The sequence below is a fragment of the Leiobunum rupestre genome, chromosome 1, assembly GCF_980474605.1.
Source record: "Leiobunum rupestre chromosome 1, qqLeiRupe1.1.hap1, whole genome shotgun sequence".
Classification (NCBI taxonomy): domain Eukaryota; kingdom Metazoa; phylum Arthropoda; class Arachnida; order Opiliones; family Sclerosomatidae; genus Leiobunum; species Leiobunum rupestre.
In genome coordinates, this window is record NC_143384.1 from 69,477,139 (window position 1) to 69,749,191 (window position 272,053).

Sequence of the window (272,053 nt, forward strand, 5' to 3'; positions counted from 1 at the left end):
CTAATTAATCAATTAATTAGTTAATTAAATAATTAATACATTAATTATCTATCTAATAAAATAACGGTTTGCCCCTCAGAGTGAAAGCCAGTTTATAGCAATGTGATCCTCGTGGTCAGGGGCCCGTTTGCGCCGAAATAGAGCGGACGAGGCCATTAAATTTAATAGTTTGCCTATCGTAAACCTTCCAATAACGGCCCTTTGATCTCGCCGAATGCGAGATCAATATCTTTGGTATTCATAGCCGTACGTGGAAAGTTCGTTTAACAGGCCTGTTGTACACGGACATCTTTCTCCGTTGTCGATGTAAAAGCGTCTTTGGTAAATCGACACACGTTTTCCGAGGAAGGTATCTTGGCTGACCATTCGAACCGATAATGTAACACGTGCGCGAAATATCGCGTGTCAGTCTGAGAAGTTTGACCACGAAACGTTATGAAACTGCGTTTAAATTGACTCGCAAACGTGAAACTTGAGCTTGGATCGGTTATGGCCGACAAGCTTTTTAATGGTAAAACTATTTTTAAAGATCTCGCTTCCATCATCCCAAATAAAAAGGGGGAGAAAAAGCTAAACCCTCACAAATTTATAGTAATGATTAGTTTATCCATGGACAGTAAATTAAGGGGACAGGTTTTCGACACCCTTCCACAGTGCATTTCATTTCTCCCCGCGTATCAATCAGCTGGAAAGACTCCGAGGGAGTCTTGCAAGGTCGTTTGTATCACGTGATCTCAAAATTTCAAAATGGCAATCTAATGTAGTTGACATTGTTACGTAATTTTTTTGCGCTTTATATTTTAGTAATTTTTAATTTTGGTTTTTTAATTCAATAAAAACTATCAACTGATATTTAATCTATAAAAACGTGAAAAAATACCTTTTGGCGTAAAAATGTACTTCGTGTTTATCATTTTTCTTATTTCGAACAGTATCATCCACTCTTAGCGATATTTGTTTTTTTCAAACAACCTTGGCTGACTCCCTTAGTGTGATTGGTTTACGGGGGCTAAAAACCAGGCTTTTTACCGATAATCTAAAATCTACTATCCCTGGTTTATCTTTTCGGATTAAGTAGTCGCAAGTCAGATTCCTTGCGTGGTACCATAAGTGTATAATATTGTTACATAAGTGTACCGGTAAGATTGAAACCACACCAACAAAGGTCTATCATCATAGTGCCCTAAGCCAGCGTCCACCTAGCCCGGACAGGTGACAAATCCAGCATGGGTAGTAGTACCCTACTACTGATGGTCTCACCTTAGACGTGAGCCACTCAACCCAGCAGAAGGTGCAAAGGTTTCAGGAGACAGACTGCATTACGGGCAGTGGCGGACTGGGTCTATTATTTTGGGCTGCCAGAAGACAAAGGGCCCCAGCTTTAACAACTATAACGCGCTCATGAACAGTCCGTGGGGCCCACCTGTCATCGGGCAGGTTCACTCTATGGCCAGTCCGCCACTGATTACGGGCTTCGTCGCCAGGGCCGTAGCTAGAGAAAATGGCGCCAGGGGCGAGCTGCAATTTTGGCACCCCCTAATATTATAATATGGACCAAATTTGGCGCCCCTATACCCTATCGCGCGCATGGCGCCCGGGGCGGCCGCCCCGGGCGCCCAGCCCTAGCTACGGTCCTGTTCGTCGCCAATTTGCGTCCGCTTGCTAAGGCGTCACACGTATAGCCTTGTCCGCGCCTGGCTAGGGGGAGATTTTCTTCTTGCGATGACGTCATTCCTTTACTAGCTTTCAGTAAAATATTCCCCAAAGTGACAAACATATGGAACAATATTATAGACTGATGGCGGTACTGATGAGCTCCAACTAGGGCGAAACCGGTCTACCGCTGGAAATTATGGCTATTTTAATTATAAAATAATTTGTTTTTGACTCGAAGATCCATTTGGTTCGAGAATTTCGTAATGAAAATTTGTTAGGGTTTACCTTTTATGCCCCTTTTTTATTGTGGACTTTTCTATTTTTTCTCGTAATTTAACTGCATAATAGTCCATAAGCTTCGTGCAGAGTTTAAACATTAGTCAGAAGTATCACCGCCTCCCGACTGAGTTTTAAATTTAAGATGTGAAAGTTATCTACTCATTAAAAATTATCTCGATATAAAAACTGAAAGTTTCATTTAAGGAACATTCATATTCAAAAGTTATCTGCTATTTCTTCACGCATTTAGTTGACAGGTATTAAAGTAGATGGCGCTATCTTTTCTAAGCTTGAAGCCTGTAGGTGGTTTTTACTAGTGTTGTAAGTCGGAAATTTTTCCGTATTTTTACGTAAAAAAAGAAATTAATTCCGTTATTGGTCTTATATATTATTTGCAAATTTAAATAAAGCGGCATTTTCGCCTAAATTTTTCGAATCTAAAAGTAAAACTAAACCTCTAGACTAGTTTAAACTGATTAACAATGTAACACTATTAATGTTTCGTACTATGTTTGCCGATATTAGACATTTTATATCGATAAAAAGTTAAAAACATTGAATTTTGAAAACCTTTAAAAAGTAATTAATGTTTCAATTTCTTATTTTCCAATTTGCGAAAATTTTCTGTTTCCGGAAAATTAAAAACACTAGTTTTTACACACAATCTTGATAGCTGATTATTCTTCTTATTATTATTATTGAAATATTGTTACTCTAAGGTTGCTATAATGCGCTTATAGGTCGGTTTACAGTTTGTTTGACGCCGAGTTTGCTTTACAGGGGTAAGCAAAAACTCGGATTTCTTTTTAGCTTCTTTCAATCGAAAGATGGCGCCAATAGTTCCTAAATTGTAGCGAAAACGTACTAGTGGCGCCACCTCAAGAACTTCTGAAATTAAAAACAAAATCCTAACATCGCCCTGCCCCTGTGACTTACTACCCAGTTATACATCAGTAAACCCACCTATTATGTAAGTGTACAGGGATTTGTAAATTGTTTTTAAATTTAATTTTAATTTGCGAGATGCGCTTATCACGTCAGGAGGATTGTGTGTACTCAAATGTGCGTCCCTCTTGTTATTAACTTTATCCATCGTCCCATCTCGGACTTTATCAAAAGGTGTATTCTGCCGTGGTAAAAAGTAGTTCCCAATTAAGCAAATCTAAACGTATAAGGTTTTACAAAATTTCACTCGACAATGATTTAATTTCTTTAATATAACGGATTTTAATTTAAACCAAATGAATTAGTAAATTTCATATTTTTCATTATAGAGTAGTAGCACTCCGTAGCTTTGGCCATGGCCGCCATTTTGGTCGCAAATTTTTTATCTATAGGAAAGAGCATGGGTGACGTAGTAGAACGTCACAGTGCCATTACTCTATAAAATAGAAATTATATTCTTACCCAAAAGCCTTTATATGAAAGTAATCGGCAGTAATTATTTCAAGTCTTTGAGTCATATGTTCCCTACTGTGAATATGCGGGCAGTCACAGACTTCTCTCCTATTTATTTTTCAAATTAGTTTAGTCAAATATTTTATAAGAGACTATCAACCATTTATTTTTCAAATTAGTTTAGTCAAATATTTTATAAGAGACTATCAACCATTTATTTTTCAAATTAGTTTAGTCAAATATTTTATAAGAGACTATCAACTATTTATTTTTCAAATTTGTTTTTACATTTTTCAGAGCATAAACTGACTTATTTATCCAGATACTGTACATGAGCTTTAGGCCAACTTGTTTATTTCACGCCTCGAAAACAAGACGTTGCGTACGAAAAGTGTTCACTAGTTTCGCTGATAGCCTTCCACTCTATGTCAGTCGGTTACTCTACGATCGTGTCTCTCCATAAAAAAATAAAATTTAATTCCTAAATAAATCTTTGATCCGGTATTAATTTTTTCTTTGCAACTTTCTAAAACGCCTAACATTTACCGAGTTAGAAATGACAAACTATTTTTAAAAACTAGAAGAAATAAAAAAGTTTTTTGTGAAGAGTCTGGAACCCGAAATCATCGCCTTTCTTTTATCTACAATTTAATCCTCTTTTATACAATCTTCTCAGAGTTGATCCGTCCATTTGGAACTTACATTCCCATCCTCGAATACGACCGGCGGGAAATTGACAATAAAAAGTGTCCCACGCTTTTCCTTTACTAGCTATATCGTCGCTTCGCGTTTCTCTCCCGACAGAATCTATTTCTATGCCTCTCCATCGAAACCGTTCTTGAGCTTCCCGTCCCTCGCAGCCTCTTCCAATCCCTCCCGTCGATCCTTCTCTCTCCTCTTCCAATCCCATCATCCCTTCTCCGCCCCGCGAAGGGATATTTCCGCGACGTTCGGGCCAGAAACCATTCATTGGCCTCGTGGCCTTCGTTGCGGGCTGTACGATATTCCGTTTGCTCCACGGACGTCAGACGCTCTTAGTTTAGCTGTAGTGTAGGTTTAGTGCCACAAGGATCACCGAAGAATAAAATTACGCCGTTTGTCCTCGTTCGAATATTAGTGTCACCATTCGAAAAGAACGCTCACGTTTTCAAGAGTAGAAGGGGTTTTTCTAATTCAATTGAACGTTGACATAACCACCACGTGGTCACAAACTGGAAGCGTGTTGATATAGTTACTAAGTTCGTTTCGGGTGAGTTTTCAATTTTTAATCTCAATTTGGAGAAAAATTATCAAATTTTGAATAAAAGACCCTGCTAGTTTGTGAAATTACCGAGAACGTATTTCGAGGGGTCGGACATTTACCAAAATCCCGTACACTTTGTCTAAAATCGCAAAATCTTTAAACTCTCTCTATGGTAAATCAACATTGAAATCCCAAAATCACTTCAAAATAATGGCAAGTGTCCGACCCCTCGACCCGTTTACGGCACCGAGAAGTACCGAAAATAGTTATTCAAATTTAAACTAGCCTTAAAATAATTTTTCTTTTCGACAATAATTTATTTTTTAATTTATATATGATTGAAATAATTAAATCGGTAAATTCAGTTTTTTTTAGAACTAAATTAAATCGATTTTTTTCCATAACGAAATCGACTTCAATTTTTGGGAAATTAAGGTTTTCAATTTAAGAAAAGTTGTTAGTTAATGGATCATGCTAGCCAAGCTGGAAGATACAGTCATACGTGCTTACTAACCTAAAAACGTTCTTGATTTTTCGTAATGTTTATCGACCTTTGAGTTTATTTGTTTAAGTCGAAAGCAAATATTTGGGGCAATGGCCCGTCAGTTAAACCGAGCTCCTAAAATTATTTCCGTTTGTACGAGTCACCTTAATGTTGAACCAGACCGTTTTATTTTTGTTTAATAACGACCTGACAAATGACCAAGTCTGTGAACCAAAATGACTCGCTTTATTTACATAGGAAAATCGTGGTTGTGGAAAAACATTTATTCCCATTTTTTAACATTTCGAATCCCAAAAAAAATCGGTCGAAGTTATAAATTAAATTGATAAAATTAGCGAATAAGTAGATTAGTCCATTAAATTAAAAACTTACAAATAGCTCGTACCGATAGGTCTTCGAGCGAACAAAAAGACGCGAAACTCGGACCAAATAGATCTTCGAGTGCAAAACTAAATTAAATTAAATAGCCAGAAATTCCCACGGTAGACCGGTTTCGTCCTATTTGGGACTCGTCAGTACCGTGCGGGAAATCTGGCTCGCGACTATAACACCAAATAGAGAAACTAAGCCTAAACATTGAAAATTTCAAAACGAGTTGCGTAGCAACGGAAAGCCGAATATGGGGAGAGTGGTGCAGATAAGTATATACCCAATGTTAAGTTAATAGGAACCACCTATTAACTTAACAATGTATAAATTAAATTGTTGTATAAAAGCACGAAATAGCGGCTCATTTTATCATAATAATTATTGACCGTCAAAATCTTATAAAATAAAAATATTTATGATTTAAAGAAAACTTCCAACTTTGAAAATTGAAAACCATTTACGTACCAACTAATAAACTAAATACCATCCAAATTATTTAGAGCAATAGAGGAATATTTTACCTGCACGTAAAAACTAGTTTTTTCGCTTTAATATTAAATAGGTGATGTTCTTCTGGAAAGAACATTTATCGTGTATTCGCTAATTCGCTTGAAAAGGCATAACATGCTACCTCAAAATATCGGCTGCTAAAACGCACTACGACTTGATTTGAACGTAACTAGCGCCAGTTACCCCAGCTTGTGATAAACCTGGTGGTGGAAATTAGGAAGTTTTAGATATCCGTTAAAGGAACTGTCGGCTCAAGCATTTCCACCGGCGTTTTGATAAGACCGTTGTTATTACAGATGGAAATGAATCTATTCGATTCTTCGAAAAACTGACTTTAGTGGAGAGCGTAGTGCCATCTATTAATGGCCAAGGAAGCTAAAATTGAAAATAGCGAAACAATAACGTCGTTAGAAAACCATTGTTTTGTTGAGTTTTATAATTAGACAATTTATACTCTACTTCGTGGACTTTTACCTAAATTATATATCCCTTATAAAATATATTGTTAAAAATTATTATAATTTAAGCTATTGTCCAAATTTCAAACGAGTCAATCAACGTGTGGGTACTTTTAGGCATGGAATTAAACTTTGCTCAGAAAAAGAATATATTTCACCTCAAAAATTTAAAAAAATTCGAATTCATTTAACGAAAAAAATTAAAGAAGCCTTAAATAAATCTATATATCCGCAAAAATATTGTTATTTAAAAAAAAATTATTTTACCAGGTATAGAGTAGTATCGCTCTGTAGCTTTGGGCTATGGCCGCCATTTTGAGGGCAGAAAAAACATGGGTGACGCCGATATTACTCTATATTGTCAATTCTGATCTTAACGAAGCCTGTTTAACTATGTCTCAAGTACCTGTTGCTTTAGGTGAAGCATACATTCTTCATTATGAAATCAAAAAAGAACCGTTCGGTATTTTCATCACAACTAAATATTACTTTCAATCCTATAAACTTTATGCCCCGCTATTCGGGTTAAAATGTAGCTTAAAGGGGAACGGTCAAGCTCATAGATAAAATAACTTCGTATATAGATAGGAAACTTCATGTTGTAGAAGTGACGCCAGAATTTTGGCCGACATCTGGTGCAGTCACTAGATGTCGAAAAGCACACGTCCGCCGCGACACCTGGTGAGAAGTCGGTGAGACAGAAAAACAACGTAAAACCGCGCTGCTGAAGACGCGAAAAAATTTTTTTGCACGCGCGGCGCGTTCCAGTTATAAGAGACTTAAGCCTAAATTGCGCGATTTTAAAAGTTAGGATAGTTCGCAAATCGCTCATACGGGGTTAGGGGCGCTAGCGGCAGCCCCTAAGATGGCGGCGAAAATTCAAACCCAAACACCTGGCGTTACTTTTCGTTTAAACTTTTTGGGCCAAAAGCTATTTTTTCAAGACAAAAAAGGTACGTGTTAGTATATTGAACGTCTTGTTAATCTTTTGACACGGAAATAAGGCTATATTTGGAAAAGCTTAGCCGTTCCCCTTTAAGCTTCTTGTTTGGATTTCGACGCTATCGACATCTGTTGAAAAAAGAGTTATTTAACGTCAAGCCGACACTGGTTTTAAATATCGACACTATCTTAAAAAAATGGTTAATGTTCCTAAAGTGGCTAACGTTTCACAAAGACTTTGCAAATGCTTTTGAAGTTTCAAATCTTATTTGTAAGATTAAAATTGGCTGTTTCGAGCAGATTTAGATAGATGGAGCTAGAGACGAATCCACTCCGATAGATAGATTATTTGTCTATTTAATTAGTAAGCCAAGTTAGCCCTGTATAATATTTTCCTATGCTAACGTAGACTTTCAGTGGACAATTTAATTGAAACTTTGACAGTTTCTAACAAGGACGCGTCTGGCGTTTCCTCGAAGTCAGCGAGGCGAGTGTGTTCCCTTTTAATTAATATTTTGGCCAACGTTTCACGAAAAGCAGGTTGACACAATCAAGATATTCCTCCTTCAACCACGTCTTTAATGAATCTACAGGGTGTTTCCAATTCAAGGTCACTCAAGGTCTTGGTTAAGTGGCCATTTTTCAACCAATTATCAAGCATTTTTTCATAGAGTAACCCACTAACTTAGAGTGGAAGGCTATTAACGAAATTTGGTACGCGACGTCTTGTTTTCGAGGCGTGAAATAAACAAGTTGGCCCAAACGTTTATGTAAAATATCTGGATAAAAAGTCAGTTTAAACTCTAAATATGTAAAAATTACACCATCGCTCTTCGGACCACCATGGACACTGTATCTCTAACCGGACGGGAAAAGCAGCCTAAAAGAGGTACCCCTCACTGTCCGTTTGCGTCCTACTTCTTATTAGCTGAAATAGTCGGCTGTACTCGATTCGCAGGGCCGTCAAGGTCATTGAAAGAATGTAAACCCCCATTTCAAACGGAACGTTTTGTCGACCACGTGACGAATTATATGGCCTTGACAGCCCGAAACTTTCAAAAAAAGACGGTGGTGGCGGCAGGGGATTTTGTATGGTGGATGCTACAGCTTTTCCCGTCCGGTTAAAGATACAGTGTCCATGGGACCACATAAATTCACGCCTCGAAAACAAGTTAGTCCGTTAGGATTAATGTTTCATGAGCTTCCATAGGGCCTTCCACTCTATGCGAGTGGATTCCTTTATGTATTTTTCTTAGGTTTTCCATAATGTTAATAATATTAATAATAATAATAATAATAATAATAAGAATAATAACTATAGGCATGTCATCGAGTTACTTTAAAAAAAGTTTTAATGCCAGCAATTCAGGTGGCCGGGTTACAATGCGTAGGAAGGTGGTGTTAAACCCTTCATGCCACGCGAGCCCTCAGCTCAAACTATTACCGTTAACATCAACATGCTATTATGGTAAGGGGAAACCGAAAAACTCGGGTTGATCCGAGTTACCATAAAGTGCCACCAGCTGGGATCGAACCTCACTCCTCTTGCCTCAGGCGAAAGGGCTAACCACTCCGCCACCCCAGATATTCTAAAAGAGGGCTGCTCAAAAGGTCATTATAGTAATAATGTATATCAGCTAGGGTGATATTAACTCAAGGCACCATAGGAGGGGGGTGATAACAAGCCCTTCATTTTAGTGGAAAGGAAATTTAACGAATAATTCTGGTGAAACTTCCGTTAAACCAATGGAAACAAAAACTTGCATCCTCAACGCGGAGGAAGAAATTTTACACCTACATGTAGTACCACAATCTGCAATCGACTTTTCTTGATGGGATGCGAAAGTGCTAAAAAATCCGTAACCCAAAGTTTTTATAGAAAGTAGTTAGTTCTGTTCAACTTTTTTTATGTATTGCATGAAATGGCGGGGAATTCATAAGCTCTTTGGTAGGAGAGCTGGCGGAAGCATTGTGGAAGCTAGCCCCAAATGGTAAAACAAGAAAGCCATGTTACTTTATTGAAAGGAATAATGGGCCGTCTTTTGTTAATGGCGATCTCGACCTTGAAATTGCGAATCTCGAAAGTATACTAAAATATTCAAAAACAAATAACTGGATAAACAGTGCGATTTCGACCTTCAAAATGGTGACCTTATTATTTTATAAGCTATTAACTAAATTTAAAAAAAATTAAAATTAAAATAATGGCTATAAACAAGTTGATCTCGACCTTGAAAATGGTGATTTCGACCTTCAAAAATGGCAAATTTTTAAATTGGAAATTTTGATATTGAGGCGAAATAGTAAATTTTGTAAACCAAAATATATTTCATATTCACATTGAAGAAATTGTTTGTTAAACAAACAATTTACGGAACACCTCATGCAGAATCAAATCCTATGAATGTTAGGCCCAAGTCATCTTGCGACTTTTAATGCCTTTAAACAGGTGGCCGGGTTACAATGCGTAGGAGGGTGGTGGCAAGCCCTTCATGCCACGCGAGCCAACAGCTCCCTACACTCACTATTACCGTTAACCTCTATAAGTTTTTATAGAAAGGGGAAACCGAAGAACTCGGAGAAAAATCCCTTCAGCCAGTGGGGAGAAAACTTTCAGAATCTTCGCCGAAGGACTGTTTCCGAGTTTTCATCCAGTGCCACAAGGTGGAACCTAACCCGGTTCCTCTTGCTGCGAGGCGAAAGTGCTAACCACTCTACCACCCCACCTACAGCATTGGCTCGATTTTTGGTAAATTTTTTAAAGTCCGTGTCATTATAAATAACGTCATAAGAGAAATTACGTCATAAGAGAAACGCTGTCAAATGCTACGTGAGACACGAGAGAGGGCTAACGGAAAACATCGAAGACCTCTATATTATCTGTGCCGCGAAAAGCTCTCAGTAAAATTTTTACACGCGAAGAATAAGAAGTGTCATACCTATTGAACTCTATTATACATTTATGTAATTATCGAGACACAGGGTTGCCAACGACTCTAAAATTGAATGTTTAATGATAAAGATGATTTAAAAAGATTAAGTAGAAGGAAAGTGAGGGTGTGGCTCCGATCCCGGGGTCGGGGTCAGGTTCGGGATCGGGGTCCGGGATTTAAGGGGTGAAATGAGGGTAAAATCATCGAAAAGTCAATGTATTTAGGGTATTTTTCGCGACGATTTGTTTTTCCGTATATCAACATATTATGTCCAGGCCAACTTGTTCATTTATCTACGCTTATCAAGTTTTATCGTACGGAATAAGTTGAAATGATGTAAAAATTGATAACCTAGGCGACGCGTGCGCAGATTACCCCGGGGGACGCGGTTAATTTGAATTTAATAGTGTTTTGACGTCATGGAATATTCGTTGTTAAAGTAGAATGGAAATATTTTTAAACTTCATTTTAATATCATTGTAGTACTTAAATATGCTTGACACTTGAACCAATCTCACGAGTATTTCTTAAAACGAATATCTCGATCGCGTTTTATCGTACGAAATAAGTGGAAATTATGTAAGTTGTATGATACTTGATAACCTAGGCAGGAAGATAGCGCGCGCGTGCGCGGATTACCTGGGAGGCGCGGATTGCCCGGGCGCGCGGTTAATTTGAATTTAAAACATGGATTCCCTCTCCGAAATAATTCATGTACCCAAAATTGGACCGCAAGTTTTTTTCTTTTAGCGGAATCTCTATGGGAGTTTAACATTACAATAAAGCTAATAGGACCAGTTTGGGGTACTTTTGGTCCGAAATGGGGTACATAGGGCCGAAAATGGTGACTTTGGTCGTTTTAAGGGTACTTTTGGTCTATTTTGGTCCATTTTTGGGTACATCAGAAAAGCAGTTGGAAAAACGAAGAGCCTTATTTTTTTTTCCACTCATCTCCAAACTCCAAAATTTATTGCTATAATTTATTTATCCCTTCCGTAGGTATAAAATAAGATAAAAACCACTTACCTATATTTTAATTACGGTAAATTAAAAATACTTAATTAGTGTACTAAGTTAAGTTTAAAAGAACCTTTTGTAACAATTCCAATATGTAAATATAGGTATAAGGATTGAAAAATACTTAAAGTGGTTTTACTGATAAACTCTAAAGGAATTTAACTTTAAAGGGTATCTTAGATTATTGTTTTTAATTTTATTCAAGTTGAAAACGTATTAAGAGTCCTTCAAAGTACTATAAAAGGATTTTATTTACGAACTTAATTCATATTTTCTTCAAACTTTCAATTCGCTTTTATTACTATTTAAATACGGTAAAATATAATTCTTATACACAAATATACTCAGAAAGATACTATAAAACACTAAAATTAAAATTAAATTAAATTTGTGTGGATAAGATTTGTAAATATCATTTTGAAACTAATAACTTTCACGCTTTATTTAAGTCAAGCCAATAAAAACAATTACCTATATTTTAAATACGGTAAAATATAAATACATTTCCGATATGTAAATAGGTAGAATAACACTATGAAAAGTTCCTTTTTACCTCTCCGAGGGGACAAAGTCCCCTAGGAGGGGTTATACAACGACCGTGTCTGTGGGTGGGTCTGTGGGTTCGTCTGTGGGTGGGTCTGTGGGTTCGTCTGTGGGTGGGTCTGTGTGTGGGTCTGTGGGTGGGTCTGTGGGTGGGTCTGTCTGTCTGTCAGGACTGCGAACGCGTTCGCATTTTCGGTGCAAAGTGTAATCACTGCGTACGCAGTTTCTCAAAGGGTTGGCAAAACCACCGTGTGACGGTGAGCGTTAACGAATGCATTTGCGGTTTGGTTTGGATGGTGTTTTTTCGCTCACCGTCGTGACGGTTTGGTGTATTACGTTTTTGTAATGTTTATGCGTAGGTTGTGAGTGTTGAATTTGTTGTGTTTGTGTTCTGATGGTTGTGCATGTTGAGTCTGTTGTGTTATATGGGCGTTTTCTCTCCAATTTCTTCTTAATGACTTTTGGACGGACCGAGTGCTGAGTGTAATGCTACCTCTCAACGTCCAATGGCAGGGTTTCCACCAGTTGTACACGGTATTCGTCTTAGTATCAATTTGCGATCGCATCGGGCGGGATTTGAACCCGAGACCTCCTGATTGACAGGCGGACGTTCTACCACAGAACCACCGACACTTGTTACGCCTTATTGAAAATTAGACCTTCAGCTTTATCGGAAGCGTATTTAATAGATTACGAAATTTTGGTTTAATTGAAATAGAATTGAAATTGAAATTATTGCATCGAAGAAATTCTAATTTAGCGATTTCTCATTTGATTAAAAACAAATGCGTCACCCAGGTTTCGAACCCGGGCCGTTCAGTTAGGCAGTCGAGCGCTCTACCACAGAACCAACGATAACTTCAAGCTACACTGCAAATAAGACACTCATTGTAAGCATAATAGTTAACAAAGTCTTGAATTTTTTTACGAATGAAATTGTGAAGGCCTAATGTGGTTTTTTTACGAAAAAATTATAAAGACTTAATCTTGTTTAATATAATAAGTTGCTTTATTTCAATTTGGTACTTTTGTTTAGTGTTTTTTTAATGAATGGAGTTTAAGATTGTTTCTTCTATTATTTGACGTTTTATTTTTGCGGTTGTATATTTGTTTTATCTTTTATTCTTTTAAAATTATTTACTTCTTCCGCAAAATGGTTCATTTTTTGGAGGAACCTTTTTACTTATTTTTTGTGTATTAATGTTTTGAGAACCTTTACGTTTGGGAAAGGATAATTTTTGACGGAACCTTCAAAGTGTATACGTCGCATTTTCAAAAAATTTAATGGTCAAATCTTGTTTTAGCGCAGTCAGCAGATAAGATAAAGGGTAGAACCCGTTAGTTTTTTGTAATTTATTTAGTTTTTTTCAGTCGTATATTCTTATCTATTAGGTTTAGCGTATTGGTTTTCAAGCTTAATAATTCATTTATTAACAACATATCGAGTTGCTCTGGTTTTCAACTCGGTCGTAATTTATTTTAAACGTTTTCTCGGCTGATTAAGATGTTTAATGCAGTTCATCAATTGGGTTCGTTTGTGTTTATTTATAAAGAACCCTAACTATTCCCTCTACGGTCATTTATTGATATACGTATAGTCTAGTGGCTTTCTGTGCTTTGTGAATGGTAAGTTTTTCGCTTCTTGTTAATAAGTTTTTTGGTGGTGTGGATATTTGGATATCTACGATTCCTAATGCAGTCATTGATATCCTGGGTGTGCGAGTCATTATATGATATTGGAAATTGGACGGTTTTGGTCTTTTTCATGCGATATGTCACAACGTCAACAGGATGGTTCCGACAGTCTACGAGTCGTCCACTACCAGATATCTACGGTATCCTGATCGGGCGAACGTTGAAATAAAATGAGCGTTAACTATGCGGCAAGTATTTCGTAAGCGACAAAAATACAAATACCCTCTGTAGATATTTCTTTCATTAAAATTGGCTTCGTATTATTTTTAACTGCTAAACTTGTACCGTAAATAGGGTTAAAGTCAATTGTTCATTGTTTTAGTACGTCTAACTCACTGTTGTAACTACTTAATTTATAATATTCTGAATAAATTAATCTCGGTTGTTTCGTCTCAATTATTTTAATTCAAATTAAAATTTTATACCGGGCGGGATTGAACCGGGATTACGTTATTAGTAAATAACTCTGAATTGGGGAGATATAACTTTGAGGGTCAGCTCGAGAAATTATTACCACTAGGGACAATGCTTCCGAGGAGAGGTATATTTTGGCTTGCCAACTTGTTCTTCTTTTAATACGACAACACACAACTCTGATACGCAAATATATATAAAGAAAATATAAAAAAAATTTACTCTACGTTCGATACGTTAAAATACATTTCCGATACACAAATATAGATAAAGAAATACTATAAAATGTAAAAAGGTAGAAAAATACTACACATTAACCATTATGAATTTAAGCTTACAACATCCTTCACGTATAGAGCATAACATATATGTTCAGAGTTACTTGTTTCCTCGTTATCTTTATCGCATGTGTTTTAAATAGCGTATGGAATAAGTTAAGAATGTACTGAAATGGTGCATGTTTAAACCTCGTAGAATAAAGAGTAAAACATATGTTCAGAGTCGGCTTGATTACTAAAGCGAATAACACAGAGACGTTTCCGGTGTAGTCACGTAGGAAGAAAAATACTACAACACTCTCTATACTCTACATTCAACACGTTAAAATATACTTCCGAAATGCCAATATAGGTAGTAAAATACTACAAAATCTCTATACTTTACCTTGTATACGTTAAATTACATTCCAATATGTAAATATAGGAGGAAAAATACTACAAAAGCCTCTTTCCTTGACGTTCAATATGTTAAAATAGATTTCTGAAATGCAAATGTAGGTAGTAAATACTACAAAATCTCTATACTCTACCTTCAATACGTTAAATTACATTCCAATATGTAAATATAGGTAGTAAATACTACAAAAGCCTCTTTTCTTGGCGTTCAATATGTTAAAATAGATTTCTGAAATGCAAATATAGGTAGTAAATACTACAAAAGCCTCTTTTCTTGGCGTTCAATATGTTAAAATAGATTTCTGAAATGCAAATATAGGTAGTAATTACTACAAAACCTCTTACTCTACGTTCAATACGTTAAATTAATGATATGCCTCCGATCGAATCGTTCATTTTTTTCCTATTTAAATATACGCATTTAAATTAGAATTGCTTCTAGTGTTCGGCAGTCGATTAATTTTTATCCACAAATTTTCCGATTTATTTAAAAAACGTTGGTAAAAAGAATATCATTTTAACTTATTTAATTGTGTTTTTTACCCAACCAAGCATTTATTTGAATAAAAGTGGTATTTATTTAAATAACCAATAGTTAAATAAAAATTGTTAAATGTTTAAATAATCGAAAGTGAACAAGCCTATTTTTTAAATAAAACAAACAGACTTTAGAGTTGATAAGATTTGTAAATATCATTTGAAACTAATAATTTTCACGCTTTATTTAAGTCAAGCAATTACATTTTTAAAAATGAAAGAAGTTAAACAATATAAAAATTTGTAAATATTGTAAATATTTTTAGGTAATAAAGAAATTAAGAAATGTTTTAATTAAAATATCTTTCATTTTCTACTACATTTTTAAAAATGAAAGAAGTTTAACAACATAATTATTCTAATATAATTTCAAAATCAGGTATTATTTAAAGTACAAATGCATAATTTAGTGAAGCAATTCTTATTTAAATACTTTTATTTAATTAATTTGTGTATCTGAAATGTATTTATTGAAAAATAAGTGGGTTTTACTATTTATCATGGTTTTTTTTATATATATATTGGAATTGTTACTAAAGGTTCTTTTAAACGTAACTTAGTACATTAATTTATTTTGGAAGTTCAAAACGTATTAAGAGCCCTTCAGAGTACTATAAAAGGATTTCATTTACAAACTAAATTAATATTTTCTTCAAACTTTCAATTCGTTATAATTTGAATTTAAATGAAAACATCATGGATTATAGGTGCGTAATCTACTATTAGACCGAACGGATTAAAAAATATTTAAAGTAAGTGGTTTTACTGATAAACTAAAGGAATTTAACTTTAAAGGGTATCTTAGATTATTGTTTTTAATATTATTCAAGTTCAAAACGTATAAAGAGTCCTTCAAAGTAATTTAAAAGAATTTTATTTACGAACTAAATCCATATTTTAGAAGTTAGTTTGTATGAAATACTTACTAATACCTGAAAAATGGACTTTAGAGTTGATAAGATTTGTAAATATCATTTGAAACTAATAATTTTCACGCTTTATTTAAGTCAAGCCAATAAAAACAATTACCTATATTTTAAATACGGTAAAATATAAATACATTTCCGATATGTAAATAGGTAGAAGTAAATAGGTAGAATAACACTATGAAAAGTTCCTTTTTCTTCTTTTAATACGACAACACACAACTCTGATACGCAAATAAATATCAAGAAAATATAAAAAAAAAATTTACTCTACGTTCGATACGTTAAAATACATTTCTGATACACAAATATAGATAAAGAAATACTATAAAATGTAAAAAGGTAGAAAAATACTACACATTAACCATTATGAATTTAAGCTTACAACATCCTTCACGTATAGAGCATAACATATATGTTCAGAGTTACTTGTTTCCTCGTTATCTTTATCGCGTGTGTTTTAAATAGCGTATGGAATAAGTTAAGAATGTACTGAAATGGTGTATGTTTAAACCTCGTAGAATAAAGAGTAAAACATATGTGCAGAGTCGGCTTGATTACTAAAGCGAATAACACAGAGACGTTTCCGGTGTAGTCACGTAGGAAGAAAAATACTACAACACTCTCTATACTCTACATTCAACACGTTAAAATATACTTCCGAAATGCCAATATAGGTAGTAAAATACTACAAAATCTCTATACTTTACCTTCAATACGTTAAATTACATTCCAATATGTAAATATAGGAGGAAAAATACTACAAAAGCCTCTTTTCTTGGCGTTCAATATGGTGAAATAAATTTCTGAAATGCAAATGTAGGTAGTAAATACTACAAAATCTCTATACTCTACCTTCAATACGTTAAATTACATTCCAATATGTAAATATAGGTAGTAAATACTACAAAAGCCTCTTTTCTTGGCGTTCAATATGTTAAAATAGATTTCTGAAATGCAAATATAGGTAGTAAATACTACAAAAGCCTCTTACTCTACGTTCAATACGTTAAATTAATGATATGCCTCCGATCGAATCGTTCATTTTTTCCTATTTAAATATACGCATTTAAATTAGAATTGCTTCTATTGTTCGGCAGTCGATTAATTTTTATCCACAAATTTTCCGATTTATTTAAAAAACGTTGGTAAAAAGAATATCATTTTAACTTATTTAATTGTGTTTTTTACCCAACCAAGCATTTATTTGAATAAAAGTGGTATTTATTTAAATAACCAATAGTTAAATAAAAATTGTTAAATGTTTAAATAATCGAAAGTGAACAAGCCTATTTTTTAAATAAAACAAACAGACTTTAGAGTTGATAAGATTTGTAAATACCATTTGAAACTAATAATTTTCACGCTTTATTTAAGTCAAGCAATTACATTTTTAAAAATGAAAGAAGTTAAACAATATAAAAATTTGTAAATATTGTAAATATTTTTAGGTAATAAAGAAATTAAGAAATGTTTTAATTAAAATATCTTTCATTTTCTACTACATTTTTAAAAATGAAAGAAGTTTAACAATATAATTATTCTAATATAATTTCAAAATCAGGTATTATTTAAAGTACAAATGCATAATTTAGTGAAGCAATTCTTATTTAAATACTTTTATTTAATTAATTTGTGTATCTGAAATGTATTTATTGAAAAATAAGTGGGTTTTACTATTTATCATGGTTTTTTATATATATATATATATATTGGAATTGTTACTAAAGGTTCTTTTAAACGTAACTTAGTACATTAATTTATTTTGGAAGTTCAAAACGTATTAAGAGCCCTTCAGAGTACTATAAAAGGATTTCATTTACAAACTAAATTAATATTTTCTTCAAACTTTCAATTCGTTATAATTTGAATTTAAATGAAAACATCATGGATTATAGGTGCGTAATCTACTATTAGACCGAACGGATTAAAAATACTTAAAGTAAGTGGTTTTACTGATAAACTAAAGGAATTTAACTTTAAAGGGTATCTTAGATTATTGTTTTTAATATTATTCAAGTTCAAAACGTATAAAGAGTCCTTCAAAGTAATTTAAAAGAATTTTATTTACGAACTAAATCCATATGAAATACTTACTAATACCTGAAAAATGGACTTTAGAGTTGATAAGATTTGTAAATATCATTTGAAACTAATAATTTTCACGCTTTATTTAAGTCAAGCAATTACATTTTTAAAAATGAAAGAAGTTAAACAATATAAAAATTTGTAAATATTGTAAATATTTTTAGGTAATAAAGAAATTAAGAAATGTTTTTATTAATGCTTGGTTGGGTAAAAAACACAATTAAATAAGTTAAAATGATATTTGCGTATCAGAGTTGTGTGTTGTCGTATTAAAAGAAGAAAAAGGAACTTTTCATAGTGTTATTCTACCTATTTACATATCGGAAATGTATTTATATTTTACCGTATTTAAAATATAGGTAATTGTTTTTATTGGCTTGACTTAAATAAAGCGTGAAAGTTATTAGTTTCAAATGATATTTACAAATCTTATCAACTCTAAAGTCTGTTTGTTTTATTTAAAAAATAGGCTTGTTCACTTTCGATTATTTAAACATTTAACAATTTTTATTTAACTATTGGTTATTTAAATAAATACCACTTTTATTCAAATAAATGCTTGGTTGGGTAAAAAACACAATTAAATAAGTTAAAATGATATTCTTTTTACCAACGTTTTTTAAATAAATCGGAAAATTTGTGGATAAAAATTAATCGACTGCCGAACACTAGAAGCAATTCTAATTTAAATGCGTATATTTAAATAGGAAAAAAATGAACGATTCGATCGGAGGCATATCATTAATTTAACGTATTGAACGTAGAGTAAGAGGTTTTGTAGTAATTACTACCTATATTTGCATTTCAGAAATCTATTTTAACATATTGAACGCCAAGAAAAGAGGCTTTTGTAGTATTTACTACCTATATTTGCATTTCAGAAATCTATTTTAACATATTGAACGCCAAGAAAAGAGGCTTTTGTAGTATTTACTACCTATATTTACATATTGGAATGTAATTTAACGTATTGAAGGTAGAGTATAGAGATTTTGTAGTATTTACTACCTACATTTGCATTTCAGAAATCTATTTTAACATATTGAACGCCAAGAAAAGAGGCTTTTGTAGTATTTTTCCTCCTATATTTACATATTGGAATGTAATTTAACGTATTGAAGGTAAAGTATAGAGATTTTGTAGTATTTTACTACCTATATTGGCATTTCGGAAGTATATTTTAACGTGTTGAATGTAGAGTATAGAGAGTGTTGTAGTATTTTTCTTCCTACGTGACTACACCGGAAACGTCTCTGTGTTATTCGCTTTAGTAATCAAGCCGACTCTGAACATATGTTTTACTCTTTATTCTACGAGGTTTAAACATACACCATTTCAGTACATTCTTAACTTATTCCATACGCTATTTAAAACACATGCGATAAAGATAACGAGGAAACAAGTAACTCTGAACATATATGTTATGCTCTATACGTGAAGGATGTTGTAAGCTTAAATTCATAATGGTTAATGTGTAGTATTTTTCTACCTTTTTACATTTTATAGTATTTCTTTATCTATATTTGTGTATCGGAAATGTATTTTAACGTATCGAACGTAGAGTAAATTTTTTTTTTTATATTTTCTTTATATATATTTGCGTATCAGAGTTGTGTGTTGTCGTATTAAAAGAAGAAAAAGGAACTTTTCATAGTGTTATTCTACCTATTTACATATCGGAAATGTATTTATATTTTACCGTATTTAAAATATAGGTAATTGTTTTTATTGGCTTGACTTAAATAAAGCGTGAAAGTTATTAGTTTCAAAATGATATTTACAAATCTTATCCACACAAATTTAATTTAATTTTAATTTTAGTGTTTTATAGTATCTTTCTGTCTATATTTGTGTATAAGAATTATATTTTACCGTATTTAAATAGTAATAAAAGCGAATTGAAAGTTTGAAGAAAATATGAATTAAGTTCGTAAATAAAATCCTTTTATAGTACTTTGAAGGACTCTTAATACGTTTTCAACTTGAATAAAATTAAAAACAATAATCTAAGATACCCTTTAAAGTTAAATTCCTTTAGAGTTTATCAGTAAAACCACTTTAAGTATTTTTCAATCCTTATACCTATATTTACATATTGGAATTGTTACAAAAGGTTCTTTTAAACGTAACTTAGTACACTAATTAAGTATTTTTAATTTACCGTAATTAAAATATAGGTAAGTGGTTTTTATCTTATTTTATACCTACGGAAGGGATAAATAAATTATAGCAATAAATGTTTGGAGTTTGGAGATGGGTGGAAAAAAAAATAAGGCTCTTCGTTTTTCCAACTGCTTTTCTGATGTACCCAAAAATGGACCAAAATAGACCAAAAGTACCCTTAAAACGACCAAAGTCACCATTTTCGGCCCTATGTACACCATTTCGGACCAAAAGTACCCCAAACTGGACCTATTAGCTTTATTGTAATGTTAAACTCCCATAGAGATTCCCCTAAAAGAAAAAAACTTGCGGTCCAATTTTGGGTACATGAATTATTTCGGAGAGGGAATCCATGTTTTAAATTCAAATTAACCGCGCGCCTGGGCAATCCGCGCCTCCCAGGTAATCCGCGCACGCGCGCGCTATTTTCCTACCTAGGTTATCAAGTATCATACAACTTACATAATTTCCACTTATTTCGTACGATAAAACGCGATCGAGATATTCGTTTTAAGAAATACTCGTGAGATTGGTTCAAGTGTCAAGCATATTTAAGTACTACAATGATATTAAAATGAAGTTTAAAAATATTTCCATTCTACTTTAACAACGAATATTCCATGACGTCAAAACACTATTAAATTCAAATTAACCGCGTCCCCCGGGGTAATCTGCACACGCGTCGCCTAGGTTATCAATTTTTACATCATTTCAACTTATTCCGTACGATAAAACTTGATAATATATACGTTCAAGTGTCTTTCGAGATAAGCGAAGATAAATGAACAAGTTGGCCTGGACATAATATGTTGATATACGAAAAAACAAATCGTCGCGAAAAATACCCTAAATACATTGACTTTTCGATGATTTTACCCTCATTTCACCCCTTAAATCCTCGGAGCCACACCCTCACTTTCCTTCTACTAGATTACTTCGTTAAAATTTACTCTTTAATTTTTAAAACACGTTGTACCGATTTGTAAAATAGGCAAATTTAAAAAAATAAATATTTACATTTTTAAGAAATAATTTTTTTAAGTCATCTATATGAATTTTAGTAAACTGACGTTAATTGTGACCCTACTCCAACAAAACAAAAGGAAAATACTCAAATCACTTCCTCATATTGGTCAGATTTAGGAACTAAGAAGTATTTATTCAGCAAAAACATTGACCAGGGTGCAATGGTAAATATTTCCGATAATTTCACAGAAAATCACAATTTATCGGAAATTAATGCAAACCTTTTCATAAACGTACCGGAAGTTGCTTATATTAGGGGTGGGGGAGGATTGGAATACGTTTTAAAAGATCAAAGATCTATCTACGCAATAGATTTATTATTTCAAAACTTAATTTTAATTTAACTTCGAAAATTTCAAAACCAGAACTAAAAAATCGCAATTCTAACTTACGTACATTTACTAAACTAATAAAAGGACATTTCTTGTACATAATTAAGAGATTAAAATAATTAAAAACAACTGTTGTACAATTAAAAGGTTTTATTAAAAAACACAGCTACGGCCGTTCCGACGCCAACAGCAGCGTCGTCGTCAGGCTAATATACATATTAGGCTAGGCGCCCACTGGCTGTCCGTTTCGTATCCGTCCAGCCTTCCACAAGGCATTGTCTCAGTCACGAAGCAAAGGCTTGTGAAAGGTAGGACGGAGACGTTACGAAGAGCAGTGAGCGCCTGGCTTTAGCCTGACGACGACGCTGGTGTTGGCGTCGAAACGGCCGTAGCTGTGTTTTTTAATAAAACATTTTAATTGTACAACATGGATTAAAGGATTGATATACCCCCGTACCGTAAAATACATACCGTGGTTTTTAATTATTTTAATCTCTATGTACATTTATGTCGTCTCAGATGGAATTTAGTAACTAATAATAATCATCTGGCCTAACGCCAAACCTACTAGCGACTTTTAATTACATTGATTCAGGTGGCCGGCTGGCGAACCCTTCTTTCCACGCGAGCCAACAACTCCCTGCACTCATTATACCTCAACAGCTTTATATGGAAAGGAGAAACCAAAGAGTTCGTGGAAAGAGCCCTTTTACCAATAGGCACAGTGAACTTGCAACCTCAACGAGGAAGGACATGTTGCAAGTTTCCACCCAGTGTTACCAGCTGGAATTGTACCCGGTTCCTTTGGCTTGGTAACCCCTCCGTCACCCTAGTATTTGCGCTAAACTAATATTCGTTGACGAAGCGCTATTTAATAGGACGACAGGACGTTTTAAAAATTAATAGTTCATCGACGGATGGCGCCACTATGGCAAATTTCATATTCAAATTCGCGTTAATTGAAACCCCCTGTGCCATTTTCCATAGTTACCAGAAGCTTTGCATAACGAATTCTTATTTCCGTCTAAATGTAATTTCCGCAGTTTTATCTATTTTGTTCCGTTTTCTTGACCCCATAAGTGTCCCGTTTTGCCGAAGTGGGGGTTTCCGGAATTTCGCTGATATTAGCTTCCATTACCGAGCGCCAAGGGGAGTTGAGAACAATTAATCAACTTTTCATCGCGTTCGCCGTGATCCGCCGCCAACTTTTGTTTTCATCTCGGCCAACGAAAGTTCTTCGCCAACCATTTATCTAACGCTAGATGGCGGTCTCGTACGTAGTACTTTGCAAAGTGATTTATGGCGACTTGTCTCGAGTTAATATTTCGCCGCAACCCCACACCCGCTTTATGTAATCTCGATTTAGTGTTTTCGATGCGGCCATGTAGATGGCGCTAATGGCGTAATTAAATGTTTGAAACTTATTAATTTTCTACGATTGTAATATTTTTTAAAGTTGTTAGTTATTAATTTTCACGTACTCTGTTACGTTGAGACGTACACAAAGTAGCGCCAGTGGGACTTGTTTAAAAATTGGTTTTTAATAATTAAGGGTATTTCACACGAGGTTCAGTCAAGAACCGCGTACTGTAGTTTATTGCTTCAAAGATATGCTGTTATACCGAGTCCATCTTGATTTTAGGTCTAGAGCGACATCTCATGAACGGAACATGAAACAATTTTCATAAGTATTATTATTTTAATTACTGAAATTATATTATTTTTTATAAATACATTATATTTGCATATCGCTTAATTTTGGTTATTTAATAATGAAATTTATATTTAATTATGAATAATGAATAATTTTGTAGTTTTTTAGCTATAATGTACTTTTACTCATTATTAATTATTTTTATCAAAATTATTCAGTTTTTAAAATATTATCGTCGCAGCATTTTTCAAAAGTATATTTAGAAATAGCTATAAATTTAGGAAATTTGGGATTGGCGAAAGTTTCCATTATTTATAGTTTCGATGACGGCATCTAACTCTTGAAAACTGTGTCGGTTCTTTCGCGCATAAATTGGTTCTTGGTTGAGTAAATAATACGGTAGCTCAAAGGGTTATCTTAGTGTCGTCATAATTTTCCGTTCTATATTAAAATAGTCTACTCCTTATCTCTGACGTCACTGTTTTGTACGAGCGCGTACTCCTTAGAGTCCCACTAGCAATTTCCGATGTGCTAGCGCTCAGGCGCCGACTCTATCGTGTCTGTCTTGTGACATCTTATGAATATAATATTTTATTCATTTTATTTAAAGAAACATTCGTTCTAAAGTTGAAAACCTTAGAGTAACCCACTCACATAGAGTGGAAGGCTAACAGCGAAACTTGTGAAAACTTTTCGTGCGCAGCATCTTTTTTTCGTGAAATAAACAAGTTGGCCTAAAGGTCAAGTACAATATCTAGATAAAGAAGTAAGTTTATACTAAAAAAATTTAAAAATAACACCATCGCTCTTAAGACTATATTGATTCACGCCTCGAAAATTAGCCCGTTAGGATGAATGTTTCAGGCGCTTCCATAGGACATTACCATTGAATTCTGGAAATTTCGAGTCGGCGCACTCAGCCGTCAATTCTATCATTATACGGTGGCGCCATGTATCACTTTCAGAGTACATTAGTACAATAAAATTGGAAACGAAATTGTATAGGATATAGTTCCCGTTGCTAACAGCGGATGGCGCCACCGAGAAATGATAGTAGTAGCAGATCTTTTATAATTTTTACTAAGTGACAAATGATAGAGTTATCAATTATGAAAAATTTGTTTCGCGGAAGGCAGATTGAATCTGTAGTTCTAGCGGTACAATTCCCAATTCAGAGGTGCCATCCACTCTATGTGAGTGGGTTACTCTATGGTTGAAAACGCACCAACATTTCTTTTATAATTTTTGGTTGCATAGGTAACATACCAAAACTTATTTATGATACTTCCTATTCTCCCAACTATATATTTTTTCAATGATAGTCTGTTTCGCCAATGATCTCGTAAACTGAAATTTGTCCACTAGTCGTTTTATAATTAAAACTGTCGGGCAAGGATGTCTATTTTAAAGCAACTGTGGACTCTATCATTGCCACCTTTGTTATTAGAGATGGTGATGAATCTATCCGATTTTTCGAAAAAAGACTTTAGTGGAGAGCGTGGTGCCATCTATTAATAGCAAAGGAATCTAAAATTAAAAATAGCCAATGATAACGTCGTCATAGAGTCATTGTTGAGTATTATATTTTGACAATTTATACACTAATCTAAATTATATATCCCATATAAAGTGTAGGGGTACTTTGATATCCCGCCTTTTGGGTCAAAATGAGGCTTAAAGCAAGTGTCGGCTCTTTCATTGTCACCTGTATTATGAAAAGGCCCCTGTTATTAGAGATGGCCATGAATCTATCCGAATCTTCGAAAAAAATGACTTTCGTGGAGAGCGTGGAGCCATCTATTAATGGGAACGGAAGCTAAAATTAAAAATAGCGAAACAATAACGTCGTCAGAGAGCCATTATAGAGTATTATATTTAGACAACTTATACTCTACCTAGTGAACTTTAACCTAAATTACTATAATTGAAGTTATTGACAAATTTACAAACGAGCCAATCAACCCGAAGTATACTTTTATGTCCCGCCTTTTGGGTCAAAATGTAGCTTCGGCATCTTGTTTTGATTCCGACGCTAGGGATCTCTGTGGAAAAAAAGAGCTACTTCACGTCGAGACTAAAATAGCTTTAACGGATCAACCAAGGTTTAGAAAAAATTGAAACGCTTTTGAAAGTAAAAATAATTCTTACTTGGCCAAATTTAAATTGACTCTCACACTTGGTTCGCGAAACTAAGTCTATGCCCCATAGAAAGATTTGTGATCAGATACTTTTTATTACTCTTATGATTTAATCGGTCTTTCTAGCCTTGTGTTCGTTTTTGCAGTTGTATTTAGTTGGGCTTATTTAATTGAAAATGATTTATTCTTTTTTATCTAAATCGATCTGTAAAAACACCAACAAAGCGCCAAAACTCTAGGTAAAAATGAGCGATGTTATTTTTGTAATTACTTCTCCGAGTGAGCTTGTTCACGGAGAGGTATTGTCTTCGACGTGTCTGGCTGTGTGTCTGTGTGTCTGTGTGTCTGAACATGGGCCAAATAATGATAAATCCAGGACATGACTCTATGCGAAAAACCCGTCCAACAGCACTAACACCCGATCACTATTGCCCCCTATTGGGAAAAACGCGCGATCGCGGACCTACGTCATTTTGGGGGCAAATTTTTTAGGGACAGTTTTCAAAAATAATACACGTGGTCGTCGTAGTAAATATCCTGGAATATTTATTCGCAGTTATCATATATAGTGTGGTTATTAAAGTAAGTACTTATTTTTATACGTACTAAGTTCATAATTAGTATAATATATATAATTATTTAATATTAAACATATACTTTCCTAGAATCGTTAAAATTTTTCAAAAAATGAGGGGCCAAATATGGCAAGATTTTCGAATTACAACCGCCACTTATTTCCGAATTCCGACTCAGTCATCACTAGATGGCGTTCGGGAAACCGGAAACTTGCTTGATTTTGCCCCCAATTTTTTTTATTTTTCCTCCTTTTCCCCCCTACTAAAATGGCCGCCTGTGTCTTTTAGTGGACGGCCGATTTAGTACGCGTGAAGGTACCGGAGTCATGTCCTGGATTTATCATTATTTGGCCCATGGCCTGAAGGTGTTCGCAGTTGGCAAGCTGGCGTAAAGGGTTATCATTGGGTTCGCTGTTTCCAGAGACGTAAAAATGGCAACTTATATAACTGCTCCAATAGGCCTTTCTTTAAAGTAATATTGGCCTTATTGTTTAGATGTATCAGGCGCGTCACTCGCGACGTACAAGTGACGTTTCACTTTGATAGCCAATATAGACGCTAGCATAAACTCTATTTATGTCTTATTCAACTTGTTAAAAAGTTCCTCGTGCTTCTGGTTATTTTAGCGTAAATGGGCTCGAGCAATTTGGCGCGTGCTTCCTGAAATAAAAAAATACGCGAGCCTTTTACACTAAAATATGAAAGAGCGCGTGGAACATTTTAACAAGTTCAACGAGACACGAATTAAAATTGAACGAGTCGCCCTTTTTATAAAGATCTAACCTTCAAAACTGAACCGAACTCCTACGTATCTCGTGACGAAAGCGACACATTAAAACAAGTTCGGCAAGCGTAATGACTTTATAGAAAGGCTTAATACGTGTTCTGAGATACGAGAATCGGTATTGCAGTTTTTTAAGGTTAAATGCTGATGGTTACGAGAAACGTCTCAACTTCCAAATGGCCAGGCTTTCACCAATGGTTGACGGTATGCGTTTTACTGTCAGGGCTAATAGCTTCCAACCCGGGTCACCTGCGTTACAGGCGCATCTTCAACCGTTGAACCATGGACAGTAAATTAAGAGGACAGGTTTTCGATACCCTTCCACAGTGTATTTTATTTCTCCCCGCGTATCAATCAGCTCGAGAGACTCCGAGGGAGTCTTGCAAGGTCGTTTGTACCACGTGATCTTAAAATTTCAAAATGGCAATCTAACGCGGTTGATATTGTTACGTAATTTTTTGCGCTTTATCTTTTAGTAATTTTCAATTTTGGTTTTTTAATTCAATAAAAACTATCAACTGATATTTAGTATATCATATTTAATCTATAAAAACGTGAAAAAATACCTTTTGGCATTAGTTTTGCCATGGCAACCGAAAATGTTTTTGACAACACAGTATGTATATTTTCTCATTGAAAATAACATGGGAATCTATTGATAGTGAGGCCGGACTAGCGACGCGCGAACGTAGAACGCTCACCGATGAGCCGTGATTCGTGAATCCTTTTAAAAAGTCGCTTGATGACTTAGGCCTAAGGTGGTGCCTTGGGTATTAGCCTAGCTGATTATTATTATTATTATTATTATTATTATTACTACACTAAGTTTCGTCAACTTTTGACCGCTGATACTGGACAAACTATAGGAGCTAGAGAAAATTGGCAATGAACAATTTTGCTCCTTTGATCAAGCCCAACAACATGTTTCAATTTGAAAAAAAAACGGTTGAAAGCCAAATCCCATAGAAGAAGTGCGATGTCCTTTGTTCAAATTTAAATTTAATATTAATATATACACATCGGAAGGATTGTTTTTTTCTTAAATGTCAGTGGCATGCAACGGGATTAGGAGCGCATGTAATAAAATGGGAAAATAAATTAAAATTATCGAGATAAAATCGCCATGGCTAGGCCGAGAATCGAAACCAGCGCCTTCAGTTTGTGTTTTACAACCCAGCCAACGCCATCTCTCACAATACTAAGAAATTTATAGGCAAAAGAACGAATTTAAAGGGGAACGGTCAAGCTTTAACCAGTTAGATAGCCCTATAGTAAAAACTAAAATTTATGGCGAAAACCGCATCAAAAAATATTGGGTGGTTAATTTTTAATAAAATAAAGACATTTTGGGAAATCGAAAAGAGCGCGTCCGCCGCGACACGTGGTGAGAAGTCGGTGAGACAGAAAAACAACGTCAAAGACGCAAAAAGTTTGTTTTGCACGCGCGGCGCGTTCCAGTTATAAGAGACTTAAACCTAAATTGCGCGATTTTAAAAGTTAGGATAGTTCACATATCGCTCATACGGGGTTAGGGGTGCTGGCGGCAGCCCTAAGATGGCGGCGAAAATTCAATTCGTTTCAACTTTTTGGGCCAAAAGCTTTTTTTTCAAGACAAAAAAAGGTACGCGTTAGTATATTGAACGTCTTGTTAATCTTTTGATACGGAAATACGGCCATATTTGGAAAAGCTTGGGCGTTCCCCTTTAATATAAATAAATTTAATCTTGGGTGGAAAAGAATACATTGGTGCCAGACGGGAATTGAACCCGGTTTTCGAAAAAGCTGACATAAAAGCGAATCTAGTAGACGATGCGTGTACTTAAATAGAGCCCGAGATAATTATCCGCTGGATGAACTATTTTGGTTTTCCCACTTGTCTATACCCGTATTGAATTTTCGTTCGCAACGATATTTTTATCAGATATGAGTCTTGACGCGGAATATCGGGTAATTTTTAGGGGCACCCTAAATCTCGTCTGTAAGAACCACATAATTGTTTTTGACTCTTAGCAAAGAAAAGTTAGATTTAATTAATTTAATGGACGAGTAGCGGAAATGTTGGGTTAGTAATTTAATTAACGTCGTATTCTTTTTTAGGAAAATAGATTAGGGAAAATCTTTTTAGATGACTTCGAAACTAATGACCGACAATGTAGGTTGGCGAAATGGCTGCTTGACATTCACGTTTGTAGCAAGTATGAACAATCTTGTACGTAATAATTTTTTTGGTATATGTAGGGACAGACAACCTCACAGCATTAACCCAGTATATTCCCGTTGGATAGAATCCTATTGGGTCGAATTCCCAATGGATCGAATTCAAAAATATACTTTCCCAATTGATCGAATTCTAATTTTGCAATTCCATTGGGTTGACTCCTATTTATTCGAAAACGTTAGGGTACGTTAGGCTAGTTTAGGTTGGGTTTCACGCTTTCACTTGTGAGCAAACAAAATATCGGTCGAATGGGACAGTCGGTCGATTGGGACAGTCGGTCGATTGGGAAATGGTTGAATGAGAATTGACCCAATGGGCACCGACCCAATGGGACAAAAGCCACTAACCCTCCTGTTTGTGCTGGACTTGTAAGACCAGCAGACTTTGCATCTTCTTTTTGCGTATGGTATTATTGTCGGGGTAAGAACCCGCACTCTGTTGTTTTCTTCGTGGTGAATAATACAGTTATTTTAGTATAACTACTCTCGGTATGTAATTTAATCAGGGCTCTGCGCTACGCTTAATAACAATAATTGTTAACAGGAATTTAAAACTGAGAGTTTTGGAACTAATTTAGAATAAGTTGTTTCAGTTAGAAAAATTTCAGTTACAAATTCACTTAAGTAATTTGTTACACCTAGGAGCAACAGACACAAGGAGAACGCAGCTAGCCTTTAAACACGCTAACGAAGGGTTGTGTACGAATTTCATTGGACGAGCGTCACGAGCCTTTACGCTGAACGTTTTACGGGCGGTGGGAAGACAATTTCCGAATTTCCCCCTTCCGACGGCAGCAGGCGCTAAAGCGTCTAGCCAATGAAAAACGTACGCAAGAAAATCCACGACTTTTGACGGGTGGCGTTCTCCTTGTGTGGGGTGCTGTGTTTGTTGCTCCTAGGCTAGGAGCAACAAACACAACACCCCACCTTCAAGGCGAAAAACTTTACGACTGTAATATTATAATATTACAGTCGTAAAGTTTTTCGCCTTATTAAAGTTTTTCGCCTTGAAGGCCTACCGGCCGAAGTACCGCATATTTTCCCCCAATAAAGTTTTCTCCCCCACTTCTTGGTCTCTTCACTTGTTCGCGTTTTTATCTCGTGTTTTTGTATACAATTAAACTCAAAGGCCTATATTTTACTCGAATTACTTTGAAAAATCAGTTGCAGCTAGTGTGTGGAAAATGTTGGGAGATAATAACATTAGAAATATAGAGGAAATGTAATACTTATCTCTAAGAGATATACATGTTTGTCCTTAATTATAGAATTTCCCCTTTTGAGTATGGAGACATGGTTTGATACGATTTTTAATATGATTGATTGGTAAATCTTTGATCAAACTTTTGTAAACATTGAAATAATGGCATCTCGTTGATTGAGTTAATATTGCACTTATAATATTGCTATATTTTAAAATATACTCTCTTCACGTTGGTTTCCCTAGCTATATTTAACAGATTAAGGCAGCGCTAGAGATACCCGAACAGAAAATATTACGGAGTTTGAAATTATGGTTATATGTAAATTTTAATTTTTGACTACGTTACACCCCTTCACATCGCTCCTACAAGTTTCGAAGGGATTATTGCCCCTGCTATTTCAAAAAGCGACTCTTTGGAAATAATTGTTTTTCTGTAATTAGGTGAATATAAAACATAGTGCTTAGTAACAAACAACTGAACCTGTGATCTGTTTCGTTCATCAGTGCCATATTTAACAGATCAGTTATTATATTATCAGATTTCTTAATCCTTCTGCAGATAACAGCTACCAGTTGCTGCATATCTGAAATCGTATTACGTTATTCATTTGATATCTCTCTTATCTTTTTTTTATAATCCGCGATAACTGCGACTGACAAGGAGAGTACCCGAGGTGTTTATTGCCGATTTTGTTCAAAGTCGGGCGTAATGTAGACCTATATGAGATAATTAATTTCGATTTGCCATGGCAACCGTAATTTTTTTGTACCTCTTAATACAAAAATAAAAAAAATTCCTTATTTAACCTAAACTTGATGAAATTTACCTAAATGTGGTCCAAATTACCCATTTCGTGATTTTCAAATTAAAAAAAGAAATCGTAGCTGTGAAACCGAGAAAATCCCATGCTTTTTCAAAGGAGATTTGAGAGAAACATTTTCGGTTGCCATGGAAAATCGAATGGGTAGTGCAACGTCTCCTTTTGTGAGATTTCATATCTCATATAGGTCTACAAAATTAGTGACCATAATAAACAAAATATTAAAATATTTATATATTATCTTGTCTCATCGTTTACTCTTACCTGCTTTATTATTTTCTTTCCAAATCCGAAGCCGTTCTGAAATTCAATCTAGATTAACAAATCAGATTAAATTCTTGTCAGATAACCGGATATATCCATTTATCGGTCTGATTATCATCTGGTACGAGAAAGAGTTTACAGATTGCCCATTTCAAACATAAATTTTAAGCACTAGTTAGGGGTGTTAAAAACGGAGGCAGTCATAACTCTGGCACGCAATAAAAAATTTGAAACACGTGCCGTCGAGAGTTCTTGTAAAAACCGCGAAGTAAAAACACGTTAAGAAGTGTTTGGAAGGGTGCTGGCGCTTTTATTTCATTAGTGTTTGTCGTAGATCCTTCGCTAGAAAACCCTCTATTAGAGAACCCATTCAGACGTTTCAATGGCAACTTCACATTATTTCGACGGCACTTTCAAGCTATCATGACTAAACGTCGAAAATGTTCCGTGCAAATCTAAACCTTCGACCGTTCAACCTCTCTATTCTTCCAGAGAATCGAGTTACGTGAAAGTGCTTAGCTGAAAGGTTAACTTTATCACTTCCATTCTCTACCATAGTTCCAAAATCAGGTATCTCCAAAAACTGCATTTGAGAAAAAATATTTTAATTAAAAGAATAGTATTAGTATATTGAAAAATGTTATAAACTAGAGCTTTGAAACTATATTGGCATTAGTTTAAATATTTTTGGTATACATGGAAGGTTGAAATGCTAATTTTCGAAAGAAAAAACGCTATAAAGGCATATTCGCTTAAATCGAGTTTTGGAACTAGAGTAGAGCATAATAATAATCAGCTAGGCTAATACCACCTTAGGCCTAAGGCATCAAGTGACTTTAAAAGCCGTTAATTCAGGTGGCCGGGTTACAATGCGTAGGAGGGTGGTGGCAAGCCCTGCATGCTAGCGCTTCCAGGTAACTTTCGATTGATTGCTACATTCTGTTATTCTATTTACATAGACGTTTTATTGAATTTGAATGTTTTCCTATTGAAATTAACTACATAATTAAAGTTTAAAGTGAAGCTATACATTCGAATTGAAGGGGAATAAGTCAGTTAAATTATTAGCCTATCAAATATTGAAATCTAGATGGCGCTTTGTAATCTAAGCACGTACGGGCAGATGGGTTTATTTTAGCTATTAAGAAAATGCAAACATTAGGAAATCCATACCGTCTCTATTCGAAAAAAAATTTACGAACTGCCGATTCTAAGCCGACAGAGAAAAAGACTGAAGTAAACTGGCGAAGATCGGGTGGCAAAGAAACCTAATTAATTCCGTTAATTCCTGAGACCCTCGGGGAACTCCTCATCTAAAGGAAATGAGCCTAAGAAAGAAACGAGTAAGGTTTAGCGTTTCCCTTTAGATTTCTCGTTGGAAAACTGCAGCCGAAGAAGCCTTTTCGACAAAAACGAACGAATGCCTAGCAAACATTTTTTGGCCATTAAAACGATAATTCCTCGAGGGAATCAATTAAGTAAAAGAAGAAAGTAAAATTCACGGATATAGTAAGAATATAGTAAGGATAAAGGCAAGTAGGTGGTTAGCTGACAGTGCTTCCTAAAGCAGGGAGTTCATTAAGATGGAATTATTCAATTTTGAAAGAGAGGCGTAAATAAGAGCCTATCGAATTTAGAAGTAGAAGGAAAGTGAGGGCGAGGCTCCGATCCCGGGGACGGGGTCAGGTTCGGGATCGGGGTCCGGGATTTAAGGGGTGAAATGGGGGTAAAATCGTCGAAAAGTCAATGTATTTAGGTTATTTCTCGCGACGATTTGTTTTCCCGTATATCAACATATTGTGTCCAGGCCAACTTGTTCATTTATCTACGCTTATCTCGAAAGATACTTGAACGTATATCTTATCAAGTTTTATCGTACGGAATAAGTTGAAATGATGTAAAAATTGATAACCTAGGCGACGCGTGCGCAGATTACCCCGGGGGACGCGGTTAATTTGAATTGAAGTGTTTTGACGTCATGGAATATTCGTTGTTAAAGTAGAATGGAAATATTTTTAAACTTCATTTTAATATCATTGTAGTATGCTTGACACTTGAACCAATCTCACGAGTATTTCTTAAAACGTATATCTCGATCGCGTTTTATCGTACGAAATAAGTAGAAATTATGTAAGTTGTATGATACTTGATAACCTAGGCAGGAAGATAGCGCGCGCGTGCGTGGATTACCTGGGAGGCGTGGATTACCTGGGAGGCGCGGATTGCCCGGGCGCGCGGTTAATTTGAATTTAAAACATGGATTCCCTCTCCGAAATAATTCATGTACCCAAAATTGGACCGCAAGTTTTTTTCTTTTAGGGGAATCTCTATGGGAGTTTAACATTACAATAAAGCTAATAGGTCCAGTTTGGGGTACTTTTGGTCCGAAATGGGGTACATAGGGCCGAAAATGGTGACTTTGGTCGTTTTAAGGGTACTTTTGTTCTATTTTGGTCCATTTTTGGGTACATCAGAAAAGCAGTTGGAAAAACGAAGAGCCTTATTTTTTTTTTCCCACCCATCTCCAAACTCCAAAAATTTATTGCTTTAATTTATTTATCGCTTCCGTAGGTATAAAATAAGATAAAAACCACTTACCTATATTTTAATTACGGTAAATTAAAAATACTTAATTAGTGTACTAAGTTACGTTTAAAAGAACCTTTTGTAACAATTCCAATATGTAAATATAGGTATAAGGATTGAAAAAATACTTAAAGTGGTTTTACTGTTAAACTCTAAAGGAATTTAACTTTAAAGGGTATCTTAGATTATTGTTTTTAATTTTATTCAAGTTGAAAACGTATTAAGAGTCCTTCAAAGTACTATAAAAGGATTTTATTTACGAACTTAATTCATATTTTCTTCAAACTTTCAATTCGCTTTTATTACTATTTAAATACGGTAAAATATAATTCTTATACACAAATATAGTCAGAAAGATACTATAAAACACTAAAATTAAAATTAAATTAAATTTGTGTGGATAAGATTTGTAAATATCATTTTGAAACTAATAACTTTCACGCTTTATTTAAGTCAAGCCAATAAAAACAATTACCTATATTTTAAATACGGTAAAATATAAATACATTTCCGATATGTAAATAGGTAGAATAACACTATTAAAAGTTCCTTTTTCTTCTTTTAATACGACAACACACAACTCTGATACGCAAATATATAAAGAAAAAAAAATTACTCTACGTTCGATACGTTAAAATACATTTCCGATACACAAATATAGATAAAGAAATACTATAAAATGTAAAAAGGTAGAAAAATACTACACATTAACCATTATGAATTTAAGCTTACAACATCCTTCACGTATAGAGCATAACATATATGTTCAGAGTTAACTTGTTTCCTCGTTATCTTTATCGCATGTGTTTTAAATAGCGTATGGAATAAGTTAAGAATGTACTGAAATGGTGTATGTTTAAACCTCGTAGAATAAAGAGTAAAACATATGTTCAGAGTCGGCTTGATTACTAAAGCGAATAACACAGAGACGTTTCCGGTGTAGTCACGTAGGAAGAAAAATACTACAACACTCTCTATACTCTACATTCAATACGTTAAAATATACTTCCGAAATGCCAATATAGGTAGTAAAATACTACAAAATCTCTATACTTTACCTTCAATACGTTAAATTACATTCCAATATGTAAATATAGGAGGAAAAATACTACAAAAGCCTCTTTTCTTGGCGTTCAATATGTTAAAATAGATTTCTGAAATGCAAATGTAGGTAGTAAATACTACAAAATCTCTATACTCTACCTTCAATACGTTAAATTACATACCAATATGTAAATATAGGTAGTAAATACTACAAAAGCCTCTTTTCTTGGCGTTCAATATGTTAAAATAGATTTCTGAAATGCAAATATAGGTAGTAAATACTACAAAAGCCTCTTTTCTTGGCGTTCAATATGTTAAAATAGATTTCTGAAATGCAAATATAGGTAGTAATTACTACAATTTAAAAAACGTTGGTAAAAAGAATATCATTTTAACTTATTTAATTGTGTTTTTTACCCAACCAAGCATTTATTTGAATAAAAGTGGTATTTATTTAAATAACCAATAGTTAAATAAAAATTGTTAAATGTTTAAATAATCCAAAGTGAACAAGCCTATTTTTTAAATAAAACAAACAGACTTTAGAGTTGATAAGATTTGTAAATATCATTTGAAACTAATAATTTTCACGCTTTATTTAAGTCAAGCAATTACATTTGTAAATATTGTAAATATTTTTAGGTAATAAAGAAATTAAGAAATGTTTTAATTAAAATATCTTTCATTTTCTACTACATTTTTAAAAATGAAAGAAGTTTAACAATATAATTATTCTAATATAATTTCAAAATCAGGTATTATTTAAAGTACAAATGCATAATTTAGTGAAGCAATTCTTATTTAAATACTTTTATTTAATTAATTTGTGTATCTGAAATGTATTTATTGAAAAATAAGTGGGTTTTACTATTTATCACGGTTTTATATATATATATATATATATATATATATATATATATATATTGGAATTGTTACAAAAGGTTCTTTTAAACGTAACTTAGTACATTAATTTATTTTGGAAGTTCAAAACGTATTAAGAGCCCTTCAGAGTACTATAAAAGGATTTCATTTACAAACTAAATTAATATTTTCTTCAAACTTTCAATTCGTTATAATTCGAATTTAAATGAAAACATCATGGATTATAGGTGCGTAATCTACTATTAGACCGAACGGATTAAAAAATACTTAAAGTAAGTGGTTTTACTGATAAACTAAAGGAATTTAACTTTAAAGGGTATCTTAGATTATTGTTTTTAATATTATTCAAATTCAAAACGTATAAAGAGTCCTTCAAAGTAATTTAAAAGAATTTTATTTACGAACTAAATCCATATTTTGAAGTTAGTTTGTATGAAATACTTACTAATACCTGAAAAATGCACTTTAGAGTTGATAAGATTTGTAAATATCATTTGAAACTAATAATTTTCACGCTTTATTTAAGTCAAGCAATTACATTTTTAAAAATGAAAGAAGTTAAACAATATAAAAATTTGTAAATATTGTAAATATTTTTAGGTAATAAAGAAATTAAGAAATGTTTTAATTTAAATATCTTTCATTTTCTACTACATTTTTAAAAATGAAAGAAGTTTAACAATATAATTATTCTAATATAATTTCAAAATCAGGTATTATTTAAAGTACAAATGCATAATTTAGTGAAGCAATTCTTATTTAAATACTTTTATTTAATTAATTTGTGTATCTGAAATGTATTAATTGAAAAATAAGTGGGTTTTACTATTTATCACGGTTTTTTATATATATACATATATATTGGAATTGTTACAAAAGGTTCTTTTAAACGTAACTTAGAAGTTCAAAACGTATTAAGAGCCCTTCAGAGTACTATAAAAGGATTTCATTTACAAACTAAATTAATATTTTCTTCAAACTTTCAATTCGTTATAATTTGAATTTAAATGAAAACATCATGGATTATAGGTGCGTAATCTACTATTAGACCGAACTAATTAAAAAAATACTTAAAGTAAGTGGTTTTACTGATAAACTCTAAAGGAATTTTGGAATTTTCTAGAATAGCAAAGTAAAACTAAAACGTAAACCAAGTTTAAAACGAAACTAATAACTGGGAGAAAGGTTGAAGTAAGTAATTTTTTTTGATTTTTCGTTTTTTAATTTTTGAGTTCCCTATATTATTATAAACTAAATTAAATATAATTTATGAAAATTTGTGATAAAAGATCTGCTCCTTCGTGTTTTACATATATTTAAAAACTCGAGATTTTAATGAATTGTTTTCAAAGCATGAAAAAAATAGCAGATCCTTTGATTTTAATTGTAGTTAGTAGTTACTTAAAAAAAAGTCGCTAGCTGACTTGGAGCTGGTGTAGTTAAATTTTAAAAATGTGTATTTTAAATTTTGTTTGTAAAAGGTTTTTTTGAAAAAGTTTAGTATTATAGTTTAAATTTATTAAATAAAATAAAATATAAATTATACATTTGGTTTAGTATTTTACTATTGGAAGTAAAATTAATAGTAATTTCAATTACTTTTTTAGTTTTTTGACAAATATGCAAACTATTTAGTTATTTCAAAAACAAATACGTCGAATTATTTGGTATTCGAAATACTATTGGTTAGTTTTTATATCTTTAATTTTATTTTTCAGAACAATTTCTCTTTGTCTAGCTTCTTCTAACTTTAATTTAGATGGCCTTAAAGCCAAGTATTTAACAAATTTTGTAACCAAGTAGATGGAGCTTTAAACAATTTTTCTGTCATGTAGTCAAGGAAATGTTCAAATATACGTGTATTTGGTCATTTTGATGGTCAAATAGCCCAGTATGGAACTGCGAGATGATAGTCAGACATTGAGACGCGGGTGGCGCCCGTGCCCCAGCGTCCGCGCCCTCGCCCTGATGGTGCCCCGAGCCTCCGTCGACGTCTGAAATGTGAAATGGGGCACCGACGGGGCTGGCGCGGACGCTGGGGCATGGGCGCCACCCGCGTCTCAATGTCTGACTATCATCTCACAGTTCCATACTGGGCTATTTGACCATCAAAATGACCAAATACACGTATATTTGAACATTTCCTTGACTACATGACAGAAAAATTGTTTAAAGCTCCATCTACTTGGTTACAAAATTTGTTAAATACTTGGCTTTAAGGCCATCTAAATTAAAGTTAGAAGAAGCTAGACAAAGAGAAATTGTTCTGAAAAATAAAATTAAAGATATAAAAACTAACCAATAGTATTTCGAATACCAAATAATTCGACGTATTTGTTTTTGAAATAACTAAATAGTTTGCATATTTGTCAAAAAACTAAAAAAGTAATTGAAATTACTATTAATTTTACTTGCAATAGTAAAATACTAAACCAAATGTATAATTTATATTTTATTTTATTTAATAAATTTAAACTATAATACTAAACTTTTTCAAAAAAACCTTTTACAAACAAAATTTAAAATACACATTTTTAAAATTTAACTACACCAGCTCCAAGTCAGCTAGCGACTTTTTTTTAAGTAACTACTAACTACAATTAAAATCAAAGGATTTGCTATTTTTTTCATGCTTTGAAAACAATTCATTAAAATCTCGAGTTTTTAAATATATGTAAAACACGAAGGAGCAGATCTTTTATCACAAATTTTCATAAATTATATTTAATTTAGTTTATAATAATATAGGGAACTCAAAAATTAAAAAACGAAAAATCAAAAAAAATTACTTACTTCAACCTTTCTCCCAGTTATTAGTTTCGTTTTAAACTTGGTTTACGTTTTAGTTTTACTTTGCTATTCTAGAAAATTCCAAAATTCCTTTAGAGTTTATCAGTAAAACCACTTACTTTAAGTATTTTTTTAATTAGTTCGGTCTAATAGTAGATTACGCACCTATAATCCATGATGTTTTCATTTAAATTCAAATTATAACGAATTGAAAGTTTGAAGAAAATATTAATTTAGTTTGTAAATGAAATCCTTTTATAGTACTCTGAAGGGCTCTTAATACGTTTTGAACTTCCAAAATAAATTAATGTACTAAGTTACGTTTAAAAGAACCTTTTGTAACAATTCCAATATATATGTATATATATAAAAAACCGTGATAAATAGTAAAACCCACTTATTTTTCAATTAATACATTTCAGATACACAAATTAATTAAATAAAAGTATTTAAATAAGAATTGCTTCACTAAATTATGCATTTGTACTTTAAATAATACCTGATTTTGAAATTATATTAGAATAATTATATTGTTAAACTTCTTTCATTTTTAAAAATGTAGTAGAAAATGAAAGATATTTAAATTAAAACATTTCTTAATTTCTTTATTACCTAAAAATATTTACAATATTTACAAATTTTTATATTGTTTAACTTCTTTCATTTTTAAAAATGTAATTGCTTGACTTAAATAAAGCGTGAAAATTATTAGTTTCAAATGATATTTACAAATCTTATCAACTCTAAAGTGCATTTTTCAGGTATTAGTAAGTATTTCATACAAACTAACTTCAAAATATGGATTTAGTTCGTAAATAAAATTCTTTTAAATTACTTTGAAGGACTCTTTATACGTTTTGAATTTGAATAATATTAAAAACAATAATCTAAGATACCCTTTAAAGTTAAATTCCTTTAGTTTATCAGTAAAACCACTTACTTTAAGTATTTTTTAATCCGTTCGGTCTAATAGTAGATTACGCACCTATAATCCATGATGTTTTCATTTAAATTCGAATTATAACGAATTGAAAGTTTGAAGAAAATATTAATTTAGTTTGTAAATGAAATCCTTTTATAGTACTCTGAAGGGCTCTTAATACGTTTTGAACTTCCAAAATAAATTAATGTACTAAGTTACGTTTAAAAGAACCTTTAGTAACAATTCCAATATATATATATATATATAAAAAACCATGATAAATAGTAAAACCCACTTATTTTTCAATAAATACATTTCAGATACACAAATTAATTAAATAAAAGTATTTAAATAAGAATTGCTTCACTAAATTATGCATTTGTACTTTAAATAATACCTGATTTTGAAATTATATTAGAATAATTATATTGTTAAACTTCTTTCATTTTTAAAAATGTAGTAGAAAATGAAAGATATTTTAATTAAAACATTTCTTAATTTCTTTATTACCTAAAAATATTTACAATATTTACAAATGTAATTGCTTGACTTAAATAAAGCGTGAAAATTATTAGTTTCAAATGATATTTACAAATCTTATCAACTCTAAAGTCTGTTTGTTTTATTTAAAAAATAGGCTTGTTCACTTTCGATTATTTAAACATTTAACAATTTTTATTTAACTATTGTTTATTTAAATAAATACCACTTTTATTCAAATAAATGCTTGGTTGGGTAAAAAACACAATTAAATAAGTTAAAATGATATTCTTTTTACCAACGTTTTTTAAATTGTAGTAATTACTACCTATATTTGCATTTCAGAAATCTATTTTAACATATTGAACGCCAAGAAAAGAGGCTTTTGTAGTATTTACTACCTATATTTGCATTTCAGAAATCTATTTTAACATATTGAACGCCAAGAAAAGAGGCTTTTGTAGTATTTACTACCTATATTTACATATTGGTATGTAATTTAACGTATTGAAGGTAGAGTATAGAGATTTTGTAGTATTTACTACCTACATTTGCATTTCAGAAATCTATTTTAACATATTGAACGCCAAGAAAAGAGGCTTTTGTAGTATTTTTCCTCCTATATTTACATATTGGAATGTAATTTAACGTATTGAAGGTAAAGTATAGAGATTTTGTAGTATTTTACTACCTATATTGGCATTTCGGAAGTATATTTTAACGTGTTGAATGTAGAGTATAGATAGTGTTGTAGTATTTTTCTTCCTACGTGACTACACCGGAAACGTCTCTGTGTTATTCGCTTTAGTAATCAAGCCGACTCTGAACATATGTTTTACTCTTTATTCTACGAGGTTTAAACATACACCATTTCAGTACATTCTTAACTTATTCCATACGCTATTTAAAACACATGCGATAAAGATAACGAGGAAACAAGTTAACTCTGAACATATATGTTATGCTCTATACGTGAAGGATGTTGTAAGCTTAAATTCATAATGGTTAATGTGTAGTATTTTTCTACCTTTTTACATTTTATAGTATTTCTTTATCTATATTTGTGTATCGGAAATGTATTTTAACGTATCGAACGTAGAGTAATTTTTTTTTTCTTTATATATTTGCGTATCAGAGTTGTGTGTTGTCGTATTAAAAGAAGAAAAAGGAACTTTTAATAGTGTTATTCTACCTATTTACATATCGGAAATGTATTTATATTTTACCGTATTTAAAATATAGGTAATTGTTTTTATTGGCTTGACTTAAATAAAGCGTGAAAGTTATTAGTTTCAAAATGATATTTACAAATCTTATCCACACAAATTTAATTTAATTTTAATTTTAGTGTTTTATAGTATCTTTCTGACTATATTTGTGTATAAGAATTATATTTTACCGTATTTATATAGTAATAAAAGCGAATTGAAAGTTTGAAGAAAATATGAATTAAGTTCGTAAATAAAATCCTTTTATAGTACTTTGAAGGACTCTTAATACGTTTTCAACTTGAATAAAATTAAAAACAATAATCTAAGATACCCTTTAAAGTTAAATTCCTTTAGAGTTTAACAGTAAAACCACTTTAAGTATTTTTTCAATCCTTATACCTATATTTACATATTGGAATTGTTACAAAAGGTTCTTTTAAACGTAACTTAGTACACTAATTAAGTATTTTTAATTTACCGTAATTAAAATATAGGTAAGTGGTTTTTATCTTATTTTATACCTACGGAAGCGATAAATAAATTAAAGCAATAAATTTTTGGAGTTTGGAGATGGGTGGGAAAAAAAAAATAAGGCTCTTCGTTTTTCCAACTGCTTTTCTGATGTACCCAAAAATGGACCAAAATAGAACAAAAGTACCCTTAAAACGACCAAAGTCACCATTTTCGGCCCTATGTACCCCATTTCGGACCAAAAGTACCCCAAACTGGACCTATTAGCTTTATTGTAATGTTAAACTCCCATAGAGATTCCCCTAAAAGAAAAAAACTTGCGGTCCAATTTTGGGTACATGAATTATTTCGGAGAGGGAATCCATGTTTTAAATTCAAATTAACCGCGCGCCCGGGCAATCCGCGCCTCCCAGGTAATCCACGCCTCCCAGGTAATCCACGCACGCGCGCGCTATCTTCCTGCCTAGGTTATCAAGTATCATACAACTTACATAATTTCTACTTATTTCGTACGATAAAACGCGATCGAGATATACGTTTTAAGAAATACTCGTGAGATTGGTTCAAGTGTCAAGCATACTACAATGATATTAAAATGAAGTTTAAAAATATTTCCATTCTACTTTAACAACGAATATTCCATGACGTCAAAACACTTCAATTCAAATTAACCGCGTCCCCCGGGGTAATCTGCGCACGCGTCGCCTAGGTTATCAATTTTTACATCATTTCAACTTATTCCGTACGATAAAACTTGATAAGATATACGTTCAAGTATCTTTCGAGATAAGCGTAGATAAATGAACAAGTTGGCCTGGACACAATATGTTGATATACGGGAAAACAAATCGTCGCGAGAAATACCCTAAATACATTGACTTTTCGACGATTTTACCCCCATTTCACCCCTTAAATCCCGGACCCCGATCCCGAACCTGACCCCGTCCCCGGGATCGGAGCCTCGCCCTCACTTTCCTTCTACTTTTAGAGTTCGGCGTATGGATTAAAATTAACCACTTATTTTATTATTATCCATAATCAACAATTATCAGAAAATATAAATTATATTTTGCATGTTAAATTGTTATATAATTAGCGAATAAGTAGATAATCCATTATGAAAAGGGATAATAAAGCTAAACCCTACAAATTTGAAGAAATTTAAAAACTTACTAATAGCTCGTACCGATAGGTCTTCGAGCGAACAAAAAGACGCGAAACTCGGACCAAATAGATCTTCGAGTGAAAAACTAAATTAAATTACGAGCTATTAGAAAGTTTTTAAATTTCTTTAAATTTGTAGGGTTTAGCTTTATTATCACTTTTCATAATGGAATTATCTACTTATTCGCTAATTATATAATCCTTTACAATGCAGTCCATAGGTGGTTCCTTTTAACTTAACATTGCGTATATGTTAAATCGTTGTTTATCCATGGATAATATCATAAGTAACATAATAACAATAAGTATGACACTTCCTATGGCTTTAATGCTAATTTTCTAACCGAACCTTTTCCCGGCACTGATACTCTCTTCAAGCTGTGACTTGGACTCGCGACTTACCGTTTTGGATGACTACTTTTTGATAAAAATTGAAACCTAATATCGGAGAGCACGTTCTGGAGTCGCGAGGGGCTTTGGCTTTGTTTTGAAGCCCGCGTGCGAATCACGCGTGATAAAAAAACATGAGCTCGTGGCGCCGAGAAAAACTTTTTAAATTTTATCATTTTAGCCTAATATTCCGCCTATCTATCGGAAACCAGATGTTCGGCTTAGCGTAAGTCTCGCGTATTTTAGACACTAGAGGGCTCTGTGCTGAGAAAACATCTTGATTACGCAATAACTATCAAAATCAGTTTGGTTGTAAATCTCGTTAATTGTCATACTTATTGTTATTATGTTACTTATAATAATATCCATAAATATACAGTTAACCAAAATATTTACGATTAATCGAAATTTTGTCAGTTAATGTATCTGTTACGCAGAGCTCTACTATCGATGGTAACATAAGTATGACACAGAACGAATTCGGTTAGTGATAGTCTGCTGTGGAGTGATTGCGAAATAGGAAGTTTCCGAACCGGAAACTCGTCCCTTCCTACTCTTTCCGTTGGCCAAATAGTTGATTAGTTTGAAATTCGACAAAATAGTGTTGTTAGACGGAAAATGACTGAGGCCTATTTTCCGGACATTTTCCGTAATTTCCGAGAAAAAAAAGTTTTAATTCCATGATAAGTCTAATATTGGTTGCAAATTTAAATTAAGAGGCATTTTCGCCTCATTTTTTCGAATCTAAAAGTAAAACTAAACCTCTAGACTAGTTTTAACTGATTAACAATGTTAATGTTTTGTCGTATTTTCACTGTTATTAGACATTTGATATCGATAAAAAAGTTAAAAATATTAAAAACCCTTGAAAAGTAATTTGGGTTTATTTTTTTTATTTTTCCGATTTGCGGAAAATTTTCCGCATTTTATTTTTCTGGGAAATTAACAACTCTGGACAAAAACTAACTTCTGAAATGGAACCAGTGTTTATAATAGTTATTTTTATCTTCCGATTCAATAATTCATCATTATTTTCCAAAAGTAAGCGTTAATTACACTTTCGAAAGCATTTCAATTTTTAATAGGCCTTGGCTGGCTCCTCGAAAAGGCTGCCGGCGGACCGTCCGGGCTTCCTCCAAATACTGGTTTACGTTGTCATTGGCGAAACAGACTATCATATAAAAAATTGCATTAGGTGAATAGGAAGTGTCATACTGATGTTTATTTACTTATGATAGCAATGATAAAATTGTAAATAAGGAGTTGACTAATAAATGAAAAAAAAATAATCAGCTAGGCTAATACCCTTGGCACCACCTTAGGCCCAAGTCATCTAGCGACATTTATTACCTTTAATTCAGGTGCCCGAGTTAATTTACGTTGGATTGTTTGGGCAAGCTCTTCATGCCAAGCGAGCCAAGTAATAAAGTAATGGGATCATGCCAACTGGTCGCTGGGCCAGTGGTCGCCGGTCGAGTGGTCGCCGGCCTTGTCGTCGCCGGCCTAGTGGTCGTCTGGGACAAGTTGTCACCGGACATCTGGTACCCTAAGAAAGTTCATAAGATGGACAAGTCGTCGCTTATAAATAGTTTTTCATTCAAAAGTCGTCGCTAGCAAAAAATTGATAAATACATATAAGAAAACGTCGCTTAGAAGGGTTAACAAAGAAATTTACCGGTTAATATTTCGGAAAATGATTAAAAAACATGTATTATTTGTTAAATTTAAGCTTTTAATCGAAAAAAACGTCGTTTTTCCGATTAATTTTACAAATTTATCAAAAAATTAATCGGCTAATACAGAAATATAAATTACTTGAACAAAACATTTTTCGAATAAGTTTGAGAGCTTTATCTATTGAATAAAAGTTAACCATCCCCGACCTCTAGACCCTATAAAGCTTAATTTATTTGGTTTTAAAAATGTTTTCTAGTTTTATGGCTAAATTATTTATACTGGGGCGGTAGTTAATAAACTAAGTTAAATTAAAATTAATGATGATCCACTCTTAGTGAAGTAAGATTAAGTTACTTTAGGGATAACAGTATAATATATTTTTGGAGTTTTAATCGAAGAGTATGTTTGTTACCTCGATGTTGAATTAATTAAATTGTAAGGTGAAGAAGCTTTATAAGTTAGTCTGTTCGACTATTAAAAAATTACATGATTTGAGTTCAAACCGGTTTAAGCCAGGTTGGTTTCTATCTATAGTTTTTGGAAAGTTTCTTAGTACGAAAGGACCAGAATCTATAAATTATTTATCTTATGTTAATTAGTTAAAAATTTAGTGCGTTGAATTTAAGCTTCATTTATAAGACAGTGTCTTTTTTAATAATTTTGTTAATTTTAAGCTATACTTTGATATCAGTGTGTCTTTTAGTGAGTGTAAAAGTAATATTTTATTATACGCGACGACTAGTCCGACTTACGAATTTTCTTAGGGTACCAGTTGTCCGGCGACCACATGCCCAGCGACGAGTTGACACTGACCCTAAGGTAATATAGGGCAGCGCCGATTGTGGCGCCACAACCCACAATGTCCAATATTGGAAAGATTTACTCCCAAAATAATAAATATGAGCACGGTATACTAAAGACTTATATCGTTATTAATATATCTTCCATATGATTCAGGATATTTATTTTTCGTCCAAGGTAATAGTAGCTCTGACTGATTATTTTGATATTGCTCTTAATTTTAAATGTAAGTCATAAATTTCCCCTCGCTCATTTAGAAAATCTGGGGTTTTAATTAAATTTTAGCTTCGCTGGAATTGCAACAGAGATCACTTCGAACGCTGCAGTATACATGTACATGACGTAGCGTGACTGCGTGGGTTCGTTTAACGGCTGTTGAATATTGCTATAAAGTGATTTTATAGCCGAAGTTATGTAGAAAACTGCCGTGTACTTGGTCGCGAAGATTTTAATGATAATATAATCTGATAAGATTTAAAAAAGTAAATCAAAGGGTTATGTAAGAGTTATGTAAAATAATCATTAAATTAAAGTACGGAATTCTATGAAATATATGCCAATGCGATTCATGTTTAAATTGTGAAAATTTTGCATTGAAAATGATTTTTGGAGTGGTTACAGTTTTAAGCTTATAATTACAATATATAATTCATATAGGGGTATTACAATCGCCGTGTCTGTCTGTGGGACTGTCGGTCTGGGCTGCGAACGCGTACGGTTTTTTCGGGGCAAAGTGTAATCACTACGTTCGCAGTTTCTGGGAATTAGGAAAAAGCTTTTTCCAAAAGAGTCCTCTTTTTGTCATTGAGTGTAGTATAAATGTTAGAAATAGAAATATATGCAAAGTGACTTGTTTATAAATGTTATTCAATTTGCGACAGTTTCGAGCGGATTCGAACCTGATCCCTCCTGCACGACCGCGGTGAACGTTCTACCACAGAACCACGGATACAAGTCGCGCTTCCCTTTCCAAACATTTTATTATAATTTTTTCTTTACTGTTTTATAAAGTTTTGATAATTACAAATTAACGAGATAATTAACTATAACATAATAGCCAGATATTAAAAGGTTTTGAAAATTTAGTACACTAAAAGCCTAAAGGTAGGTAACTCGGAAATCCAAAGCTTCCGTTTACGTCACTGCTTAATTATAAATTTGCTCTTCTTATCGTAATATTTTATATCATTATCAGCACTATTATAGATTACTAAAACCATTTCAATCACTTTAGGAAAAAGAAAAATATTCCATAAACCTTTTTTGACGAAATATTTAGCTTTTGAAGATTCATGAAACTTTCAAAGCGTAATACCAGAAGCAAATGAACCGAAGTTATCGAAATAGCGCTCAGAATCGGAGGGCGTTTTCTTTATGAAAATGATGAGAAAATCGAGTCAAATAAAAGATAATTTCCATCCCCGTCTTTTGACGCGATAAATTGCACTTGGGAATTGTGGGTATAGCTATTTCTATGTATCAAAAATGGTTTCATAAAAACCAAAACGTTTTCTTTTCGACCTAGGAGCGCGCAAAATTTCAAATTCGAGGTCAAAATATAACTTTATAAGGAAAACACTTCCAACATTGGGAGTATAGCAGTCTGATAACTTCGGTTCATATACTTTTGGTAATACGTAAGGGGTAATTTCCCTCGACTCTGACGCTGCCGTCCCTTCATTTCTCCGATATCAACTTAAAATCTGGGAAAAGTCACCGAAGAATATGTATAATATTTCAATATAGTTTTCCAGAACGCAACTTAATTAAATTTATGCTTTGTCGTCGCGCCCTTTATAATAATAATAAATAATCTGAATAAGTCTATGCCGAATTCTCTCGTTCCCGAGTGACAATCCAAATGCTCAAAATTTTAATTTATAGTTGCTTTGGTTGACTACGTTGAATTTCTACCTTTAAAGTACCCTCTTCCTTCTCAAAATCAAACAGCGAAGTTTCAGGAGGTCAAAGGGGCGCCCTTACCTCGAAGGTGTTACGAGTAGCAATAACCAGGAATCCATACCACTACTAGGAATGCTTATCGCGGCAGATTTTCGTCTCGATGTGGCTGACGGTTTTTTTGACGTCACTATGTTAACTTAACAAACAACAACGTAAGAGGGGAGGGCGCGGAGGGGATTTTTTTATCTCGTAGGTGGGGCCAAAGCCGTCAGAGTGATCTTACCATACGCGATACGCCCGGATAAGCATTCCAAGTAGAGGTTTGGATTCCTGCAATAGCCTATTACACGGAAATTATTTGGGTAATATTAAACCTAAGAACCGATTATGACTATACGAAGCTACGGAATTTATCGTGATAGCGATATTTCAAGTTATAATCATATTTTATCCGGATACCGATATTTCAAGCATAATTGATATATTTTCACGATACTGATTTCTCAAGGAATGTTAATATATTTTATTAATACCTATATTTCACGTGATATTAATATATTTTCCGGACAACTGATATATCAAGCAATGTTAACACATTATCATGAAACCTATTTTTCACGTGATATTAATATATTTTCCGGATACTGCTATATCAAGCGATATTAATACATAACCATTATCCCTATATTTCACGTGATATTAATATATATTACGTACCTAGATTTTTTCGGGATACGATTATATCGAGCGATATAGATATTCATATATTACCTATATTTCACCTGATGTAATATATTTTCCGGAGACTGATATAAAATACGATATTAATACATTACCATGATACCTATATTTCAAGTGACCTTAATATATTTTCCGGAGACTGATATTTTACGGATACTGATATATCAAGCGCAGGAATTCATAACGCTACTTGGAATGAGTATCTCCCCATATCCCCTGTGGTATTTTGTGGCGTAACATTGTGGGAGGGGCTAAAAACGCTTATACCGCCTTAAATGACGTCAAATTCAGTGACAAACAAAGGCTTATAAGCTCCGCCTACTATGTTCCGACACAACGGCGGGGAATCGAAGCCGTTATTCATTCCAAGTAGCGTTATGGATTCCTGTCAAGCCGTATTAATACATCATCATGTTACCTATATTTCAAGTGATATTCATATATTTTCCGGATACTGATATATCAAGCGATATTAATACATTATCATGATCCCTTTATTTCACCTGATATCAAGATATTTTCCGGATACTGATATATCAAGTGATATTAATACATTATAATGATATCTATATTTCACGTGAAATTAATATATTTTCCGTACATTGATTTTTTCCGGATACGATTATATCGAGCGATTTTAATATATTACCTATATTTCACCTGATGTAATATATTTTCCGGATACTGATATATCAAGCGATATTAATACATTATCATGATACCTATATTTCAAGTGATATTAATATATTTTCCGGATACTGATATATCAAGCGATATTAATACATGATCATGATAGCTATATTTCACGTGATATTAATATTTTTCCAGACAACTGATATTTTACGGATACTGATATTTCAAGCAAGATCAATATTTTAGTAACCAAGAATCGGATGTTCAAACCAATAAAACCGTTTTTTCACGATACTGATATCTGAAGCGAAGCCATTGAGGTAAGGAGACCTCAACTTATCCATTATTTAACTTAATACTCTAGCGAACTTTAAATAGCCAGTCATAAATTAGAATGGATTAACGGGTAATTGCCTATAAGAGGAGTACATTACTTTTGCGGGGAAAGAGAGAAGCGCGAATGGTTCTCTCTTGACCCAATTTCTTTATTCTCAACTTAAGCGTGTAACGAAAAAAAAAGGAAATAATGCAAAGAAAAAGGTGCAGACGGTTGCGCGACGAAGGGAAAATAGCGAGAAGGAAAAACAACTAAAGTTTTGGGGAAATCGAATTTGTCCACACTTCATTCTCTTTTTCGGGGTTCGATCTTCCGATTGTTTTACCTTCTTTCTCCGCGAGATGGAGATAGAGTAGACGCTATTCTCGGCGTGGCGTGGCGTAATTACCTCCCGTGTCTTGGCCAGCTGATCAACCAGCCAGCTCCATCAATTCCCTTTTTTCGCTCTTCTTGGTCAACGCGCAGTTGGTATACATATAGATGGCGCCAAAACTGCGTCCGTTCCCAGAAATGGTGCTTGATGACTATACTCATTTCCACACCATCTTTTCGAGGTTTTTTTCTAGCTGGAGTCGTATTCACACGAGCGATTTGTTTTAGACAACTTGATTGTACGTCGCAAGTGGCGAGCAGGAGTTGCACGGTTGAGAGTATTTTAATATTTTTCTTGTAACAATCTAATCAATCGGTGTTTTTAATTAAGTTCTTTTTTAATTTATTGAAATTTAAAGCAACTGTCGGCTCTATCATTTCCACCTGTATTATGAAAAGGCCCCTGTTATTAGAGATGAATCTATCCGATTCTTAGAAAAATTCCACGTTACTGGAGAGCGTGGTGCCATCTATTAATGGCAAAGAAAGTTTAAATAAAAAATAGCCAAATGATAACGTCGTCAGAGAGCCAAATTAGTGTATTATATTTAGACTCTATTTAGTAGACTTAAACCTAAATTATATATCCCCTGTAAAAAATATTGTTTAAAATTACTGTAGTTTATGGTATTGTCAAATTAACAAACGAGCCAATCAACGCGAGGTGTATCCATAAGTACCGCCTTTTGGTCGAAATGTAGCTTAACTATCTTGTTTTGATCTCGACGCTAGCGGCATCTGTTGAAAAAAGAGCTACTGGACGTCGAACCGATACTTGCTTTAAGTTATTTATTACTTTGCTAGAACTATACTGGTGTGATAATCTAAAATTAAATGAAACCTTAATGAAACTGAATTGAAGATAAGCGAGTGCACTCGAGTCGATAAAGATTTTGGAATTTGAAGTCCACGTGCGAAACGCGCGTGCCAATAAAGTAGTAAAAAGCTTCAACTCGTCACGCAAAAAACATTTAATACTTTAATTTTTTATTTTATACACTCTTTTATATCCTTATTTGTGAGAACTGCCATTTTATTACAGGTCTGATTTCAAATAGTGCACGCAAGGCCTATTTTAAATTAGGCCTGTAATGAAATGGCCGACTTCGTAAAAGAGTGTATAGAAACACCTATTAATCGAAAGATTAATTTCCAACACCTGTCCAAAACCACCTCCCAATTAAAGACAATCAAATCGATCCAGTATTTAATAATCAGCTAAGCTAACACCCAAGGAACCACTCAGGCCTAAGTGAACTAGTGACTTATGAAGCCAGTTACCGGTGACCGGGTTAAATAATAGTCGCTCTCTTTTTCTAACACTGAATAAAATAGTCACGTGTTTCTGTTGGTTTTATTCATAAGGCAAAATTTTAGAGCGCGTGCGAAATTGAACGAACCCTTCTGTATTGAAATATTAAGAAGATCGCTCTTTCAAATATCACGCTTTTACAAGTATGTCCAAGCTCTCTGTATTACAATTTCTAGGCAAATCGCTGAACAGGTTTTATTTAAGCGTCTATTGTGTAGGAGGATGGTGGCCAGCCCTTCGTGCCACGCGAGCCAACAGCTCCCTACACTTAAGCCTAGTTCACACTATGCAATTAATTGCGCCACTTAATTGAAACCAACTAATTGTAAGCAAGAAAATTGAATAGTGTGAACAGAAAAATTGTAACCATTGTTCCAACTTTTTCTGTTCACACTGTACAATTATCTTGCTTACAATTAGTTGGTTTCAATTTAGTGGCCCAATTAATGGTATAGTGTGAACTGGGCCTTACTTTTACCGTTAACCAAAGAAAGTTGGTCGGTGACGTTTAGCATTCCCCCTTCTCGTGCCGGTGAAAATTCGATAACGATGTCCACGGCCCCTGTAGCAAATTAGAGTAGGGCCGACGTCGGCAAAAGGTACTAAACAGTAAACACTAAAGTCAGCCGACCTTTGGATTAAGGGTCGAAATGTCCTAGGGGTAAAAGGGTCGACCGACCGTCGGCCGACTACAAAACGTCGACTCTTTACCGCCTTTTAATAGACCTAAGAACTGACTCCGAAACAGCGTCTGGCCGACTTTATATTAATGCTTATTTTCGACCAAAAACTGATCTAATTATAAGATTCCACGTTTTTCAAATACAAATAAGTTTGAAGAAAAAATAAAAGTGAATAAAAAATTATCTTAGAAAATCATCAAATCGTCAGAAAATAATGAAAATATCCCCTTTTCCTAAATACATATGATCTGTTTCATAAAATTTATGTCAAATCCAATAATTAAATGTGAGGTCTATTTTAAGTCGATTAATGGTCGGCACACCAAAAGAGGATTTACGGTTTTAGTGTCGAAAAACGTTCGGACGTTTTCAGGTCGGCATTTGGTCGTCGACTATAAAGCGACTTTTCGACCGTACCCCGACCCTAAAACGACTTCATGTGCTGCAGGGGGGATCATCCGCATACAAATTTCATTTTTTTTATTTAATCACTACGGTAGTTCCAAATTTTCGCTACAATTTTTCCGAATAAATGTTTGATCTTTAGTTAATGCGGATTTCGACCTTGGAAATGGGGATCTGGAAAAAATACTAAAATCTTATAATAAAAAATAGCTACTATAAACATGGCGATCCCGACCTTTAAAATGTGTATCTCGAATATAAGTAGTATAAACATGGCGATCTCGACCTTCAAATTAAGGATCCCGACCTTCAAAATGTGTATCTCGAAAATAAGTAGTATTAACATGGCAATCTCGACCTTCAAAATATGGATCTGAACCTTCAAAATGTGTAATTCGAATATAGGTAGTATAAACACGGTGATCTCGGCCTTAAAAATAAGGAACTGGACCTTCAAATTGTGTATCTCGAAAAAAAGTATAATAAACTTACAAAATTGGTTTGAAAACACTTGGCTACGCATTGTAACCCGGCCACCTGAATTAAAGGCTTCAAAAGTCGCTTGACGACTTAGGCCTAAGGTGGTGCCTTGGGTATTAGCCTAGCTGAATGTTTCCTCACCCGAATAGGCCTTCCACGTGGATGAAAAGTAAATCACTTTTGCGCTTTGCTGGCTTTTTCCGGGGGTTTTATTATTCGATTGGCCTTTTGGCAGTGCACCCCCACCACCCTTAAGCACTTTTCCGGGTTATTGACTTTTAGATTTGTTGACGTATTGGCTAGAAAAGGCCCTGCTAAGTAGCTCTGATTCTCGGGTTCACTCATCGGAATCTAATTAAAGGGACTGCAACTTTGTTTTAATGTTATTTAAGGCTTAGGGTGTAGAGTTTTTCAAAGTCCAATGTGCGAATTATAAGTATGAAAATAAAAACAACTTTGTTAAATTTGCACATTTGATTTATAAAATCAAAAATGATATATACAATGTCTAACCACAATGTCTCCACATCATCAGAGACTAAAATCTTCTAGCGCCGCCGATAAATTTTGATCCCACTGCCAATTTTTTTTTTTTGAGATTTTCTACCATAAAGTAACCCACTCACGAAGAAAACTGTCTGCGAAATCGACACGAAAATCTGCCGCGATAAGCATTCCAAGTGGAGCTGTGGATTCCTGCTAAAAGGAAAAAATACAGTGTTTTAAACCAGCTATTGAACACGATTTCTATACTACTTTGTAAAAGAAGTGACTTATAAAACAACTAATATTAGATAGGATGGCATGTTTGTATTTTTTATTAAAGAAGGATTCTGTGAGTTTTTTATCCTAATTTGTTTCCCAATTTTTGGTGTTTTGATCACGAGATAGCTGAAATCCTTCAATAACCAGATAGTTATTGGGTATTACCAGCCGTATTACCGTGGCTAATGTTACAGGTTGCAAACTGTTTCGAGCGAACTAGTTCATTGCTGAGAAATCAGGGTACATGACGAATAAAAATATTATTGGACATTACTATAGCAATGGCAAAAAGTCATACAAACTCCAGCCTTATTATTTCGTCGTCGTGTATCCAGCTACACTAATACTGATTTTCAAAGGCTTGTGCTAATAACTTTGAATAAACCATAGAAACTACAAGAGGAATAGAAAGACACGATGAAAAGTGTTACGGGCAAAAGGTTCTCCGTTCATTTCCGCTTGAATCTAATTGGCCGTCATTTCCAAAGCTTCTTTTTGATTGGACCAGAGATAACCGGAAATGAAGGGAGAACCTTTTGCCCGTGTCATCTTAGTAAAGCACGTACAAAAGCAGGGCCTTCTATTCCTGTGGTAGTTTCTATGAATAAACGTTGAAATTATTTCAATAGTTAGTTTCAAAAGCTTTTAGCCATAGCTCTATTTGATGAGTACCTGGTTATTGAGAAAATCAGGACACCGTTCTAATCCTATTCAACGCGACGACTTGTTTCTTGGTTTTTGGAGATATAGTCTTGCAGACTCCAGAGATCTATTCCATCTCGAAACGGAACCGGCCCAAGGACGCGATCATTTAAAGCCCCTTCTTTCTTATATTTATCTCCCGCGCCCATTGCCTTTCCGGGGATGAGCTCAGCCGACCTTTTTAAACAAGGCTCCGTTCCGAATCTACGAGGTGTTAAAACGTAAGCCGAAAAGACGTAATAGGACCCCATCTATCGCCCTATAACATTGGCCCAGGCTGAGTAACGCCTGCAAAAATAACAGTCGCGAGTCCCGTGGTACCCAATTGTGTCAGAGAAGAGCGCGATTTAGAACTGTTGGTACGACACTATATCTACGCCCAATTAAGTGCTGCCTTCGTAGACTGTCGCTTTCTATTCCCTACTATCGTTATTTCTTATTGGGCGGCGGGATTAAGCGGGTCCGATTAGCTTAGAAGTTATAAATAGAGTCGGGAGATGGTTTTATAGCAGATATTATTTACGGGAAAGGAACCTCGAGCAAGATGGAGTCGAATAGTTTAGAGTTTATATATTACTAAGGTCCCAGTTCTTCTCCATATCCTGTAATTTAGTGTAATACACTATCTGTCGTGTGCTAAATATAGGAAATGATTGAAGGCAGCTATTAGGTTTATAAAAATTCGCGCCCTTGAAAGTCTCGTTTGATTGTTAGTAAACTTTAATGGTGTATGACTCGTGAATATGAGATGCGGTTATTTATGCGATGATCTTACTTTACTAGTGATTTGGTTATATTTATCAATAAAATATTTCGAGCGACGTAGCTCAACCTTGAAAGTGGTTATAAATATAGAGCATCAGGAAGTGGTTAAACGATTTTGAGAACCAAACTTCTAGAAAGTGGCTTTGGTACATCTTAATATATTATCTGACTCGCTTTTGTATCACTTTTATAAAGCGGGGTACACGACGACGAAAGGAACAATTCAGTCTTATCTAATTTATTACTCGCATATTCACTATTTTCGTCGTCTTGTGTCCTTCCTTACCGTAATAAATAAGAGTTTAAAGTTCTTTCGTGAAAGGATTTTAAATGGAATTATTAAAAATGTCAAATGTCAATAAAACTTTAAGCTGAAGGTTTTTTCGTTTATCTTTAATGTCCCGCTTGCTTTTTCTTGAGTTTTATTGGTTCACAACTTTGGCGGTGAAGCGACGTGACGTTTTATCGGGCAGTAGCATTTCTTTATGGCTTTCGGTCGGTGGCGTTGTTTGCAATCCGCGTTGAATTAGCCTTTTCAGTTTGTATAGAGGCACAATGGATTTTCGATTGCTTGATAACAATCCAGCAGCTTATGAACTTCTCGCGTTGTTCTCTACGTGGCTCTATTTAAGCTGAAATGGTTAATTGTACTTGTGTATGAGCGACTAAACACTTCGAAAAGAATGTACAGCAGATGTCTATTTTATAAAATATTTTTAAAATTTCCATTTTATTTATGTATTTCATATTTTCCAGATATTTCATATAAGTGCCAATTTTTTCGATATTTCCAATATTTCGAAAAAATATCGTTATTTCTGAAAAAAATCGATATTTCTGTAAAATTCCGATACTTCTAATAAATATCGTTATTTCTGAAAAAAATCGATATTTCTGTAAAGTTCCGATACTTCTAAAAAATCTCGCTATTTCTAAAAAATATCGATATTTCATTAAAATCTCTATACTTCTTTAAAATCTATACTTCTTTAAAATCTATATTTCTTTAAAATCTATACTTCTTTAAAATCTAGATTTCTAAAAAATGTTGACATTTCTAAAAAATAGTTAAATTTTTTTAAAAAAGACTGATACTTCATGGAGTTTTAAAATATTTTATTTATTTACAAATATTAGAAGCTTTCGGACCGTGGTCCTTCCTCAGCTAGTCAATTATACATTTTTTGTATAATTGACTAGCTGAGGAAGGACCACGGTCCGAAAGCTTCTAATATTTGTAAATAAATAAAATATTTTAAAACTCCATGAAATATCAGTCTTTTTTAAAAAATTTTAACTATTCAAAATAACCATGGAACAAAATTTTAAAATTTATAATTTCTAAAAAATGTTGACATTTCTAAAAAATGTTGACATTTCTAAAAAATGTTGACATTTCTAAAAAATGTTGACATTTTTAAAAAATGTTGACATTTCTAAAAAATGTTGACATTTCTAAAAAATGTTGACATTTCTAAAAAATGTTGACATTTCTAAAAAATGTTGACATTTCTAAAAAATGTTGACATTTCTAAAAAATGTTGACATTTCTAAAAAATGTTGACATTTCTAAAAAATGTTACATTTCTAAAAAATATTGTCATTTCTTAAAAATGTTACATTTCTAAAAAATGTCGACATTTCTAAAAACTGTTACATTTCTAAAAAATATCGGTATTTATAAAAATAATCGATATTTCTAAAAATCACGATAGTTTTCGATAATTATAAAAAAAATCGGATTTTTCTAAAACAAATTCGAATATTGCTGAAATGTTGACGATACTTCTCAAATGGTTCCGATACATTTAAAATATTTTCAATATATCTCAAATATTACCGATATATCTAATATATTTTTAATACGTCTCAAATATTACCGATATATATCAAATATTTGATATATATCCCAAATATTTCCAACATTTCCGAAATATTTCTGATTTTTCTCAAATATTTATCATTATTTGTGATATTTCAGAGAAGAAATTATTCTTATTTCTCGAGATTTTTAATATTTCTTAAGATTTCCCGAGATATCTAATGTTTCTCCGAATTTATAGATTTGCGATTATAATTATTTCGATTTCTCGATCCTTGTGCTCCAGATCTCTGAAGTGGCTGGCGAATTTGAGGGGCACAATGAAACACTTCGGTGCCAATCGATAAATTGTCCGTCCGCGTATTATGTTGTCGCGGTATAGAGTCGGAGTGGGAGGTCTGTTGCCGGACGCTCTTTGTGGAATTCGGGTGAGGCTTCAACCGGCTTAACGTGTAATCTGGAGCTTCATCGCTCTTAAAATTGCATTAAAATGTATTAAATTGGTTAATTATTGACAATGTTTTAGCCATAGAGAAAACCACTCACATAGAGTTTATTGCCTTATGAAAGCGCAGGAAACATTAATCCTAACGGGCCAACTTTTTTCGAGGCGCGAATAAATATAGTCCGAAGATCGATGGTGTTGGTTTTACATTTCTTAGAGTATACACCTACTTTTTTATCCAGATATTGTACATTAACTTTAGACCAATTTGTTTTTTTCACGCCTCGAAAACAAGATGCTGCGTACGAAAAGAGTTCACAAGTTTCGCTGATAGCCTTCCACTCTATGTGACGGGGTTACTCTATGATTGCAGGTCAAGAAAGATGAAATATCTAATACATTTAGCGAAACTATACTAGCACGACTTTCCGGTAAATCGAATTTTGAATTTGACCTGTTTACGGTTATATTTCTAAGTATACCACGCGTTATATAATTTTGGAAAATACAATCTATTGCGTTATATTTAGAAGTGATAATTAAGTAATTAACATAGATGAGATTTAATAACTGTTGTTATAATTTATTTTTTGTTCTACAATTGAGGAATATCTAAGGAAATTCCGTTTGGCGAGTCCAGGGTTAGTATAGAACGGGTAATACCGAGATTACCACGTGCGATTTGCTGATTGCTTAGGAGCATAATACTAAAAATACGCTAAGATTAAAAATAATAATCAAAATTAAATATTTATTGATCGCTTTGAAATTTACTCAATAGACATTTCTAAAATGGATTAATATAACACGCGTAAGAGCCTTTAGGATTTCAACAGAAAATAAGCGAAATTCTATATTCCCGCCACCGATCTACCGGAAATTCACCCTAGTATCTTTCCACCAAATGTACTAGATATTTTGCCCTTCTTAACCTGCAACTGAGGATAGCAGGGTTCAGTCGAGATTCGATAATTTTTAAGAATGTCAGAACAAAATCTATATTTTCCATCAAATATTTCGAAATAATAAATCCAATTTCAAAGTGTAGCCCTCAATTACAGTTTAAAGCCAATGTTGGTTCTATCATTGCCACCTGAATTCCGATAAGGCCTATGTTATTAGAGATGGCCATGAATCTATCCGTTCCTTCGAAAAAACAACTTTAGTGGAGAGCATAGTGCCATCTATTAATTGCAAAAGAGCTTAAATTCCAAAAAGCGAAACAACAACGTCGTTAGAGAACCATTGTGGAATATTATAATCAGACAACTTATACACTACTTACTTGTTAGTGGACTTTAACCTAAATTATCTATTATGTTAAAAATTATTATACGGTCAATCGAGGGGTACTTTTATGTCCTGCCTTTTGGGTCAAAATGTATCATAAGCATCTTGTTTCATTTCGACGCTAGCGACATCTGTTGGAAAAAGAGTTCCTTCAGGTCGGCCGATCGTAAAATTGATCGTCGAAGTTTAATTGCGTTATAAAATTGTCAAAGACTAGGAAAAACCTCGTTCATCGCAATCTAGTAGCTATAATATCGCCATCTTTCCGCGAATAGGAGAACCATTATTTATCTTAAATGACAGTCGCACTCGAATACATCAGTTTCACCTGCCAGCAAAATGAAGAATTCTTTGAATCTGGCCAGAGCTGGCGGGGACTCGCGCGTGTTCCGCCCGTTTTAATTAAAGAGGAATCCTTTCTGAGATGCACTTAAAATGAGTTCTCTCCCAGTTTTGAAGACTTTTGCTTTATTTCTTCATTTTCGCCGAAGGGGGCGCTGCGAGGAAGGAGCCTCATTGTTAAGAGTGCTCGGGCTATTTTGAGGAATTTTGGAGTGGTCCTTTTTAAAACGGTCCTAGTTACGGAATGATTAAGCTCGAGCTCCGGCGATTGCGTTTGCTTTAAGCTAGTCAACCGCTCTGGCTCTCTGCTCGAAGGAAGAAAAGGCTGGGCCCTGCCTTTACACGCAAGTATGCTTATGACCTAATGCCTTCTAAGACTCTTACATTTAGATATATAATAATAATAATATAAGTCGAATACCCTTATTCGATTTTAAGAAATAATCCAAATTAAATAGAAACTTTGAAATTATATGCAAGAAAGATTTAATTTTTACATATTTATTGGATAAAAGCTACTTAATCAGAGCTTAAAGCAATTATATACAGGGTGTTTCGAGAGGTTATGCAAAAATTTTAAGGAGTTGTAGGGGGTGAGTTGAAAAGTATGTCTGTTTTTCCCCATTTTCCTATGTTGAGAGAAAAGAGCGCCAGAGAGCTTCAAAGTGTGGCCTACTATCCCCCTGGAAGTAGGCTGCAACAAGCACCAAACGAAGCAGCGGGGAAATGTGAACATTAAGGTTGGGGCTCGTGTGATAGGTAAAATAGGATTTTATAAACAAATCGAGGTAACCAGCGTAAAAAAGTAAACTTAAACGGTATTTAAAGTCCCTGCTGCTTGGTTTTGGCGCTTGTTGCAGCCTACTTCCAGGTGATAGTAGGCCACACTTTGAAGCTCTCTGGTGCTCTTTCAAGTCATCGTAGGAAAATGGCAAAAAACAGACATACTTCTCAACTCACCCCCTACAACTCCTTCAAATTTTTGCAAAACCTTTGGAAACACCCTGTATAATTATAATAATCCAATAGCAACCTGAGAGCTAAGCTCAAGCAAAGTTCAGATACGTGACTTTTGGAAATAATTTCGAAATAACAATTCACGAGTATTTTTACATAAGACTGACTCATTACGTATATTTTAATGTTGCTTTCAACTTCTTTTAGTATATTTCAATTAATAGATAATTATTCCAATTAATATAGATATAACAGTAAAAACTTGTATTTTTTAGTAAAATGTCGTTTTTTGACTTGTTGTTTGGCTCACAGGTACATACTTATGCTTTCGACAGCCAGGGTGATTTTCAAATGCCTGAAAATAAATAGTTAAACTTTCATATTCCCATCACCTAAAATGATCTTAGATTGAATCTGATTCGTTATCCCACGTTATAGATCTGAAAGAATTCAATTGGATACATCTGAAATATGCTCATCTTTTGTGTGTAGGTTTATAATTAATAGTTGATTTTATAAAATGTCTTTACGCTTGCCCAACTTGTTGAAATGTTGCCCTGGAATAGTTCAGCCAATGCCTAAGAATGAGTTCTTAAACTCTTTAGTGGGAGAGAAAACGGATCCACAGCTGAAGCGGGGAGGCAACATTTCAACAAGATGGCTAAGATTTTTTTATAAAAAGAACTATTCAGATTTAAACTATCTTTTTTGTATTTTCACCCATATCATCCCATGTGAACATCTTACCTAGAGCTCGGGGAAACGGATAAATTAACCCTCAAAATTTCAATTAATCATAAGAAATTCGATTAACTGTTTATTTATGGAAATTATTAGCAACAAATAAGTTTGTATTCTGATAATTTTCGGATATGAAAGAAATGAACGGAAAATTTTCTAACCGAACGTCAAGCCTTATTCTTACCGTAAATGTAGGTAATTTGATATCTGATCTATCAGTATTATTTCCTTGAATATAGTCCCTATATGTAATCAAGGACCTTATTCCACTAGTTGACTTTGGAATGCTGCTACATATAATAATCAGCTAGGCTAATACCCAAGGCACCACCTTAGGCCTAAGTCATCAAGCGACTTTTGATGCCTTTAATTCAGGTGGCCGGGTTATCTATACAAGGATGTCATAGACATAATTAAAATACAGGTTGTCTCATTGTAAAATGATTAATTTTAAGTAAAAATTAAAGGTTATAATAAAATTTTAAAATTTCTTCAATTTTGAAAAATAATCTGCATTTCTGCGAAATTATTTATTTTCCATAAATAGAAACTGTGTCTTCTAAGAAACCATCTTAACATTTGAAAGGTATTGCTTTTCGGTGCGGAGAGAGAACGCAGCGCCGTTCTCCGTTGGCGGGATGTACCAAAACTAACGGCCAGATTGTCAGACCGGGGACGCTCGATTCTCCCCTATAGTGCCTCGTGGAATCCTGAAAGCGAACAACGCGATTTGCCACCAACTCCAATTTGGATATGTACGTGCTCTCGGGAAACATATTAAACATCGATTTGACTGAAACGACAAGATACACCGACTCACAAAAGACGAGTGATGAAAAATTTGCCCAAGTTGGTGTCGCCAACGTCGAATTTTATCGTTTCGTTTTCCCATTCATTTTTTTTATGCGTGCAATCTATTTGTATTAAAAAATTAGTTTAGGGGTCATAAATTCCCAGGACAGAATGCAAACACAAATATAAAGTGACAAAACAAAGATATAAAAATGCAGCACTTTACTAATACTGTTTTCCAAAAAACGTAAATAGAATCAGCTTTCGAAATTCTATCATAGATGTCACCAAAATAAATACTGGCTTAAAGTATTTAACCGAAATTTTAATCATTTTTTTTGTTGCCTCCGCCGAAATTTTTGAGTTTCCCTTTGTAACTTTAATTTTTTTTTCCTTTCAAAAACATTTTGGATTTTTTTTTTACATTTTCAAAAGGGGGGAGATATTATTTCCCCTTCACGCCGCCGCCGCCACCGACTGAAATTAAAGCGGCGTTATGCTCTAGGTCAGAGTATAGGTCCCAGCGTTGTCGTTAGATAATTTCTGTATGTATCTTTGGAAACGTACTTTTTGTACTTTTGCTTTTAAAAACAGGGCGCCACCTATTTCTGTATATTTTTAATACCAACCAATCTCAATAGATGTCACTTAAGTTCGTTGTTACCGCAGAACTGTTTCACTTTAAAATTGAAAAAAGGAAAATCAAAATTTTGGTAACATTGAACTGGTGAGTCTTAAAAACAAGGTTTTTTTAATTATTTGGAAATCTAACCTAGTCATAATTATTATTATTATTATTAAACTTTCCAAATCTTAAACCGTACCAAAATGACTTTAAAAACACTTAAAATGTACTTTTGTACTTAGAATTTGTAATTATACCGAAAAAATACAATTGTTCCAATAACTTCAACGCTGGTAGATCCTAGATCCTGACGAAGCACGAAATTCGAGTTTCTAATTGTGACCGGAGATATTTGAGATCCAAATTCATGTTACGTAAATCTATGGAATCTAGGATTTCAGATATTTATAATAAGATTTGAGTAAAACGCATGGCCTCGTCACTCATTACCGCGAGCCCAAAATTGCTATTCCAGCGCGTGACAATCAGAAACTAAATTTGCAAGGGCTTATGACATTTTGATTTTAATAATGTTGTAAATTACAATTTGCAAATGTGTTTGTGGAAACCGTATTAAACATCAATCGATTTTTTTTAAATTTTGAATATGAGAAGATTATAGAAATTACCAAGATAAAAATTTGAATTTAAAATAAACGTACTTTTAAATCGCCTGTTATATTTAATGTATTTTTTATAATGCAAAATAGAAGTTTCTGTAACAATGACAACTTAACTTGGAATATTTCGGGTCAAACGTAACGGTGCACGATACTTTGGAATTTTGTAAAACCAAGAACACTTAAAAGAAATCAAATGAATAAACTTTGAACATAATTTAAAGATCTTGTAGCACCGTTTTAATTGTTTGGGAAAATAATTCATTTGAACTATTTACCTAGATCGCTCGTTCCAGGAACCAGGAGACAACTTGATAATATTTTAATAGAAGAGGCTTACGTCATAAGCTAAGGTGTACCAAGATTACATTTCTATTCCACCCTCCGTATTTTCTTTGGGTAGTTCAAAGTGTCAACTTTTGTCCAATAAAAAAAAAGACCTAAATATGAAACTCGAAAACTTGGTAATTTTCTGTGAAATTTCATCGTAGAGCTCGTTTAATAATATCCAGAATTTAGTTCCATTCCCACAAATAAGTTACATTTTATCGTCTCGCAAATGTTTTGGTGAAAATGGCGATTTCAGTACATTCGACCGAAAACCGCATTTTATTTGGATGTAAATTATGTTAATAAATAATGCACGCATAATTATCTTACAATAAGAAAATCGCAATCTAACCTAACCTAGATCCATTTAGTTTTATGTAATCCCCATTAATCCGAAACGCGCCATTGTGCTGAAAAAGAGAGAGATTCTAGATATATGGCTTCAAAATTGTTTTCGGTCGAATGGGAATCGGTTAAATAGTACATAACCGAAAATTGTTAGTTTTCGATCTAACCAACTGTTTCCTTAGAATTTGGACGGTGCTCTTAAAGCATAATTTAGTTCGGGCAAAATAAGCGAAAGGTCAACTACTATAACATCCTGAAAATGTCAAAACATCATCTGTTTATTTAGGCTTAAACGGAGTATGAAGCTTTATATTTATGGTAGACGGCTTAACTTAATATTGCCGCAACCTAGTTTAACGAAAGCCAGAGATAAATAGCCCTTGTTACGTTATTATCAGATGCTTTTCAATGTAAAATATTCTTGCTCTTAGGAAATGAGTATTTTTTAAATCCAGTGTCGTAGCAACCAAGTTTTATTGGTCAATAATCTTCTCACATGGCATTTATATAATATTAACCTAGGTAAACCTTAAGTAATCTGATCTTAACCTTATTTTAACTTAACTTTAACCTGACCTAATCTTAATTTACCTTTAACCTGACCTACTCTTAATTTAACCTTAACCTGACCTACTCTTAATTAAACTTTAATCTAAGCTAAACTAAAACACAAACCTGATGACCTCAGTCAATAAACTTTGGAGCCTATGCTACGTTTAGCCACTTCATCGTGTGCTGGTGTGTCATATTACCGTTCAAACTACGCCGGTTCTATCTACGTCACCAAAGGTCGAGTTCTCACAGCTCACCTCTATCCGAGTAGCGCGTCGCATCTCAAAGTCGACATGTTCGTATGAGTGGCAGCTTGTGACGTCAAGAGCACGTTTTATCCCAACCCAAACGTTTTCTCCAAAGTCGACATGTTCGTATGAGTGACAGCTTGTGACGTCAAGAGCACGTTTTATCCCAACTCAAACGTTTTCTCCAAAGTTGACATGTTCGTATGAGTGGCAGCTTGTGACGTCAAGAGTGCGTTTTATCCCAACCCAAATGTTTTCTCCCAAGTCGACATGTTCGTATGAGGGGCAGCTTGTGACGTCAAGAGTGCGTTTTATCCCAACCCAAATGTTTTCTCCAAAGTCGACATGTTCGTATGAGGGGCAGCTTGTGACGTCAAGAGCTCGTTTAATCCCACCCCAAACAGGAGATCGACCCGTCCCCACGAGCCAACCTTATAGTGCTGTAAGCATTTTTACAAACCTTGCTACTTTTGAGATGCAATGATACGCGATAGATAAACTAACCCTTGCCCCGTAAGAATTACTTCGGTTCATTGACTTCTGACGAGTGTCGTAGTTTAGAGGTAGTATCCGGGAAAAAAATTGTATTTTCCTTCAAAACTAGAAAAGAGAGATTTTTATTTTGTGGTTTTGATCCGAGGTCGGTCTCAAGATTTATGTCCTTCAATGGAAGCGAAATGCAATCCTTCGAGTCGGGGATATCTCTGAGCTGTTAAAGGTTTGTTAAAGCATATCGTGAAATCGACGGGAACACAGTGTATCCATTACGATGGGAGATATCATTTTCCTTTTTGGCTGAATATAGGACAGGATTTATCGTGGAAAAATAACCAAAAGGAACGAGATCGGATCAAGGTTATTCTTCTGATTTAGTTGATGGTCACTTTTCCGCTTCCAAGTCCCTTTAAAAAGGCTCGTTTTGTAAGGGGTTTAAATCGTAGAAACTCTAAATTTTTTCGTGGCCGTACGATAAGTTGAAAGCAGTAAGTTTAAGAGAAAACATCAATGGTGGGAAGTTGTTCAAAGGCAGATATTATATAAAAATCGCGACGTAGAAAAATAGACACCTTTTTGGGGATAACTAAGTTTATTAAAGGAAATTAGGTTTTTTAAGGGGAAATTAGGCTTTATAAGGGGATATTTAGCTTTTTAGGGTAATTTAAACTTTATAGGGGATATTTAGCTTTTAAGGGTAATTTAAACTTTATAAGGGGATATTTAGCTTTTTAGGGTAATTTAAACTTTATAAGGGGATATTTAGCTTTTTAGGGTAAATTAAACTTTATAAGGGGATATTTAGCTTTTTAGGGTAAATTAAACTTTAAAGGGGATATTTAGCTTTTTAGGGTAAATTAAACTTTATAAGGGGATATTTAGCTTTTTAGGGTAAATTAAACTTTATAAGGGGATATTTAGCTTCTTAGGGTAAATTAAACTTTATAAGGGGATATTTAGCTTCTTAGGGTAAATTAAACTTTATAAGGGGAAATTAAATTAAGATTTTAAAGGAAAATCAGGCTTTATAGGGGGAAATCAAGCGTTTGTGGGGAAAATTAACCCTTTTGTTAGTGCTCATTTTTCCATCAGTATCTAATTTATATTATTGGAATTTAGTACAGTTTAAAGGCGAATGATTGATTGATATCTAAGGAAGTGCAAAGTGGGAGAAAAGCTGTAAGTCTTCTCAAATTAGCGAATTTCTGAAAAATTACGTTTTGGGACAATCAACCTTGAAGTTCGGAAGCCATTTCGCAAATCAGGAATACCCAACATATTTATAACTTAACGTTTTATTGGTTTAAAAGAGGTAATGAATCATTTACAATTATTTAAAAAAATTAAAAAATCCAGATTTAATAGAAAAAGGTCAAGTAACAATATTTTCACTTTGCAAAATTTCATTAAAAAATATATTAAGTTTTTGCTATAAAATTCGTTTTGAAACCAAAACTATCGTAACTATAAAAAATCAGATTTACTATATTATTAAGACAAAATATTTGTTTATTACTAAACATCACCAAATATATTGTTAAAGTTAGAGATAAGCCTTTATTAAACTCAGGTAGCGAAAGTCATTATCCCTAAGTATACATTCTTGATTGTCCATTAAAGCAAGTGGCAGCTCTATACTTGCACGTATTTAACTTTATCACGAGAAACTCTGGCAATTTCTCAGTTTAACCTGCGAAGAAAATTACTTCAAAAATGAAGTTGTGTACCTCTTCGTATTTTAGCTTATTTTTGTTGAAACGAAAAGGTGCTTAATATAAATCTGATGTATATAATGAACATTACATTTTAATATCTTAACGTAAATTAGCTGTTTCATTCGAAGACGCGGCTGAAATAAAAAGTTATTTCTCGTCGAACATAACTTTCACGCGCTCACTACAAAATCATTTTGTTGAGACGCGAATGCAATATTTTTGCGTTACCATGGCAATTATCTGATTTGACTTTTTAATAGGTTTTCACTTTAACCACATTTATATGATATATATAATGCTTGTAACCCGGCCACCTGTTTAAAGGCATTAAAAGTCGCTTGATGACTTGGGCCTAAGGTGGTCCCCTGGGTATTAGCTTAGCTGATAACTTACGATTAAAATGAGCACTAAGACGGTGAACGTTTTAATTTCGAGAGACTAGTACTTGAATATTGGTGTCGCGTGCCCCGTTGGAAATATACGTCAGCTTTTTAGTCCCTGTTCGGAAGCTTTGGAAATCAACCAATCGGACCAAATACACTATGTTAGATAGGCTGCCGAAAAGGTCCTTTATCGTACCATCCAGGTACCACTAGCTTTAAAGATTGTAGTCCATTAGACCAAAAATTGAAGTTAATAGTGAAATAATATACTGATTACTCAGTATTTGTTTTTTTTGTATCGTAATGCAGGGTATTTCAAAAGGTTATGGAAAAAAATTAAAGAGTTGTAGGGGTGAGTTGAAAAGTATGCCTGTTTTTTTCCCATTTACCTACGATGAGTTAAAAGAGCGCCAGAGAGCTTCAAAGTGTGGCCTACTATCCCCCTGGAAGTAGGCTGCAACAAGCACCAAACGAAGCAGCAGGGAAATGCGAACATTAAGGTTTGGGTTAGTGTGATAGGTAAAATAGAACTTTGTGAACAAATCGAGGAAACCAGCGTAAAAAGTAAACTTAAACAGTATTTGCAGCCTCCTTCCATGGGCTAGTAGTAGTAGGCCACACTTTGAAGCTTTCTGGCGCTCTTTAAACTCACGGTAGGAAAATGGGGAAAAACAGGCATACTTCTCAACTCACCCCCTACAACTCCTTACACGTTTTGTATAACCTTTTGAAACACCCTGTATATATTTTTTCTATACGGAATGTAAAGGGAACCAATTTTTATGTCGATTGCCATTTTCACCGTAGCCTTGTCCCAATTCTAGCTAATCACGGTAACCTAGAAGATATGTTTTCTAGAGCAATCCTATCTATAGATATCGCACGCAACGCCCCTTTAACCCAAACCTGCCATTCGGCTGGAAAAAGAGAAAGCTTCTAGATAAATGACGTCAAATTTTTTTTTGGTCGAATGGGATTCGCTTAACTAGTATTTAACAAATTATAATGAGTATTAAAATCACGACTGATACTTCATGGTGTTTTTATATTTAAAATCTTTAAAATTTAAAATTTTTATACATATTCCCGGAGCTTTCGGGTTCGAGACCCCTCGTCAAGCGTTTTCTTCTTGATACAAGAAGAACACCGCTTGACGAGGGGTCTCGAACCCGAAAGCTCCGGGAATATGTATAAAAATTTTGAATTTTAAAGATTTTAATAATAAAAACACTATGAAGTATCAGTCGTGATTTTAATACTCATTATAATTGAAAATTCAACCATGGAAACAAAACATTTTAACTTATATGATTAGTATTTAACCGCTTAAAATTGTTCGAACTACTTTGAGAAATGTGCCAAGCTACCGTTTACATTTGATTCGTTAGTTTAAAAACATCCATGGTTATTTTTTTCCCGGTGACGTAAGAAAGAGAATGAAATTTAAGGCCTCAATAAACGAAACAGAAAAGCAAATGAGCTGCAAGATTTAGCTTGTCCCATTCCTTTGGTCCTTGTCATTTTTTTTTTGGTTTTGGTTCCCGCAAATGGTTCTTTTGACCCATTTTCTATTCTCGAATCTCGATCTCGATACCCCTAATATTTATTTTTTCCCGCCATTCAAAGTCGTACATCTTCACTTTGACCCTATTCTCACCCCCCTTAAGCGCTACCTATCTTTCTGTTCGATGGCCAAATATTTATTTTAACAAAAATTCACAATGACACGGAAACGTGCTCTGTTTCGGTGAGTTGTTGGAATTGGAAATCCGTGTCTGTCTGTCTGTCTGTCTGTCTGCTTTTCGATTTTTTAAAGTATAGTTGGAAAGTATATTGCGAGATTGAGGTTCGTATAATGAAACGCGTAAGGGATCACATGATTATTATTTCATTGTCTAGCATCTTAAGTTATATTATATTACATAATTGGGTCTGTCGAAATAATTACTAATAGTGAAGTAACGTAGAATTGACGTCATAACCATAAAGATAAGTGCTGCTAGCGAGGTATATGAGAAATATAATATCGCTGGTGGGTCAGAGGTCTGAACAGGTAGATTGAAGTTCACCAAGAATATGTGGTCGTTCTAGAAATAACTCTTACCATAAGTGTATCATATTCTTACAGAAGTGTGACATTTCCTATTTTTCACATGAAAAAGTTTTACTGGGAGTTATTCACAAGACAGACTGCATTTTGGGCTTCGTCGCCGTTTTTCGTCTATTACTAGCTCTCAGTAAAATGATCCCCAAAGTGACAAACTTTTTTAACCATGTTCTAATGTAACACGTGAAAGACAAGGAACTGACATACTTACGAGGAGGATAATTATACACTTATGTTAACACTGTTCTTGCCTTAATTCGAAAGAAAATACAGATTAAAAACAACTTCTCGGTAAAATCAGCGGCATATTGGCGTTCTCCATACACGTTTTATCGTGCGAGCTCAATCTCAATACTTAGAATTGAGTAACTGTTCTTTTATGAAAGGTTCATTCTGAGCCAAAGTCCAGTAGGTCAAAATGTGTAACTTTTAAAAAAATCGATGTGAAACGAGTTTTTCTACATAAGTCGGACTCACTATATTTAGTTTCTTAAAAACTTTTAAATTTATGGGTATTTCCTGAATTAGATTACCATTTCCGTTATTATACATTTGAAGCAAAAACGTTTTTTTTCTCAAATAGTTCTTTTTATACTTACTTAATTTTGGCTCTCGGGGTAACTCATTGTAAGCTTACAAATTAGTATTTTTTCTAAATATTGTATCTCAAAGAAAATGAATATTTTAACCATTTACTTATTTTTTATAGAGAAGAGGGGCACCACTAGATGACGCCACTAGAGGAGTATTTTCCCAGTTTCTCGGTGAAAGTGGCGAAAACAACCAAAGAGCGACATCTGGCAGGGAACGGCGAAATGGGGTGAGTATCCTTCTTCCAGCGACGCTGATATGTTTCTGGCGATTTGCTCTTTTCTCGCTCTGATGTTACATGTAGTTGTTCTCTTTCTTAATCAAATAATGGACGAAAAATCTTATTTAAATTTATAAGCCAGCCGCCGCTCGATTTGTCTTGTTTTAAATCGTAACCGCTAGAATTTGTTTTGCTACCACCAAAGACAGATGATTTATGAAATATTTAACCACTATAGAATTTTATTTAACTATCACACGAAGGGATGCAACGTTTTAAGTTGTTTAAAACTACCAAGTGTTGTTAATTTTCCGGAAAAATGAAATGCGGAAAAATTTCATGAAAATTTTCTGAATTGGGGAAATTTTACGCAAATCGGAAAAAATAAAAAAATTGAAACATCAATTACTTTTTAAGGGTTTTTACTTTTTTTAAACTTTTCATAGATATAAAATGTCTAATAACAGTATACATACTACAAAACATTAATAGTGTCAAGAATGTATTTATTTATACTCAGGGAGAATGAATATGTCGGGACTAACCACGGACACGTTGAGGCCCTAGCCTAGAGCATAGCGCCGAACCAATTTTCAACGGCGGCGGCGGGAACGATAATTAGTTCGGCGGCGGCGGCGCCTAAGGGGAAAAACTGCCCCCCCTCTGAAATAGCGCCAGCCTTTTAATAGACCGCTAGAACTTAAATTGTTAAACACATTTAAAAAATACATGTTTAATAGAATGTATTTTATTATAATAGGAACCACTTGTTTCCTAAACAAAGAAGAGGTAACTTTGGTTACATACTATCAGATGTAACTTATTTAATCATAAGTGTGCCTGAAAGAATGTTTTCATAATGATACCTTGTTGCAAGGATATGACGTTATTGACGTCACTTCCCAGTCGATGACGGTTTTATCGTCATCAAAACTAGTTCTCGCGTAGGGGGGGAAGGAAGTTAAAACCAGTTTTACGCGACGTTAGTGCTGTATTTTCTTTGGTGGCTGTCAAAGACTATATAAACTTACGCGTAGTTTTATATAGTCTTTGGTGGCTGTGAAACAAGGTCTCATTTAAATTTTTAATACAGATATGTTAAACAGAGGCACAATTATGAGTAACTATGTCACATATGATACTATTAAACTAAAACATTTACGCTAGTAATAACAATACTGTACTAATTTACTACCATTTCACTAGTATTATTATCTATACACTCTTTTTAGAAACTTTTGCTGGGCGCCGCCATTATCGTACAGACAACCAACGAGCCAGCCCTCTACCGCATAAATTTCATCCCCCCCAAATCCGGTTTTTCCCCGCGCATTTAAGTCTATTATCACAAATTATTTTACCTTTGTATCAAAGGAATTTTTAAAATGTAATAGAATAGTTATTGCTGAATGCAGCCAATTCAGCTGATACGTTTCTGTACTTATTACAAAATACGAGGCGAGGCAACTCCAAAGCCGTTTTCATTTCTCTCTCTCCTATCCCAGCTATCTGCTGCAGAAAATCTTGGTGCGCGCGGTGCAGTGGTGCCAGATCTTTTGGAAATTATTAATTATTTTTAATTTTATAACGCTAGTACGGTGCACCCAACAGCCTAGTAATCGTAGCACTACCAAAAGAAAAATCTATGTAGTTTAGATCTCAAAACTTAATTATTATACTTGAATAATGGAAATTAATTTGGCGGCGAAATGAAAATGTTTCGGCGGTGGCGGCGGCGCCGCCGAAATTCAATTTATCGGCGGCGGCGTTTCGCCGTTATCTAAATAATCGGCGGCGGCGGCGTTTGATCAGCGGTGCTATCCTCTACCCTAACCCCGTCACGCAAAGGGGGTCTTATTTTTTTCGTAAAGCTTGGTTTCCACCAGCGCGCGTCAAAAAGCGACACTCAGCTTTGAAATGTGCCAATGTTCTTACGCGTGACAAAAAATTTACATTATGGCGCGCGCAACGACGCGTTGGTAGGAGCAAAACAAATTCTAGCGGTTACGATTTAAAGCAAGAAAAACCGAGTGGCGGCTGACTTATAAATCTTTTCTGTGGAAAATATTTTGCGGAACATTTCCCGACTTACAACAATAAAACTACGCATTGGAAACGATTTCAATGTTCATTTATTCCAAGTAGGTCACAACAGCCTTATATAAAACTGGTATTCGTGAAAATGGCCATATGATATTGTTTGTGCGCGATTACTTTCGAGCGATAATTGATGTATAAACCGTATTATTCTATATATTCTACATTTTGTATTATCCTTATATATTATATCATTTGTCAAACGCCTGCAAGGCTGCCTATAAGCTCTAAAGCTTAGTGGTTTGTAATATGATAAATAAATAAATAAATAAATAAATACATAAATAAATAAATAAATAAATAAATAAATAAATAAATAAATATTGTTTGGTTCCCCAGGGTACACGATGACGAAAGAGTAAACGTGGACTGAAATCCTTTGGCACTATTTAACATTATTGTAGTATCGCCAATTCAGTTTATTATCTTCGTGTGTCCTGGTTTATCCTTTGCTTTATTCGTAATAACATAAGTCTATAATATTGTTCAATAAGTTTGTCACTTTGAGGAATATTATACTCGGCGCCCGCGGAGTATATTTAGAGCTCATTTTTTCCCCCATTTCCACCTCTGCTGTGCGTATATTGGCAATTTACCGGTTTGGTCGTGGAAGACGTCAACTCAGCTTAAGATATTTTTAGGCCTTTTTTGGGTCGCGCTCTAACCTCAACCACTTGTCGTATTTTAATTCTGTAAACGGATTTAAAATCAGCGTGTTTCACTTCATAGGCCCGTCTTTTCACGATTTATAATTTAATCATTAACGCCGAGAAAATATAAGTTTTTGAAGCCAGGAAATTACGGCATCCATTTTCCCTCTTAAGTTTCAGATTGGCGCGCAGTAAATAAATAATACATAATAATAATAATAAATTTTTAAATTTTAATGTTAAATGTGTAGGGAAGAAAATAAATATAAATATGGATACCTCTGTGGGCAAAATTGGATCAAAGATTTTGTGTTAAAAATTGGAGGAGCAGTGGACTGATTTTAACGGCGGAATGACGTCATTCTGTTGTTCACAGGAATATTTTTTTATACTTTAAATGAATTTGACATATTAATCAACAATAAAAATAATATATGTCCCTTTAAGGCTGAACATTTAACGAGCTCTAAACTGTTTTTTCAGTTGGAAGAACTGTTTTTGTTATAATTTTACTGAAAGCTAGTAACGGAGTGATGTCATCACAAGAAGAACATCTCCCCTAGCGAGGCGCTGTCAAAGCTACGTGTGACGCGTCAGCAAGCGGACGCAAAACGGCGACGAAGCCCGTAATGCAGTCTGTTTTGTGAATAGCTCTCAGTAAAACTTTTGAAGAATTGGAAGTGTCACACTTATATATGAATATTATAGACTTATGGTAATAGCTACGTGCTAAGCCCCTTAGAGGTCCTTCGCGAACCAGCGCGTGGGAAAGGATTTGGAACTTGTAACTTGGCAACCTATTTTGATAGCACGATTATACGAATAATTGGCTTAAGCCTTGTTTGTTAGTGGGATTTATCCATCGTGTGATCATACCTACTAAAATAAAATTCGGTATGGACGCCAATTTCGTTGATATTTGCATCATTTTTCTTGCGTTTAGTACGACGTATACGTTAGGAATATCAACGCTAAATACGAAATTTGCAAGACTTCATGTACCAAGTACTAAAATTATTTATCATTGGCCAAATTTAAATCAACTGTTGGCTCTAGTGTCACCTGTATTATGATAAGGACTTAGTTAATATAGATGGCAAAGAATCTATTGATTTTAGTGGAGAGTGTGGTGCCATCTATTAATGGCAAAGGAAGCTAAAATTTAAATTAGAGAAACCATAACGTCGTCAGAGAACCATTGTAAAGTATTATAATAAGACCAATTATACTCAACTTACAAGGAGACTACCCGTGGTGGTTATCACCGATTTTGTTGAAATTTGGGGGTTAGGTAGCCCTTATAGTAGTATGAAAATTCCCAAAGGGAAAAGTTGCAATGTGCTTTAGTTTTCCTATGGCAACCGAAAATGTTTTTGATCTCTCAAAACAAAAAAGCTCAATTTAAAAAAGCATGGGATTTTCTCGGTTCCACTTACTTAAAAAAATTTGAAAAAATTAAATTTTCTAAACTTACCCAAAAAGATGAATTTGATCTATTTTTGGTAAATTTTTTCAATTTTGGTTAAATTTTAACAAAATTTGGGTAACCGAGAAAATCCCATGCTTTTTTAAATGGAGATGTCAAAAACATTTTCGGTTGCCATAGGAAAACTAAAGCCCATTGCAACTTTTCCCTTTGCGAATTTTCATACTACTATAAGGTCTACCGAGTTTCAACAAAATCGGTGATAACCACCACGGGTAGTCTCCTTGTTAGTGGACTTTAACCTAAATTGTATATTACATATACAATATATTGTGAAAAATTACTATAATTTATTGTCAAATTTACAATCGAGCCAACCAACGCGAGGGGTACATTTATGTCCCGTCTTTTGGGTCAAAATGTTGCTTAAGCATCTTGTTTTGATTTCGACGCTAGCTACATCGGATGAAAAATGACCTGGTATACGTCAAACCGACACTTGCTTTAAGATGTTTATGATTAGTTTGCCTAAAGCTTCCCCGAAAAGTATCGAACTAGACCATGAAATGTTGATATTACTACACCACATTACTGATAAAAGTGTACAGCGATTAGTACGATACCTACCGACGTAAAATATACACATAATATAATATTAATAATAAAATTTATAAAGCATGTTTTCCCCATATAATAGCATTAATTTGTCACTATGTGCTGTATTTCACACCGCACTAAATTTTCTTCGAAAACGCCCTTTGAAAAATCAGCGGGATTCTATAAAGTTACCATACAATTTGGGTGCTCATTAACCATTTTACAAAAATGCCCACACTCTTAGAAATACACAGAAAGCTGGTCACACAAATACAGGACCCTTGCTTATGCGACATTTTTGAGTGGTTTGTGGACGCCAAGCAAAATACAACGAATTGGATTTAAAACAAAAGAACTTTAAGTCAAACAAAATCGTCGAAAATTTAATTTCGTTCTTTTTGGTGTTTTGTGGCGGAGTGGCAAAGTCAAATATAATGACCCCCTTTTAAAGGTCGTGCGCTAAGACCCCGTAACCCGGACTAAACCCCTTTTAAATGAGGGAGAAGAAATATCCGCGCTATTTTTGTCACATCAAGACCAATTTGCTTCCGGCTCCGCATAAAACGTCCCTTTACAATGTTTGCCCGGGTTCAACAAAAGTGCACACCACGCTTCGCTTTACTTTGACGACAAGTTGAACCATAAGTGTATAATTACATACAGTAAGTGCCCCATATAGTAGAAACTGATGGCAACTTTGATATTTTTGGTGGTTTCCTTCTGTGTTATCATTATATCTCTATTTATATCATTAAAGTTGTTAAAGACATTATAAGCCAACTGCAAGATATTTCAAAGTGTGTGAAATAACTACTGATGGGCTGATGGAAACTTTGATCATTTTGGTGGTTTAACTATCCAGTGTTGTGAAAGACCATTTAAGCTTCAGCTGCAAAATATTTCAAAGTGTTCCAATTAGTCGAAATAACTACTGATGGCAACTTTCATCATTTTGGTGGTTCTACTATCCAGTGTTGACAAAAACCATTTAAGCTACAACTGCAAAATATTTCAAAATGTTCTAATTAATCGACTGATGGCATAATTGATATTAAATAAAAATGCTTTTATCAAAGCAGTTGGATGGTTGATTTAAGGGGTAGTTCGGATCTATGAAGGCACAGATATTTGAAATGTTTTAGATAAGCAAAGTATATTTCTAAAATAATTTCCATAAATTTTCCCTCACCTTTTATATATTTTAAAACCATTTCCTTAAATTTGAGCCTTGAAACTGTAACAGTAAACTGAGAAAATTTTAAATTGTAAAGGAGTACGCGTGTTTAGTTCAGAATTATGTATATTCTAATGGAAATATTTAAAATGAATTTTAAAATCGGCCGCCATGGATATAAAATAAGGCTGGGGGATAAAAAATTCGAAAGAGAAGACATACTACGAGCTGAGTTATTTTGCTTGATAAGGCACCATATTTTTGAAACGCTTATTTCTGGCATTGATTTTCAATGCTATAGACGCAGTGCTTCCATATTCGGGGAATTTTTCCTTTTTCCAGAATTTTTCAACCTTTAAAAACGCTGAAAGGGAATAATGCAATTTAAAAGGGAATAATGCAATTTAAAAGGGAATAATGCAATTTAAAAGGGAATAATGCAATTTAAAAGGGAATAATGCAATTTAAAAGGGAATAATGCAATTTAAAAGGGAATAATGCAATTTAAAAGGGAATAATGCAATTTAAAAGGGAATAATGCAATTTAAAAGGGAATAATGCAATTTAAAAGGGAATAATGCAATTTAAAAGGGAATAATGCAATTTAAAAGGGAATAATGCAATTTAAAAGGGAAAACGGGAAAAGCGATGGAAATTTAATAAAGGGTCATTATAAAAGTAATGAAAGTCACAATCTAAATATCCAAAGCAACTTTTGAGGATATGTTTTTGCAAAATTATTAAAATGTAAGTAATTTTGTAATAAATAAAACCTTAAATTTTCAATAATTTTAAAAATTAATCTTAATATCTGTATAAATTAGTATTAAGAGCGAGGGATAAAAAATGGGAATTACTAGGTCGAAAACGCGAAAATGAAATTATCGCAAGAGGAAAATTTTAGATAGCAAATGTGGAAGCCCTGTATAGACGTCTGCTATGCTGTCGTAATTGGATTCTGCAGTTTTGTGTTTCCAACTAAACGACAAAATATTATAACCTTAATTAATATGCTGTTTTATATGTTAAATAAAAATTTTGTTTAAATACATAAGAAATTAAACGGTTAAAGGAGTTTGCAACTTTCTATGTAAGCTAATTCTCATAATGAATTTATCTATCCAAGTCTGCACTTATTATTTTAAACTTCTGGTTTAAAGTAGAACTATGCAACAGTATTTAAATTTGGCATACATCATGAAAAACTGAAGATCCAAGTCAAGTAGTAGTAAAATAAATTGACAATAGAGTTACATTAAAATGACCACATTTCTTCCTAGAAAGGCCTGATGAACTGTGTGCAGTTACACTGCAGTAGCCTGTTTGAATTGTTAAAGGGACTTTCAAGAAAGACTCGTACACTACTGATCCTCAAATAACAATAATTTCTCTTTAAGCTTTTGAATAATTAAGACGCCTTTAAATAGAGGATTAAGTTTGAATGCCCAAAACGTTTATTGTTATGAAAAATTATTCAAATATTTACCATACTTCATTACTGTAATTAAAATTCTCAAAATTATTTTGAAAATGCTAAATGGATACACCTAAATCAAAATTCAATGATTATTTTTCTTAACTCTGAAAACATTAGCTGGGTAAATAAAATATGTAAGAGATAAAACAAAATTAACTTCAAACTAAATTTCACTTTCCACAAAATTATTTCTGGTACTACTAAATACGTTAGTTTTAACCTAGAATAGTATTTTATTAACCTAGAATATATGATCGGGTTCTACAGGCTAATTTTCCCTACGAAGCAAAGGCTTAACGGTTAAATGTTAACTACTATTAAATTGCAATTAAATTAATTACTAAAATGATAATTGTTACTTAAAAAATACTTAATTACGTATAAATAATGAGATTTAAATAAAGTTCCCATACGAAATGGTTTATTATTTCTTGAGTAAAGTGCAAAAATCAACGTTAAATCGAAGACGAACAAAATTTTATTTTTGCATTTTTCCGGGAAACTGGATACGAGCTGATCAGTTGGCCTTCCATGTCAAAAATGGTACACTAACTCATAACACTACGAAGCTTCTTATCTACAGTCGACTAACTTTCGTTAAATAACGGGATTCTAATACGTTTCTCGCTGAAGTTGACAGTAAGAATAATGCCGCTAGGCATCCACAATACTGAATCTTGGGCATGAAAATCGCTTAAAATAAAGTCTTAAATTTTTTTAGCGACCCGACTATTGATTCTCCTGCGCTTGGCTGTATTAATTTTAGCCATAGGAAATCGCGCTGACCCCGGTAGGCCATTCTTAATTTTTGGTGGTTTAACTATCCACTGTTGTCAAAGACCATTTAAGCTACAACTGTAAAATATTTCAAAGTATGCCAATTGGTCGAAATAATTACTGCTGGTAACTTGGATCATTTTGGAGGTTTAACTATCCAATGTTGACAAAAAGCATTTTAAGCTAAAACTTCAAAGTGTACTTAATTAATCGAAATTTTTACTGATAGCCAACATAGTAAACGCCAATTTAGAAATTTCGAGTTAGAATAAATGGAATTATAAATGCGAATTCTGCACCTACTGTAAAAATTTCAACTCGCCAAAAATATTTGTCGATAAGATATACTAGTCGGTACCACTTGGATTACCATAACAAGAAATTATCTAAGTTAAATTATCTCTAAGTTAAAATATGGCGAAACACATCTACCATTGGAAATTCTGGCTACTTTAATTCGTATGAAAGGATAAATAAACTGAAAACCACTTTGTGTACAATAAAATATTTTATTAAAAAATAAAACTTTTTTCTGTACACAAAGTGGTTTTTAGTTCATTTATCCTTTCATATTCATAGCAGAGTCGTATAATTATAATCAATTAGATTTTAATTAAGTTTTCATTATTTTAAATTCGTTTGTGACTCGAAGATTTATTTGATGTGAATCTCGCGTTATTATATTATTCTCGAAGACATATTGGTACGATTAATTCGTAAGTTTTCTAATTAGTTTAAATTTGATTGGGGTTAATCTTTTTCATTATGGATTTTTCTATATAAGCAATTTTTGCATTCACTAAACTTAACTTTAACTTCTCGTTAGTGTGCTAGTTAATCGAGATGATTACTGATAGCTATGTGTAGAGTGACGTAGAAGAGACGTCATAAGCTGAATAAGTGGCTCTTGTGAGGAAAATAGCGAAGCCATATCGTCGTCAGAGAACCATTGTAGAATATTATAATTAGTCAACGAGTACTCTACCAACGTCGTAAGTGGGCTTAAAATTAAATTATGTGTCCCATTTAAAGTAAATGGTTAAAAATTACTATAATTTAAGTTATTGTTAAAATTACAAACGGCCAATCAACTCAAGGGGTACTTTAAGTCCCGTATTTTGATTCAAAATGTATCTTAAGCATCTTGTTTCATTTCGACACTAGCGACATCTGTTACGTAGCCCTAGTTCAGAGTTTGGTCGCTGGGATGGTGCCACCAATTTTGAAAGTAAGAAAATAAATTTTCTAGGTGCTTCTTTATCTTTACTATGTATATTGTCCCCAAGAGCCATAGAAGAGGTCACGAAATAATACTTTTCATGTACTGACAACTCCAAATGTCTCTCTTATAGTTGGAGTTTTCCAGGATAGCCCCTAGTTATATGTTCGTAATTTCCCTCAGGATAATTTGTGAGGAACGAGGGGAGGGTCCATTGTCAGCGTATATCTTTTGTGCTTTTGTCAAGATGGACGATGTATCGCGACTTGCCCTTTTTCCTACCCTCATACTGGTCAAAGGGAAAGTATCTTTTTTACTCTGTTTATATTTCGAAGCTTTACAAATTTGAGAATTTGAAATTACGTTATTATCTCATAACTCATGGAGTTCGTTGACGATTTGGAAATTAGTTAGTTTTTGTTATAACGGTAACCCTTGCAGCTTATAAACAAATAATAAAAGGAACTCTGACAAGACCTGGTTTCCATAAAAACTTGTAGAGGTTAACGGTAATAGTGAGTGTGGGGAGCTTAAGGCTCGCGTGGCACGAAGGGCTTGCCACCACCCTCCTACGCATTGTAACCGGGCCACCTGTTTAAAGTCGTTCCATGACTTGGGCCTAAGGTGGTGCCTTGAGTATTAGCCTAGCTTATTATTATAATATACGACCAGCGGCCATAAGTAATTTAGATATACAAATACCAATATTTTTTGTGATCTAATTGGAGCCGACCTCTTTATAAATAGGTGTACTTGAATCGTCTTAGGCTACCAGAAAATATCTCGGTAGCGTACACAATACATCTTGGGGTTTAATACCATTAATTCACATTTGGGTGGCCCTAAAAAGGCCTTTTTTTCTCCTGTCAATGGAGATTAATTTTTCTTTTTAGAATCTGGATTTTCAACTTCTTCATTCTTTCTTTTAGTGGGCTTAGGTTTAGCAGCTAGCTTGGCTCGTTTTCGCAGTGCCTCTTCGACATACGGTGTTCCTCGTAACTCCATATTTCACGACAATCTCGGGTGAACTAGATCTGACAGCAACGCTTCGTTGTAGAACCTCTCCAATCTCGGGTGAACTAGATCTGGCAGCAACGCTTCGTTGTAAAACCTCTCCAATCTCGGGTGAACTAGATCTGACAGCAACGCTTCGTTGTAGAACCTCTCCAATCTCGGGTGAACTAGATCTGGCAGCAACGCTTCGTTGTAGAACCTCTCCAATCTCGGGTGAACTAGATCTGGCAGCAACGCTTCGTTGTAAAACCTCTCCAATCTCGGGTGAACTAGATCTGACAGCAACGCTTCGTTGTAGAACCTCTCCAATCTCGGGTGAACTAGATCTGGCAGCAACGCTTCGTTGTAAAACCTCTCCAATCTCGGGTGAACTAGATCTGACAGCAACGCTTCGTTGTAGAACCTCTCCAATCTCGGGTGAACTAGATCTGGCAGCAACGCTTCGTTGTAAAACCTCTCCAATCTCGGGTGAACTAGATCTGACAGCAACGCTTCGTTGTAGAACCTCTCCAATCTCGGGTGAACTAGATCTGGCAGCAACGCTTCGTTGTAAAACCTCTCCAATCTCGGGTGAACTAGATCTGACAGCAACGCTTCGTTGTAGAACCTCTCCAATCTCGGGTGAACTAGATCTGGCAGCAACGCTTCGTTGTAGAACCTCTCCAATCTTGGGTGAACTAGATCTGACAGCAACGCTTCGTTGTAGAACCTCTCCAATCTCGGGTGAACTAGATCTGGCAGCAACGCTTCGTTGTAAAACCTCTCCAATCTCGGGTGAACTAGATCTGACAGCAACGCTTCGTTGTAGAACCTCTCCAATCTCGGGTGAACTAGATCTGGCAGCAACGCTTCGTTGTAGAACCTCTCCAATCTTGGGTGAACTAGATCTGGCAGCAACGCTTCGTTGTAGAACCTCTCCAATCTCGGGTGAACTAGATCTGGCAGCAACGCTTCGTTGTAGAACCTCTCCAATCTCGGGTGAACTAGATCTGACAGCAACGCTTCGTTGTAGAACCTCTCCAATCTCGGGTGAACTAGATCTGACAGCAACGCTTCGTTGTAGAACCTCTCCAATCTCGGGTGAACTAGATCTGGCAGCAACGCTTCGTTGTAGAACCTCTCCAATCTTGGGTGAACTAGATCTGGCAGCAACGCTTCGTTGTAGAACCTCTCCAATCTCGGGTGAACTAGATCTGGCAGCAACGCTTCGTTGTAGAACCTCTCCAATCTCGGGTGAACTAGATCTGGCAGCAACGCTTCGTTGTAGAACCTCTACAATCTCGGGTGAACTAGATCTGGCAGCAACGCTTCGTTGTAGAACCTCTCCAATCTCGGGTGAACTAGATCTGACAGCAACGCTTCGTTGTAGAACCTCTCCAATCTCGGGTGAACTAGATCTGACAGCAACGCTTCGTTGTAGAACCTCTCCAATCTCGGGTGAACTAGATCTGGCAGCAACGCTTCGTTGTAGAACCTCTCCAATCTCGGGTGAACTAGATCTGACAGCAACGCTTCGTTGTAGAACCTCTCCAATCTCGGGTGAACTAGATCTGACAGCAACGCTTCGTTGTAGAACCTCTCCAATCTCGGGTGAACTAGATCTGACAGCAACGCTTCGTTGTAGAACCTCTCCAATCTCGGGTGAACTAGATCTGGCAGCAACGCTTCGTTGTAGAACCTCTACAATCTCGGGTGAACTAGATCTGGCAGCAGCGCTTCGTTGTAGAACCTCTCCAATCTCGGGTGAACTAGATCTGACAGCAACGCTTCGTTGTAGAACCTCTCCAATCTCGGGTGAACTAGATCTGACAGCAACGCTTCGTTGTAGAACCTCTCCAATCTCGGGTGAACTAGATCTGGCAGCAGCGCTTCGTTGTAGAACCTCTCCAATCTCGGGTGAACTAGATCTGACAGCAACGCTTCGTTGTAGAACCTCTCCAATCTCGGGTGAACTAGATCTGACAGCAACGCTTCGTTGTAGAACCTCTCCAATCTCGGGTGAACTAGATCTGGCAGCAACGCTTCGTTGTAGAACCTCTCCAATCTCGGGTGAACTAGATCTGACAGCAACGCTTCGTTGTAGAACCTCTCCAATCTCGGGTGAACTAGATCTGACAGCAACGCTTCGTTGTAGAACCTCTCCAATCTCGGGTGAACTAGATCTGGCAGCAGCGCTTCGTTGTAGAACCTCTCCAATCTCGGGTGAACTAGATCTGGCAGCAACGCTTCGTTGTAAAACCTCTCCAATCTCGGGTGAACTAGATCTGACAGCAACGCTTCGTTGTAGAACCTCTCCAATCTCGGGTGAACTAGATCTGGCAGCAACGCTTCGTTGTAAAACCTCTCCAATCTCGGGTGAACTAGATCTGACAGCAACGCTTCGTTGTAGAACCTCTCCAATCTCGGGTGAACTAGATCTGGCAGCAACGCTTCGTTGTAAAACCTCTCCAATCTCGGGTGAACTAGATCTGACAGCAACGCTTCGTTGTAGAACCTCTCCAATCTCGGGTGAACTAGATCTGGCAGCAACGCTTCGTTGTAGAACCTCTCCAATCTTGGGTGAACTAGATCTGACAGCAACGCTTCGTTGTAGAACCTCTCCAATCTCGGGTGAACTAGATCTGGCAGCAACGCTTCGTTGTAAAACCTCTCCAATCTCGGGTGAACTAGATCTGACAGCAACGCTTCGTTGTAGAACCTCTCCAATCTCGGGTGAACTAGATCTGGCAGCAACGCTTCGTTGTAGAACCTCTCCAATCTTGGGTGAACTAGATCTGGCAGCAACGCTTCGTTGTAGAACCTCTCCAATCTCGGGTGAACTAGATCTGGCAGCAACGCTTCGTTGTAGAACCTCTCCAATCTCGGGTGAACTAGATCTGACAGCAACGCTTCGTTGTAGAACCTCTCCAATCTCGGGTGAACTAGATCTGACAGCAACGCTTCGTTGTAGAACCTCTCCAATCTCGGGTGAACTAGATCTGGCAGCAACGCTTCGTTGTAGAACCTCTCCAATCTTGGGTGAACTAGATCTGGCAGCAACGCTTCGTTGTAGAACCTCTCCAATCTCGGGTGAACTAGATCTGGCAGCAACGCTTCGTTGTAGAACCTCTCCAATCTCGGGTGAACTAGATCTGGCAGCAACGCTTCGTTGTAGAACCTCTACAATCTCGGGTGAACTAGATCTGGCAGCAACGCTTCGTTGTAGAACCTCTCCAATCTCGGGTGAACTAGATCTGACAGCAACGCTTCGTTGTAGAACCTCTCCAATCTCGGGTGAACTAGATCTGACAGCAACGCTTCGTTGTAGAACCTCTCCAATCTCGGGTGAACTAGATCTGGCAGCAACGCTTCGTTGTAGAACCTCTCCAATCTCGGGTGAACTAGATCTGACAGCAACGCTTCGTTGTAGAACCTCTCCAATCTCGGGTGAACTAGATCTGACAGCAACGCTTCGTTGTAGAACCTCTCCAATCTCGGGTGAACTAGATCTGACAGCAACGCTTCGTTGTAGAACCTCTCCAATCTCGGGTGAACTAGATCTGGCAGCAACGCTTCGTTGTAGAACCTCTACAATCTCGGGTGAACTAGATCTGGCAGCAGCGCTTCGTTGTAGAACCTCTCCAATCTCGGGTGAACTAGATCTGACAGCAACGCTTCGTTGTAGAACCTCTCCAATCTCGGGTGAACTAGATCTGACAGCAACGCTTCGTTGTAGAACCTCTCCAATCTCGGGTGAACTAGATCTGGCAGCAGCGCTTCGTTGTAGAACCTCTCCAATCTCGGGTGAACTAGATCTGACAGCAACGCTTCGTTGTAGAACCTCTCCAATCTCGGGTGAACTAGATCTGACAGCAACGCTTCGTTGTAGAACCTCTCCAATCTCGGGTGAACTAGATCTGGCAGCAACGCTTCGTTGTAGAACCTCTCCAATCTCGGGTGAACTAGATCTGACAGCAACGCTTCGTTGTAGAACCTCTCCAATCTCGGGTGAACTAGATCTGACAGCAACGCTTCGTTGTAGAACCTCTCCAATCTCGGGTGAACTAGATCTGGCAGCAGCGCTTCGTTGTAGAACCTCTCCAATCTCGGGTGAACTAGATCTGACAGCAACGCTTCGTTGTAGAACCTCTCCAATCTCGGGTGAACTAGATCTGACAGCAACGCTTCGTTGTAGAACCTCTCCAATCTCGGGTGAACTAGATCTGACAGCAACGCTTCGTTGTAGAACCTCTCCAATCTCGGGTGAACTAGATCTGACAGCAACGCTTCGTTGTAGAACCTCTCCAATCTCGGGTGAACTAGATCTGACAGCAACGCTTCGTTGTAGAACCTCTCCAATCTCGGGTGAACTAGATCTGGCAGCAACGCTTCGTTGTAGAACCTCTCCAATCTCGGGTGAACTAGATCTGGCAGCAACGCTTCGTTGTAGAAACTCTCCAATCTCGGGTGAACTAGATCTGGCAGCAACGCTTCGTTGTAGAAACTCTCCAATCTCGGGTGAACTAGATCTGGCAGCAACGCTTAGTTGTAGAACCTCTCCAATCTCGGGTGAACTAGATCTGGCAGCAACGCTTCGTTGTAGAACCTCTCCAACTATGGGATAACATTGACTCAGAATTCCTCATCATAAGTAATTATTTCAATATTGCACTGGTTTGGACTCCGCAATACCAAATCGCAAAACTGTCAACCAGTGCCATATAATGGGCGATAGCATAAATTGCAAGTTATTCTGGGTAAAATTTTTTCGGGAAACATTTAAGCGCCATCAAACATTAGAAACCTTTCAAAATAGTCACGTGGTTATAAAATTCCTTTGAATTTTACCGTTAAACAGTGACTTCTAGCTTCATTAAATAAATCTTTTAAAGTTTAACTTTTAAAGAAAGTCATACTTAAAATTTTGTGGCAAGTTATGTTTTTAAATATTTTTACTCTTTTAATAGAAGAAAAGATTAATTTGTTAAACTTAATTTCACGACGACTAGGAATAATTAGTATTATTATTGGGATAGTGATGTTAAGTCTCTGACCAGAAGATTCTAAAAAAGTTAAAGACAATTGTTAGACTAGAACACGTTTTTAACCTAGGCTTAGTGAAGCAGCCCCTAGGTTTTGACCACGGCCAACACCGATCCGGGATTTTAGGGCACTTCACTTCTAATGAACCTGCTCTCCAACAAGGCCATCAGGAGAAAGCGCCCGAAAACCAGTGTTTCGTTCAACAAAAAACGCCCGCCTTTTCCACGGCTATAAAACGTCAAATTTTTCTGTAGTTTTCTACCACATTTTTTAAATTTTCTTTTCCATACTGCATGGCTAGTGTATTTACTGGATTTGGATAAATAATGCTTTTACAAGCCGCAACACAGACTTCGTTAAATTCAGCTATAGATAATACCCAAGGCCCCTCCTTGGGCCAAAGTCATTTAGCGACTTATAATACCTTTTAAACAGGTGGCCGAGTTATAATGCGTAGGAGGGTGGTGGCAAGTCTTTCATGCCACGAGAACCAACATCTCCCTACACTAACTATTACCGTTCACCTCTACAAGTCTTTATGGAAAGAGGAAACCGAAGAATTCATCCTATAATCAAACCACTCATCACAAGCAGACTGTTCCTTCATTCTCTTCTCCTTGTCCGAGATTTCGGATGCGAACAATTTCAACTTCTCTAGGAACCCTGGTTTTAGTTCTTGAAATTACTCCGTATTATGACCCGGCTGCTGAGCAGTCGGCCCGTAGTCAATCTCAACTGTAGGTGCGGCCATGGTTCTACAAACCTTTCACTGCGTACTATTTTCAGTACTCTTGATTTTGTAAACGGCTGAACTAGTAGCTTCTCAGTAACGTATATACGTTCTTGGTAACATCTGATACTTTATGGGGTACTTGATGATGCGTATATTATTGAGAATAAGTTAGTTGAAGTGTAGTAGTTTTATCCCGGATTACCAAGTACCCAAAAAAAATATGAACCCTAAAAATATTTGAATACAGCCAAAACATTTGCTCGATAAATATTTGAACACCACGAAAAGTATTTGAACACCATGAAAAGTATTTTAACACCAAAAAAAGTATTTTAGCAACACGAAATGTATTTTAGCAACATGAAATGTATTTGAACACCACGAAAAGAATTTGAACACCACGAAAAGTATTTTAACACCACAAAAAGTATTTTAACACCACAAAAAGTATTTCAACACCACGAAAATAATTTTAACACCACGAAAATAATTTTAACACCACGAAAATAATTTTAACACCACGAAAATAATTTTAACACCACGAAAATAATTTTAACACCACGAAAAATATTTTCACCTTGAAAAAAGTATTTTAACACCACGAAAATAATTTTAACACTGCAAAAAGTGTTTAAACACCATAAAAAGTATTTTAACACCACGAAAAGTATTTTAACACCACGTAAAGTATTTTAAGCTTGCAAAAAGTATTTAAACACCATAAAAAGTAATTTAACACCACGAAAATTTTTTTAACACCACGAAAATATTTTTAACCTTGCAAATAGTATTTTAACACCCAGAAAAGTATTCGAACACCATGAAAAGTATTTAAACACCATAAAAAGGAATTTAACACCACGAAAAGTATTTGAACACGACAAAAAGTATTTGAACACGACAAAAAGTATTTGAACACGACAAAAAGTATTTGAACACGACAAAAAGTATTTGAACACGACAAAAAGTATTTGAACACGACAAAAAGTATTTGAACACGACAAAAAGTATTTGAACACGACAAAAAGTATTTGAACACGACAAAAAGTATTTGAACACGACAAAAAGTATTTTAAAACCACGAAAAGTATTTGAACACGACAAAAAGTATTTGAACACGAGAAAAAGTATTTGAACACGACAAAAAGTATTTGAACACGACAAAAAGTATTTGAACACGACAAAAAGTATTTTAAAACCACTAAAAATAATTTAACACAAATAAAAATATTTTAAAAACATATGGAACTTACAAAGCAGCTAGCCTCTCGTTTTAACCAATGAAATAGTCACAACAAATCATTCGCGTGATCTCTTCGCTTGTTACATAACGGAGCTTAATCTCTATTAGGTAAATTTTACGATCGATATAGAAATTACAGAGTTTAAGCGCTGGGAAACGATCATACGACACAATAATTACACGAGACGGGGCTTACACAAGAGACCCGTAATCCAGGGGCGTAGGAACGTTCTAGAAGTTGGAGGGGGCAAAGATAAACGAAAAGGGGTCTGGAGAATGGTTTTTAATTTTTAATGGAGTGTAGCTTCTCCGAATGCATGTGTACTGGTCACTACTATGTAAATTGGCGGGAAAAGACTGAAATTTAAACACAGTTGAGGTTCTATAAACTGTATATGCTTTTAATATGATAATTTGAGTCTTTTGAAGATTTCAACTGACCAAAGGTTGGAGAATGCAATAACATAAGTTGCCCCTCCCAGCAATATTCTAGGGAGGGGCATTGCCCGCCCTGCCCCTCCCGGTTCCTACGCCCCTGCCGTAATCGTAAAATTTCCTATAGCTTAAGAAAAGCATTGAGTAACGCGAATATTTTTCACCGTTTCTTCTCGAAGAGGTACTTAATCCTTTCTATTAGGCGGGTGTTGTTCCGGAAGTAACTGCTAATTTCATTTTGCGTCTATAAGCTATAATCGGAAGCCGTAGTGGAAGGCCAACGGGGAGGTATAAATGAGGTCTGCAATTCCAAATGCTAATTTCCGTAATTAGTTTCGCCCGTATCGCTCTCGGGTGACGCCTAAAAGCTAATTTGTTTCGAAATTTAGTGTCTCGCTAATTTGTGATTAATCAACCTTAATGGCCGACTGACTAAAGAAAGAAGATTTCTCCAGAGAGGGCTGATTACAATTATTTGTGTTTGGACGGCGTTTTCAATTTTGTTATTTTGTGACATCAAGAATGTATTTATTTATATTTAGGAAGAATGATTATGTTGCGACAATCGCCGGGCACGTTGAACGCCTTTCCCCCGTCTCGCGCGGAGGGAAAGACAAAACGTCACCGGCGTTTGATTTCCATCGCGTTAGGTGACGTAAATTTTAAGCAGCCAATGAAATACCGGGACTATTCGTTTTATTTTAAGCGGAGGAGCGTACTGGGGGGACCAACGGGTGGATTGAGAGAAAGGCTAAAAACCGTCTCGACATAGACATTCTCCCTAGGTATAAATAAATACATTCTTGGTGATATAGCCGTGCGTAATTAATTTTATCGAAGGCTACGACGAAATTTCTATTTGAAACATACCTCTATAAGCTCTTCCATTCTGTTCATAATTCGCCTTTAAAGGGGTTAGTTTGCGGAGGTGCCGAAACTTTCAACTTAAAATAGCGCTTATTTGAGGGTCGAGATCACAATTTTCAAGGTCGATATCCCGATTTTTCATACAACTATTTTTTTATTATAAGATTTAAGAATATTTTAACATCAACATTTGAAGGTGTAATTTACCGCGTAATTTACCGTGTTGAGGTAAATTACCGTAATTTTCTTTTTTTTTTTAAAAAGGGTTTTTTTTACGATTAAAACCAGGAATACAAAGAATAAACGCTTTTGTTTGGTATTATACATTTTATAAATTACCACAATAGGTTATAAATGCCCAAAAATGTTCAATTATCTTCATTTTGAGATGCATTATCAGTATCATCATATTCCTCGGGGTACTCACTATCGTTTTCATCCTCGTCAGATTCATCGATAGTTAATTGAACCGATATAAACAGGGCTAGACATAAGTATTCTTCCTATTAAACGTATCAAACTATTCTAACACGGCCTTCGACTCCTTGAAAATTCGCAACCAAAACGAATCTAGGTGGCGCAGCGGTGCCTAGCTCTTTGAGTAAGTGCGTTACGCGGTTTACGCCTATGATCCAGTGTTTGCTGGAGTGAAATTACATTATTAAACGATGAAAAAATACACTAAAACGCGAATAACGTTAGGTTTTGAGTTTTGTAATCTTGTGCGACGTATTTTAGGTACATTTTAGCCCGAAAGATCAAAGAAAATTGAGAAACAGTGAAACATGAATACAATGGTAAGTTACCATGGTAATTTACCACAGTAAATTACCCTGGTAATTACCAGGGTAATTACCATTTTCGTAATTTACCTGAGAAAATTGTAAATTACTGTTACCAGGGTAATTTACCGCGTAAATTACCAGGGTAAATTACTGATTCGTATCTCTATTTTTATCATCGATTGCCTATCATAATTTTGCTACAATAAAACCACGCAATTTGCCAGATTTAGAGATTATTTTTTATGGTGAATATTGAGTTTAAATTATTATTGTAGATTCGCATGTATGGGACATCATTTAGTGTGCTCAAACAACTGATTAATCAGGGCCGAGATATGCGTAACGGCCACACCAACGGGGTGGTATAAGTTGGGATAGGGAATAGGGAAGGGACACCCGTGGCGGAAGTATAACAACCACGTGTAGGGGGATTAGTGGTCGTCCTCATACGGTTATCCACAATATCTGCCTCCCGGGTGCTTGGGATTACTGGACTACGCCACTAGTCTCGACAAAATAATTTTTATGTTTGTTTTTTGTACGAAAGGTCTAAGCTGTTTGCATGGTAAACCTATCGCGTAGGCGCCTTTAAATAAACGAAAATAAATAATTAGTTAAAAACATTATCTCATTAGTAGCTACCGATGTAGCTACTATTTATTTTTCTACGAAACGTACCTTTTTCTCACGGTGTACTTTTCCTGAAATACTTGACACGACTTATACATAATATACGGGTTAAATGCCCCTGGAAAAGGCATAGGGGAAAATTTTAGGAGTGCAGACATTGCATTATTGTAGAACTGTAATTTTTCCAGAAAAATGAAATGCGGAAAATTTTCTGCAAATTGGAAAAATAAAAAATTGAAACAAATTACATTTTAGGGGGTTTTATTTTACTTTTTATCGATATAAAATGTTGAATAACAGTAAACATACTACAAAACATTAATAGTGTTACATTGTAAATCAGTTTAAACTAGTCTAGAGGCTTAGTTTTACTTTTAGATTCGAAAAAATTGGGTGAAAATGCCGCTTAATTTAAATTTACAAACAATATTAGACTGAAACTTTTTTTTAATTTTTTTTTCGGGAAATAACGGAAAATTTTCCGACTTATGTACTTTATTGTGTACACTCTTATAAGTCCCTCCGTTTTAGAGGAGTGGCTTAACGTGCCTAATAGGAACGATTTGTCAAAATTTCCTTTTAACTTATTTTTGGTGAAGCTGTTCTGTAAGAAACCAAAATGACAAATAAATCATTATCGGTCGTGTGCAGAAAAGGCTGCTATCGAAATATCAAACTATCGATAGTATTGGTCAAATTCAAAATCGTGGCGGTCTATAATGCCGACGTAAGCGATTTTAATTAAATGCTTCGACATACCGTCGATGGTGCCAATCTCGGTGCCAATTTAAATCTTGGTCACAAAAATAACCGGTATTTTACGTCCGCTTAAGCATTTAGTTTATAATTTGAATAAAATACCGTATATAGCATAACATACTGCCATTACTTACACACTCGATAGTTTGATATTTCGATATCCACCCCTTCTTACAAGAAAAGCCTTCCAGTTTACAAGACGACGAAAAATTCATATAAATGCGTGGAAAGCACAACCATTATCTTATTTTTGTGATTTGCCTTGGTTGTAATATTGTCTAACCATACGTTTTGTCGTCGTGTAATCTGGTTTACCAAATTGTAGCTCGCAGGCAAATGAAACGGTTAGTAACTTGTTTAAAGTAAGTGGCGGCTCTATCATTGCCACCTGAATTACAAAAAGGTAGTGTTCGGAATTGTTTATTCATTATCCACAAATTTTCCGATTTATTTAAAAAAAAGTTGGTAAAACGAATATCATTTTAACTTATTTAATTATGTTTTTTACGCAACCAAGCATTAATTTGAATAAAAGTGGTATTTATTTAAATAATTGTTTGTTTTATTTAAATAATAGGTTTATTCACCTTCGATTATTTAAACATTTTACAATTTGTATTCAACTTTTGGTTATTTAAATAAATATTATTTAAATATATCCGAGCTTATTTTATTCACGGGTAAAAATTAATCGACTGCCGAACACTACAAAAAGGTCTCTGTTATTAGATATGGCCATGAATCTATCAAAAACCAGAGGTGGGCAAAAATTGTGAGCGAATTCTGAAATGAGCCTTCAGACCTTTTTAATTTGAGTGATCAAGTAGGCTAGTGCTCAATACTGGCGATGCTATTTTCTCTCTCTTAAACTGAACCAGCTCAGGCCCAGCGCCGTGAAATTCTCTCAGTCACTGATCGTTCACGGTGCGTTGAGCGAAATCGGCTGATCGACACGCTAGCCTGCTCAATTTGAAGCGCCACGTCCTCCAGCGGCGGGATAATTCGTTCACTAGAAAGCGCTGATGGCGGGCTGAGTGAGATCGCGCCGAGAGAAGCGGTAGTTTTTTAACATTGCAATTTCTCAACGCACTGAGCGACGGGATAGTATTTCTTTCCGGAATTCTCTCACAGCGTGGTGAGAAAAAAAATATACCAATAATATTTTATTGTTGATTTTTTTATTCAATGCACTTTTTTATGAAATAATTTAGAAGAAATGAAACTTTTTTCTCACAGCGCATTGAGCGAATTCCGGGAAACAGTCAAACCCGTCGTTCAGTGGGATGAGAAATTCCAATGTTAAAAAACTAGCGCTTCTCTCGGCGCAATCTCACTCAGCCCGCCGTCAGCGCTTTCCAGTGAACGATTTATCCCACAGCTAGGGGAAGCGGCGCTTAAAATTGGGCAGGCTAGCGCGTCGATCGGCCGATTTCGCTCACCGCGCCGTGAAAAATCACTGACTGAGCGAACTAATCGGCGATCACCCTGAGCTGGCTAGGGCTCGGAAAACCGTTAAAATTAACGGTAAAATGAGAGGTTAATTGTGATTAACCGCAGCAGAAAGGTTAATTTTCATCGGTTATTTTTGCTTTTAATATACAAAAGATAATGTTTTGGAGGTTATTTTTTGAAATATATATTTTAAAACCAATAACTTTACTCCTTATAGCAAAGGTTTTTCAACTTTATCAATAGGTATAAGAACGTTTAAATTTATTAACATTTAATTGTTTTAACAATTTAAACCAACAATATTTCTTAAAAGATTTTTTAAAATATTATTAAAATTATATTACACTGCCGTTAATAAATATTATGATTTTTTGTTAATCGTTTTTTTTGTGAAAATATAAGGACTATGCGATCGGTTAACGGCTAGATAAGAATAATAAGTCTTTACATAGGCACAGAATAGTTATTTTTTTAATTATATAAAGCGTTAGGCCGATAGAATGGTAATTTAAATTGAGGTAGCACCATAATAAATAATTTGCATTAAGTTTATTTTGGTTCTTAATATATCAATATTACATCAATGTTACATCAATGTGTCTTTCCACCACAGTTTTAAAGACATCATAGCATGGTTTCTGCGTTTAGGCTTCCTCTTGTTGGTGTAATTAGGGTTGCTCCCGCAGAAAACACGTTCTGATGGAACTGAAGTCGCGGGTATTGCTAAAAAATCACGAGCCATTTTGGCCACTGATGGGTAATGCTTTAGTTAGTGGTAAAGAAAGTTTATTGGAGTAGTTAAGCGGCCATAGTACCGCGTAACTACTTCAATATGGTCATTCCAAGTCAAATTGATAAGTCATGCAACCATGGATTTGCCGATTCTAATGAAATTTTAAACACACACTAGGGACAAAATCATCAACAAATATGAATTTTCGTTGAAAATTGCAAGTGGTTGCGAAAATATAGCCAATTCATGATATGCCACTTTTCAGAAGTAGTCGAAATTCGAGTTTTGTACCCCTAACCAATTCGTTTAATAAGTCAATAAAAAGTGGCCGGACTGACCATTGTGGCGATGAGGCGTTCCCCACATGCACCCTAGCCTCAAAAGGCGAAAGGAGCCCCATGAGTTTAAACGAAAACACGGCGCCCCAAGTCAATCGCCACCTGCGCCTTAACCTGGCCAGTCCGGCCCTGGAAAAAAAGCCCCAGAAACGTTTCGCACCGCTTCGATCTTATGTTTGTTTTCCACTAGCGCGCGCAACGACGCGTTTCTCAGCTTTGAGACGTACAAAGCTTTTTACGCGCGTAAAGAAAATTACATTATGACGTGCGATAGTGGGAAACAAGCTTTACATGGATATGCACCAATTGAAAATCGCGTGGTTCACTCGTTCGGTTTTGAATGTGATTTGATGGTCACGTGGTACTCGTAAGCCCGTCAGGCCACGATGTCAACCCGCTCTGTTCAAACGGTCAGGGTCACCGCTCCAAATGTTGAAGGAGCGCTCGTAATGTCCCCGAAGGTACGGGTGGATGCGGCTTTAGGGGCCGTGGCTGAAGTGTGCTCTGCTAGAATCGCGCATGCTAAATTCAATGGGCTAGCCCTTTGGCTAGGGCTTTTGCAACAGGCCCATAGTGTGCCACGGCCAGGGATCCTATTCTGTAATTTTAAAATCTATCCAAGGTAAAAAATATATAAAATTTTACTGCGCATGTCGAAAACTATACACATTCGCTTAAACAAAACCAATGTTTCCAAACTACCTTATACCTTTTTTTTTGCCTACTTGTTTATCAAAAAGGATGAAAGCATACTGAGGTCGCGAGGATTTTCGTAATTGGTATAAAAGCAAGCTTGCATATAGACATAAACCCAAATATACACGTCAAGTAAAAAGTGCAATTTATTCGCTTAGCGAATGCCACTGAGCGGCGAGTTGGTAAAGGCCGAAAACAGAACGTAGGCTAGCATGAACAACGACGTAACGCGGGGAAATGTCTATAGGGAATATCGACCTTATATGGTTCAATTAAGTCTGTTGTAATGACAATAATAATTTAATTGCCCAGGTTTACCTACTTTTCACAATAATTGCAAATAGCCATCCCTCTTTCAATCTTGAAATGATCCCACACAAAGCTACGGGTTTTTTTCTTAACGAGTCCTGGAGCTGGAATTTGCGCCATCATATTACTCTTTAAATTTATTAACTATCAACGCTAGTTTGTAAATGAAAACCTCTTCGACAACCGACTAACTGACTAATGTGCGCGATAGACTTGGTTAACATTAATTAGTTTAAAATTTTCGTAATTAATCGATGTAATATACCATTACTCAAAGTCTAAATTTGTATATCACAAAAAAATAAAAATAACCGATAAATTAATTATTTACCTACCTATACATCTGTACATTTTAACGATTGTAAAGAAACTGGGATGTTTTTTATCTAAAATATATTTGGGAGTTCTTTTCTGATAATATTTTGCTTCCCTTAAATTATTGAATTATGATAACAAAATAATTGGCTATTTTTATTTCATTTTTTAGGGTAGAGTTCAAAACGTTAACGTTAATCCATTGTCGTATTATAAATGTATTTAAACACAGTGTATCTACATGTTGTTAAAAATAGTCGTTAACCGATTAACGGGTGTAAAAAATTAACAGTCCATAAATTAACGATGATACATTATGGTATTGGATAAATTAATTTTGAAAAATTAAAAATATTTAATACGTTAAATAACTCTTACCCGTTTGCCGAACCCTACACGCGTTGTTTGTTTTTGGGTGGACACGTTAAGCGAGCTTCCATGTAGCTTCCCTGACGGCCGATGCAATTTGAAGAATGTGTTTTGTTTGCTTAAGATTCGTGGACCATTAGCTTTTTTTTCTCCAAACCTTTCTATTAGCAATTGTTATATTATGACATATAAATATCTCCTTGTTTCACACGGAAAATACAATTAATGGACTAATTCATTTAATGGAAATAAAATCTCGTGATTTCTAGGCAATTTAGATTGTCGAAGTCCAAAACGCACGAGCTATCAGGGTTGGCACTTTTCGTATTTTTAATAAAAATCCAATCAATCGATTGTTTTTATTTAAATCGAATTTTTTCATCTTATTGATTTTTGTACAACAATGGCACTTTTTCTGTATAATTAACGGATATTTTACTTTTATGAGTTAGCTAATCTTGAACTAATTAAAATTTTATCTTAATTAATTACTATTTAATATTTTAGTTTGCTCAGATTTTCTACATATTTTAATTTTTTAAGAACCTATTTTCTGCCATATTTTATTCCGCCATTGAAATATATTGTGTGATTTAAATCAATTATTTAATTAATTATTAATTATCATATTTTTATTTAAATCGAATTGATTTCAATCCGCCAACCCTGTAGAGCTTTTCAAAATCAACTTTTGAACAGATTCTTAAACCAAATTCTTAGCTAGATTTGGGTAACAGTGGATGTTTATCATATTTAATTCGAAATAAAAGAGTATATCACTTGTTTTCACTGATTGTGCGCTTTAATTTATACTTCACAAAAATCGGTTATAGCTATGGATTTTTCTTATTCGTTAAAGCTGGTTAAAACCTGGTAGTTAAAATGGGTCAGGGTGGTTCATTCCAACCCTGAGTTATTAGAGGGCAACTCGGTTTGGCCTCCTATGACGCGCTTGTTTACGCGTCCAAACGTGCTACGCTTAAACTATAGTTCAAGTGAAACGTCATCCATCTGTTTACTTATTTTTGTTGTCAAAAGATAGCGTTGGCGGAGAGCGTCTAGAATTGATTTTTGCGGAAGACGCCAAATTTAGCCATTGTTTCGGACTGGTGGACTGTAGAAAATGCTCTTTTTTCCCTATCGTAAACTTTGAAAATCGCCAGGCGCAGTCATAAGTCAATTTTAACGTTCTCTTAACAGAACGCGCGAGAGAAGTCGACTTTGCTTTTGACGTTTAAAGCGCCAAAGCAGGAATTTCATTCTGTCAAAAAGTTTATGAAAAGTTTTGTTGAAATTGGCCTTCGTTGCGCGTTGTCTTGACGAAAGAGTGACGCGAACTCGGGGATTCTTTGCAATCTTAATTTTAACTTTGGAAATCAAAGTTTTAATCCGCTGGGTGCTCTGGTTTCCGTCTTCATTTTAAAATAAGTCATATATATTTTTTCGCACTGTGGGAGTAATGTCAGAAGTAATGGAATTTTAGTTCCCAAGATTCGTTTCACTTTAAAATTACTAAATTAATTAAATCCACGAGCCAAAGACATGCCATTTATTATGGACCAATGATTTACAACCAATTAAGCCACGTTCACACTAGAGCCTAAAACCAATTTTAGGTCGGTTTGTATGCCAGTTTTGACCGCCGACGATAATTCTTGGTTCACACGTGCGAAATCGCTTCACCCCGGTTCGCTTATAGCCAAGGCTTAACGTTATTTCAAATTATGACTTTAATTTTGAAAATACTGAAATGTATCCCAAAACAATTAGTTGATCATGTTTAATATACATATAGTAATAGTATTTGACATTATTTAGAATTTTATCCCCATTATTTTGGAAAATACGAGCAATTTGACTTCCCCACCTGGTCGTTTTGAAAGCGATTCTAAGCGATTCTAAGCGAACTGACTTGGACGAGTTGCTTCCCGAACCAACACGAAGCGATTTCTCACGTTGGTTTTAAAAACCAGTTATCTAAACGAAGCGAATTTAGGGGTAAGTGTGAACGTAGCTTTAGACTCCAAGTTAATAAACCAAAAATAACTATACTTTTTTTCGGAATATGTCTACAAAATTAGTTGCTTTAAATAATAGTGCTATAAGTAATGTTTTAAATTTAAACTAACAGTAAAATATAGCTTGATTTCTTATTTTTATTTAAATTTCTAAAAATAACTGTACGGTATTAATAATTCATGCAAATGTTTCCCCAACACACAATCATATGCTTTTGTTGTGGGGCAAATGCACGAAGTTAACTTTTTCCCTCGGAGTATGTACAAAAATTGAATAATAAAGCTAAATAAAGCAAATAATAATAAAATTAATATTAATATTAAACAGTAAGTTGCAAATAGATTTTTGGAATAGAAACTTAACTACTTTATATTTGTCTCGTTCATTTGATGATGGGCTTTCCGAAAATGTAACTCACTTGATAAAATACCGTCGTTAAGTTTATTTAATATTAAAATTAAATTTACGTGCAGCGCCCCGCTGCGGCTTTTATTCTGAACGATTATTTTACCGCGCCTAGTTTGTGACGTCATGGAGTATGGTTATCTCTGTATTTTTCCCACTGCATCTGGTAGGTTATACAGGGTGTTTTTAATTGCTCGAAAAAGTGAATTTTTTCAAAAAATAAGTTTTCTAGAAAGTTGCAATTTGTACCGTACATTATACGTGCCGGGGGACACCTTCTACCAAAATTGCATCTAAATCGAAAAGTATGTTCACGTCTTTTTGAAAATTTAAATTTTAACCGCTAGGTGCTATAAGAAAATTGTCAATGAGAAAATTGTAGAGCGTCACCGAAAACGTACAAATAGCGTTGGCGCGAAAAAAAGACGTCTTTTTGACTGACAAAATACGACTTGAAAAAGTGACAAATTGAACAAGCTAATATAACTTTTTTTGAATTCCATTGGGAGAGTAGTGTGACAATGGCGAAGAAATTAAATTAATTAATTAAATTATTAATGGCGATTTAAATTACGTAAGATCTGGCGACCTTGCTGGCCAATGTGCCGAACCGTTTCACCCTATTCATCGTTTTGAATTACAGTATTTCACATTTCGGAGGTCATGAGGCGTGGCACTCTTTTTGAAACTACAATCTGACTCCATTGGATTTCTTTCTTTGGGGCTTCGTCAAGGACAAGCTGTACGCCACTCCGGTTGAGACCATTGAAGAGCTGCGTCAACGAATTATAAGCGCTTGCCGGGACATAACCCCGGAAATGATTCAAACCACCTTCGACAATATGATTGTTCGCGCCCTAGCCTGCATCGCAGCCGAAGGTGGTATTTTCGAAACGTACTTATAAATTTTGTTTGTAAGTAGATAAATAAAATGTGTCTTGGTTTTTTCAAAAAATTCGCATTTTTCATCCTACGAAATAAAATCGTGTAATACCTTTTTCGCCATTGTCTCCTCGATTTTTCAGCGGTGTTTATTGCATTAAACACCAGATTAACAAATTTCTGACTTTCATAAAGTTACACTACTCTCCCAATGCAATTCAAAAAAAGTTATTTTAGCTTGCCCAACTTGTCATTTTTTCAGTGAAAAAGACGTCTATTTTTTTCGCGCCAACGCTATTTGTACGTTTTCGGTGACGCTTTACAATTTTCTCATTGGCAATTTTCTTATAGCACCTAGCGGTTAAAATTTAAATTTTCAAAAAACGTTACATATTTTCCGATTTAGATGCAGTTTTGTTAGAAAGTGTCCCCCAGCACGTATAATGTACAGTACAAATTGCAACGTTCTAGAAAACATATTTTCTGAAAAAATTCATTTTTTCGAGCAATTAAAACACCCTATATAACCTACCAGATGCAGTGGGAAAATTCAGAGAGAACCATAGTCCATGACGTCACAAACTAGGCGCGATAAAATTATCGTTCAGAATAAAAGCCGCAGCGGGGCGCTGCACGTAAGTTTAATTTTAATATTAAATAAACTTAACGACGTTATTTTATCAAGTGAGTAACATTTTCGGAGAGCCCATCATCAAATGAACACCCTGAAAACCAGGTAAGCACCCGCGTACAATATTCAGAAGTAGAATCCCTTAATTCTATAGGATATTTCTCTGATTTCCAAGCCTCAACTCTTAGTTGGGGATAGCGGCTAATGAGAAATAACGTGTAGTCATTTACGTCAATCACCACGCTAAAATTCCAGTTGTTTGGCCGTTCTACTAATTACTTCTAATTAACTACGAAACGGAAAGCAACGAAACTTCATATTTGGGTACTTTAAACGTAAGCGCTTCGTTTAATAATAAAATTAACGAATAATTTGTTCCTAGAAGGCCTTAAGGTCGGACACTTGCTAAGATCTTTCATAAATACGAAACTGATATTATGATTTTAGAGTTTAATTTTGTGGGTTTTAGATTTTGGAACCGCTTTTCGTTCTGATTTGGGGTTTTTTAATTTGATTTAACTATTTCGACGCTTTGTTTTCCGCGAATTATTGGTATTTTAATACCATAATTTATTAGGGAAAATTATTGGTATTTTAATACCCCAATTTATTAGGGGAAATTATTGGTATTTTAATACCCCAATTTATTAGGGGAAATTATTGGTATTTTAATACCCCAATTTATTAGGGAAAATTATTGGTATTTTAATACCCCAATTTATTAGGGGAAATTATTGGTATTTTAATACCCCAATTTATTAGGGGAAATTATTGGTATTTTAATACCATAATTTATTAGGGAAAATAGCCGCTAGATGACGATAATTAAGCGAACGATAAAAGTGAAATTGTTCTAGCCGGATACTTCTGTCAACAACTTTTTTATCGTCTTCTGGTAATAATAATAACAATCCGTTAATTCCTACACCATATTTTTCCATCCTATCTAAGCCTTAATTATCCAAATTTGGCTGTATTCGTTCCATCTTGGTTAATTAGTAACAATTCGAAATGAGTATTTTGTTTCTTTTTTGGTCCGGTTTCTAGGAAGCGCCATCTGTTGTGCGTCTCAAAAAATAAGCGTCTCCAAATTATACGCCTCTTCTCTCCGGGTAATTGAAAACTATCGTCTCGACGAATGTTTTTCTTTGTACAGTTTCATTTATTTTCGCATCGCTGCCAGATGGTGTAAATACTTCTTTCGGCGTATTTTAGCGCTTACATTGCCGTTTGAAATTAGCGTCACATCCCTCCTTTATTGGAAAGATTTTATTTAATTAATTTGGTTGTCGTTGTAGCTAGAAATAATACAAGTTGTAACTTATCCCTATTTGCATGTAATTGAACGTCTGCCAATTTGGTCTGGCAGCCTCAACCAGATATTTCGATGGCAATTACCCTTGGTTAGGAGATCTCGACTAACCCGGAAACGAGAAATATCCAAAGGTCCAAAGGGCAGTTTCTAAGACCCAGATAAATGTAGACCATACGCACGCTAACGACAAACGTTCTTTACGATGTGAAAAATACAAATAACAATAACAATCAGGAAGGCAACACCTTCAGCCCAAGTGATTTAGCGACTTTCAGAGTCATTTATTCACCCAGCGAAGTTAAACTGCGTAGGACGGTGGTGACAATCCCTTAGGGCCAAGCGAGTCAATAGCTCCCTACAGTTACTATCACCCTTAACCTCTACAGGTTTTTATGGAAGGGAGGTAATATGATAGAGGTTACTCACCTTCAATTGTTGATCTAGCTGTAAACAAATTTGTGAATTCAAATGATGTAACTAAACGTACTACCCTCAAACCGTTCGATAAAAACCACCCTATTATATGTATTTCCTATTACCCTAAGTTATCTTCTAAAATTCCAAATATTATAAAAAGTTTGGCCGGTTGTAATATTTCGTTTAAACCTGTCAACAAACTAATTAACCTTTTTAAATCCTTAAAAGACCCTATAAAAACGGAAGATAAACTTGGCATGTATATTTTACAGTGTGAATGCAACCAAGAGTATAGAGGTCAAACTTAACTGAATAAATCGGGGAAAAGCCTCTTTAACGGGTGCGGAAGTTGTGGTTCCGAGTTTTCACCCAGTGACACAAGCTGGGATTGAATCCGGCTCCTCTTGTTGCGAGGCGAAACTTCAAAAGTGCAAACTCCTCCGCAACTCCACCTTTAATTTTGTTTAAAAAAACCCCTAACGGTAAATAAAGCCAGCCTTTTAAAATCAATAACGTGTTTATTTTTAAATATGAAATCTCAAGTCACAAGCCTGATGATTTTGTAATTAAAGGGATTATAACCCAACTCGGAATTTGGGTGATTGTTGGACGTGATTTGGGAAAATTCCCATGTTCTTACAGAATGTCTACTTATTTTGTAGAAACCCTACTGATATTTAGGTGAAATTTGTAAAACAAACTTTTGTATGCAATGGAATACCGATATGTCAATGCCATTTAGGATATTACTACCATTTGAAAAATTACTCTTTTTACGTAGGCTGCAAAAATAAAAAATGTCAAATTAAATGTTACTTTCCTCGCTGTATCCAAAAGCAAATAAAATAAATATATACTAATCAGTTTAGTTGTCATAACGAAATGGTGTAGGCCACATTTCGCCGTATGCATTTGGTTTTCTTTTTCTGAAACTTCACTGGCACTAATTTTAAAATTTCGTTGGAATTAAAATAATTAACCATTTTAAAGGGGAACGGCCAAGCTTTTCCAAATATGGCATTATTTGCGTATCAAAAGATTAACAAGACGTTCAATATACTAACACGTACCTTTTTTGGTCTTGAAAAAATAGCTTTTGGCCCAAAAAGTTGAAACGAAAAATAACGCCGGGTGTTTGGGTTCGAATTTTCGCGCCATCTTAGGGGCTGCCGCCAGCGCCCCTAACCCCGTATGAGCGATTTGCGAACTATCCTAACTTTTAAAATCGCGCAATTTAGGCTTAGGTCTCTTATAACTGGAACGCACCGCGGGTGCAAGACATATTTTTCGCGTCTTCAGCAGCGCGCGCTTTTACGTTGTTTTTCTGTCTCACCGACTTCTCACCAGGTGTCGCGGCGGACGCGTGCTTTTCGGTTTCCCGAAATTTCTTTATTTTATTAAAAATTAACCACTCAATATTTTTTATGCGGTTTTCGCCATAAATTTTAGTTTTTAATGGGCTATAGGGCTATCTAACTGGTTAAAGCTTGACCGTTCCCCTTTAAATACAAGATGACCATCATTTTTAAGATGGAAATTTCTGTTTATTTTTTGCGTGAAGATCTTGTTTGGCAGCGTTCAACGTCCATAGTCGTGTATTCATTATTTCCCCCATTGGATTCTAATGTACCGCAAAAGTCTCACATTTTTGTGTAAACTTTGATCCCAAGCAGAAATGTCACCACCTTTATTACACGCAAAGCATGAAAGTAATGTGGTTTTGTTTCTAACGTTTTCATATCTTATCTAAAGACGAAACGAATTTAGTAAGTTCCGTCAAAAGTACACTCGATGATAAAATCAAGCCACGCGGACTGTACTATTTGGTTATATCCCATACAACCAAATTCCCATTCAACCGAATCAATATATAAATAATATATTTATAAAAATAGCACGAAAGTTGGCGGTGTCCCGTTCAACCGAATTAAGTAATATCTGATTTGGTAGGTTAGGTTTGGTTAGATTGGATTAATATCGGATTGCTAGGTACTGTCCTCTAGGTTGCGTTATAGACGGCCCATCGTGATAGCAAGAATGGTATAGGCTATAGGTCTGGTTGAGCTTAGGTAAGGTTAGGTTAGGTTAGGTTAAAATCCGTTAAAATCGTATGATTCGGCCGAATGGGAATTCGGTCGTATGGGAATTCGCTTGTATGAGATTTCCCACACGACCGAATTCCCATTTGACCGAATGTATAGTAGTTGTATGTATTGCATCTTTTATATATTTATATAAAAATTTATCCCTAACATTATATTGAATGAAAACCGCGCAAAAAACGGTTTTCGGTCGATTGGAATTCGGTTCAATGGTGTACAATCTACTGGTCAAAATATACCTTCGAACTTGCAATTTTTTTCTTAATGTCTTAAACTTGCGGATTAAGAGTATTGCGAATTGTAATTGTGTTTAAAACACTAACTCGCGAAATTTGTATTTTGTAACGCCCCGAGAATCATACGAAAATCTCAAATAGATTTTGCCCGAACGAAGTGGTTTTAGATATGTACTGATTCATTTAATTCACAGAGCTTTTAGATAAGAAATTGTTCCTGTAATACATAACATGCCTTTAGGTCACGACCAGAAGAAAGCTAGGGACCAAAATGTAAAACGTTAGCAGTAAGCCCTTATTCTTATGATTCATGAAATCAACTCGCAATTAATTAATTAATTAATTAATTATCTTATAATAAGTAAGAAAATATAATTTTGCGGGGTGAAATTCAAAATCCACCATCTTGGATTCACGATGGCCTCTTAATAGATAAGAATATAAATATCATTGTAATTTTTGTCAATAGAATTTGCGCAAAAAAATTAAAAGTTGGCTTTTACACGTAAAATATCCTCAAACCTGGATCCAAGATGTCAGCTAGGCCTACTACATATGCTCTATATTTGTCGTACATATATGGAAAGTTTCATGCTTTTATCACAAATTGAAATATTCCGGAGTAATCTGACCCACTAAGGTGGGAGTAGCTTACTATTCGAGCATGAGAGGTTTTGGGAGACTTATAAGTGCTTAATAATAATTAAATACATTACATGTTCGGTGCTGGCGCGGCTGTAGCCTTGCAATCATATTGAAATCAATTTTATCAGAACACGGACCGCGTTGAAGTTTTCGAAATACTATAAACAAATGATAAAGTTTATGGGAGCAACAAACACAATGAGAACGCAGCTAGCCTTTAAACACGTTAACGCAGTGTTGTGTACAAATTTCATTGAACGAACCTTTACGCTGAACGTCTTACGGGCGGGGGGGAAGACAATTTCCGAATTTTCCCCTTCCGACGGCAGCACGCGCCAAAGCCTCTAACCAATGAAAAATGAGCACAAGAAAACCTTTGGACGGGTTGCGTTCTCCTTGTGTGGGGTGCTGTTCTACTAGGTTTAATCTAGTGTTTTAAGTCGGAACATTTTCCGGAAAATGGCCGAGGCTTCTTTTCCAGAAAATTTCCGTATTTTTCCGAAAAAAATAAAAAAACGTTTCATTCTATAATAAGTCTAATATATTGTATGCAAATTTAAATAAAGCGGCATTTTCACCTCATTTTTTCGAATCTAAAACTAAAACGAAACCTCTAGACTAGTTTAAACTGATAAACAATGTAACACTATTAATGTATTGTAGTATGTTTACTGATATTAGACATTTTACATCGATAAAAAGTTCAACACATTAAAAACCTTTTGTAATTTATGATTTTTTATTTTTCCGATTTGCGGAACATTTTCCGCATTTTATTTTTCCGGAAAATTAACAACACTAGTTTGATCATTTTTCCCGCGAAACTGCGATTTCCGAACTCCGATACGTAATTGTAGCTGCGACACAATGCCTCCAACCGGATTGTCACTGGAAAAGTGTATCTCTGATAGCGTCCGAGCCGTAATATATTCTGGTATCAAAATACTTATTTCATAGTGCGTCTCTGCAAAATGATGCGTGTGAACATTATGACCCTGTCCACTCTTTGATTTATCACCCTTTTACATGAGCATAGCAAAATGTTATGGAAATTTCAATATATCAAATACAAACGCGTGAATCTATTAAAGCGGTGTTTTTGATCGAATGATGGCAACCGCTGTGAGCGTCAAGATAGTTTAGCTAGCTTAAAAACGCATCCATCAAAATGAAAGGACGCGTTTGAATATCAAAGACCGTGCTAGAAAAACACTGTCCGTCAGCTGTGGTCAGAGCGTGGCTTTCCTTAAGCCTTTGCCTTTTGGAATTCCATATACGAGATTCTTTTGTCATTGATTGAGAGTTGTATGCAAAGACACAGACACACAGTTTTATACAGGGTGTTTCAAAAGGTTATGTAAAAATTTGAAGGACTTGAAGGGCGTGAGTTGAGAAGTATGCCTGTTTCTTCCCCATTTATCTACGATGAGTTAAAAAGGCGCCAGAGAGCTTCAAAGTGTGGTGTACACTCTGTCTGAAAAGTTTGTTCGTCCTATAATTTAAAAATTTAAATGGGGATAATTTATTTTCTAGAAATGCTAGTAACAAAGTTCCTAGCTTGTTGAAAAGAACAGAAAAAGCCCTACAAAACACATATTTTGACATAAGGAAACGTATAGGTTTTGACCTATTTTCGTCTAAACTTTCCAAAATGTGGAATAGTAACTTTTTTTGCCGCTTAGAAATTTGATTTTTAATTGTAATTTGCATATTCCTCTGGGTCGATTTAAATAGGAAAAGTGTTTGAATTTTTAAATTTCAACGAATAGTTCGTGAGCTACGGCCTTTTAAATATTAGGAGAGAATACGCATTTAACTAATTGGCGCAGCACGCAATACTAACATATCAAGAAGGTTGTTTCGGCGTCGCACTTTTATTCATCGACTTCTTGATATGTTAGTATTGCGTGCTGCGCCAATTAGTTAAATGCGTATTCTCTCCTAATATTTAAAAGGCCGTAGCTCGCGAACTATTGGTTGAAATTTAAAAATTCAAACACTTTTCCTATTTAAATCGACCCAGGGGAATATGAAAATCACAATTAAAAATCAAATTTCCAAGCGGCAAAAAAAGTTACTATTCCACATTTTGGAAAGCTTAGACGAAAATAGATCAAAACCTATACGTTTCCTAATGTCAAAATATGTGTTTTGTAATGCTTTTTCTGTTCTTTTCAACAAGCTAGGAACTTTGTTACTAGCATTTCTAGAAAATAAATTATCCCCATTTAAATTTTTATATTATAGGACGAACAAACTTTTCAGACAGAGTGTACTAGCCCTGGAAGTAGGCCGCAACAAGCGCCAAACCAAGCAGCAGGGAAACGCGAACATTAAGGTTCGTGTGATAGGTAAAAAAGGCCTTAAAGCAATGGCGCCTCCAAAGACTTTGTAAACAAATCGAGGTAACCAGCGAAAAAAAATAAACTTAAACAGTATTTAAAGTCCCTGCTGCTTGATTTTGCGCTTGTTGCTCCCTACTTCCAGGGGCTAGTAGGCCACACTTTGAAGCTCTCTGGCGTTCTTTTAACTCATCGTAGGAAAATGGGGAGCTTGGTTTTATGCTTGTGGCAGCCTACTTACAGGCGCTAGTAGGCCACACTTTGAAGCTCTCTGGCGCTCGTTTAACTCATCACGATCACAGGCGCTAAAACATTTACACAGACCGACACGCATTTGTTTCGATTATATCTCAGGAATAAAACTATTAGACACAGAGTTTTAAAAACACAAGTTTTTCCAACAATCCGAAAATTTTCAATTTTAAATAATACAAAAACCGTTCGAATATTGAAGTGTCTTTTGTAGTTATAACTTAAGCATCGCTTGAAATGTTTTAAAAAAAGTAGTGAATTGTAATAAATTAGGAAGTATTTATTACCTTCAAGAACAAATGTGAAAAATGGCGCCATCTAGAATTTAGAAATAAAAAGTTTGAATTGAATTTGAAAAAGAGGGCCTGCAAGCAAAGAATATAAAGGAATGGAAGGATTGATATTATTGACCGCGTGTTTTGGCTGCGCTAGAAACTTCCGGCAAAGCAAATCAGAGTGACCGGAAACGGTTAACTCAACCCGGTCTCTCTTTAAAAACGAGAGGCGCAAAAGTTCCACTAGACGGAGCTACACCATGGATAGTAGATTTTAGAGGATCGGTAAAAAGCCTGGTTTTTAGCCCCCGTAAACCAATCACACTAAGGGAGTCGTCCAAGGTTATTTGAAAAAAACCAGTATCGCTAAGAGTGGACGATACTGTTCGAAAAAAGAAAAAAGATAAACACGAAGTACATTTTTACGCCAAAAGGTATTTGTTCACGTTTTTATAGATAAAATAAGATATACTAAATATCAGTTGATAGTTTTTATTGAATTAAAAAACCAAAATTATGTAACAATATCAACCGCATTAGCTTGCCATTTTGAAATTTTAAGATCACGTGGTACAAACGACCTTGCAAGACTCCCTCGGAGTCTCTCAAGCTGATTGATACGCCGTGAGAAATAAAATGCACTGTGGAAGGGTATCGAAAACCTGTCCTCTTAATTTACTGTCCATGGCTACACCTTCCATTCCTGGGGCTTTATATTCTTTGCTGCAAGTATTTTAGTACAGAAGGGAATACGACCACAAAATAACAGATATGGACTGCAGTTAAATAACCTTTTTGTCAATGCTGTAGTATCGTCCTATCACTTTTTTCTTCTTCGCAAATAAGTGCTGTATCCGTTACAATTAAGCCTGAATTTCACTTGACGCTATTCATCGGGAGAAACTTAAAAGTCACGATTCTGCTCGCAGCTAGCGGTAGAGCATTTTCACTTGGCGATTTTTGTTATAGCAGATATTGAACGGTTTCGAATAATTTTAATAACACTCCACATTTTAAAGAGCTTAGGCTTAATATAATATGTATGATTTACCTTAAGTTTGGTTGTTTATATAAGTACTGCTGTCCTGAACATTAATTTATATTAATTACTTTTATTCTAATAATATTTTGTTAAAATTAATAATAATATAACAGTAATCATTACTAAGATGAATTATTCATAGACTAGTGTTTAACAGAGAGCCCTGGTAAAACTTCACAATTAATTAACTTAAATATCGAAATAAAAAATAATTAACATAACTGTATTTATTTTGAATATTATTAAATATATTAAAGAATGGCTATTAATTTGATATAAATTAATTAAAGGAGCATTAAAATTTCGAAATCAGTGAGCGGAATCACCCAACTCAGCGGAAAAATAGAAATCAAAATCGCGACCCAGAACCCAAAACCGACTGACCTTTCACAAAATATCGCCCATTTTTCGACAACGCCGAAGTTTTCCGCCCAAAAACCGTTAAGTGAAAACCAGGCTTAAATAATAAAGCTGCAAACAAAGCTCGCTCGAATCATTTTGGAATTTATTTTCCAATCTCTTTTGTTCCGGAAACAGGTTCGAATTCAATCTTTGGATTCTGATGTCAGTTTAATATAAATCCTTTGCCATTTAGAAGTTAATGGCCTGCATTTCGCCGAAATTAATTTACGCATTACAAATAAATATAGGTAGTCTCATTTCGAAATTATTTAGTAAAGATAATTAATTTTGGCCCTGAGGTGTGCCGGTTCGCTCTCGACGTGGAGAATGCTACTTGAGAGCGAAAATGAAGTACCTCTTAAAATCCTCTTTTGAAAAAGTTATCTTGTTGTTTCGCAATTAGAATATTTGCAATAACAACCTTATAAAGGAACTACGGTAACAAGAAGGTTAAACAATATTAAAAATTAATGTCGAAATATAAGAAATATAAGACCCAATGTTTGGGAATTTATAAATTTTTAATGGTAGGCTTAGTAGTTAAATATTACTTGTATCGCCACAGTCCTGCGATTATTATTTTTTAGTTATCGTAACCCGGCCACCTGTTTAAAGGTATTAAAAGTGGCTAGATGACTTGGGCCCAAGGTGCTGCCTTAGGAATTAGCCTAGCTCATTCTTTTTTTTTATATCAGAAGTTTAAAATATATCTTTAAAAAGAAGTATGCATCTACCTATACGGCTAATGTTATTTGCTCGAAACATGTAAAAAAATAGTTAAATACTTCATATTTTTTAAAACTATTATATCGATAAAATATTATTTATAAATAAGTGCATATCCCTACGCAGTGTTATTTGTACATTTTACATCGTTAAACGGAGTGTATACTTGGTACTTTTGAGCCACGTCGCTTAGTAAGCATTAACGTATTGGCGTAAAATAGCATTCCCAATGGAATTGCAATAAAGTTTATTTTATTGTTTTATATCGACTGCGATTCTTTTGATTGCGTTACCATTCGCTGCGATTGTTTATCGTGACGTAAATGGCTGTTGAACGCCAAAACGCTCAAAACTCGTTTAAAAAGAAACAATCAAAATGGCGGCAAGCAGAAAGCTTGTACGTGTGCGTTCAACAACCATACGATTATTAATAATATCAGAAATACCTGCTCGTTGAACAGGTTAATTTGATACGTTTTCTAAACCTACGTGACGTCACAACAGGAAGAAGCAAAAATGGTTCAACCACTGTGACGGTTTTTCTGATTCATAATCGGGACTAGTGCTGGGAATTGTTTATTCATTATCCACAAATTTTCAGATTTATTTAAAAAACGTTGGTACAAACGAGGGATAAGAGACTCTGCGAACTCGGTGTACACTGCCGTACCTTTGACAATGCTCTTGAAAATATGTACCTTTATCAGTGCTAAATGCACGAACTCGGTGTACAGATTATCTGAGACTGTCTTACCCCTCGGGTAAAAAGAATATCATTTTAACTTATTTAATTATGTTTTTTACGCCACCAAGCATAAAAATGACATTTATTTAAATAATCGGCTTATTCACTTTCGCTTATTTAAACATTTTACAATTTTTATTCAACTATTGGTTATTTAAATAAATATTATTTAAATATCGCCGATTTTATTTTATTCATGGATAAAAATTAATCGAATGACGAGCACTAATCGGGACTGAACCAGAAGGTTTTTAAACGCAACCATGGATACTTTATCGCGAGAGATATAGTAGGTGGTTTCTTTTAGCCTGTTCTCGAACTAAAAGTGTACTTGTTTTACCCTAAAACGTTTTATTCGCCTGTTCCGGGGATGAAAATATTACCTCACCCCACAAACTATTCGCTTGTTCCGGAGTATTAGGGATACTCTTCTTACTCCTTTTGAAAAGAAGGTGTAAGGCAGTAAATCGGATTTTGTCTGCTAGCCAGAATTTATCTGCTGAAAAGGCCACAGGCCGCCATTTTTTTTTATTTTAACCCAAATTATTCGCCACCACAGAACCGGAGTCAAAGGCGTCATAGCCTTACTCTTTTACCCTTCTCCGAAATCCTGGAACAAGCGTAAAGAAACCACCTATTAAAGTATCTACTGGTTTTTAGAATAGTCGTCCCTGGTGCAGTGGCGGATACAGAGAAAACTCAAGGGGGGGGGGGCGGCGCTAAATGACATCTTGATCTATGGGTGTAATATGAAATCATCAAGTCATATGCAAAGCTTAAGCGTTCAGAAGGGGGTGGAGCCCCCCCCCCATATGTATCAGCCACTGTCCTGGCGATACCTTCGCACATACGCGGAGTGAGCTACACATTTCGGGGGAAGGATCGTAAGGAGTTCGTTTTACGTTTTAGGGCGCCAGTAACACCCATGTATTTCTTGGTCCAAGAAAAAATTTATGTATTTCTACTTAGAGATATTGATTATATTGAGATGATTGTTAGCATTGCTTCTAATCCCCACGTGCTCATAGATTCGGGATTTCAGAACAAGCGTAAAGAAACCACCTTTTGGTTACATTAAAAGTACAATTGGTCCAAACCTATTTCGTCTAATATTTAATCATCAGCTAGGCTAATACCCAAGGCACCACCTTAGGCCTAAGTCAGCAAGCGACTTTTTAAGATGTTAATTCAGGTGGCCGGGTTACAATGCGTAGGAGGGTGGTGGCAAGCCCTTCATTCCACGCGAGCCAACAGCTTCCTACACTCACTATTAACTTTAAACCGAGGGGCAGGTCACTTCCTTGATTAACGACGCACCCCTCAAAAGATTAAATCCGATTTACTCGTGATTATTTTGATTAAATTCAATGAAATCACGATTAAGTTGATTAAATCACGTTTAATCATGTTTAGAATGTTTAAATCTGATTAAATCATGATTATATGATTAAATCTGATTAAAATGATTTAAAAATCTGTTTAAAATGATTAAATCCGGATTAAAAAATTATATCGTGATTAGTATGATTAAATCGTACCTTAGTTTTGATTTTAATGATAAATTCTCGATTCAACCTATTATATTGATTAAATCTAATTAAAATGATTAAATCTAATTAAAATGATTAAATCTAATTAAAATGATTAAATCTAATTAAAATGATTAAATCTAATTAAAATGATTAAATCTAATTAAAATGATTAAATCTAATTAAAATGATTAAATCTAATTAAAATGATTAAATCTAATTAAAATGATTAAATCTAATTAAAATGATTAAATCTAATTAAAATGATTAAATCTAATTAAAATGATTAAATCTAATTAAAATGATTAAATATAATTAAAATGATTAAATATAATTAAAATGATTAAATCTAATTAAAATGATTAAATCTAATTAAAATAATTAAATCTAATTAAAATGATTAAATCTAATTAAAATGATTAAATCTAATTAAAATGATTAAATCTAATTAAAATGATTAAATCTAATTAAAATGATTAAATCTAATTAAAATGATTAAATCTAATTAAAATGATTAAATCTAATTAAAATGATTAAATCTAATTAAAATGATTAAATCTAATTAAAATGATTAAATCTAATTAAAATGATTAAATCTAATTAAAATGATTAAATCTAATTAAAATGATTAAATCTAATTAAAATGATTAAATCTAATTAAAATGATTAAATCTAATTAAAATGATTAAATCTAATTAAAATGATTAAATCTAATTAAAATGATTAAATCTAATTAAAATGATTAAATCTAATTAAAATGATTAAATCTAATTAAAATGATTAAATCTAATTAAAATGATTAAATCTAATTAAAATGATTAAATCTAATTAAAATGATTAAATCTAATTAAAATGATTAAATCTAATTAAAATGATTAAATCTAATTAAAATGATTAAATCTAATTAAAATGATTAAATCTAATTAAAATGATTAAATCTAATTAAAATGATTAAATCTAATTAAAATGATTAAATCTAATTAAAATGATTAAATCTAATTAAAATGATTAAATCTAATTAAAATGATTAAATCTAATTTAAAAGATTAGATCATGATTAGAATGATTAAATATCATTTAAATGATTAAATCCTTATTAAAAAGATTAGATAATGATTAGAATAATTAAATCTCGTTTAAATCGTGATTAGATTTTCTAATCTTGATTAGATTTTTAATCTTGATTACCCTGATTTAATCATTGTACTATGATTAAGACGCACCTAAAATGGAAGTGACCTGCCCCTCGCTTTAAACTCAACAAAATTTTTTATGGAAGGGGAAACCTATTAAAGCAGTGGGGAGAGAACTTGCAAACTCAACGCGGAAGGAGTTGTTCCGAGTTTTCACCCAGTGCCACAAGTTGGGATCGAACCCGGCGCCTCTTGTTGCGAGCCGAAAGTGCTAACCACTCCACCAATAAAGAAACACTCGATGTTCCTAAATTTAATATTTCTTTTAAAAAGTAACTTCTTTCGAGTTACTTGAAATTTGCTCTCCGATAGCGATGGGTAGGGGAAGGGAGGGGGCGGAAAAGAGTATGAGCTGTCATTGAGTAATGTCGACAGGGCTTCCCTCAAATTAGGAGAAGACTCGTTGAGAGGAGAGGCCAGAGCTCTCTGGAGTCTTCTTGGGAGTGAAGGGCTCTCGGCCGATTGGAAGCTAGCTGCGAAAGATAAATTCGACGCCCCTTTTTAGCTCATTCGTATTATTTTGCTTTCTTCTTTCAACGTTGACACTATTTTGCTCAACGGTAATTCAATGCTTGAAAATGTTCTCATTTTTTCAAGCTTTTCGGGAAATTTAAAGGGTAAAGGGCATTAGTCGATATCCCCCTCAAAGCTGTCTCGAAAACAGATTTTGTAAATATGGAAATCAACTTGGAAAAAATTCTGAAATCCGATGTACAATCTGGTTTAAAGGGAATATAACCTGCAAAGTCATATTTATGGAAGAGCCCTTACATTTTTCAAATTTCCCTGTACAGTGGCGCTAAACATATTTAAGGCCAAAGAAAATAGCGGCTAGAGCTGCAAATGTTGGTGTACTACACCAAATACCTGAGGTAATATTCCCTTTAAATAAAGAGGAAAATATGGGCTGCGTTAAATTGAACAAGTTGTCAAGCCAAAATATACCTCTCCTCGGAGGAGTTTTTAATTTTCAATGAAGCGTAACTGTGTCAGTGGTTCTGCGGTAGAACGCTCACCTGTCGTTCAAGAGGGCTCGGGTTCGAATCCCGGCCGATTAAAAAATTATACTTCACCCAATTTTGGAAAAACCTTTTCCCTGATTCTAAGAAACTGCGTACGAAGTGATTACCCTTTGCCCCGAAAATGCGAACGCGTTCGCAGGCCTGACAGACAGACCCACAGACAGACAGACAGACTCGGTGGTTGTATAACCCCTCCTAGGGTACAAAGTCCCCTCGGAGAGGTAAAAAGGAGCCTTCTAACTTCGAAGGAAATCTCGACTCTATTAAAAAAATGTTTAAAAAATGATGAAACACTTTTGGAAAGTGCATCAAGATGGAAGGGGTAGGTACATTTGTTAAAAATTAGTGAACGTGCCAAGAGAATGATTAACACGTGATAACGATTCGCTTTCTGTATGTAGAGATTTGCTGTCGCGAATAAAATAGAAACTTGAAGGCCCGACCTGGTCAGTTTTCTGTAAAAAGCCCGACCTAGTGCTCGGAATTGTTTATTTTATTATCCACAAATTTTTCGATTTATTTAAAAAACTTTGGTAAAAAGAATATCATTTTAACTTATTTAATTGTGTTTTTTACGCAACCAAGCATTTATTTGAATAAAAGTGGTATTTATTTAAATAATTGTTTGTTTTATTTAAATATTAGGCTTATTCACTTTCGATTATTTAAACATTTTACAATTTTTATTCAACTATTGGTTATTTAAATAAATATTATTTAAATATCGCCGAGCTTATTTTATTCATGGATAAAAATTAATCGAATGCCGAGCACGCCCCGACCCGACCTGTTTCAGCACGTGATTGAAGCACAGGCATGTGACGTTTTTCCTTCCCCCCTCACCTGAAGGGATAAAATTCCACGAACCATCTGAACATAGTCATACTCTCCAAGCAAAAATAAAATCATTCTTGATCTACTTAAAGGGAGAATTAACAATGTTGGGGCGGTTTTTGGTGTCGCTCCCAATTACCACGCACGTTCTGACAGTAAGCTAGATCGAATCAACCCCGTCACTCAATAAACACATAAACAGAAGGACGCCACAACCAGTTAGTTGACGCAGTATGGAAAATATAATAAAAAATATTATAATGGGCACAAGTGGTTAACGGTTATAGTGAGTGTAGGGAGCTGTTGGCTCGCGTGGCATGAGCCCGGCCACCTCTTTAAGGCATTAAAAGTCGCTAGATGACTTGGGCCTAAGGTGGTGACTTGGATATTAGCCCCGCTGATTATAGTTGCTTTGTTAATACCCTGTCAGTGCGAAAGTTATTGTTTAATGTTTCCTTCCGTACTTGAGTGTTTTAGTAGACAGCTCTCGAAGCACTTGAGGCCAAAAATCGTCTGTTCTTTACGTATGAAAGCGTTCTTTTCAAATAACCTTCAACTCCGGGAAAACACTCCGGAACAACGCGGCTTCTTGGCAGTATATACTTAATTTTAAATTCCGGCTGCTTCAAAAATCTGCATTTACGTGCCGCGGGTATACGAGCCTTCGCAACTCATTTATTAAACATAACCCCTTTCAAAAAGATTTCACGTCAGCTCACAGTCCAACCTTATCAATATTCCATTATAGGCCGCATCCTTTCAGTGGCGCGTTTTTTTACGACGACCAAGGCCCGATTTTACGACAGCTGAATTTGTTTTTATAAGCCTTGGCTCGTACCTATTTTGGTTTTTGCCTCCCAATCTATATGTAGAAATATACAGGATCCCGAATGGTTTACGCTACGAAGGTTCATAATATTATTAAAGCCGGGGAAAGGTTTTAACGCTAGGCCTTGGGTTCGAGAAATCTGACGATGTTCCCATGAGGATCGCGGCATGCCGAACTTTTCCGCCATTACTTTAAACTAGGCCGTATAGTACCATTACTCAGGTGCCGCTATTTCAGACATTAGTTGATTGATTTTGGAAACTATCTCGCGTATAAGTTTATTATGGACGTGGCTTGATTACGGCGAACTACCGTTAATCACGCGGCTATTCACAGAATTAGGACAAGGCCTAACTCGAGGTCGGTTAATCCCGCTATTTATGGGAATAATTCGGTCTAAGTTTACATCGGTAAATTTGACAAGACATTATTTTTAAATTCTTGAAAGTTAAACTTTCTGAGATCAACCGGTAAAGCAAATAGAGCCAAATTCGAAATTTAAAAAAAACGATAATATTAACGAAGGTTTGTAATATATTTCACTTTATTTGGGTTACTAATTAGTAAATCAATAAATTTAAAAAAGATAAGTCCGCTCGTAAAAATCGTAGTTGGGGAAGGCAGTTGGGGAAAGGCAACTTGTGAGTAGCAAGGACAGCCGGTGATAAGGAGCTCGTAAAACTTTCGGTATAGCCGGAATCGCTACACTATTCGTACTACGAAAATTAAAATTTTCCGTTTACAGAGTGCCACTTCACGATCATCTCGTAAAGTTCATAAACTGCTTCATTTTCGTCTAATAAATATGCCAAATTGTTTGCTTAGCCGACGAAATTTCATGAGTTTTATGATTTTATGGCGTTGATCACTCAGTGGCTGTGTAAACTGAAAAGGATTATTCAACCAAGCAGGCCTAGAACACTAGGACTAACAAGGAGATGACCCTCGGTGTAACACACCGATTTTGTTCAAATTCGGGTGTTTGGTAGACTTTCACGTTACTTGAAAAACCCCAAAGGAAAATGTCTCCATAGGCAACCGTTTGGCCATGGCAACCAAAAATGGTTTTGACAACACAAAATGGAAATTTTTCCATTGAAAATAACATGGGAATCTTACCCTTTTTAAAAAAAAATTAATTTTTGAACATGCTAAAAATATAAAATATAAATAAAAAATAATGAAAAAGTTCGAAATTCCAATGCTATAATCAATGGGAAAATTTCCATTTGGTGTTGTCAAAAATTTTTGGTTGCCATGGCAAAACGGTTGCCTATGGAGACATTTCCCTTTAGGGTTTTTCAAGTAACATGAAGGTCTACCAAACCCCCGAGTTTGAACAAAATCGGCGAGTTACACCTCGGGTCGTCTCCTTGTAAGTCTAAGTGTCTTTCGGCAATATAATGTCAAGCTAAAAAAAATTAAACTTTGTCAGTCGTTGTCCAAATGATCGTATAGTTTTCGTTTAATTCGTAAGTACTTTGCTTTAATTTTTGCGTGTGTTTGGGGAAAGACCTTTTCGCTGTGAGGGTTACGCTAATGAAAGTTCCCAGCTTATCGCATTCTCCAAATAGTTCTTCTCTGTTTTGAAAAGACGCTCGTTTAACTTTCGTAGTTGGCTGTTTCTCGCTTGCCAAAGAAACATCGAGGCTGCGGACTAAATTAAAATTTTAAGACGGACGTCGCTCTCTTTGAAATTGTCCGCTCACGAAGTTTATACTCGTCAGATGTTTTAAATTCCTCATTTCCCCGCTGCGTATTATTAAAGTTTATCTAATCGTTAAATTTAACGATAAACCCTTTATAATGCGAAGTCATTAATAGGACCCGTCGTGTTGTTTCAAATTTGAGCCGACATTAGCGACGCACGACGGCGAAGAAAAGTAACAAGTTAGCCATTTCTCCGGAAGCCAGTCGAAATGCTTCGTCGAGACAATCGAAAATTCTATTAAAAACAAAAGATAAAATACGAAAGAGAATGTATTTATTTTATCTTACGCAGCGTTCAGACTATGTGAAAATATTACGTTACCATCGGTCGTGTCGTTTCGGTTATGTTGGTCGCGTCGGTTCGTTCATTTCACTGTTCAGAAAGGAACCAACCTTGCACGGAGATTAACATAAAAAGTGATTGTTCATCCAATCAGAGCTCAGTAATAACGGCGGAAAAATTGAAATAATTTTTTATCCACCTCTGATTGGTTATACCTAGAGTCAGCGCTGATGAGGCACAAGGCTAATTGTCTGCTATGAACTTTTTGAGCGCAACGAAATGCAAAAATGTAAACGACACGCGCGAAAATTTAAAGTCTCTGTTGAGAAGTCTGAACGGTGTAAGAAATCGAAAGAACCGACACGATCGACGCAAACGTAATATTTTCACCTAGTCTGAACGCTGCTTTAGAGAAAATGACTAACAAGGAGACATCCTGAGGTGTTTCTCGCATTTTTTTTAAAACTCGGGGGTTAAGTACAAGGTTCCTAGAAAATGGGTTAAAGTGTCGGTTGAACGAAAAATCGATAGTAATAAAAACGAATTAATGCGGGCTTGTTTTGAAGCCCAGGACTTTTTCCTGGGTGTTTTAATCAACCTGCTTTTAATCCCAGATGTAAAGAAATGTATTACAGACAATTAGCCAATGATACGCTTCGCATTTTCTGACGTCATGGGTGCCGAGAAGAATTTTAGAAGTCTGGAAATTCGCCGAAAAACTCGACTTCCACCATTTCGACTTCTTTTTATAATAATTCAAAGACCACTTAACCGATTTTGATGAAATTTTCAGGAACTTCCTATACAATGTTTGCTCTTTCTAATGAATCATTAATTAGCCATAGCTAAAATTTCGTGCCACCAACACTTTAAGTAGACCTCCATGTACTTTGAAAGCTCCTTAAGGGAAATGTTTCAATGGCCATTCGTTTTGCCATGGCAACCAAAAATGTTTTTCACAACTTAAGTTTAAACTTTATCTAAATAAAATAGCGTGGGAAAATCATGATTTACCATTTTCTAAAATTGATAAAATTGGGTAAAATCGATAAAAATCAATAAACTTTCCGTATAATTGTTAGGGTTTACAAATCATGATTTTCCCATGCTATTTTACGTAAAGAAAGTTTTAACTTTTTTTTATTTTTAGATTCGAAATCTTTTTGGCTGTTTGTTTATTTTTAGACTCGAAATCTTTATTGACGGTTTGTTTATTTTTTAGACTCGAAATCTTTATTGACTGTTTGTTTATTTAGACTCGAAATCTTTATTAACTGTTTGTTTATTTTTAAACTTGAAATATTTTTGGCTGTTTGTTTAATTTTAAACTTGACTCTAACTTTAGACTCTAAATTTGTCTTGGGTGTTTTTATTTCTTAGACTAATTTTTTTGTGTTTTTTGTTTTTAGATTCGAAATATCTTTTGTGTTTGGTTGATTTTTGAGAAATTTCTTTAGTATTTGGTGGTGTGAATAAGACCCTAAACAAAAATCAATGTCAAATTATATTTGTAAGACATGTCGTTCCAAACTTTTAAAACTCAGCGAAGTAAATCTAACTCTCCCTTTTAATAATAAAATTCCAAAGGACAATATATAACTTGATTAAAGGGGCAGACTATAACGAAAGAAAAACCATAACCCCGAAAACTATTTCTATCCCTTGATCCTTATTATCAATTTATTTTCAATAACGTAAAAAACCCAGCGCTCGGGGCTTGCAAAAACTTAACTGAAGCAATAACCTCAGGTGGGATCACTCCACGAACTGTAATCACGAAAACGGTACTTCAGTGCTGAAATATCGTAACTCATATTTTATCATTAAAGTTAAGATACAGCTATCGATTGTATGCGCTTATTTTGAAGAAGTTATCAAAATTAGACTTTTCTCTTTACATAGAGCCACGTAGTGGCGAACGCTAGAAGTTCATAAACTACCGGATTTATTCTTATAAACACTAAGCGAAATTAGCGAATGCTTAGCAGAAGAAAATGATTATGAATTTCTCGTTGTATCCACTACTTGGCTATATGCCAACTGAAAAAGCTAAGTATTACATCTTAATTTAGCTCCGTATTCCATAATTTTTGCAAATACTATTATTTTAAATATTCTTTATCAAAAATTGCATATATTACACGATTTATAACAAAATAATAAAATTAACCTTAAATAGTGGATGATTCAAATTTGTTTATTTACTTAATTACTAAAATCTGTATAACTTTCATTTAAAGTCGTTAAACATTAAAGGCATAGCATTTTCTGATTGTATTCGGGTGTAATGTTCTTACCACTTAGACTTTATATCTAAGCATTCTTCTTGTAGACGTTTTCTTATAAATCCTTGTTCTTAAAAAATAATGTTTATTTTTGGTAACTTAACGCACCCATAACCCGTAGCAAAAACTATCAGCCACACTTGATCTCGAGACGTTCTTTATGGTTACCTAAAAAACAAGAAACCTTCAAATCCAATTTTCTCAGAAACGTCATTTTGGAGTTGTCACGTTTTAGCGCTAAGGAGTTTTGACGGTAGCTCCCTCTAGTTGACGGAAGACGAATTATTGAGAGGCGATTCTCCGGTTGATTTATCCCACGTGACGCGAAGGAAAGTTGCGCTCGTTCGGGAGTCGAGTTTTAGTGTCCCCCTGGTGGTAGAAGCTAATACAAATATTGAGATTCGCGTCGCTCCGGATCTGAAACATTGAAGAACTCTAGACTCGACGTTCCTTCGCTTCGCGATCTCTACTCAACCCATAAAAACTTTGTTATAAGTTTTGGCGGTAACGGAAGCCCGTCTATTTTACGTCGGTCATTGTAAATGGGATGACTTTTTTATGGGCACTGCGGATTATTATTTTTAGGGTTCCGCTGATACCGCGATGGCTGATATAATACGAGAGCGGCTGTTGGGGTAATTTTCATTCTCTTAAATAACGTCTTAACGTTGTTTGAAAGCAGCTTACCGTTTTTATGGGTCGTTCTGAGACAGAAAAAAATGTCGTTTGTGTTGAAGTTATTGGATCTTAGCTATGTTTATTAGTTTTGAAATGTTTAATAATTAAGTTCGTCATGGGTATTAAGTAGCTCTTAACTATTGACAAGAATTACGATAGTGCTTCCAATCGCGATTGGTTAACTGTTATTTGTGTCTGATAACAGCTAGATTTTTTCAACTGGAACCATATATCGGTTTTAACCATCCGCAGATTACAGTTAGCTGGTTCACATCTAACTCAATATAACCGTAAAAAAAACAATTATCCGGTTTCTGTAATTTAATTTATTTTTTACGATATATCCGAAGGTAATTATTGATTTACTTTTAAAAAGCAAAGTATGTTTTGGCTAAAATAAACATTTACAAGGCCACTGTGAAAATTATTTATTTTTATATTTATATTTAAATATATATTTTCATCCAGTTATTTTAGACTGACCTAAAAAGAAGTAAAATATGAATATTGCATGACTTTATTAAGAGCTTAGTCTGACTAATATTTCGTTACTAGTACAAAGTATTTTGTACTAGTAACGAAATATTCTCAAGAAAGTAAGCCAGTGTACATCCTCGTAGTCAGAACATTTCATTTAAAGGAAATATAACATTTCGTATTTCTGTTGCCCCCTGGTGGGGTCTTCTGTAAATAACGTAAAGAGTATTAATTCCCATTGAGGATGCAGTGACTTTTGGTAAAGGGCTTCATTTTTTCCCTCGTCAGACCTTAAAATTACTTAAGTTACTTAAAGCAACTGTCGGCTTTATTATTGCCACCTGTATTATGAAAAGGCCCCTATTATTAAGATGGCCATGAATATTTCCGAGCGTGGAGCCATCTATTAATGGGAACGGAAGCTAAAATTCAAAATAGCCAAATGAGAACGTTGTTAGAACCTTTGTAGAGTACTATATTTAGACAACTTATACTCTATTTAGTGTTTAGTGGACTTTAACCTAAATTATATATCCCATGTAAAAAATATTGTTTAAAATTACTGTATTTTACGTTATTGACCAATTTACAAACGGGTCAATCAACGCGAGGGGTACATATAAGTACCACCTTTTGGGTCAAGATGTAGCTTTTTCGGTCTGGTTTTAAAGCAACTGTCGGTTCTATCATTGTCACCTGCATTATGATAAGGCCTTTGTTATTAGAGATGACCATGAGCCTATCCGGTTCTTCGAAAAAAACAACTCTACTGAAATGCGTGGTGCCATCTATTATTGGCAAAGGAAGCTTAAATTTAAAATAGCGAAACAATAACGTCGTTAGAGAACCATTCTAGAATATTATAATCAGACAACTTATACTCTAGTTAGTTAACTGAAACCTTAATTATATATCCCATATAAAATATATTGTTAAAAATTACTTTAGTTTAAGTTATTGTCAAATTTATAAACGATCAATAAACGCGAGAGGTACTTTTATGTCCCGCCTTTAAGGTCAAAATGTATGGTCAGCATCTTGCTTTGATTTCGTTAGCCACATCTGTTGAAAATAAAGCTACTTCACGTCGAGCCGACACTGGCTTTGAATTTAATTATTTTCCCTTTCCGCTACTAGTCAGAGAAAATGAGGTCGCTGATAATTTTCATTGAAATATTTCTGGAAATACACCGTATTATCACTTTAGTATACATAGTGTTCGGAATTGTTTATTCACTATCCACAATTTTTCCGATTTATTTAAAATACGTTGGTAAAAAGAATATAATTTTAACTTATTTAATTATGTTTTTTTACACAACCAAGCATTTATTTGAATAAAAGTGGTATTTATTTAAATAATTGTTTGTTTTATTTAAATAATAGGCTTATTCACTTTCGATTATTTAAACATTTTACAAGTTTTATTCAACTATTGGTTATTTAAATAAATATTATTTAAATATCGCCGGGCTTATTTTATTCATGGATAAAAACTAATCGAATGCCGAGCACTAATTATACATCGGCTTTTTCCACGTATTAAGTATTCTATATGTTCTTCCATAGTAATTATCACGGCTGAGCAAACAAGATTACAAACAAACCTTACACGTATAAACTAATTAAGTAAATCCCATCCGGAACCTTCTGTCGAGTACTACGGACTATAGCATTTTTCGAGGAACTGTAATCTGATAATCAAATTGGCTAGGCTTAGCTCTGCGTCCTATTCCAATAGAGCTAGAGGTGGAATAATACTATTAACACTCGCTCGTTGACTTGGACCCACGGTGGTGTCTTGAGTATTAGTGTAGCTGATTAGATGAATATGTAATTATTAGAATTTATTCTCTACAAAACCAATACTTACAAGATATAAAATAGCGTTGGGTTTGCCCATGCGCGGTACATTTTTCCACGCCATCAAGGCCAAATTTTCCTGCTGGACTGTACTGGAACTGGTCGTTGATAGATGCGGGTATTCTAGCACGTGTTGCTTATCCAGCAGTAGATAATCCTTGTAAATTTACAGGAAAAATTGATGAAACGGATGCTTCGTGCAATTGCAAAGCTGTCAGCTATTCTGACAATCAAAAAGTTAAACTTAAACTTTACGAAGTGGCGGAATTAAGAACTTTAGAAGCCATAATTACCTGAAAAATTGGTGCACCATTTGCGATTTTGCATCATATGGTCTAACGCATAAATAACATAACTAACTATTTCTTTCATTTTAACTTAACAGAATAACCGATTTACTAAAAAGTTAAGTAAATTTTAAAATTACTCCGCTCGCTAATTTAGCGCAAACTGGATATTCTGGCTTTATTTTAAAAAATTAATTATGTTTTGCGAACTAAAACCTGATTGCCCAATTAGTGTTCGGCAGTCGATTAATTTTTATCCGTGAATAAAATAAGCTCGGCTATATTTAAATAATATTTATTTAAATAACCAAAAGTTGAATAGAAATTGTAAAATGTTTAAATAATCGAAGGTGAATAAACCTATTATTTAAATAAAACAAACAATTATTTAAATAAATACCACTTTTATTCAAATTAATGCTTGGTTGTGTAAAAAAACATAATTAAATAAGTTAAAATGATATTCGTTTTACCAACATTTTTTTAAATAAATCGGAAAATTTGTGGATAATGAATAAACCATTCCGAACACTATGCCCAATAACTCTAAAAATCAGTTCGGTGAAAATGGTTGCTAATTGTCAAACTTGTGTTACTTATGTCTATAGTAACTCAGGCAAACGAACATTTCTGTAGTGTCTATTTAATTCTAAGCTCAGAGCATGTGCTTATTTTACTTAAAGAAAGTGTCGGCTCTAGGTGAAGTAGCTCTACAGATGTCGCTAGCGTCAAAATCAAAACCAGATGCTGAAGCTACATTTTGACCCAAAAGGCGGGACATAAAAGTAGGCTTCGCGTTGATTGGCTCGTTTGTAAATTTGTCAATAACTTTTGTAATTAATTACAATATAATTTATATGGGATATATAATTTAGGTTAAAGTTCACGAAGTAGAGTAAAAGTGGTCTAAATATAATACTCTATAATGGCTCACTGACGACGTTATTCTTTCGCTATTTTGAATTTTAGCTTCCGTTCCCATTAATAGATGGCTCCACGCTCTCCACGAAAGTCATTTTTTTCTCTCTAATAACAGGGGCCTTTTCGTAATACAGGTGGCAATGATAGAGCCGACAGTTGTTTTAATTATGAATCCATCCCTGGGTATATAAAGTTTTCTTCAACTGGTTAGAAATAATATACTTTTTTGGGAATAAATATTCAAAGCGCAAAGGTTTATTTTGAGGAGGTCATAGGGAGAACATTTCACTAATGATAATTCGGTAAGTCTAAATTTCACTTCAAAATATGAAACGCAAAGTTTTTGATTTTATTTTAAATTTCATTTGATAAATGTACGGCTAATTTTGATCAACACTTAATTTGCGTAAATATAAAAACATCATCTCTGTAATAAAAATTTTGTTCACAAACACGTTTAAGAGCAGCAATATTTATTACTTTGAAATCGTAACTTCTAAGGCATACATTTTAAGGGAGATGCCAGCTTGAATGATTGTTATAAACTACCTCGAAAGTACTACTTAAGAATATTGCGAGAATTCGTCATCGGGTGCCCTGCTTTTTCCCAAAAATACACGTAGGTAAGCAAAGGTACTGCATTACTGGAAATTACTTTTACGATTAACTTTATAAAATTTCATTTGCGGTAATTGTTTTTGCTGAAATCATAATTCTAGAGCACTAGGGAACAAAATGTTCTAAGGAAAGGGGCACTAGTAACTTTTTGTTACGCGTGCACCCACTTTTAAACCACACTTTGAAATTTTGCCAAACCATGAAATCCATACTACGCCGAGTTTACGCGAAGTTAAAATGTAGTAGGCCTTGGCAAGACCAACGACGTGGGTGTCACTGTCACAATCCACATTCTGTCAACAGCCTGTCCTACTGAGGAGTTCTATAATAATAGAGGACCAGTTCTACGTCAATTGATAAACAAAGGAAGACAATTCTACCACAGACAACTTTTGTATAACTCTTCTTTTGTCGTGTGAAGTTTTTGGGTTTTGTATTTTACGAGCTGCAGAGAACATAAATTCGATTTAGGTCGTTTCTTCCATTTTTTGCGTCAAGTTAAAGCTCAGTTACGGATTGGGGTGACGGGTTTTTTTTGTCACTTGGAAATTATTACCTCCTGTCGTAGTCTGCGGGATAAGTGTTTCACCGTTTTTCCGGTCTTTTTTCTCTCCTAAATTGCTTAGTTCGCGCGCTTTCTTTGACAAAACGCTTTCCTGTCGGCTAGTGCCGCGTGGCTTTGATTTAAAGTCTTAAGCCTTTGCCGAGAATATTTATGCCCTTGCAGCCTCTCTCGAAGAAGCACTTTAATTTTAGAAACAAAATGAAGTCGTGTTTTTAACATTAAAGAAATGGATTGCATAACCAAAAGCCCTTGTTTTGTTTTTAACGTAATAATGGAAATTAGACAGGTTTAGCCGACGACCCTTTCATTTTACAATTTTACGGAGTAATATTAATTTTCGGTGAAAATGGGCACACGATAGCGAGAGCCATCTATGGACAGTACTACATCAGATTAACTAAATAACGTACTTAACTTGTCACACATTGCGTTATTAAATGATACTAAAGTCCAACGGCCAAGGATTCTGCTCGACTTTTGACCACGTTTTTGGTATGTAAATAAATAGCTCAGTTCTATTTCCAGTCACTGAAGTGTAAGCCAAGTTCAAAATAACGAAACAATACGGTCATCAGAGAGCCATTATAGAGTATTATATTTAGACCACTTATACTCTACTTAGTGAACTTTAACCTAAATTATATATCCCATATAAAATATATTGTAAACAATTACTATAATTGAAGTTATTGACAAATTTATTTTTTATATGAATGTAACTTCAGCATCTTGTTTTGATTTCGACGCTAGCGACATCTGCTGGAAAAATAGCTACTGCACCTAGAGCTGACACTTGCTTTAAATTGCGGTCCGAGAAAATTATCGATAAATAATGGTATTGTCGCCTGCGTTTCAAATGTAGCGCGCATTTTATAATGTTATCATTCCCTTCCCGATAACAGCATCAGCATCATATAGTAACCGACTCACATAGAGTGGAAGGCTATCAGGGAAACTTGTGAACAATTTTCGTATGCAACGTCTTGTTTTCGAGGTGTGAAATAAACAAGTTGGCCTAAAGATCATGTACAATAAATGGATAAAAACGTAAGTTAATACTCTAAAAAATGTAAAAACAAGAACAGCGCTCTACGGACCACATTAATTCACGCCTCGAAAACAAGTTGGCCCGTTAGCATTAATGTTTCATGCGCTTCCATAGGACCTTCCACTCTATGTGAGTGGGCTACTCTATGAGCAGCATCATAATCTTGATAATAAAAAAAACCTGATTTCTTACACTATTTGATAAGCTTTTTCCTGGCGTCGTCTGCTTCCTCGTATGCTACGAAAGAATTATCGTTCGTTGAAGGAACGCGGGATTTTCAGAAATTTCTTTTCCATCCCGTAAAAGGAAGATTATACATGAAAATCGTACTTTTCAAGAAAAATAGACTGAACTGTTTTATTTTTTTTGTTAGAGACCAATTTATATTTTAAACTTGCGGCCCGAGAAATATTTCGAATTTTCCCTTGTGCTGAAAAGGTAGGTCTCCCCAGATATTCACCCATTTTGATAGGCATTGGCGATTTCTAACTTTTTTCGGGTTTTGAAGGTTTGTAACTTTAGGTATGGTTTTACGTTTTCTGACTTTAGGTATGGTTTTACGTTTTCTCACTTTCGGTCGGGTTTTGGCTATTTCTAGCTTTTGGTCGGGTTTTGGCTATTTCTAACTTTTGGTCAGGTTGTGGCGATTTCTAACTTTTGTTCGGCTTTGAAGGTTTGTAACTTTAGGTATGGTTTTAACGATTTGTAACTTTTGGTCACGTTTGGAATTTTGAGAATTTTGACTAGATTGCTGGTTTGAATGTTTTAACTAGGGGGCGCGGGTAGTGCTTTTTCGGTTTCGAGTTGGGTACTCGTAAATCAGAAATATTTCTTTAGGGTAACGGGTCGGGTAGCCAATTTTATCGGGTACTCGGGTATTTAAGTCTAACCAAAATAACTATTCGGATACTAAAAATAACGGGTAATTATCGGGTAGTTACGTTATTTAAGGGAATAAAATAATTAAACTTTCATTTATCCAAAATACAAAAACAATCCTTTTATTTTCTGAGTATTTATACAGTTTCATTAGAAACATTTTAAAGAATGTTAAATATTTTTAAAATAATGATGAAATATCACATTTTAGCTGTAAAATATGATAAAATATATAAAATACTATCAAAGAACTTCAACTTGAGATCATTTACATAGCTAGGGAAGACTAGGGTAAAATATGAAAATGCTGAAATAATCCTGGACGGTTTGTGCAAGGTTAACTAACTTTATCTTATTCTTGGAGAGTTCACGGTTTGGTTTACTTTCTCACAAGTTCAATTTTATCTTCCTCTTTAAATTCTCACGAAGAAGGGTTAGCTGCTGCAAATGTTCTGGTAATGGGCTCTCTCGCCGTTCTGTCATGATGTTTCCAGAGGTTGAAAACTCTCGCTCACTAGATGCTGAAGACGCTGGAATACCTACAGGGTGGAAGCCTCAGCCGTGGTCCAGCCTCGCTACTTCTCTTAGTACACCAGAGTGCTGCGGGTCGAACACTTCTACAGGCGATGGTATTCCACAAATAGACCAATGGGATAATTATAAGCGCATCTTTATCCAATCGCCCGAAAAAGCATTCGGAAGATGCGCTTCTAATTCTCCCATTGGTCTATTTTTTAGACTATGAAAAGTACCGAGGCTGGACCACGGCTGAGGCTTCCAATTCTCCCATTGGTCTATTTTTGGCCTACCAGCGCCTGTAGAAGTGTTCCAACCGCCGTACTCTGGTGTACTAGGAGAAGTACCAGGGCTGGACCACGGCTGAGGCTTCCAATTCTCCCATTGGTCTATTTTTGGCCTACCAGCACCTGTAGAAGTGTTCCATCCACAGTACTCTGGTGTACTAGGAGAAGTACCACGGCTGGACCACGGCTGAGGCTTCCACCCTGTATATAATGACGAGCTAACCTGGCCCAGTCGTGGAAAATTCGACTGGTGAACTCTCCAGTATTCATAGACATCAGCATCATTAGACACAGTCCCTCCTTCTTTGAAGTACACAGCCACTTCGTCTGCTATGCTTTGTTTGCCGTGACGTTTCTTAGTTTTGGTGCTTTCGATTGCCACATGCTAGCAAAGCCCTTTCGGTTCTGGCAATTACTTCGCTTCTTCATTAGGGTCTCCTTCATTATCAACTTCGACTTCAAATTGACCCATTTCAGATTTAATTAAACCTGTGAGTCTTCTTTTCTCTTCCGCGTTAAGTAGGACACTTTGGAAACGGGGATCCAAAGCCATGGCCAGTAAATATAAATGATTATTTCTGTAGTCTTGGAAACGTGATTTTAAATTCTTCAAGAAGTCATTGGCGATTTCTGTGCAGCTGTGATCAGGAACAGCTGTAAGATTCTTTAAATCTTTCGTTATTGAGTGAATAGCGGGGAAGACCATTGACATGGGTGGTGATCACCAGCGAGATCTGTTGTAGAGTTTTCGAATGGTTCTAAGATGTCTAAAAGACCTCTGAGTACTCTCCATTCCGCTGAAGAAATAATATCTATATTCTCACTTTCCAACGCCACTTGAGTAACATAATTTCTTAAATCCCACATTCTTCGGAGCATATAATAAGAGAGTTCCGCCTAGTGGCAACTTCTTGAATTAACTGTTTCGCTTTCAGTCCTTTATTTGCTTGAGCCTTTTTAAGCATTTGGGTTGACTTCCCACTTTTTTTGAAATGGCCTACGATATCTCTGCATTCTTCTGCGTTGTCAACCTGGCGCGCCAATCAAACGAAAATCAAAATTTATTATTTCAAAATTACGCGCTTTTACGCGCCATAAGTTTCAAATTTCGCGCCAGATTGGAATTTCAAGGTAACAGGATTTGAAACTTGGCGGGCTAAGTTGACGCCAGCTCGCCAATAATTACAAATTGCAAAAAAATATATAGCACATAATTAGGCGCCCATTTCGCGCTATTGTGCGCCATAAGGGTTCATGACTTATAACACATTTAAATTTTTTTAATTCAGTGGCAAAACTCATGAAAAAAAAGGAAAGATATTTCATAATATCGCCCGAATTATGCGCTATTGGGCTCCAGCAATTTAAAATTCAATAACATTAAATTAGGCTAAAATACATAAGTTTAATCATTTTTGAAACCAGACTAGACAATTTAACAAAAATGACAAATGTCACAAATTTCTATGTAACAAACTTCATTATATGAAAAAAATTACGCGCTATTACGCGCCAACGATATTTTATTTCGAAACTTTCTACATTTGTCTCAAAACCAATTTGGAACCTGGCGAGCTAACTTAACGCAGAATGACAATATCAATAATTTAAGTTTCCCAAAATAGCCTATAATTACGCGCCAATTACGCACTATTAGTCGCCACCACTATTAAATTTTGCGCCAACATGGAAATTAGGAAATAATTAAAAATTATATCTTAACTTGTAACACAGAAGCTAAGTAAAAATGGTAAAATATTATTTTATTATTTAGTTTCCCAAAATAGCCTATAATAACGCGCCAATTACGCGCTATTAGGCGCCACCACTATTAAATTTTGCGCCAACATGGAAATTAGGAAATAATTTTAAAAAAATCTTAACTTGTAATACAGAAGCTAAATAAAAATGGTAAAATATTATTTTATTATTTAGTTTCTCAAAATAGCCTATAATTACGCGCCAATTACACGCTATTAGGCGCCACCACTATTAAATTTTGCGCCAACATGGAATTAAGGTAATAATTACAAATTAAGATACTATTTTTAATTATTACCTAAATTACATGTTAGCGCAAAATATAAAATTGGTGGCGCCTAATAGCGCGTAATTATAGATTTTTTTGGGAAACTAAATAATAAAAAAATAATTTACCATTTTTACGTACCTTAATTCTGTATTACAAGTTCAGATACTATTTTTAATTATTACCTTAATTCCATGTTCGCGCAAAATTTAATAGTGGTGGCGCCTAATAGGGCGTAATTGGCGCGTAATTATAGGCTATTTTGGGAAACTTAAATTATTGATATTGTCATTCTGCGTTAAGTTAGCTCGCCAGGTTTCAAATTGGTTTTGAGACAAATGTAGAAAGTTTCGAAATAAAATATCGTTGGCGCGTAATAGCGCATAATTTTTTTCATATAATGAAGTTTGTTACATAGAAATTTGTGACATTTGTCATTTTTGTTAAATTGTCTAGTCTGGTTTCAAAAATGATTAAACTTATGTATTTTAGCCTAATTTAATGTTATTGAATTTTAAATTGCTGGAGCCCAATAGCGCATAATTCGGGCGATATTATGAACTATTTTTTTATTTTTTTTCATGAGTTTTGCCACTGAATTAAAAAAATTTAAATGTGTTATAAGTCATGAACCCTTATGGCGCAAAATTTGAAACTAGTGGCGCACAATAGCGCGAAATGGGCGACTAATTATGTGCTATCTTTTTTTGCAATTTGTAATTATTGGCGAGCTGGCGTCAACTTAGCCCGCCAAGTTTCAAATCCTGTTTCTTGAAATTCCAATCTGGCGCGAAATTTGAAATAATTAATTTTGATTTTCGTTTGATTGGCGCGCCAGGTTGACAACGCCATTTTTGCGACATTTGACTCAATTGTTGTCCATTAATTTAAATGGATTTAATTCCATCTTCACCGCAAAGTTGCAGCGTGTGACAGAAACATGAACTATGTTTCCACTTTGGTTCATATTTTATGGCCTTGACCATGTGTGCAGCATTATCCGTTACGACGTAGATGGGAATTGATCCGGAATGCTTGTCGTATGGAATATAGCTTTGCATCATTTCTGGCAAAGTAACTCTTATTTTAAATGAAGTGTGCTCCTCATGAAATGGAGCACAGGTGAAAGTGTGGATGATTGAATTGAAGTTCTTGTTGGGGAAATGTGCTGTCAGGCTCAGAAAGTTATCGTTAGATCGGGATTTCCAAAAGTCTCAATACTTTCCACTGGTGCGTCTCAATTAAATTCTTTATAAACTTGTTCTTTCATTTCAGTGAAATGTTGTACGTAATGGAATACCGTATTTCGGGTCTAAAGTAGGAACAACGTTGCGAAAGCCAACATCTTCGACGACACTGTATGGTTGAAAATCTACTGCGATCATGTTCCCAATTGATTTGGTTATTTCTATGTGTCTTGAATGAAGTCTTGGGTATTGGGTCGGGTATCAATACCGGCACACCCCTAGTTTTAACAAATTTGGATGTTTGTGAACTTTGGGCATTTCAGCTTCTGAAATATTGTGTTTGATAGCTTTTGGGATATTTGTTACCGTTACTGTGAGTAACCCAAATCAGGCCTAAACGAAACAAACAATTCTATTTACCTTTAATCGTTCATAAATAGGCGAGTTATTGAGCAATCAAGGTGAAGTTCATCACTGAGCCCCCTAGTGTTGAAGTTTAAATATGCCCTAAAGGCCCATTTTCATGCTCGCTGGTAGCGGATAAAAATCGTCAAAATTCGCATACGCCACTCGCAAGCGTGAAAATAAACTAAAATATCTGTTTGAAACAGATCGACGCGGAAAGTGAAAAAGTGTGTAGCGGAAGCGGATTTTGTCGATTTTTACCCGCTACCAGCGAGCATGAAAATGGGGCTTTAAGAAGAAATATGCTATTACCAACGACTCAATTTGCTGGAATTCCAAGTCGACACTGGGCGAGAGTGACAGTGTCAAAAAGGCGTCAAAAGAAAATTAGCATTAGGAAGTGTCATACTGTTAGTGTTATTTTACTTATGGTAATACACTATAACAAAAAATGTTACAATAGTGTATCCAATTAGTTCCCACTAGTTTAAATCTAAAAGGCTGATTGAAAAATCATAAAAAAGTCGACACAGATCCTCCGAAGAAAAATAAAAGGGTTTCTAAATTAACCCGCTTTCAAAACGATATCGTATCAATTCCAAACGAATTATGATGAATTATTTCTTTTAGGCGAATAAATATAACAAGTTACCAAAAGGTCCAAATAAAGTCCGGCGCTTTATCGCCACCTATATGCGTCAATCCGAACATTCGACGAGAAAAATTGTAATATTTTAATACAAAGTTAATTTATCTCATTTAATACTTCATTTTAATTCACTTAAATTAATACTTCATTTTAATTCCCTTAAATTAATTTAATTTTTAATTTTAATTCTCTTTAACTAATTTAATTCCTAAATCTAATTAACTTTAATTAATTGAATTCCTAATTTTAGTTCGCTTTAATTAATTTAATTCCTAATTTTAGTTCGCTTTTAATTTAATTCCTAAATTTAAGACACTTTAATTAATTTAATTTATAAATTTAAGACACTTTAATTAATTTAATTTATAAATTTAAGACACTTTAATTAATTTAATTTATAAATTTAAGACACTTTAATTAATTTAATTTATAAATTTAAGACACTTTAATTAATTTAATTTATAAATTTAAGACACTTTAATTAATTTAATTTATAAATTTCAGTAACTTTAATTTTCAAATACCCTTTAATCAACTTCAATTTATTTAATACTTCTAAATTTTAAATCATGAATTTTATTTCAATTCAATTGTTAATTTTATTTAAATTTAACTATGAATTTTATTTAAATTTAACTATGAATTTTATTTAAATTAAGCTATGAATTTTATTTAAATTTAACTATGAATTTTATTTAAATTTAACTATGAATTCTAATTAAATTTCAAAAGTAATTTTTTTTAATTATGAACTTTAATTTAAAGCTTAGTTTAAATCCATTTAAAGCTTAGTTTTAAATCCATTTAAAGCTTAGTTTTAAATCCATTTAAAGCTTAGTTTTAAATCCATTTAAACCTTAGTTTTAAATGAATTTAAATCTTAGTTTTAAATGAATTTAAATCCTAGTTTTAATTCAATTTAAATCTCAGTTTTAATTCAATTTGAATCTTGGTTTATTTCAATTTCAATCTTAGGTTTAATTCATTTTCAATTTTAATTTTAATTCAAATATTTTATTTTTAATTCAATTATTTTATTTTTAATTCAATTATTTTATTTTTAATTCAATTATTTTATTTTTAATTCAATTATTTTATTTTTAATTCAATTATTTTATTTTTAATTCAATTATTTTATTTTAAATCTAATTTTATTTTATCCAATTAATTTTTAATCTAATTAATTTGTAATCTAATTTTATTTTATCTAATTTATTTTTATTCTAATTTTATTTTATCTAATTTAATTTTATACAATTTTTATTGTGAAATTACGCTTTTAAGTTGAACTTTCAGCCGCACAAGATGGGGGCTCTTTATTCCTAGAACAGACAGCGACGAAGCGAAAAGCCAACTATATACTCTCCCTCCATACTCAGGGAGCCATTCTGCAATGGTATTTGTCAACAATGTCCACCGAAACGAAATTTACGAAATTCGGATCTTTATCCCAGTACAATTCAGGCGTCATCTTAAAATTGGCTTTGGATCGTTAAATCTATCTCTCCTTCCCCCGAAAGTTGTTCATTGGATCGAATCGATAACGGCCGCGATGAGCAATACAATAATGCACTCTTTCGATGGACCAAAAGCCTGCCGAGATAAATTCTCCACTCGTGCTTATCCGATTAGCCTAATGGATTGGCCATTGGAAAGCGCCATCTATACCCATCGAACAAAAATAATATAATACTGTTGAAATGCAGGGGCACTATGTAGTGGGTATTAATTTCGAAACGCTCTTCGCTTACAACTGCCAGGTTGCGTTGCTTTCCACCTTCTGAAGATGTTTTCAAAGCCAGCGCTATTTTTTACTTTAAGATATACGGGGAACCAACTTAACCAGCTAGTTGAGGTACAAGGCGCTACATCGGGTTTCGACGCTAAATACCACCTCTGTTTTGGACGCTTTTTTTTCCCCTCGGAAATATGGCCTTTTGAAGCTAATAGGCCTTAGCTTGAATCTGCGCTTTTTCGAAACGAGAAAAAACTTGATATATGCATCCATCACAAAGCGAATGTGCCCAGCGTAATAAAACGAAAATTCAACTTGATAAATGCCCCCTGCAACAACAATGGAAATACGATGCATTCTCACTTTTTTGAATGGATTTTACGTGTTCAAAAATTGAGTGGGGCGATTTCTTTCGAATGGGGTTTTTTGGGCAGAAACGGACTGAAATTACTCCCAAATTCATGTTCAATTTCAGGTAGTTAACTAAACCGTAAAATAGTTTTACTCAGCATGGCAATGTCGTCTTTGTCAATAAACGAAATTGAGTAAAACAGTTTTAGTAAATCGTGAGTGTGAGCGGTGTTAAGTATGGCCTTGAAAAAGGGTTTCCAAATTTTAGTAAAACGTGAGCGTATTCAGTACGTTTATAAACCGTAGTTAAACGTGGTCGTGATAAGTGCTTTTCTATAGTACTTAGAACGGCCAACTGATCCAGTTATTAAACTCGGCAAACTGATTAGGTTATTCAATTCGGCCAACTGATCAGTTTATTCAATTCGGCCAACTGATCAGGTTATTCAATTTGGCAAACTGATCGGGTTATTCAATTCAGTCAACTGATCGGGTTATTCAATTCGGCCAACTGATCGGGTTATTCAATTCGGCCAACTGATCGGGTTATTCAATTCGGTTAACTGATCAGGTTATTAAATTCGGCAAACTGACCAGGTTATTCAATTCGGTTAACTGATCAGGTTATTCAATTCGGCCAACTGATCAGGTTATTCAATTTTTAAATTTCTTAAGATTTTTAGCAAGTCAGATCAGGTTCATCTTTAATATCCCCCTCATCCAGTAATCTGATCTCAAATTGTATCTGATTCATGATCCCATGTAACCGATCTGAACTGATCCGCTATTGTTCTTCTGACCAGGTTAAGTTAGCTAAACAATTATCTGACGTACACGTTTAGTAGACATTTTAGAAGTAAATCAAAATTAATCGTATAGAGGTCGGCGTTTGGATAAGAATTAATCACTTTATTTCTTTTATCCACAACCGACGATTATCTGAAAAATAAAATTATTTTTTGCATGTTAAATCCCTTTCTATCCGTGGATAATATCTATAAATAAACAGTTAACCGCAATTTTTATGGTTAATCGATATTTTGGCAGTTAATTTATCTGTTTTGCCCACCTCTAAAATCGTAATTAAAATTTTGGGAGGAATTCTGATCAGTTTTGGATTTAAACTAATTCTGGTTGTCATTCGAACGTAAATGCGGATAATTGTTTATCTCATTTATCACATTTATTTTATTAGTTCAAATCTGGTAATCGGTTGCAAGGCCTACTTTTGTAAACAAGGTGGCTAGAGTCGATTAGGTGTTATAAAGAATGCTAATAAATATATCAAAAATACATTGCTTGGGTCAGAGCAAATATAGTTCGACGACATAAAACTACTTCTTGAAATCGTGACGTCGGTGACAGACCCTTGAAACATAAAGACAAAAAAATTTACCATTTCAAATCAAGCGTGAGCACCCCTTGAGAGTAACCCACCCACATAAAGTGGAAGGCTATCAGCGAAACTTGTGAACACTTTTCGTACGCAACGTCTTGTTTTCGAGGTTTGAAATAAACAAGCTGGCCTAAAGTTAATGTACAAAATCTGGATAAAATATAAAGTTTTTACTCTAAAAAATGTAAAAACAACATCGCTCTTCGGACTATATTTATTCACGAAAACAAGGTGGCTCGTTAGGATTAATGTTTCGTGCGCTTTCATAGGGCCTTCCACTCTATGACATGGTCGCGGCAAATGTGTTTGTCAATTTTAATAAATCACAATTTGATCAGTGATTTTTTCATTAAAAAGTTAAGCGTGTTTTTGTAAATGTTCATAAAACGGTAAGTTGATTAGTTTTTTTATATTTTATCAGAGACTTTGTAGAGCGTTCGGTTTTTTTCAATAAATATTTGTAACTGTGTTAAAGCAACTGTGGGCTCTATCATTGCCACCTGTATTATGAAAAGGCCCCTGTTATCAGAGATGGCCATGAATCTATCCGAATCTTCGAAAATAATTACTTTCGTGGAGAGCGTGGAGCCATCTATTAATGGGAACGGAAGCTAAAATTCAAAATAGCGAAACAATAACGTCGTCAGAGAGCCATTATAGAGCATTATATTAAGACCACTTTTAATCTACTTAGTAAACTTTAACATAAATTATATATCCCATATAAAATATGTTGTAATTAATTACTATAATTGAAGTTATTGACAAATTTACAAACGAGAAAATCAACGCGAAGCATACTTTTATGTCCCGCCTTTTGGGTCAAAATGTAGCTTCAGTTTCTTGTTTTGATTCCGACGCTAGCGACATCTGTTAAAAAAAGAGCTACTTCCCCTAGAGCCGACACTTGCTTTAAGGTGGCGCCTCTCTATTGATAAAGGTCCGTAATTTCGTATGCACGGATTATATTACGAAAGTCCACAAGCTTCGAGAAAATAAACAAAGCGGATGTGCAAATCTTCGACCGTAGCTGAATGGTGTCTGAATTAGTGATGCCAACAGCATCAGTAAATATCCATAAATCGTTATTCTTTCTTCCTGGTCCAAATCAGTTATTCGGACAACGACGCGTCGGACGCCTTCTGCTTTCCTAGTCGGCCATTCACGCCACAGCCACGGACTAACGTCAGTGGCGGCCTCTGCCGTCTTAATATTGAATCACAATACAGCTTTCAACGCCTTATTTTTTAGTCATTTTTCTGGCGGCGTAACTACTTATTCAAACTTTTGATTTCTTTACGGCTTCCTTCCACGAGCGAAGGCTTAGGGTGGCGCTATCTACCGGCGAGAGAAAGAAGCGAAAGTAAGTTTGGCAGCGCCATCTATGAAGGAGTTACGACGATATTATTCCTCCTACGTCCTACGGAGTATTCTTTTCTCGACGGGCAAAGGTCAAATCTTAATATTTTATCACTTTCGCCGCCAGATCTCGATTTATTTTCCCGCTAGAAGGCGCGGTTAGCTCCCCAAAGTGTCGTGAAACTGGAACGGCTTCTACCGATATATCTAAAATAATATTTCTGCTCCTCGCCGAATGCCATTTTGAAATAAAGTTTCAATGGGCTAAGGGAATAATTTATTCAAAAGTAAATAATTATCAGGTTAAAGTTTTTCTGATCGAAGTAGAAAAGTTTGCCAAAAACCTTATTTCAAATTAAATATGTATTGTTTTAAATTTTAGGCAAGAATGTAACGTTTTCAACCCATCTTTGCAAGGCTGGATTAACCATTAAACGAGATAAACAATTGCTTAGTCAAAATTTAGGAAAATAGAGAAAATTTATATTCTCGAACGTTGGCAACAGTACTGTCTTCGAGGTTGAAGTTCGACTAGCGGGGATTTAATTATCAACTTCTGTGAGTGCTGACTGACAAAAATTCAATACAGGGTTTAGAGGTCGGGGACGGTTAAATTGATTTTTTCGGGAAAAAATGTAAACAAAGAAATTTACCTGTTAATATTTCGGAAAATTATTAAAAAACATGTATTATTCGTAAAATTTGAGCTTTTATCGACAAAAACGGCGTTTTTCCGATTAATTTTACAAATTTATCAAAAAATTAATCAAATAATACAGAAATATAAATTACTTGATCAAAACGTTTTACGAATAATTTTGGGAGCTTTTTCTATTGAATAAAAGTTAACCATCCCCGACCTCGAACAGGGTTAGTCATTTCCAAAACTATAATATAATTTTACTGTTAATTATTGTTTTCATTATTCCGTAGGGGCCCAGGGGGAATCAAAATGTTTAAACTGCTTAGGGCAGCAAAAGGGATTAAAACGCCCCTGCATCTTTGATATTTTACTTTTGATTGTACTCGGATATGGCAGCTACTATGATAGTTTGGCCCAATTTTAGTACTTGAATAGGGAAATAGGATATGTATTTGTACCCCTATAAGTTTTCAAATGCATTTGAATTGTAGACACGGTTAAGGAGGAAACTGAGAAAACACTAGAAAATCTTTGATGTAGCAAACTAATCCATTTAAGATATTGTGTGGTAAACCAGTTTACGCAACAACTTTACTGGAGAGCGTGGTGCACTGGTGCCATCTATTTATGTCGAAGGAAGCTTAAATTGAAAATTACGAAACCATAACGCCGTCAGAGAGCCATTGTAGAGTATTATAGTTAGACAACTTATACTCTACTTAGTGAACTTTAACCTAAATTATATATCCCATATAAAATATATTGTAATTAATTATTATAATTGAAGTTATTGACAAATTAAAAAATGGGCCAATGAACGCGAGGGGTACTTTTATGTCCCGCTTTTTGGGTCAAAATGTATCTTAAGCATCTTGTTTCATTTCGACGCTAGCGACATCTGTGGAAAAAAAGTTACTTCAGGTTGAGCCGACACTTCCTTTAAAGTAGAATGTAGATTAACAAAAATAGTTAAATTGACCGAAAAGGGTAATTTTTAATATAAAAATTAACATGTGGAGTTTTTCTATACTAAATTTACTGATATCAAGAAGGTAAAATGGCCATGTTGAAAGAGTTTTCAGAGTTTCACCCCGTCGGTCTGTCATTATGGTCCTTCAAACCCAGCCAGTATCTTATTGGTTCTCTAAAACTGACGTCACCCCCCCCCCCCCCCTGAACAAAACTAGACCATGTCGCCCACTAAGTATAAAATTAAATTCAGTCTCGATGATTGGAAGATAAATTGGGAGATAATTGCTTAATTGTAATTGCAATAAGTAGTTTTAGGAACAGGGTCAATCTCTCAGGCTATACCCAAATATTTGTCTACCAATAGCCTAGAGTAATCGATAACAATATTCTAATAGAGAAAATTGAGACAGTGCCTAATTAACACCAGAAGTATAGAGTGCCTCTCTCATGGATAAGTTTGAATTTGTCAATACTGCTAATATTATTGGCTTTTTTCAAATAACGTTTCGGAAAGAAAGAAGTATGGTCATTCTTAATTATTGTGTTTTTATACAGGGTTGCCACACGTCAGGGAAAACAGGGAAATCAGTGAAAAGTCAGGGAATTTAAAAATTTGCCTAAAAAGTCCGGGAAAAGTCAGGGAATTCAATTTTATCTTGGCACTTTTTGAAGGTAATTTAACTCTAGATCTATGACAAATTCCACGATTATCATTTATTTCCATGAATGTTCGGCTAATTTTTTCAACATTGCATTGCAATAACCTTTTTACTGAAATATAAGTCCATCTAAATTTATTAACTTCTGATAAAAGTAAAATGTAAAAGAAAAATTTTGGCCTTAATAAATCAGGGAAAATCTCTTAAAATGGTCAGGGAAAACCGGGAATAGTCAGGGAATTTGAATCTCAAAATTTTGTGGCGACCCTGTTGTAAAACTATAAAATTGAGAAAATATCGTTTATTAATAAGTATATGGTAGCTAGGAGCAACAAACGCAAGGAGAACGCAGCTAGCCGTTAAACACGCTAACGCAGTGTTGTGTACAAATTTCATTGGACGAACCTTTACGCTGAGCGTTTTACGGAAAGGGGGAAGACAATTTCCGAATTTTCCCCTTCCGACGGCAGCAGGTGCTTAAGGGCCCGGTGCAGAGACGATTTAAAAATTATCGTAACTTTACGAGAGCGGATTTACGATGTCGTAAAGTTACGATTTTGTAAATCGAAATCGCGGTGCAGAGACAATTTTTCGGGCTCTCGTAAATGACGAGTCTGGTATTTGGGAATCGGTTTTTGTTTAGGCTCCGCCCACTTATTGACCAATGAGAAAGCGTTATTTTGACGCAAAAATTTGTTTGAAGGCTCAACTCTATTTTAAAAGTTACTTATTTTTTGTGATTTTACACATTTTAAGAAAACAAGTTAGCTGAAAGTATTTTTTTGAGAAAGAATATGGGGAAAATGAAACCAGGTGAAGAGAGACAACCAAACTTTAGTACAAGAGAACTTCAAGCAATTATTAATTGTTTGGAAGCTAGGCCTGATTTATTGAAAACCTACAAAAGTAGTGAAGATGTGGAGAAGGCCTGGGCAGAAATTGCCCACGAAATTGCCTGTATATATGGGTATGGGCCTCATAAGAGCGACAGTAAAAATAAGAGCTAAGTGGACTGATTACAAAAGCACCGTTAAAAAAAGGAGGTGTCCGTTTGCCGTTTAATAAGTGAAGCTGCGTTGCACGGGATTAGAGGAGTTGATAGTTCACAAGTCAGGCACCAGGTTGGTTGTTTGTGCAAAGCTAGTGTTTTGAAATGAAACCACAATAGTCTAATTAAATTTTAATGAAAAGCTAGAAAATCCTCCATTGTAACAAGTGAAAATATTTCAGTGTAGCACGACTCATTGGCACTCCTAACTCTGGTCTATTTCGGGTTACTCCCCTCAATATGCCAGCAAGTGTGGGTGGTGACGCTATAGATTTTTCACTGAAGAGACATGGTAAAATGGGCTTAGAAGTAGAATCACAGTTTCATTGGTTAAACATAATCTTGTTTAGCTTCCCAAATTGATGAGCTTGCATGAGAAAAGAAGTTTAGAAATATGGAAGAGTTGGTCGCAGATATTGGTACATTTCAATAAGGTCACGTAAAAACTATCAAGTCCTTTACCTTATTTGTACTCTCATAAACAGATGCAAGAGCAATGGGTAGTGAAAACCCATTTCCTCCACCTAGGCCTACAATGAAACCTATAGGGCTCATTTTCTTGTTTCAAAGGCAGATCTGATACTGATATCGTTGTTCACATTTTGCCAGAACAATCTGAGTACATGATTTTCACAGGTTTAAAGCTTGGTTCACATACGTTAGCAGCTTTTCCATTTTCTGTGTTCTTGCGTTCCACAGCACTACAGAAGGCCGAGTGGGAAATGAGAAAATACAGAAAATTTATCCCAGTGAACCCAGTTTAACAATTTGAAAATTTAAAAAAAAAACTTAAATTGGGTATTAAATTTTAGTGGGAAAAACTTTTAAGATAAATGTAAGTACATTATAAAGTAATTTTGGGTCAAATATTCAGGGGAAAATCTACAAAACTCAAGTTAATTTGAACGATAATAATTGTGGCTATACCGTGGAATGTGGTTGATAAAGACTTTTGAAAATATTGATAAACTCACGTGACAGTTCAAAAAGAAGTCACAAAAGGCAAACTACCAGACACCCAGCACCTAAGCCTTCTTTAACAGCTGCTAACACCTTAGAAAAAACAGCTCAGTCAGTTGTGAATTATCAAGAAAGGTTAAATGCAATTTTGGGTTCAATACTTTCCGAAATGGTAGCCAAACGGTCACAAGATGCCTAACTTGGCATTGCATTTTCCAATCATTTAGAAAATGCAAATAGAATTCTTATTGGCATTCACAACACTCAAGTACCTGTTGAAAATCTTTACCTTGGTGTTACATCAATTCCACTTCCTAACCCTAAAACAAAAAATCATTGATATGTCTAATCTTTCAAAATAAAACTGGTGCAAATTATTAATTACTTATCTTTAGCACTAAGATTGATGTTTTCAAATATATTATCATCCTTTCATATGCATTATTTCCATCTATTTATATTTTGTAAACCACTCTATAAACTCATTGTTCATTATGTACCTCTTTCATTTTTCACAGCTGTTATTTTTTTTACTCTGATCAGCTGGTTTTTATTTCTAATAAGAAGCCTCCATCTACCCACCAGATTTTTTTCGCAAAATAAAAGGCGCCCTTTTTGAATTTTTAATTATTCAAATAAATTACCATGTTTTCTTTTAATATATTTTTTTATTGGCGAAGAGCAATTAATTTACATTGAAAAAAATATTTGAAAGTAATCACAAGAGAACAAAATCATTGGAGTTATTAGAGAAACTAGAGTTTTTAGTTCCAAAATTAGAATCCTTGACCACGTGATTTCATTATAAGAAAATTTGTTCTACAAGTATGTCCCCAAATTAAATTTAATAATGGGAGAGGGCGGTTTTAATTTTAAAAATCAAATCATATCGTAGAAAACTGAAATTATTCTTGATGTAAATTTCTTTGTCCATTCAAGTTTTCCACCAATTGATTTAAAATTTGATTAGCCCGAGCATGTAATTGAGCATTAGTGAGTTGACATGGGGGATCCTGTTCGCTTGTGCCATCTCGTTCTTCTACCATTGCCTCGGGCATTTCCACACCCTTGTCAAGGTAGAAATTGTACAAGATGACACAAGCGAATACAAATTTTCAAACCTTAAATCTGGGGCATACAGCAAATTGCCTCCTTAATCACTCCATGATCCTTGATACTGTGTATCTCTCGCCCATGTGGCCGTCACCCACTGTATACTTCCAGTCACGTAAAAATTCAAGCAAATAAGTATCTATAGAAAATAACAATGATTAGAAGTGGCAACATATGAGCATTAAAGAGCAACAAAAGGTAGGAAAATGTTAAAAGACCAAATTATTTTACAATGTTTTACACTCGGTTATTTTCCCTATGCAAATTTTTTATCCTCCGATGGTACATCTCCTAAAAACTGACCCTATACCACAAATATTCTCTGGTTTTGTTTTGCACCCCTAGCTCACGAGAGGGGTGAGGTATCTTCCTTCCCAGATATTTTCTTCAAACTTTGCCCAATCGCTTTTCTTACTCATTTACTACTCAAAATCTAAGCCTAGATAAATATCAGTTTTGAGTATGAAAGAGTAGGATTAAAATATGTATTCCAAATGGTTGTACAAAGAGTTAACAGAAGTGTTTGTCATATAACCGGTGTTAAAGCACATAATAGTAGTAAAAAAAATTACATAGTAATAAAAAATATATTCCTACCTGGGAAGCTGCAGATAGTGGTCTCAATGCTTCATGGTCAAGGTCGGGCCTTGGCTCTTTCAAAAGTTTAATGAATACCCTTTTTGGAAGTCGATAATTTGCTAAAAACTCTGTCTGACCAAAGGGTCTGGTCTCTCGTGATAAATACACTCATTTCCAACTGGTTCAACAATGTTTATGCCTCGATTAATTTCCTCAGCTCTTCGCATCGCGAGCAGAGTGACAAACTCCGCCATTTTTGTTATCAATATTTCGCGTCGTTTACGTCTTTACGAGACCTCCAGAGCACTCGTAACTTTACGAGCGAAAGTCACTCGTAAAGTTACGAGCCTATTGTCTCTGCACACCATTTTCGCGAAAAAAATCGTAAGTTCTTTGGCCACGCCCACTTCCTCGTAAATTTACGAGGATTGTAAAGTTACGAGAGTGAAAAAACGTCTCTGCACCGGGCCCTTAGTGTCTAACCAATGAAAAATGTACACAAGAAAATCCACGACTTTGGACGGGTGGCGTTCTCCTTGTGTTAGGTTCTGTGTTTGTTGCTCCTAGATGGCAGTCTGTTTTTTAAATTTTACATCGACAGACGAACATATATTTTAGCTTTGAAACCTACTATACCTAAAGCTCTCAAAAGCCTGCAATATATTTTTAATTTTTACGTTTTAGATGCATACTTATCTAATACAAATTTATTCTATACACTTCTGACAACGCGGCTCAAAGTGTTATTTATCGCGTGCATTCTTAATGCATACCTATCTCACACAGATGTATAATAAACACTTCTGATAAAACGTTTTGAAGTATTTATATGGCGCGCATTCTAGATGCATACTTATCTCAGACAGATGCATACTATACACTTCTGATAAAACTTTTGAAGTATTTTTTATGGCGCGTATTCTAGATGCATACCTATCTCACACAGAGGTCAACTATACACTTCTGATAACGCGTCTCAAAGTGTTATTAATCGCGCGCATTCTAGATGCATACTTACTTATCTCATACAGATGTATGCTATACATTTCTGATAAAACGTTTTTTTATGGGACACATTGTAGATAGATACTTTTCTCTTAGGAGGTATATAATACGCTTCTGGTAACACGTCTAAAGTTATTTATGGCGTACATTTTCATAATATTCGTAATTAAAGTCTTTAAAATTCCTCTAGCAACGGAGAATGCACGCTCCAAATCGAACTACATTGGCGAGACCGAAGCGAATTCTCACTTCGACACTTGGCGCGCTAATAACGAATATCCGAAATGTGATCTGCGCGAGTCAACAGTCGCGCGACAGGCTCGGGATTGTGTTATCAAAGTCGCTCACGCTTTGAGCGGTCGACTATTGACCCGTCGTCTGTGTCAACTGTCTTTAGTCGTTGACGGGCGTAATGTAAAAGACACGCGGCAAACCTTTCCCCGCCCGCTACGACAATATTTGATCGTAGATGCCTCTTAATAAAGACTGCAGACTCAAAACACCGTAGAGGGACTTATCAACGAATCATTTTCGAACGGTGGACGTCGTTTAATCCTGTCAAGACTGTATTTACAATAGTGTACTTCATAAAGTAACCCACTCACATAGAGTGGATAGCCTTGGGTATTAGCCTAGCTGATTATTATTATTTATTGTTTAACTTGTGAACACTTTTCGTATGCAACGTCTTGTTTTCGAGGCGTGAAATAAACAAGTTCGCCTAAAGTTAATGTACAATATCCAGAGGTGGGCAAAAATGGTGAGCGAATTCTGAAATGAACGCTCAGACCTAGCTAGTGCTCAATACTGGCGATGCTATTTTCTCTCTCTTAAACTGAACCAGCTCAGGCCGAGCGCCGTGAAATTCTCTCAGTCACTGATCGTTCACGGTGCGTTGAGCGAAATCGGCTGATCGACACGCTAGCCTGCTCAATTTGAAGCGCCACGTCCTCCAGCGGCGGGATGATTCGTTCACTAGAAAGCGCTGATGGCGGGCTGAGTGAGATCGCACCGAGAGAAGCGGTAGTTTTTTAACATTGCAATTTCTCAACGCACTGAGAGACGGGATAGTCTTTTTTCCGGAATTCGCTCACAGCGCGGTGAGAAAAAATATACAAATAATATTTTATTGTCGATTTTTTTATTCAATGCACTTTTTTATGAAATAATTTATAAGAAATGAAACAGTCAACCCCGTCGTTCAGTGGGATGAGAAATTCCAATGAAAAAAAACTAGCGCTTCTCTCGGTGCGATCTCACTCAGCCCGCCATCAGCGCTTTCTAGTGAACTAATTATGCCGCCGCTAGGGGAAGCGGCGTTTAAAATTGAGCAGGCTAGCGCGTCGATCGGTCGATCTCGCTCATCGCGCCGTGAAAAATCACTGACTGAGCGAACTCATCGGCGAACACCCTGAGCTGGCTCAATTTCTCTTTCTCGCTTAACAAGACCAACCGACCTCCGTATTTGAAGTGCTCACTCGTTTCGAGAGGATTTTCAAAAATGAACGCTCACAATGTTTGCCCACCTCTGACAATATCTGGATAAAAAGTCAGTTTGTACTCTAAAGATTGTAAAAACAACACCATCGCTCTTTGGACTAGATTTATTCACGCATCGAAAACAATTTGGCCCGTTGAGATTAATGTTTCATGCCATAGAGTAACCGACTCACATAGAGTGGAAGGCCCTATGGAAGCGCATGAAACATTAACCCTAACGGGCCAACTGGTTTTCGAGGCTTGAATTAATATAGTCCGAAGAGCGATGGTGTTGTTTTTACATTTTTACATAATAAACTTACTTTTTTATCCCGATATTGTACCTGACCTTTAGGCCAGCTTGTTTATTTCACGCCTCGGAAACAAGACGTTGCGTACGAAAAGTATTCACAAGTTTCGCTGGTAGTCTTCCACTCTATTGCGAGTGGCTTACTCTATGGTCCCAGCATTTATTTTGAGAGTCAATGACCCCAGGACCGTCCCTGAATTCAGGTACGATTAGAATATGGAAATATGCTAATGGTACCCTCATTTTTCAATCGTGGTTAGGGAGATAATCTTCTGGATTTGATTGACTCTGAAGGGGAGGAGCGTTCCGTGAAAGCACGAAGTGGATTGGATGAATCGCTAAAAATCGTTTCAATATTCCTCAGTAGAAATACATATTATTGGTCCGCACGAGACACTGATCTATGAGTCCTTATCTCTATTTTATCGTAGTTTTGGTTTCGTTTAAAGTCTATATGCACTGTCTCCTATTTTCTCGGTGCATCTCCTTATAGCACCTTCTATTTTATTTATTTTTTGATAGCACCTTCTATAGAAATAAATTCCGTTTTTAAAAGTGCGCGTGACTTAATTTATAGCATCACTGACGTCACAGATGCTAGTTAATTTGGCGGGCTCGAATGTAAATAAGATTTAATTCGTGTCGCTAATGTACTCATTTAGACTACATCAGCGCCAACCGTGAAATAATTATTCCCTGGTGGAAATGTTTCTTTCATACAGATGGGGTAAAGATAGTTTCATCCACTGGTATTTAAAACCATGATACGGTTATCAGAGCCCTCTATTTCTTAATTTTTAGTATTTTTACATCGTACACCGCGACGTAACTTGTCCTTGAAATTTGGCTTTTTAATTTCTAGGGTGTAGCCAAACGTTGCCAATTTGGCGGTTTGAGTAAAATAAATTTTGTTTGGCTTCTTCTACGTCAGACATTCAAGATTTCGTGTTTCCGGGTCAATTGAAAGCGGAAGTTTGTCTGCTAAAATTCACATTTTCTATTTGGAATAACTTCTAAAAAATAATTAATATTTTAATATGAAAATTGGACAGTGTTGACAACTATACATAATCTTATAAAAAATTAAATTTTAAGTTTCGGGTGCGGGTAGACTTTAAGAAAGAGGATTGTTAGTCCCTCTCCAATCTTTTTTTGCAGGTTTTCACATTTGTCCATTCTCTAACCCTTAAAAAGTAGACTTTGTTGTGGTGTGTTGATGTTGGATGAACGATAATGGTGGCGTTTTTTTGCAGCTAACAGCTTCATTTTATTTCGTTTTTTTTTGTTGAGTAAACACGTCCGTTTATTTTATTTATTTAGATACGTCAAGGCTGTATTTAACAGGTGGTAAATAGCGTGATAAATAACGTAGGGGTTTGAAATGTAAGTAGTGGTAAATATAACAAATATTGGTAACTAATTAGGTATACTTAAAACGATATTTATCTGAAACTTTTGTTAACAAAAATTAAACATTTTTTTAAAAAAATTCACAAATTTTTATGATTTTCTTGATTTTTTAATTAACCTTTTCAGGTTACATAGAGCCACATAGCGGCCAACCCAAAAAGCTCTAATTTCTGGATTTTCGTTTGTTAAGCAGACGCTTTATGTTTCAGTCGTCCACTTAGCAGACGAAAATCCACGTGCTTAGGAGCTTCGGGCGTTGACTTCTACCAAGGTTGCTAGAGATGCTAATATAGGTGTGCTGGCGCAGCCCTTTTTAAAGCCTTCAAATAAGAGACGAGATGAAAGTGACAGGGTCTGATGACGACGTCACTAAAACATTCGATTAGCGCCTCAGGTGTTATAAAGAATGCTAATAAATATATCAAAAATACATTGCTTGGGTACGGCAAAAGTCAGAGCAAATATAGTCCGAGGACATAAAATAAACAACTTCTTAAAATCGTGACGTCGGTGACAGACCCTTGAAATATAAAGGCAGACAAATTTACCATTTCAAATCAAGCGTGAGCGCCCCTTGGACTTCTACGCGTGTGTGGATAACCTAAAAATTCTAATTAGTTTTCTCTATTTACCAATATTAACCCTTGCCCTTAGGGGATCAGATGATTGGTTAAAAGACGATTTTTTAAGGATCTCAATGGGTAAACTCGAGATACACTTTTTTAACAGATATCGCTAGCGTCGATATGAAACAACATGCTTAAACTACATTTTGACCCAAAAGGCGGGATATAAAAGTACCCCTAGAGTTTATTGGCCATTTGTAATTTTAACAATAATTTAAAGTATAGTAATTTTTAAAAATAAATTTTATATGGATATATAATTTACGTTTAAGTAGAGCATAAGTTGTCTTATTACAATATTCTACAAAGGTTCACTAACGACATTATTGTTTCGCTATTTTGAATTTTAGCTTATTTTGCCATTAATAGATGGCACCACGCTGTCCAGTAAAGATGTTTTTTCTAAGAACCGGATAGATTCATGGCCATCTCTAATAACAAAAGCTTCAAACCTAGAGGACCGGAGACTAAAGTAGCGCGCAAATTCAATTTTGACCCGGCGCTAAAGGGGCAGGGTCAAGGGGGGCTTTCTAAAGTTCACCTATCCAGGGCGATTGTGGCAGGTTAAGAAGGGCAAAATATCTAGAACATATGATGGAAAGATACTAGCACGAATTTCCGATAAATCGTCGGCGGGTATTTTGAATTTCGCCAATATTCTGTTGAATTCCTAAAGGTTCCTACGCGTGGTATATTAATCGATTTGAGGAAGGTCTATTGCGTAAATTTCAAATTGATCAATAAATTTATAATATAGATTATTACTTTTAAGCTTATTTTTAGTACTATGCTCTTAAGCAATCATCAAATCGCACGTATATTTATGTCAATGCGGTAATCTTGTGGGGTCGCGGAGTGGTTAGCACTTTCGCCTCGCAGCAAGAGGAGGCAGGTTTGATCCCAGCTTGTGGTACTGGGTGAAAAACTCTGAACAACTCCTTCTGTGTTGAGTTTGCAAGTTCTCTCCCCACTGGTTTAAGGGGTTTTCCCAGAGATCTTCGGTTTCCCCTTCCATAAAAATTTGTTGAGGTTAACGTTAAGAGTGAGTGTAGGGAGCTGTTGGCTCGCGTGGCATGGGGGCTGGCCACGGTATCTTCCCATTGCGCCGAATCCCATTCGACCGAATTTTCATTAGACCGAATTCCGCCAATGTTTTTGATGAAATTAGCCCAAAGGCGGGTTTTGTATTTTTCTAATCGACCGACGCAATATTCACAATTGAGTGACCGCAAAAAAAATAGTTTTTCTTTCTACTCCTTTTGATTTTTTATGGAAGCGTTTTAATATACTTTTAATTCTGTTAGGTTGGGTTAGGTTCGGTTAGGTTAGGTTAGGTAATACTGCATGCTGTTCTGACATATGCTGAAACGGATAAAACCGAATCCTAAACCCGGAGAAGTGCGGGTTTTTCGGTCGAATGGGATTGGGTTCGGTCCAAAGGGATTCGGCGCAATGGAACAGATTCCTTGCCACCACCCTCCTACGCATTGTAACCCGGGGTACCCGGTCACCTGAATTAATGGCTTTAAAAAGTCGCTTGATGACTTAGGCCTAAGGTGGTGCCTTGGGTATTAGCCTAGCTGATTTTAATTATTAAATCTTGGCATTAATTGTTCTATACTTACCCTGGACTCACCACACGAAATTTTGTTAGGTATATGCCTCACTTGCAGTATACTAAAAATAAATTATTATTAGTACCAAAAAATTGCATATTCGGGTACCCGATTACTCGTTTAAGCTGCTCTGTATTTGTTTTTGCTATCCTTGTTGCTTCAAAGTTTGAAAACTTTTTGGGGAGCAATAAACGGTACCTACAAAGTTGTGGAAACTGGTTCATTAAATTAAAGGAATATTTTTCAGCATTGAAAGTTACCTTATTCTCCTTTTAAATTTAATTTCATAATTAGTAAAAAATCAGCTTCTAATCTAGTTCTCGATAACCCGACTCGTTAAAAATATTACTCCAGGTTTATTTTAGTTACTCGACTCGAAGAAGAGAAAGTTTCCCTTTAATCAAGTACTCTATTACTCGACTCGACTTCAATATAACTCGACTCAAGGGCGTATTTAAGGGGGGGGTTTCGGGGTTCAACCCCCCCGAAATGCTGATGACCGGGTGGGGGGGGGGGTGCCTAATAAAAAGCAGTGAAACTTCCGTCAGCACCCCTCCTTGAAATTTTCCCTCAAACCCCCCCCTGAAATAAAATCCTGGATACGCCCTTGACTCGACTCGACTTCAATATAACTCGACTCGACTTCAATATAACTCGACTCGACTTCAATATTACTCGACTCGACTTCAATATTACTCGACTCGATTGCCTAAAACCACTACTCGCACAGCTCTATTTACGATTCCAGTTGAATTTTAAATTTAGTATAAAGTGTAATCTCCATTTCATACTCCGCCCAAAAACTACTTTTCACTTTAGACATTTTTCCGTCAGAAACGTTGGCAAGGCGATTAACACCGTTACCTCTTACTGCCCACCATTCTCACTCACTTAGCGTTGAGGTTAACGATAATAGTGAGTGTAGGGAGCTGTTGGCTCGCGTGGCATGAAGGGTTTGCTACCACCATCCTACGCGTTGTATGGTGTTGTTTTTTACATTTTTTAGAGTAAAAACTGACTTTTTTATCCAGATATTGTAAATGACCTTTAGGCCACCTTGTTTATTTCACACCTCGAAAACAAGTTGCGCTGATAGACTTCCACTCTATGTGAGTGGGGTAGGTCCGATGGGCCGAAGACCAACCGATCGAAGGGGTCCAACGGATCGAAAACTCACGGCCCGAAAAAAAGGACCAACCGACCGAAATTTAACATACGTTTTTTATAGCAACAAAAGGGAAAAGGTTTCAACGTACCGAAAAGTTGTATATCGTTAAATAAAAATTAAAATAACTTTTTTACTGTTCAAGTTTACTGTTTGGTTTTTTACTTCTGCCCCGAGATATAGCAGGGTACGCGAAAAACGTTTTAGATTAGATTAGTTCGGATTAGGTTAGGTTAGGTTAGGTTAGGTTATATACGCGCGCCGAAGGCTCGTAGGCACCGTTGGATACGTCCGTGACTTATATATATCTATAAAAAAAATTGGGCTGTAAACCGCACAATTGGGATATTTTCGATCGATTGGAACTCAATGTTAAATCGTTTTGCAACGAATTGGATTTCGGTCGAATGGGCCCAAAGCAAAATTATTGCATTAAATTACTAGTCTTAATTACTATTCAAAGGAAAGGCATTCGAGTGAAAAACAAAAACGCGCGCGCGGTCAATTTCTTGTGGGGTGTATATTTTTTGCACTTTCAAGGTCTGCTTTGCATGTTCTTGTTTTGATATTTATTTTTCTGCAGATAATGATAATTATGAGCTCCTTAATATATACTTTTTAAAAGTAGTTTTTTTTTTTGAAGTGTACTTAGTCCACGAAAGTGATTTTTTTTCAGCTTTTTGAAAATATATATTTCGGTCCGTTGAAACCTTCTGCAATTAACTCATAAAAAAGGAATTTTTTAATTTTCGGTCGGGTAGTGCTTTCCTTCGATTGGATGGACTTCGGTCCGTTGGACCCCCATTCGATCGGTTGGTCTTCGGGCCATCGGACCCAGACCATGTGAGTGGCTTACTCTATGACTGGGCCTAAGGTGGTGCCTTGTGTATTAACCTAGCAGATTATTATTGAAAATAATGCTTATCGACAGAGATTGTAGTAGATTAAGTATTTTTAAATTGTTACGTATAATTGTTGATTTTATAAAAAAAAAAGTGGTCTTGCCCAGCTTGTTCAAATGTTGCTCTTACGTCACAAGACACAGCTTTATTAGACTATTTTGCGCACGAGCGATTTGCACGCGGGCTAAAAAAACCTATATTCCTCGCGACTGTAGCGCGCGCTAGTAGGCTTGCGAAAGTAAGGGACTGTGACGTAAGAGCTACATTAAAACAAGAAGGCCACGTTAGTTTATAAAAAGAACTATTGTTTTTCGTCGGCTTAACTGAGAAATCGCTCGAGCTTGTCGTGGGGTGATAAAATTAATAAACTTATTTGGAGGCGGCGTTTCTTTAAGGCCGCGTCAACTGCCGAATACTAAGGGATAGTGACATATACAGTCGGTTTCAAAAGGTTATACAAAAATTTGAAGGAGTTGTAGGGGGTGAGTTGAGAAGTATGCATGTTTTTTACCATTTTCTTACGATGAGTGAAAAGAGCGCCAGAGAGCTTCAAAGTGTGGCCTACTAGCCCCTTTAAGTAGGCTGCAACAAGCTCAAAACCAAGCAGCAGGGACTTTAAATACTGTTTAAGTTTACTTTTTTACGCTGGTTACCTCGATTTGTTTACAAAGCCTTTGGAAGCGCCATTGCTTTAAGGCCACATCAACTGCCGAATACTAACGAGGAGACTACCCGAGGTGATAATCACCGATTTGGTTGAAACTAGGTGGGTATGTAGACCTTATGGTAACATGAAATTTCACCAAGGGAAAAATTGCAATGGGCATTAGTTTTGCCATGGCAACCGAAAATGTTTTTGACAACACAGTCTGTATATTGTCCCATTGAAAATAACAATTGATCACTTTTTACATATTTTGATCAAATTGACCAAAATTCATCAAAATATCATAAAATTCGTTTAATTTGTCAATTTTTATCTATTTTTTATCATTGATTACGTGTGTTTTCTGTAACTTGGCCTGATGAACGTAAATGTAGATTGTAAAAACAAGATTTTGTGCGATCAAATTGACCAAAATTCATCAAAATATCATAAAATTCATTTAATATGTCAATTTTGATCTATTTTTCGGTTGCCATGGCAAAACTAATGCCCATTGCAATTTTTCCCTTGGTGAAGGTTCATGTTACCTAGTTTCAACCAAATCGGTGATTATCACCTCGGGTAGTCTCCTCGTAAGAGATAGTGACATCTAGGAGCAGCAATGGCAAGGAGAACGTAGCTCGCCTTTAAGTATGCTAACGCAGTGCTGTGTAAAAATTTCATTGGATGAGCCTTTTCGATGACGTTTTACGGGTGGCGGGGAATGCAATTTCCGAATTTTCCCCTTAACCAATGAAAACTCCTTGTGTGGGGTGTTGTGTTTGTTGCTCTTTGGTGACATAAATAAACCCGTGGCGTAAGTACGAAAAACATCATAGGTAATCTTCGTCGAGAGTCCCACGTCATTCTTTGCCTCCCAGGGGTAATCACCCTCGAGGTCAAAAGCCGTCATTGGCCAATATGATTAGCGAGGGTAATTACGCTAAGTCCCTATCCATCGTTTCGCCGTGTTTAAATAAACGAAGATACGAAGTCCGCCGATGCTATCTTCGGTCCACGTTAGAGCGACATCTATGGGGAACACCGCGTCGGAACTTAATCGATGGCTGACAATGCCAATTGACGGCTCGTTAGTTGGCGCCACTATTCATTTTATCGCGTCTTCCTAGTATCGGCGATGGCCTCATGGTGGCGCTGATCCCGGCACTTCGTTATTTTAATGACGGGGGCGAGGCTGAAATGGCCGCTTTGCCGCCGATTAACGAGCGACCAAATTAGGGCCCGAATGGCGCCCGAGACAATTTTTATTGTTCCTATCTGTCAGCCGGGATCGTGGTTCATTGCCTCCGATCGTATATTTTGCTCCTTCTCAGCGTTTATTGCGGATTAACTCACTGTAGTGACGTTTGATGGGGCGACCTCTACCGGTTGAGTTGTTCCTTCGAGCGCTTTACCGAAAGACCCAAAGGCTTATAGCGCTTAGGTGACAATTCATTAGCCACTTATTGCTGTTTTTGACTAAAATTGATCAAATTTGCGATAGATATCTAATAAAAAATAATAATAATAATCAGCTAGGCTAACACATAGGCACCACCTTAGGCCCAAGTCATCTAGCGACATATAATGCCTTTAAACAGGTGGCCTGGTTACAATGCGTAGGAGGGTGGTAGCAAGCCCTTCATGCCACGCGAGCCATATAAAATAATATAGTAATAATCAGCTTGGCTAATACCCAAGGCATCATCTTTGGCCCAAGTCATGTAGCGACTTTTAATGCTATTTATTCACCCAGCGAAGTTAAACTGCGTAGGACGGTGGAGACAAGCCCTTAGGGCCAAGCGAGTCAAGGAAGGTAATATTATAGAGGTTACTCACCTTCAATTGTTGATCTAGCTGTAAACAAATTTGTGAATTCAAATGATGTCACTTAACGTACTACCCTCAAACCGTTCGATAAAAACCACCCTATTATATGTATTTCCTATTACCCTAAGTTATCTTCTAAAATTACAAATATTATAAAAAGTTTGACCAGTTGTAATATTGCATTTAAAACTGTCAACAAACTAATTAACCTTTTGAAATCCTTAAAAGACCCATAATAACGGAAGATAAACTTGGAATATATATTATACAGTGTGAATGTAACCAAGAGAATATAGGTCAGACTTAACATACATAATGCTGACGTAAAACATAAGATATTACAAAAATCAGCATAAGCCGCCAACTTATCTCTAACGAACCCTGTAATTAAGTTTAAATCCGCAATACTTCCAAATAAAATTGTAAAAATTGATTAGAACTTGATATCGCTGAATCATAGAGTATAGCGGGCTAGCTTGTTTTCGAGGCGTGAATAAATATAGTCCGAAGAGCGATGGTGTTGTTTTTAACTTTTTTTAAAGCATAAACTGACTTTTTTATCCAGATATTGTACATTCACCCTAGGCCAACTTGTTTATTTCACGCCTCGAAAACAAGACGTTGCGTACTAAAAGTGTTCACAAGTTTCGTTAATAGCCTTCCACTCTATGTGAGTGGTTTACCTTATGAACGGAACATACCCCTGATGACGGTTCAATAACGCGACCGACTCTAGTCAAGTTTTTTAATTTTTAAATAAACATTTTTGTGCACTTTTATCTATCGTTGCCTTTTTACCTCTCCAAGGGTACTTTGTACCCTGGAGGGGTTATACAATCACCGTGTCTGTGGGTGGGTGTGTGGGTGTTTGTGTCCTGCGAACGTGTACGCATTTTCGGGGCAAAGTGTAATCACTGCGTACGCTTTGTGTTGAAATCACCGCGTTCGCAGTTGCTAGGGCTAGGAATTAGGGAGCGAAGTCTAACGGATGGCAAAACCACCGTTTGACGGTGAGCGTTAACGAATTCCAATGCGGTTGGGTTTGGTTTTGATGGTTTTACGCTCATCGTCGCGACAGTGTGGACGCAGTTTGATTGGATATTACGTTATTTTAATGTTTATGTGTAGGGGGTGAATGTTTAGTTTGTGTTATGACGGTTGTGGGTGTTGAGTGTGTTATGTTAGTGTTGGTTGTGTGTACGTGCATTTTCTCTCCAACGTTTTCTTGTTGACTTTTGGGACGGACCGAATGCTGAGTGTTTAACAACCTCTCAACTTCCAATGGCAGGGTTTCCAAAAATTGTTCACGGCATTCGTCTTAGTGTCTATTTGTTATGTATTGGCTCCGGCCGGGAATCGAACCCGGGTCTGCTGCGTGGAGAGATTTACTCTAACACCTCAGCCACCGACGCTTGTTTTTCAAAAACAGCTAAGCGGTAGTCCTTTACGCTGTTATAAAGTTATTGACGTCAATTTTTTTCCTACAAAATTTTACACTTTTGTAAAATTTTTTTCAACAACATTTTACGCTTTTGTGAATTATATTGAATTTAAAATTAATTAATTATTTTTACCTCTCCGAGGGGACTTCGTACCCTAGGAGGGGTTATACAACCACCGTGTCTGTCTGTGGGTCTGTCTGTCTGAGCTGCGAACGCGTTCGCATTTTCGGAGCAAAGTGTAATCGCTGCGTACACAGTTTCTTAGAATCAGGGAAAAGGTTTTTCCAAAAACCACCCTCTTTTTGCCATTGGGTGTAGTATAATATTTTCTTAGGCTGAGATTCGAACCCGAGCCCTCTTGAACGACAGGTGAGCGTTCTACCGCAGAACCACGGACACATTTACGCTTCATTGAAAATTAAAAACTCCTCCGAGGAGAGGTATATTTTGGCTTGCCAACTTGTTATTTTTAATTAACTAACTTTGCACAAGTAGCTAGTCACACTTCAATTCAATATAATATCACATATATATTAAATATAATATGTATAGTGCTTCCAACGGCCAACTGTTCCAGTTATTCAGGTCGTAATTTTCAAATATCTGAAGGTAATTAATTTATCAGGTTAATTACATTCCCCTCACAAAGTCCGGGTAAACAGGGTATACTACCCGAGAGCTTGCTATATTATCTCGAGCTACAATTAAGCCGATTTCACTTCCTTGTATCTCAAAAGCTACAATAAAACAAGTGATATAACGTTTTAAAGGTCAGAAGTACGCGACAATCATATCTTAACGCCATTAATCTGGGAAGAATTGCCATTCATTAACAGGTTATCAAAAGGTGCTCTACAGCATAACTACTTAACCGATGTACATGAAATTTGGTATAGAAGTTCATTTAAAGCTCCCATTGTGGCGTTCTGAAGGGGAATTTTCAATTGTAAATAGTCCTTGAGTAATTGCGTAAAGTGTACTTTACACATGCTATACCGGGTGCGGCACAACCCCATGAACAGCCCTGTACTTCCCCGGAGCGTTGGCGTGAGTTTACTACATACAAAAGTGACATAATTACCAAAAGTGTGTCAATCGGACCTATTTCGTAATGAATGTTACGAGTGAAATACAAGTTGGGAGGGGAGAACGGAAAGTATGCCTTCGGGAGGGAAGGAAGTAAAAACCAACAAATAACGCCTCGTAGTGAGGAACGGAGGAACTAAGTACCACTGGTCAAAGTTGGTGTATTTTTTGATTTTTCGTCATTCTGTGGAGATGCTATCGCCATCTACCTACGATATAATACCATAGACTAAAAAAAGGCGACAATAAATAGTCTTTTATGGGGTCGATCTCGAGTCGAGCATTCATTAAACCTTTAGCATACGAAAGTACAGGGATTGTCACACTTTTGGTATTTATGTCCCTTTTGCTACATACATTATACATACGGCAAACAACGAAGTGTCTACATTATTACGAATTGCGCTACGTCAAGACACCAAAGCACAACCAAACACAACCATGGATAAAATTATAGAAGAAACTTCTTCCAATAGAATCTCAGGGAGTTCGTGCAGAAAATGTTTGATTGGAAAATAAATTAAAAAAAATTCAATAGAGGAAACCAACGACATTTGGGTGTTACGACTAGGTCTACGGTCTTTAGAAAATGGTGTAAGGGCTAGTTCCCACTTGGCGAATTTTCGAGACGAATAAAATTTTCGCACAACGAAAAAAGACGCGTTTTTTCGGTCGCTGGGGAAGCGGTTCTCACTTTAGCGCGAAAATTTAAAAACGCTGAAAACAACTCGTGCGGGTTTTTAGTAATGTTTTAGGCCTAACATAAAACATCAGTTCAAAATGAACCAAATGGATGTTCCTGTTGATAATTTCAATAAATAAACGATTCTATTCGTGAGATAATTACCTTTACTTCAGTATCTTGGTCAAGTTGGCCGCTTTTCTAAAGACCTAGGCTTAATAAGTGACGGACGGGAGCGGAATAGATCGAGGGAACGCGTTTTCTGATTGGCTGAAGCTTTTTATCGCCAAGGTGTAGACGTCAAAAAATAGAAAATTCGCTAGATACCGCGGAGACGCGAATTTGAAAAAAATCACAAATTTTATTCGCGAGCGTCAATTTACAGCGCGAATATAAGTGGGAACTAGGCTTATTAACTCGAAAAATTAGCAATTGAAAATCATGGCCGCGAGTAAACGACAGGCAAATAGAACCGCAATCGTGGCCAATTAATTTTAACCCTCATCAAATGATTTTTTAATAGCTGAGCATGTAACAATATATATATATATATATATATATATATATATATATATATATATATATATATATATATATATATATATATAATTTAACAGAATAATACTTTTAAAATAAATTACTATTTTAATTTTAATTCAACAATATATTATATAATAATATAATATTTATAATGTATAATATTTAACAGAATAATATTTTTAATATAAATTATTATTTTAATTTTAATTCAACAAATTTTAAGAGCCTCAACTATTGTCAACATTAAAATCATTACTTCGAAATACACCGTAAAAAAACTGTAATACTCAAGTATTGGCTTAGCCCTTAGCAAAAGTGTAAAGCTTGTTTTCCACTAGCGGGCGTCATAATGTTATTTTATTTACGCGCGCAAAAACGTTTGAACGTTTCAAAGCTGAGAAACGCGTCGTTGCGCGCGCCAGTGGAAAACAAGCTTAATGTTTTCTGCTTAGACAAAAATTTATCTAATTTAGTCCTAATTTTTAATATTTTGGCTTGCTAATTAAATTTTTTAAAGTATATCACAGGCGGCTACGCCGGCGCGCCGTTTAAAATATCCGGCGGCGTGTAGAAATAGCCCTTTGTTGGCGGCGCGCTAGGAATTAATTCGGCGGCGTCGCATACTATATGTCGAATTAAGATTGTAGGCACGCTTTCGCGTTCATGTCTCTCCACCGCTAGGATCACTAGCGTCGACGGAGTTCTCCCTTTGGTTTTTATACTATTCGTTGTTTTTATCGCCAAACTTCGTAGACGCAGCCTGGAATATTAAATTACCAACTAAGAAAATTTTAAAAACATAAAAATTCCGTTCTTCCAAGTTTCTATTTTGGAATGAAGGGTCTTTTTCTCATCGCGCTCGGTTGAGTAATTGATTTTGAGGAAACTTTATCCACCGGCTTTTGCATCTTTATAGGGCAACAGACCAACGAGGGAAACACTAACCCTCGTCTGCTCGAATTATCCAAGGCTATTCTTTCTCGACGATAATAAAAAAACTCATGAATCATTATTTTTACTACTTTCAAGGTCAAACTACTATTTTTACTAAAACATTTGCCGCGACCATGTTTAACTATTGTTTACAAAAGTAGTGCTTCCAAGCGATTCTCAGATAACAGTTGCATTATGCGAGACCCAATTAATAATTACAATAGATGTGATATCCAATTATCCACATTTACGCTCGGATATTATCAGATAAATTGATAAAGGTCAAAATGCCAAACAGATAGTTTAAACTGATGTGAATTCATTATAAACCGATGCATCACAGTTACCATATATCCCAGGATTAAATTCCTTTCGAAATTTTAATTAGTTAATTTTAATTTGCTTTCTACAAGTTTATACAGGATGTTTATTTTGGCTGGCCCAACTTGTCAATTTTTCAAGCCGCGTTTTCAAGTTAGAGAAAAATAGGTCGTTTTCCATCGAGCCAAAGGTATTCGTTGGTTGCAGCTGATGCTCTTCAAATTCACAATTGGCAAAATTGATCTAGCACCAAGTGGTGAACACCTATTATCAAGTTAATTTTCATAACTAAATATTTGTTTAAAGTGCCTTAACATCACTAAATTCGAAATTTGTCGAAGCTGACACTAACCATAATAATTTAAAATTTCTAGCTTAAGTAGTTTTCGTAAGACTTCACTTTTCCGAATAAATATAACCTTGTATATACTAAATGTATACGTCATATAAGTTGTTCAGCTAAAAATATCTGGTCAGATGATTTATACCAGATCAGCTCAGATCAGCTACTGGGTATAATGAATCAGATACAATCGGAGATCAGATTGCTGGCTGGGAGTGTAGAAATTGATTTTAGAAAGCATTCATTTATTTCATTTTTATTGTAACTTTAAAGTCTGTAAGGGAAAAATATTCCCGTTAAAGAAAAAATATTAGAGGTCGGGGACGGTTAATCATTATCCATGATTAAATTGATTTTTTTTCGGGAAAAGAATGTAAACAAAGAAATTTACCGGTTAATATTTCGGGAAATGATTAAAAAACATGTATTATTCGTAAAATTTTAGCTTTTTATCGAAAAAAACGTAGTTATTTCGATTAATTTTACAAATTTATCAAAAAATTAATCGGATAATACAGAAATATAAATTATTTGATCAAAACGTTTTACGAATAATTTTGAGAGCTTTATCTATTGAATAAAAGTTAACCATCCCCGACCTCTAAAAAATATGTTCCTATCCCTTTAAAGCCCCCAATTTTATGTTTGTTTTTCGCTCGGACCACTCCCAGCTCGGGTCCACAGTTCAGAATATCGGGGTGTTAAAATCGTTGGCGTTGTGAAAGGCAGGAAGCCCCGATCTACTGGCTCTGAGAGGTTTCTTTTTCGTTAGAGAGAGAGAGGAAACGTTTATACGCAATAGAAGTTGTAGAACGAGTGAAGCAAGTGAGAGTGTAACATTCAAAATATTTGTATCGTCTTTTTCCTTAAAATAAAGTGTTATGTTTATGTGTTTTAACTAATATCGACTAAGTCACTTTAGGCTATAAGCCCAGAGAAAACAGCGTTAAGAACAAAAGTTCGCAGAGAAAATAACAGAGTCAATTAATGTTCAAAACATGAAAGGGATAAATATAGTAGATTAATATTGATTTGATTAACTGACTATCTTCAGTTATCTGAAAATAACGACCTGATTAACCTGATCAGGTAGTCGTTGGAAGCACTAACTAGAGTAATAGTAATTAGCTAGGCTAATACCCAAGGCAGCTCCCTAGACCCAAGTCATCTAGCGACTTATAAGGCCTTTATACCAGGTGGCTGGGTTAAATTCGATAGGAGGGTGGTGGTAAGCCCTTCATGCCACGCTCCCTACACTCACTATTACCGTTAACCTCTACAAGTTTTTATGGAAAGGGGAAACCGAATAACTCAGGGGAAAACCCTCAAACTATTTAGAAAATCAGTTCGCCCTTTAAAATAGTATTTAAAACAACTTGCAGTTTTTCCAAAAGCAGCACATCAGGGTGACAGCAGTTCCAATATTTTTTCCTATAATTTAACGTTCTGTCATTAAATATCCTGGGGTGGCGGAGTGGTTAGCACTTTCGCCTCGCAGCAAGAGGAGCCGGGTTCGATCCCAGCTTGTGGCACTAGGTGAAAACTCGGAACAACTCCTTCTGCGTTGAGTTTGCAAGTTCTCTCCCCACTGGTTTAAGGGGTTTTCCCCCGAATTCTTCGGTTTCCCCTTCCATATAAACTTGTCGAGGTTAACGGTAATAGTTAGTGTAGGGAGCTGTTGGCTCGATCTCGTGGCATGCAGGGCTTGCCACCACCCTCCTACGCATTGTAACCCGGCCACCTGAATTAATGGCTTCTAAAGTCGCTTGATGACTTAGGCCTAAGGTGGTGCCTTGGTTATTAGCCTAGCTGATTATTATTAATCTATATTTTAACTCAAAAGTTTAAAGAAATGGAAATAGTGGATATTTGACCTTTAGAAGTCTTTAAAACAGTCTTAGTTTTTAAATATACTTATTTCCAACACTGTTCGAAGATAGTTTTCGACTATTTCTATCAGTTATCAACTTTATTTTGAATGTTATACCTCCTTTTAACAATTTTGACAACCGTTTTCTCTGATTGTATAATTAATTTTCTACTATTTTTCTCCCAATTTTGTTCCTATATTTTCATTTTTACCCCCATTTTCTTATTCAACTCCATTATTAGTCATGGTATACTCCACACGAGTTATTTACTTCTTTATGCCAATGAACTGAATTCGGAAATTATATCAAGATATTTCACGAGGGCAGGAATTTCAAAATTTGATTTCAAAATCGTAATATTATATTTACATCGGTCTCCATCGGTTGCTGTAGGGCGCTATCTTTAGTTTCTTACCATGGTAACTACTAAGCTAATCTTTCCGTAGATCTAACAGGAAGTGGGTAGGTGGTTACCGTAGTAACTACTAAGCTAATCTTTCCGTAGATCTAACAGGAAGTGGGTAGGTGGTTACCGTAGTAACTACTAAGCTAATCTTTCCGTAGATCTAACAGGAAGTGGGTAGGTGGTTACCGTAGTAACTACTAAGCTAATCTTTCCGTAGATCTAACAGGAAGTGGGTAGGTGGTTACCGTAGTAACTACTAAGCTAATCTTTCCGTAGATCTAACAGGAAGTGGGTAGGTGGTTACCGTAGTAACTACTAAGCTAATCTTTCCGTAGATCCGACAGGAAGTGGGATTTGTCCCCTGATTAATATTTCTTAATTATATAAATTTTTGTACTTAATTTTTAACCTAGAAATTTCAGAAAGAAATCTTTTTAAGATTCAGCCCCAATTTAGGATTCATGAAATAAATAAATTTTTGTGCTTCATTTTTCACCTACAATTTTCAAGTTGGTAGTCCTTTAATATATATCCCCTGATTAAGATTTCTTAAATATATCACTTTTTGTACTTCATTTTTCACCTACAATTTTCTTGTTGGTAGCCCTTTAAGATTTCTTAAATATATCACTTTTTGTACTTTATTTTTCACCTACAATTTTCCAGTCGGTATCCCTTTAAGATATATCCCCTGATTAAGATTTCTTAAATATATCACTTTTTGTACTTCATTTTTCACCTACAATTTTCCATGTTGGTATCCCTTTAAGATATATCCCTCTTTCGAGATTTCTGCGCGACCGAATCTCATCTGTTTCCATGTACTTCAGTTATTTTGGTCATATAAGATGTAAGGAGCGTATCCATCGCCTCGAAATATTTTCCAACATCGCAGTTGAGCTGCCCTCCATTACTTCATACGCGCGCCTCGGTAAACAGCAGCGCCTATATTCCGAATAAGAAACTAATAAAAATATCCGGTAGACTTTTCCCAAAATTCACTTTGGTCGGTTCGGTCGGGGTTGAGCTGGTTCGACCGAGTAGAAATCGGGGATATATGGTATATTGAAATGCGATTTTAGCCTTTTTAGGCTACAGGATAAGGCTTACTCTAAAACTGGTTCGCTTCGAAGCGTGGATAACTTCTATTTCACGAGTGTTGGGCAATTTCAAAAGAACGCTTTTTGTTCACTTCGATTAAAATCGGAATAAAGTTTGTTTTTTGAACCTTTAATCTTATTTGTGTTAGATGGTCCTTTTTTTTTTACTATTTTCCAAGAAATATTTTGTTAAGTAAGCCATCGATTAAAGGGGAACGGTCAAGATTTAACCAGTTAAGCCCAGTTCACACTATACAATTAATTGGGCCACTTAATTGAAACCAACTAATTGTAAGCAAGATAATTGTACAGTGTGAACAGAAAAAGTTGGAACAATGGTTACAATTTTTCTGTTCACACTATTCAATTTTCTTGCTTACAATTAGTTGGTTTCAATTAAGTGGCCCAATTAATTGTATAGTGTGAACTGGGGATAGCCCTATAGCCCATTAAAAACTAAAATTTATGGCGAAAACCGCATCAAAAAATATTGAGTGGATAATTTTTAATAAAATAAAGAAATTTCTGGAAATCGAAAAGCACGCGTCCGCCGCGACACCTGGTGAGAAGTCGGTGAAACAGAAAACAAACGTCAAAGCGCGCGCTGCCACGGCCAACTTTGATTTCTCGCGCATCTCTCGCGCTACAGCGGCCATCTCATTCGTTGACGTTTCTGTGTTAACCTATGAGCAAGAGATGTGTATGACGTCAGCGCCCCTAGCGGATTATTATTTTTAGTATAGTTTTTACATTGAAGACAATATAACCACCGAGCGTGGCGCTGACCTCCTACACATTATAGTACAGTTTATAGGGGGAAATCCTTGCTCGCGGAATTTCGACGAATGTGTTGGCCATAGTAGCGCGAAAAGCGCGTGATCAAAGTTGGCCGTGGCGCTGCTGAAGACGCGAAAAATTTGATTGGCACGCGCGGCGCGTTCCAGTTATAAGAGACCTAAGCCTAAATTGCGCGATTTTAAAAGTTAGGATAGTTCGCAAATCGCTCTTACGGGGTTAGGGGGCGCTGGCGGCAGCCCTGATGGCGGCGAAAATTCAAACCCAAACACCTGGCGTTATTTTTCGTTTCAATTTTTTGGGCCCAAAGCTATTTTTTCTAGACAAAAAAAGGTACGTGTTAGTATATTGAACGTCTTGTTAATCTTTTGATAAGGCCATATTTGGAAAAGCTTGGCCGTTCCCCTGTAAGTAAATGTAGGCTCGAACCAACCCCTGTTTACACTAGTTAATCTGAAGAACCATTTTATTGGTGAAAAATTAGTTGTTCATATTCGATATACCAATTAATTGGTCACTCTGGGTGGTTCACACTCTTCCATCAAACAATTGATTTAAATTCAATTTAAATGGGCCGTAATAGTACCAAAATTGTCCACACGAGGGCTAACGGTTTGGGTTCCCCTAAACACGTTTTTTTATTATCGTCTGCTTTACTGTTTTCTGTATTAAATTTCAAAATTAGGTTTAGCCTGTTAAAGTTATTTATGTCTGCTATTTTAACTACTGATTAAAGGTTTCAATGTTCACTGGTCAGTGACGTCACGAAATAGCTTAATTGCTTTGGTTTTTCAAATAGTTGTATTATTTTTAAAAGAAATTTTACACCCAAAAATCGGACACCTACCCGAAAAAAGTTGCTTATTGTTCCCCCAAAAAGTATACCAACGTTTGATATTCACACTACTTAAATCACTACCAATTAGTTGGACCAATTCGGTTCGGTGGCCCAATTAGTTGGACTAATTCGGTTTGGTAAAAGTTGTGTAGTCTTCACAGTTTACCTGCTTGTGACATAACAAATATTTTTTTGGTAGTAATTACAGTAATTACTCGTTTCCTCTTCTGATGTATAACACCGTATAGGCCAAATGTATCAACTTACACTTTTACTATACATAAAGTTTTTTTTTCGACAGCAAGCATTAAACAATTTCAGCTTGGACTAATTAAAACGCTGAGGTCTGGTCTCCCCTAAACCACGAAAACCCTTCAGATTCCCTTCTGGACTAAAACCAATCGACCCAGCCGTAATATTAGCTCAACATCAGCCAAATTTATTAATATCGCGATTGAGAGAAAAAATTAATCACCCATTAATTGACGTACCGTTTATATTTTTCGCCTCAGTGGTCGCTGAGAAATCAAGGGCCCAAAGTTACGTGCCCTTGAGGTCCCCAATGGGTATCGTGATATAACAGTTTTGAAATTTAAATGATCATTAACTTGACTAAATTGTTTTACCTTTTAATTTTTTACTCAAAAACTAATTTTTTGAGATACCTGCTTTTAGAAATAAGGTAGCGAAACACGAACGCGTTAATTATCATTATTTTTACTCAAAACCGAATTATTTGAGATACCTGGTTTTGAAATAAGGTAGCGACGACACCCTATACCACCGCAATTAGCTCGCGCGTCATCGTCAGCGCTCCGGAACCCGGAAGAAGGTACAGTCATTCATATTTAAAAGCCAAAAATGCGCATTTATTTATGGCAACGGTACTATTTAGTGTTATATGTTCGCAGGGGATCTATAGGTACCCAAAACCATAATCGAAAAAAACAATTTAAATTAACTAAAAATGCGTCCCTCACTCTGCGCATGTGCATGTTTATCATCGACCTTACGATTTACGCACTGTTGACTCAAGTTCGTGATAAAATAAAATTATTCATAGGTTTATGTCTAATTTTATAGTCCTTGTCAACTGTTATTTAGGATTCAGAATCGATATTCAGCAAAATAATAATTTATAATTATACATTTGGCGGGAAATAGAAATTCCGTCATTGGCAACACTGCTATCGCTTTTATGATGCTAACATACTTTTACGTTGGATTAATAATAGCGTTACCTGGATATATAATAATACAGTAAACGCGTGCATTTCGCCGGGTCCGCCGATGCGCATTTGCGAAGGGGAATAAATGAGAACACGACGATATGTTTTCGACGGAAGTCGTTAGAAATCCGTTTCCGTTTGTTACGGGTTCTGCTCTTGCAATGGGATTTTGAAAATATCGGCGGTTAGGCCAGTTATTCCATGGTTAGGCTTAACCGTACGCGTATGTCTCGTATCATTAAGTTACGCATTATTTCTAGTTTGAAAAGTGAATTACAAATTGGTTTTTATATTGAAATGGGTGTTAAACGGTGCACGTATTCGCGATGTAGAAATTATTCAAGATAGGCTCAAAACAATTATATCAAAACACGTTTTTAGGCCTAGTATTAAGAGCACGAGGTTTCTAGTTTGTTACGGTAGTTTCAAGAATTTCCCACTACGCGGTGCGGGGATCGTAAAAGCCATTTGTTTTATCGAAGTGGTATATCCAGGTAACACTATTATTAATCCAAGCTTTTACTAGGCAACACTGTTTCTACATCACGCTAATATAGGTGTGCTCGCGCAGCCCTTTTTAAAGCCTTCAAATAAGAGACGAGATGAAAGTGACAGGGTCTGATGACGACGTCACTAAAACATTCGATTAGCGCCTCAGGTGTTATAAAGAATGCTAATAAATATATCAAAAATACATTGCTTGGGTACGGCAAAAGTCAGAGCAAATATAGTCCGAGGACATAAAATAAACAACTTCTTAAAATCGTGACGTCGGTGACAGACCCTTGAAACGTAAAGGCAAACAAATTTACCATTTCAAATCAAGCGTGAGCACCCCTTGTTTCTACATAACTAATTTTTTTTTATTTGTCGCATAAAACTATTGACCAATTTAAATGGTTTTTTAATTGCAGTTTAATAAAAACTAAATAAATACGAGATATGACGTAAGACTTGCGGGATTATTCTCAAAATACATTCTAAGACCGGAAGTGAACGAGGCGGAAATCGACGATGCGGTCTATCCTGTTGCTCATGTTCGTGGCGTCCGGTGTCTTCCTGGTCATGGCCGTTGGTCGCGTCCGAGATTTCCCCAAACCAATCGAGCTCAACTTCGGCGCCATCATGCCGCATTCCATGATGACCACCGTGAGGCGGAAGTACGCCAGCATGATCGTCAAAGCCGTCAAGGACATTACGACGCGTCGCCTGTTCAACTTCACCGAGTACTACACTCTGAACGCCGCCAAAGTGGTCTTTATGAACTTGACCCCGTCGCCAGACGAGATCCTGGCCGTCCTGTGCGACGAGTTGCTGCCCAAGGAAGTGGTCACCATTTTGTACTTCACCGATCCCGTCATCAACAGCGCCGCGTCATCGCAATACGTCATGCAACTCATTGGATATCTGGGGATACCGCTTATCGTTTGGAACGCCGACAACATCGGATTGGTTCAGGTAGGAGTCGTTTCGACTTATATTTTGAGGTGGCGTCGTAACCAGGAATCAGATATTTACACATTTAGTTAATTAGTAAATAGCTTCGTTAGAAAAGTACTAAGTAGCTTCATTAGTAAATTGCGTCTTTAGTAAATTGCATCTTTAGTAAATTACCAAGTAGCTTCATTTGTAAATTTCGGCTTTAGTAAATTTCTGCTTTAGTAAATTGCTTCATTAGTAAATCGGGTCTTTAGTAAATTTAGTAAATTGCTTCATTAGTAAATCGAGTCTTTAGTAAATTTAGTAAATTGCTTCATTAGTAAATCGGGTCTTTAGTAAATTTAGTAAATTGCTTCATTAGTAACTCGAGTCTTTAGTGAATTTGTAAATAACTTCATTAATAAATAGCTTTATTAGTGAATTAGTATATAACTTTATTAGTAAATAGGTTTATTAGTAAATTAGTAAATAGCTCTATTATTAAATTAGTAAATTGCTTCGTTAGTAAATAAGCATTCGATAGTAAATTACCAAATTGATTTGTTTGTAAATAAGCATTCGTTAGTAAATTACCAAATTGTTTCATGGATAAATTAGTGAATGGTTTATTTAGTAAATTAGTAAATTGTTTCGGAGGAATCATTTCTTATACGTATTATATTCTGCATTGAAAAGGTCACTACTAACACGAGCTACGATTTGAGTCGCGCCACTGTGAAATTCGGTGGTCAATCATAAAAATCTAACTTTATATAGGTACCCCCTTTAAGACGTATTTTATCACAAACAAGCCGCTGTTTAGTTCACATTCTTTACCCGCCAGGAAAAAGGCTCATATGAATAAACCTGTCAGGGAAAAATTATGATTTATTAATATGTCACGAACTTGACTTGACGTCAAGGTTTTTGTAATTTTTATTAAATATTTTTTGTTAGGTTATTTATAACAAGAACTCAAAAATGCATCACTATTAAAATATTCGCGTTAAAAAGTAATAGTTGTTGCCTTCAAGAAACATGACATCAGAATAGTTCGTCCCACTGCTTTCTTTTACGCGTAGAAAATATTTTTCCCCGGGAGATGGCGTGTTTCATTACTCTTTCTCGAATACAATACTCTTAAATGAATGGCGTCTACGCTGTCATTAATATCATATGGTCAATACATCTCGCGGAATAGCGGTCATGTTTTGTCATAGCTTTTTCCGATAATATCTGTTGAGGGGCGCGACAGGCTTGATTGTCAGTGGTGGTTATCGGCTGCCGTTAATCCTCGCAATCTCAGGTCCTCATTCTTCAATATTAATACGGCTAGCGAATACCCGATTCTTTTTATCGGTTGAGAAGAAACTAGAGATGAGTCGAGCCGGCTAGTTTTAAAGTCCGATCCGACCTGACCCGATTAAAATATACAATATTGAAACACGACCCGACCCGGCCCGCCAAAATTATTTATTTCTAAAATCTGAACCGACTCGATTAAAATATACCAAATTAAAACCCGGCCCGGAGAAATTATTTATTTCGTAAATCCGACCCGACCCGATTAAAATATACCAAATTAAAACCGGAACCGGATAAATTATTTATTTCGTAAATCCGACCCGACCCGATTAAAATATATAAAATTGAAACACGACCCGACCCGGCCCGCCGAAATTATTTATTTCGAAAACCCGACCCGACCCGATTAAAATATACAAAATTGAAACCCGACCCGCCGCGCCGAAATTATTTATTTTGAAAACCCGACCCGACCCGCCAAAATTATTTATTTCGAAAACCTGATCCGACCCTATTCAAATTTACAAAATTAAAACCCGACCCGACCCGGCCCGGCCCGGCCCGTCAAAATTATTTATTTCGAAAACCTGACCCGGCCCTATTAAAATTTACAAAATTAAAACCCGACCCGAGCCGAGCCGCCAAAATCTTCGATATCGAAAACCCGACCCTCGACTCGAGGCTGGCTCGGGTCGGGTCGGGTCGGGTCGGGTAAGCCACAGACTCATCTCTAGAAGAGACGTATTAAAATCGAGTCATTACAACATCTAAGCTTATAACAGAGTCCATTAGGAACCTCAGTTTCGATTTAAACATTTGACAAATATTCGATAAATTTACAATCGTAGGTGGTAAATCCAGAAATACAATGAAAATCCTTAATATTTTAATCATTTTATTCAATTTTAAAATCTAACGTTAAGTCCGAAAAAGCATTGAAAATATTGAACCTCATATATTAATTTTGAAGAAGTAACGAAAAATCTAAAAATGCACTGAAAATCTTAAAACCCTGATAATTGGTTTTTAAATTCAATTGAATTTGAAGAGCTCACGCTAAATCTAAAAATGCACTGAAAATCTTAAAACCCTGATAATTTGTTTTAAAATTCAATTGAATTTGAAGAGCTCACGCTAAATCTAAAAATGCACTGAAAATCTTAAAACCCTGATAATTTGTTTTTAAATTCAATTGAATTTGAAGAGCTCACGCTAAATCTAAAAATGCACTGAAAATCTTAAAACCCTGATAATTTGTTTTTAAATTCAATTGAATTTGAAGAGCTCACGCTAAATATAAAAATGCACTGAAAATCTTAAAACCCTGATAATTTGTTTTAAAATTCAATTGAATTTGAAGAGCTCACGCTAAATCTAAAAATGCACTGAAAATCTTAAAACCCTGATAATTGGTTTTTATATTCTATTAATTTTGAAGAAGTAGCGATAAATCTAAAAATGCACTGAAAATCTTAAAACCCTGATAATTGGTTTTTAAATTCTATTAATTTTGAAGAAGTAACGATAAATCTAAAAATGCACTGAAAATTTTAAAACCCTGATAATTGGTTTTTAAATTCTATTAATTTTGAAGAAGTAACGATAAATCTAAAAATGCACTGAAAATCTTAAAACCCTGATAATTTGTTTTTAAATTCAATTGAATTTGAAGAACTCACGCTAAATATAAAAATGCACTGAAAATCTTAAAACTGAGAAGTTTCTTAAAAGAAATCGATATTGAATGTAACGAAAAATCCTAAAAACCTCGTAAAAATCGCAATCGCAGTAGCAATCTGTAAAAATCATAATAAAAACTCATTATTTGGAGAAAAATCTCTATATCGGGAAGTTATGTAAAATTTATTCTTGAGTTGGACATTTAATGAAAAATCTTGAAATTCCACAAATCCCATGGATTCTATATTTTTATTCTAAATAAATTTTCATCATCGCTTTTTCCACATAAATACACAAAGGAAAAAGCTATTCTCTAGACATATTATTTTTATCCATGCGCGAAATTAAATGATTAAAGGCTCATTCCCAAGAGCCAACATTTTTTGCCCAATATCGAGCGTTTAAGGACGAACAAAATTAGTCGTAATTCTTAAAGCAAGACCACTTTTACTACAAAATATGTCGAATTAAATTTTATAAAGGATTATAATATTAATATTGTCATTTAGCTCTGCATAAATAATATTTTGCGAAAATGTTGGTTTGTGTGAATATGCTTACGAAATTACGGACCTTTATCAATAGAGAGGCAAGTGTTAAAGCAAGTGTCGCCTCTAGGTGAAGTAGCTCTTTTTTCAACAGATGTCGCTAGCATTGAAATCAAAACAATAAACTGAAGCTACATTTTGACCCAAAAAACGAGACATAAAAGTACGCTTCGCGTTGATTGGCTCGTTTGTAAATTTGTCAATAACTTCAATTATAGTAATTGCTTACAATATATTTTATATGGGATATATAATTTATGTTAAAGTTTACTAAGTAGATTAAAAGTTGTCTTAATATAATGCTCTATAATGGCTCTCTGACGACGTTATTGTTTCGCTATTTCGAATTTTAGCTTCCGTTCCCATTAATAGATGGCTCCACGCTCTCCACGAAAGTAATTTTTTTCGAAATTCGGATAGATTCATGGCCATCTCTGATAACAGGGGCCTTTTCATAATACAGGTGGCAATGATAGAGCAGACAGTTGCTTTAAAGCAAGTGGCGGCTCTATCATTGTCACCTGCATTGTGATAAGGCCCTTGTTATTAGAAAAGCCATGAATCTCATCGGTTCTTCGAAAAACAACTTTGCTGGAGAGCGTGGTGCCATCTATTAATGGCAAAGGAAGCTAAAATTCGAAATAGCGAAACAATAACGTCGTTAGATAACCATTGTAGAATAATACAACTTATACTCTATTTAGTGGACTTAAACCTAAATTATACATCCCATATAAAACATATTGTTAAAAAATACTATAATTTAAGTTATTATTAAAATTACAAATGGCCAATCAACTCAAGGGGTACTTTTATATCCCGCTTTTTGGGTCCGAATGTATCTTGAACATCTTTTTTCATTTCGACGCTAGCGACATCTTTTGAAAAAAGAAGTTACTTCAGGTCGAGCCGACACTTGCTTTAAGTTTAGATTGTTTTTCGTTTTACAAGAGTATTTTTTTATGGTTTTCTCATACATACAATACGTTACATTATAGAGAAAAACCCATAAAATTGTATTTGGAATTTCAGCGACCCTGTAGGATGGTTCAAACAGCGGGAATTTCCGGCAAAAATTGTCCAAGTTGTTGTTGTTGTTGTTTGATTGCCCGTGAGTAAATGTCAAATGCCAAATACCAACCTCAGTTCGTTTATTTCCGCTCCATCGTGTAATGATAACGAATGGGCCGCGATAGACTTAGCTTTGTATTTGTTTGGATGCATAGTACCATTCACGCCATTTTTCCGCCCGAAGACAAACGGAAACAATGGCCCTGGGAAAGTTCGTTTCACTGACAAGTTAAATTGAGCCGAGCGATATCTGTGAACTAACATAAACGGAAAGAAACTTGGAATTGAAAGATATGCTTTAGTGGAAAGAAAATATAAAGAATAAAATAACAATATATAATTTTCTAAAACTAAAAATTATTAAACAACTAAGTTATTCAAATTGCATTAATTTAGAAATCTTATTTAAATGCTATTAGTAACTTATCAATTTATAAAAGTTTCATTTATGATTAAAGTAACTTACAAAAGTTACATTTATGATTAAAGTAACTTACAAAAGTTACATTTATGATTAAAGTAACTTACAAAAGTTACATTTATGAAAATAGTAACTTACAAAAGTTAAATTTATGAAAATAGTAACTTACAAAAGTTAAATTTATGAAAATAGTAACTTACAAAAGTTAAATTTATGAAAATAGTAACTTACAAAAGTTACATTTAGGAATATAGTAACTTACAAAATTTACATTTATGAATATAATAATTTACAAAAATTTACATTTATGAATATAGTAACTTACAAAAGTAACGTTTACGAATATTGTAACTTACAAAAGTTACATTTACGAATATTGTAACTTACAAAATTTACATTTACGAATATTGTAACTTACAAAAGTTACATCTATGAATATAATAATCAACAATTTACATTTATGAATATAAAAACTTACATTTATGAATATAATAACTTACAAAAGTTACGTTTACGAATATTGTAACTTACAAAAGTTACGTTTACGAATATTGTAACTTACAAAAGTTACATTTACGAATATTGTAACTTACAAAAGTTACATTTATGAATATAATAATTTACAAAAATGTACATTTATGAATATAATAATTTACAAAAATGTACATTTATGAATATAATAATTTACAAAATTGTACATTTATGAATATAATAATTTACAAAAATGTAAATTTATGAATATAATAATTTGCAAAAATTTACATTTATGAATATAATAATTTGCAAAAATTTACATTTATGAATATAATAATTTGCAAAAATTTACATTTATGAATATAATAATTACAAAAAGTGAAAATTGTCAATTTACAATATGTAAAATTTGTCAATTTACAATAAGTTAAATTTGTCAATTTACAATAAGTTAAATTTGTCAATTTACAATAAGTTAAATTTGTCAATTTACAATATTTTTGTCAATTTACAATAAGTTAAATTTGTCAATTTACAAAGAGTAACATTTGTCAATTGGCTAAAAAAGCCTAAAATACTAAATCAGTAATTTTCCCTATGAAATATTTATAATTTTCAAAGACAATGTTTTTGTTAAAAAAAAACAAAGTTGGTTAAATTTGGGTACATATAATTAAATTGGGTAATTATGTGAATTTGTAATTTTAAATTTATTTGAAATATCTAAATTTGAGAAAAATTATATTAAATGTCTAAATTTGGTTAGAAGTAAAGAAAATATAGGCCAAATAATGTAAATTTTGTGATATTTTGGGAAAGTTATATAAAATCATAAAATTTTACGAAAATTTATAAAATTTTATACATTTTTATAAAAAACCTGGGCCATCTTGTTGAAATGTTGCCTCCCTGCCTCAGCTGTGTATCCGTTATCTCTCCCTCTAAAGAGCTTATGAACTCATTCTTAGACATTGGCTGAACTATTCCAGGGCAACATTTCCACAAGTTCGGCAAGCGTAAAGACATTTCATAAAATCAACTATTTCGTGCAATTTTGGGTAAACTTTAGTAAGTAGTTGCATCATTGGCAAATTTGTTGCAATCATGTAACTGGGAATAAAATTGGATAAAGTTGTTTTAGTTTCGTAAATTTGCAAAAATTCGTGTAAGCTTTAGTGAAATTGTGTAAATTTGGGCAAATTTTGTGTGAAATTCGGTAAATTATTGTAAAGTGGGGTAAAATTGGATTAACAAAAATAAAGTTGGGAAATTGGGTAAATTTGGATTTAGTAAATTGGGTAAATATACGTTACATATCTAATTTTGGGATTTAGGATTTTGTGTTTGATATAAATAGTATTGGCAATGAATTACGTTTAATATAATTAGCGCTATCGTGAGTTCCGCGTCACTTTTTTTGGCCGCTCGCTTTTGGCCAACAATTAAAACCAAATCACAGCGCTCTTTCTGCTGATATCGGAAATTCAAGATGGCAGTAAATCAAGTTAACGTGGCCCAAAGTTTTAAATAAATACTTAAAGTAAAATTACCTTCATTCGTGGAAGTTTCTGTAGATTTTCGAGAGCATATGTATGATATTAACATAATATGTTTTGCAAAAGGTGGAAGAAATATTTGGTAAGAATAACTTGTAATTTATCATTTAAAGCAAGTGTAGTAGACACACGTTTTATATTCTATAATATTCTAAGAGAAAGAAATTTTTAATGGGTTGGGAAAAATATAATCTAATGCTTTTCTCGGGCCTAGTATCTAAGAGGGGCGAAGTATAACACTTGAGAAACCATTTTTGTCACAAAAAGGCTGTATAAAAAATGATGAGTTGAAGTAGATCACGCGGAAAAAAAATATTTATAATTCTACTATATCTTTCAAACATTGAACCATGTTAACAGGATTAACATCCATCTATAAAATCAGCATAAAGAGTGCTCTGATTGAGATATAACTGTTGGCGTAAAGAATGTGACATGGAACTCAAATTCAAATTCAAATTCAAATATTTTAGTATAAATCTGGTTTGTTACAAAGGCGTTAGAGGGCAAACGAATTTCCACAATTTGCGCGAATTTAAGAAATTTTACTAAATCTTGCCCGAATTTATTCAATTTTACTAAATTGAAACAAATTGGGAAAGTTTTCGAAACTAAAACGATTTTATCCAATCATTTATAAGACCTTATCCGATATGTATCCCATTTGGAGTACTTGATCTAATTTTATCCAAGTTACACGATTATATCCAATTTACATTAATTTACCAATTTTACACGTATTTACTAAATTTTACCCAAAATTACCAGAATATTTCGAATTTGACTAAATTTCCACAATTTATTCAACTTTAACGAAATTCACATAAATTTATAAATTTTTCCGAAATCTCTATCAATTTTCCGAAAAATGTTTATAACTTTGCTTAAAATTTTGCAATTTTACATTATTCAGCCTATATTTGCTTTAAATCTACCCAAATTTCGACGTTTAATATATATTTACCCAGTTTGATAAATAGATTGTTTATAAGGAAACGAACATTTAGCACGAAGCCATTAGTGGTTCGATTTCAATTATTTTATATACCCTAGATGGCGCTAACTGCAGTGATGAAAACGGAATAATTTCAATTACAAAACCACTTCTAACACTTTTTAAGCGGCTTAACCACAGTTCAACTCCTTAGCTTTCATTTTGATTTGCCTCCTTACGGCTAACTTTTCGTCTTTCAAGCCCCCAAAACCAAATTTGTATTCTTACTTTTTTCAATATGATCTTCAACTTTCTCATTGACACTTTTTGTCTGCGACCTACCGTTAAAATTGATTACTCTGCGTTGTATATACCCTGATAATTTCACAATTTTCCGTCACGTCATTTTTGAGAAAAACGCTTGGATCCATCAATTTAAATATCTGGTCACCCTTGTACTAAACTAACGCGTAGAGCACACTTCAGTAAGAGTAATTGGTCAAACACAGTGACTGGCGCTTAAAATATATTTCCTTTTCCCCAATTCAGGGACCCCATCGGTCCTATAATTCCTATAACATCCTATATTTTTAGCAAAATCCCCCAAAAGTCCTATAAAATCCTATAATTTTGATATTTTACCCATTTTAAATCCAGGCACTAGGTTAAATTGCTAAATTTAGCTATAGGATAAATTCCTATACCAAGTCATTCTAGTATATACTTTTGTTATGGTTAGCTACTAGTATATTTTTGTGACAAAATGGTTAAATAGTTTCTATTTTTTAAGTGAAAATCAAAGATTTATTTATCTAAATATAGATTTTGTTTTTAAATTCATAAAGTTAGTAAATGAAATAGAATATATAGTCCTATAAAATCCTATAATTTTGTATAAATAGTCCTATAAAGTCCTATATTTTTAGAAAAATAATTATATTTTTCCTATAAAAAAATTGAAGATTTGAGTGGGACCCTGCCAATTTCTACATAACACTGGTGTAGATGGCGCCCCTATAAATACTTCAGCATTAAAGTGCACGATTGGATCGGCTGAATTTAAGTTTGACACTTTTTGCCATGTCAAATAAAGACAAAGTAAAGCCCACGTGGAGTCCTAAGTTTTCGAATTATGGATTTCTGACTCCTAAAGAAAATGTCTGAGCCATCAAACTTATGTTACTTTTAGCTGAACCCGTTTTTCAAATTATTCATTAAAAGCGGAAATATTCGAGGTGTCACTTCCTTTTAAAGAAAAGAAAAAAATACGATAAAACCCAGCCGTAAAATTCTTAGCTCGAAATAAAATAAATAAATCAACTTATGAAATAAAACCTTTCAAAACCACCTTATCTTTAAAGAGAATTTCCCGGAAAAAGAAGAAAAAATTCCAGAAATTCCCATTGAAGAGGAAAAAAGCTTTCCAAAAATTTCTATACGGACTCGGAAGTTCGTAGCGATACCTCTTCGAATTGGTCTTAAGAAAGCGGCAAAGTAAGGGAAAATAAGCAGCATGGAAATCTTGCCCGATAGAGGGGGCTGGCGAGAAATTTGTGGGCTTCGGAAGAAAGGAGAGACTTTATTTAGGCGTGACGAGCTCCAGCGACGGAAAAGCTATTTGGCGGGGGGAGGTTGGGGTTGACATCTCGACCAACAAAAGGCGCGAGTTCCCAACTAACAATATGGCTAGTTACGGGAACCTCGCTTCACCGTCTGACGAAGCTTAAATTAAACAACCTTAAAGGCCTAGGTTTTCTTCTGCCTGTTTTCCCATAGGTTTACTTTCCGCCGCGCAAATATCCTGGTGGTAGGCCAACCGCACAACACGTTGGCCTACCACCAGGATATTTGCGCGGCGGGAAGTATACTTAAAGGAATAAAACCTAGGCCTTTAAGGCAAATGTAGGCTCGACGTGAAGTTGCTCTTTTTCAACAGATGTCGCTAGCGTCGAAATCAAAATAGGATATTAAAGCAATATTTTGACACAAAAGTAAAAGTACCCCACGCGTTGATTGGCTCGTTTTTAATTTGATAATAACTTAAATTAAAGTAATTATTAACAACCAAAATCCGAACTAGGGCTACGTATATCTCAACCTTAAAGGAAGTGTCGGCTGGACCTGAAGTAACTATTTTTTCAACAGATGTCGCTAGCGTCGAAATGAAACAAGATGCTTAAGATACATTTTGATCCAAAAGGCGGGACATAAAAGTACCCTTAGCGTTGATTTTCTCCTTTTTTAATTTTACAATAACTTAAATTATAGTAATTTTGAACAATATATTTTATATGGGGTATATAATTTAGGTTAAAGTCTACTAAGGGTAGTATAAGTTGTCTAAATATAATACTCTACAATAGCTCTATGACGACGTTATCATTAGGCTATTTTGAATCTTAGCTTTCATTAATAGATGGCACCACGTTCTCCACTAAAGTCGTTTTTTTCGAAGATTCGGATAGATTCACGGCCATCTCTAAAAACAGGGGACTTATCATAATACAGGTAGTAATGATAGAGCCGACAGTTGTTCTAAGGCTTTAAAAGTTTATCAAATGGAAAAGGCGACTTAAAAAGTGTGAATGTTCCAAAATAGTGGTTTCTTTATATTGGATGGATTTATGTGGCATAGATTTTAAAGAATTACTTTGTAATTAATATAAATAAAATATTAAATTACTCCATTTACTGTAATTTTTTTTATTATAAAATAAATTTTAAAGTACTTAATCTAGTACGTAACGACTAGAGACAACAAAGGGTTATTTTTAATAAAGCTATTTTACTTAGTAAATAATTTATTAGTATTTTATTTATTTTTTATATGTCTTGTTTCCTTAAACTTTTTATGTTATACCGGCAAAAGCGCCAGTGGCGAAACTCCGACAAATTCACAACGAAAATAAAACGCTCCAATAACTGTCTACACGCATGGCACCGTAATAATAATAATAATAATAATAATAATAATCAGCTAGGCCTAAGTCATCAAGCGACTTTTGAACCATTGATTAATAACAATATTAACCAAGTTATACGTTGATGACATAATAATTTGCCCTTTATTATACGGCCTAGGGTCTATAGAAGAAATTCTAAGTTAAAAGGAACCACGGCTATGGACTGCATTGCAAAGGATGATAAAATGAGCAAAAAAATAGATTAGTCCATTATGAAAAGGGATAAAAAAGCTAAACACAAATCTATAAATTTGCGAGTTTATGTTTCATTTATAAAAGTATAAAGTTCAAGCCAGATAACCTTTTTAAAACACATAACATTAAAAAACCAACAAGATCAGATAAATTATTAGAAACTCCTTTTTGCAAGACAACCAAAAAATTAACATCTATATTTTACGCCGGGGTTCAATTATTTAATTTATACTACCATAAAATCACCAACCTAAAAACTGAAACCGAAATCAAGAAAACCCTCAAAAGAGCAATTTATGAAAACGAATAATCTACGGTTTTTATATTTGAAAGTTTTGTTTATTATTCACATAATTTGATGATCATTTTCTCGGTTTTATTACTCGATTCTTATTTTTTTTTTTATTCAGTTTGGTTTTATTCCGTTTTTTTTTTATTAATCCCCTTTTTTATTGCACTTCACTTTTACCTTGTTGGCTTTTGTTTTTCTTTTCTTGTTTACTTGTTCATTTTTTTTTGTGTTATTATTTAACTTCTGACATATATTAAATCATTGTCTATTACAAGAGGGCTATAAGTCGCAAGTTGACTTGGCCCTCTAACTAAATGAAAAAAAGCTCGAAATAAATTTTTATTTGAATTTGAATTTGAATTTATATTATGTTTTGGAAATAGATAAAACTTGTACTCACTTATCTTAATTGTTCCGGGTCTCATTCTCTTGTTTTGTACGCCTAACGTAGCAGAGAAACTGATCTACTTTTTATTCCCTTTATCTTATCTGATTAGATAAACTCATCTGACAATGTTAACTGATCCGATTTTAAAATTTTTCACCCTTTATCTTATTTGATTCGATGTAATGATCTCAATATGTTATCTGATCTGATTTTAATTTTAATTTGTTAATTAACCAGATATCTGATACAGATTTTATATGTGGTCGTGGTAGTAAATAATAAAAACATTTAGGTTTCATGGTTTTTCAGTTAGGCTACAGCGAACGTAACGTTTACTTTCTGATCTGAAATCGGAAAAACAGATTTGTTTAAGAAGGTCGAGATGGCAAATTTGAAGGTCGAGATCACCATTTTGAACGTCGAGTCACAATTTCAAAGATTGTCCATTTTGGAACCTCTGCACTATATTATTAAAATCAGATAATTCAAAATAGGAGATTATTCTGGGACCATCCTTCTTGGACGAGATTTATAGCCCCTTTAAGAACTATACGATAGAAAACCATTTTGGACACACTACACCATCAAGATTAGTCTGAAATGTAATAGTAACGTAAATGATTCCGACATCCGGAATGATAGAATCTGGGAATCCGTGGTTCGGGGGGATGCGGTTGACGGTGCGCGATCGACGGGATCTATCTTGTATGTCAATGTCATTCTCACTCGTCCAGGACATGTCGCCGGCTGTTAATGGGCGGAACCGGAACGCAACCACGCGGATGTGTCCTCGAAAGAGTCGCTGACTAGAGGGATTTCTTTGTACATAAGTTTGACCCAGTTTGGATAACCCCCTCTGAAATGCGCAGGATCAGTTCGAATGTCTGCAGATGAGCCCTAAATCTACTGAACATGTGTATTTTTTTTTAAAGATAAGGATGAAATTGTTGTCATGGCGAAACGGACTCTCCAAAGAAAAACATGTTTCGAAAAATGTATTTATTTCCACTTGGGAAGAATTAGACCATAGTGTAACCCACTGACATAGAGTGGAAGGCCCTATGGAATCGCATGAAACAATAATCCTATTGGATCAGCTTGTTTTTGAGGCGTGAATAAATATGGTCCGAAGAGCGATGGTGTTGTTTTTACATTTTGAAGAGTATTAACTGACTTATTTATCCAGATATTGTACATTTCCTTTAGGTTAATTTGTTTATTTCACACCTAGGAAACAAGATGTTGCGTACGAAAAGTGTTTACAAGTTTATCTGATAGCCTTCCACTTTATGTGAGTGGATTACTTTACAGGGCCGGACTGGCTAGTAGTTGACCCCACCGGCTATGCAATCGTGTTGGCCTCATTTCCCATTAATGCCAAATTTTTCCACTTTAGCCTCCAATTTGAGTTGGCCCCGATCTGACGGGCGATCGCCGGTTAGCCGCCCGGGCCAGTCCGGGCCTGTTACTTTATGAATGAGACTATGTTTTTAACGTAACTCGCAGTCCACTACATGATCGAAAAGTAAGCTCCTTCCCCTAAAACAAATTAAAATAGCTGGTATCTCACTGGTTCCCTTAGACCTACATCGTACGACGCCACTGAAGCCGGTGACGTATTCCTCCCCTAACAACAAGACCATCATAATGTCATTGAAAATCTTCTAAGACGCGAAAAGGTAGAAAAGTTCATAATGAAAAGGGTGGAAATAAAAGGTAAACTCCGAAATTTTTTAAAGTACTTACAAAACTTACTGATTACTCGTACCTAGTGTTGTTAATTTTCCGAAAAAATATAATGCGGAAAAATTTCCGGAAACTTTTCCGCAAATCGGAAAAATAAAAAATTGAAACATAAATTCCTTTTGAAGGGTTTTTAATGTTTTTAACTTTTCATCGATATAAAATGACTAATTTCAGTAAACATAAAACAAAACATTAATAGTGTTACATTGTTAATCAGTTTAAACCAGTCTAATATGAATAAAAGTAAACCACTAAATCTTAAAACCCGGTTAAAGTAATCAGCTAGGCTAATACCCAAAGCACCACTTAGGCCCTAGTCAGCTGGTGTGGGTTTGAGTGCCAGTTATAACTAATAAAACCAAGAACCCATAGAACTAAGAACTGTGAAAATATTAAATATGGGCACCAGGAAGTTATACTTCTCAGACTCTGGGAATTAACTGTCTTTAAAATTATAATTTATTAATATTTTTTTGTTATTATAATTATTTTTAAAACTTTATTTATTTATTTTAATTTAAATTAATTTAATTTAAAATATTTTTATTTAATTTAATTTAAAAAATATTTTCCCATTTTTCATTTTAAACCTTAGTTTTAATTCATTTTAAAAATATCTTACCATTTTTGAATTTTTAATCAGAATCGCTCTTTTGCATTATCCAGATGGCGCTAAATACAGATATTTAGGGCGTTTCCATTGTGAGAAGTACAAGATCATGGCCACAGGGGACGATGTTATCGTACAAAGTTCTTAGTTTCTTCTATGCGTTCTTGATAAACTGGCCATTAAACTGGTGTTAAGCGATATTAAGGAAATAAAAATTGTTCCTCTTACGAAGAAAGATGAGGCTTTATTAGAAGTATTAAAACCCTACTTTATGGAAAGCCAATTCACGTTCCGTTTTTCAAAGGAAAATTCCAGTAATCAAATTCACCTTTTCAAACCGAATCCTTTAAAAGAGATTTTTAATCAATCTCAGATCCGCTTAGCTCCGAAACTAACCGCTCTTCATCTCGAGAACTTACTTCAATACGGCACACTTTTAATTCGTATTTCCGACATCCAGGGGCAGATTAAGCGGCTGGTGGAACTGGCGGCCGCCAGGGGGCCAGAATCTCCAAGCCGCCCCGAGCAGGAGAAGTTTCTATTTAAAAACTGTGTCAGCTCGAAATCAAGTAGCTCTTTTTCCAACAGATGTCGCTAGCGTCGAAATAAAAACTAGATAGTTAAGCTACATTTTGACCCAAAAGGCGGGTACTTATAGGTGCCCCTCGCGTTGATTGGCTCATTTGTAAATTGGTCAATAACATAAATTACAGTAATTTTAAACAATATTTTACTAAATAGATTATAAGTTGTCTAAATACAATACTCTACAATGGTTCTCTGACGACGTTATCATTTGGCTATTTTGAATTTGAACTTCTTTTGCCATTAATAGATGGCATCACGCTCTCCACTAAAGTCACCTTTTTACGAAGAATAGGATAGATTCATAGCCATCTCTAATAACAGGGGCTTTTTTTATAATACAGGTGGCCATGATAGAGCCGACAGTTGCATAAATATTATTCACTTATACATGTAATCGCAATAACCAAAAGAGCCCCGAAATTGAACGCCAGAATTTGAATGTACAGACGGAGAAACCATCAGCTTACTATTTTGGACTGCGAGATGAATCCAATGTCAATATCAACAGTTTATATATTCATTTAATCCAATTACGCGTGGAGCTTGTTGCGTGCCGCGTCCACTTGGCAAAGTGCGCCGATAAGTACACTAACGCCGCCACCATTCCCAGGGTTCGGATGCTGGGAGTACACGGCCGGTAATTAGAGAAAGTCCCCGGATCGGATTTCGTCGACGCAACCCGAATGAGAAAGTATTTCCGATTGAGAGTGGCCGACTCGGGTCTCTCCGCGGGTTCATTGATCAGGCAAAATAGGTACTTCCGATTTGGAAGGGAAGTGGCCTGGGAAATAGTCCTCAACCGGAAGTTGACCCCGAGTTAGCAATATCCGGGGAAAGAAGATCCTTTAATAACCTCTGACCTCGTTTAGCCGGCAGCCAAAAACGCGCTTCCCGAAAAGTTAACCATCTTCTTAGATTAAAAATCGATTCTGGGGCCGTTGAAAGCGAACTAGCCGGGAATGTTAAGCCTCGCTTCGATTTAAGCTCCAGGGGACTACGCTTTTAAAAGTTTCGCGGACATTACGGAAGAAAATTTCCCCAACTAAAAGCCCTGAGAAGGCTGACGCTACGACACTGTCGTCGCACCGGAACGAGATGAAAACAGGGATAATCCGGCCACGTTTACGAGGTCGTTTATCTACTTTCTTCAAGGGAGAGTAAAGATTTGGAAGAAATTAAGACCAGTAATTCACATTTAAAACCCCGTTGATCAAAATAATATTTGCCAATTACTATAGTCTTTGGAAACAGGTAGACCTTCTAAAAATATAATTAATGACTTTGCAAACGCTAAAACCTTTTGAAAGTCCCAAAAACGCTAAAGACTTAATATTGGTTTAGCCTTTGTAAATTTTTAGACAAATTTTATACGATAGTTAAGACAATATTTGAGTGAATTTCAAGTATAATGTTGTACAAAACTCATATTTTCAAAGCCATAACTATTGGATATAACTATACGTTTTAGGCGTGAAGTATACCTCGTTTGCTTCTAATCGGGGCCCCTACGGTGCACGGGCCCGGGTCCCGGGAATATATTTATTTCGGGTAATTTGTACCGGCCTCCCCCTCTCGTCGATCCTGGTGAAGGGAGGAAAGGCTTGGTTTTTCTTCTGGGAATCATGAGTCGAACATATTCTCTGCTAACCTAAATAGAATGTTTACACTCAAAGGCTTTGCAACCGAGTATAGTCTGTAACACTAGTTTCGAAGCCAAAAGTTTCCATTAAGGTTTTCCATCTGCAACCACTCAATTATAAAGCATCATCAATCAAGAAATATTAGAACGAAATCTCTTAAATTGAAAACTGCCAGTAACGATTCTTAACAAAGAGCAGACGAAATTTACCAAAAAAAAGAGCAGGTATATAATAACTAGAAATAGGGACACTTTGTTCGATAGTTTTTATCGAGCTCAAACTTCTGGAAAAAGCGCGTCAGAAACAACGAAAACAATAATAACAAAACACACAACGCTGGCTGTAAAAAACTTATCTTCCGCGTCTAGTTTGGGACCCAGTGATAAAAAGCAGCGTTAGGCGCCATCTAGTTTTCTTTTACGAGTTTGGCAACTTCTCGTATTGCGTCGTAAAACCAAAAGAAAGACGTCAACATTTTGGTCCTTACTGGCGCGGAGCACTAACTACGGAAGCCAAGAAAAGAATTTAAAAAGGTTGGACCGTTTTTCCTTCTTCTCGTAGATGGCGCTGGTACGCGTTATACGCTTGTATCGCTAAAGAGGGAAAAAAGCGTTTTGTTTTTGGTGCCCTATTCAATTTTCTTGGGATTTGAAAACCTATTTGTATTATGGACCTTCGAAATGACTTTGGAATGTCCGTTGGCTATCTCATTTATGTTGTTTGGAGTTTTGCCTTCGACTGATACTGTTTTAAGTTAAGAGGTTCAGTTGTGTTTCGTTAAAATGGGTCAATTGTTGTTCAGAAGGCTTCGAAAATGGCGGCTTTTGGCAAAAATTGAAATGGTCGTTATCGTGATTAATGTTGTTTGGGAAATCTTAGTCTATCCTAATGGGACGATTCTAACAGGATTTTTTAGAACTTCACACTTCTAAGTGACCACCACGATTAAAGGCCTTTTCACACGAGCCAACTTTTCAAATCAAAATGCTGAGTCAGCAAAAATGGATCAGTGATCCATTTTTTACTCGCGTACTTTTTTGGTGGATCAACTCATCGAACTTTTATTCACACGAACCAACTAGTTGACTCAATTCAAGTTGACTCATCTAGTTGGATCAAAAAGTTGGCTCGTGTGAAAAGGCCTTAACTTGACCAAAATTGGGTGCCTTTTTTTGTAAAAAGTTGTCAAATAATTGGTATAATAAGTCATGGGGAAAAAATTACTATTCGAAGTTTTATATAAAATTGAACTACTTTCAGTAAAATCTTTTTGAATGATTATCTGATAATAAAGCAAAATTATTTTTTATTTTCCTCCTTCACCACTTTTACTATTCGGTCACTAGATGGAGTGAGTGAAACTAGAGGAGGAAAGTAGGCTTCTCCCTGAGGACTAGTCTATCTCTACTCGAACCCTTTTACAGGCGTTTGCAAGTCAAAAATAGAACGAACGTGGAATTTACGAAAATATCATTTCCACCTGCATTATATGATAAGGCCGTTGTTATTAGAGATGACAATGAATCTATCCGATTCCTCAAAACAAACGACTTTACTGGAGAGCGTGGCGCCATCTTTAAATGAAAAAGGAATCTAAAATTCTCAATAGCGAAACAATAACCATTGTTTAATTATTGTAATTAGATAAATTATACTCTACTTACAAGTTGTTAGTGTACTTTAACCCAAATTATATATCCCATAGAAAATTATATTGCTAAAAATTACAATAATTTAAGTTATTGTAAAATTTATAAACGAGCCAATCAACGCGAGGGGTACTTTTATGTCCCGCCCTTTGGGTCTAAATGTAGTTTAAGTATCTTGTTTTGATTTCGACGTTAGCGACATCTGTTGAAAAAAAAGCTTCTTCACGTCGAGCCAACACTTTAAAGATATGGAAATTGTAAAAGTTTATTTTCCCCGTACTTTTAATATAATATGACGTTATTTAAACCAGAAGTATATCATACATTTCTTACGAAAGAAGTTTCCCTTCATCTAACGCTATTCGTTTCTCGAAAATACATAATATAATGATTTTCTAAACCTATTAATAAGATCAAATACGATCAAGAATATATTTATTTATAGTTGTCGATAAGGTTGAATTTCCCCTGGCACCAGAGGCGGGAAGGAAATACGTCACCGGCGTTCGCTTCGATCGCGTCCATTTTACGGGACCAATGAGATATTGAACGGATCCAAATATTTCAGGGGGAAGGAGTTTACGTTAAATTAAATACAGTTTCGATACGATCATCGAGAAATAACCCTCAAAAGGAGTTGTAAGGCAAGCATACAAATATTGGCGCGTTTTCGTCTAGCTAATCAAACAGCGCGCCATCTAGCGTGCCTCTCTGGAGTTGGAAATTTACCACATAAATATGGCCGCGTCCAAAAAAGTAAACGAGGTGTCATTGATAAGTGGTAAATACATTTTAAGGATTTTTCAGTTAGAACTATTATAAAACAAGTTGGCAAGCCAAAATAAACCTCTCCTCGGAAGAATTGTCCCTGGTGGTATTAATTTCTCGAGACAACCCTTAAAGATATCTCCGCAATTGGGTCATTCCACGTGAAATCGTTAAGCGTTGTTGCCCGATAGTGATGGATTTCGCCCAAAAATTTTTTCCCTTGTTTATTTACCCTAAATATGAAGCCTAAATATGAGTTTAGCAGGCTAATTCCAAAAATTTTAAAAGTTATGATTTTTTGAAATTTTATGCATTTTGGCTAGAGTTTCTTTACTTAATAAACACATTTTTCAGTAACATGATTCGTAAAGCTCCTCAAAATATGGAAATTGGTTCTCTTAGGTAAAAAGACCTACATATTTCGAATTTGGCTTCCAATTTACGATATGGGCTTTAGTTTTTGATATAAAAGCTGTTTGGGGGGTAGCGCAAAACATCGTTTTTACAAAGGGGTCCATCTCAGAATTCAATAAAACTTTCAAAGAAGCACCGCCTTGCACATAGAAAGGTCCCTTTTAAATTTGGTGTTGGCGACCAAATTATTTTCATCAAAACAAATTTTTTGAAATTGGCCATTTTTCGCGTTTTTCGCAAAACTGCGGTGTACAAGCTGGGTAGAGGGGTGGAACTTATCATTTATTTAACGAAATATGCCACATCCAAATTCAACAAAATTTTCAAATAAGCACCTTCTTACGTATTGAAAGGCCTCTGTCAAATTTGGTGTTGGCGACGAAACTATTTCCACCAAAACGATTTTTTTTTCAGTGCGTGAGCTTAGGCGGGGTGGCACTTAATATTTAAAGATCCCCTCCAAAATTACCAGAAATTTTGACCAATTTTTATTTCTAGGTTTCGAAGAACTTAATATTTAATTTTCTATTCTAATTTTTATGAAATATTTTTGAGATGAAATATTTAAAATATTATAAAAAACCTACATAATTTTAAATTAAAATCCTAATTTACTTTTTTTAAATAGTGTCTTGGCCATTAATAGACACTCATTTGAAAAGTAGTAATGCCTTCCCCTTGGCGATTTTGAACGATTAACAGGGCAAATTATTTAGCACTCTGGAATCCAGTGCTCATCTTTTCGATTGGGCCATTTATAAAAGTTAAGATACCGTGAGGGTGAATGAAACTTATTAGTCATTCTCGATATTTGTCATTTGTTTCCCCAACAACCCCAAAATATAGCATTTGGTCAAAAACTATGGCAACATACGGTCCAGGAATAAATTCGGATCGTGTGTCCAATGCCAAGTTCTCATCACATAATTTAACTTTTAAAAAGGATTCTTCGCCCGAGAGGCGAGATATTTTTAATTCAGATTTGCTAATCGGGATAAAAGAATGATAGCTTCGAGTTCCTTTGACAGTTCTGGCTTTTTCAAGTCTGCTTTTAATTTTTTATCCGTGTAAATCGATGTCCGATTGCATAGCGTAATACTTTGCCCTGTTAATCGTCCAAAATCGCCAAGGGGAAGGCATTACTGCTTTTCAATTGAGTGTTTATTAAAGGCCAAGACACTATTTTAAAAAAAATTATGGTTTCAATTTAAAACTATCTGTTTATTTTTTTTTAATATTTGAAATATTTCATCTCAAAAATATTTCACAAAAAATAAGAATAGAAAATTAAATATTAAGTTCTTTGAAACCTAAAAATAAAAAGTTGTCGAAATTTCTGGTAATTTTGGAGGGGATCTTTAAATATTAAGTTTTGAGAAAGATGCTAAAAATGGCCAATTTCAAAAAAATTAGTTTTGGTAGAAATAGTTTCGTCGCCAACCCCAAATTTGACAGAGGCCTTTCAAGAAGGTGCTTATTTGAAAATTTCGTTGAATTTGGATGTGGAATATTTCGTTAAATAAATGATAAGTGCACCCCTCTATGCAGCTCGTACACCGCAATTTTGCGAAAAACGCGAAAAATGGCCAATTTCAAAAAAATTGTTTTGATAAAAATAATTTGGTCGCCAACACCAAATTTAAGAGGGACCTTTCTATGTGCAAGGCGGTCATGATCGTATTTTACATTTGAATTATTAATTCATAAATTAGTTATAAAATTATAAATGTAAGATAAATTTAATTCATAAATATTTAAAATGTTATAAAATAAATTGACGTTAATAACTTTATAACAGCGTAAAGGACTTTCGCCAAAGCTGTTTTTAAAAAACACCGCAGCTTAGCGAGCGTCGGTGGCTTAGTTGTTAGAGTAAATCTCTGGCACTTAGCAGACCCGGGTTCTATTCCCGGCCGGCGCCAATAAATCGCAAATAGATACTAAGACGAATACCGTGAGCAATTGGTGGAAACCCTGCCATTGGAAGTTGGGTAGTTTGCCATAGCACTCAGCACTCGGTCCGTCCCAAAAGTCATTCAGAAGAAGTTGAAGAGAAAACGCCCGTACACGCACAAAAACCAACTCAACACCCACAACCGTCATAACACAACAAACACAATCTCAACAAGAACAAACAGAACACACCCAACACACAAACGGCATAACACAAACTCAACATTCACACCCTACACATAAACATTACAATAACGAAATATCCATTCAAATAGAGTTAAAACTCTGGCGACGGTGAACGTTAACGAAAAAAATAACCAAACCCAACCGCAAATTAATCCGCTAACGCTCACCGTCGCACGGTGGTTTTGCCAACCCTTCGACTTCGTTCCTTAATTCCTAGCAACTGCGAACGCAGAGATTTCGAGAAACTGCGTACGCAATGATTAAGCTTTGCACCGAAAATGCGAACGCGTTCGCAGGCCGGACACACACACAGACAGACAGACACGGTGATTGTATAACCCCTCCTAGGGGACATAGGGGAGAGGTAAAATTTATTAAGTAAGATGGTTTAAAAATAAATGTAACTTCATTTTTTAAGTTTTTTAAAGTTTATGTTAAATAAATAGTGTTTAACTTTTAAGCCTTTGCTGAAGTTATTTATAATTTGCAGATATTTTTAAATATAATCCTCGAAGTCTTCGAAGAATAATTATTAATCTATTGAAATGATAAATGACAATTCAAGCAACAGTTCAGATACTAAAACATACGAACTGATAAGTTTAATAAAATCCACAGGATATACTATAATGTCAAATTAACCCGACGTCAGTAGGAAGAAATATTATCCTAAATTTTAATTTCCGATAAATGTCGGAATGTAGAGCTACGTTAGTTGCGCGTGACGGTTCTAGGGGAAATTCTTTATTCGCCACCGAAAACTACAGCTGCGCCACCTAGTCACACTGCCTAGAACTATATTTGGGTGATACGGGTAATGGCGTTATGCGAAAATGCGCGTTTTATAACATCAATTAAAACATTTTACTAACGATATTAGCATATTTTTTAAAGCGTGTTCGAATGTTTTGTATTAACAAAGGTGTATTTACGACATTTATTTATTAATTTTGAACTGTCAATAGGTATTGAATTAGTAAATATAAGTATAAATATTCGAGTTTAATAACACTATGAGTAGGCCTTGGAGAATTCATACACGGGTCCTCACGGGATCAGTTTCAAAGTTTTAAAGGTATGTAGGAAATTTATTATTATCTTCACATTAGATCAAGCCCAGATGGTTCTAATTTCATAGACTAGTATCTTCAGCATTTTGTATAATGTATAATGTATTTTAAATAATTTTATTTGGTATATTAGTGAATCGCTCCATGCTTGAAATTTTTAAGTATATTGGAGAGTAGTCTTTATCCATAGAATAAGGTGCGAGGATGCTTAAAACAAAATTTGAAGTTGGTGATGGAAAACACAGCATTGAAAGTGTCCATTGTTCATGCAATAGTGGGTAAATATATTTTTTATTAAAACCCAATTCTTTAATGTAATCTGTTTTACTTATTTTTCTAGAAATTCAGGCTTTTGCAAACATGCAGTAAATTGCTGGTCTATTTTATATATAAAGATACTGAGAGCTATCCCAACTTTCTGACTTTAGAAGTGGGGTAAAATGAAGGAAAAGAACTAACTGTGCCTTCGGTATTGTACGGTAATAAAATGGTTAGAGTTGCGAGGGTTAAATTTGCCTGGCTCAAAAAGGTTTATGTACTCTTATTTGGTCACTTAGTTAGTCTCAAAAATTTATTTCTAGCTTTTAGAGGGGATGAAATATTTGTGGAGAGTCCATTTGTAGCGAAGATAATATTAATTGAAGAGGAAGTGGCACAAAATAACTAAGTTGGAAAGGAAGGAATCTACTGGCTAACGACTGTAGAGACTACTATGGAAAAATTCAGCTAGGCCTTTTCATTTTTTTGTCTATTCTCTCAAGGGCTATTTTTAATTGATATTAAGAGAGATTGACAATATTTGAAGAAAAACGTTGTCCAAATATATAATTTTTATTTTAGTTTTAGTTAAAGAAAAGTTATAATTAAATTTACACTTCTAGTCAAGGAAAGTTATATGTTCCTATTTTAAATTTTGACCAATTAGTATTTGTAGATAACAAATGAACTGAACTATTTATGTTATGAATTTTCTACTCAAAGCCATGTTAACTAAAAAGGCAAAAACAAATGTATTATAGAATGAATTCAAAGTTAAATGCAATTAAATTCATTGAAGAAACCACTTAATTAGAAATTACAATAGAAGTGAATAAAATGTTAAGATATGCAAATAAGTATTAAAAATAAAACCATTTGAATTTACAGTATTATTTTTAATCATATTGGGATCTGCGGCAATAGCTCGAAATGTTATTAATCAACTCGAAAACTCATACCGAACCATCAGGGTGGCAAAGATAGGAAAATTGGGGTCCAATACAAAATAGAAAAATTTGCCCTTTTAACGCATAATTTTGTGGGCCTCAATGTAATATTTTCCAGCGATAATGACAATCGAACGGCTTGACCTAAAATTAATTTAATTCATTAGCATTTCCTTATTTTGCAGTATATAATAAAACAGATCACCTTTAAAACGATTCACAAAACGTAGGGTCCTCTCTTTTCATTTATTTACAGTGGATTTGTAATAAGTCTACATGGTAAATTATTGCTTGGAATGGCACTGCATTTCATGCGTCTCTTGAATTATCTTCATCTAAATGACAGTTATTATGATATATATTTAATAATATTAACTTAAAAATCAGTAATAACAAGTAAAATTTGTGTCTCACCATTTCTTTCTAAAAAGTCTTTATCTTTAAAATGGGCGCTGCAAATTTGTGCCCACTAACTAGGCATCTTCCCTGATTTTATATTAGTTAACCACACATTAAAAAGATTTTTGCATTTCGGAAAATTGTGAAACGATAACTCCAACGTTCTTTTCTCACCATTTACTCGAATTGTAATATTTTTAAAGGCAGTATTACTACAAAAAGGCAATTTATGCCACCTCTGCGCCTACAATCCGCCATATTAATCGTTTGTTTTGATCAACAAAGTACGCAGACAAACCAAGCTGCAGGGGTAGCGACAGTGGCGCCGCCTATACCCGTTTCGCTAGCGAATAGGAACTTTTGCTGGCCTAACTAGCGCCGCCGATCTAACCGCAACCTCCTTATTTACTTTTCAGCGCTCCGCCGATGCCGCCGCCGATAAATTTTGATCCTACCCGCCAAGTTTTATTTTTGAGATTATCTATGTAACTTATTTTGTTTCCTTGAAAAACATTTTGGAATTTCATTTTCCAAATTTTCAAAAGGGGACATTTTTCCTTAGCGCCGCCGCCGCCGAAAAAAAATTAAAGCCACCGGCGATTTTCGCGCAATGCCACCGCCGACCCAAATGGGGCTAAATAAATATCCCAAACCAGTGTAATTTTTGTATTTTATATCTTTAGGCAGAATAATACAAACTGTAAATTTGGAGCCCATTGAAAATGACCTAGAACTATAACTTAGATTATTACTTCTCTCGTGGAAGGTATATTATACACTTTTGACAAAACTAAAAGTGCCATTTGATTAGATTGTTATTCGTGTAATCTGGCTGGCGCGGGACCAATTTCGTTCAATAAGGAGACTTTATCAACTTTATCGTTCTACCGTGGCGGCATCTGTCTCTAGTGGTGGCAACTATATTGCAATTGAATTTTTTCGCGAATCTGATGCGAAATTGAAAAGTATGATTACTCGTAACACACAAACCTTTGAAGTTGTTTAAAAATAGTTTTATTCTGTCAACACGATCCTTTTTAACTCAAGTTACGGTGAGTTAGCTAATAATTATTTATTTTTAGCCATATAACTTTTAAAAATATAGATGGCACTACCGCCTAACTATAAAGATGAATTTCGTACAGTCTTCTCGGAACAGGTCCCGCGTAACCATGGCAACCGAAATCGTAATTGTAATTCTAGCAGTATTATTCCCAATTCAATGATTCCGAGTTGGAAACTCTACCACCAAGAAATTGAACCCCACCCTAAGTTATATTCAAACATTCTCTGAAAATGTACGAGACATTTTTCCGATAATAACCGAGACACGCTTCAAATTTAAAATCTGGTAACTCGAGAATAGAGCGTAGGTTATTTATTGCCAGCCGAAAAGCCGTTACACGAATTTCAATTTAGCAAAATTCTTCATATAGAGTGAAGATCCATTTTTCAATTTCCTCGCCCAATCCGCAACCATAGATAGGGGCTTCTTCGCCCGGAGCTTAACAACCGATGCGAAATAGATGGAGATGAACTCTAGATGGAGTTTTCGAAACATCGACTTCTCTCAGGGCGAAATTGCGCTAACTGAAAAAAATTAGTTTTTTGTTCAATAGGTCTTTCTATACAGTAACATTGCCTTTCTTGTTTTGATCCCGCTGCCACGTCACGGGTGACGTATCGATGACGTTTTACTACGATAAGCCCAGGACATAAGGATAAATTGGTTTGGTCCGAATAGTTCAATTTCTCACTGAGATATTAGGTCATGTAAAATAACAAGTTGGTAGTAGGTGGCCCGAGCCTTTTCACAACTTATTTAAAAAGAAACCTATCTAAATTGTAATGTTTCTAGGACTGCTAAAAATGAACGTTTTTTAAACTAATTTTTTATTGGTAATTAATTTTGAGAGAAAAAAGTCTACAAAAGTACTAATTTATGCCAACTTAATTTCCCAAAGCTTTAAGTGCATTTGCACTTTGTTTAAAATTTAACTATTTAAAGTGCGGAGTCACCGATATTAAAATCCTTATCTCAACGTACTTCAGTAATTAAGTATGCCTGGTTCGGTTTCCACTTTAATAAAATCTTGTTGAGGTTAACGGTAATAGATAATTTAGGCAGCTGTAGGCTCGCGTGGCATGAAGGGCTTGCCACCCTCTTACGCATTGTTTTATTAAGTATAGACGGAACTGAACTTCTACGTGTTTGATGACGAATAAGTTACATAAAAACCAGTTCAACAAGAGTAGCCTATTTTATGGCAATGCCTATTAAGATTCAAAGGTTTATCCAAGGACAGTAGATACAGGGACGAGAAAGTGTATTGGCGGCCTCTGTTGGAATATATTACCTAAAACGACCTAAACGCGAGGAGAGTTAGATGTAAACAAAAAAATGGCGGTCACCTAGTTTTAGCGGTTCTTGATGAGGCTTAAGTGTTCAAAACAAATGGGCATTTTTTATTTACGCTCGTAGTTTTAATTTTAATTTAACATCAAAATGGTAAAAACTAACTACAATAATACTGTCCATGGTGAACCACGTCTTAACAATGGCCGCGGTTTGTTTACATCTAACTCCCCGTTAATATGAAGACGTTTAAAATCGAAATTTTTTTCCCTGCTTTCTCGTCCCTGTATCTACTGTCCTTGGTTTATCTCAGTTTATAATTTATGTATCTTATACAAAGAAGCATCTTTCTCCCTATATTGATAATTTTGAAACATGATTCTTCGCAGGCACTCACTGACTTTTGGAAACACGTTTCTGAACAAAAAATAACTGTGCAAAAATGCTTTGTAAATATTCCTTCGCGTGCTTTAAAAATTTAACCTTTGGTAGGTAGTAGGTAAATATTCCGACATTTGGTAGGTAGTAGGTAAATATTTCCACATTTGGTAGGTAGTATGTAAATATCCCCACATTTGGTAGGTAGTAGGTAAATATCTCCACATTTGGTAGATAGTAGGTAAATATTTCCAAATTTGGTAGGTAGTATGTAAATATCCCCACATTTGGTAGGTAGTAGGTAAATATTTCCACATTTGATAGGTAGTATGTAAATATCCCCACATTTGGTAGGTAGTAGGTAAATATCTCCACATTTGGTAGGTAGTAGGTAAATATTTCCACATTTGGTAGGTAGTAGGTAAATATTTCCACATTTGGTAGGTAGTAGGTAAATATTTCCACATTTGGTAGGTAGTAGGTAAATATTTCCACATTTGGTAGGTAGTAGGTAAATATTTCCACATTTGGTAGGTAGTAGGTAAATATTTCCACATTTGGTAGGTAGTAGGTAAATATTTCCACATTTGGTAGGTAGTAGGTAAATATTTCCACATTTGGTAGGTAGTAGGTAAATATTTCCACATTTGGTAGGTAGTAGGTAAATATTTCCACATTTGGTAGGTAGTAGGTAAATATCTCCACATTTGGAAGGTGGTTACACGGTCATTGGACTTTTATACGCAAATTTTCTGACTCCAAGTTACAATTATTTTCCACTGAAGCCATTCATAATTTTATATCAAAGTTACAATAACAAGAATATCATTTATTTATTTATTATCATTTATTTATTATTTCATCGTTAATTCTGTAAAGCCAAACGTCATAAGTTTGGAAGATCCTGATTTAAAAATTGTGTGGCATCAAATGGGTATTTCGTCCAAATAGGAATATTATTTTTAAATTGTAGCTTGTAACTTAAATTTCCAGACTCCCTTTCACACTCGGGTGTGGTCACTCCAGGCAATAAAGCTTCCATAATAGGTTTCCCTGGTATGGTAGATACTATGGTAGTTTTGCCAGGTATAATAGCTCCTATAGTAGCTTTACCATAGGTTTCCCAGGTATGGTAGATACTATGGTAGTTTTCCCAGGTATAATAGCTCCTATAGTAGCTTTACCATAGGTTTCCCAGGTATGGTAGGTACTATGGTAGTTTTCCCAGGTATAATAGCTCCTATAGTAGCTTTACCATAGGTTTCCCAGGTATGGTAGATACTATGGTAGTTTTTACAGGTAGGGTATATTCTTTGGTAGTTTTCCAACGTTTGGTAAATACTATTTTAGTTTTTCCAGGCAGGGTAGCTCCCATAGTAGTTTTCGCAGGTATGGTAGCTCCCATAGTAGTTTTCGCAGGTATGGTAGCTCCCATAGTAGTTTTCCCAAGTATTATAGCTCCAATAGTAGTTTTACCAAAAATGGTAGCTCCTATAGTATTTTTACCAAGTATGGTAGCTCCTATAGTAGTTTTACCAAGTAAGGTAGTTCCTATAGTAGTTTTTCTAGGTATGGTAGCTCCTAAAGTAGTTTTGTAGTAGTATTTTTGGGTACGACCCACTTTAAAAACCCACTATAAAACCCATTTAAGAAAACCCACCTTTTTTAAAAAATTGGGTTGTTTTTTATATAAGAAAGACTCAGTTGACACTTATTTTAGTTTTAACACATGTTTATTAAAAAAAATTAAATATATGGTTCATAGATTTTACTAGAAATGTCTTAAATTTTATTAATATCGCCAGTCAAAATACGTCGATTTTTGTAATGTTAATTTGTTAGCCTAAATTTTTACCTAAAAAAACCCAATAAAACCCGATGTGTCTGGGTTTTTGAAGAAAAAAAACCTGGATGTTAGGATAAAAACGTCAAATAAGAATAAGAAACCCCGCTTGAAAAATATGGGGATACGACACTTTCGCATTACGGGGACTAAAGCCATCATTCGTCTCGTCCGCGTCATCACTCTTGGCGACCCTATCGCCCCCTGTCACCCGTATAACGAAACTAGTAGATTGCAAATATCCATGTTCGTATATAGATTGGCGTGGTGGTCCGTTGTCTTTCTCGTCGCCGGCTTATACCTTTAAGGGATTTGTTCCAAATTTACTTTCGTGTTACGGGTTTCGTCAAGGCGCCCCCCCTGGCGGTGGAAAATATTATTTCTTTTCCAATTGAAACCTTATGCTAATGTAATTACATCTTTGCTTGTTCATATTTTTTTGTCGGGGGAAACAAAACCCAAAGAAGTCTCCTACTGGGATATTTTGGGCCGGATCGCCAAGCCGTCGGTTTCAATGGCGCTGTCAACTCCTCTAGTGTGATTTGTTATGGGATATCTATTTCAATTCTTTGACGTTTCTATACCAGCGAAACAAACTCGTCGTACGAAAACAAAAAGAAATGGGAAAAATTGTTTTTCTCTTATTTAAATTCGTTTCGGTCTTTCAGGGAAATTACTTGGGAATGGAAAAATAAGTAAATATGGGTTTGGAAAATTAAAAGTTTATCCTCGGCAGGTCCTGGTCTCACCCTCGCACTATGTTCAGTATCGCCATGGAAAATGCGTTTCGGGTGTTGAAACTAGAACCTCCGTTTTCCTCCTGCCTGTTTAAGCACAATATTGTGGGGTGACAGGGTTGCCAAGAACCAGCCAGACTGGTTTAAATAAAAAATATTGAGAAATGAATAAGATATATTGAAAATTTTAAATACTATTTATTTCAAATAAAAAATGCAGTTCTAATATAATACTCTGCATTTTTTATTTCAAAACGAAACTACAACTTAACCTTCACTTTTTGTCGTCTGCTACGTCGTCTTACGAAGTAATGAGGGCTAGATATAAGCAATTGGGGGATCTTAAAATTAATTTTGCACGTGAAAATACGCCGCCGTGTTATGGTATTAAAGCGGGTAAATAAGCCTGCTATACCTCACAATGTAAAGGTACTGTCTTGCACAAAAATGTAATATAAGCAATTTGAGAATTTTTTTATTAGTGGTCTTAACCGGTTTAAACCACCGGATACATCTGTTTTTTTATTCAACCCTGTCTGGTTAGCATTTTCTCGCAACAAGAGGAGCCGGGTTCAATCCCAGCTAGTAAAATTTCCTACTACCCCTTTAAAACCGGTTTTCTATCTGGGTTCTGATGTTCGTTTGAAGCTTACATTTAGGCGTTTTTAGGCCAAACTCTAGCGTTTTTCCTATTCGACGCAGAGGATCGCGACAAAGACAGTCATACATCTTTACTCAACCCCTATTACACCTCAAAGTTACTGTACTGACTCCTGAAACACCCTGTATATACTAATTTCAGTAGTGGTAGTTCAAAATTACGATTTTTAGTATTAGGTTTAGCAGCTGGTTACGTTCCTTAATGACGGCTACTAGCGGCTAGACGTCAAGTAGCTCTTTTTTCAACAGATGTCGCTATCGTCGTAATCAAAACAAGATAGTTAAGCTACATTTTGACCCAAAAGGTACCCCTCGCGTTGATTGAATCGTTTGTAAATGGGTCAATAACATAAATTACAGTAGTTTTAAACAATATTGTTACATGGGATATATAATTTAGGTTAAAGTCCACTAATGACGTAAGTAGAGTATAAGTTGTCTAAATATAATACTCTATAATGTTTCTCTGACGACGTTATTGTTTGCTGTTTTGAATTTTCGCTTACGTTCCCATTAATAGATGGCACCACGCTCTCCACTAAAGTCATTTTTTCGAAGAATCGGATAGATTGATTAACATCTCTAATAACAGGGGCCTTTTCATAATACTGGTGGCAATGATAGAGCCGGCAGTTGCTTTAAAGCTCTCAGTAATAATTTTGAATGAGAAGACTGGGAAGTATCATCATACTTGTGGAGTAATTATGATCATACTTATGGCTCCGCCAACTAATATTTCAACTGAAAGGGTGGAATTGTCATCTGCAGTAAACTTAAAGCTCTCGACTCTTGAGAAGCCATTTGGACAGGATAGTTTATTCTCTTTAAAACAAACCTCAATGCATGATAGTAGACAAATAGTTTCCTTTGAATACTTTTCTTTTCTTCTACAATAGGCCTTGGTCTTAGCCAAGTCCCTGGAGAAGGTTTTTCATTTGGGTAGTTTGGTGGCTACGTCTGTAATATAAGGAAGGGAAAGTTGCTATTTACTTTGCCTCAATCGGTTCCTCCAGTCTGACGCCGGACCAAATAAAAGATCAAAGAATGGCAAACAGCGACGCCATCTCTCAGACACGGGTTGAACTATTTCGCTGCACGTTTTTAGCGCCATCTAAGCTCGATTCTGTCGTTCTCATCTTTCCAATTTTTTCGGGGGCCGAAGATCCCTGGGGTTTCGTCTATGGTCATTCGAAACTCCGCAAACGTTTTCCAAGTTCTTCAACCAGCTTCGATGGTTTTGGACCTAGTCTCTAAGATTCTTTCTTGTTGCTGCGCGGAAGACCTTATTACGGTCTAAAGTGTTAACCTAGCTCGGACGTGAAACTAGTTTTGGGGATTTTTTTCCGGAATGTCTTGAGGTCACTTTTCTTGTCAGTTGTGTCAGCTGTTTTGGCACGCATATCTTGAAAATGAAATGAGTGGTTGTTGGGTGTTGTTGTAGACCGAGTAGCGACGCATTCACCTGACGTTTATCAAAGAAATCTGCGCTATAACAGTAGGCGAAAAGTGTTGAGCACTTATTGAGTGAAAACAAGGGATTACACTACGCTACCTGGGAGAAAAATCAAGCGAGTAAAAAAACCCATCTTGAGACATTTTAGTTTTTTATCTGTAATAATTGCAATAAAAAAATAATCTAATAATATAAATATTCTAAAAAGAAGATTTAAACAACATTAAAACTTAAATAATGAAGCGAGTCTTGTGTAAAAACACTCGATGATTCTTGTTTCGAAACATTTCAAAACTTGACTTGCTTGAGTTTCGCTCTTAAGTAACGGTATGCTGTAGCCCTAAGCTTCAATGCTTTACATACTGAATACCAAGTTCATTTTCTCGGAGGCATGTTGTTTACTAAAAGTCAGGGTGGTTTGATTTAAATCAGCAATTTGAATCGCGATTTTAATCAAATGATTTTTTTTAAATCGTTGATTTAAATCTGTTCCTATAAAAGATTGTCTATAAGGTATTAAATTTCCATAAATGAGAGATTTACTATTGAATTATTATATTTTAGACCAATTTTGTCATTATATTACACTATTACCTATCACTACCCTTCCCCACCTCATTTTTGGTTTTTTGAAAATAATGGACTCTCCCAGGCTGAGAAATAAGGAATTGTTTTAAACTGGACCTGTGACAAGTAGAGCCTAGGTAGTTTAATTAAAAAACTGGCCACTGGCCACTTACCATTTTTAACCTTCAAAATCAGGCTTTCATAATTTATGGTCAAATTATCTATTCTTGACAATATGTGCTAGGGCATAGGCTTCGTAGGTTAGTTATTATCGGTATTTCAAAATTTTGGAGTGTTAAATAAAGAACTATAAATCTTGGAGGGAAAAACTTTGAATTAATTAAGTGGTCACCAGGGCCACTAACACCCCAGGCATTTAATTTTTAAACTGGCCCAGCTAATTTTTAAACTGGCGATTGGCCTGTGATAGTGACTTATTTCTCACACTATTTAGTTTTACTTTTCAAGGTTACTCCTGTGATATAAATATACTTATTTCTTGGAATAAATATTTTTATTACTATTGAATATTATTTATACAAAAATAATAATTATATCAATAAGCTTATATATTGCTTTTAAAAAGTGACAAAAACCTAGAAATTAATAAAAAAATAAAAAATCGATTAAAATTAAAAAAATCCGATTAAAATAAAAAAATCAAAAAAATCAACAACCCTGCTAAAAGTTGAATAATGAAATCGATGTTTCACACATAATTTACAAGGGGAAGGTGGTTGTATTAGACCATTTGACGGACTTGTATTAATTTCAGGTTGTATGCTTTTATTTATTGGACCACGACTGTCGATTGTTGACGGTTAGTTCTTGGTACAGCATGACATTGAAAACTCCAAATAACTCAACCAATTTAATTGGATTATTGATACAGAAAAAATGATCGATTAGTTTAATTCACGCTTCCAAACCAAATCAAGTAAATCAAGCTATAAATTTGGCTAAATGTTTATGCCTCCATTCTGGACCAGCTTTAACTATTATAGTTATCAAAAGTAACATAAGGCCCAAAAGTGTGTCAGCTGTACCTTCGCGCCTATTAAAATTACTAATGAGACCTAGTCGTGCAATAGACTACATAGCATTAAGGAATAGCATTAGCATTATTATATTTTGTCTATAGTCTGGCGCGATTTTCTCTCTTCGATTTACTCGACCCGTAGACATACGTTCTAAAACACCTCACTCGGCGGCGCTGAAGTACCTCGATTTTGATGACGTATTTTTCGACCCCCTTCGTTTCCCTTTTTTACTTTGCGAAAAACTCTCATTAAAGTCTACCTGCTCTGTCTCCTATTTTCTCGGTGCATCTCCTTATAGCACCTTCTATGGAAATAAATTCCGTTTTTAAAAGTTCGCGTGATTTAATTTATAGCATCACCGACGTCACAGATGCTAGTTAATTTGGCGGGCTCGAGTGTAAATAAGATTTAATTCGTGTGGCTTATGTACTCATTTAGACAACAGCAGCGCCAACCGTGAAATAATTATTCCCTGGTAGAAATGTTTCTTTCATAGAGATGGGGTAAATATAGTTCCATCCACTCGGCTGTCCCATGGCAAAACCTTATAACCACCAAATTTTTTAAAAATTAGATTTTTACGCATCAGTTTTACTAAGGCATGTACAAAAGTACTGTAAAAGTTTCAGGTAAAAGTCATAAATATTTAACTATTTATGAATTAAAAAATGGTTTTGGATTTTATAATTTTCACATTTTATAACTTGGGTTTTGAAAAAGTCAAATATCTCAAAATTACGATCGTGTTGGTTAAAAGGTTTTGCCATGGGACAGCCGCACTGGTATTTAAAACCTTGATACGGTAATCAGAGCCCTCTATTTCTTAATGTTTAGTATGCATTGTTTTCATCGTACAACGCGACATAACTTGTCCTGGAAATTTGGATTTTTAATTTCTAGGGTGTAGCCAAACGTTTCCATACGTAATCATGATCTAGGCAATTTGGCGGTTTGAGTAAAATATATTTTGTTTGACTTCTTCTACGTCTTACATTCAATTTCGCGTTTTCGGGTCAATTGGAAGCGGAAGTTTGTCTGCTAAAATTTTCTATTTGGAATAACTTATAAAATAATTTATATTTTAATATGAAATTTTGACAGTGTTGACAACTATACATAATACACTTTAACTACTATACCGTTCTGACATACTTTTGTAGTTATTTATACCTAGTTATAGCAAGAAAAGTACCATTTTGGACTATTATATTATGACTATTAAAGTTATTATACATAGGCCAGTAAATTTTCTTCACACCTAGTTATTGCAAGAAAAGTACCATTGAATTGGATATTTTCTAAATGGCTAGCCGGAAGGTCCATTTTTTGGACATAGTTATGATGACCTACGTGAATAGAGCATTTTTCCCTAAAAATATAGCAATATTAATAATGGAATGTTTTGTGGAATAAAACGCCGAAATTGCAGGGTGGGAGAGCCTTAGACTATACTTCAGACGGACTGAAACATCCAAAGGGGCAAATTCAAATTACTGAGTTCGGGTATATGTGGTAGGGCGAGTGAGTGCGAAATATTAAGTCGACGTAATAAGGGGATACGAGGATTAACAAAATAACAACTTCATTTTTAAGAAAATTGGTACTAAATACAAATCGCGACTGTACAAAAACTTAATAATAATCAGCTAGGCTAATACCCAAGGCACCACCTTAGGCCTAAGTCATCATGCGACTTTTGAAGCCCTTAATTCAGGTGGCCGGGTTACAATGCGTAGGAGGGTGGTGGCAAGCCCTGCATGCCACGAGATCGAGCCAACAGCTCCCTACGCTAACTATTACCGTTAACCTAGACAAGTTTTTATGGAAGGGGAAACCGAAGAACTCGGGGGAAAACCCCTTAAACTAGTGGGGAGAGAACTTGCAAACTCAACGCAGAAGGAGTTGTTCCGAGTTTTCACCCAGTGCCACAAGCTGGGATCGAACCCGGCTCCTCTTGCTGCGAGGCGAAAGTGCTAACCACTCCGCCACTTAAGGGAAAGTACCACGTACAAGCAAAATCCGAGAAGGTTTGGCAAATGAGGGATTTTCCCTCGGCCGGATATTGAGGTAGAAAAATGGAAAAATACAATTTTTGTTAAAACCTCGCAAAGTTTAAATATCATTTTCAAATCAAAGATGATTAGCTTAAATCGATAAATTTTTTGCCCGTAAATTTTTTTATATAGCGCGACTATCACTATTCCGATCTATTTTTTCCTCTCAAATTTTTTAATATAGCGCGACTATCACTATTCCGATCAAATTTTTTCCTCTCAAATTTTTTAATATAGCGCGACTATCACTATTCCGATCAAATTTTTTCCTCTCAAATTTTTTAATATAGCGCGACTATCACTATTCCGATCAATTTTTTTCCTCTCAAATTTTTTAATATAGCGCGACTATCACTATTCCGATAAATTTTTTTCCTCTCAAATTTTTTAACATAGCGCGACTATCACTATTCCGATCAATTTTTTCCTCTCACATTTTTTAATATAGCGCGACTATCACTATTCCGATCAATTTTTCTATCAATAAAAATCCGTGGAATCTCAACCAATCAATTTGTATAGAATATTTTGGGTTAAAAATCGTATCAAAATTGATAGAATTATAAGCTATATTTCTGAAATTGATCAAAAAAAGTATACCAGATTCAAAGAAGATATGATAGTGCCCACCTTTGCCTACAGTCATTGTCAGGTTATGGACAATGTCTGACTTAGAGACGGCGCCTACGAAACAAAGTGGATAATAATTCAGCCCTACGTTTCAGAAACGCATTATCTCCCAAAATGGCATTTCGAAATAAATCGATTTTTGTAAATCTTATGAAAAATGGCAATGCTACAGTATTTAGGTAACTGAAAACTAGTTGTTCGGCGTTTCTTTTAGTCCGCAATCTAAATATGACGACGACTATAGCCAAAATGAACTAAATCTCAAAATAATTTGACATAATGCGTTTTGTACGTTGGCTAAAACTCTTGGCATAAACGCATTTTGCGGTATAACAATACCGAGAAACGGCCATTGTGGCTGTTACCCAAGTGGGAATGCGGCTGAAGAAATTAGCGCATACGAAATTATACGAAATGAAGACTTTTATTGGTTAATAACGACATAATGCGTTTCTGCAAATTTCTGACGGTCGTTAATGCGTTTATTAATCTTTTCGACTTTAATTATTTTTTGCATTTTCACATCTCGGAAACTAGACCAGATAGAAAAATACGGACTTGAAATTTAGAATCAGCGCCCTAATATTAGTATGAGGAGCATTCAAACTCAAAAAGTCCAAAATGGTCGATAATGGGTTTCTAAAAAGTAGGGCAGTATGGGACCAAAGTGTTTCACTAAAATCAAAAGTAAATAGGATATAAAGTCTGGAACTGATAACATATTGTGGCTTCAACTGTGGTTGTCACGTTTTTTTAAATACGCTCACAAGAGCCAATGGTATTGCTCAAAGGTAAAAAAAAACCCCAGCTCGTCTTGAAGTCTCTTTGGTAATGCTAAATAAGCAATTATTGTACTTTTATTAGTTTTAAAGGGAATCGAACAGCGGGTATTAGGTGTGTAACACCAAGACTTCCAATAGCCGCTCCATTATAAGGCTTTAGATATTTCTAACGCTAGTTAGTTACTTCTTTCTCAAATTGTTAGGGGTCTTCCATAAAGAATGCGTTGAGGTTATATTACCAAAACGTTATCGACTATTTATTTACCCTCTCAAAGAACCATCAAAGGGTTCCAGATAAAGTTTCACTTAAGCTAAAGTTTTGTAATCTGAGATTAGTTTTAATTAATACCTCCAGTATTTTAGCCTGTCGCTCTAACCAAATCAAGTCCAAAACTTTATCGACAATTTATTTACCCTCTCAAAGAACCATCAAAGGGTTCCAGATAAAGTTTCACTTAGGCTAAAGTTTTGTAATCTGAGATTAGTTTTAATTAATACCTCCAGTATTTTAGCCTTTCGCTCTAACCAAATCAAGTCCAAAACTTTATCGACAATTTATTTGAGCTCTCAAAGAATCACTAAAGGGTTACAAATAAAGTTACACTTTAGCCAAAGTTTTTTTTTGAGATGTCTAACAGATATAAGAAGGAAAAAAAATATTATAGTGAGAGGAGCAAGAGGAGCCGGGTTCGATCCCAGCTTGTGGCACTGGGTGAAAACTCGGAATAACTCCTTCTGCGTTGAGTTTGCAAGTTCTCTCCCCACTGGTTTAAGGGGTTTTCCCCCGAGTTCTTCGGTTTCCCCTTCCATAAAAACTTGTCGAGGTTAACGGTAATAGTTAGTGTAGGGAGCTGTTGGCTCGATCTCGTGGCATGCAGGGCTTGCCACCACCCTCCTACGCATTGTAACCCGGCCACCTGAATTAATGGCTTCAAAAGTCGCTTGATGACTTAGGCCTAAGGTGGTGCCTTGGGTATTAGCCTAGCTGATTGATTGATAACATTAGATTTTTAGTCTTCCTCTACGTCATCATTTTCGTCCACAAACTAAACGCAATTTAGTTTTCCCGTGGCTGTATAGAACAATGGCAGATACATTCAATAGACTCAATATAACCCAGGGTTGCCACAATTTTGCCAAGGGTGGAAAAAACTAGATTTTTCCGCGGTTTTTTTTACCTATTGTTTTCCTGTTAAAAACCGTGTGGAAAATCGTACTTCCATGGTTTTTTCCACCTCTAGTGGCAAAATTAAAAAATAAATAAATAATAAAAGCAGTATATTCTTCTATTCTATTCACTCTTTATTTCATCTCTCCTATTTGCAATGACTAAATTAGTCACTTAATGGATATATCAATCATTAATTTAGCATGAAAAGAGTTTTTTTAATTTTTACCAGTTTTTCCCACATGTCCCGGTTAAAACCTGATATAACCAGGAGTAAATATTACTCCCGACGTAAGTATTAGTTTTCACTAACTCCAAATGTTTAATGAAAGAATCCAAAAAAAAATCTAGTTCTGTAGCATCAAGCAGCACGTGGTGCGTTTCAAAACTACACACGATTTTATAGTGTGTCGTTGACCTTCCCGTCATCGTAAGCCTAGGACAATTGAGCTCGCAAACAGTTCCACGATAACGCGTATTGTTTGTCCAAATTTATTTTATAATATACGCTTCTCAATTTTGCTTTTCAGAGGGTATCGGACTCTCGGATATTGCAACTAGCGCCATCTGCCGAACACCAAGCGGCGGCTCTGTTGTCCATCTTGAAGCGCTACAACTGGAAACGATTTTCGGTGGTCACGTCGGAGTTGGGCGGACATGATAACTTCATTCGGGCTGTGCGGGACCAAGTTCATCTCTCGGGAACTCCCAATTGGTACGTAGACGACTCTTAATGGGCACGACACGCTCGTTTTAGAGCGGCTTGGGGCATTTGGTGTCACACATTTTCAAATAATTGACTGCCTCTATATTTAGCTGTTAATAAGCGAGATGGTCAAGAATCCATATAATTAATTGCTTAAATGGGTAGATGAGCATCTCTTACGGTCTGCAGGTGAGCCAAACTTAGAGATAAGCGCTTCACTGAGTTATAAATGAAAATGAAAAGAACTGAGCTCACTTTTACACACTTAAACTCTCGACCGCTTGAGCTGAATATTGCACCATTATTTTCCAAATGCGATATCGGTACCTTACCCGTCATACCTTGTCATATAAAAAAATTTAAGTTAGGGGTCGCTGCGGCGAAACTACTTAGCGCAATTTTTAGAGTCCTAACTAAATAATTAAAGGGGCTCCAAAGTTCGGTGGCAAAATGTGTGTAAAGTCAGTAAAGTGCGAAATAATGGTTGACTCTGCCCGCCTCTGCCAAGGCCGAGTGAGGGGTTGGGTGGAATGAAAAGCATGCTCAATTTTCTTTTTTATGCCACCGAACTTTGGAGCTACTTTAACGTATAAAAATACATAGTAAACGTCTATGCACCATCTTAATCAGAAAAATTGTTTTCGAAAATCATATGAATGGCGGACACGTTTTGGACACCCTATAGGGCCTTCCACTCACATAGAGTGGAAGACCCTATGGAAGCTCATGAAACATTAATCCTAACAGCTCAGCTTGTTTTCGAGGCGTGAATAAATATAATCCGAAGAGCGATAGTGTGGTTTTTACATTTTTTAGAGTATACACTTATATTTTACATTAAATTTAGGCCAACTTGTTTATGCTCCCGCAACGTGAACAGTGACCGTTGCGCGTCCCAGCGTTTCAGATCGCTTCGGCTGACCCGCTTCGTCGACCATTTTGGCAAAGATTCGGGACATCATCGAGTCGGTTTTTGTGAACCATGAGCATTTTTTTTACAAAAATCGTCAATCGTTGATTTTCTTGCGCCTAATAAAAAATTTTATGCCTTTTTTAGAAGAAAATATCTCTCAACTTTTTGTCTATTTGTTTGAAAAATCCAACAAATTTCTTCTGGGTGCATTCATTTTTAAGTATAATGTTTTGAAACGTCACTCAAATGCGTGAGCAGACGAACGTCTAATTATATTCTTATACTACGCATGCCCAATTTTCTTCAAAACTCACTGGAAATCAAACGTGTGAACAAAAAGATTTCCAAACGCTAAGAACCGCAGCGAGATCGAAACGAGGCAAAACGTTTCCGAGGGTACGTGTGAACGTGGCTTAAGTGAGTGGGTTACTCTATGGAGTGGAAGACCCTATGGAATATTAATCCTATCGAAGCGCCAGCTCGTTTGAATAAATATAGTCCGAAGAGCGATGATATTGTTTTTAAATTTTTTAGAGCATAAACTTACTTTTTTATCGAGATTTTGTACATGACCTTTTATTATTGAAAGGGGTGGGAAGCCACGCACTTCGACCCTAGGTCCATTGTGAAACCCCCAACCTGTGATTTTAAGTAAAAAGCTAAGAATCCGCTTGACCGGGATGTTGAAGATGTCATGCTTCTCCAGCCGATGCATACCGAGATGCATAGTAATCACAGCTGCAAAGAATGTGAGAGGCAGTTTCGTCTTCAGCTAGACTAGCCCTATAAATTGGGTCATCACTGTCTCCAATAAGATTTAGGTGTCTGTTAAGTTGGCAATGGCCTGTAAGTAGGCCAGTTACCAACCTTATATTAGTCTTAGAGAGCGAGAGTAGCTCTTTTGCTCTCTGCCTAGACTAGCCAGGGATAAACTCTTTGGCCTGCCTTTGACCATTCATCTCAAGCCAAAGCTTGAGTTGACGATCCGACATATACTTGGAGACCAGGCTGCGTACCAGGTCAAGGGGGATGGGCAGAGCAGGTTCAGGCTAACTAAGCCCAGCTCTGGCACCCTCCCTGGTCAAGCCGTCAGTATTTTCATTCCCATGATGCCCTTTAAGATCAGCTATCCAATGAAGTTGAACTTAATTGTGCGTCCCAAAATCCAAAAGGAGATCTAAACAGCGAAGAACCAGTTTAGAAGTGGTACTTTACTTGTTAAGAGCTTTAAGAGCGACCTGACTATCCGTGTAGATTTGGATAACCTTCCCGCGTTGCTTCTTTTTCAGACAATAGTCGGCGCAGGAACAAATAACAGAGATTTCTGCTTGGAAAACGGTAGCATATTCCCCCAGGCTGTCGTAAAAACCTTAGTTATTATTAAGGCAGTACACCAGAATTGGTCTTAGACCCATCGGTAAACCAGACCACCTCACCTCTGTTACCGAGGGAAATATTAAACCAATCCGTGTGGCTTGGGATGTTAACATCAAAAGGCTTACTAAACTGTAATTTAGCAGCCGAAGTGTCAAAACCCAAGTACCCTGGTAGCTGACTAGAAATATCTTCGAAAAGCTTGGTGTGGCTATTTGCCACCCACCATCCATTTTGGTAAAGCCTATAGGCACCAAGAGCAGCAGCTCTATAAAAAGATGCAGAGGAAAAATATTCAGGAGAACCTCTAGAGGAGCACTTGTGGCTGTTCTCATGGCTCTTGTAATGCCAACACAAGCTAGCCTTTGTAAGTAACCCTTGGCCCTTTTTTATCCAAATATTGTACATGCACCCTAGGCCAATTTGTTTAGTTCACGCCTCTAAAACAAGACGTTGCGTACGAAAAGCGTTCACATGTTTCGCTGATAGCCTTCCACTCTATGTGAGTGGGTTACTCTATACCCTCAAATGTAGGTTACTTTGCGGTTTACGGTCTTTTAATGTAATTGCGGTCCCGCAAAGGCTTAGCGTTTCTTTTCGCCGTAGAGGTTTCTTCTAATTGAAGATCAGAGGAGCGTTTTCCAAACTTATTTATCTTTCTCCGTCCATTTTTCTTTCAGTCGTACCACGCCACGTAAAACATTGCCTCCGGAATGAATGCTTTAATATTCTTGTTCGAAGTTAACTTAGCTGAAAATAGTCAGCCACCAGAAAATGGTTTTTTACCCCTATGGGAGGAAGAAGCGAAAACACTGAACAAAAAAACGCCCGCGGATTAAGGGTCTAAAAACGTTCCGACTCTCTATCTTTATTACACGGTGAATAATTGCGCGCTTGGTGGAGCACGCTTTATTTAGTTAAAGCTCGGCCAGGACGTAATACCGACCGAGGCTTAGGGGGAATTTAATCTTAATTGAAAAGGCTAATGGTATTGGGCGACTTCTTTCTACGGGACAAATTGAAAAATTGGTTTAACATTCCATTAAGTTAGAGGTCATCAATTTTTTTGGAAGCCTGGGGTTTGGTATTTGAAAAATGACGCCAAGAATGTCTTAAATAATTTTCGGTGTTTAAATATGGTTTTTCCGCTGGCGCCATCTAGTAGCTTTAAAATCGGCTTTTAATTTAATTACCCGTGTTAATTCCCCCCCCCCCTTGTCAAGCGTATCGCTCTACTACACATTAAAAGATATTAAATATTCAAATTCTGTTTTTGTGATAATTTGGTAAGTATTTATTCCCTTTCCGCTAAAGGTAAATTCGCGCCACCTAGTATGAATAAAAGTATTAAAATCAAACCTCCAATGTCTTCACTCTGAATATTCGTTGACCGCGTAAGCAATTTGTTAATCGTTGTATCATAAGTAACATAATAACAATAACTATGTTAATTTGCTAAATTTGTCACCGAATCAGTGGCGTAGACAAGAGGTAGGGTTTCCGGTCCAGTCCACCCCTTGGCCCTACCTTTGACTGTACTAAATTTCCACCCCTTCTCGACAACCTCTTAAAATTCACATACTTCGATCCCCCTTGACGGATTTCTGGCTACGCCACTGCACCGAACTTATTTTCAGTGTTATTGCGCGATCAAGGTTTAATTTTCAACAGAGGGCCCCTAGTGTCTAAATATGTCAAAGGCGATATATAATACCACCAAGGATGATAACTCGCTACTCAGTTCGAATACAAGTCGGAGATTATCGAAAATGTCATTGTCCAAAAAATGTTCGGTGAGGAAATTAGCATTAAAACAATAGTGTCATGCTTATTGTAATTATGTTACTTTTGATTTTATTAACATGAGAACTCCAACGTACTTTAGGTATGACATATTGGACATTTTCATTCTGAAATCTAACCATCCTGAAGACGTCGTTGTGGATTTAGAGACGTTGGCCAACAGCGAAGCGCGAGTCATCCTGCTGTACAGCACCAAAGACGAAGCCGCTGTCATCTTGGGCGCCGCTCACAAGTTAGGCCTCACTGGCAAGAACTACGTGTGGATCGTCACCCAGTCTGTTCTAGGGCCCAATATGCACGACATCGCACCGGAACAATTTCCACCGGGAATGTTAGGTAAACCACCGTTTCGTTACAGAAAGGGTGCCCAAATATCAGGGCCCTGCCCGGGGAAAATTATTCCATCCTAGGCCCGTCTAACGGAAATATCCAAGTAGGAATGTGCTTGTCAACAGCAAGGCGGAGGGCCTCTAAAAACCATGCTTTTGGGCCCCTGGGTTTTGCCAAATATTTAATTTAAAAGGTCTGCATTTTAATCAGCTAGGCTAGGCTAATACTCAAGGCACCACATTAGGTTCAAGTCATCGAGCGACTTTTAATGCCTATAAATAGGTGGCCGGGTTGCAATGCGTAGGAGGGTGGTGGCAAGTCCTTCACGCCACGCGAGCCAACAGCTCCCCACACTAAAAGTTTTTATGGGAAGGGGAAACCTCTTAAACCAGTGGGCAGAGAACTTGCAAACTCAACGCAGACGGAGTGGTTCCAACCTTTCACCCAGTACTACAAGCTGGTATCGAACCCGGCTCCTCTTGCTGCGAGGTGATAGTGCTAACCACTCCGCCACCTCACTCAAGGTCGAAATCGCTATGTTAATAGTATTAATTTTTATTATTAGGTTTTGGCAGGGTTATTCGACTTCAGTAAAAATTTAAAAAACTATATTAGACTAGCTGATTAGTTACTAAAGTTCGCCCATTCGGGCCTTACAGATTAAAACCATCAGTCAAAACGCTTCCGGAAAGTGCTTCTAGGTGGAAGCGCATTCTAACAACTGTTAGCGAAAAGCGACCTGGGCTAAAATAGGGAATATCCCAAATCGAAAAGACACTAGAAAACCGGTGTAGGGTATAACAAGATGGCACGGACATTTAAGTTTACACAATCGCCCCGATGTATTAGATGCATTTTGAATATTAAATTTAAAGTTGAACACATTTTCAATGATCTTGTACATTAAATTAATAAACGTACTATAATAACCCGAGAGCGATTTCACAACCCCCTGTATATTACAAACAATATCTCAATTACCCTGTCGTTTAACATAGCTAACGCACTAGGAATTAACAACCAAAGATTAATTTTAAGTCAAAGAAAGGCCCATGACCACGCTTTATTAATCACCCTGTCCATAAATTATGGAAAATATTTCAATCACCTTGTACATTCAATTACTAAGCGCACTATAACAACCTAAGTGTAAATTTCAGCAAATAATAAACCACCCTGTACAATAACTCAATCACCCGGTCTGTTATCATAATCAGGGAACTAATTCTCATCAACTGCAGAGCCTTTACCTAAAAAAATTCATTACAACGCTATATCAATCACACGGTTCATTAACTTGATAAGCGCACTATAGCAACCGAAAAGTAATTATTACCAAAAGCAGCACTTTCACAACCACCTAGCTCATAAACAACAATCCTATTTAATAGGCTTTTCTATAAAGTCATTTCGCTTGCCGAACTTGTTTTAATGTATCGCTTTCGTCACGAGATACGTAAGAGTTCAGTTCAGTTCTGAAGGTTAGATCTTTATAAAAAGGGCAACTCGTTGAATTTTATTTAATGTCTTGTTCAACTTGTTAAAATGTTCCACGTGCTCTTTAGTATTTTAGCGTAAAAGGCTCGCGCATTTTTTTATTTCAAGCAGCACGCGCGAAATCGCTCGAGCCCATTTACGCTCAAATAATCAGATGCGAGAGGAACTTTTTAACAAGTTGAATAATACATAGAGTTTATGCTAGCGTCTATTGGCTATCAAAGTGAAACGTCACATATAAACAAGAAGGCCAATGTTACTTTATAGAAAGGCCTATTTGTCATTCGTCTATTGAAAAAATTATATTATTGATAATGTTATTATTCATAACAAACGTCGGGTGCCCTAAAAAGCACCCTGAAAGTATCCAACAATGACACAGTTCGTAGAGGTTTCCAAGGTCAAAGATCAAATATTTGGAGACAGATGGCGCTAGTATTCTGAATCTTGAATTGGTATGAAATTCAAATTTTAAAACTAAAATCGATGAAATGCACTAGAATATAAAAATTACCAACTTCTTGGGCTCCGATTTAAAATGAAATAATTGGGCAACCGAGGGTTTGATACCGGCAGTCAATTTTCAAACCTGTCGAGAGTTATGAAAATAGTACACACAAATTCCTTAGCGTAGTGGCGTAGCTGAGAACTCAGAGCCCCCCCCCCCCCCCCGCAAAAATCTCTATGAGGCCCCCCTTTTTAGTTTTTTTATGGTTAACGCCCCCCCCCCGAAGCTCGAGGCCCCCCCCCCGCACCGCGGGCCCTGCGGAGCATCAGCTACGCCACTGCCTTAGCGATTGTGTGTATAAATTAGACTAAAGCTATACTATACAATGTGAACTTTAACCTTTATTGCATTTCCCTTGTTATAAAAAGTGTTCGAAAGCTACTGCATTTTTTTTAATACGACATTTACAAGAATCTAATCGGTAACAAGAATAAACATATTTCTGTAGGTATGGGTAGCCATTATAGCTTCACTAACTTCTTACTAAGGCTTTTATAGTCTTAAAGGGGCACGGTCATTTTTTTAGCCAGTTAGATAGCCCTATAGCTCGTTAACAACTAAAATTTATAGTGAAAACCGAATAAAAAAATATTAAGCGGTTAATTTTTAATAAAATAACGAAATTTCGGGAAATCGAACAGCGCGAGAAATCGGTGAGACACTCCCCGCTTGATGAAAATTGAAAAAATATTTATATATATATATATATAAAAGCGCGCGGCTGGAGATGCGAAAGATTTTATTTTTATTTCTTATTTTGCACGCACGGCGCGTTCCAGTTATACGAGACCTAAGCCTAAATTGCCCAATTTCCAAAGTTAGGGTAGTACGCAAATCACTCACTGTTGTCGTGCTGGCGCTGGCGATACACCCTAAGATGGCGGAGAAAATTCAAACACAAATACTTGGTGTTATTTTGCGTTTCATATTTTTTAGCCAAAAACTATTTTTTCAAGACAAAATAAGGTACGTCTTGTTGATCTTTTGATCTGAAAATAAGGCGATATTAGGAAAAGATTGTCCGTTCCCCTTTAAGCTGACACTTGCTCTAAATATTTCGGAAACACAGTGGCTTACGCGACCCATAATGATATGTCATTGTAACTTGTAGAAATGCATTTTCAACAGGAATTCGCTTCAACTCAACGAAGGAGAAATTACTGGAAGCCATCGAGTCGGCTGTCTACGTATTCGCCCACGGTTTGGAACTCTTCACTCATGACGTCATGAACGGCCTGTCGAATCATTCCTTAGATCCCAAAATTAGTTGCGACATGAATCATTCCATTTGGAAGGAAGGAGCGGCCTTGTCCAAGTAAGCGTGTCTGTGGCGAACTTTGTTTCGTTCATAAGTTCATTTCTCCGTCATTCTGTGACAGACATTTGAGAAGCGTGAACTTCAAAATGAGGAGTTCCGGTCAGCCAAACGTTGAGTTCAACTCCGACGGAACTCTGAAGTACGTTGAACTGGACGTGGTCAATTTGAGGGATAAAAGGAATTGGGATAAAGTAAGTTACCCGCACATAAAGATAGATTAAATATTCCTAAAAATCGTCGAGCTGATTCAACCCTGTACTGTTATTGCGAAAAAGCAGACGAAACTTGGTGATTACATTACCGCCACCTCTAGACTCATAGTGCGATAGTGTGATTACCTAATTTTTTCTGCAATGACTGGACTTTACTTAGGTGGGATATATTATATCTTGGCACTAAGTTCCTAAGGCAAAAGACGTCCAGCTAAAACAATTCCTTGCTCATTTCTTAGTTCTTTACTTCTCACAATTTTCTGACAGGAAAACAAGCATACAGAGCGAAGCCATTCGAGGTTCAATTTTTATACTTTTATTCATATTAGACAATTTAAACCTTTTCCCCGACTTATTAGAAAAAATTTCAAAAACATTTAAAAACACTAAACCAAAATGAAACTATCAAAAAAGAAATGCTAAAAATTAATTTGCAGTTTTGAGAAAATTAAAATTTTTACATTTCAAACAACTGGTGCCATCTGGTAATAATTCGGGTATTTAAAAATCTACCTCTTATGGCGCTACTCTTGTGAAATGATCTTCTCGCTTGTCAAATGCGTGTTGGCCTATTCAAAACTATGAGGAACCCAATGTCACATTGGTATTCATTGCAGTACACCCTTAAGAAACGCGTTAATATTTTTGACTGACAGATCGGCTCGTGGAATCCGTCGGGTATTGACATCAAAGACATCGTTTGGCCCGGAGACTCGCCAGTGCCACCTCGCGGCGTGCCTGAGAAATTTAATTTGAAAGTGACCTTCATGGAAGAACCGCCTTACATGAACACTATGCTGCCGGACAACGTGACCGGACTCTGTCAAGCCAGCCGTTCCGTCCGATGTCGTATCATTCCAGAAGCCCAGCTTGTCGGGTAATAAAAAACTTTGTTACCTTGGTGTAGGAATTGCTCGAACTCATCTAGAGCTTGAAGAAACGAACGATTTAACCGCAAAATTTCAATAAATCATAAAATTTCGATTAACTGTTTATTTACGCATTGTAACCCGGCCACCTGAATTAAAGGCTTCAAAAGTCGCTTGGTGACTTAGGCCTAAGGTGGCGCCTTGGGTATTAGCCTAGCTGATTATTATTATTATTATTATTATTATTATTGTTATTTATCGATATTATTCGCGACTATTTTACGATCTAATATGCAACAAATACGTTTTTATTCGGATAATGTTCGGATACGGATATAAAAGAAATGAACGGAAAATTTATTATCCGAACGCCGAGCCCTAATTTCATAAATGTACTTTCTGAAAATATTCAAGCGCAATGTAAGCGAGCGAAGTTGACTAATCAACGACTCAAAATGGTGAAATGTTTGTTATAGTCATAGATATAGTTACCATTTCCATCTGTTCACTAATACTTGTATCTGAGTTGCATACTCTTGTTATGTACACTAGCCATTATGAAAGTTAACCGAATTCAATGAAGAACTTAACGAGATCTATTGGGAAACTGTGTCGTACCTAATCCATAGTTTTAAATATCCATCTAAGGTCTGAGATATTTAAAATAGGCTTCTAAAATGGTGTATCTTTCTGTTCTGATTGCAATTCTCAAAAACGAAGCCGGTATTTTATTAACTTGCGCCATTAGAGCCATCATGTTAAGATAATTTATAAAATATTTAATTGAAATAGAATAAAATTAAATTAAATGTTGTCAAAATTTGAGGTACGGAATTTTTGCACTTATGTAAATATTTCTTCATAGTATTAAGTTTAAAACTAACTTGGATGTGGACATTTTAGGTTAAACCTGACAGAAGCCTACAAGAATCCGGTATATTTTCGTTGTTGCACGGGTTTTTGTATCGATTTGCTCCAGAAATTTGCCAATGACATTGGATTCACCTACGACCTGCATCGTGTCGAGGATGGCACCTGGGGAGTCCAAAGCGTAAGTTTCGACAATTAGTTCACTTTCTGCTAGCATCCCGACTTTAGTTCACTTTATGTTAGTATCCCGACTTTAGTTCACTTTCTGTTAGTATCCTGACCTTAGTTCACTTCCAGTTAGTATTCCGAATTCAGTTCAGTTTCTGTTAGCATCCTGAGTTTAGTTCACTTTCTGATAGTATCCCGACCAGCCTTGGAAATAACGGTGGTCAGGTGGTCAAAGACCAGTTTATTAATTGCTCAGACTAGTTTATTTATTCAAAATTTGGGGGGTCACTGGTCACCGTGTCCAGTTTATTAATTCGAAATAATTAGAAAAAAATAGAAGGTGACCAGTTTAATAATTCGAAATAATATCAAATAATAGGAGATGAACATATTATTTTTTCAAGGTTTCGATCAATTTTGATTTCCCTATTCACCGGATTTCTATATACTGCGACTCCGCATCCCCCGAACGAGTCGAACTGTCCCAAACCCTCAATCCTCTGTCTCGCTTTCCCCCGAGTACGGTAATCTACGCGGTAACGGACCGGGGACTCTGGAGTTACGGGGCCTAGAGTAAGAGAGATAATACGGTAAATTACGAGGGTCTTCTAGGCTATGGCAGTAGTCTTAGATGAGATAGTACTATATTGTACTATTCTTGTGATACTCATAAAATAAACAATACACTATTTTGAATACGTGTAAAATTAATGTTACCATGTAGTATAGGTTTTTATAGGCTTATAAAATGACATTAGAACATTTTATATGATACCAGTTAAATAATTCATAAGCTAGGGGTCACTGGTCATAATGACCACTTTAATAATTTATATTCTAAGGAGTCAGTAGTCATAAGGACCAGTTTAAAAAAAAACCTTATTTCCAAGGCTGATCCCGACGCTAGTTCACTTTAATTAGTGCCCCGATGCTATTTAACCTTTCTGCTAGTCTGTCGATGCTAGTTCTCTTTTTATTAGTGTCCCGAATTCAGTTTTTTCTTTTAGTGTTCCGAATTCAGTTCTTTCTTTTAGTGTTCCGAATTCAGTTCTTTCTTTTAGTGTCCCGAATTTAAACCGCTTTCTTTTAGTGTTTCGAATTCAGTTCTTTCTATTAGTGTCCCGAATTCAGTTCTTTCTTTTAGTGTCCCGAATTTTCTTTTTGTGTCTAGAATTTAGTAAACTATCTTTTAGTGTCCCGAAATTACTTCACTTTCTTTTAGTGTCCCAAATTTAGTTGTTTTTCTGTTAGTATCCCGAATTTAGTTCACTTTATCTTAGTGTCCCGAATTAAGTTCACTTTATCTTAGTGTCCCGAATTTAGTTCACTATATCTTAGTGTCCCGAATTAAGTTCACTTTATCTTAGTGTCCCGAATTAAGTTCACTTTATCTTAGTGTCCCGAATTTAGTTCACTTTATCTTAGTGTCCCGAATTAAGTTCACTTTATCTTAGTGTTCCGAATTTAGTTCACTTTATCTTAGTGTCCCGAATTAAGTTCACTTTATCTTAGTGTCCCGAATTTAGTTCACTTTATCTTAGTGTCCCGAATTAAGTTCACTTTATCTTAGTGTCCCGAATTAAGTTCACTTTATCTTAGTGTCCCGAATTTAGTTCATTTTATCTTAGTGTCCCGAATTAAGTTCACTTTATCTTAGTGTCCCGAATTAAGTTCACTTTATCTTAGTGTCCCGAATTAAGTTCACTTTATCTTAGTGTCCCGAATTATGTTCATTTTATCTTAGTGTCCCGAATTAAGTTCACTTTATCTTAGTGTCCCGAATTTAGTTCACGTTCTGTTAGTGTCCCAAATTTAGTTCACGTTCTGTTAGTATCCACATGTTAATTCACTTTCAGTTAGTAACTCTATGTTATTTCACTTTCTTTTAGTGTCCCGATATTACTTCACTTTCTTTTTGTGTGCCAACTTTAGTTCGCGTTTTGTCAATATACCTAAGTTATTTAACTTTCTTTTAGGGTTCACTTTCAAACTTACCTAACCGTTATCCACACATGTAAGAGAAATAAAATGCTTTTATTATTTTTAGGCTAATGGAACGTGGAATGGCCTAATAGCAGAGCTGCTAAACCACAAAGCCGATTTGGTGGTAACATCCATCAAAATTAACTCTGGTCGTCAGAAGGCCGTCGATTTCACGGTGCCCTTTTTGGAGACGGGCATCGCCATTGTGGTGGCCAAGAGGACCGGAATCATCTCGCCCAAAGCCTTCTTGGGTGAGTTCCGATTTACTTTACTAAATATTTCTAAAGAATAAGCCGATAGAGGTCCTTTGAGGTCTAAGCACCACCCTAAATCTTTAATATTGTAACAAAACTTGAGAAACAAAATTATTATTAAAGAGCTTTCTGCGACACAAACTCTTTAGCGTGCTTCGTCGCCATTTTGCGTACACTATCCTCGCTTCTCAGTAGCCGATTACAACACCTCGATAGAGAGCGTTTTTTTTTCTGACCTCTTTTGGTGATTAGCTCTAAGTAAATTATTTTCCAAACGACAAACTTATTTAACAATATTATAAACTTATGATAGAACTAACAGTCGTCGATTTTCTGTATGTTATGACTCGGTGACTAGCTCTCAGTGAAAAGTTTAAATGCGCCATACTTCTGGGAAAATGTTATGGTTTGACTTGTAAACGAGTTCCAAGAACGAATATATCCAGAAAATTTCTTACATGAAAGAACTATCTTTAAAATGTTTCGATACCCGTGACAGACTTATTATGTATTTCATTTGAAATTTATGCTCTAGAATCGTCTTTATGACTGGCAATTTACAAATCAAAAAACAATTTGCTGTAACATTAGACCAACAAAGAAGAACAACACACTGAATATTTCGCTTTATTATGCCTTTTCATAATGGACTAATCTACTTATTCGCTAATTTTATCATCCTTTACAATGCAGTCCATAGGTGGTTCCTTTTAAATGAATATTTCACCCAAGTTAACTATATTGAATATGACCTATGTAAAATGGAGTTAGGTAGTTCTATGTAAGTCGGAAAATTAAGTAGCCCTTTTTTCCGGAAAATTTTCGGTATTTTTCGGGAAAAAAAAGAAAAAAAATGGTTTTCATTCTATGATTAGCCTAATATTATTCCCAAATTTAAATTTAGGGGCATAATCGCCTCATTTTGTCGAATCCAAAATTAAAAACCCTTAAAAAGTAGTGCTTCAATTTTTTCCACAAGTCGGAAAATGTTCCAGAAAATTAACAACTCTAGGACGTAGTTCTTTGAGTAGACAAGTTGCCTTATGGCGCCACCACAGCTTTGGCGTCAGTTGTTGCTCTAAGCCACCTTAGTTTTGTACTGTCCCTTATTTGTTGGTCTAAGACGTAACTAGTGGAAAAGTAAATACACAACCTACTAGCAAATGCCCATTAATTTAGCATTACCGTTTACAATGTGCTTTAAATGGTGGCGTCCATATTATAAACAAAGTCTGTAGAAAATAGCTCAGAAAATATGACAATGCGCGCGCTTTACACGGATCTGCGTTTGCTATCCCCAAAACCTAAGTGACCATCCCTTACTTATTCCATTATATGTAAATAATTCATTAAATACAATTGAATCTAGCCATTGTGTGATACGGATACGTACATGTACTTGAGCAACATACAAGTAACATTCGTTCGAAAGATATCATCCACTTTTGGTATAATAATACAACCTTTGAGAAAAGCACGCGTCATTAGGCCATCTAAGAGTACTTAATGGGAGTCCCTATGGAGCAATAAGACTTGGCCTATATAATAATCCGCTATAGAAAACATTCAATGGAGAACATATCTCTGAGAAAATGCACTTTCATATATTTATGGTAAGTCGGTTTGGCGTTTCGGATGACATCCCCTTTTTCTAAAAGAGGTCAAAACTATGGTGCCGTTTTTCCCTCTTGACAAGATTGGACTCTTGACGCGTTTCCCAAATTTGCATCTCAAGCTGAAAAAACTCGCATGGTCGCGTTCTAGTTCCGCTGTGGGAGCCATTAGGCACTTCCGGAGCGGCGTTTAGCGCCGTCTATATCGTCGCATTTAAATGGCACCCACTCGACTCCCTCGCGCCCAAAATGGCTTTTCGGCTAATTTCGTGAGAAACGCGTCTTACGAATGACGAAGCGATTTCTCCTTTTTCGAAATTTAGGGGTTTAGAAAACGTTTTCTCGAGGCCTACCACTTTTACGGCGATATTAAGGATTCTGGGTAATCATTTTGGATGGGAATAGTGATAAAATTAAATGGGTTTTCTGCAATCACCAATCAGAATAAATCATGCTCAAATTTCATTTATTCAAACTAGGGATGCACCGATATAGATACAGCCGATATATCAGAGGTAATATCGAACGATATATCGGCTAATATTAACAAAGTTATCTATCATAACATTAGTGTATATGATAAAATAATTTCAAAAGACGGTTGAGTACACTGTCATACCATTTTATTCTAATTTTTCATGAAAAAAAGTTTGCAAGAGCATATACGAATATGTTTCTTTTCAGTTTACGTGATTCATAATTTCTATCATAAATCGAATATCATTGTTTTTTATTTGTTTACACTCGTAACCCCTGTCTAAAAAAGGTATGATCTAACTTCTCAAGTCAAATATTATCATTAGTTAGACTTAATCAAGAATTAATGTTTTTCTGAAAATATTTTTCTAATACCGGTATCGGCCAATATCGGCTTCGCTTAAGCCGATATTGGCCGATACCGATATTAGAAAAGTAGGCCGATATATCGGTGCATCCCTAATTCAAACTTTAAACCAAAACTTAATTTACACTTGTTTTCTGTACTTGTTTACAAGTTAAATCCTACAAACACATCAGACTAATCATGTCCAAATTTCATTTCTTGAAACTTTGACCCAAAACTGAAATTATTTTTGTGCTTATTTAGAAGGTAATTCGAAATCAAGCCCAAATTATAAAATTTTAAAACTTAGAACGAAAACTGAAACGCTACTTTTTGGTGCTTGTTTCCAAGTTTCTAATTGATATTATACGAAAACTATTCCCAAAATTCGTAAAATTCAAACTTTAAACCAAAACTGAATTTCTAGTTGTTTATAAGTTAATTCCTTCTAAGACCGACCAAATCATACCCAAATTTCACAATATTCAATTTTTCACTTAAAACTTAATTTATTTTTGTTTTTACTGGTTTGCAGAACCCTTTGACACATTGTCATGGTTGATGATTCTTTTAGTCAGTATTCACGCTGCAGCCTTCATTATTTTCCTATTTGAGTGGCTCAGTCCAGCCGGGCTGGACATGAGATCCAGAGCACCCAAAGGTCAGCCGCAACTATTTCATCTTCCTGTATTCTGAAATATTTTAAATGGCGACATTTTAATATAGTAATTATTTCGTTTGTTTAATTCAGACCACCGATTCTCACTATGTCGCGCCAATTGGTTGGTGTGGACGCTGCTTTTTGGCGCCGCGGTCAACGTCGATTGTCCGAGGGGGTTCACCGCCCGCTTCATGTCCAACGTCTGGGGCTTCTTCTCCGTCATCTTCCTGGCCATCTACACCGCTAATTTGGCCACTTTCATGATCACCCGAGAAGAGTTCTACGAACTGACCGGCATTGAGGACAAACTGGTCAGTACAATTCCTTAAACAGGGTTCGTACACGACCTGCAAAATATGAAAAACCTGGAACAGCCAGGGAATTTTAAAATGTTTCCAAAAGGTCAGCGAAAAGTCAGGGAATTTGAGAATGTTTCCCAAAGGCCTGCGAAAATTCAGCGAATTTGAAAATGTTTCCCAAAGGTCAGCGAAAAGTCAGGGAACTTGGGAATGTTTCCTAAAGGTCAGGGAAAAGTCAGGAAATTTGAGAATGTTTCCTAAAGGTCAGGGAAAAGTCAGGGAATTTGAGAATGTTTCCAAAAGGTCAGGGATTTTTGAAAGGTTTCCAAAAGGTCAGGGAATTTGATAATGTTTCCAAAAGGTCAGCGAAAAGTCAGGGAATTTGAGAATGTTTCCTAAAGGTCGGGGAACAGTCAGGGAATTTGAAATGTTTCCAAAAGGTCAGGGAAAAGTCAGGGAATTTTAAAAGATTTCCAGAAGGTCAGGGAAAAGTCACGGAATTTTAAAATGATTCCAAAGGGTCAGGGAAAAGTCAGGGAATTTTAAAAGGTTTCCAAAAAATCCGGGAAAAGTCAGGGAATTTGAAAATTATTCCAAAAGGTCAGGGAATTTGAAAATGTTTCCAAACGGTCAGGGAAAAGTCACGAAATTTGAAAATGTTTCCAAAAGGTCAGGGAAAAGTCAGGGAATTTTAAAAGGTTTCCAAAAGGTCAGGGAAAAGTCACGGAATTTGAAATTGTTTCCAAAAGGTCAGGGAAAAGTCACGGAATTTGAAACAGTTACCAAAAGGTCAGGGAAAAGTCACGGAATTTGAAACAGTTACCAAAAGGTCAGGGAAAAGTCACGGAATTTTAAAAGGTTTCCAGAAGGTCAGAGAAAAGTCACGGAATTTGAAAATGGTCCCAAAGAGTAAGGGAATTTTAAAATGACCCCAAAAAAATGAGGCAAAAACATTTTTGAAAGCAAATATTTTACTGATTGATACCTCAAACCATTCGTTTATTCTACAAAAAGGGTCAGGGAAAATTTGGCAATTTTGTCAGGGAAAACCTGGAAATGTCAGGGAATTTAATTCCGGAAATTTTGTTCGATCCCTGTCAAGCAATGCTTATCCCCGTTGTAGTACTACGATGGCTTGATTGGTTCCGATTTCCTAATATTGAGCATAGTAGAGGTTTACTTAAAGCTTGTTTCGGCTCCATCACAGACACTATAATAACCTTGAAACACACTTTTCCGAAGCGACAATGTCTTCTCAAATCGACTACCCTTGTTGCTGATTAATTCTTTGGTAATAACTTATTACCAAAAATGAGTCACTTTTGAAGTGAAAATTCTTAACTTTATCATAGTTTCTCAAATTACAATGCTTTACAGCGGTTTTCGAGCACAATTACTATTCTGCAAGGGCGTATTTAAGGGTAATTTGGGGATTCAAACCTACGAAATGGACCGAGGGGTGTGTAAAACCTCGGGTATTTGGTGTGGAACACCAACGTTTGCAGCTCTGGCCGCTCTTGCCCTTGGCTTTAGAAACGTTTGGCGCCACTGTACGAGGTAATTTGAAAAATTGAAGAGGTCTACCGTAAAAATTGCTATGCAGGTTATATTCCCTTTAAGTGTCGGGGGGGTTCAAAACACAAGTAGCTTTTAGGTCAAAAAGGGAGATGCACAGTTTAAATCCCACCCGAAATGAGATCTTGAATACGAACTGGTTATTCTCTATTTTAGCGTTTCTACTTCAGGAGAACGACTTTGTTCCGACGAATTTAAGTTCATGCCTTACCAGTAAGCTGCTTTCCCCTAAAAATGTCAAATAAGCCCGGTATTTCTTTGGTTCCCTAAAACTGAACTGACGCCTTCCTAAAAGATTGAAGTGTACGCCAGTAACGGTTTTCCTTCCCCCTTTAATGCCTTCCCCCACTTTCGTAAAGGGGGGGGTGAATTCCACCATGATGATCGCAGATCGTTTCCACATTCTGAGACATATATGATAAATAAATATATTCTTGATTTTAGTACGCACGACCACCAATAGATGTCAGAAGAAAACCAGACGAGTAGCTTTTTGGTTACGCGCTTTCAGCTAGAAGCCCTTTTCGGAAGCGTTTTGTCAAGTTTTTTTAACTTTATAGAAAGAGACTACTACTCTTCTGTATGTCTGTGTTTTTATACTTTAAGCGCCTAACTGGATTTAAAAAAATGCAGCAAACATATTTTCGAATAAACCAAATAAAAGTTAAAATATAAAAACTCCTTTTCTGTTTTGATAATGGTCCATAATAAATTCTAGCAGTACAGTTTTATTTAAATTAGGTCAAGGAACTAATTAAAAGCTTTGCTTAGTAACGCTTAGAAATAACTTGAAAAGTACTATTTCCCAACGCCGCCTAGCGGATAAAAAAATGGCCCATAAGGGAATAGGAGGGAAAGAAATACGCTAGATGGCGCAGCGCTCATTTCCATTGCACCAAAAATGGGGGTGAAAATGGGGGACTTCATCTGAAAGTTCGTTTGTTATGTTATACAATAGCTCTTATAATAATATTACTAAATATATAAATGCAATAATATTAGTTAATTAAATGGTCGATTAAACTGAGAATTGAAATAATTGTAGTAGAGGTTCGATTAATAATAATTATTAATAATTGTATTAGAGGTTTGTTTGTAGAGCCGTTTACCAAATGTTACTAAATGTTAGAAGTGTTAATATGTTACGTCCCATAATAATTCTATACCTCCATCCCAATTATAAATATTTTAAAAGTGTCGGTTCGACGTGAAGTAGCTCTTTTTCCAACAGATGTCGCTAGCGTCGAAATGAAACAAGATGCTTAAGATACATTTTTACTCAAAAGGCGAGACATAAAAGTGCCCCTCGTGTTGATTGAATCGTTTGTAAATTGGTCAATAACATAAATTTCAGTGGTTTTAAACATTATTTTTACATGGGATATATAATTTATGTTAAAGTTCACTAAATAGAGTAAAGGGTGTCTAAATATAATACTCTACAATGGCTCTCTGACGATGTTATCATTTAGCAATTTTAAATTTAAGCTTTCTTGGCCATTAATAGATAGCAGCAAGCTCTCCACTAAATATATGATAGATTCATGGCCATCCCTAATAACAAGGGCCTTATCATAAAACAGGTGGCAATGATAGAGCCGACAGTTGCTTTAATTGCAATTTAATTTGTTTTTAAAGGGAGAACGAACTAAATAAAAAATCGTCTGCTAAAACATGATAACAGTCTTTTTAAACGTAACTAGCGCCAATCACCCCTAGCTCGTGTTAAACCCGGTTCTCAAAATGTGAAACTTGTTCATCCGCCATAAATGTGCAAGTTAATACTAACTTTAAAGGGGAACGGTCAAGCTTTAACCAGTTAGATAGCCCTATAGCCCATTAAAAAATAAAATTTATGGCGTAAACCGCATCAAAAAATATTGAGTGGTTAATTTTTTTCCAAGATCCGGATAGATTCATGGCCATCTCTAATAACAGGGCCTTTTCATAATACAGGTGGCAATGACAAGGGGAGCGCATTCGCGTTTTTGCCCGGCTTTCCTTTTGAGAAAACTCGCTAGCTCTCTTTCTACCGCGCGAGTGACGTAGCTGGTTGACGGTTTTCCCGTAGACACGGAGAGTAGGGTGTCTTATAAGTACCGTGTAGTTTGTCTGTCATGGGTAAAACATATCTGTGCAAAAATGTGGTGAAATTGCATAATCTTGGGAGAATGTGAAAGAATATAAATACGTTGGAATTATTTTTGGGTTTTTCAATTATTGTGGTCGGACGTGGTCAGAACAAAGAACTATATTTTTTAATAAAACTTTTATTAAAATAAAAAATAGGAACATTTTAATATTGAAAAGGCACATTTTGAAATTCATTAAAAAAGGATTATATTGTTCCGTTTAAATCTGTTAACTGAACAAAAAGGCAGCTTATTTTTTAAACTAAACTACTTAATTTTTTAGTTTTCTTATCTTTTTTCCTGTCTTGGGACTCAGTAATACTTTTTGAATTTAAATATTTAATTCTAGTTCTCATTTTTAAATAACAAAAAACAATCTCTCTTGGATATTTTGAAAATAATGGCATACGTTCATTAGTTAGGTTATTGATAAAAATTTAAATCTTCATTTCCTTTCCGACTTTACCTTAAAACTATCACTTTTACAATTTCACTATTAATTTATAATAATATCAGGCCTAGCGGCCCTATGCTATAAGCTTATAAAAGTTATGGGTTTAATGTCAGCTAATACTGGAAGTTTTAATAATTTAGAGAATATAATACTTACAGAAATTTATATGAAGTGCCAAAAACAAGTGTAAAATTGAAGGGAAAACGACCGCACGTATTTATTTTCTATACCGCATTTTTTCTGGTTTCTTTTATTAGGAATTCGACTAATTTCTCTAGTCTCTCCTCTCTTCGCGCTCTACTACCCTCCCCGCGGCTTGTTTCTGGTTTCCTGTCAACCAGCGACGTCACTGAAGTTGGGCCGGTAGTTGCCAAGCCCCCCAACGTACCCGCTGAAGCGCTTCTCTACAGACCCCGTCGAAAGAGCTAACCTTATTATACGCAGTATTTTACCAACCTTGTGGCAATGATAGAGCCGATAGTTGCTTTAAAAGCAGACGTGAATTAACTGGCGAAGCGTTTCGGACTGAGTGTCTCTTAGCAGAAGCAAAATGTATCGTCACCTAGACTCGGTTTGGTCGAGAATAAATTCATTTTTGAATTTGTGTTTATTACTATGGGTGTTGACACTGGAACCCTTACCGTGAAAACACGTAAATACTAGCCAACAACAAATGTTTGTACTTGAGAACCCTGATTTTTTTCAGAAGCCGTTTAACTGCGATATTAAATTGAATTCATACATTACATAACGATCTTCAAATTTAAAATTATCTTAACGAAATAACATGTAAATTTCCTTTTTTGAGACTAAACACTGCTATTTTGTATTAACGGTACTGATTGCAGCTATTTATTATACAGCGAGTCAAATCACGGATAAAAGGTAAGAAGTCGTATTGTAAAACAAATTAAACGCCAGAGGGAGAATGGGGTTAGACAAAAAATTCGGTAAAAACCGGGTCTTTTTGGCGCTTGACGATTAAAATTGCGTAAATAGAAATGCCACAATAATTTCAGATTCAGATTCTCTGACTATTCCCGGATTTCCCTGACCATTTGAAGAGATTTTCCCTGACTTTTTAAGGCCAAAATTAGACAATTTTTCACTGAAAGCAACCGTACTGTCGGCTCTATCCCTTCCACCTGTATTATGAAAAGGCCCCTATTATTAGAAATGTAACGTTAAAAGGAACCCCCTATGGACCAAGTAGGTGTGCTCGCGCAGCCCTTTTTAAAGCCTTCAAATAATAAAGAATGTTAATAAATATATTAAAAATACATTGCTTGGGTACGGCAAAAGTCAGAGCAAATATAGTCCGAGGACATAAAACAACTTCTTAAAATCGTGACGTTGGTGACAGACTCATAAAACATAAAGGCAAACAAATTTACCATTTCAAATCAAGCGTAAGCACCCTGCAATGCAAAAGATGATAAAAATTAGTGAATTTTATCACCCTATTATTAGAGATGGCCGTGAATCTTTCAGATTCTTAAAAAAAGAGAGCGTGGTGCCATCTATTAATGACAAGAGAAGTTAAAATTCCAAATAGCCAAATGATAACGTTGTCAGAAAGCCATTTTAGAGTATTATATATTTTATACTCTATTTAACTTGTGGACTTGGACCAAAATTATATATCCCATGTAAAAATATTGTTCAAAACTACTGTAATTTATGTAATTGACCAATTTACAAATGATTACATCAACGCGAGGGGTACCCATAAATACCGCGTTTTCAGTCAAAATGTAGTTTAGCTATATCTTGTTTTGATTTCGACGCTAGCGATATCTAATGTTAAAAAATTTAAAACTAATTATATTTCACTATAAAGGTTATGTTTTACGAAACTAAATTAGAAAAACTTTCAAGGAACCAAATAATATTCACAGAATTTGTCAGAGAACTAGAAAAATTACCTTCAAAAAGTGTCAAGATAAAATTGAATTCCCTAACTTAAAAATTCCTAAGTTTTCCGGACCCTTCCCTAGCTTTTTAAGCCTATATTTAAATACCCTGATGCATGACAACCCTGGTAAATAGTGGCGGGAAAAGACCAGGTTTTTTCTCCTTAAGGACTATTTCCATATGTCAACCTACCTTTCTCCATAGATATATGAAATAGCAGAGATACCTTACGCTGCTCACGGAAGAGACAGCTAGCAGAAGTCCCATATTTTATGAATGCGCTACGTAATAGTGCCATCTATCGGTGACCAAAATTAGTATTTGGAAAATATGTTCGGGACGAGCTACGTAATAGTGCCATCTATCGGTGACCAAAATTAGTATTTGGAAAATATTTTAGGGTGCGCTACGTAATAGTGCCATCTATCGGTGACCAAAATTAGTATTTGAAAAATATTTTCGGGATGCGCTACGTAATAGTGCCATCTATTGGTGACCAAAATTAGAATTTGGAAAATATGTTCTGGGTGCGCTACGTAATAGGGTATCTGTCGGTGACCAAAATTAGTATTTGAAAAAAAGAACGCGGTAGATTAGACCTTATAATGTTGATAGCCCTAGAGTAACGTATAGTTGAAGTCAGGTGGCATTTTTTTGGCATCCAGAAAATAAGCGTTGTCTGCTAGCTGTCATTTCCGTATGAGTCCCTCGTAGAATTGCGGATCTATACTATTCAGGGTTGGCACAATTTTGCCCAGGGTGGAAAAAACTAGATTTTTCCGTGGTTTTTCCACCTATTGTTTTCCTGTTAAAAACCGTGTGGAAAATCGTACTTCCATGGTTTTTTCCACCTCTAGTGGCAAAATTCAAACAAAAATAAATAATAAAAGCAGTATATTCTTCTATTCTATTCACTCTTCTTCTGGCCTTTTTTCATCTGTCCTATTTGCAATGACCAAATTAGTCACTTAATAGATACATCAATGATTAATTAAGCATGAAAAGAGTTTTTTTAAATTTTTTCCGGTTCTTACCAGTTTTTCCCACATGTCCCGGCAAAACCTGTTTTGGCCAAACCTGTTTTTGCCGGGTTTTTTCATATATCTATGCCTTTCTCACGCTGTCATCATGGTGTTGCGTTGAAATACTTTCTAAGGGCGACTCCTTACCTTTTCTCTATGGTCAAGTCTAAGAATAAGGGGACTTTACGAAGGTGATTCCAGTTGACACAGAAATACCCTCAATTACCCATTCTCTTTCTCAGCCGCCGCAGTTGAAGACGATTAAAGTTCCGTTCTAAATCGGAGCTCTCTGCGGCCATTGTTCTGTTTAATAAATGTCCTTATTAACGATAATGAACGAATGTGATTATCTCGCGGAAGCCCCTCTTTCTGGATACCGAATTAAGCATCCTCGTGATTAATTGAAGGCGCCTAAAATGTGAAAAGGTTTAATTACTGGAAAGGGACCACTGGGAAGACCCAGGGTTGCGCCTCTGCCATCATTGTGTTTAGTTAACAAGCTTGACTGTTTAAATTGTCCACACTCGGTCGTGAATCTGATATTATGGATAGGTTTAGTTCAATTTTAAAGCTTTTGTTCGCGTTAAACAGCTTGTTCTTTAGCAAAAAAGGCCTTATTTGAATTTAGTTGAGTCTAAAATAAAGTGCACTTTTTTCTTCTTCACGAGGTCAGGTTTATCCAAATGTTATAACTTTCACCTAATCACGTACTGGGAATTGGATATGCAATAAGCCTAATTAATTTACTTAAGCTAGAGTAAATTAGTTATAAAATTTTTATATATGGTTTTGAAAGAACCACCTGTAACGAAATTTCCTAAATATTAAAACATACCAAAATATCCTGTAAAATGCCCAATAAGAACTTTTGTACTTGGAACCATTGAGTTGGGAATATTAATCTAGAGGTCCAATGAAAACGTCGGATTTCAGTATTTCGCGAAACAAGTTTTTAAACAATAAGAATACTGCCGTCTACTCCCAAATGACGAGAAAACTTTATCATTCTACCCGTGGCGCCGTCTATCTCTCAATGGTTCGTTCAAATAAGACGCGTTTTCCGGCAATAAGATTTTTTTTTTCAAAAATAATGGATGGCGCCACGGGTCATATGATAACGTTTTCTCGTCATTTTAGAGACGACACATTCGTTATTATCAAAAACTAGTTTCGCGGGCAGCAGATTTTATTGAATCTCTAGATAAATAATCCCAACTCAATGCTTGGAACTTAGAAATTGTACCGGAAAGTAAAATTGCGTCTATTATGGCAACACTTCTAAAGGTTACTAGGAATGTTTGTTATTTTACCGCCTTCGAATAGATGGGTTATTTTCACTCCTTTGATAGTTATGACACTCATAGAAATCCAAATATTGTATTTTAGATTAGAATGTAGATTGTAACGTTTACTCGAAAGGGGACTTAAGGTACGACTTTTCCCACTAGGTTTATGACCAAGCTAGTGCTCTTATAATCAGACGACATATTATTTCAGAATAGAAAACAGGCGTTGTCTGCTTAGAGAACATCCAGCTCGGTCGAGAACAAGAACATAGCGCGAAAACATTCATCTACCGGGAAAAGTCTTAGCTTACAGACCCATTTGCTGTAATTATAGTTATTAATTTTAATTATATCAATTACTTTCATTTGCAGCTCCAAAATCCGTACCTGATGGATCCTGCGTTTCGTTTCGGCACGATCCCTTTTGGCAACACGGAGGCGGTTCTGAAAGACAACAAACCCGAAATGTACGCTTACATGAAACGATTCAACCGTTCGACTGTCAACGAGGGCATCGCAGCGGTCAAAGAGAGGTTTGCCATCGACATATTTTATCGTGGTTCTTATCTGACTAAGGCCTACAGCTAAGTTTGACTGCTTTGTTAAAGCTAGGAGCAACAAACACAGCACCCCACACAAGGAGAACGCAACCCGTCAAAAGTCGTGGATTTTCTTGTATACAGTTTTCATTGGCTTGACGCTTTAGCGTCTGCTGCCGTCGGAAGGGGGAAATTCGGAAATTGTCTTCCCCCGCCCGTAAAACGTTCAGCGTAAAGGCTCGTCCAATGATATTCCTACACAACACTGCGTTAGCGTGTTTAAAGGCTAGCTGCGTTCTCCTTGTGTTTGCTGCTCCTAGGTTAAAGCAAGTGTCGCCCGACGTCCAGTAGCTCTTTTTTCAACAGATGTCGCTAGCGTCGAGATCAAAATAAGATAGTTAAGCTACATTTCGACCCAAAAGGCGGGAAATAAAAATACTCCTCGCTTTGATTGCCTCGTTTGTAATTTTGACAATAACAAAAATTATAGTATTTTTTAACAATATATTTTATATGTGATATATAATTTAGGATAAAATCCGCCAAGTTAAGTATAAGTTGTCTAATTAGAATACTCAACAATGGTTCTCAAACGATGTTATTCTTTCAAAAAATTCATGGTCTAAAAAAATATAAGAAAACGATGAAAAAATTATATTAATAAGGAAAAAAATCGTAATTAAATTTACGAATAACGATGAGTAAAAACTAATAGCGTCTGCTTTAGCCGTTATCTATCTAGGTTTCAATGGCGAACCAAAAGGGGCGTTGCGATAGTTTTAATAAAATAATAAGTATGACAATTAGTTAATTAAAAACAAGGTAATAATAATAATAATAATCAGCTAGGCTAATACCCAAGGCACCAACTTAGGCCTAATTCATCCAGCGACTTTAGTCACTGAGCCCCTAGTTTTTACCTAAATATTAATAAATAATGGCGAATATGGCGTATCATAAATTCATCATTCATCAATCCCATTTTATAAAAAAAATCACATCATGTAACTTACGACGTTAGTGTTAATAAACTCCTATTTTAATTCTGACGGGTAAAGCTGAATGTTGGCTGTCCTTCTGGTTTTTAAACCCCCATGTTTACCCCCACTAAAATAAATTAAGGCAGGAGGCTCACCAGTCAAAACGTACCTTCCAAAATGGCGTGCTTGCAAAAAAACGGGAAAATACTCCACGTGGGAACCACTGTAAATGTAAACCGCGCGGCTACTATTAAGTAGGCGAAGCAAAGTGAACGTGGTTTACCAAACATGGCCAACTTTAAACACATGGTTGGCGGTATCCATACGGCACGATTTCTTCAAAAAGTTATAATACTGCAGTAAACAAGTAGCTTCCATATCTCGACGAATATTTTGTTTTGGTTTTTGGTGTACAAATATTTCCCACCTATAGAAAAAGGGAAATCAGCCTATTTTGTTTGGCGGGGGCTAAACTGTTGAGAGGAAAATAGTAACTTGTGTCACTAAATACGAAACAACTGATTTAAATGGCAGGTAGATATTTTTAAATGTATATTACCTACAATTCGGGAAAATAGCTTGCTAATTCTTATGTCCAACCCTGCACACGTCGGAGGTACGCGAGAATGTCATACTTATCGTAACATATGTATTAAAATGTTTGAAGTTGGTAGCTCCATCAACCAAGTTGCGATTTCTAAAGCTTATACGAACGGTGACTAAATAATGACCTTGTATTATTTCACACCTTACATCGTCTCATGACCGAGGCTTAGCCTAAAATTTTAATCGTTAATTATAATAAACATCTTTTCGATTAAACAATATATATATAATGGTACACACATTAATTTATTTTATCAACAGAAATAGCCCTTTCTATAAAATCCTAGGACCAGAGCCGGACTTAGAGATCCTGGGCCCATAGGCAGATAAGGAGTCTGGGCCCCCTTTTCACGCGCTGCATTTACTCTTATCCCTGGAACTAGGCTGTGCCTGAATTTCCCTGATTCAGCGTAGAAGTCTGTGCTCTACGGTTATATTACTAAATAAAAGCTCTTAACAATCGTCGACTAAATATGCGATAATTATGCAACATTGCGATTTAAGGCTGCGTCCGTAAACTGCCAGGCAGACATTTTGGTAATTTTACAAGAAAATCTTCTAGCTAGGAATTTCTCCGATATAAATCACGATTGATATTTTAGATTTATGAGTTCGAATACAGTAATTACGGTCACTGGATGGGCCAAGGATGGGCCCCTAGGCGGAAATACGGCACTGCCTAGGACCACAGAGGCTCTCGGGAAAACGTTATTTTCAAACGCTCTAAACGGCGTCTGCTATACTTTCTGTAGAGTTTCTCCGGTTCATGCATTTGAATCTCGGGGTGACCTTGTCTGTGATATTTCATATAACAGCAAACGGCACCGAGAGCCAATAAAAAATAAACAGGTTCATTTTTACTAATATAGATGGCAGGAGCGGAAATTAGTGACGTATAACTACCACATTCAAGTGACCTAGGTTATTTTATGTAAAGAGCTATTGTAATAAGTAAAGTACACGAAAAATATTATCGCCGGTTAAAATAAGAAATCGCCCGAGCTTCTGGTTGGATGATTAAATTAAAATATTAAGAGCTGCGGCTTAATAATTAGCCTTTTGTTTTAAAACACTAGCAATGACGAAAACACAACCTAGAAATCAGGTTTTCAATATTTACAAGTTCATGGCCCAGATTATATTATTAATGGAATCAGATAGATGTGTTTGTATTTCCCCCGAAGCATTTGTTTTAGAAAACAGATTAATGTATTCGCTAGCTGGCTTGTACGGCTCTGATAAGATCTGCAATATTAATATTTACAATTAAAATAAAATGTTTATTTTGTTCATTTAAGTAACTTCCGACCTTTTACGCCGATACATTAAACTTGGGCTATTTGCATTTAAAATCGTTATGCTGGTGGTTTTTAAAGTTTCGTTGAATATTCAAAAATTCTAGACTGCGGTTTTCAGTTCTGGGGAAAGCCATTGCGATACGCGAATTAACTACCAGAGTCAGGTTGCCGTATAATCAGACGATAAATTGCGCCATCTAGTTTCCAAATATATCCCCCTCTGAAATCACCCCAATAATTACCGGACCAAGAGAGAGAAAAGTTGGGCCTAAATGATTGTCGCTAGAGGTCGCTTTAAGCCTAGGCGTAAAGCAACAGAGGTAGCGGCGCCCTCTATATTATCGACGCGAGAATGCTATACTTATCCCCGAGACTGAAAGAGGCAAATTCCAAAATGATTTAAATTGAATTTCATATTGAGTTTCCGCTTTTGTCCCAACCCGCCACCCTCTAAATACTTGGTTTTGGCGGGAAACTCGGCAAATTTTCGGCTCTACAGATAGGGTTCGCTCCCTTGACAAAAGATGGCGCTGCGAAGGGCGCGCGATTGATCGCCCTTATCTCTCTCGCAGTCGCGTGCCGGTTCTCTCCTCTCGCTCTCTTCTATCGTGGCTTTATCCAACGGGGGCGCATCTCTGGAACAGCGTTTCGGAGAGAAAGTCGAAGCGGAGAGAAAAACGTAGCTCTCTTTCGGGCCAATGACATCACTGGTCCGATTTTCCAGCGAGCGATTTACGGGGTAGCTACGTTGGTCTTGATCGTTGTCAGTCTTTCATTATCACGTGTTCGATAAATCAGTTGGTAGCCTAAAATCAAATGTAAAAGGTCTCGAGTACTTTCTCGCGTTATTGCAAATTTTTATTATTATTATTTTCAACTTGTAATTAAATATTATCAGTACATAAATATATTTTATAAATTTCAATTTATATAATAACTTTCAAAATTTTATAAACAAATATTTATTTATATAGTTATTTTTATATAAATATAAATTTTTAAAATATATTTGTATAGTTATTTTATATTTCTTATACAAATAGAAATTTATAAAATATAGTTATTATATAAATATAAATTTATAATATATATATTTATATAGTTATGTAAATTGAAAAAATTTGGCAAATTGCTATTTATAAAATAACTATATAAATATAGCTACTTTGTAAATTTCTATTTATAAAATAACTAAATAAATATACTTTGTAAATTTCTATTAATATAGTCATTTTATAAATATTTCATCTATTTCTGTACCCACTATATAAATATTTATTCTATTTATGTGAGCACTATATAAATATTTATGCTATTTATGAAACGACTATAGAAATATATTTCATCTTCTTACGTATACACTATATACATTATTAACATACTTTGTAATTTTTTAGCTTGCCTTCTGTTTTGTGCGCCAATATCTTTGGAGGATTTCTATTGATGGAATTTTGAAAAGTCGAATTCAATAAGTTTCATATCCTTTAAGAAGGATTGAGAAGGAACTATAATGCCATTGTAACTGAGGTGTTCCACCCATGAAGGCAAACTATAATCATGATCACTACAATTCGATTTTAAATTTAAGTTTGGGTATTTTTCATAAAACGTCTTGGCAACCCATCCTGCGAGATACTCCATTCCACCCTCTTCGTAAGACGTTAAGAGTTTCTCGTTTTCTTTATCAGGAATAGAGCTTGTAGATGGCAAACTTAAAGGTACTTGCAAGGGTAGTTGCTTTTGAATGAGAGGCTGAGTACCGGTTATTTTTCTAAGTATTACTAGAGGTGGCCTATTATGAGCTACTTTTGAAAAAAAATTCAAGGGGGAATTTGTGGGTCATCCGAAACTAAACCTCGTTGAGATATTGTCAATTTCAGCATTTGGTAACACTAATTTGTCTAAACCCATGTCTAAATCTAAATGACTTGGGTCTTCGAATGTCAGTGTCGTTGTTGGATATTTCCCAAGTATAATCATTCTAATTCTATAGATAGCATTGGGAGAAAACATTCTCCAAGCAATCTTGGTTGACTATATGAGTTAGAATATATTTTATATTGAAGTTATCCTTCAAGTAAAAATATAACCCTAACATTGCTTCAGATGTTATAATCACGCCTTTTTGAAATTGCTGAATAGATTTTTTGCCAACCGCAGTCATAGATTGCATAAATCTAGTCATATCTTTTAATATTTTGACTTGATCATGTAAATGTACACCGAAGCAGAACCGTCCCTTGAGTAGGGCGAGCGGGGCAGTGGCCCAGGGCATCAAAGATTTTCATTTAAATTGGATATTGAAAAATAAAAAATTTCTCCCTAAGGTTCTGGGGGCGCCATTTTGTTTTTTGCCCAGGGCGCCATCATCCCCCCATTCCAATTTCTTTTTACCCTTTAATGTTTTAATTTGAATAAGGGTGAAACACTTAGACAAAATACTCTGATATTCACAGTTAAGCTTTGAAAGTTTCGTGTTTTCTTTCTTCAAGCGTTTCACATCTTTTTTGAGTTTTCTATTCAGTATTTCTGCAGCTGCTATTTTATACCTAAAACTTTATTTTTTTACTCTTTTTTAACAGGTTTAAACAAATCTTACTGACTAATTCCTTTTTTCTTTTGATTTTATATTACAGTATGGAATTTTTTCATTTGTCTCTAGCAAATCGCATTCACATAATTTCATTTTAGTTTTAAAACCAACACTTTTGGAAAATGCCATTCTGTTTGTAGGAAATTGAATTGCAGAATGAAACCTTAAGACGGCTATTCAGCTGGCCGGCAGTAAGTTTTGTTAAATACCGCCCAAAAAAAACAAATAAAAATTATAAGGTTCAATTACGCTTCCAAAAACTACGACTAAAAGCTGACGTTGTTTTATAAGTGAAATACTTAAAGAATTGGAAATAAAATCCGCTATATGGCCTACATATAGCCAAATTGGGCTACTTAAATCTGAAGGTGGAAACGTGGAAAATGATATTTGTCTTATGTACTCGCGCCTGCGCAGTTACTTAAACCTCTGCCTCTGTTGCGGCGTCTTGTTTCTTTACTGCTCGCCAGCACCGTCACCAGACTAGGGGACTCATAGCTATCTTCCCCCATCCTTATAGTGCCGCTTGTAAGAACCTTGGGCTTTATCGTTGTTAGGCTGATAGGATTGTATGATGAGGGTTTATGGGGCGTATAACGCAGCGGGGACCATTCAGTCGTATTATATATTTACGCTATGTTCAGACTAAACTAAATATTCAGTCCACACGTAGGGTTGGAATCTAATGTAAACACGGAACAGATGCTACGTAATCCAAACAAACTCTTTGACTTGGGTGAAGTGAGAGTTGATTAATAAATTTATCCGTAAATACTAAATATAATAAATGTATTATTAAAATACCTTAATAACAAATTTATTATATTTACGATCTAAATAAATTTCTTTGAAAGCTGCCACCTATAATACTAGGGGCAACAAAAGTCGTGCATTTTCTTGTGTTTATTTTTCATTGGTTAGACGCTTTAGCGCCTGCAGCCGTCGGAAGGAGGAAATTCGGAAATTGTCTTACCCCATTCCGTGAAATGTTCAGAGTAAAGGTTCGTCCAATGAAATTTGTACACAACACTGCGTTAGCGTGTTTAAAGGCTAGCTGCGTTTGTTGCTCCTAGCTGCCAAGTACCGGAAGTTTGTTTTTGGTGGGTACATCGGTAACCGGAAGAACCTTTTGATGTGGAAACTAAGTCCTTATATAGTGTAAATGTCGGCATCCAAATTAAATTAACCTGTCATCCGAACGCTATTCGCGACGTTTACGAGTCTAGTGCTAAGACCACTATGATTTGTGCCTGGGCTAGTGGCGTAGTCCAGTAAAGGCATGCGTCTGGGATAATGTGGATGATCTTGTACGGACGACCACCATTCCCCTAAAGCAGTGGCGTAGCCAGGATTTTGTACGTACGACCATACGTTTCTGGGAGGCATGTGCCCCCTGTGCCCCCCTAGTTACGCCACAGCCCCAATGGGTGGTTGTCATACTTCCGCATCGGGTTTCCCATCCATATCCACAAGTATCACCCCGTTGGCGTGGCACCTTGACACATATCTCACCCCTGATTATTCAGTTGGACGAGTGGACTAAAATTGTCCCACACGCCCTAATCACAAAAAACCCTAAAAAAACTAGGAATTGTAGCTCTAGATTTCTGCCGCGAATACTGAAAGCTCAATAACTTTGGTTCATTTTTTCTGGTGCATGTAGTTCAACTTAAAGTTGAGTAATAATAAAAATCAACGGTCACCACCTTAGGCCCTAGTCAGCTAGCGACTTTTAATGCCTTTAACTTAATTGGTTATGATGCCAAGCACTTCATGTCACTACTCTTTCCGTTAACCCGAGAAGTTAGAACTCGGGGTAAAACCCCTTAACGAGTAAGGACCGGATTTTGCAAACTCAACGCAGTTGGATTAATTGAAATTAATTAAGCATCCTCGTGATTAATTGAAGGCGCCTGAAATTTTAAAAAGTTTAATTACTGGAAAGGGACACTCAGAAGGCCCAGGGTCAGGGTTGGCTGATTTAAATCGACTTGATTTTAATCACGATTTAAATCAATGATTTGTTTTCAAAAAAATTATTGATTTAAATCATTTTTATATAGTATTTTATATATATAACCTCGCCAATTGAGCACACTATAAAAATAAAAACTTCTATATGATTATTAGCTTAAATTTAATAAATTCATTATACTTATTAGTCTTTAAAAAATAAAACATTTGTCTTAGGTAAAATTATGATATTAAATTATATAAATCTTTGAAATTTTAATTAACATAAAAAAATCAATATAAATCCGATTTAAATAAAAAAAATCGATTTATTTGATTTAAAACAAAATAAAACAAATTGCCAACCTTGCCCAGGGTATCCCTTTTTTCACCATTTCTGTTTGTTAACAACCTGGTCTGTTTAAATTGTCCACACTCGGTCGTGTTTCCGTTATTATTTTAAATTAAATTTAAATTTTTAAATTAAAAATTTGTTCTTTTGCAAAAAAAGGCACAAATTTTAATATATTTTAGTCTAAAATGAAATTCACTTTTTATATATCATGGGTTCAGGTTTATCCAAAGTTATAACTTTGGACTAATCGGGTACTGCGAATTTTACATTTAATAACCGTGATTAATTTTGGAAAGGCTATAGTCAAATAGTTCTAGTATTTTAAGTTAATATAACGTATATTAGACGTTTCAAGGTTGAAATAACCTTTTATAGTAATGACGTTTAATACTTAACTTACAGAGGGAAAATGAAAGTGTTAAACCATTGGACGAACTTGTCATACTTTCAGGTCTTTGGATGCTTTTATTTACGACGCGACGGTATTGGAATATCGCGTCGGCCAGGACCACGACTGTCGCCTTTTGACGGTCGGCTCTTGGTACGCCATGACCGGATACGGTTTTGCCCTGCGGAAAAACTCCAAATACCTCAACAAATTTAATAATTGGATGATTGAATACAGAGAAAATGGTCGGTTTATCTAACACACGCTTTAAAAGACGTCAAAGCCATCTGTGGGTCATAATTCTAAACTCTCTGCACGCAAAACCAAGCGTTGTGATTCTGGTTGTTGTTTTAGCCGAGTAGTCAAAGAAACCTACCAAATAGCAGAGCTAACGCCTTGGGCCCCTGCTCTTGGTGGGTCTCTAGGCTTCAGCCTTATCGATCTGATGGATAATGTGGCACTGAAATTATTTAGGTAATTAATAACTAACAACTAGTGTTCGTACGGGTACCCCGACCCCGACCCCGAAAACCCCCGACATTTTCCCCTCACCCCAACCACGAAAACTCCCGACATTTTTCCCGACCCTGACCCCGGTACAGAAGATAAAAAATAAAGTCGCGGGTTTTACCTTTCGGGGTTAATTTTCGGGAATGTATGCTTGAAGTTTGAACTTTGGAATTCGAAAGCAGCTTATTTATTTTGTCATTTGTTTTTACTATGAACCTTCTTCCACGAAATTATTTGGTTCTTTTAGTTATAAATAAGCCTGAATTATTTTTTCGGCGGTGGCCTTACCTGATCCAAACTATTTTTTCGGGGATAGCTTAACCCCGACCCCGACTTATTTTTTTCGGGGATAGCTTAACCCCGACCACGACCCGAGAACCCCCGACCCCGACTTAATTTTTTCGGGGATAGCTTAACCCCAACCCCGACTTAATTTGGACCCCGTACGAACACTACAAACAACGTGTCGTAACAGTGTGAAACCCACGGTAGTATCTATTCTGTTGGTTCGTATTTAAGTAAATAATTAATGGATAAAAAAAAGAAGGTTATTTGTTATATTAATAGAAATTTCAATACGCAACAGTGAGTCGAGAGATGGTTTTGATGTCAATTGAACGCGTGTACTAAGAGAAAAGTGAACCATGTTGTTTTTATCGTCCCAGGTGACCTGGAACGTCTGCGTAGTTTCTGGCTTCAGGGTGCTTGCAAACCTAAGCAGGACAAACGCAACGCCAGCCACCCTCTGGACGTCAGTCAGTTCATGAGCGCCTTCCTGCTCCTGGGCTGCGGCATCTTGCTCACCGGTGTCCTTCTGGGACTGGAACACTTCTACTTCAAGTACATTGGCCGCCTGCTCGCCAAGACGGACAAAGTCGGCTGCTGTTCCTTAGTTAGTCGCGTGAGTTATCTTTAATACTTGGTTCACGTAGAACTCCCAATTAGCATTTCAGTTTACCTAAAGCTGAACCGACGAGTTTCCATTATAAAACGAAATCTATGCTTAGCAGACGAAAATACCGCAGCTTATGAGGCTCTCACGTAGACCGCTACATGACGCTTTGTAAATTGACAACGCTAATTACAATTAAACTATTGTGACTGAGCTTGCAAGACGTTTTTCAGCAATGGACGCTTCAATAAAAGATACTCGGTTACTACTCCCCTCTCCAAATTCATCTGGGAAGGAGCTATTTCCGGTCGGTCGGTTAAACGGTTAGAATGGCTAGCCAAAAGTCATATTTAAGCCAATTGGAGTCGCGTTTTTGCCCTCATGAGAATTTTGCGTCAGATAAGAAACGCGTCGGCTCACGTGTATAAGGAACATACTAATGTTAGTTTTCGATAATATATTTTAAGGTAAAATATATAATGTTACTAAAACTAAGTATAAGAAGATAATATTATTATTATTATCATCCTCTTATGGTATAAATAATTAAAATTATATGTAATATTTTTATATTACCGGACAATTTTAAGGCTTCTCATGGAGGCAGAGTTAATTCATTTCGTATAAAATTAACTTTCGGAAAAAGATGAAAACTCATTCATTTAGAACTAAACATATTACTTTTGCAGTACGGTATGCAACAAGTGTTTCCTTTAAACCAGGTAACTTTTTTGGCATGTTAAGGCTTAGCAAAAAACCGATGTTACGTTCGAGAAAGTTTCCAGCTTTCTAATATTTCAACAAGCACTATATAAATAATAACTTATGAGTCCTGGCTGTCGGAAATATTACTTCTTGCCAATTTCTGGGAAGATGTTTTATTTAAGCGCCTATTATCTTTTGAACGTTATTAAAGAGTAAGTAGCAAATAGATTTTCGGAATAGAAACTTAACTACTTTATATTTTTCTTGTTCATTTGATAATGGGCTTTCCGAAAATGTTACTCACTTGTTGAAATACCGTCGTTTAATTTATTTAGTAATTAAATGCAATTTACGTGTAGCCCCCGCTGTGACTTTTATTTTAAACGATAATTTGACCACGCCTAGTTTGTGACGTCATGGACTACGGTTTTTTCCGAATTTTTCCCCACTGCATCTGGTAGATTACATAGTTCCCACTATCCTACTAAGATATCCTTGGTAGATATGGCGATGCCGATTTAGCGCGCGCTCTAAAGAATAAGAGTGAGCGCGTGTTTTTAAAACCATGTAAGCACTCGTTATCGTGTACAAAATTCAGTAGTAGAATCTCATGGTTCTATAGGAGATTTTTCGGATTCGGCCAAAGAATCAGTAGCACCTACATTTTGTACTCAAGTCTAAACTCGATGTTGGGGCCAATGAGAAATAACATGTAGTCAATGACGTCAATCACCACGCTAAAATTCTAATTGTTTGGCCGTTCTACGAAATTTTATATTTGGGTATTTTAAACGTAAGAACTTCGTTTATTAACAACATTGAGACGGTAACGAATAATTTGCAACTTACTCTTTAAAAAAGCATCTCCATTGGCCTTAGACCAAACTATTTTCCCCTAAAAACTATACTGACTAATATCATGTCTGAAAATTTCCTCTTTTATGGCAGAATATGGCTGCTCACAAGGCATCTCTGGAGATGTTGGGTTCCAAAGGTAAAGAAGGCGGTTCACCAGAGATGCAACACATCTCGACAATTTCCAAGACAATTTCTAGTCGTAGCAAGAGGGGCTGCACCTGCGAAACGTGCGATTTGGCGCTCAAAATCATCACCAAAGAATTGGAACTCGCTCGCAAGCAAACCGTAGAGCTCGAATTGGAGTTGGAAAGCAGGTTGGCCGACCCTTTTGGGGCTTTGGTTTTCTTGCATATTCTTTAGAGCTTTAGATTGATACCTTACAATTTCAATTGTGGCCATTCTAAAATGTTTGAGTTACATATACCATTTTTGTGACCTTCTTTACCATTTTTATGGCATGATTTAGAATGTTTGTGACCTTCTTTACGATTTTTGTGGCATGATTTAGAATTTTTGTTGCCTTCTTTACCATTTTTGTGACATGATTTAGAATTTTTGTGGCATAAATTAGAATGTTTGTGACCTTCTTTACGATTTTTGTGACATGATTTAGAATTTTTGTATAACCATTTTAATGACCGGAGTTAGCATTTTTGGGACATCCTTTACCATTTTTGAAGCCTGCTTTATCATTTTTAGTGGCCTGCGTTAGCCATGTTTTCGACCCGCGTTAGCATATTTTTGTAGTTTTATTTTTCATTCAAGATAATCAATTAAAATATTACGCATTTTTAATTTTTTTAATTTTTACATGATCTACTTTCTTGTTTTGAAAAATAGTAGCTTGGCCGCTCGAATGACATTACTGATTTTTAAATTTGGCCGGTGTGTAATTAAAGTTCCGTTGCTAAGCCGGCATGAATTTGACAGTCGCACCGCCCTGGTCATTTCTAGTGTCGGAAACAGGAAGAAATGGATTATTTTATAATTAGCCGTTAATTACTTTCCTTCAGAGCTCCTCCAACGGGGATTTCCATGCTCAGAGAGAAACGTCGAAAAAAAGGTTGCAAGAAAACGCCGCCTCAGTTGCCAAGTCCGTCGCTTGAGGGCGCCATTTTCATATCGGAGATTGAAACCGCCCTCTGAAACCAACAACTAGCGAGAAAGAAATCGTCAAAAACCCAAAAAGTGAACGCATCACGCAGGCCCGTTGTTTATAGGAATATACATTGCTATATTGTTAGAGCGAATTTAAAAAGAATATTTCGCTGTTAAAATGTAAAATGGAACTTTAATCAATTGAACTGATAAGAACATTTAGCTTCAAACATTTTTGTAATTGAAATATACATTTTTCCTTTATCAACTAAGGTAAAAATTATTCGTACGGGTAACGCGTAGGTAACTAGTGGAAACTATTGGTTAGTGCCGAGGGGGTCGGACATTCAGAAACATCCCGTACACTCACGGAAACAATCGCGGGAAAAATCTGCCAATTTCCCTTTGTGTAAAAATTCTGAATATTTAACCAATCCACAAACTCCGACAAAAAAAAATATAAATCCTCAAAATTTTCGGAAAAATCGACAAATCCACTGAAACCTTGAGAAAAATCCTCAAATTCCCAAAAATAATGGGGAAAAACCACAAATTCCCTAAATAATAGGGAAAAATCCTCAAATCCAATAAAACCTAGGTAAAAATCCAGAAATACCCTGAAACCAAGGCAAAAATCCACAAATCCTCTAAAAAATGGGAACAATTCACAAATCCCCTAAAACATAAGGAAAATTCCACACATACACTAAAACATAGGGAAAAATCCACAAATCCACTTAAAAAAATCCACAAAGCCCCTAAATCCTAAGGAAAAAGCCACACATACACTAAAACAGTGTAAAATTCACAAATCCACTAAAACCTAGGGAAAAATGCTCTAAGCCCCAGGGAAAAATCTACAAACCCCCTAAAACCTAGGGAAATATCCACAAAGCCACTAAAACATTGGGAAAAATCCACACAAAAACTAACCCATGGGAGACAATCCACCTAACCATAGAGAAAATTCCACGATTTTAATAAACATAGGAAAAATCCACAAATCCCCTAAAATGTAGGAAAAATCCACCAATCCCCAAAAACCTAGGGAAACGTCCCCAAATCCCCTATAACCTAGGGGAAACGACCCCAAATCCCCTATAACCTAGGGGAAAATCCACAAATCCAGTAAAATATTTGGAAAATCCACAAATCCTCTAAAACAGGGGGGGAAATCCCCACAATCCCCTAACACCTTTTAGAAAATTCCACAAATCCTCTAAAACATGGGGGGAAATCCTCAAAATCTCCTAACACCTAGGGAAAATTCCACAAATCCCTAAAAACTAGGAAAAAAACAACAAATCCCCTATAACCTAGGGGAAACTGCACAAATCCTTTATAACCTAGGGAAAAATCCACAAATCCACTTAAACATGGGGGAAAATCCTAAAATACCCTAAAACCTAGGGAAAATTCCACAAATCTCCTATAACCTATGGAAAAATCCACAAATCCTTTATAACCTTGGGGAAAATCCACAAATCCACTTAAACATAGGGAACAATCCAAAAATCCACTAAAACATATGAAAAAACCACAAATCCACTAATACCTAAGGAAAATACACAAATCCCCTAAAACCTAGGGAATAATTCACCAATCAACTAAAACATTGAAAAAAATTCAAAATCCAAGAAAAGTTCAACAAATCCAGAAGAACGATCTATAACTCCTACAGAAAATACAAATCAGTGAATTTCCGGAAATTTTTAGAAAACTTCAAACACAAGGAAAAATCCACAATTTCCCAAAATTCAATGAATAATCCACAAAATCGACGAATTTTTTTTTAAAAATCCATAAAATCCAAGATAAAAATCCACAAATTTATAAAATCCACTAATCCGGTAAAATACGAAACGACTGAACTTAAAAATACTTATCGATGAGATTGTTGCATTTTTGAAAAATCTGAAAATGCCAATGTATATGCAAATCCAGTACATTTTTCTTAATGTCCGACCCTTTCGTAAGTGCTACACTTTGTTTCTCGAGTTCCAAATATTGTCCCTAAAAGTGCTTAATACATCTAAAAGACCAGTTTTTAACGCGAAATTATTATTTCATTTAAGCTATTGAAACTAATCAAAAGAAATTAGGCTTTTACAGAAAGGAAGTGCATGTGGAAACTTGCTTTAGTTAAAAACGTAATTTAGTCGCGTAACGTATCAACAAATTTTTACGTAAAAAAAGTTTGAATTTTCATATAAGCCTAATTTCAGTTATAGTATTCCTAAAAGACATTCGATCAAAATAAAATTAAGCTTTGGTTATAATTACAATTAATTGTTGTGAAAATGAACTATATGTTAGTGAGGTGTACTTAGTTTCTTCTAAATATATATAAAATATATCAAACGCGAGGAAATACTTACACTGAAATATCGATAAATTTAACTACTGGCGGAAGTATAAAGTAACTACATTAGAATAAAACTTAGGACGACACTTGCCAATAGTTTCCTCTATTTCAACGACGATTATCTCAGAGTGGACAGTAACGATGGATTAGCTAAATAATTATAACACTAAGTATAATAAGATATTAATTTAAAGTTTAATAGTATAAAATAATATAATTAAAGAACCGGCTTTTCGAACGGTGAAATTTATATACTAGATCCATCGCTGCCTTTTATTAATTTTATTTCAAAAATGTGTTTTTTCTACTTAGAGATAATGACTTTGTTATTATGATCCGTGGTCACCATGGTCTAGTTTTACCCGTCACGAAAAGGATAAGGTAAAAACGTCAGTGCCCTGTGTTTAAACCGCCTCAGTTTTAGGCAACTATTGAAAAACCGAATCAATATGATTGACTTTTAAAAGGAGCAGCCTACTGCAGTGGGACCACACTTCTAACTTTTCCTATATTTCGATTTTCATCTTAAAATTTCCTATAATTTGTCAATTTTCCTATATTTTCTTATTTTTCGTACTTCCCGCTTTGCTTTCAATTTAGTGTTAATGTTCGACAGAAGGCGTTCAAAAACAACCCGCCTTTTAAAATGAAAGTGTAATATTACTTTAATACATTTATGTAGTCACGAGGTCTGTGGTGTTTTCATAATTTATGTAATATTTCTATATAATCATAGCTCTTTTAAAAGCATTTGTTTTCTCTTTTTAAAATTACTGCTATAATTTCATACATATACATAAAATTCACTGCTATAATTTTCTACATTTCAATAAAAATTACTACTATAGTTTTCTATATTTACATAAAATTTACTGCTATAATTTCCTATATTTATCTAAAAATTACTGCTATAATTTCATATATTTACATAAAATTCGCTGCTAGAGTTTCCTATATTTACATAAAAATTACTGCTATAGTTTCCTATATCTACATAAAATTTACTGCAATAATTTCCTATATTTACCTAAAAATTACAGATATAATTTCATTTATTTACCTAAATATTAATGCTATAATTTCCTATATTTACATAAACATTACTGCTATAATTTCCTATATTTACATAAAATTTATTGCTATAGTTTGCTATATTTACATAAATATTACTGTTATAATTTCATATATTTACATAAAATTTACTGCTATAATTTCCTATATTTACATAAAATTTATTGCTATAGTTTCCTATATTTACATAAACATTACTGCTATAATTTCCTATATTTACATAAAATTTCCTGCTTTAATTTCTTATATTTACATAACATTTCCTGTTATAATTTCATATATTTACATAAAATTAACTGCTATAATTTCCTATATTTACATAAAATTTATTGCTATAGTTTCCTATATTTACATAAAAATTACTGCTATAGTTTCTTATATTTACCTAAAAATTAGTGCTATAATTTCCTATAAAATGACTAATATTTCCCATTTTTCCTAAAAAAAAATGAGATTTTCCTGTGGTCACCCTGCATACTGACAGCCCGGTGGATTGGAAGCTAGGTTAAAAACGTCTAAACATAGTCATTATCTCTATCTATTAATAAATACATTGATGGTTTGCAAGACTCACAGTGGCTTGTCTTAAAATATAGCATTTAAAAGAAATATATACATAAATTATATGAAAACGATTTTAATCTCCATGAAATAGCAGTTCATTTTTTAAACATTTTACTATTTTAAAAATTACCATGGAACAAAATTTTAAAATTTATAAATATTCATATATTGCCATGGAAGGAGGCTTAGGAAGAGATTGACTGTTATATGTGACTAAACGCAGCATCTGTTCTCAATTTTAAATGGTCAAAAATCCTCTCGCAACTCAAAGTAATTGTTCAAGCGAAATACCTTATTCGTCGTATATAGTAAACTAATTTAATCTAACCTAAACCTAACCAAAATGATCTAAAACATTGCGAAAAACTAAGCCCGACCATAGCGGATTTCGTGAACCTCAAATAGAAACAATATGACATAATCAACAGTCACTAAAATAAGGAACAGTTGCTACTTTAAGTCCCTTCTTTTAACAATAATATTTCCTTAAATTTAATTTAATTTTTAATTTTTGGTAAATTTTCACTTTCAATGTCAGTAGGTCAAGCGTGTCGCTAAGCAGACTTCATATTGTGCTACTGTCACCTTATACCTAAGAGATTATTAATCTTGACCATCACGGCTAAATAACGTAGAATTTTCAATATAAGATTTACTTTATATAGACTTTAGATATTATACAATTTAAGCTTGCCCTATTAAAGAATAAAGCTGCATCAGGGTTGCCAGATTCCTAGCGCTGGATTATTGTATAGAGTTTCGATTTGGATCGTATTAGATAAAGAAGGATCGTACGGCTAAAAAACCAGTCACTTAAGCCCAAAGGACAGCCTTGGAAATAACGGTGGTCAGTTGGTCAAAGACCAGTTAATTAATTGCTCAGACCAGATTATTTATTCAAAATTTGGGGGGTCACTGGTCACCGTGTCCAGTTTATTAATTCGAAATAATAACAAAAAAACAGAAGGTGACCAGTTTAATAATTCCAAATAATAGGAGACAACCTATTAATTTAAGGATTATATCAATTTTGATTCCCCTATTCACTGGATTTATATGTACAGCGACTTACCGCCGCGGCCGCACGTCGAGGTTTTATGTAGAGTCACTTCCCTCGCATCTCTCGAACGAGTCGAACTGTCTAACCCCCCTCTGGCCTCAAACCCTCAATCCTCTAGTCTCGCTTTCCCTGGAGTACGGTAGGCTATCTGGCTACGCGGTAACGGACCGGAGACTCTGGAGTTACGGGGCCTAGAGAAAGAGAGATAATACGGTAAATTACGAGCGTCTTCTAGGCTATGGTAGTAGTCTTAGGTGATATAGTACTATATTGTACTATTCTTGTGGTACTCATAAAATAAAGTAATCTATTTTGAATACGTGTAAAGTTAATGTTACCGACATAATCTAACTTCTAAACATGTAGTATAGGTTTTTTTAGGCTTATAAATGACATTAGAACATTTTATATAAGACCAGTTTAATAATTCATAAGCTAGGGGGTCACTGGTCATAAGGACCAGTTTAATAATTCATATGCTAGAGGGTCACTGGTCGTAAGGACCAGTTTAAAATAAAACCTTATTTCCAAGGCTGCCAAAGGATATTTAAAGATAAAAAAAACTATTATGACGTATAATTAAGCTCACTTTTATGCCCGAAAAAACACGTGAGAAAATATTTTGTGAATATTTCCGATTCGTGGCGACAATTATCACGCCCCCAACAAACCGCAAAAGCGTGGGAAATAACCTTCGCTAAAGATGCAATATTTAAAGATTTATAAAAGGTAAACAGTTTTTACTCGGATCGTACTTTGGATTGCATTTTCTCGTAAGATCGTATTTTTGCCGTACGATCCAGCATTCGGATCGTATACCGTACCGATGGTTCAATTATCGTACAAATACGATCCGGATCGTACATCTGGCAACTCTGAGCTGCGTCTTTAACCTACACTGTTTCTAGCGCGGGTCTTAAATAACTTTTCAAAATTAAAATAACTGTCTTTTTTATTAAAGAACAAAACGTTTTAGGTCATCTCTTCCACTCTTTCCCAATGAAAATGCCCAAAAATAAAAATATGTAATTATAAATAGTTAGATCCAATATTTTGGTGTTTTATTTGCAATATAAATTATATCAAAAGTTCAGCACTTAAAAGACCATTGTCGAGTAGATCTAAAAATTGTTAATTTTTTGTTCACATATGTTGGTCTTGTATAGAAATCTGAAAATCCCGTTTAATAATGCTTGTTCAAAATTTGTTTTTTTTTTCAACAAGCTCACCAAAGAAAATTGTCTGTTAAAATGAGCTATTGTAAAATTGCAAGCGGAACCACTTAACCTTTGAAGAATCTTTTGAAGTCAAAAGAGCAGCTCCCAAAATGATTTCTGTTGGACACATTTTTCCTGTCAAGTCGATCTAATAAGTCTATCTAGCCAACTTCCGTCATAGCTGCACACCTAGGCTCAGTCTCGGGCTCACCTTAAGCATTTTCCTTAAGGTCGGTCTCCCAAAATGAGGCCAAGACCGTTCAAGTACCACTTCGGTAAAAATATACCACAAATTACCCCACTGTAAATTCATAGTAGACGAAACTTTATTGGTGATCAACAACTATTTCGAAGACGAGAGTTTCTAGGCTTTGGTCCCATTCGACCGAATGTGTTGTTTTTTGTGTCCCATTCAACCGAAAGTAGCAAAAATGTGCGATTTTTAATTAAATATATTTTGGTCCCATTCGACCGAAATTCAATTCAATTTTACTACCGTCTACGAAGACCCTAAACCTAACCGAAACTAACCCAACCTAACCTAAACCTAACTTAACCTAAACTGAATGGGACTTTTGAATTTTCTAGCCCTTTTGGCTCGTAATATTCGGTCGAATGGGAAGGCTATTTTTCGATTGAGTGCGACCTTTCAATTTTAAAATAAATGATTCGGTCGAGAGGGACGATTCTAGTTTCTAGTGCCGAAACCTTTCTTTATTCGCGACCGAAAACTATAGTAACGCCCCCTTTGGTTCGCCATTGAAACCTAGCTAGGTAGCGGCTTAAGCAGACGCTATTAACGTTTTCTCGTCGTTATTCGCAAATTTTACTTTAGGCCTATAAATAATGATACTTGCATTTTAATATAATTTTGGCATCGTTTGCTTATATTTTGATAAGCTAATTTAAGAAAAAACGTTCTTATGAGTTTTTAATTTGTCAGACGTTAGATCATAAGAATAGAGATTTATAAAGGCTGATTCTTGAAGAAAAACTGCTCGTGTTTCGATTGCTTCGGGAGACGTCAGGGCTATTCTTTAGTAACTAGGACAACGGAAAATGAAGTAACGTAGAACGGATGAAAATGTGCTTTGTTTTCTAGACAGTACTACGGCTTACCTTATCGATTTGATTAAATTTTAAAGGGGAGGAGCTTTACTGGCAGAGCGTGAGGTGTAATAATAATAATAATAATAATAATAGGATCAAGTCTAAAAACCATCACAAAATAATCCTTCTCCCGACAGTAGTAATAAATTAATTCTTCATATCATAAATATATATCGTTCAACATCCACAACAATTATAAAATCGAAATTGTGTTCTAAAGGGGGTGTTCAGATTTCTACGTGTTAATGTGACTGTTTACTGTTTCGACGGAAATTGTTCGCAGTAGATTGATAGAATGTTGTTACAAAAATGGTGCCAAATTAAGTAAAAATAAATTGTTCAAGTTTAACGGAGTTATTTTCATTGTACGTCGTACTTTAATAACAGTAAACTATGCTAATACCCAAGGTACCACCCTAGGCCCAAGTCATCGAGCTACTTATGATACCATTAATTCAGGTGGCCGGGTTACAATGCGTAGGAGGGTGGTGGTAATGGTGGTAAGCCCTTCATGCCACGCGAGCCAATACACTTACTAATTTTATTTTAGGAAATGTAAAATTTGGGAGTGAATTTGCAAAGTCAACGCTGATCGAGTTTTTCTGAGTTTTCAACTAGTGCCACAAACTGGGCTCGAACCCGGCTCCTTTTGCTGCGACGGGAAAGCTCTAATCGAAGAGGTAGTCACTTAAGTAATCAGGTGTATAAATCGTAGGTAATCACTGAAGAAAATCACCGAAATTTTGTGAGAAATCACTGGCAAATTGTGATAAATCAGTAATCAGGTGTACAAATGTTTTGCCTGTGACTATACCCTCGGTGCTAAACACTCCGCCACTCCACTTCACGGACGCTGATTGCAGTCAACGATATGACGAAAACCTTGAAAACCCTTCGTAACAATATTTTGTATATATCCATAAAACTACTACTTTTATGCTTTTATGTTGGTTTTTATTATACTATAAATCGGTACAGACTGGTTTAAATGTGACCACTTTAGAGTCAGGAATATCCATTATAAAGCTACGTTCACACTAAGCCAAGTTTGTTTATCAATTTTTATTCCACCCATTTGGTGATGCGAAGCAAAAATTCGTTTAGTCAAAAGTAAAAAAGTGCGGGGTAAATTTGTAATTCTAGTGATACGGGGGAAATATTGTTTATAAATAAGTATATATACAAATTATTTTCTTTAATAATTTAACATTTATGCCGCATAAGACACGCAGTTAATTGTAAGCCGTGATGCGACGGAAAACTGCTTGGAACTTGCGTAGGTACATGTTTCATTTCTACGTCGTAGATAGATACTTATCTGGTTAAAGCTATAATGTACTTCTGGTTTCGTTAAATTTGGTCCACAGTGCGAACTTTGCTTTGGTTAATTACATTCTATCTTATCAACAATAAAGTGCAGTAATCCTTTAATCGCCAAAACATTCGCGGTAATAAATCGGCAAAGATAAATGTCATCTTTTCCATAAGAAAAAGTCCTTTATGAAAACGCGATCACGATAGTTAACAGCTTTTATTTAACCACCCTACAATTGTCCTCTAAAATAATAAGGTTTGTCTAATATGGGTGATTTCGAATTATGTTATTTCAAAAACACGACAGTGGAAAGAGAATTTTCGTTTTACACCGGTCAAGTATTCGACATTCACATCATGTCCCCGATGACCAACGGCGAAATGCACAAGATATCCTTCAACTGCTTCATCGACGAAAACTGTCAGTTGAAAATGGACGTCCAAAGCAAAGAGGCGGACAAACTATACGCTAAAGGTATCATGGAGGTTAAAGTCGTTAAGAAGGACAACGGCAAAACTTTGATCACCAAGAAGTACGACGTCGAAACTAAGTCCTTACACACCAGTCACCACCTGGTCGTCGGTTACCTACCGTGGAAAGCGTTGGAACACTACGTCTTATTCGTAACTCTGGGTCACGAACAAAATAAACTCTTGAAGAGGGTCGACTCGCAGAAAAGAATGCTGGACCAAGGCATTCTGACTGACTTCGTGCTCAGAACGAAAGAGAAAGACTTTCCCTGCCACAAGGTCATCCTGGCGTCCGCGTCCGACTATTTCAAGCGCATGTTCGAGTCGGAAGTCAAAGATAGCCGAGATAATATTATCAACTGGTCGACCAACTTTGACGCCCCCACGGTGGACGACTTGCTGCATTACATTTACACCAATAAAGTCCCGAACAACGTCAAGCACACTTACTTTCAATTATTTGAAGTCGCGCATTTGTGCTTGTTGGACGGATTGAAGGACATTTGCGTCGCGGTCATGGATAAGTCGATCTGTTGCGACAACGCCGCTCGCGTGTTGGTGTTGTGCAACAAATATCAAATGGACAAGTTGAAGGACAAAGTTATTTGCTACATAGTTGAGCATCATGATCGAGTCTCTAAGACAGCGGATTTCGAAAGCATTGAACCTGAAATGGGTTTGCAAATTATGTACGCTTTGTTTAAGAAAATGGCTGTAAAATAAAAAATTGGCTCGTATTATTTAGTTCAGTCTAGACGGATCCTACTCTATTAAATTTAACTTGGATATTATTTTAGTTAAGTCATGTAGAACTCAAAAAATTACTAATTGGTAGATTATAAATTGTTTTTATATAAATAATTAAACAAAAAATTATTCAAATATTACCTTATTTTAATTTTAATTAAATTACTTAATTGAATTTAAATTATTAAATTAAAATAAATGCTTTTGAAGTTTTATGAAGGGAAAATAATTTTAATGTTTTTGTGTACTACGTACGTGATTAATGAATCTAATAAAATTTTTAAAAATGGTTTTTAAACACTTCCATATTTTAAACTACAGAGTCTAATCTAAAGGCTGTGTTTGTTCAAAAAATATTATTTCGTCTTAACTTTGACGATTTTGAATAAGCAAAAAAATAAAAAATATAAAAAAAAAACTTGATTGCTTCACTGATTTGAACATCCCCAAAGTTTTTGTAAAATTTCAGAATCTAGTCTTTTCCGATTTACTTACAAGGAGACTACCCGAGGTGGTTATCTCCGATTTTGTTCAAACTCGGGTGGTAAGTAGACCTTCATGTAACTTGAAAATCCCTAAAAGGGTGGACAAGAATGGGCTTTCGTTTTGCCATGGCAACCAAAAATGTTTTTGACAACTTAAAAACTAATTTTCTCTATGGAAATTAGCACGGTAAAATACAATATTTTTCAAAATATTAAAAATTTCATCAACTAGAAACATAATTCCCATCATGGCTCAATCTGGTACATTTGGACCAATATACGTCTATTTGGGTAAATATGAGTAAATATACATATATTGGGTAATTACGATCTTCATCTTCAAATATACCTAATTTGGGTAATTACGATTAAATATACCTAATTTGGGTAATTACGAGTAAATATACCTAAATTGGGTAATTACGATCTTCATCTTCAAATATACCTAATTTGGGTAATTACGAGTAAATATACCTGAATTGGGTAAAGTTTCGAAATTTCGACTAATAATCTGCTACACAAAACGCTAATAATCTGCTTCACAAAACGATAATAATCTGCTTCACAAAACGATAATAATCTGCTTCACAAAACGATAATAATCTGCTTCACAAAACGATAATAATCTGCTTCACAAAACGATAATAATCTGCTTCACAAAACGATAATAATCTGCTTCACAAAACGATAATAATCTACTACACAAAACGATAATAATCTGCTTCACAAAACGATAATAATCTGCTTCACAAAACGATAATAATCTGCTTCACAAAACGATAATAATCTGCTTCACAAAACGATAATAATCTGATTTGAAAGAATCGTTTGATTTGAAAGAATCGCTTGATTTTAACGAATTACTTGATTTTAAAAAGTTACTTGATTTTAAAAAATCACTTTTGGCTTTGGTCCCATTCGACCGAACCCCATTCCATCGAAAAATTTTTAATACCGTCTCATTCGACCGAATCGCATTCAACCGATTTTTTTAAATACCGTTAATTTAGTTACAAATTACGTGTTAGCCGAGACGACCTGGCCTAGTCCAACTAAATCTAACCTACGGTGTAACGAAATTCACCGTAAAATCTAACCCGTAGGTTCTTATATTAATATCTTATGAACAAGCAAAGAAACTTCAATATAAAAAGAGCTTTAAAATGTTTTGAAGTGATTCGTATCATTCGCTCGAATAGGCCTATACCAAAATTTCGTGGATCAAGTCCGACCGGTACCAATGCATTCCGAGGAACTACAGCAAATCTGACAAAAGCGATGCCAAAATTTTTCAACCCAGGTGAAGTACGTATTTTCGAGAAACGAATAGCATTACACGCAGGGCCGGATTAACTCCAATATCTGCCCTAAGCAATATCAGAATTTTGGTGCCCCCCCGCCCCCCTTCATTGGTTAGTAGACGCCGAACTCAGGAAATCAAAATTCTTATTTGGAATCTTGGATAATACTAATACAGATGCATTTATATTTTATTTATATTTTACTCCGTAACTTAATTTTTTAACGTGTATGAGATACATTTTGTAGGATACATTTTTATATTTTTTAAATGAAATTTTATGGTAATTCCGCCACTGAAATAAGGCGAAGCGTCTACAGCTGACATCGGCAATTCGCCAAAACGACTACCTCAGTACCTCTATAAATATATTAGATACCGCAAAACTGGTGGAGATAACACGAAATGTTTTGACTTTACTAAAGTATAATAGATGATGCCAGACTACCATTATTTCAAAATGTTTTCCAAGTTAAATGTATTTACTGTACTGTGAGTTTTAATAAATAAAATTTTACCAAAATACGTGACTTTAGTATATTTAGTATAGTCAAAACATTTCATGTAGCCTTTTTGTTCCCGCCACGAGGCCTACGGTCAGCGTTGCCAGACGTACCATAATTATTGTACAAAACAATAATTTTAGCCCAAAATTTTGGTCGTACCATAATTTTAGGCTTGTACAATATTGTACGCTTATTTACAATAATTTTAAAGTTGTGTACCATAATTTCAATAATTGTAGTTTAAGATGGTTTTTTCCAGTCTCGTCAGTTTTTATTTGGTTATGGCAGTTCGGAGAACTACGGCTTCGGCCGTAAGCCCGGGCCTCGCCCATAGACTATGGTAACATGTTCACTTTCAAAAGAATCCTTATTTCCCACCCTGGTCTCAGTTCCCTGGTTCAGTGCGCCCATGGATATTCTACGTACCGCGCCAAATCCTATCGTTATCTGCTTATCACTTGGAGTTCTTTGGACAATGGAGAAAGAAACTACGAGACCTCTAGCACGGGCCGATTGTTCGAAGTGCGGCACGACAATCCGCTAGAGGCGCCAGGCGTTATACCTGGTTCGTAGGCTTTAAGCGACTCCTATTTTAAGACAGTCATTATGGAATTTTTATAAAGTTATAGTTGTTCCATTCATTAAAAGGTGGCGACACTCTACTAGGCCCAAAGGTGTATTGGGCCGCTGTTCGCGCGCCTGCTTTCCTTCTCCATGATAGTAGTTGCTTCCTCCATGTTTGGACAAGTCTAGTAATCTTAGGTTAGTTGTTGAGAATCACGTTGAAAGCAGTTTAGGTATACATGGGTAACATTATACCAATTATTATTTTCTAAAAAGAATGGCGACTTCTAATAACGGTTTTCATTTTGGAATTGGTATTGAAACTCTTTCTTAAAACAAATTAATATTTACAGTTGAATTATTGTCTGAAGAATCTGATTCTGTAGAGATATTTTATTCTAAGACTCGCATTCCTATTTTAAAAATTTAAATTTGTAATTTTTTAAATATGTGCAATAAATTTTGCAATACTTATACGTAGATAGTTCAAATTTCAATATTTACACTATTTTATTTTTGAATTTCGCGCGGCTAACGCTAAAATTGGCCGTGTGAGAATCTATAATTTTTAAGCAAGAATACAATAATTTCGTTTTTCAAGTCTGGCAACGCTGCCTACGGTATTCAATATATTTATGGAGGTAATCGTTTTGGCAAATTGCCGATGTCAGTAGACGCTTCAAAGGAGTATATTATTATAAATATTATATATTTATACTGATATAGTTATTTTTTTATTTAGTTTTAGTTCCATTGTATCATTATCACATTTTTTAGTTTTTCCTAATGAATAAAATTTCTATGGTGCCCCTAATTTCTATATTTGTTGATGCCCTAAGCAATTGCTTTTTTTGCCTAATGGTTAATCCAGGGCTGATTACACGAATGAAAACTTCTTCTTCTTTCAACAGATGTCGCTAGCGTCGAAATCAAAACGAGATGCTTAAGCTACATTTTGACCCAAAAGGCGCGACATAAAAGTACGCCTCGCGTTGATTGGCTCGTTTGTAAATTTGACAATAAATTATAGTAATTTTTAACAATATATTTTATATGGGATATATAATTTAGTTTAAAGTCCACTAAGTAGGGTATTTGTTGTCTAATTTTAATACTCAACAATGGTTCTCTAACGACGTTATTGTTTCTCTTCTTCTTTCAACAGATGTCGCTAGCGTCGAAATAAAAACAAGATACTTAAGCTACATTTTGACCCAAAAGGCGATACTTATAGGTACCTATAGCGTTGATTTTCTATTTTGTAAATTGGTCAATATCATAAATTACCGTAAGTTTAAACAATATTTTTAATATAATTTAGGTTAAAGTTCATTAAATAGAGTGTAAGTTGTCTAAATATAATACTCCACAATGGCTTTCTGACAAAGTTGTCATTTGGCTATTTTGAATTTTAGCTTATTTTGCCATTAATAGATGGCACCACGCTCTCCACTAAAGTCGTTGGTTTCGAAGAATAGAATAGAATATTTGCCATCTCTAATAGCAACGGCCTCATCATACCGCAGGCAGCAGTAATAGAACCGACAGTTGCTTTAAAGAGTGTTCGTTAACCCAGAGGCGTAGCAACTGATAGTACATCAAATTCTTCAGTCTACTGACGTCACCAAATCACCCAAGACTAAAATATAATACTAATAATATCATATGTAACATAATTACTCATAAGTATGCCACTAGCTCTTTTTCTTCACAAACGGTTATTTCACAGATATTGCGTCATCCGTATTGTACGTAATATTTGACGTCATCGAATCTCAGTTGCCGTTAGCCGGATTGATCAAGCCAGGCTTAGTTGCTAAAATAGTGTCAAGTGTTGTTAATGCAATTAATTTGAAAATTAATGAAGTTTTCGCAGACTCAGATTCCAAAATAAATTTGCATCGTCAATGGAAAAAATAGTTGAAATTCAGGTTGAGTTTTTCTGGGGCATCTACATTTGCAGATTCTTTTGAGCCTAGGCCTAACTCTTCTCGGCTTGGTATGGGTTTTAATAACGCTGGTGAAATATCCCACTTCGACGACTTGTTTTCGGAAGGAAATCACGAAACCGAACCGTATCGGTCATTTTCCCCAACCTTTTCCTTTTCTTAACTACTCAAATATTTAACTTCATCCGCACAAACCGTTTATAAATTTCAATAAAGCAACATTGGGCTGACTAAAATTCCGACGCAAAAAATTCCTTATAATTTAGAGGTTTTCCATTGGCTAAAATAAATATGTTACTAGCCAATAGTGTGACTCCCAAAATTACTAGGATGAATAAAAAGGTTCAAATCTAACGTAGTCCACCTTTATACGGGTTCGTGGTGAAACAAACCGTTAGTGAAGATTTTTGAATAGAATAAAGGTACAGTGTGTCAGAATTCAAAGCCCCTACTACTGATGGTATCACCTTAGACGTAAGCCACTCAACCCAGCAGAAGGTGCAACAATGGGATGACCAACCCCTCACTTCGCAAACAGCAGTGGGAATAAGAGCGGATGCTATAGCAACTCCAGCCGACACCCTACCTACGCAGGTAGAAAGTCATACCCTTTAGAAAGAGCTCCTAAAGGGGAAGGACGGGCACACAGCGGCCCACGTAACCCGGCACAGCTGGCACCGGAGATCCCGGTGTGCCCCAAAAGGCCGGGAAACAGGACCATCGGGTCTCATACGGAGACCCGCCGCCCCACAGCAGGCTACGCAGTTTCCAGCGCATACCTGACCGAGGTCGGAGGTGGAGATCGTACCATTTGATCAGAGCTAATATCTTCCAGTGTGCCACCGCCGATATGGGTTACAATTATGAGCCGGACCCCGACTCCCCGGTAAAGCCATCAGTTATTGCACCTTCTAACCCATTTAAGGCCAGAATAAAGGTACAGGGGCATACTTATGAGTAATTATGTTACACATGATAATAGCTATTACTTATTTATTCTGAACCGTTGCTTATATTTACGTTTACTTCCAAATCACCGTGATGCGTACCTTTAACTTCCTATTTTTCCGTACCAAAACATATTCGATTTTGCGCTCCCTGGCGCCATCTACTTGGAGTCGAAGGAACCTAAAGTTCGATTTCTCTGAATTAATTCGATCTATGTGATGGGTTTTAAGCCAGTGATCAAATCGGCATTTCCATAGCAGGGTATGTCACTACATGAAAGGATTGTATTGCTTCTAACGCTTTTCCCTACACGTATAATTGTCGTGCTTAACCTCTTTGTTATAATTCATGAAGAAAGCATGGTTTCACATTAGTTTTACCATATTGTTCTGGTGCGTAAATCTATCCTCGGTTAAGACCAGTGGTGAACAAATAAACGATTTTTAGTGTCAACCTTCAAAATTGGTGATATCGACCTTAAAATTGGTGATATCGACCTCCAAATTGGTGACTTTGACCGACTCGACCTCCAAATTGGTGACTTTGACCGACTCGACCTCCAAATTGGTGACTTTGACCTTCAGAACGGTGATTTCGACCCTAAAAATATTTATCTCTAAAATGAACTAAAATATTTATCTCTAAAATGAACTAAAATATTTATCTCTAAAATGAACTAAAATATTTATCTCTAAAATGAACTAAAATATTTATCTCGAAAATGTACTAAAATATTTATCTCGAAAATGTACTAAAATATTTATCTCGAAAATGTTCTAAAATATTTATCTCGAAATGTACTAAAATATTATATTAAAAAATAACTAATACCAACGTAGTGCAGTCGACTTTCTTAAGCATTGCAAATTTGGTCACTCCTGGTTTAGTAGATATTATAATTTTTTAACAACTGTCGAAAATTATCGCTACGCCCTCTTTGAGTGTACGTCTAAAACGTGGATTGTTTGGAATATAAGCATACGTTATTAGCATGGTCGATGACGAAGTGAAAAGTAAAACATATAGTATAGATAGCAGAAGATAAAGCTTTTTCAACGCCACCTTAACCAACTTGAAACTTTTCCTTTCTTAACTGACATCCGGATATCTTCAAGTACAATTTTATCCCCAAGGTAATGAATTGGCGCTAGTTACTAAATTGTTTATTTACCCCTTTTCGACCACTTCTATAATTATACCAAGAACGTATTTAGATCTCCCAGGACATTAAACGGTAACATAAACTCCTAATCACATGCTTTTATGTTTTTAGATTGGCGCTATCTTTGCAAAACATAATTTGATTTGATTGACTTAATTCGTTTATTCCCATTCGACCGAAATCCCATTCGACCGAAAGAATTTTAAAATGTAGCACAATTGGCGGGGTGATTTGGTATTTTATTTATAAGGTATGTACTATCGAAGATCCATGTTTAGGTTAGTTTAGGTTAGGTTAGGTTAGGTTAGGTTAGGTTAGGTTAGAGTTGGTTAAGTTTACTATTTCAGTTTTGGTTCAGTTACTTTTCTTGACTAGGTGAAGATAAAAATATAATTCATGCTCATTCCAAAAGCCAATTTATATAGCAGCGTTCGGTCGAATGGGACACATAAAAACCGCACGTTTCGGCGGAATTCGGTCGAATGGGATACCTCAAAAACCGCCTTCGGTCGAATGGGACTAAAGCGACTTAATTAGCCAATGTAGTTTACATAAACTGGTGGATTTGCAGACTAAAATGACGTGGCTCTATTCAAAGTCAAAAGTCTATTTATTAAAGGAAAATAATTTAAGGTTAAGCAGAGCGCTCTAGTAGTTTGAACGACAACGTCGAGAGTCACGTGATCATTTCCCATATTTCAGTAGAGCTAATGTAAAACGTAGTATTAAGCGTTTAAATAAAAAATACTGAATATTACAATTTAGTGCTTTTTGGAAATCATAAATACTGGTTTTAATTTTAATGTTCCTAAGCCTCGTATATTACAGGCTTAATTGTACTACGAAGACAAGTAAATCGGGGTACGCGAAAACAAATGTTTGTCTTTAGACAATACTCACAGCCATACCTTAGTCGCGTTTTAGTATTGGTTATACACGTTTCTAATTTCGTCATGTACCCGAGTTTAACAAATATTTATGAAATGTGTAGCTCTTTTTTGAACAGATGTCGCTAGCGTCGAAATCAAAACAAGATGCTGAAGCTACATTTTGATCCAAAAGGCGGGACATAAAAGTACGCTTCGCGTTGATTGGCTCGTTTGTCAATTTGTCAATAACTTCAATTATAGAAATTGTTTACAATATATTTAAATGGGATATATAATTTAGGTTAAAGTTCACTAACAAGGAGACGACCCGAGATGTTACACACCGATTTCGTTCAAACTCGAGGGATTGGTAGACCTTCATGTAACTTGAAAAATCCTAAAGGGAATGTATTCAATGGGCAATGGTTTTGCCATGGCAACGAAAAATGTTTTTGACAACATAAAATGGAAATTTTTCCTATTTAAACCATATCGATTCATTTTTACCCATTTGGTTCAAATTGATCAAAATGTGATCAATTTTGATTTTCTTCGTCAATTTTTAACAATTTTTTTAATATTTTGGTATTTTAAATTTTTAAATTTTTTTCACATGGGGGACCCATGGAATCGGTCTAAATCCCATGTTATTTTTAATGGGAAAATTTCCATTTTATGTTGTCAAAAACATTTTTCGTTGCCATGGCAAAACCGTTGCCCATTGAATAAATTATATTTAGGATTTTTCAAGTTACATGAAGGTCTACTAATCCCCCGAGTTTGAACGAAATCGGTGTGTAACACCTCGGGTAGTCTCCTTGTAAGTAGAGTAAAAGTGGTCTAAATATAATACTGTATAATGGCTCTCTGACGACATTATTGTTTCGCTGTTTTGAATTTTAGCTTCCGTTCCCATTAATAGATGGCTCCACGTTCTCCACTAAAGTAATTTTTTTTCGAAGATTCGGATAGATTCATGGCCATCTCTAATAACAGGGGCCTTTTCGTAATACAGGTGGCAATGATAGAGCCGACAGTTGCTTTAAAGTTATATCGAAACTGTAAATTGTTTCTTTACAAGTCAAAGTGAAAGACTGAAAGCTCACTTAACTGATTTTAAAGAAATTAATTAATTAATTTCACGATCGTCTACATACTCCAGCTTAAATTCCAAACATTCAAGTGTCTCTGACGTTAAGATTTTATTCTTGTCGTTTTTATCCATGGCTCCAATTAAGAATTTTAATATTTATAAAAATCCTGAAGTTTATTTTAATTAAACTTTTATTTTCCCCAGATCGTTAAGCCAGGCATTTAAAAGCATTTTTTTTGTAGCCCTTGTTTTGATCATTGATTTTTGAAGCCACGATTTTAGGAAAACTAGTTCGCAGTCAGTTTGATAGAGGGCGGTACTGAGCTCTTTCGAGTCGTAGCGCGGTACAACCACTTCGGGGAGTTTCACTTATTTTGTTTCTGTGGAGCGAAAGCTGTTTACGTGTTCTCGGAACCTTATAAACCTGGTACTCAGATATTTCCTATAAGGGAATTGAACCGACATAAGTGACCGCTGGGAGATTAAATTCCTATCGAAGCAGGGAACAACGTTGGGTCTAATGCATCAAAATACATAATGGTTATTAATGTTGAAACCGTATTCTACCGGATATTCTCGGGGAATTTTTGGTATTATAGTGTAGAATTTCGGAAGTACTCATTTTAAGATGTAACGGAAATGTTTTTTCTTGTTTATATTTATGATAAAATGACAATATCTTTAATCTTCTGAAATTCGCTATGATCATTTCCGTTAACTTCATTCAATGTTATTCCATGGCATGTCAACGGTATGTTCCCATTTAACCCAATTTTACCTTCTCCCAAAGTTATCAGTTCTCCCAAAAACCTGGTGTCCCATTTGTCCCAATTCCATTTCTCCGAACCGGAGTTCATTTAACCCAAAAATATGTATTCCCATTTTTCCCAACGATCAAGTTTCCCAAAAAAATTGATTCCCATTTCTCCCAACGATCAATATTCCCAAAAATATGGATTCCCCTTTCTCCCAATCATTATTTGGAATCGTTAAACCAAGTAAGTTTACCGTTTTGTGAATATGTGAATTGACTTGGCGTTAGGTTAGGTTAGGTTAGGTTAGGTTAGGTTAGGTTAGATTAGGTTAGGTTAGGATTCAAAACCCCAGAAGAATTCATCGAAGCGATAAAATGGGGATTCGATGTAAAATGAAATGGGCAAAATTTGATGTACATGCATATTAAAATAAAACTTAGATTCATGTTTATACCAATTGTAATTTTGGGACAAATGGGATTTGGGATAACTATTTTGGGACAAATGGGATTTGGGATAACTATTTTGGGACAAATTAGATTTGGGATAACTATTTTGGGATAAATGGGATTTGGGATAACTATTTTGGGACAAATGGGATTTGGGTAGTCTTCGTACGCGGTCAAAATAAAGTCGGGGTCGGGGATGGAAAATTCTTTGTATTTCCTATAAATAAAAAATATATAAAATACCAGAAATTTTACTGAGCCTAGAGACTATTAGTAATAGTAACTATAGATACGGTAGGTAGATATTAAAATAGAGGTCTATAGCTTAGGCAATTGTTTAAGTTAAGCCGAGCCCAGTTCACATTATACAATTATTTGGGTCGCTTAACTGTATACAACTAATTGTAAGCAAGACAATTGTATAGTGTGAACAGACAAATTGTAACAATAACTCCCACTTTTTCTGTTCACACTTGATTACAATTAGTTGGATAAATTTAAGTGGCCCAATTAGTTGTATAGTGTGAACTGGGCTTAAAACTGAAAAAAGCGACTCAAGTCGGAGTCAAGCATCAAGCGAAAACTACGTCAGCGGCATCAGCCGAAGGTCATTCGGATCATTCTATTGTCGCCCACGTAAAAAGGGAGAGAAGGAACCGATCTATTTTATATTTTTAGGATTTTAGCGGGGTGCGTCGGCTCGAAAATTTAAAATTACACTATGAAAACATAACCCCGAAAAATGGAAAACTCCGACTTAGTTTGCGATAGTCGGGGTCGGGGTCGGGGTCGGGGACAAAAGTCGGGGATCCCCGACTTTCGGGGTCGGGGTCGGGGTCTCCGTACGAACACTAGATTTGGGATAACTATTTTGGGACAAATAGGATTGGGAGAAATGGGATTGGGAGAAATGGGAATTGGGAGAAATGGGATTGGGAGAAATTGGAATTGGGAGAACTATTTTGGGCGAAATGGGGGTAAACCATGTCAACCACAGGTGTTATCTTTACTAAGCTTTATCAATAATGTAGAAAGCTTTGAGTTTAAGGGCTTTCGGGCTGTTGCCTGCTGGTACGAGAAAGGTGGCCCTTAATGGGTCGAAGTGTGCACTAACTGGTGGCTTTACCGGGGAGTCGGGGCCGGCTCTTGTAACCCATAAGGGCGGTGGCGCACTGGGAGATGTTAGCTCCGTCCAAATGGTCCTATCTCCACCTCCGACTTCGGTCGGTTGTGGGCTGGATACTGGGCTTCGGCCCAGGCTAACGGAGAGGGGCCGGGCAAACTGGCCGCCTCGGCGGATTGGGTAGCCTGCTGTGGGGCGGCGGGCCTCCGTATGAGGGCACGGCGGCCCTGTTTCCCAGCCTTTTGGAGTCCACAGGGATCTCCGATGCCAGCTGTGCCGGGTTACTTGGGCTGCTGTGTGCTCGTCGTTCCCCTTTAGTAGCTCTTTCCAAATTGCTGGACTCTCTGCCTTTAATAATAATAATAATAATCAGCTAGGCTAATATCCAAGGCACCACCTTAGGCCTAAGTCATCATGCGACTTTTGAAGCCCTTAATTCAGGTGGCCGGGTTCTAGGTGGGGTGTCGGCCGGAGTTGCTAGAGCATCCGCTCTCTATCCCACTGCTGTGTGCGAAGTGGCGAGCTGGTCGACCCATTGCTGCGCCTTCTGCTGGGATGAGCGGCTTGCGACCATCAGTAGTAGGGTTCTGCTACCCAAGCTGGTTTTGTCACCTGTCCGGGCTTGTGGACGCTGGCGTAGGGCATTCTGTTGAGACCACCGGTGTAGTAGGCTGTTTGATCGCTTTTAGCACCGGGATATAAATTTCTGGCCACATGGTACGAGAAAGGTGGTCATTAAAGGGTCACAGTGTGCAATAACTGGTGGCTTTCCAAGGTCGGTGGCGCACTGGGAGATGTAAGCCATGATCAAATGGTCCTATCTCCACATCCGGCTTCGGTCAGGTAGGTGCCGGAAACTGGGTTTCGGCCAAAGACTATATATAAATAGACTGGCGTGTTCAATTACTCAACTTGCATACAATAGCAGACGCTGGTCACAATTTCCCCCGCGCTTCAGCAGTGCTACTAGTGTATAGTGGCGCCTCTAACGGCTGGTCAAAGGCTTCTCCCGTGTTTCGAAAGTGTTAACAGGTTTATAGTATGGAGCCTGTCTAGTGAGCGAAGCGTATATATAGTCTTTGGTTTCGCCTAAGGCTAACTGAGAGGGTCCAAGCATTCATTATGCCTCGGTGGATTTGGTGATGAGGGTATTTCTGACTAACATGGTACGGGATACGGTTTGGCGCCACCATTAATTTACAGAAACACTTTGGTTCGACAGGCCTCGCCTCACCTCACCTCGAAAATTATTTTTGTACATCTTTAAAAAAATAGGTGTCGATTTTAGAAAGTTAACCGAAGGTGCTAAAATTAGTATTTTTTAGAACTGTCCAAAAAAAAATACAAACTAATCACCGCAAAACAAATTTTCAATGAGCTATTAAAGCAGTTGGAATTCTGAATTTGTAGCAGACGAATATTTTAACAAAATTATGAGAGAAAAAGGTTTGTAAATAAGTAACTTAGTTCAGCAAAATTGGCTGCGTTCGTGCGTATGTACCGGAAAAACCCTTCGACTGCGACATCTCCCATGAGGTAATCAGCTATTTAAAATTTTTCATACTTTTTTTGGCGATAAATAGCACTGCCCAAATCTGATTTTAGAACTGCAAATCTGAGTTTTAGAACTTCCCAAAACTGCTTGAACTGCCCACTTTGTTAGACCCTGGTTTACCGAATCGGGTTCTGGTTGGGTGTCTATTTTCTAAAGGGTTTTTCATATTGCTGGTTAGCAGTGGGAAACCTTGTCAAAAGTGTAAGAGCATAAGGGCTTACAAGTCAAACAATGACTTAGCCCTACACCACATTTGTATCTTCATAAAAAAATTCAATAAACTTGAAACTTGAAACTTGAACTTGAAAATTATAGTTGTTTATAATTAATTAAAGAATTATATTTCCAAAAGTGAAAATAGGACAGATAGGCAACTTTCCACTCGTTACAAGTACATAAACATCTCAAAACACGTGACAATGTTTTATGGATCAATTTCTCGTTGGACAGTGGCCTTAAACACTGACCTGAACCTTCGCCCTCACCTGTAACAATAAATGGTTGTATTTTTGTTGAATTCCCTCGCCTGTTTTCCTACCAATGCCAAAATATCAATGTAATATTTTTAGTTATCGAACGGCACTTTGTGTAGACAATATTTTCCTAGAAAAATCGTTTTATCCAAATCCATCTTATTTCCAATACAAGGCTTTGGTCATCTCCGGTACGAACTTCGTGCCACCTTTAACAGAATCTGAACACGATATAGTTTTATACTACAATACTACCGAAATCATAGCAGACGACGTAAAGTTTTCATCGGAAATTGCCTACCCTATCTGGAAAAAAGTGCGTGAAAGGGAAACCAGTTCTGTTGAGTACGTAATCTTGCTTTGCTGCTTTGAAAGACGTAGAATAAAAAGTAGTCGATGGAGAAAACGCGCCAAAAATACCTACTTAAACAGGGTTTTTAGGTCTAGTGTGACTGTGGATATTGAGATAAACTCACTTTGAAAACTAGCTTTAAGCGATTGTGTGACCATGGCGGTACTGATTTTATTTCCCAAAGCTAGTAAAATATGGTGATTATTACTTCAAAATTTCCTAGACCAATTTTCTGTTACTCTCAGAAATGTTCGCTTATTTTATATTTTTGGGCCCCCTTGGTAGAATTTTCGGAGCCCCAGCATACCTGGTGTACTCCTCACGTCGCTACTGCACTCATCAAACTTACTATAAATGATCCACTCGTTAGCAGGCGATAGAAGTCCCGGATTTGGCCCCCTGTGGTGGACCCTCCCTTATGACCGGCCCACGAATCCACCTTTAATTCCGGACTACGTGCGTAGCATTTGGGAGGGGCAACGGAAATCTGTTTTCGAAGAAAGGTTCGCCACTTCCTTCGATTCTGGTTCTTCTTTTCCACGAGACGAATCTTCAATAGTTTCACGTCTGAATTATATTCCTTCGCGGTACCCACTGCGTCTTCGCTTCTAGTTCCAGTGAAGTCTGTCACGGGACGCTTAGTTTCAATGCGATTTATCAGAGCCTGATTGCTGCGACTTGCTGCTTGGATTAGAGATGCCAGTAGAATGAACATCCAGCTCGCCATCGCCTTCGTACGTCGATTACTTGTGATTTTAAAGTATTATGAAGTGTTCCGATAATAGATCTTTCAATTAAATAGCTGTAGCTTTTATAAAGATGAGGAACGTGGGCTAGAAGAGATTTTTCTATAGGAACCTTGGGCTGGAAGCGCTAAGAACACGGATAATCGCGGATGCCGATAAACTAAAGTTGAACTCGTGACGGCGAGAAAAGAATATTTTGTACTACTATATTTTTTATGGAAACACGTATTAAGTGTTGTAATTATTATTTCTAGGTTACTTCAGAAGAACATAAGGTGCTGGATTTTCGACTGCTATGTAGGCGATAAAACAAAAACCTTTTGTTAAGAATACGAAAGTGTAGGGGTTTATGATATTGGCCGATATCGGTATTAGAAAAATAATTTCAGAAAAACATTTAAAAATATGAAAATTATCGATTAACTAACTATATTGATAATATTTTATTTGATTGGCCAGACTTCAGAAGCTAGATCATCCCCCTTTTTTTAACAAATTCGGATATGCTCTTGCAAACTTTTTTCATGAAAAATGAGAATAAAATGGTATGACAGTGCACTGAACCGTCTTTTACAATGATTTTATCATAAACACTACTGTTATGATAGATATCGGCTGTCCCCATATCGGTGTATCCCTAGACAACTGATTAGAGTCTTATACGCCAGCGGCCTAGCTTTGACGTCATTTTTCTAATGGTCTTGGACCAAATTGTTTTCAGTCCTATTACAGCGCCATCTCGTATTAAAAATAATTGTTAAAATCTAAGAAAAAAGAAGTGGCGGTCGACATAACAGTTACTTAAAAGTTTGAGGCGATTGAAAATTTCAAATTTGGAATATGGGGAGAGTATCAAAAGAGATTCTAGTCTTAGATTTTTCAATATTCCGACTGTTATTAGCTTTCAATGTGATATAACTAAATTATTGTTAGTGAAAAGGCATAAGAAGTTGCTTAATACAATAAGCCTTAGCGCGGACTTGATGCACTACCAAGTACGGGTCCCGATTGTCGCAAAACCTTGAAATATTCTGCCCCGACCAAACCTTTCTCGTTCTTTGTACATTTTGGGTACCGCTTAGGGAAGTTAGGGTATCCATTTCAAACCGATAACTAAGATGGCGCCAAAAATTGTTTCTTTTCTAAAAATTAGATGGCGCTGCTGTTAAAAAAAGCGTTACGTCGCATAAATTCAAAAAATAATTTAGTGGAAGAGCTCTATAATCAGGCTCCACCTACGCCAGTGCCATAAGCAGGCTCCTTTTGCTACGAGGCGAACCAAGAAGGAATCAATGTTGTTCCCCTCAAAGATGGCCCCATTCCTGCATCGCAAAAAAGACATGCCTCAATTTGAGAACCCATCATATTACGATGCAAAAAAATCGCTAGAGAATCATTTCGATAAAAGTCAATGCGATCTGATCCACCGCTTATCCAAGTGAAAGACAACCCGATCCAAGCCCGATTTGAAGGATGATGTCGTATGACTTCACTCATATTCCAGGATTGGAGAATTTTTTTTACGGTGTTCCAATGACATTTCACAAAGGCAGAAAATTGTAAGGTAACCGTTATAAAAATTAAATCGATACAATTGAATGCGAAAAGTTCATTAGCTGCTCGATTTTCGTCTGCTAAGCAAATGCTTTTTGTTTTTAAAATGACAAAGCGGCTGCTTATCAGACGAAATTTTATCAGGTAACAATGTAAGTGGTAGGGGGCTTTATAATAACTGAAAATTCTATTTCCTATTAAAGTTAGTTTTTTCTTTAAATAAAGGTTTTTCATTTAAGCTTTATTTATTTTTTCCTGAAAATCCTTCCTAGATCATAATTCGACGAAGTTTAGCACCAATATTTCGACCAAATTCGAAATTAATATTTTCAAGCATTTAAAAAGGAGAAAAATAACAATGATTTAACGATACTAGAGCAAATGGTAAAAGCTCGCAGAACTACAGTCCATCCTTCATATTTCTTCATCGTGTACCCTGTTGTATCAAAACAATATAAAACCATCTTGAAAACTACTAATTATATCCTTGATTCCTTAGCCTCGTGTCTTTTAAACAAAGACCATAATTATAGACCTCGTATACTATTTTCCAAAAAAGATAGCTTTACGATTGACGGTTTTATAACGAGACTACCCAAAATCTGGCTGTATCGGTTACAGTAGTGCACCATCTATAGCTGGTTACCATGGTAATAAATGAGCTAATATCGTTCCAAAAAAAAGTGGGTAAACGCTTTTATGTGCTCGAGGCAGTTAGTTTTAATCTAGGGTACACGACAACAACGTAGTACGCCGAGATTACGGTCCTAGGGCTTTTACCAAATCAGTTTCATCTTCGTCGTCTACCCTGGTTTACCAAAACAATAGCGATAAAATGTTTTATCGTTTAGATTTACTCGCCCAAACTAGCTCAGCCGAACCGGATTTACAACTCGTTTTGATCACACTATGACTCAAATCGGTATTAAAAAAACTATTTAGTAATTGGGTCTTAGCTGTCTTTGGACCGTGGCTTTTAAAAGTCGGGACTCCTTGTTGCATTTCCATGAATGAAAGTCAGAGTGTGGTGGGTCGATGAGCTATTCGCACCCCGATTTCTCGCGTAAAACCAAAACGAGTGGTGGGATTTATCATGTCTTATGGACGCGGTCGCGTATTTTCCCCTTTCTCATCCTTTTTATCACTCCCATTCTCAATACTTCCCGAAATAAGCGGCGGGAGAGGAACGTGTATTACTTTGCACACGCGAGAGGTTTTTTTATCATTTCCCCTCGTGAGTTCTTTTCTATATTTTTCTCTCTCGTTTTCGGCGCGATGTTTTTCGTCCAATAATTTCTTTTCCACGCATTTCTGCTTTTTCTCTATCCCGCTCGATCCCGCTTATTACGCGAAGCCCTTTCTGAAAGTAGTTTTTCCGAGCCGTAATTTTTTGTTCGTTCATACTCGCGGGATATCTCTGGATTCGCGAAACTCTGTTAAGTTTCGAGGCTATACTCGAAATTGGACGAAATATTAGAGAGGAAGGCAATAACTGAAAAGATATCGCGTAGCGAGCTCTATATTCTATTATGGATTTGTGGCCGCATGCGTTTATTTTATTGGTTTTTGTTGTTTTTTCGTCTGAAATATTTATTGGAACCGCCATCTGTTACGAAGCTAACCGCTTGAAAGTGTTTGTGAGCAAAGATTACTGGTGAGTACAAAATGATTACGGATTGACGACAGAGTGATTACCGTAATCAATTAAGCCAGGCAAGTGATCAGCCAAAGTACTAGTTAACGGATGAGATATCATAGAGGCAAGCTAGTTAGATGAATTTGGTTCACCATCTGTCGAAACGTGACTGAGCCATTCGACCTTATAACAACGATTAGCCCTAAACATTTTTTGAACTTGAGAGTTATTAAATGGTCGAAGAAGTAGATGGTATCGCAATCTATCTCTCTCATTTTAAACTAAAACTTAACGGCTGAAGTAACTTAATAAATTATTAGCTCAAAGTTTGTAGCTTTATTTTTTGCAGTGGAAATTAGCAAATAAGTGTAATACTCTTTACAGACGAGGCTTATAAACCCGGGTTTAGATCCCGTTTTTGAAACCAGAGCTTATTTAGCTATACTGAAATGGGCTATAAAAATTTAACATTGGTTTACTGCAGAGGTGGGCAAAAATTGTGAGCGAATTCTGAAATGAGTGCTCAGACCTTTTTAATTTGAGTGATCAAGTAAGCTAGTGCTCAATACTGGCGATGCTATTTTCTCTCTCTTAAACTGAACCAGCTCAGGCCCAGCGCCGTGAAATTATCTCAGTCACTGATCGTTCACGGTGCGTTGAGCGAAATCGGCTGATCGACACGCTAGCCTGCTCAATTTGAAGCGCCACTTCCTCATTTTTGAAAATCCTCTCGAAACGACTGAGCCCTTATTTACGAAGGTCGGTTGGTCTTGTTAAGCGAGAAAGAGAAATTGAGCCAGCTCAGGGTGATCGCCGATTAGTTCGCTCAGTCGGTGATTTTTCACGGAGCGGTGAGCGAGATCGGCCGATCGACGCGCTAGCCTGCTCAATTTTTAGCGCCGCTTCCCCTAGCGGCGGGATAATTCGTTCACTAGAAAGCGCTGACGGTGAGCTGAGTGAGATCGCACCGAGAGAAGCGCTAGTTTTTTAACATTGGAATTTCTCATCCCACTGAACGACGGCGTAGACTGTTTCCCGGAATTCGCTCAAAGCGCTGTGAGAAAAAAGTTTCATTTCTTATAAATTATTTCATAAAAAAGTGCATTGAATAAAAAAATCGACAATAAAATATTATTTGTATATTTTTTCTCACCGCGCTGTGAGCGAATTCCGGAAAAAAGACTATCCCGTCGCTCAGTGCGTTGAGAAATTGCAATGTTAAAAAACTACCGCTTCTCTCGGTGCGATCTCACTCAGCCCGCCGTCAGCGCTTTCTAGTGTGGGAATTATCCCGCCGCTGGAGGAAGTGGCGCTTCAAATTGAGCAGGCTAGCGTGTCGATCAGCCGATTTCGCTCAACGCACCGTGAACGATCAGTGACTGAGAGAATTTCACGGCGCTGGGCCTGAGCTGGTTCAGTTTAAGAGAGAGAAAATAGCATCGCCAGTATTGAGCACTAGCTTACTTGATCACTCAAATTAAAAAGGTCTGAGCGTTCATTTCAGAATTCACTCACAATTTTTGCCCACCTCTGGATAAATAGCAAATCTTGATTCTAGGCTAAAGTACCCGATAAATCATCTTTTATATTTAATTCATTTTCAATGCTTAATTGTATATTAAAAGCCATATAAATACCGTTACACCTAAGTAAAACATCGACCTGATTACGTACGTAGTTCCGACATACGCCACAATTGAACTTGGCGTTGTGTGTAACTTGGAGATATGGACGACAGTTAATAGGTGATTATGAAAAAGAATTGCGCGCAGAGGCTCACGGGAGTTGGTTATTTTTTGACAAAGCGTCGGCTGCTTAAATTCGTCTGCACCTACCGAGGCCCGCGGCCGTCCGCGTTTAGTAAAAAGCACCAACCATGGATTGATTGTTTGAAAAGTTAGTATTTTTTAAAATTATTTAAAATACATAAAGTTAACAAATTTATTATATATTTTTTTTATTTCTTATAGTTCTAGACCAAGTATTGATAAAGAAACAAGCCCAATTTTAATAGAAGACACAAGGTTATATTTACATACATGTTTCCATTATTCCTGAAAATGAATTAAAATCAATTTGGATAGAATTTAAAAATATTTCATTTAATAAATCAATTACCTTAATTTAACGACTTTTCAAACTTCTCTCAAAACGAAAAAGGAAAAATTGAACAATGAAATCTCGCTAACCCTTGCCCAACTAGCCAGACGAATTTACAAAAAGGGCCAATTTTGATACTTTCAACTTGGTAGTACTTAACCAAATCACGTGACCACCGATATTTTTCATAATCACCTATTGAAACTCGCTCCGTTTCTGTAGGTAATTATTTTGATATTTGAGATCACAAACGCCTTTCACTTATATTTATGGCCGTCAACGTAACCTGGTAGTCATTAATAATCAGCTAGGCTAATACCCAAGACATCTAGCGACTTATAATTAATTTAAACAGGTGGCCGGGTTACAATGCGTAGGAGGGTGGTAGCTAGGTACAACAAACACAGCACCCCTCACAAGGAGAACGCAGCTAGCCTTTAAAAACGCTAACGCAGTGTTGTGTACAAATTGCATTGGGCGAGCCTTTACGCTTCACGTTTTACGGAAAGACAATTTTTTCCCTTCCGACGGCAGCAGGCGCTAAAGTGTCTAACCAATGAAAACTGTACACAAGAAAATCCACGACTTTGGACGGGTTGCGTACTCCTTGTGTGGGGTGCTTTGTTTGTTGCAAGCCCTCCATGCCACGCGAGCAAACAGCTCCCTACACTTGTCGCCAGTAGTTTGAAGTGAAGTGTTTCGTCTATGAATACGAGTCCTTTAAGATCTACTTTTATCTCAAAGACAGCTAAAGACAAAGACTCGCGTAGGACGGTCTGTCGAACACGTCTTGGCGAAGTTTCGAATGTTCGGAAACAAGTTATTTTTAACGCGTGGTGCTTCTTCCCTTAATTAGCTCAAGACAAAAGCGCAAAGGGCAAATATGCAAGTCAGAGAGGGGGGGGGGAGAAAGCCGGTCCGGGCATGTCCGACTGGCGCATTCATCGGCGCGGAAAAGTGACGGGAATTAAGTTGCCCTTTAACCTCGCGCTCGCAGCCAGCGCCCCCTCAGGGCCACGGAGAGAAGATTGAAAGAGGGAATTCCTTCTTAAGACGCTAAGCCTCTCGAGGTGTGGGGGGCTCCGAGATGGACTACTTTCTGTGCGCCGCGCCCTAATGACGTATCGCATCGGGTCGAAATGCCTGATTGGGTCACAGACGAAGCGCGAGTTTTGCCGCGCTATGAATGATGGGAGTTATCTAGTCGAGGTGCCGTACTTTCGGACGAGGAAGGTCCAGGGGTGACTATTTTCTTTGCCGAGATACGCCAGACGGAATGTTCGGATTTGGGTTATAAGCCGCGCTCACACTAGACACTTTGGAACCGTTTTAAAACGGTTTCGAAAGATTAAACTGTAAAATTTTGCTATCGAATGAATTTATCGTAATGCTATTAATACAGTTGACACCGAAAATGTTCAATTTTAACTTTCGAAACCGTTTAAAAACGGTTCCAAAGTGTCTAATGTGAATC

At 35.6% G+C, this 272,053-nt stretch overlaps 1 protein-coding gene and 1 long non-coding RNA gene across 2 annotated transcripts; one reads left to right on the plus strand and one right to left on the minus strand.

Moving 5' to 3' along the window:
• Positions 1-4,475: 4,475 nt before the first annotated feature.
• Positions 4,476-241,219, plus strand: LOC149966212 (glutamate receptor ionotropic, NMDA 2B-like). The gene is made up of 17 exons (XM_090171102.1): positions 4,476-4,582; positions 69,402-69,512; positions 165,455-165,998; positions 204,213-204,397; positions 208,561-208,814; positions 211,942-212,128; positions 212,193-212,322; positions 213,000-213,220; positions 214,116-214,263; positions 216,298-216,484; positions 219,459-219,584; positions 219,675-219,895; positions 228,639-228,799; positions 237,042-237,223; positions 238,154-238,389; positions 240,034-240,257; positions 240,957-241,219. The coding sequence occupies exons 3-17, from the start codon at positions 165,555-165,557 to the stop codon at positions 241,087-241,089; spliced, it is 3,039 nt and encodes a 1,012-aa protein (XP_090027228.1). The 5' UTR covers positions 4,476-4,582; positions 69,402-69,512; positions 165,455-165,554; the 3' UTR covers positions 241,090-241,219.
• On the minus strand, positions 189,484-190,338 carry LOC149966213 (uncharacterized). Its single transcript, XR_016480262.1, has 3 exons — positions 190,030-190,338; positions 189,821-189,950; positions 189,484-189,759 (listed from the first exon to the last, which is right to left on the minus strand). It is a non-coding gene; the product is annotated as an uncharacterized LOC149966213 (long non-coding RNA).
• Positions 241,220-272,053: the final 30,834 nt, after the last annotated feature.

What these genes read in the sequence shown, in the direction of transcription:
- LOC149966212 (XM_090171102.1), top strand. Translation starts at nt 165,555, where the DNA reads ATGCGGTCTATCCTGTTGCTCATGTTCGTGGCGTCCGGTGTCTTCCTG. An exon ending in ACAACATCGGATTGGTTCAG is followed by an intron (nt 165,999 to 204,212) that starts GTAGGAGTCGTT and finishes TTTGCTTTTCAG; the next exon opens with AGGGTATCGGACTCTCGGAT. An exon ending in GAATTGGAGTTGGAAAGCAG is followed by an intron (nt 240,258 to 240,956) that starts GTTGGCCGACCC and finishes ACTTTCCTTCAG; the next exon opens with AGCTCCTCCAACGGGGATTT.